The 288,358-nt window shown below is 43.8% G+C and overlaps 1 long non-coding RNA gene across 2 annotated transcripts; it reads right to left on the bottom strand.

Moving 5' to 3' along the window:
- Window positions 1-58,494: 58,494 nt before the first annotated feature.
- Window positions 58,495-196,294, bottom strand: LOC144819563 (uncharacterized). Of its 2 annotated transcripts, none has more exons than XR_013607445.1 (4): window positions 195,746-196,294; window positions 137,604-137,919; window positions 84,037-84,158; window positions 58,495-58,996 (listed from the first exon to the last, which is right to left on the bottom strand). It is a non-coding gene; the product is annotated as an uncharacterized LOC144819563 (long non-coding RNA). The 2 variants fall into 2 exon arrangements; XR_013607444.1 differs by having other exon boundaries at window positions 58,498-58,996; window positions 137,604-137,864.
- Window positions 196,295-288,358: the final 92,064 nt, after the last annotated feature.

Raw genomic sequence — 288,358 nt, 5'->3', positions numbered from 1 at the left:
AGCTCTAGTGACTGACACATGAGCCATAGACCCAGACACACTGCCAGCACCAGAAACACGAGTGTAAGACACAGCCACACCTCTAGTGACTGACACGTGAGCCATAGACCCAGACACACTGTCAGGACATGTCCCTGTACAGTAACCAACAAATACCATGCCAGCATCTGAGACATGAGAGTGGCGGACACACACAGTGCCAGTACCTGAAACAGAAGAGGGCACAACTGACACAGTGCTCCTACATGAGGCATGACAGCGAACAACAGACACAGTGCCACTATCTGACACATGAGAGTGAAATGCAGCTGACCCACTAGGACCAATGAAATGATGAGCCACAGGGCTGTATGGGCCAGGAGGCAGGGTGGCTCTGGGAGCTGGTGACAGCTGTACTGGAGCGACATTGGGGTGGTCAGGTGTCACTGGTGTGTGTCTCCGTTTCTTTGGGATATGTAGGGGCACACAGGACATGACTGGACTGGTAAGTGGATTGGCCTCATCAGAAACATCACCCATCAAAGGTGGATCATGTGCTGGTGGGGGTCTGCTCTCTGGGGACGTGCTAGACCCTGCTTGACGTTTGCTGTGGCCCTGCCTTCTGCCCTCTGCATCATGTGTAATGGGGGATGCAACAATAGTGTACTCCTTCCTCTGCCTTGGCGGGGTGTGGATGGGAGTAGAGGTATGGGGGGACTCCACCGCTGACACATGTGTTTTACGTTCCTTCAACAACATCAGCCTCAGGGCAGCCAGGGGTGATGTATGCCGGTCCTTGATGGAGCTCGTGTACAGGGGAGAACCCTTGGCCCTGGGAGGTGCCTTGGCCGTAGGAGGTGTCCTGTCTCTGGAATGTCCCTGATCCCTGGGCCGTGCCCTGTCCCTGGGTGGCTGGCTGTAAATGGTCAAATGATTTGGTGACCGAATAAAAGGAGATATAAATGAAACTTCAAGAACCGACGTTGCACATAATTTTATTTAAATACATGATCACACTGTGCTATATTTGATTTGTGTGCGCAGGACTTTGTGTTTATGTTCTAGATGTGTTTTTTGCACATTTAAATTGAGGGGTTTGGTGGGTCCCCCCTCCCTGCTAGCACCATAAATTCTACACTTACAAAAGAAACCTTGACGTTAATACTGCTTGAGCGCCCATCGATCCCGTATACTTAATACCCTTTCTATCTTGTGTTTATCTGTCCCTGGGAGTAGGCTTGTCCTTTGTAGTGTCCCTGCCCATTGTAGTGTACCTGTCCTTTGAAGCGACCTTGTCCTTGGGAGTGTCCCTGGCCTTAGGAGCTGCCCTTTCCTTTGTAGTGTCCTTGTCCTTGGGAGTGTCCCTGGCCTTGGGAGGTGCCCTTTCCTTTGTAGTGTCCTTGTCCTTGGGAGTGTCCCTGGCCTTGGAAGGTGCCCTTTCCTTTGTAGTGTCCTTGGGAGTGTCCCTGGCCTTGGGAGGTGCCCTTTCCTTTGTAGTGTCCTTGGGTGTGTCCCTGGCCTTGGGAGGTGCCCTTTCCTTTGTAGTGTCCTTGTCCTTGGGAGTATCCCTGGCCTTGGGAGGTGCCCTTTCCTTTGTAGTGTCCTTGTCCTTGGGAGTGTCCCTGGCCTTGGGAGGTGCCCTTTCCTTTGTAGTGTCCTTGTCCTTGAGAGTGTCCCTGGCCTTGGGAGGTGCCCTTTCCTTTGTAGTGTCCTTGTCTTTGGGAGTGTCCCTGGCCTTTGGAGGTGCCCTTCCCTTTGTAGTGTTCTTGTCCTTGGGAGTGTCCCTGGCCTTGGGAGTACCCTTTGAGGGGGATGCTTGTGTTACATGTGAATCCCTGTCCCCCAACACCCCTTGAGGATCCTGTGTGTCAACTCCAGGGTAGATGATGTCGTGTTTGGTTATAGATTTCCTTGTCCTAGGGGATGGTGTCTGTGCCCTCCGTGCCCTGCCTTGCTCCCTGTGGCTGCTTCTAGTGCAATAACCCGAAAATGAGGCCTAGTCTGAAATGTCACTCTCCCCTGAGACATCAGATGGTGTGGATGGGGGAACTGAAGTAGAACCTTGTCTATGCGACTGTAGACTGGCTGCAGACACTGTGTTTGCTAATGACTGAACTGTTCTGTGGAGCCCAGCAACATCGCCATGCATCCCCTCCATGAATGCTACCACCTGCCCCAACTTCCTATCGTGGTCTTGGAATGCATTGATCATGTTGGTCTGCCCTACACAGAGCTGTCTCAGCAGATCAACAGCCTCAGCACAAAATGCACTTTGTGTCACAGGGGCAGGGGCAGCGGTGCCTGCACCGAAGGCAACTCTGCTTCCCCTACTCTGGCGAGCACGAGCAGTACTTGTTGCAGTTGGTGGCAATGTGGACCCTATGTGCTGTGTACCGACTGAAGGTGTTGATTGCCCACTCCCTGTGTCTACCAACAGTGCTGACTCACCAGCACTGTCTGAAGATGAGGACGATGGTGTAGCCACATGTGACTCCTCAGGGACAGTTCTGTCCCCCTCTCCGGAGCTGCTCTCTTCAGTCTCAGTCTGCGTGTGTGTGATCTCGGATCCGGAAGCATTGGCACCACTCATCTCAGTCGTCTGTGGTTCAGTGCCCTATGCCAAATCTGAAAGAGAGAGAAAAGAGGTTACCTAAGTGCCACACTCACGTACTGAAGGTTAAAAAATCACAACTTTCCTCACAGTCGACTAACATGTAACACCCATCCTGCACACGAACCACCCCTAACAGACATCCTCATGTCAAAGAACCGTGGGTGCCTGTGAAATATGTACATCAAACAAACAGGGCAAGTGCATGCAGACCACCACACATGTGATGCCATGGGACCACAGACCTCAACGGCATGTCCTGGGACCCTGCACTACAATGCAACTGGTATGTCCACCTGGCGGACATGGATGCTAACGCTCACTCCGCTAATGGCACCAACATGCAATTGCAGCACAACATATACACCACAGATGTCACTACTGTGTCTGAGCAGCAATACATGAATGCACTCACAAGTCACAAACCCATTCAGTGTGCTTACCGCTAGTTTGCTGTTGATCCCCTCTCAGCCGTGCGGACAGGTCAGGATGTGTCACAGCTATGATATGGTGCATTAGAGGGGTCATGGTACGTCGTGCAAGCCGGGTTGATCTTGGAATCAGCCCCAGTGTCATCTCCGCCACATTCTTGCTGAGCCTGGAGATGTCGTCCCAGCGCTTGTGGCAGTGTGTGTGTCGTCTAGTGCACACCCCCACTGCCCGTACATCACGTGCTATGGTCCCCCAGACGGCCTTGCGAAGGTGCAGCTTGACCTACCATGATGGGAGACAAGAGGGGAACGTCAGTGGACAGTTCGACATTCACGTACATAATAGCAACACGTATCTTTCAGCAGCCATGAACAGTACAACACATGTGAAGGTCCCACAGCACACCGCCAAGCTTGCAGAAGCCAGGAGTCAGTGACCACCTCATGCACACCAACATGTCCCCCACTGCACTTACCACCTGTCCGGGGGCACCGTAGAGCCGTTCATAGTGGCGGAGCACACCGTCCACAAGGACATCCAGCTCCACTGCGGTGAAGGGACGAGACCGGACTCGCAATCTCGACATGGCAAGGTCCTGGACTGTGGCACTACAGCAGCAGTTGTTGGATAGCTCAGCAGCAGCAGGTCGAGGTGATGGGTGCAGCCAGCAGTTGGTGGATAGCTCAGCAGCAGCAGGTCGAGGTGATGGGTGCAGGCAGCAGTTGTTGGATAGCTCAGCAGCAGCAGGTCGAGGTGATGGGTGCAGGCAGCAGTGACTGGAAGCAGTGAATGTGTGCTGCTGAAATTCACACATTTATAGGGCCCTGAGCTCACATCAGTGGCACACGTCTGCAGCAATTGGTTTTCCCGGGATGCCTCGTTCAAAATGAACCAATGACTGGCCCTGGTGTGGCGGTGCACGGCTTCCGCTATTTTTGAATGCGCTTATGCGGCCCGGGTTACCTGCTCCCATTGGCTACATGTGCACGGACCGTCACGGTCACACAACGGCAACCGCATGTGCGTGCTACCGCGATGGTGCATCATTTAAAATCAATCACTCACTGGCGTCGCTATGGCGGAGCATGCATTCCGCGGGGGCAGGGCAGGCTATCACATACATTTGAATATGCAATTGAAAATGGCAGTTGGTACCCTCCCTTACAGTCAAAATGCAGCACCCACCGCAGACCGCCGGGCCTGGCCGGTCACCCACCGCCGGGCCTGGCCGGTCACCCACCGCTGGGCCTGGCCGGTCACCCACTGCCGGCCCTGGCTGGTCACCTACCGCCAGCACCCGGCGGTGGGTGACCGGCCAGGGCTGGCAGTGGGTGACCGGCCAGGCCCGGCAGTGGGTGACTGGCCAGGGCCGGCGGTGGGTGACTGGCCAGGGCCGGCGGTGGGTGACCAGCCAGGGCCGGCGGTGGGTAACCGGCCAGGGCCATCCATGCCAGGGTTACCTCAATGCACAGGGCGCTCACCCACCGCCAGCACCCGGCGGTGGGTGACCGGCCAGGCCCGGCGGTGGGTGACCAGCCAGGCCCGGCGGTGGGTGACTGGCCAGGGCCGGCAGTGGGTGACCGGCCAGGCCCGGCGGTCTGCGGTGGGTGCTGCAATGTGACTGTAAGGGGGGTACCAACTGCCATTTCCACTAGCATATTCAAATTTATGTATTAGCCTGCCCTGCACCCGCGGAATGCGTGCTGCACCATTGCAATGCCAGTGAGTGATGATTTTCAAAAGATGCACCGTCGCGGTAGCGCGCACATGCGTTTTTGCAGGTGTGACCGTGATGGTCGTTGACCATGCAGCATATGTTAGGCACAATTGCAGTATCAAGGTTCATCCTCTGTGTTGTGGGTATGCGTATCCGGATGGCGTGTGTACACACACTGCATGTCTCCGCACACATGTAATGTTCATAGTTGTACATGTGTGTCAGGACATGTCCGGGATGCATCAAGAATCATTATGTCAAGTTAATGGCCCATGTCCACGTGTGTCATACATGTCCATTTGTTGCATGTGTGGTCATACTATTGACCTTGCCAGTGGTTAACAAAGGCCAATGATGTGCACCCAAGTTGCGTAAGATGTGCCGGGTGATGTGTTGCATCTTAGTTTTGCGGACACACGTTTCTATTAGTACACATCTACACAGTACATCACGGCTGTGTACCCAAATTCAGGAGCTGTTGTGAGTGTGTTGTTTGTGTGTGCAAGTAGCAATGATGGGGGTATACATGCATTCTGTGTATGCGTATGTGTGTCGCCTGTAGTGTGCCCATGCATGTCATGTGAGGATGCCCAGCATTTAGGTGGGGTCATGGGTGCATGAAGACAAGGAGGGTGTGTTGCATGTTCGTGTTGTGTGTGCACGTCCATGTATGTCTGTGGGGACGCTTGTCCACACTTGTGCCCTCAGTCATGTGATATTGGCTGTTCTCTCAACATGTGTGCACGTTACATGGGACATGTTTGCACACAGGATGTTGTTTGTGGGTGAACATTCAGTGTCTTCAACATGTATTATTTGTATTTTGTTGGTCAGGATGTGATAGTGTGGCACAGCTATGCGGTGTTGGTCAATTGACATCTGCTCCCATCTACTCCCACACAGGAGGGCTCCAAATGTGCATCGACCCTACACTGTGCTGGAGGACATGGTTAACGAGGAGGTGATCCGCAAATTCCAGCTTGACCGACGTAGATTGCAGGAGCTTGTAGCCCAATTGGCACCTCATCTGCAGCCACGCAGAACATATCCAGGAGCTATTACACCCACAGCAAAGGTGATGGCGGCACTTCACTTCTTCGCAACAGGCACTTTCCAGGACACAGTTGGTCAGGCCGGGGGGATGTCACAATCCATTTTCAGCACGGTACTGCGGGATGTGCCGGATGCCATGATGCATTACAAGGATGATTACATCCATTTCCCACGGCCGGCAGAGTTGGCAGCAGTCAAAGGGGACTTCTATGCCCTGGCCCAAATTCCACATGTAGTGGGTGCCATTGATGGCACATATATTGGTCTCATTCCACCCTAGGCACGTGAACCCGTATATCGCAATCGGAAGCACTACCATTCGATGAACTTGCAAGTGGTGTGCCTGGCTGACAACATCATCTCCCATGTGTGTGCCAGATTTCCCGGGTCCGCACTTGACTCCCACATCCTGCAGAGCAGCATTGTCCCCCAACTGATGGCCAATCTGCGTCAAGAACGTGCGTGGCTTGTAGGTGAGTGTGCCGGGATGACTATTGTGTTGTATGTGTGCCATGCTGTTCCCAACAATCCTGGTAGTGATGTATGTGTCTGTCATTCCTCCACCTAGGCGACTCTGCGTACCCAAACTGGCCGTGGCTGCTGAGCCCCCTACGGAATCCAACTACCCCAGGTGAAATACGCTATAATGAGGCCCATGGGAAAACACGTCGGGTTGTGGAATGTACATTTGGACTGCTGAAGTCTAGGTTTCGCTGCCTGGATAAAACCGGAGGGGCCCTGCCATACTCACCCGGCAAAGTATGCAGAATAGTGATTGTCTGCTGCATGCTCCACAACCTGGCCTTACGCAACAATATTGAACTGATCATGGACCCTGCAGACCAACAGGTTGCTCCGCCTCCCATCGCACCCATGTTCAGTGATGAGGATAGTGGGGAGGAAGAAGGTGTGGACCAGAGGCGTGAACTCATTGCTCGCTGCTTTCCTTGAATATGAGTAACTACCTCTTGTGCTGCTGTTCAATGCGTGATGTATGTCTGCTGTAGATGGTTGGGTGTGGTGTGTGAATGCTGCCTGTTATGTTATGTTTGCACATGGGTGTGGGTCACGGTGTACGAGCAATGCTCCCTGATGTGTGTCCTGTGATGCGCTGACTTTGTGATGATTGTGGTTTGTGGGATGGTGCAGTACGGGCTTTTGTGATGGTTGTGATTCAGTTTCCTGACCTGTGCTTGTTGTTCTCTGTTTGTCCCTAGGTCACTCACACCGAGCCAGGATTCAAAACAACATTGATCCCTGCACCTGCTGATGACAACAACTGAGACATACCTGTATATAAACATGGAGATCACACAGCATTGAGCGTTACAGTGATATTTATTTACAGGGTGTGGAAAAGTGTTTGTGCATATTTACAAGAAGGAGGTGGTGGGGAAGAGTGAGTTGAAAGTCATGTCAGATGAAGACACCGATGGGGACACCATATTGTGTGATGTACACCTAGTCCAACAGACGTGTGACAATGCTTGGCAATGTGGGACAAGATAGTTTGCAGGGTCAATGCCAGGCTCAAGGAGGGTGAAGTCATTTTCGGCCCCTCTTCGGGCGGGTGGATGGGGCACTGCCACTGCTCTGTGCTGGGTCCAGCCTCGGACGGCCCCTCCGTCTTGGAGCCGGAGCAGACCCAGCTGTGGGGGTAGGTTGTTCTGGGTCCACCTCCCTGTCAGTGGCCTCAGGTGATGGTGGCGGTGGTGTTGGTGACCTGTCCCGCTGGGCACTTGGGGGAGGGGGAGGTGGTGTGGCGCGAGATACCCACTCCCTCCAAAGTGCCGTTTGCTGCCCCATGAGGTCCACAATTTGGCCCATACGTGTGTCCATGGACCTCAACAGCTGGCAGGTCTGCTGCGAATCCTGATGTGCCAGATCAGCCTGTGCCTGCGACAGCTGGTAGGAGGCATTCACTCTGGCGATGGCTTCCAGGGTCTCATTCCCATGATGGTCTGGGTCTTGCCCCCGACCTCCCCTTACACCTCTACTCCTGTTGGTGAGCTGTGGCCTCACCTGTGTCCTCCCACGTCCACTCTCCCTGCTTGCCTGAGACGTTGATGGCCCATTATCGTCCGATGGGTCAGGAAGGGTGGCACTGGCAGGGGTGGTGGTGGTGGTGGTGGTGGTGGTGGTGCTGGTGGTGGTAGCTGCACAGCTCACAGTGGCAGTTGCTTGTGTAGTACCACTGCCCAAGGTGGTGGAGGCAGGGATGTCCTGGGAGCCTGATGGCCCTGGAAGTGTGCTTGGCACAGCATCGTCCTCTGCACCCGAGGTGTCCTGGGAATCCTCTCCGGAGAGACCTGGCTGTGAGGGGGGCGACTGGTGCTGGCGGTTGTTGTTTTGCCGTGTCTAGTCGTGATCACCTGAGGGACAAGAATGTAAGAATCAATGCTGTGGACATGACAGGTTTCTTGTACTTACATTTCAAATCTCTATGGAATCAGGACATGGTTGTTGGTGTCATCATATTGGTGTTGCCCACATGAGTGGACATTTTGGTGGTGTGGAGGTGGGGAGACAATACTTGGCTATGTGTGGTCCTGTCCTGCTATTGCATGGTGCCCCTGTGCAGATGGCTACCTACCTGTAAGTTTGAAGGGGGAGATGCACTGATCACCAATTGGTGTGTGGACCACATCTTGCTCTGGGATGGGACATGTGGGCCTGTTGGGAGTTGTAGTGCAGGACCCCCACCCCCACCCCCACCCTCCCAGGAGACATGTGGGTCTGTTGGGAGTTGTAGTGCTGGACTCCCACCACCACCACCACCCTCCCAGGAGACATGTGGGCATGTTGGGAGTTGTAGTGCTGGACCCCCCCCCCAGTCCCACCCTCCCAGGAGACATGTGGGCCTGTTGGGAGTTGTAGTGCAGCATCTCCCCCCCACAGTCCCACCCTCCTAGGAGACATGTGGGCCTGTTGGGAGTTGTAGTGCAGGACCCCCCCCCCCCACAGTCTCACCCTCCCAGGAGACATGTGGGCCTGTTGGGAGTTGTAGTGCAGGACCCCCCCACCCCCCACAGTCCCACCCTCCCAGGAGACATGTGGGCCTGTTGGGAGTTGTAGTGCAGGGCCCCCCCACCCCCCAGTCCCACCCTCCCAGGAGATATGTGGGCCTGTTGGGAGTTGTAGTGTTCACTGCTTGACCACATGCGAGCATGGGAAGGTAGGAGGCAACATTCGTGGTTGATCATGGTGGGTGCATTTGAGCCCTGGCATTCACATTTGGGTGACTGTGTGATTCACATGCATGGTTTGGAGCCTGGGAGATGTGTCTTAGCAATTGTGCAAGGCAGAACATGACAGTGTGATAGTGGTCATTGATATGTACTTACCAGCCTCAAGTCCCTCTTCCATTCCTTCCAGGCTCTCAGGGTGCAGTATGCCAAGCACCTTCTCCTCCCATTCGGTAAATGGTATGGGATCCGGGGGAGTGCTGCCGCCAGTGTGGTGTGCCCGGAGGTGGTTCTTGGCCCGGATGCCCCTCACCCTTGTCTTGAGGTCGTGCCACTGCCTCTGGATGTCGTGTTTGGTGCGTGGCACGGTCCCTGAGGCATTGACTCTGGTCACTATCCTGTCCCACATGGTGGTTTTAGTTGCCAAGGTGGACTGCTGGACTAGGGTACCAAACAAATGTGGTTCCACACGGATGATTTCATCCACCATGACCTTCAACTCACTCTCTGTGAATTTGGGGGTTTTCTTGGGTGCCATGGTGTGTGATGTGCAAGGTGTTGGTGGTGTGGGGTGTGCAGGTGTGTGGTATGTAGGGATGGTGCTGTGAGGGTTGGTGTGGTGAGTGTGTTTGTGTGTCTCTGTTGTCTCTGATTTTGTGCCTCTTTGTTCCAGCTGTGCTGTGATGCAAAGGTTTGTGGTAATGGGAGGGATTCCTTTTATACTCTGTGTGGTGGTTGTGTCCCAATGGTTTATGGCGGTCAGGTGTTTTGTGGGTGTGTTGACTTGGGTGCTCTTGTTTGTGCTGGCGGGGTGTCATTGGAGCGTGTAGTTGTTGGAGGTGGGTGTTCCAGGTGGGTGTGTCTTGTGTTATTTTTTGTTTGCTATTTACTACCGTCTGCCATTTTTGCTTCGGTTTGGCTGCAGGGGTGATGTTTGTTAGGTCCTTCCGCAGCAAAGCTCCGTTTGTCGTTGCTTTTTTTCCGCGGCGGTCGTGGAAGTTGGTGAGTTCCGTAGGGATGGCGGGGTTATCCTAATCGTGCGTCCGGAACCTCCGAAGGTGTGGCGGCGGTTGAGCCTGTTTCCGCGGCCTTTGCGTCCACGGCGGACGGTGTTTCAGTGGTTTCGTCCGCTTGCGGCGGTCTTTGGTGTGATCCATTCGCCGCGGTCGGTGAGTGTTGTCAAAAATATCCTAATCGCACCAGCGGTTTATCCGCGGAGCGGTCGGGAGTATTTTTGCCGAGACCATGGCGGACGGAACCCGTTTCCGTCCGCCATCCTAATAGGCCCCAAAGTGTGTTCTAAAAAAGAATGAACCTTACTACAGAATCCCTTAGAAGGTTGGGAAATTAACCCAGCCTAAATGTTATTGATATTGTCTTAAAAGCAAATGATAACTTGGAACAGAGTTCCAATGATGGCTGTAAAGAATTGGTACAGACTGCAGGCTACATGAGATTTTCACAACAGTGAAGATTTGACAAGAGGAACTGCCAAGCCAATCAATTATGGCAGCATAGTCTGAAATGCGAATAAAGTGAATTACACACTGATCATTTTTTATAGCTGATCAATAAGTTTCCTCAGTCTTTGCACAGTAGGGCATCCTCCATAAGCGTGTTTATGCTTTACAATAGTGTTTGACATCCGAAACTATTAGGTATACCAGGGTATGTATGGAGTGTTATGATTAAAGCGATACACTTTACAGGGGCATAACTATAGCCCCCACAGCCACTGTGGTGTGGTGGGCCACCGAGCTCCAGAAGCCCCCTCTCCGGCACTATGCACGGGCAGCAGTTCATTGGCCTGAGGGCTCCTTACTGGGATGGGAGTAAGGGAGGCCCCTTCGTTTACTGGGCAAGGGTCCCCCCTCAAGTTTCATTACACCACTGATGCTATAGGAGAAAAAATAATTTTCATTGTGCAACAGATTCATGTATTGAAATTTGAGGCTGCTAATGAAATATATTCAGAAACAGTTGATGGTTTACTTGGAACGCTTTAGAGAACCTGAAGTAAGTAAGATTAAACTAGAGCCATGATAGTAATTGGAACATAAATCAGGTTTAATGTGGTTAACTGTGCACAGATGAAAGAAGGGTACCTCCTGGTGGTTTGTTCATATAAGTGGGACAGACTTAAATGAGTTGATTAGGACATAATTTGTGAAAATGTGGAAGGGTTAAATAAATGACGGACACTAAATTGGTGTAAAAGATCCTCTAAGTGACAGTTTAAATCACCTAGTATTTTGGGGTGGCCGGTAAACTCCGCTCTACCGGTGGAGTTTGCGGAATTTTGCCACTCTGTGCTCTGCTTGGAATGCAGAGTTTGGCAAAAATTCCACCAAGTGCCGGCAGAGCAGACTTTACCGGCGTGCACACCCCTAAACTTCATTCCCAACCCGAAGTGCACCAGGTGGCACGTTTGAAGAGTGGTTGAGAAAGGGAGCGGGCCTCCAATGAGGTCTCAGCAATCCCTCTATGAGAGATTTACTTGTGGCAACCATAGGGGTTCTTGGGCCACAACGACCCTCAGCAGCCAAGAGGACTTCATCCCCTAACCAGTAGTGTGCCAAGAGGTTAAGAAAGAGGGCTGTTCCTCTGAAGAGGTCTCAGCAATTCCTCTGTGGGAGGACTTAATTGTGGCAACAATAGGGGTTCTTGGCCACCAACGACCCTCAGCGGCCAAGCGGATTTCATTAGGGGTGGCCGAGCAATACTCCACCCACTCACAGAACTCCACAGAATTTGGTGGAGTTTTACTGTAATTCCACAGAATTCAGTGGAGTGAAACTCTGCGAGCTCCTCCCAGGCCTACTAGTATTGTAAAATTGACAGTGATAAGATGGAAAGCACCAAGAAATAAGCTAACATCAAGCTGAACTTTTCCCTCACACCCGGTGGACGATAGTTTTAAGAACATGAGAACGTGGTAATAAAATTTAATTTATGGGTGAATAACAAGCCTTCACCCAGGGAAAACTGGGGTATCAAGAAAAAAAAAAGAAAAGGAAGAATGAAAAATAATTATTTGGCTGCCTCCCTATTTACTTGGACAATCGCATTGGATAAGAGAGAGAAATAGAGCAACTGGACATCACCACTCTGACTGATTACTCTGCTGAGTGCTGATATCAACTGTGTGGGTGCAGACATCTGCTGGGTCGAAGTAGATATCTAAAGACAAGAAAAATACCTTTAGTACCTTATGTCTACCTTCATAGAGACCTTCAAGAAAAAAAGAATACTCAGATAAATGCCCAGCAAAGACCATTAAAGAAAAAAATTCACAACTAGAGTTCTTCAGTTCTCGATTTTTCAGATTTCTTCAAATATAAAGGTTATCCTTTAGAAAGCAAAAAAGTAAGTTAGAATCAGAAACCAAGTCATTAATAAAATGTAATAATATAATGTGCCATTAAGAAAGTAATGTAGCAGAAGCACATTTGTCAATTATTCAAATTAATAATGACAAGCCCTAATACAATTGTCCACATACATCCAGTCCTCCATGGCATAGAAAATAAAAACATGCTTCCTATAAATAATAAAAACACCACTTTACAAAATTTTTAAATATCTCAGCATCCTTTACCATCTCCTTAGCAATATAGAAAAATGTGCAATGCCCTTTCTATTATAGCTAATTATACAAAAAAAGTGATGGATGGAACGCTTGAATTAACCTCAGCCACTGGTAATTAGTCGGACCGCATCCCAATCCATTATTATTTTACACACCATCTTACCCAGCTAAATGCAAATCAGTCTTGAACCTGCTCCAATCGGAACAGTCCAGCCCAAACTGGAAATGCGGCTACCCCCTTAATTGAAGCACAAGCAACCAAGGACCGCTTCCACCCTAGTTTTGGGCTCCTAACCCAGGTACAGATTGGTTCTAGTGACGCAGTGTGCACGGGACCCATGGATGGCCATATCCAGCCTACTTAGGGCAACACACTTAAGTATACAAAAAAATGTATCCATGGAATGCTTGAACTAATCTCAGCCACTGGTAATTACTCAGACCGCATCCCAATCTGTTGGTATTTTACACACCATGTCACCTCAGTAAGGACCCAGGTGTATGCAGATCACTCTTGGCACTGCTCTAATCGGAACAGTCCAGGCTGAACTGCCAAACCAGGTCCTCCCTGAACTGTAACACAAGCAACCCAAGACCTGTTTCACATTTGTTAAGGGTTCATCCGCCAGGTACAGCTTGGTTCCAGTGACACATTGCGCATGAGACCTATGTCTGGGTATACCTGCCCCACTTAGGGTTACACATTTAAGTATGCAGAAAAGTGATGAATGGAATGCTTGAAATAATCTCAGTTACTGGTAATTACTCGGGCTGTATCCCAATTCATCATTATTTTGCACACCATGACACCTCAGTTTGGACCCGGCTATATCCATATCAATCTTTACGCTGCTCCAGTTGGGGCAGTCCATCCTGAACTGCCAGGCCAGGTCTTCCCTGAACCAGAGCACAAGCAACTCAGAATTAGTTTTGCCCTAGTTATGGGCTCATCAGCTGGGTACCACTTGGTTCCAGTGACACAGTGTTCACAGGACCCACGTCTGGGTATACCCGTACCACTTAGCCTGGTTATGCAAATGAAATGAAACCTTTTTTTAAGTATTACATTACTTATATATAACTCATGCTATAACAAATTATATTAATTCAGAATATCTCTTTGCTTCCAACTCTCTGGGCTAATCAAAAGGTCTCTGGCATTCCTGGAACTAAAAAGAAATTAATATCTCAGTAAATTAAACATTCACGCTTTATTAAAACTTCACTTCCTCCTCTGATAAGGGTAACTACCTTATGTTGTGTGAGTACACAATATCGTGTTCTGATACACAAGCAAGTGTTGTTTTAATATGCAATACAATCTTCACACTGATATCAATAAATCATTTGTAGCAAAATTCATACCACTAGCTTAAGCACAATATATACTTCCTTGAAATATCAGCAGTCTTTTAAAGTGATGAGGATGTTTCCCTTTGCTCATATAGCTCAGTATCCAATGTACAAATAAACATAGCTAATGCTCATTCAAAGTTTGACTTTGAAATGGTTATTTTCACTATTCAAGGTTTTTTCAAAAGTACGATTAAATTCCTTAGACTACTTCTCTGCTTTCAGCTTCGACTTGAAATGTGGTTCTAAAAGAAAATTAATAGTTCTCAATGTTTTTGCAAGATCTGGCAACAATGTCCTGGGTTCAGGAACAACGTATTATGAATAACTAAAAATGAATTTCCATTAGGAACATATACGCGATAGATTCAAGATAGCTGCTGCCATTCGAAAGATTAAGACAGTTCAGTGGATTCATGGGAAATGCAGTTTTACATTCAGGCACTATGATTAGAACGTCCTCCAGAGAAAGGAAGCCTTTCACCAACCGGTGCCAGCCTTTTAGGTACCCTGCCAGGCTTTTCCTTCCCTGGAATGAATGTAGTACCAAAGAGTGTTTAGTATTATGCTTGTGCGCTTATTGAGAGCAGGAACATGCGTTTATGCCACAGAGTATGTCACTATGTCACCTTCCACACTGCCCCATCAGGTCAAATGGGTTATGCAAATGACTGAAGGAAGCACTGTGTCATTTAAAAAACATTCATTAAGAGGAGCCACGATTTATAAAGCATTCTGGGCTTGTGACCACGGAACATTCTGAAAATCCTCTGAATGTTGAAGAGACTGTCCCTTTCAAACTTTTAATTAAAAATATGATGCTTGCTATGCTGGAGTTGTGCAAGGAGTTTGAGATTTGTTTCTTTAACCGCTGTGTTGGACAAAGTTTGGACTAGTAAGCAGGGCACAAGTCGTAAAAAAAGAAGTGGGTGGACACTGTCACCGGAAGTGACATCACAACAGGAAGTGACGTCATGAAAGGTGCCGAGCTCCTCGTCCCAGACAGGCCAAAGAGTGAAGTCCAGCTGTTTGGCAGGGGGGGGAATGCCGTCCCCCCGGTAAAATAAGTGGGGGGACGCCGTCCACCCGCATGGTACCCCGACTCGAGCCCTGCTAGTAAATCATACGTTCTTATATAGCGCCTTTTCACCGTAAGGTCTCAAGGCGCTTGCTTTGGGAACCCGTCCTGGCCTTTCCCTGAGAGATTACCCCTACTGGGCATCCCCAAGGTGAAGACCAGGCATCCCATCGCAGTGGGGCCGTAGTGGAGATTAAGCAAGCTATTGCCCAGAGTTGCAGAGTGTGAACCCACGATTCGAGTAGGCACCGAGGCGAGAATTATCGAGTCCGTGGACATTTTGAGCTCAAGACCCTGCCGCGTCGGGGATTGAACCCAGGTCCGCGGTCTGACCTCTGCATCAGGGACTGCCTCCTCTAACCGGTGAGCCACACTTCTCCACAAGTAAGTGAGTCTCCCACTAGTAAGTGAGTCTCCCACTTTGCCTGGTGAAGTAACACTCATGCAGCCCCTTTACAGACTGGATGTCCTGACTTACGTCAAGCAGGTGGGACATCCTCTGTCATTCAATCTTTGGTAGCTGGCAAAAACCTCTCCACTAGAAGGCATTACGTGCCTGGAGTAAATGGGGAGCAAACAGTGTGGGAGCTGGGGAGCTTGGTGTCCATGTGTCCATGAGACTACAGAGGACTGCTCGTGTGCACGGCGACCGGTGCTGCAACAAACGCATCAGAAGCTAGCGCAGGTGTGGATAAGTTAAGTCCTAGGATTCCAGGGGCTTGCAGAGGACAAGTTTGGCCAGGGGGAGAAGATTGTCCTGTGGGCACTAAGTAACAAAATGGGTGCAGTGGGAAAGGCACTATTTGTGAGAGCGGTTGAAGTTAACTGCTTTGCCATGGGGTAGAGGGTCTGGGACAAGGAACTACTTCTAAGTCATGTTTAGCTGGTTCCAAACCATGTTTTGTTCTTCATAGAAAGCATTTCTTTAACTTGTCTTTGGCTAAGAGGGTGTAACCCAGTGGCTAGAGGGGTTGATCTCAAAGCTGGGGCACCAGGTTCGAGTCACAGCAGGGAGTCTGAACATCTAAACATTCTGTGATTCTGGACAAATCACTTAATCTCCCTGTGCCTAACAAAATGAATGTCCTTCTGTAATGCAAGTGGTGCTCATGTAAAGCGCTTTGATACTGTCAGGTTAAGTTGTCATGTCCCGTGCAGGCCCTTTCCGTTTTCCCAATGTTAGCATGAGCACGCTTCAGTGCTTGCTTTGCACACATTTCTAAACATTCTGTACTTTCACACAGAACTTCATGTTATTTTTGTGTTCTATATTTTCCTGGGATTTAGTCTGAACAATGTAGACAGGGTCAAAAAACAATGCCCTTTGCTATTCTGTTTTGGTCAGGCTCTAGCACATAGACAAAACGCACACATGCAGCTGTTAATTGGGAACACATACTCTTTGTCATATTGGTACTCTTGGTCATATAGGTATGCACAGACAGGAAAATACACTGACAAGATTGCAACTACATCTGAGATGTAGACCCTTCATCTGTGCATGCTAAGGTACAAGGTCTGATGCAAACCCACAGAGATCTTTTGATATATAATCACTTTGTTTCTGTAGAAGGGGGTGGGGTTAGCTTACTCTGTCTTATATAAAGACAGCTCCTTTTAGGATTTATGGATTACTTACTATGCTGACCATATTTGTGTTAGGCATCTTCTTACTTGTTGTGGCACATATACTACATACTAGAGCACGATAGGTAAAATAAATATTTTAAACTTTCCTCGTGACTCTGTCAGATCTTATTGTGGACAAGTACAAATGTGAGGGGGAAAGGGTGGGTCCTATCACTGCGATTCCTGAGTGGGACGGAAGTGTTGTATTCTAGGGTGTCTAATCACTCATACCTCTGTGAGTGAGTAGGAGGGCAAGTGAGACACTATTGATAGTTGGTCCTGAACTCATTGGTACTATGGTGGTAGGAAGATTCAGTCCCTACCTACTAAGGTTTTATTGTCCCAAGTATAGTTTTGTGATTTAGCAGAATCTCTGCAACAATGTTTGTGCTATATAAAAAAGGGATGTACTGAGCATGGTGGGTGATTTGAGTTTTGGTGTACATTATGTATTGTACATCATACCTGATGAATTTCAGAGCTTTTTTGGTTTTGTATTTGGTGAATCATAACCAACAATTAACTGCGGTTTTTTAAAAGAATTTCATTTTGTTTAAATAATATACTGAATTTGCCTGCCATGATTCCATACTGCACTGTGTGAAGCTTTTGGCCAACCCTCTTTGGCCAGGCACAGCTGGGATTGGTCGCAGGGCCTGCCTGGCATTGCACTAGCCTTAATTTGCTAATTGTCTGCCAAACTTCATGCAGTCATTAAAAAGTGCAACCGTTATCAGTGAATTAAACTTCTATTGCCCCCATTTAACTTTAACTAGATGGATCTGCTCAAAACTTGACACCGCCAATAGAAAGCCAAACCTGATAAATGTCTGTTAACTTTCACAGTGGATTTCACTGAAAAGTTGTTTGTCACTAAAATGGATGGAAACAATTAAGGGTGTGCAAAATTTGCATAATGACTTGAAATTTTGGCAAAAGTATGCAAAAGGTTTGTGTAATTATCCTAAATGCAAAAACAGCATTTGGTGCCATATTTTGGGGTGAAATGAGCCCTTGTGTCCATTTTAGATGTGAAAAAGCATTTCAAGGTACAGTGTTTTCAGTCCTCAACAGGATTTTCCCGGACGTACCAGCTCCTGTGGCCCTCCTAGATGCAGAGAAGGCTTTCGACTCCTTACAATGGCCATTCCTCCACGCCACCTTGCATAAACTAGGTGTTCCTCGAGGATTCTCATCTTTGATCAGTCTCCTGTACTCTGCACCCACAGCACGTCTTAGAATTAATTCCCCCTCAACCCACCCTTTCCCTATTACCCGGTGCACAAAGGAGTTTTGCCTGTTATCCCCCTTGCTATTCATCATATCAGTGAATCCTCTCATTCGGCACCTGCAACAGGATCACTTGCACCGTAGCCTACAGTTCAACCCCAGACCAGTGCTTGCATCTCTATATGCAGATGATATCCTGCTGTTTATCTCCCATCCAGAAGAGAACCTGACCCCCATCCTGCAGGAGGTGATGCGCTTTGGGAGCAGTTCCAGGCTTGTGAACAACAGGTCAAAATCTGAACTCTTCCCACTGACTGATACAACCACCCGTTCCAATGTTTCTTTCCCTTAAACTGGTGACGGCTCAGTTAAGTACCTTGGTGTTCACTTACACCATGATAGGGAACAAGTGATCTGATGGAATTACGATCCCGCTATTGAAACACTGACCACACAGAAAGAACGCTGGATACCCCTCCCACTATCCATCACTGGAAGTATTGCAATTATAAAAATGGTCGTTCTTCCCTGTTTTTTTATATTTATTTATAAAACATTCTACTTCCCCATACCAACTCTTTCTTCCTTACAATACGAGGGTTATTATTAAAACTCATCTGGGCCATTAAGTGCCCCGGCATTGGCTGGCACACGTTATCCTACTGTACGAAAAGGAAGGGTTCAGGGTACCCCATTTCCAACTGTATTAACTTGTGGCACAATGCCATTATACTCCTCATTGGTTTCATAGGGATGTCAGGCTACCATACACAAGAGCCGGCGATTGATCAGGCTGTGCTTGTGCCATTAGCTTCCATACTACCAAAGGGTCTCCCTTTCGACATTAATGACATACAACCCTTACCCACCACATGCTGGGCTTGGCACAAACTCCAGCATTTACCTAAAGCCAATTCGCTATATTTCCCTTCACTGATTATTGCATGCAACCCTTGGCTCTCCATCACCTGTGAGACCTTGATTAAAAGTACACTAGCACACTACAACATCCACACATTTGGTGATCTTTTCCCCGATGGACATGCACTCTCCCACTCCATGGACACCTGGTTCGCTAGTGCAACAGTTATGGACCATTTCCCGATTTCACAAAAGTTTTATTGGGAGTTTTCAACAAAAGAAACATTACATACATAAATCATAAAAAATACAAATCATGAAAAATATTAAATTATGATATTGACAATGCAGACATCTAAAATCACAAATAACAGAAATGGAAATAATAATAATAACAATTCTGTATATCAGACGTTTTGATGCAGAAAGAACATCGTGTATGGATGTAATATTACAAGTACGAGAACTGTGCACACTACCAATCGGGATACGGGTATAGGGGCGCAAGAGAGCCCTGAGATTGTTCGGGTAATCATGGTGGTTTATGGAGGTTAAAGTATTCATCTAGCGAGGACCACAATTTCCTGTGTGGAGGGCGCCAAGGGGTGCTTATGAGTGAAATGTTGTTGGCACCTCTTAAATTTGAGACCCAGTTAAGCCAATGTGGGAAAGATGCTTTGCGTGTGTCCTTGCAATTGTTTAGGATTATTTTAACAGCAGCGGTGAGTAGTAGATCAAGCAATGCCTTATCGTTGTCGTTAAGTATTTCAGCCTTGGCAAAGCCCAATACCAGGGTGAACAATTCTCGTGGTAGGGAGATGGGGAGCACCTTGGTGATAAATTCAAAAGTTCTATCCCAATAGTCTGTAACGCAGGCACAGTTAAATAATAAGTGTTCGAGATCGCCTCCCTCCTCTGTGCAGGTCCAACATGTATCGTCGTCCCTAATGTTATGTAAGAAGAGTCATTTGGGGGTCCAGAAGGCTTTATGGAGGAGCCAGAATTCAGTTTGGGAGAGAGTAGGGCTAATTTTGTGAAGTGTGGTGGATTCCCAAGTTCTGGCCCACTCCCCCTCCGAGGTTGGTGTAGAAGAGTAAGACTCCCAAAAGGGGTGTATAGGTTCAGTGAGGTTGGGCTGCTGCGGACGCATCAGCTTGTATAGCTTAGAGACCTGATGGCCAAGTTTGTTGAGGGTCGCTAGGTAAGCAGGAAGGGATGGGGTGCTGTTGTTGAGCTTGGCTTTTGAGATAGCCACCTTGACATTCAGGAAATTGTAAAATTCTAATTCCGGAAGGTCATATCTGTCGCGTATTTCAGCGAAGGGGAGCGGTCCGGCATCATTAAAAAGTTGGTGTGGGAAGAATAACCCTCTCGCTACCCAAGTTTCGTTGTATAGAGGTTTCCCTTTATATGTCAAAGTAGAGTTGTGCCATAAGGATTCCCATTTTGATCTTTTGAACTGATGTGGTAGGTGTCTGCTTACTTGTAAAAGGGCTGCTTTCGTGGTTTTAAAAATGGATCCTGAGCAGATGCAGGGGCGGAGTGTAATGGTCAGGAAGGAAGTTGGGTCAAGGGACTGAAGGAGGGCCCTTTCTACCGTAAGCCACACAGGGGTGTATCCTGGCTCAGGCGTCAGCCAGTGTGAGCCCTGTCTGGCATGGAAAGCTGTTTGGTAAAGTTTGAAGATTGCTAGGTTAACCCCTCCTTGGGATTTGTCAAGGGGCAATTTTTTCCCTTGCCATAAGAAGGTGGATATCAAAGTGTCTAGCCTATGGTGAAAGTCCCCAGAAAGTGTAAGAGGTAACATGGTGATGAGGTAATTGACCAATGGGGAAATCATCATTTTGATGGTTTCAATCCGGCCCCACCAAGTGATGAACCGAGGGGACCAACCATCTAGGAGACGCCTAATTTTATCAAGGGTGGAGGCCTCATGATGGCGAAGCGTTCCAATCAGGGAGTCTTTAAATTCAATTCCTAAGTACTTGATAACCCCATTTTGCCAGGCCAGAGTCGCAGAGGACGTTTCTGGTGGTGTGCACATTAAGAGGTTTGACCTCCGATATGTCCCGATTTAGTTTGTATCCGGAGAGGGCCGAGTATCTGTCGATTGATGACATAAGGGCTTTTATGGAGTTCTCAGGGTCTTCTGTTGCAAATAAAATGTCATCGGCATAAGCCGCTAGTTTCACCTGGGTTTCCTCAAAAGTCACACCCGCTATTTCCCTATCAAGCTTGATGTCAGTTAGAAGGGGTTCAAGGGCCAGGAGGAACAATGTGGGGGAGAGAGGGTAGCCTTGTCTAGTGCCTTGATAAAGGCGAAATGGGTTAGAGAGGGTGCCATTGAGGCGATTCTGGCAGATGGAGAGGAGTAGAGGGCCATTACCATATTGATAAACGAGTGGCCTAAGTTAAAGGATTGCATGCAATGCCGTAGGAATGTCCAAGAAACCTTATCTAAGGCTTTTTCGGCGTCCAAGGTTATGGCAACTATTGGAACGGGTGAAGCCTTGGCTTTTTCTAAGATGTGACATAAGAGCCTGGTGTTATCGTTTGACATCCGATGTTTTAAGAACCCTACTTGTGAGGTGCTAATCAATTTGGGAAGCAGGGCGTTAAGTCTTGTTGCCAGGATCTTAGCATAGATTTTGCAATCTAGATTTATCAATGAGATGGGGCGATAATTCTTGGTTAAAAGTGGGTCTTTGCCATCTTTGGGGATCACGATTATGGTAGCCTCACTCATGGAAGGGGAGACGGTGCCATTGGCTGCAACTGAGTTTAAGAGCGTCTGGAGGGTGGGGGTAAGTTGTTTGTCAAAAGCCTTGTAGAAAGCTGCGGAAAACCCAACAGGGGGCCTTATTACTTTTAAGTGTTTTGATGGAAGACAAGATCTCTGTGTTTGTGATGGGGGAGCCTATTTGTGCACTGTCCTCCTTTGAAAGTTTAGGGAGATTCAGGGATTCCAGATAACTATCGCAGGCATCATTGTCAAAGGTCAGGTCATTTTTGTACCGGTCCTCATAAAATACTTTGACGGTCTCTGAAATGTTGGCTTGCTTAGTGTGAATATTATTTGCCGGGTCCTTGATTGAGGTGATAGTGGACAGTTTCTGTTCGTGTTTAAGATAAGAAGCGAGGAGTTTACCAGCCCTGTTCCCTTCACATAACTTTAGGGCTTTGAATCTATTGATCCAAACACCAGCACATTTGCTAGTGATAGTATTGTATTCATATGTTTTCTTGACTAAAATGTTAAGGGCTGCTGTGTTGTCAGGGTTGGACTTGTGGGCGGCTTCTACGTTTTTAATATCTTCTTCGAGGTTCACCAAATCTTTATTTAGTTTCTTGTTGGTTTTGGCTCTAATGTTAATGATAACACCTCGAATCGTGGCTTTAAGCGCGTCCCACATAGTGGAGGGAGCTGTATCAGGTAAGTCATTCAATGAAATATATTCTTCTATGGCTTTTGCTATCTGTTGTTTGTTATCAGGGTCGGTTAAGATTACTTCATTGAAGCGCCATCTCCTAGGTGGTAGGACCGAGCGGGAACCAGCATGTTTGGTGCTAATACATGCGTGGTCGGAGACTAGTTTCGGGGCAATATCTGTTTCCTCAATGAGATGGGTAAAGGAGCTCGAGGCAAGAATAAAATCAATTCTAGAACATGAGTGTGTGGGTCGGAATAAAAGGTATAATCCCTCCCATTAGGGTTCTGAAGGCGCCAAGAATCTTTGAGGTGGTACCATTTACAGAGGCGCAGGAGTGCCTCATGTGATCGGGAATGGTGGAATGTACATTTAGACTGCCGATCAAGAATTGGGTCCAAAGGGGGGTTAAAATCCCCCCTACGACTAGTAGGTCGTCCTGTGGGATATTTTCTATGGCCCGGGAGGTCGAATCCCAGAAGTCCAGGTCATCCGAGTTGGGGCCGTAGATATTCACAATATGTATGGGGTCATCATCCCTTAAAAGATGTGTGATTAGCAGCCTGCCCTCCGTGTCGTGTGTGTGTGAGACAACAGCTAGATTAGATTTTTTTGCGATCAGTGTGATCACACCACTTTTCTTGTGGTCAGCGGGGGAGCAGAGTGTGTGTGAGATCCAATGGAGATTAATGAATCGTGTGTCTTCTTCCGATAGTTTGGTTTCCTGTAGTAGGAGGATATCCCCTTTTGATTTAGCAAGGTACTCAAAGACTTTCCGTCTCTTTACCGGGTGATTAAGACCTTTAACATTCAGGGAGATTATGTTAAGATTTTCTGAAAGGGACTTAGTGTCGGCCATCGGTGTCCGATTGTATCGTTGAGTGTGGCATCAGTGCACTATTATAGGGTGTACGATGTACTAGTATCTGCCATGAAGGACTAGAGGATGGTTCCAAGCAAGGACACATGGTAGTGTGTGAAACATGTGATCCAACATCGGTGTGGGATACTGCATCTTTACAAGAAAATGAAACACAACAAAAAAAAACAAATAACATACATGTCAACTCCCTTTTCACCCTCCCCCTCCCCTCCCTCCTCCCCCCTTCCCCTGTTCTTCAACACCCCCCTCAACCGCTCTCCCTCCCCTCCCTCCCTCAACATACGTACGTGGGGAGAACGACGGTAGTACCGTCACTAGGCTGAACAAGGTTAATAAACAGCATATTAATAACATCGATATCGCAATCAGGATACTGTGGGGTACTCAAAGTTTCCAAGAATGGAACAAGGATGGCATATCAGAAGGTCTATGGCCTGGGCTGTGAGTAGTGATCAAGGTAGAGAGCGTTAAGGATAAAGAGTTCCAAAAGGGGAAACTGAGGTTCAGCCATGGAGCGTATGAAAACTCAAGTCACTCATAGTACCTCCGGGGCAGACGGAGATCTTTAGGGACACATATAGCATATAACACAGGTTCAGATTCAGGCATAAGTGTCAACTTGTTGCAATCAGCAGTCACGACATATCTGTTTGCATCAAACGAATCAAAACAGCTTGAATATCTAAGAACCCTACCAAGGACGTCAAAAACATCTGGCAAGAGAGATCCAATGTGTTTCAAATAGTAAACAGATCATGGCAAAATGTAGCACAGAGTATTAATGCAAAATGTGAACTCTATTGCCTTACTTAAACAACATTAGTAGGTCAACAGTGAGATAACATATCAATGAGTTTTAGAGCTTATTATAAAATATTGGAATCTAATAATGTAAGATGCCCTAAGCAAATACCCAGGGCATCACTCACAGTACAGGTTGGTCAGATTAGGAGACATAAGAATGCAGAGAGCATCGTAATCAACTTCCTGAGGGTGACCCGCCCAGGGTTTGTCAGACGAGCAGCGCAGCAGACAAGCTATCGCAAAACAACTCAAGTGTATCCCAATAGCAGTGTTCAGGCTGGGTCAGAGTCATGGTAATCGTGGGTGTTCGTTTTTCTTTTGTTTGTAGAGCCGCTGGATTGGTCCATATTCTGTGTCTGGCAGTCTTCCAGGTGGCGCGCCAAGTCTCTGGGATCTGAGAAGAAGTGTGGTCTTCCGTTCTCTATGATTTTGAATCTTGATGGGCCTGCAAAGGAGAAGGAAATGTTCTTTGCTCTGAGTTTCTCACACAAGTGGAGGAATCCTTTCCGCAGATCCACTGTGTCTTTAGAGTAATCTTGGGTAAAGATTATTCGTTGTCCTTCCCAAGATATGTTGTGATTCTTCCTTGCGAATTGGAGGATAGCCTCAACGTGTTGGAATCTGAGGGGCTTGCATATCAGAGGGCGTGGCCCTTTCCTGTGTTTATCGGTAAAGGTGGGGATTCTGTGCGCTCTGTCCAGCTCGAAACCGTGTGGGAATACGATCTTGCTTATCATCGGAATCCACGTTTCTAAGAAAGCCACGTAAGAGTCTGCGTCTTTTTCTGAGTTTTCCGGCACGCCAAAGATGCGGATGTGCCCCCGTCTGTTGCGATCCTCTAACTCAGCGTTGTGTCTTCTAAGGGCATCAGTGGTAGATTCAAGGCGCTTTATTACTTTTGTTGATTGTAGGGACATGTCTTCCAAGTCGCTCAAGCGTTGTTCCGCTTCGCCCAGGTGTTTATTCATGGTGCTCATATCTGCTCTTATTGGTGTGAGTTCGAGTTGCATGGAGTCTGTATTGCTTTTGGTGGATTTGGACAGGTCGTGGAGATCGGCTAATTTCTTAAGAATCATATCCATGGTGGCAGCCATGTCCGCCCTGGCTTTAATGGGGGAGTCTGAGGTCGTTGGATCAGGACACACTTTTTTGGCATTGCCCCTGCCTTCTCTTTCCGCCATTATAGAATATCTTATTGCAATCTATTCCACTTTGCGCAAAACGTTGGTATAGCACCCGATTAGTTACTCGTGAGGAGTTTGTATCATGTTGAGATGGGTAGTGGCACCGTGAGGGTGAATGGGCAGCAGACCGCTTCTGAGTAACCTCGGTAAGTAGTGAGCCTGTAGGGTTGTCATGCAAGGGCCATAAGACCGGTACGCAATGTAAGGCTAGCGGTAGTAGGCAGCAGGTAGGCAACAGGCAACAAGTAACAGGAGCACCTAGCAGGCAGCTAAGCCAGTAGTAGCGGTAGCAGATGGCAGGCAGTCGGCAGTTTATCGACAGCAGGTCACAAGCGCAGGGAGCAGTATTTACTTCAATAGGCTGCGATGGATAGGAAGTTCATTATAGCCTCAGTGGTTTTACTGCTCCTAAGTATACTAGGGTTGTTGGGTCTGTTATGCAGTGTACTCTGCTTCGCCAGAGCTGTTTTGCGTGGGTTTTCTCACAGTTTGTGTAGTGGCTTCATACACCGTTTGCCGCGATGCGATGGGGCATAGGAGCCAGGCATGCAGTTTGACTCGGTGTGTCACGTGTGCCAGATATGCAGGTAACAGTGGCAGAGCAACTTGTATTTGAAACGCCCCAGCTTGTATCAAAAAGAGCTTCCAAATGGGCCAATTAAGGCGTATTGATCAGAACCATACATTGTGTTGACACATGTCGACAGGGCTGGACCCACAAGTGCTCATGTGCTCAAAAAATAACCCCGCTGGAATATCAAACAGCACTGCTGTGGCACTCTCTGTAATTGAGGCTCAGTAAATCATTCTGATAGTGGTTCAGCAAGTTAGCAGGAGAGGCTGTACTTCAACAAAGCTCTGTCCTCCGGGGTCGCGCTGTTATCGTGTCCCGACCGCCGCTATTTTAAGGTCAGGCAGGTAGTGTGTCTATCGGGGAAGAGCAGCAACTTGCAAAGCAGCAAGCAAGGCGCTCACCTCCGGAACTCGCCTGAGGGTGATTCGCTTTCTGTGTCTCCCGATCCAGTCAGCCTCAGGGGATCCGTTTTAGATCAGCGCTTATTGTCCTTACATAGCGTCAGGCAGATCCGCGATCGGGATGAGGCGCCATTTTAGGGTGTCCGCGCCAGCGCTCTCGTGGTGGAAGGGATCCAGGATTTCTCGGCGGAGTTCAGTTATTACCCCTCGGGAGGCCAATCATTACGTGCAGCGCAGCATGGGGAATCGGAATCTGCTTTCCCCACGACGACTGTGATGGTAAATCGCCTGGGTATTTTAAACTCGCCTCCTTGCTCTGCGGAGCGACTGAGTTAGGCAGCCATCTCCACTGCCGTCGAAGCTACGCCCCTTATGGACCGTTTCATGTTGCAAAGCATCCACAGCGCACTCGGGGTGCAGCTCTTGTCGTACCCGTTGGCATCCGAAGAGCCCACACCACTTACACTCCTGATAGGCGACAACAGTGGCACTTGGTTAGTGTCCAAGGTATATCCTTTATGCTTGACCTTATTGCTCACCTCAGATCAAAAACTCTGTACCCATTGGGAAAGTGACTTAGGCTGTCCACTGATGGACAAAATATGGTCAATGTGCTGTCTGCAGACATGTTTTGTCTCCCCTAACCATCGCAATGAACTTATCAATTTTAAATTCCTACTTTGCGAGTATGTTACTCCGGTCGCCCTTCACAGATTTGACCGCACAAGATCCCGGAGTGCACCAAATGCTATGACATGGCAGCACACTTTTTACACAGGACTTGAACTTTTAGGCACATAGCACCCTACTGGACAGAGATCTTTTTTTGCCTGGCTCAAATGGTGAAGCCGAACATCGACCCTGTTCCTCTTATGGCCCTGCTGGGTTATGTACAGGAACTTCCAAAAGGCATCCGTCGATATACAGTGATGGCCCTCCTGCTCACTAGATGGGAGATTGCCCTTCATTGGAGTGAGAGGTGCCATTCAAGGCTGGCTCGCAAGGCTGGCCGAGATACCACAAGTGAGCTATATGCCACACTTCACCCCCCATCCTCCAGGGCTAATGATATTTGGCAGCGCCTCCAAACATATTTGTTGTCAGTGACAAATCCTACTCCGCAAACCTGGAACAAATCCACTCAGCCCGTCACACCCGGCTCCCCCATAACATTATCTGCCCGCTCTACCCCAACGCCTGCCGCATTTGCTTTGACCTCTCCCCTCTGCCCCCACCCCATCCTCCATCCCTCCCTAGGTTTCCTTGATGCTCACATAGGTCTCGAGGCATGAGACAAATACTCACAGAGTGCAACTCACAGTGCCATAGTTGGGAACAGGAAGTCCAATGACACAGCACGTTATTTTTGCAGTTGAATTGTTAATAGAATATCGAATCCGACATCTGAGAGTCCGGTTAAGAGTGTGTATTATTTCCACCTTTGCCTTCTATTTGTCTTCATTACCCCGCTGCAGCTGGGGGATTTATTATTTTTGTAATCAAAATTGAAGCTATAAATATGCACTTCCTAATTATCCGGGTAGATATAAATCAAGTTACATTTAGTATAAATACTACAATAATAAACATTTGTAAATGTAACCAAAAACCTGTAAGCAAGGGGTTAGACCTGTACAGGAAACCACATTAAAGAAGCGAAATGACTTTAGAAATACATGTGTGAATATTCGTCTATTAGTAAAAGTGCTCTAAATACCAGGTTCTATTGGGTGCTTTCTTTGCACAATATTTTGCATTCTACAATCTATTTTTCACACTGAACCGTGAAATATGGGAATTAATTCACAGTTCCTTGGGAAAAGTTGATTTCATCATCAAAGTGCCATCCGCAAATCACACTGCATAGTTTTACTATGCTCTTCACTGCTCGTGGGATTTCTGTCAGCAAGTGCGGGCATTGGAAGTACACCCCCTTAGCTGGGAAACATTGCCAGAAACCATATGTCCAGTGTCTATAATGTGGATACTTGTTTCTGGTCGAGGGAAGACCTGGCTTTGCAGTTCGTTCTGGACTGTTCCCATGAGGCACAGGGTCAAGACTGATTTGCATATGGCTGGGTCTGAACTGGGGTGACAAAGTGAGCTAAAGAATGATGATGGATTCAACAAAGATCCATGACTGGGGTGAGTGTCTGAAAAGTTTTAGCAGTCCATCCATCATCTCCTTGTGTTCCCCTTGTTCACCCTAAGTTGGCAGGGTTTGCCCAGACGTGGGTCCCTTGCTCACTTTGCCACTGAATTCAAGCTAACCTGGCTGATAAGGGGTGTTATCCTGAAACCGGGCCCAGAATGCTTGTTTCCATTCAGGGAAGACCTGGCTTGGCAGGTCAGTCTGGACTGGTGCCATGAGGCACAGGGTCAAGGCTAATTTGCATATACCTTGGTCTGAACTGGGGTGGCATGTGAGCTAAAGAACGAAGATGGATTCAACTGACTGGGGGGTGAGCGCCTGAAAAGTTTCAGCTCTCAGTCCATCATCTCCTTGTGTTTGCTTTATAACGTGTACATTTACATGAAAGTCACTACCAGATATGGTGACTAATCAATCACCCTTGATTAGGCCTTTAGAATTTCCTTTGCTCCTTCACTTTGCGAACCTTGGAGCAGGCAGAGATTACATTGGTAGAATACCTCTTTCCCCAACCACAAATTGGTGAAAATATGATTCCAGAGGGGCAGAAGATACATTTGCTGGATTTTTGGTAGATTTTCTCTAATCGGCCCATTAAAAGATCTCAGGGGCTACTGTGGGTAGGGCAGTAGAAGATGGTGGGTGCAGCAGGGTGTGCCTGACCCCTTTCAGTGTTTGTATTTGTTTTAAGTACGCATTCATGTCATTCAATGTAATCTTCTTTAGGTAGGTTTGACTAAAATGACACACCACAGTCAGGGACATGCTGCAGTATTAAAGTATGTTCGGTGTCTCGTATTACGTCACTTAGATGAGAGATAAACCACTGGACACTTCAACGAATCTACTTCCTAATCTGCCTGTTTGAGATCAACCTGTTGGGCAAAACGTTCACCTAAAACCAGGAAGAGCCAACATTTGAAGTGCCTCATTGGAGTCAAGCTACACAGTATAGAAAAATAATTAAGAGGTGTATTCAGGCATACTGTCATCTATTGTTTAATAAGTTAATGCATGCATCGCCAAGTAAAAGAAGTGGCCACCACTTTAAATTATTTCAGTTAAATACATCTTCTGCTGATCTGTCTCTGAGAAGCACACACTGTGTCAATGTCCCAGCTTTGTCTACAAACTGTTATTGACACAGTAAATAGATTCAATTCTGGTGAAGATGATGCATGACGCAAGAGCAGCTTCAGTCCCTATGAGTGAGGAGCTCCCTGCTTGCAGGTAAATCTTTTCCCAGCCACCGCCAAGATGCAGTAATCCCAGTCTTTGCACAGAAGCTGTGGTTGTGTTCACACCTTTTATGCAGAACTGACAATAGCTCCCTTTTGTTTTGTTTAATCATCTCAGCAATCTGCTACACAGTTCATGAGAAATCCCAGGTAATAACATCCCAAGTACTTTATGGAAATGAGTGCGGTAAGTACATTTCTAAACCTCCTTCCTGAGTAACCACAGTTCATGAATAAAAGCTTGGATTTGCTTTAGAAGATCAATAGTTGGTAACTTTCAGAATTTCCACATTTAGGCCATGATCACAACTTCGGTGGTAAGAGATCCCAGGATTCCTGCCGCACAGTTGGCAGTCTGCCCGCTGAATTACAATGTTGGTACTCTGTTGGAAAGACCACCGGAGTCCCGCTGACGCAGCCAGCCATTCGCCCACTGCCTCAACCGTGGTAGGGGGAAAGCAACTGTCAGAGGGCGACAAGTTCACTTCCTCCAGGTCCAACCTTCACAGCAGCATATTGACGCCAGAGAAAATTACCCTGTTGGTGCCGAAATCCAAGTAGGTCCATTTTGACTATTTACCCTTTTACTTGACTGGGCACACATGGCCCAGACTCCAGCAATGGGAAAGCACTCATAGTAGGTATTTTTTTCACGTGTCATGCAAATGTGTACATTTAACACGGGAGCAGTGAAAATATACACACCTGCATCAACACCGCAGCTGGCTCAACGGTGACATCGTAATATGGCAGATGGGTGACCGCCACCATGGCCGTATGGCAAACTAATAATCAGGCCCTTAATGAGGAGATCAAATCTACCGGAGGAGACGGCGTTACTTCATACTTTGAAAAGCACGTGAATAAATATGATGGTCTCACTGCACTCCTAAGTGCCCTGACTGTATACATTGTCCAATCAGTGGAACCTTGCACCTTGCTCTGTCGTGATTACCAGTATTATCTCATAAACAAATCGACAAAACCTCACAACTGGGTCTGGTTGGGAATCAAAGCAGCCCTGACAAAATGTGCAAAACAACTCAATCACTTCCTCCGCTAACGACTTGTGTCATTTTATCATTCGTTTTATCATGTCATTTTATGCTGTTTTTATGCTGACTCAAAGATGTTGATGTTTATCACATGGTGGTAAGATCCACCCTTTTATGATTTTTACAAATCAAATAAAGTATCATTATCAGTATCACTTCCTCCCCTCTCTCTTGTCATCTATCATTTCTCTGTGTCTCTCTTTCTGTCCCATCTCTCTCTCTCTTGTTCTTCTCTGTTTCTTTTACCTTCGTTTCCCTCTCTCTTTCTCTCTTTCCTTAAGTCTCCTGTGGCAATAAACCCCTGAAAGTTGGTGAGAGTGACTGAGGCACCAATATGTGGCCTTGGGTCTTCATAAACCGGCCTGTAATGTCTCCAGCCCCGCCACTCTACTCAAGGAAGTTCCTGAGAAACTTTCATAGCCAGTCCGGCCCTGTCCTACAGGGACAAACAAGTGCTTTCGAAAGGTAAAAGCAGACCTCTTAACAAACGTGGTTAAAGAAGCAATTTGTCCACCGCCCCAAAACATTCTGCAAGACTGAAAGATTATGGTGCAATTATGGGGAGAGGATGTGGCCTAAGAGCCAGAGCTGCCAAATTTGAAACTGAGGAAAAACGACACAGGGTCATGACTCTGAACCAGCAAGGCTGAGCCCAAACTATCTAAAGAACAACACAACTGCCAGTACTGGACATCACTTGACTATTTTATGTAGACCTCTATGAAGAAAACATAACGGTACATTTTTGACTTACGTCACTAGTTTATTCATTAATTTTTTCACTAGTGGAACATAATTATTTTCATAAGCAAATAAGCAATTTTATGTGCATGTACAAATATACAATGTTACATTACATCAGGATCGTAATATACAATACAATTCACAGATTTACAACACATCCAAACTTACACACTGGCCAATACTTTCATCCATATACTATCATACCACAGAAAAGCATTTAGGTCCTAATGTCAAAAATAGGTTCTCTATCCATATAGATGGTTTCACATCCAAGGAATAAAATCAGTATGGTGCAAGCAGTTTTGAGGTATAATCCTACTTAATGAACACTATTAACAATATATTTCAAATTTGACAGAAGGAACCAAAAACAGGTAGACGAGTTTCGAACCCCCAAGTGCGGAGTTCTCCTCAGGACCAACAATCTATAAAAAACAAACAAACACTCGTTTAAATATGAGGTCTAAAAACCAAGTTTCCTCACTACCAGTAACACCGCCTGTCGACATCAACTGCCCGTACCTTATTAATGTGAAAATACACAATTTGAAACTGAGGAATAGGGGCATATTATCAACATCTAGCGATATTTATCGCTAAATAAGCTTAGCAACATTTGTTTTATCGCCGCGCATCGCCGGATTTTATCGCAAAGATAACGTGCTATTAGCAACATTTATCTCCAAAGCGATAAAATATCCGGCGATAGCGGCGAAATGCGTGAATATCTCTGGTAATGCAGCGATATTCAGGCATTATCACTAATAGGGACTTAACCTGAATATCCACCTCCCATTGGCTATACAGGCTAAGAAGTGGTCTGAGCAGGCGTTAGGATTTAGCGATATTCGCGCTTAACGCGAATATTTTAATCACTACGCCTGCGTTGGTAATAGGCGGTAGCGATGTTAGCGTCTGCTTTCAGTCGCTAACAGGCTAGGTACGCCCACTTTGCATGTCATTAGCGATAAATATTGCTGACATGCAAAGGAGGGCCCCACACCGCTGGCTATCACCTAAAAGCTGTCGCTAACTGATGTTAGCTACAGCTTGCTAATAGGGCGATGAAATATCGCCGCTTTGCGACCGAAAACGGCCGCAAAAGCAGCGATAATTAAATTTTGCCTGCCTTGGTAATATGCCCCCAGTTTCGAGTACTGTCGTCCACTCCACATGATGTGCAAAACGCTTACTCCCCGTGCCTAAAAATGAATGTGACCATGTGTAATATGACTGGTGTTCATGTAAAGCACTTCAGTACCTTTCTATCGAGTTGGCGCTTTAGAAAAATGTTAAAAACTTAAATGAGCAAATATGCAACCGAAGGGCGTCTATTCAGCATCCAACAAACGGCAGACTGGATGGCTGAGTGAGTTGAGCAATTGATGCTGAAACATCTGGTGGTTGTCAGGTCGTAAATTAGAACCCTAGCAAAGCTGACTTAGCCTGCCAACATTCCTAGGAGGATAGAGTGAGTATATTAACATCTGTGATTTTATGGAGCATACAAATAACCTTAGTGAAGAAAGAAGTGGTATATAAACAAGCACTGACCCAGTCAATAGCTGTGGCTGCTAATGCTGACACACAGAAACACTGGCTGCATGTATTTATTCATTAAAGGCAGACCTACTTGCTTTGGGTATGCTGTTTGGAAGAGTAGTGGCAAATGTTGTGAAAGAAAGATGAACACAGGAACAAATGAGACAATGCATGATAATTTACCATTAAAATGCATGTGTGTATTGATGTGTGATGGGTGTAGTGCAAACATAATAATAATAATAATAATAATAATAAAAACATTTGTAAAGCGCATGGTTACACTATAATCAGTGTGTCCCCGCGCTATGGGCACAGTCCAAAGGAAGGCAGAAATTCAAGCAATCAGCAGCAGGTGAAGGTCGGATGGCACAACTCCAGAGTTAATTCTTCGGGAAAAGGTGAGTTTTAAGTTTCAGGCGGAACCTTGTTTCCGAGGGCTCCATCCGGAGTTCAATAGGCAGTGTATTCCACTGTTTACAAGCTAAATATCTAAAAGAACGACCTCCCATCCGCGCTTTATGAATGCGAGGGACATGGAATTGCGTACTGCCAAGAGATCTCAGGATGCGTTTAGGACGGTAGATGGTCAGCAAATTTTGTAGATATACAGGGGCTTTGCCCTGTGCAATGCGCTGGGCCATACACATAGTTTTAAACAGGATGCGTTCCCGTATAGGGAGCCAGTAAAGAGTAGCTAAAGCTCGTTTCCCTGATGTCTTTCTGGGCAAATTAGGAACTAGTCTGGCAGACGCATTTTGAACACATTGGAGTTGGTGGATCCCTTTTTTGTTAAGACCAATAAGCAAAGAATTCCCATAGTCCAGGTGTGGAGTGACTAAGGCGTGTATCAAGGTTTTCCTTGCTTTAATGGGGAGAAGATCTAAGACTTTTCGAAGGGCTTTCAGAATGCCATATCATTTGCCTGACATACTTCCAATGTGTTGTTCAAACGAGAGATGAGTATCCAGGTGAACACCTAAGTTCTTCACATGTTCCGGGGGCCACCAGGCCGACGACCAGATAGATGGCCTCTTACCGATCACTAACAACTCGGTTTTATTCCCGTTAAGGCGGAGGCAATTATTATTCATCCAGCCAGCTAAAGCAGTTAGACAGGCGGAGAAATTGGCTGCCGCCTCAGCGGGGCTTTGAGATAAAGTGATCACCAATTGTGTATCGTCGGCATAGGATAGAATTTCCACACCGTATGATTCCATAATCCTCGCAAGGGGCTCCATATTGAGGTTGAACAATGTAGGGCTCAAAATAGAGCCTTGTGGAACCCCCTGCTTTAAACACCGCGGTGTTGATTTGAAAGGAGGGCAATGAACTTGGAAGCTCCTGTCTGCAATGAATGAGCATAGCCAATTCTAGGCCTGTCCCTCCACTCCGACCTCACTGAGACGGGCTAATAGCAAGGAGTGCGCAACAGTATCAAAAGCCGCGCTCAGGTCTAATAATACTAAGGCAGCTGTCTCTCCCTCATCTACTTTTTGCCGGAGGTTCTCCGTGGAGAAGAGAAGGGCGGTTTCCGTTGAATGGCTTGCCCTAAAGCCGGATTGGGAAGAGTGGAAAAGTCGGCCGTCTTCCATGAATTTCATTAGTGAAAACATAAACAATGATTTTTTTTCTGTATAGAATGCAGGTGTGAAATAAAGGACTGAGTGTGACAAAAAGTCTAATGATTGATTGTACTTTCCAAATGTAAAATATTCCTTTATGCTTTACAATGGAAGCACTTGTTAGAAGGTGGAATAATACGCCAAACAGCCAATATAATGAACGGAGAGATTTCTACTCTTCTGAAGCCCTCCATGTGTATACGTTTAGAAGAGCAGTGTCTAAAGTACTAGACAGCTCAGTTGTCAGTTGTCAAGCTGGACCTAAAAAAAAGCTATTGTTGAAGGATAAATCATGGCTGGTCCTCAGATCACTAAAAATAAATAATCCGATGGCACTTTAGTTTTGATCCTTGCTTAACAAGGATAATGAACAATAAGATTAGAAAAATTGTGCTTTCGTCAACCCTTTTTCGGTATTAGTAGACACCAGATGAACAGAGTATAGATGAAAACATATTCCCCTTAGACTCTTTTTAAGAGATGGGAAGTGAAAAGCTTTTTGTACTTGGAGGTATACGCTTTACTAAACTATATTATTTGCTGTATTGCAGCTTATTAAGGGAATGTTATTATATAGTTTTCTTTTCACTATAGTCTCTCATAAGATAAACTGTACATCTAAGTGTTTCAGTCTTTCCATCCTTCCGACAGAAAAGGTAAATGTGTGGTTATACAACAGTATCTACACAAGGTATGAAACCTTGCTGTGGCATGTGGTGATATATATTTGTATCGCATAAGTCATAAATGGATAGATGACTGACAGATGGACGGGCAGATGGATAGATTGGTGTACAGGCAGGTGGTGAACAAGTAGACAGGTAGGTGCATGGATGGATTTATATCTATAACTTTTATTGATGATTAATTTAAATCATTTCAATTTAAAAGATCATACAAAAACATATTTAAAAAATAATTATGAAATTTAATTTAACATGTCTAATTATAAAAGCAACAGCTATTAGATTGAATAAAAAATAAAGTTCAGGTGCTTTGTGCAAGTCAATTTTTGTGCCCTATATTGATATTGCCTGGGCTAATAGTTTGTGCCTATTGAGTATAAAGCATAAAGCTACATAGCTGGATTCCTGATAAAATTAATTAAGGTGCTTGGGCAGTCTGTAGTTGACTCATTACTGGGGGTCACTGAGCAATTTTTGGCCCAGGCACATATATTTGGTAATCCTGACCCGCCAAGGCAATGGAGTCTCCGCTGAGCCAACAGATTACGGTTTGTCTGCAGGTGCGCACTTGCTGTTGTAAGAAGGCAGATCAAAGTCACTTCCTTTCCTTCTATGTTCTAAAAGTCCTGGACATGCCAATATCATGTGAGTTAGTGACTCTTGTTTGTACCCACATAGGCACCAACAAGAAGGAGCCAAGAGGGATTTGGAAGGGTATAAGGGATCGCCCTCCACTCTAGACAGTCAATCAACAACAAGATCCCTATACCTGGGGTGATTATTAAATTACACAGACATGAGTACACATTACTCAGGTTGTATTCTTTGTTTACATACCGAGGTAAACCCCTGCTATCTATCGCAGTGCGGTTTCACTCCTCTAATGTCTGATAGTCCCCACACATTATATTGTTCCACACAATTAATTAAATACTGCAGTCTCAATTCAAAAAATGTCCAGCAGTGATGTCCAACGGATGTCTGCTTTCTACACTGAAAGCACATCTATCCACACTTCACCACATGTGTACAATCCTACAGAGGAAAAAATGTGTGGTGGAAAGGAAGGCACCTCACGGGCGAACACCCTCGGGGATGTTGGCTGATGTTACCAACTCAATGCCCCTTTCTCATCATCGGTTGCCTTCCAATCCGGAAAAGAAAACAGAATAGGTACAACACATAAACTGAAATACGTGTAAAGGTGCAACATAAAGAGTATCGACATTAACTCAAAGAGGACAGAGTGACATAAAATCAACAGCCACACCCACTCAATCACTTTATTCTTCGTTTCAGTGTGAGCTGAAGAATTAAAACAAAGGTTGGTAGCTTAGTATCGCCTACCAGTACCTGATACCGACATGTTTCACTGCCCCATTGTTTTCGGCAGATTCATCAGGGTATTGAACACTCGGTCACTGCACCAATGTTTTGAACATCCTTTCTGGACACCCTGACCAGCATGGACAACTCATACCGGCTGGCCAGATCACGCTTTGATTCGTTTAAAAACGATTGAAGTAGCAATCGTACGGTTGGAATCCAGGGCGGTGTCCCAGGTTCCTGGGATGAGACACCGCCCTGGTTTCCAACCGTACGATTGCTACTTCAATCGTTTTTAAACGAATCAAAGCGTGATCTGGCCAGCCGGTATGAGTTGTCCATGCTGGTCAGGGTGTCCAGAAAGGATGTTCAAAACATTGGTGCAGTGACCGAGTGTTCAATACCCTGATGAATCTGCCGAAAACAATGGGGCAGTGAAACATGTCGGTATCAGGTACTGGTAGGCGATACTAAGCTACCAACCTTTGTTTTAATTCTTCAGCTCACACTGAAACGAAGAATAAAGTGATTGAGTGGGTGTGGCTGTTGATTTTATGTCACTCTGTCCTCTTTGAGTTAATGTCGATACTCTTTATGTTGCACCTTTACACGTATTTCAGTTTATGTGTTGTACCTATTCTGTTTTCTTTTCCGGATTGGAAGGCAACCGATGATGAGAAAGGGGCATTGAGTTGGTAACATCAGCCAACATCCCCGAGGGTGTTCGCCCGTGAGGTGCCTTCCTTTCCACCACACATTTTTTCCTCTGTAGGATTGTACACATGTGGTGAAGTGTGGATAGATGTGCTTTCAGTGTAGAAAGCAGACATCCGTTGGACATCACTGCTGGACATTTTTTGAATTGAGACTGCAGTATTTAATTAATTGTGTGGAACAATATAATGTGTGGGGACTATCAGACATTAGAGGAGTGAAACCGCACTGCGATAGATAGCAGGGGTTTACCTCGGTATGTAAACAAAGAATACAACCTGAGTAATGTGTACTCATGTCTGTGTAATTTAATAATCACCCCAGGTATAGGGATCTTGTTGTTGATTGACTGTACCCACATAGGCGACAGCTTGAAATTGTCAGCCGGCTCTTCCAGGAAGGGAGGAGATCTTAACTGCCCAAAACGAAACAACAGAAACTGGTGCTTTAACCTAAGCGAGAAACGAGTTGTTAGATAAGCTTGGAGCTTTAAGTGTTGATATGAGGAGATAATAGTCCATGCTTGACGCTTGACTGCTAATGTGTTCTTATCTTGAAGTTGTGGTAGAGCTTTGGCCGAGATGTCACTTAGCCTGGTAGAGGATGATCTTTCCATGGGAGGAAGGGGGAGGGGCAGGCTTCCTTTAGACCTAGAGCAGTGGTTGATGACAACAAATACCCTCCCCAAGATCTGTTTAGATGTTTGCCCATCTGAGACTCTAGTCCCTGCCAGCACTAGTTGTTCAGGGAGCCTTTCTCAGAAGCGCGAAGAGTCCAACATAACTTTACAAAGGCATTCATTCTTTGCAGCTCTTGGTTCATTAGGTCAATTTCTCACAGTACCTGGGCTAGGGAGACCCACCTTGGCAGGCAGAAGATGGATTTGTAAACATTTGGTTGTAAATAGTTTAGTAAGGAGGTCTCTTTTTCCTGAGTAATTTTCAGGCCATATGAAACCATTGGTAGAAGCTGTGATGCCATTACTGTGAGCAGATGTTGATGTGATGAGCAGCTTAGCTTCCTTACAGCTGGTTGAATGCAAATGTTTAAGTGCGTGCTTTGGCTCACATCATGGCAAGTGCTGTTTAAAAGACGGATGGTGCTCTATCACTATTGTGAGGTATTCACAGGAAGTTATAAACTCTATATGGTTGCCTTTCACAGACCAGTAGGAAGATTTTTTCTTTGGATCAACTAGGCGGTACACCTTTATTCAGGTTCAACTCCAGGCCTTGCTGCTTGATGTACTCAACCAATACATTGATCGACCTCTGTAAGCTGACTGGAGTATGGCTTAAAACAACTGTCTCATCAGCATATTACAGATGACCTATTTTGACTGCTGCCAGTTTTGGTAGGAAACACTCCACATGTGCCAAGTGTCGATCCAGGTTGGCCAAATAAAGTTTGAATAAATAGGGAGCCAGAATGCACCCCTGTTTTAGGCCGTTGTTGGTTTGGGTCTTGGATGTGACCCTACTGCCATTGCTTGCTTTGACCTGTACCCCTGTGTCGTTGCACAGAGGTAAGACTAGGTTTAAAAAATATTCAGGAAGGCCCCATTCTGCCAGTTTTGCCCAAAAGCGAGTGCAGGGACTCTGTCAATGGCTGATTTGAGGTCAACACAGTATGTTAATAGTTGACCCATTGTTGTATCACAGCAAGATGGAATCATCCAAGATTGTAAGTACTGACAGGTTTGTTATTGTCCCATGCTTGTCATTAATCATGTTTACATTTTTGGTATGGACTGGTTCTCATTCACCCACGTTTTGGAAAGTACAGGAGGCGTACAGTTTAGCTTCAACATCTATTAAGGATATTAGCCTGTAGTTCAGTGGAGATGATTGGCTATATATTGGATTGAGTATGCTCCTTTTCCATGATGGCAGTATGGCCTTGGAGCTCTAAATCTTGTGAAATATCTGGTCCAGAAGTTGATATCTTTTTTGAACAGTGCATTCGGAAGGCCATTGGGGCCTGGTGCCCCCTCAGTCTTCAATTTTTTAAATATCTGCACCAGCCTCTTTGCATTTGTTAATGGTTCTTCAAGGTTCATCTGTTTTGATTTGTTTTGAGTTCTGTAAAGTGTGGCGTCTGCCATAGGGCATCTTGGTGCTGCCTTAAATGAAGAAAGGGAGCTGATATGTAAATTTTCAATGGAAACGTGAAAAGCCAGGTTTTTAAAGAAAGGCAAGGAGTTTAGATTGCTTTCTCAAACTCCATGGCATTTGGTTTCAGAGACAAGAAGTGATACAGCTGAAGCTTCTACCACCCCAAGAAGCTTTTATTATTATTGTTAATTAAATGATTGAAACTTTGTGAAGTCTGCGAGGTCCTTTGAGGTATATTGATGTTTAAACCTTTTGTGCACTGTCTATATTTACAGGTAACTGCTGAACTCGATTGGTGTAGGAACTGCCTTTCAATGGCATCAGGATTTGGTGTCTCCATATTTCTTATGTTCCTACTTTTCCCACTGATTGATTCACTGTCTGGGGGTGAGTATGTGGCATGGATGTGGCACACCCTATCATCCTCTGAGATCCCTGCATTGTGATGATGATTTTGTCCCATATCTATTGACATGCAGCAGGTCTCCCTTGAAGAGGTGAAACATTGATGGAGGGCTTGCCCTCCAAGAGTTTATGAATCATGTGATAAGTATGGTAAGTTGCTGTACTGGTTATCAACCTGCGGCATCTCTGACAGAGTGGTACCCGCCATTTGGGATTCTTCCTTTCGCCTTCAGGAAAAGCAGACTGATATTACCCAGTCCTTTGCAGCATTTTATCGAGCTCTTTACACTCAGCGCCCGAGAACCCGATTTTACTAGATATTCCCATACCATCTGTCCCTGACTCCTTGTCTCTGGAATTAGATATACCCTTAACTGCAGAGGAGATAGACTGCAGACACAGATGGTTACCCTATTGAGCATTATGAGCAGTTATGAGACATTCTAACCCCTCAGTTGTTGAATTTCTATACCGCCACGCTTCAGCAGGAGCCTTTCCACCGAAACTGATCTGCACTACTATTGTAGTTCTTCCTCAGGAGCGCCTTTCCCGGGATCAATCTTCTTCCTACTGCCCCATCTCACTTTTGCTAAGTCCTTGGCAACCAACTGACCCCTGCTCTTTCACATGTTATTCACCCAGACTAATGCAGGTTTGTGTCAGGTAAGAGCACTTGACACTGCATTCGTAGAGTACAGGGGGCTCGATCTCAGATACAGGACAAACGCCAAACAAGACAAACTTCACCTACAAAAAATTAACAGATTATATAAGTCGGCTATCAAAAAAGCTAAGAAAAGGTACTATTCAGACAGAATTCAAAACGCTAAATGTGCAAATAAAGAATTCTATAAAATACTCAATGAATTTCGAAAACCAAATTGCCTAGAAGGAACTCATCCTGTTACTCAAGATTTCGCAGACAAACTGGCAAATCATTACAAGGACAAAGCAGACACGTTGGACTCGTACTTACAACAGAAACAAAGCACCAGCACTAACCCTTGTACAAAACAACTATCCAAGAATGCTCTAATCAAGCCTCTCTGTTCCTTCCAACACATCTCACACAATAAATTTATGGACCTGGTCAAAGCAAGCAGGCCTGCCGGCAGCCCTTCTGACCCCTGTCCGCCACACACTTTCAAGACAATTCTTTTAACAACCTCTGCTGACATTCCAGTAAGAAGAATCATCAACGATTCCTTAACTACTGGAATATTTCCAGAAGAACTCAAAAAGTCATACATACGCCCTTTACTGAAGAAAACAAACTTGGATCCGCTGAACCCCGACAACTACAGACCCATTACAAATGGGCCTTTCCTGGGCAAACTGATAGAAAGAGCAGCGTTCGCCCAGATGTCCCAATTCATTGAAGAGAATGACATACTTTCAGATTTCCAAACAGGATTCCGTCCGGGAAGAGGCACTGAATCTTCCCTCCTTGCCATCTGGGATGACCTAAAGAATACAGTTGACCGCAACGGGGTTGCTGCGCTACTCCTCTTGGACCTCTCAGCTGCCTTTGACACGGTTGACCATGACACTCTGAAACAAAGACTTTATGAAGCCGGCATAGAGGGAACTGCTCTAGACTGGATCGCATCCTACCTTCGAAACAGAACTAATGTCATCCACACCCCACCTTTCTCGTCCAAACCATACTCCACAAAAGCAGGGTCCCTCAAGGTTCTATCATCTCGCCCATGCTTTTCAACATCTACATGAAGTCTTTACCAGTACTGATAAATGAATTTCACCTCACGTGCTACAACTATGCAGATGACACGCAAATACTCCTTCAACTGGAATGCCCCAAAGACATTGGAAAATCACCAATTTTCAGCTGACTCCGAGACGTGGATCAGTGGATGACTTGGAGCCATCTCAAATTGAATGCTTCAAAAACTGAAATACTCACGTGTGGCGATTGGAAAAATTACAACCCGCTCGCCGCATGGCCTGATTAACTGGGATCACTGCCTAAAGTATCGAAGGAAGTAAGAAACCTCGGAATGACCATGGACTCCAAGCTGTCTATGAATGTCCAAGTAAATAAACTAGCAAGATCAAGCTTTGCTACTATAAAAACGCTGCAACGAATTTTCCCTCATTTGGGATTTCCACACAAGGTCCAAGCTACCATCTCCCTTGTTCTATCCAAACTCGATTACGCAAATAGCCTCTACCACGGATCACCTTTAACGACCATGAAAAGATTACAACGGATTCAGAACTCGGCTGCCAGACTACTCTTGCATATCAAACCACGAGACCACATCTCCCCTGCCTTGAAAGCCCTGCATTGGTTACCGGTTGCCAGAAGATCCACGTTCAAGCTGCTTTGTATTACCCACAAAGCAATACATGGAATAGGACCACTCTTCATCAGGAATAAAATCACCAAACACATTCAACAAAGGAACCTACGCTCTAAAGGAGCATCTCGCCTCAAAATCCCACCATACAAGAAAAAAACAATGGGTGGCACATCCTTCTCTGTTCAAGCAGCCAAACTATGGAACTCTTTACCCCCCAACATAAGATCCACCGACAACCACCTTATCTTCAGAAAACTACTCAAGATCTGGCTCTTCCCCACATAAGCACCATACGGAAATAGAAATTTAAGCATATCCCTTTGTATATAAGCATTTGTTTTCACTATAGATATGTACCTATCTTTGTGTATTACTTTATAAAACATGTAAAACAATTATGTTGTTAAGAGAAGAAAAAAAAAATAATAATAATAATAATAATATTCATCAATAAATAAAAATAATTTTTGGTCTACATGTACATACTTCCATTGTACATCTATGTACCTTCCATGTACTTGGATCTTTCTAGACTCTCTCCTGCTCTACCCCTCCTTGCATCATCTGACACCTCTTTTTACTACACCGATCCCCTAAAACAAACCTTTCTAAACTCTCCCCTCTGACTCCTTCCCTCCAAAACTCCTTTTTACTCATCCAAAAGCCTCTTCCTACTGCTAAGACTTTAAAAAAAAAAATCCTTCACTCTTTTATCCCTCCACTATCCTTTTTCAATAAAAATTAACAGACTTACATGTTTCACTTTTCACTTCTCAAATTCCATATTCCATATTCAACTATACTAATATACTGCCCAAATAACTGAATAACATATCTACTACTCAAATTACTTCATATTTACACTATACTAATTTTCAACACTAATCCTTTATGGGTTCCGGAGTGGCGTGCTACTCGCCAGAAAAGCGCTTCAAAGCCCATCAGGGGTAACAAATGCTATATGAATGCAAATCTTTCTTCCCCTTTTATCCATCCGCTATCCTTCTCACTCCAAGTAACAGACTAATATCCACCACTGAAATTACCTCATATTTCACCATATTAATTCACCACTAATCCTCTATAGGCTCCCTGAATAGCATGCGTCAACAAGCGAGCGATAAATAAATACAAACCTTTGTCCTACTCTATCCTTCTGCTATCATTCCAAATCCAAATAACTGATTAACCTATCCTCCACTTAAAATGTACTTGCATGTTTCACTATACTAATTCAACACTAATCCTCTGTGGGTCCCGGAGTAGCGTGCTACCCGCCGAAAAAGCGCTTCGACGCCTCGTCAGGGGTAGTAAGCGCTATATAAATGCAATTACAATACAATACAATACATTTGCTGTGCATTCAAAGACTGAGGTCAAATGTTGAAGGCTGTTTTCGAACTGCAAAGATATTTGAGATGAGACAGCTTCTCTGTATTATCTTCCCTCTTCCCTTTTCCTTGTTACTTTCTTTCCTTTGCACGCACACTGCTGTTAGAGTAAACCTCGTGGCAGGCATGAACACAGCTTCTCGCGGTGGGTCATGCTTTCACTTCAGCTCCTCTCCCTTGCACAGTCACACGCAGACCCATGCTGACAGCACGCCGGGGCTGGTTGCACCCCGGACACCCCATGGTGATGCGGCCAGGCTACAGCATCCTCATCCTCCCACTGGGGAGCGGTCTGTACAGCTGGGAGGCCTTCAACTTCTTTCTCTGAGTGATTCTCGGCTATTGAGGAAGATTTGGGGATAATGCACCTGCTGCCGAGATATGCATGTCACCAACTTCTCATACACAAAGGTCCATAATAAAAGAGACCTTTGGGGCTATGTGCTTGCTGCACGCATGCTCCTCTTCTCGTAAAATAACTTAGTGGGTTACTGCACCTGCTGCTACAGAGAATGTAATCTGTTTTTTCACCATTCAAAAGTACGAGTACAGTTGATTTTGTAATAATGCCTGTCCTTAAACAATGCTATAGATAATGTGCTTTGAAGAAAGAAACCTGTCACCTACAAATTAAAATGACAAGTTCTCACACGGAGCTTAAGGAAGATTTAAAAGCTAACGTTATTCGTTACTTTCTGCAAACAGTCTTAATATGATGGGACAAGCAGTAAACGGGAAGTTTTACATTGTGGATAGATTGGAAGGTACAGACAGGGGAACTACTACTTGTTTTAAATGGTGCACAGTCAAAATATCGACTACAAAATATCGACTGGACACAATATCGAGTTTTAAATATCGAATAGACAAAATATCGACTGGACAGAATATAGACATCAAAAATATCGTTTTTAAGGTAAGTAATGTAATATCGAATGTTAAAAATATAGACATTTAAAATATCGAAGTATATAATATAGGTTAATAAAATTATCGAATTTTTGATAATATTGAATTTTTTATAGTGTTTTTTATGTTATTATATGTGTTAAACGTGTGTATTTATGTTATAAATAATTTTAATTAATGAAATTTTAATTTTTTAATTTTTGCGTAATTTAATTCTGTAGCGGGTTGTGGGTTTATAGGGGAATAGGGTGGGGAGTAATTTAATTATAATTAATTAAATATGCAAATTTATTTATTGTTATTCATTTTTAATTATTTGTTAATTAATTTATATTTGGCAATTAATTAAATGTTAATTGGCAATTAATTTTAATTAATTCATTAATTGCTAATTATGTTAATTTTACTAATTTAGTTTCTGTAGCGGGCTGTGGGCTTATAGGGGAATAGGATGGGAAGTAATTTATTTATAATTAATTGAATAAAACAATTTATTTAATTGTATTTAATTTGAATTTATTGTAAATTAATTTTTAAATGTTAAATTATTAATTGTTAATTAGTAATTCATTTGTATTAATAGTTAAATAATTGTAGTAATTAATTTTAATTTGTAATTTCAATTGATTAATTATTATATGATATTAAATTATTAATTACTTTTATTTAATTTTTGATAGATATTAATTAATATTTATTGAAATAATTTATGAAGTATTTAATTTCACTACTGTTGCACTCTCTGGAGTGGGAATAGTAATTTTTACCTCTACGCTATCCAACGCTTTCCCTACTGTTGCACTCACTGGAGTGGGAATAGTAATTTTTACCCCTACGCTATCCAACGCTTTCCCTACTGTTGCACCCACTGGAGTGGGAATAGTATTTTTTACCCCTACGCTATCCAACGCTTTCCCTACTGATGCACTTTTTGGAGTGGGAATAGTAATTTTAACCCTTACGCTATCCAACGCTTTCCCTACTGTTGCACTCTTTGGAGTGGGAATAGTAATTTAAACTCCTACGCTATCCAACGCTTTCCCTACTGTTGCACCCACTGGAGTGGGAATAGTAATTTTTACCCCTACGCTATCCAACACTTTCCCTACTGTTGCACTCACTGGAGTGGGAATAGTAATTTTTACCCCTACGCTATCCAACACTTTCCCTACTGTTGCACCCACTGGGGTGGGAATAGTAATTTTTACCCCTACGCTATCCAACGCTTTCCCTACTGTTGCACTCTTTGGAGTGGGAATAGTAATTTAAACCCCTACGCTATCCAACGCTTTCCCTACTGTTGCACCCACTGGAGTGGGAATAGTAATTTTTACCCCTACGCTATCCAACGCTATCCCTACTGTTGTACTCACTGGAGTGGGAATAGTAATTTTAACCCCTACGGTATCCAACGCTTTCCCTACTGTTGCACCCACTGGAGTGGGAATAGTAATTTTTACCCCTACGCTATCCAACGCTTAACTCACTGTTGCACCCACTGGAGTGGGAATAGTAATTTTTACCCCTACGCTATCCAACGCTTTCCTCACTGTTGCACCCACTGGAGTGGGAATAGTAATTTTTACCCCTACGCTATCCAACGCTTTCCCTACAGTTGCACTCTGGGGAGTGGGAATAGTATTTTTTACACTTCTGCTATCGTACGGTAATAATATTGGATATTATTTAATTATATTATGTTAATATATATATATATGTTTTAACAAATATGATTGTAAAAAAAATGTTTTATAACTTTCATTATTATTTAATTATCATAAGTTAATTTAAGTATTTTTAAGTATATTTTAGTAATTAATTTTTTATTTTAATTTAATTTAACACTGTTTTTAATAAAGTCGATATTTTTTACAACTATATTTTTGTAAACGATATTTTGTACTCAATATTTTTGTACTTAACTGTTTGTAGATACAAACTCGATATTTTGTCTGTCGATATTTTTTCCTCGATATTTTTGCAAGTCGATATTCTGTCAGTCGATATTATCTCAGTGATCCGTTTTAAATAGCACTTCATCACGCATTGCTATTGTTTTATGAAGTACTGTCTCAACTCAGTGGTCCTTTAATCTCTGCAGCAGGAATGTTAACCTCCTTATCTATTGCACTGGGACTGTAAACGGTGACTTGACTTTATACTCGGATCTCTGCCATAGGAACCATAACCCAGCGACTTATATTATTAGAATAGGTAGCTGACATTTTTTTATTCAGATACCCACCATCAGCCTTCTCAATGACACCATCTCCGCCCCCTCCACTGTTCCCCTCCCTCCTCCTTTCACTGTTTCACCTCCAAGTTATCCTTTACTTATCCTGTTTACAGCCCTAGCATCCCTTCAGGGGTGTGGGATGTGGGGTCAGCAGCTCCTTTGAATGGGGAAATCTGCGCAGACACGCGGATACCCCCCATGCAACACTCATACTTGCACACCGCTGCACCCATGCACCTCAGTCATGGCAAGCAGCAGCATCCCCTGATAAGGCAATATTGAAACTCACACACCACTCCACCAGTACCCCTCAGTCCTGACTTCTAAAGCAGCAGTGAAACCCCCACACAGCTCCACCAGTACTCCTCAGCCCTGGCATGCAGTAACAACCCCCACACAGCTCCACCAGAGTACCTTAGTCCTGGCAAGCAGCATCATTGCCCCTAGTGCAACACTGAAACTCACACATCACTCCACCAGTGCATCTCAGTCCTGACTGCTAATGAAGCATTGAACCCCCCCCCCACACACACACAGCTCCATCAGTACACCTCATTCCTGGCAAGAAGCAGCATTCCCTGCTAAGGCAACACCGAAACTCACACACCGCTCCACCAGTGTACCTGAGTCCTGGTAAGCAGCAGCACCCCCTGCTAAGGCAACACTGAAACTCGCACACCTCAACACCAGTGCACCTCAGTCCAAGCAAACAGCAGCATCCCCTGCTAAGGCAACACTGAAACACACACATCACTCCAACTGTGCCCCTTGGTCTTGGCAAGCAGTACCATTTCCCTAATTCAACACTGAAACTCACACACCGCTCCACCAGTGCAACTCAGTCCTGACAAGTAGCAGCATCACCCCCATGCAACACTGAAACTCACACACCACACCACCAGTGCACCAGAGTCCGAGCAAACATCAGTATCCCCTGCTAAGGCAACACTGAAACACACACACCGCTCCACCAGTGTACCTGAGTCCTTGTAAGCAGCAGCACCCCCTGCTAAGGCAACACTGAAACTCGCACACCTCAACCCCAGTGCACCTCAGTCCGAGCAAAACAGCAGCATCCCCTGCTAAGGCAACACTGAAACACACACATCACTCCAACTGTGGACCTTGGTCTTGGCAAGCAGCACCATTCCCCTAATTCAACACTGAAACTCACACACCGCTCCACCAGTGCACCTCAGTCCTGACAAGTAGCAGCATCACCCCCATGCAACACTGAAACTCACACACCGCCCCACCAGTCCCCCTCATTCCCGACTGCTAATGCAGAAGTAAACCCCCCACAGAGCTCCACCAGTGCACCTCAGTCCTATCAAGCAGCAGCATCCCCTCCTAATACACCAGTGTCACTCACACACTGCTCCACCAGTGCACCTCAATCTTATCAAGCAGCAGCATCCCCTCCTAATGCAGCATCCCCTCCTAATGCACCAGTGAAACTCACACATTGTTTCACCAGTGCACCTCAGTCCTGGAAAGCAGCAGCACCCCCTCCTAATACACCAGTGAAACTCACACACCGCTCCACCAGTGCACCTCAGTCCTGGAAAGCAGCAGCACCCCCTCCTAATACACCAGGGAAACTCACACACCACTCCACCAGTGCACCTCAGTCCTAGCAAGCAGCAGCATCCCCTCCTAATGCACCAGTGAAACTCACACATTGCTCCACCAGTGCACCTCAGTCCTGGAAAGCAGAAGCACCCCCTCCTAATACACCAGTGAAACTCACACACCGCTCCACCAGTGCACCTCAGTCCTAGCAAGCAGCAGCATCCCCTCCTAATGCACCAGTGAAAATCACACACCGCTCCACCAGTGAACCTCAGTCCTGGTAAGCAGCAGCATCGCCTCCTAATACACCAGTGAAACTCACACACCGCTCCACCAGTGCACCTCAGACCTAGCAAGCAGCAGCATCCCCTCATAATGCCCCAGTGAAACTCACACACCGCTCCACCAGTGCACTTCAGTCCTGGCAAGCAGCAGCACCCCCTCCTAATACACCAGTGAAACTCACACACCGCTCCACCAGTGCACCTCAGTCCTATCAAGCAGCCGCATCCCCTCCTAATGCACCAGTGAAACACACACTGTTTCACCAGTGCACCTAAGTCCTGGCATGGAGCAGCATCCCCTGCTAATGCACCAGTGAAACTCACACACAGCTCCACCAGTGCACCTCAGTCCTATCAAGCAGCAGCATCCCCTCCTAATGCACCAGTGAAACTCACACACTGCTCCACCAGTGCACCTCATTCCTGACGGCTAATGCAGCAGTGGTCCCCCCCCACACTGCTCCACAAGTACACCTTAGTCCTGGCAAGCAGTTGCATCCCCTGATAAGGCAACACTGAAACTCACACACCGCTCCAGCAGAACACCTGTCTTGACTGTTAATGCAGCCGAGACCCTCCCCCCGGAGCTCTCCCAGTACACCTCGGATCTGGCAAGGAGCATTATCTCCCCCCCCCCCCTCAAATGCAGCACTGAAACTCACACCGCTCCACCACAACACCTCAGGCCTGGTAAACAGCAGAGTTCCCTCTAATGCAAGACTGAACCTCACACACAGCTCCACCAGGACACCTCAGTCCTGGCTTCTAATGCAGCAGGGAACCCCCAGACAGCACCACCAATACACCTCAGTCCTGACAAAGAACAATGCCCCCTGCTAAGGCAACACTGATACTCACACAACGCTTCCACCAGTAACTGATACATAACCATATTTACTAATGAACTGAGATACTGGCAGTGGAGAGGGTTGCAGGAAGTAGTGAGATAGCCATATATATAACCAAGGTGATGTGGGGTGTGCCGATATGCACGTGCAAAAGCAGGTAATCCATAACTCCTAAAGGGAGGCTGTCTCCCGTAGTTGAACATTACAAGAACGTAACTGAGCATACCAAGGACTGTATTGTTATCAAACCATCCGTGCATCAGTTTTGGTCTTCAGATGAAACAATAGGACCCTTTTAGAAATCACAGGCAGGTGTTTGTTCAGGATGTTCATTATATGTGCACATGTGTGCTTTGTGCCAGTTGTACATCTATCCTTGAACCTTGGCATAATGAAGCACAATTGCAAACAGATAGACAGTGTGTATTAGAGATTCTTGAAAATGAATGGCTCAGAGCATGGAGCAACTACTTCTGACTTACTTGAATGTGCCTCTCTTTCTGGAATGTTCCAAAGCTGGTTTCAGCACAGGGAGAGAAACCAGTTCACAATCGACCTACATGCTGGCCAGATAACATTAAAGCAAGATTCCCAGCAGTGGTATGTACCATGCATACATACAGTACAGTGAGGTATGTGTAGCTCTTGAGTGCCACAAGAATTAGCCAGTTTGATGACATTCTTGCCAGACATGAAGTACATTTGACAGTTCACGGTGGCAACAGCTGAACTTTCCCTTTTTCACGTGCACTTTGGGATAAAATAAGCTTGTAGTTTAAAATCGTGTGTGCTTCCTATTTCTGGCCAAGGTTGTCGCTTTGACTCAGTTGGTTTTTGGTTCAAATCCCTGAGGCAACCCTTGAGTGTGTATTGAAGTGCCCTGTTTGGACATTTGACTGTGATTCTGTATGCTTGCCTCCTTTGGAGCGTTCAGGTCTGTGAGTGTATACCTGCATCTGTAACTTACTGAGAGGCATTAAGGGAAACGTTGTTGCTGTGTTGGACTCCAGAGTGTGTATTTCAGTGAGTGGCAGTGTGAGAAATGATATCCCTATTTTGGAATCTGACTTTGTATCGTTGCCTACATTGGAGTGTTCAGATCACTGTCCCTGAGTGTCCCTGAGTGTACCCGTGAGTGTTTATCTGAGGGAGTGGCAGTATGTGGAAATTTGTTTCTGTATTGGATTCTGACATGTGCCACTGTACTTTAGTCAATATTTGTATATTCAGCTCCCTGAGTTTACTTATTAACGTATTTCTGAGTGAGTGGCTGTGTGCGAAAGGTTGTACCTGTGCTGGATTCTGACTGCATCACTGTGCCTTTGCCTCCACTGGAGTGTTTTAGACTCCCAATGTCCCCCTCACTGTGAATCTGCGTAAGTGGAAGGTATGCAAACATCCCTGCATCCTTGTGGCCATGAAGAGCTAAAAAAAGAAGGTGGTATTACTAGAGAAGAAACAGCCATCATTACATGAATTTGTACAGTTCATAGAAGAAATAACTTATGCCAAAACATACAGGGTTAACTTCCTTCAGCAGATCCAAGGTGTGCAGTGGCTAAGGGTTCATCTCCTCTTACAAACCCAAAGTGTGCCGTCGTTAACAGCATCCCTCTAACAGTCACATGTGCAGTGACATGAATCTCTAATTAGCGGTGCAGGCAGCGCCAGGAGCAGAGCACATGTAAAGATGCATGACAAAGGTAATTTGTCTGCAGGATTTTAACAATGAGGAGTAGTGTGAGTACAAGCAGAGGCCGGCCTTCCTTGGGACACTCAGCTAGGCAGGCACATGGAACACAAGCAGCTGAACGCTCTGTCAGTGCCGAAGGAGGAGCATGGATAGCGCTCAAGCTGGCAAGGCTGCATTACAATAGCAGAAGGCTGCTCACACACACACAAGAGAAAACCAGGCGCCCAAAAAAATCAACCTATCCAAATGATGAGACAACTTCAGCTTAATTCAACAGATACACCGAAACTTGATCTATTACAGAAGCTAAAGGCAATGCTGAAAAAACAAAAATGGCAAGCCAACAGATCTGCGTAGGACAATCTTTGGGCAAAACTACACGCTGACACTGAACAGAATAAAAGTGCAAGACTTTGGAAAACCATAAACCAATTCACAAGACCTTCACATGGCAGAGTTTCCTCTAACATTACAGAAGAAGTATGGGCAAGCTACCTCAGGAACCACTTTAACCAAGATATGGATTCTATTAATTTGTAGACAACTGACAATAAGAAAAAAAGCATTATTAAAAATAAAGCACAGATAGTCCACATGAGCACCGGCAAACCTGAGGGTCATACATTATCAATAAATGATGGTCTGACGAGCATACGAAACATCATTAAGCGCCAAATAAGAAAAGGAAGGAGAGAGGGGGCACCAGGCCCAAACCGAATTACGCCCATCCTCCATAAACAAGACGAGAATGAATGGGCAGCAGCACTTGAACCACTGTTTTTTTAAACAAGATATTTTAACTGATTGGCTGACTCCTGGAAGGGTTCAATTATTTCTCCAATTTTCAAGTCAGGTGACAAATCACTCCCACGGAATTATCGATTAGTGGCCCTTATGGACAACAAGATTCAGAAAAGGGGGTGGTGATGAACAGAGTGCCTGAATTAAGCAGACCACTCTTACCCAGTCCAAAGATCAGGGCTTGATCCATCACCGTTTTTTAGCTCACTGCACCATCCCAGCTCAGAACTTGGCTATATGCAAATTAGTCTGTTCCTGTCCCAGTGCATGATGGGAACAGGGCAAACCAAACTACCAAGCCAATTCTTATACTGGGAAGGAAACAAGCTTCCGGGGACCGGTTTCTGCCATTTCAGGCGCCGTCGGCCCGGCTTGCTTGAATCCTGATGGGGCAATGAGCAAGGGACTCACATCTGAGTATACCCTTCCACGCTTATGGTGGACAAAATGATTCAGAAAAGGGGGTGGTGATGAACAGAGTGCCTGAATTAAGCAGACCACTGTTACCCAGTCCAAAGATCAGGGCTTGATCCATCACCGTTTTTTAGCTCACTGCACCATCCCAGCTCAGAACTTGGCTATATGCAAATTAGTCTGTTCCTGTCCCAGTGCATGATGGGAACAGGGCAAACCAAACTACCAAGCCAATTCTTATACTGGGAAGGAAACAAGCTTCCGGGGACCGGTTTCTGCCATTTCAGGCGTCGTCGGACCGGCTTGCTTGAATCCTGATGGTGCAATGAGCAAGGGACTCACATCTGAGTATACCCTTCCACGCTTATGGTGATTCTGAGCTGGGATGGGGCAGTGAGCTAAATAACGGTGATGGATCAAGCCCTGATCTTTGGACTGGGTAAGAGTGGTCTGCTTAATTCAGACACTCTGTTCATCACCACCCCCTTTTCTGAATCGTTTTTGGCCACTATAGGTGTGGCAGGGTATACTCAGACATGAGTCCCTTGCTCACTGCTCCATCAGGATTCAAGCAAGCCGGGCCGACGAGGCTGAAATGCCAGAAACCGGTCCCCGGTAGCTTGTCTCCTTTCTGGTGAAGAATTGGCTTGGTAGTTTGGTCTGCCCTGTTCCCATGATGCACTGGGCCAGGGACAGACTAATTTGCATATAGCCAGGTTCTGAGCTGGGATGGGGCAGTGAGCTAAATAATGGTGATGGATCAAGCCCTGATCTTTGGACTGGGTAAGAGTGGTCTGCTTAATTCAGACACTCTGTTCATCACCACCCCCTTTTCTGAATCGTTTTTGGCCACTATAGGTGTGGCAGGGTATACTCAGACATGAGTCCCTTGCTCACTGCTCCATCAGGATTCAAGCAAGCCGGGCCGACGAGGCTGAAATGCCAGAAACCGGTCCCCGGTAGCTTGTCTCCTTTCTGGTGAAGAATTGGCTTGGTAGTTTGGTCTGCTCTGTTCCCATGATGCACTGGGCCAGGGACAGACTAATTTGCATATAGCCAGGTTCTGAGCTGGGATGGGGCACTGAGCTAAATAACGGTGATGGATCAAGCCCTGATCTTTGGACTGGGTAAGAGTGGTCTGCTTAATTCAGACAATCTGTTCATCACCACCCCCTTTTCTGAATCGTTTTTGGCCACTATAGGTGTGGCAGGGTATACTCAGACATGAGTCCCTTGCTCACTGCTCCATCAGGATTCAAGCAAGCCGGGCAGACGAGGCTGAAATGCCAGAAACCGGTCCCCGGTAGCTTGTCTCCTTTCTGGTGAAGAATTGGCTTGGTAGTTTGGTCTGCCCTGTTCCCATGATGCACTGGGCCAGGGACAGACTAATTTGCATATAGCCAGGTTCTGAGCTGGGATGGGGCAGTGAGCTAAATAACGGTGATGGATCAAGCCCTGATCTTTGGACTGGGTAAGAGTGGTCTGCTTAATTCAGACACTCTGTTCATCACCACCCCTTTTCTGAATCGTTTTTGGCCACTATAGGTGTGGCAGGGTATACTCAGACATGAGTCCCTTGCTCACTGCTCCATCAGGATTCAAGCAAGCCGGGCCGACGAGGCTGAAATGCCAGAAACCGGTCCCCGGTAGCTTGTCTCCTTTCTGGTGAAGAATTGGCTTGGTAGTTTGGTCTGCCCTGTTCCCATGATGCACTGGGCCAGGAACAGACTAATTTGCATATAGCCAGGTTCTGAGCTGGGATGGGGCAGTGAGCTAAATAACGGTGATGGATCAAGCCCTGATCTTTGGACTGGGTAAGAGTGGTCTGCTTAATTCAGACACTCTGTTCATCACCACCCCCTTTTCTGAAACGTTTTTGGCCACTATAGGTGTGGCAGGGTATACTCAGACATGAGTCCCTTGCTCACTGCTCCATCAGGATTCAAGCAAGCCGGGCCGACGAGGCTGAAATGCCAGCAACCGGTCCCCGGTAGCTTGTCTCCTTTCTGGTGAAGAATTGGCTTGGTAGTTTGGTCTGCCCTGTTCCCATGATGCACTGGACCAGGGACAGACTAATTTGCATATAGCCAGGTTCTGAGCTGGGATGGGGCAGTGAGCTAAATAACGGTGATGGATCAAGCCCTGATCTTTGGACTGGGTAAGAGTGGTCTGCTTAATTCAGACACTCTGTTCATCACCACCCCCTTTTCTGAATCCTTATGGACAACAAGGCAAAGTATTTTGCAGGTACACTCTTGGAGGAGCTGCAGGCCTGGGCCACAGAAACTTCTTTAATTCCAGCTAATCAGACTGGTTTTGCTAAATCTGTTGGAACAGCTACAAATATCCTAACTATGAGAATGCTAATAGATAAAGCAGAATCAACTAAAATGCCCATTAATTTCGGCTTTATAGATTACAAGGCTGCCTTTGACCATATAAATCGGAACATCTTATGGTCTGAATTGAGCAGCTGGGGGAGATCAAGGTCTCTGTTAGACTTGCTGATAAGCCTTCACACGGACACATGGGTCCAGATAAAGCTGGGTGATGGTGGGTCACTACTGTCAAGGCGCATACTAACCCAAAAAGGGCTCATACAGGGTTGTGTCTTAGCCCCACATTATTCAACTTGTTTTTAGCAGATCTCAGCCCGATATTAAATAGCTGTAACTCTCACGCTCCCAGATTAGGTGGGCTATCACTGCCGTGGTATAGAGTCAAAATATCGAGTTTTTAATTTCGACTAGACACAATATCGAGTAAAAAATATACAATGGACATAATATCGACTAGACATAATATAAACAACTAAAATATCGACTAGAAAAAATTAATATCGAATAGAATGGACATAATATCAAATCAAAAATATAGAATGGACATAATATCGACTAGACATAATATAGACAACAAAAATATCGCATTAAAGGTAAGTTAATATTATTTTTTATATTTTGTGTAATATAATTTTGTAGCGGGTTGTGGGTTTATAGGGGAATAGGGTGGGAAGTAATTTAATTATAATTAATTAAATATGTTAATTTATTTATTGATATTTATTTAGAATTAATTGTTAATTAAATATTAATTGGTAATTAATTAAATGTAATTGATAATTAATTATAATTGATTAATTGATAAATATGTTAATTGTATTAAATTATTTTCTGTAGCGGGTTGTGGGTTTATAGGGGAATAGGGTGGGAAGTAATTTAATTATAATTAATTAAATATGTTAATTTATTTATTGTTAATCATTTTGAATTAATTGTTAATTAAATAATAAATGGTAATTAATTAAAATATAATTGGTAAATAATTTTAATTGATTAATTGATAAATATGTTAATTTCATTAATTTATTTTCTGTAGCGGGTTGTGTGTTTATAGGGGAATAGGGTGGGAAGTAATTTAATTATAATTAATTAAATATGTCATTTAATTTATTGGTATTTATTTAGAATTAATTGTTAAATAATTATTAATAGGTAATTAATTAAAATATAATTGGTAATTAAAATTAATTGATTAATTTTAAATTGTAAATTAATTTATTGTTAATAGGTAATTAATTAGCATTAGTAGGTAATTTTTATAATTAAATAATTTTAATTTGTATTTATAAATAATTATTTAATATATTCTATACAATTGTAAAATATTTTAATTAATTTGTAATTGGTATTACTATTTATGTTATTTATATTTATATATGAAGTATTTACTTTCCCTACTATTGCACTCTCTGGAGAGGGAATAGTAACTTTAACCCTTACGCTATCCAACGCTTTCCCTACTGTTGCACTCTCTAGAGTGGGAATAGTAATTTTTACCCCTACGCTATCCAACTCCTTCCCTACTGTTGCACTCTCTGGAGTTGAAATAGTAATTTTAACCCCTACGCTATCCAACGCTTTCCCTACTGTTGCACTCTCTGGAGTGGGAATAGTAATTTTTACCCCTACGCTATCCTACGCTTTCCCTACTGTTGCACTCTCTGGAGTGGGAATAGTAATTTTTACCCCTACGCTATCCAACGCTTTCCATACTGTTGCACTCTCTGGAGTGGGAATAGTAATTTTTACCCCTACGCTATCCAACACTTTCCCTACTGTTGCACTCTCTGGAGTGGGAATAGTAAATTTTACCACTATGCTATCCAACGCTTTCCCTACTGTTGCACTCTCTGGAGTGGGAATAGTAATTTTTACCCCTACACTATCCAACGCTTTCCCTACTGTTGCACTCTCTGGGGTGGGAATAGTAATTTTTACCCCTACGCTATCCAACTCTTTCCCTACTGTTGCACTCTCTGGAGTGGGAATAGTAATTTTAACCCCTACGCTATCCAACGCTTTCCCTACTGTTGCACTCTCTGGAGTGGGAATAGTAATTTTTACACCTACGCTATCCAACGCTTTCCCTACTGTTGCACTCTCTGGAGTGGGAATAGTAATTTTTACCCCTACGCTATCCAACGCTTTCCCTTCTGTTGCACTCACTGGAGTCGTTACAGTAAATTTAAACTTCTTGCTATCCTACGGTAAAAATATTGTATATGTTTTGTTAATAATATGTATATATATATATATATGTATTAAAAATAAATGATTTTTTTAAAGTTATATTAATTATTTTTTAATATTACGTTTATTTAAGTATTTTAAATAAGTTAAAAATAATTTTATTTATTATTATATTACTTTTAAATTACTTTTAAAAAATAGATATTTTGACAGTCTATATTTTTTACACTCGATATTTTGGAGTCGATATTTTTGTACTTACCTGTTTGAAGATAGGAAGTCGATATTTTGGCAGTCGATATTTTTACCTCGATATTTTGCCGTGTCTCCTCTGTGCGGACGATATAGTCCTAATCAGCCTTACTCAAGTAGGTCTGCAACATCTTGTGAATTCAACACACGGTTATTCTGAAGCAAATTAACTGACCATAAATCTTGAGAAAATGCAGACGTTGATGATCAGCAAAAACAGGAAAAAATGATTTACCTGGTTCTGGGACACTACTCGTATTGAGGATACGTCAGTATACAAATATCTAGGAGTAAAAATCGATAAAGGCGGACAATTCACTGTACAGAAAACCAGCATTAGAGGCAAAGGCCTTGCCTGAGCAATCTCATTAAAACACTAAACAGTAAATTAACCTGTCCGTCGCTCCTACCTCTGGCTCAAGAGATACGAGCCAAACTCCTGACAACAATTGCTTCTGGTAGTGAAGTACAGAGAGGCAGAGATGCAAAAACTCTTGATAATACAGTCATAGCTGCGTACAGGATTATTCTTGGTTTGCCCAAACATACTTCACCAGCTCAAATCAGGCTAGAGTTTGGGGCTCAGAAACAATTCTTGGCACGACAGGGGGCATACATAACTATTTGGGACAAAGTGCGGAAATCCAACCAAGATACTTTAAATGAATACCTATTTAAGGAGTTAGAGCAACACTCAGCCAGACCAGCTGCCAAGTACCTCAAAAGCAGCCTGGTGAATACTGGCTAAAACCAACTCTGGGATACTCCTACAAATCACTCAACACTTAAAAAACTGGTCAGGAAGACACTTAAACATCTCTCGTGGCTCGAGGACAAGGCATCCCTCACGAAAAGGTCACCTGGCTGGATGACCATGAGCTCGTATTCCATACCAGCACCACAAAACTACCTTGATTTGGGCTACCCTAAAACTACTAAAATGACGTTTTTAAAGTACAGGTTGGGCTTGTTACCTTGTATTCAGCATTTCCCGGTTTGGCTAAAGGATTAGGCGGGTTCCTCCTGCCGTCTATGCAGCTCAGCGCCAGAGGATCTGCTGCATTTGTTATGTTCCTACAAAGAACTTTTGGAAGAATGAAAGCATCTGGTAAAATGCCATTTCAATCAGCGTGGGATATGTTCACAAAGGCAAGCAGTCCTCGCCTGCTTTGCACCGAATGACCCACAGCTGAATTGTAGTCTGGTGAAGTTCATGAGGGTGGTGGAAAAGAAAATGCCAAACCAGATTCATAATTTATCGTAACACAAACAGCACTTCTATTTTATGGACATCTAAAAATATACATTTTAGAGATGATTTAAAAAAACATAAAAGATGCATATTATAGAACAATGTTTTTAACATTTTACACAGAATTGCTTTTAAATTTTGATGTTTTGCATTGCAATGGTTTTTATTAACTATGCTAATAAACTACTACTACTACTGTCGTACTCACACACAACTGGCACCACCACAGGGGTCCAATGTGGGTAGCCTCTGTCGATCGCCTTTAGTCTGTAGGCTTTATCGCTAGCCTGAAGCAGCAGGAATCCACCAAGTGTGGCGATGTCTCCGGTGCAACCCCCAAACCGTGATCACAAAGTTGACTGGTACAGGTGTATCCATTTGTGGCTGGGGATCGTTACCAATAATGTTCAGATGGAAACACCACACCAAAAGAAAATATTGCGAATTGTTTTTAATGGCAGAGTCAGTAACAACGTGATCTTCTCTTCACCAGCCACAGAGTCACTGCTGAAAAGGAGATCACGCACACACTGGAGATTCAACAGAACTTACAGCATGAAACATTCTTCACATTGATGGCACAGTAGAAAACAAGACATATCATTACAACATAAGTCACTACAGGATCTGCTAACTAGTCTAAGAAGACACACAAGTGTATTTGAAACAGACATTTCTGGAACCTTTGTCGCACTAATTCCCGCGGGATGAGCCAATCAGAATACACAGTCCTTTGGGAGCATGTAGATTCCCCAAACTCCCATTGTCAAACAAAGAAGGGTACAGCTGCACAGCCTTGAATTTATCAGCAGTCCATCTGCCTGGTACAGGAGGCTCTCTAGCACCTCCAAATGTTGCACAATCCATGGTACAGCTGGCTAACAAGCTCTGATAAACACCTAGAAATGAAAAGGAGACATGAGATTATTTTTTAAAACAGCATCACATTCAGAATATGAGAAACAATTTTAAAGAACTTTGTTCAGCTTTAAAACCAACTCACAATAAGGCCTGTGGACACAATACATTTGGTTAACTTGAGGCCATCATAAAATAGGGATTAGGCTAAGAATATATGTAGAAGGCTTCTTCATATATATGCACACAGTGTCACTTTTTACCACACAAACTAACATAGCAATACATCGATTAACATATGCTTAGTAATATTATGGATAAACAAAGAGAACGAGCTGAGAGCTACGCCCTACGAAACCCAATCATCAGGGTTTATTGACGATAAGCCTCCTTGGCAGGGAGCCCAGTTGGTTTCTTAGAAGAACCCTCACCCAGAAACCTTTGGGTACCCTGGAGGTAGTTTTAACCTTTCACTCTCACGGTATCCACTACTCACAATAAACAACACAAAAAACAGCTCTGCCTTAATCAGGCAGCAAAGCATACCTAGGAGGCACTTGGCTTCCTGGGTGGGAACCTGATGATGAAGCATGCCACCAACTAGGTAGGTGGGTTAAGGTCCTTCTAAGAAACCAACTGGGTTCCGTGCCTAGGAGGCTTATCTTCAATAAACTCTGATGATTGGGTTTCCTAGAGCGTAGCTCTCAGCTCATTCTCTTTCTTTATGTATATCTATGACCAGGGGAGAAGAATGAACACCCGTGCTTCCTCCTCTTTCTCTATACTTCATTATTTGATAGTAATATTATGGAGCATTAAAATTATGCTGCTCTAGTCCCCCCTTTGAGCACTAAAATAGGCATCACCCTTAACAATTTCAACATTTAAAGACCATCTCAAAAGCTTGTTCTCCGTTTTTGCTTACACATGGAGTTCTCCAACTCCCTCAACTCATCATAAGTCTTACACTGCGTTTCCTCTAACTCAACTTCCTCTCTCTTAATTTTTGTACCCCTTTCGTCCACAGATTTCGCCCTTGCCTTCACATATTTAAATCCCTTCATCATAGCAAATAGGCAAATCACACAAGCACCAACAATCAAAATAGGCCTCAATATGATACCTAAAGGTTCTCTGCCAAGATTGCTTTGTCAGCTACCTATAGCATAACATCCCTTTCCAGTTGCTTCCCAAGCACCTGTTGCTTCAAAATCCTTCAATTCTGTTGACAGCCCAGTGATATTTTTCACATACACTAGCAAGTTAAATGCCTACAGCAAATCAATTCTGCAAGACCAACCCCCTAATAGCTATCAGTTCAGTATCAATAGCTAGCAAAGTTCCAGCTGTACAGGTAGTTTAACTTGTCCACTGAAGTAGAAAGCTGTCTAATCTCCAAATCATTTAAGACAATACATACAAAAGGAATCATAGCATCAAATATGACTCCCACTATTTGTAAAACACTACTGCTATGCCTAGTTCTACCAAGAAGCCCAACTGCTTAATCATTCAACTTTTATACATGATATACTTTATGAAAGACTAAAGTAAGATAGCAGGTACATGCCCAAATTGCAACTTTATATAAGCATGTTGCCCACACACATAATAAACTTCATGAATAACCAGATCCCTACCTGCAAAAATTTGATTTATGTTACCCAGAACCTCAGATTCTTGAGCACTCTGACTCAATCACATACGTCGAGCATTTGGAGCCCTATCTTCTCTTCTGTATTTTAATAACTTCCCTTGATACCGCCAGTCTAAATTCAGCTTAAGATACACTCCCATTTCCTTATATTTCTCCTCCTCCTCCTCCTTGAACTCATTTCAATATAGCCACCCCTTTCCTTGTTCCAAATCATCAATGAAACTCTTCTTTACAAGACTGATTAAATATGTTAGGTTATGTCTGTGAGCTCAGGCAGTGTTACACTTAATTGGAGGACTAAAAAAATAAAAAAAACTGTCTCCATTTCTTTCCCATTAGCATGGCATGGGTATTCAAATGTTTGTACATGGGCACTTATGAAAGAACTAAGTCATAATTCAAGAAATAATACTCAAAATGGCCCTGACAATACAGGAGACTAAGGAGCATACTACAGGAAATATCATAAGTAAGGAGAATGTGATCATAGGTGATTCCCTCAGTCAAAGATGCGGGCGAATGGGCACACATATAGCAGTGTTTGACTTGCATGATATTTGCATTCTCATACAGCAGCTTAAAGAATACATTTGAAGAAAAATCCCCTTCAGAGGCACCTTTATGTAGTATCCTCAGATCAAAACAATGTCTACCTTCTATGGGGGAAGCAGTGCTAAGGCGTTTGGGATCGACCTCAAGGGACTAGTAGCTGCCAAGGAGCTCAAGCCTTTTAGCAAAGCAGTCATGAAAATAATAATGACAATGATCTACTCTACAATGATTCTTTGAAATGATAACTATTATGTCTCTACAGTCAGATGTAAAAAAACAGCTAAAAGCAAATTAATAATTAACTACTTGTTGCTTCTAGTTGTGTTATTTGCAAAACTGTTTAGTTAAGACACGATTATATTATGTACAGTTGTCTTCGTGAGTCACCCTATCCCCACTCCAACTTTTTCTAAAATGGTAAACCTACTCTTCTTCAACAGCCTTGGCCCTAGGGAATCTTCAGAATTCAATGAATTTCAGTTCATACACACAGCTCAGTTTAAAGTGATTGTGCTCAGTTTAAAGTGATTGTGACCAAAAATCAAATGAGTGAAGAAATCTTCATTGTGGTAGTCTTATTCATGGTGGTTCTGTAGGCCCTGCTTCGTGACCAACCAAGTCATAAAAAATCAAGTTCACTTTCTGCAAAATATGCCCACTCAGGATCAGACCACCTTTGACTAGGCAACCTTGTTTTCTTTGACTATTGGCTGTACAATGTCACTGTCATTTAGTCCACTTGACTCAGTCTCCTTTGCAACAGTTTGTGGAATGCATTCCAAAGATAAACTTGACCTTAATTTCTCACAGCTACAGTTCACTTAACTGAGTCCATTGCAGGGAGTATAGTTGCCATTTACTTGTGCACTCACCACAGGTTCAGGACTGGTCTCAACTTGACTTTGTAATACTTCTTTGCTTTGAGGCGCTTGCTGATTCTGCGATACATGGGTATTTTCCTCGCCCCCCTCTGCTCTTTCCAGGCTATCAAAGTTTGGCTTTGCAGATAAGTGGTTCTTGTCACCTCTTCCTCGACATGATGCCTTATGTGCTGAGTGTGGAAAACATGCACCCATTTATGTAGTTCACCACATTTGACAGCTGTGTTGGCTACCAGGATGACATAGAAGGGGCCATGCCTAGGAGCTTCAAGCGTGATTTCAAGATGGGCTTCTTCACCAAGACAGAGGTCATGGCACTGCTCTTGGCTCTGGAGGGCAGATTCAACCTGGTGAGAGACAGCGCACAGCGCACATCGCATCAGCCTATCTCTTGCAGTAGTCGAGAACAGTACCATTTGTAATATTCACAAGTGCAATACCAGGAACAGCAGGTAGTCTCATGGCTCTCCCCAAGAGGATCTCATGGGGTGAGCAAAGTGGGACTTCGAAGTCCCGTTTATCTGTTCGACAATTTTAGATGCTTCAGGCTGATAACAAAAGTGCAGTTTCAATTCCACTTGCAAGGCTCCACATAGCTTTCTCAGAACCTCAGTTTTTAAAAGTGGTTAATGCTCTGGCTTAAGAGAAACAGGAATCCGAGCCTGGGTATTGACTCTCACAGTAGTAGCTTGGCTACAATGAGATTGTCATTTTCTTCTAATTGGGTAGGCTGCCACCCAACAAGAGAAATACACACCATAACCATGACATATCACAGCTCATTGCACACAAACATCTCAATAAAACCTAGCTGCTTCCTGTTGAAAGGATCTCCTGATCTCCCTATGTGACTCAGTGTTAATGGAGGTCCATCACTCTACATTCAGATGTAAGCAGGTAGCACAATAATGGCAAAGGTTTTCAGCCATTAATCTGGAGTGATGGTTAACCCATTTCTTCCTGAAAAGTCTCATTTGTATCATGGTCCCTATGTGTCCATGAAAGTGTCTAACTCATCAGAAGAAAAACACATCTAATCTCCATTCTTCTCACAAGCTGCTCTGATCCAGCCTTGCTGTTCAATCTCTGGCATGTTGTCCTCCATTCTCTTAACTTCCTCCCAAGTATCAGCAGTGGTCAACAGCAAATTGAAATAAGTCTAATTTTCAAATTCATTTGAATATTCTCCATTAAATGCATAAGACCCATGAGCGCATTACAGAGCAACTGTAAAGATGCTCCAGTCAGATTTGGTGGAATAATGTAGATTTATTCAGAGCAAGCAGGTACACCGTCTCATCACGATGCCTAGTCTGTAACTGTTATCTCTAAGATCTAGAACACACACTCTGAAGCACACAGCGACAGTAACCATAGTAATAGTTACTAAGATAGCTGTGATGCCACAGCAACTTTATCCGTCCATCACCCCCTTTGGTTTTTCTTTGACATCAACTTTATCGGCATACCAATTCCCAGCAGTGACATAATTGTTTCCGCTCCTGTGTGCTCAGCATTTTACCATGGGAACTTCCAAGGGCATTTGAACCAGAAGATGTCATAAACCCTTTTTGTGACAGCAACTGTCCAAAGTCATAGACAACACCAAAGCCATACTGTCTATTATTAAATATGTTAATGTTCAATTGGTCATAGACATAGCAAACTCTAGTAAGAGCAACCAAATCAGCCACTTGGGCAGAGGTTACATCACGTAGCCAGGAAGCTTCCAGTACACCCTCTAAGGTACAGACAGCCTAAGCAGCTCTCAGATTTCCCCCATCATCTCCTCAAACAATATGTAATCAGACTCAGCGAGGGGTTCATCTTTGATGTCAGGTCTAGGCTTGCTGCAGAGTTCAGTTACATCAATACAGTCAATATCAACACCTCCCACCATCTATTTTAGTTTCAGGCCATGGCAGTACCAGGGTTTGCGCTAGAACACCTCTTTAATGTTATGTTGTTATCTGCCAGTATGATCTGTTCATTGTCATGGAGCCGCTCTAGTCAGGTGCTGTGTCTTAGTTTATTCACAAGTACCCTAAAGCTTTTCTGCAGGGCCTGACTCTTAGATATATTAACACTGTATGTGTTTGCTACTTCTGTAAATTTGTTGTGTGCTTTGACAGCACTCCTGGTAATTGCTTCACTTACGACCTGAAGGTCTTCTCTGTGGCACCATTCCAAATATCTTGCATCCAAGTTTTGCTTGATAAGTTTATCCAACTTCACATTTAGCCTAATAACATCTAGAGGCCTTATTGCCATTTGGGTCACAGGACTGTAATCAACCTCCTCTGTTTAACCACTCCCTTTGGAGGTTCCTTCTATTCAGGGCTGTGCTGTTAACTGCAAAAACCCAGTAGGACCCTGAGCAATTTGTTTCGTGAACACTAAAAGATGGTTCTGGGGAAAAAGGCACCTGCCAATAGATTGGAGTTCCATACAACTATTTGTGAATTCTCGGTTGTGGTGATAGTAGTGACAAAAGAAGCTCCAGCTGTTGCACCTGAAACTGTAGGAAATGGGGCTGTCACAGCCAGGGCGGTCAAAATGAGAATTGCTGCAGTATGGGCTGTTACAACAGGGGTAGCTACAGTCTAAGTCATCACACCCAGAGCTGTTGTGATCGGGACTGTTACAGTAGAAACTATCTGAGTCCATATAGTCACAATTGGAGTTGTAGACGTTTTCTCTCCTGCTTGAGGTTAGAAAATATTGGCGGGTGCAGTCACATCATTACCTTAATTTGAGGGACCACAAGGAGGTTGAAGTTTGTTGCATGAAGGTGGTCATGAGGATAACAGGTCCTCCAAAAAGTAATCGCTTACCTATCAGTACTATTATCAGACATAGCACCTATATCTTTCTCTTCCTTTGCTTTTTTCTTTATCTCGCTTGTTAACCCTGTGTCCAGCCTAACTACTTCACCATCTCTCTTTTCCATATCTGCTGTTCGGCATCCCACTTAGCATCCATCCATCTATGAACTGACTTTTTAGCTCCAGTCTGATACTTCCCCTTGTCCTTTTCCTGTGCAGCATGCTCCCATGCATTCAAAGTCTTATACTGTGCTGCTCTAGGTGAAAGTTTGATGTTATATAGTACTCACCCCAAATTTTATTTCATTTTTAAGTTGAAGGTAACATATCAAAGAACTTGAAAGGACACTTCTTTCTCTGTGATCTTGTTATATTGGCTAAGCTAAATGTATGTGTGAAGCCTGACATTGATTACCATGTCAGGACCTGGTTTTCCCTCCGGAGGAGCTTCCTCACCCTTTTGGCAGGTACCCTCACATCAACGCTCACAAAATCTCCCAACACCCTGAAGCATTTTTGCTGTGCTTTTCGACAAATGGAAATAAACAATCAAGATTTTTAAACAAGCAGGTGTTCTCGTCCAATCACAATACAATGTGCAACAATAGCAGTATCTAACCTCAGCACAGCACTCTCTATGAAAAACTTTCACAGAACAGCACCTAATGATATATTCACCAACACCTTTATGGCACGCACACCAACCAACCAACCAATACCAGCACAGCACCTTATGACATAGCTTGTAGTAGCTTGCAGAGACTCACACTCCTTTACAATTACAAATGCCTCCACAACACCGGATCCCAATACCTCAATGAAAGAATATCCTTCCACGCACCCAAGAGAAACCTCCAATCCGTCGACCTTGCCCTCGCTGAAACCCTGTGCATCCACAGAACCAGAACGGGTGGAAGAGCCTTCTCGTACATTACGGCCAAGACTTGGAATGAGCTCCCGGCCGACATCAGACGCACCCCCTCTCTGCACATCTTCAGGAAGACCCTCAAGACCTGGCTCTTCGACTGACCGGAGCTGCTTATCCTCTGCTCTCCTTCTCCCCCCACCAGCGCCTTGCGACCCTCACTGATGAGTTGTGCGCTTAACAAATCCCTGATTGATTGATTTACAATTTCTTTTGCGTCAACAATACTTTTACAAAACCATCAGTAGCGGTTGCAAGTAGGTGTTTCTGTAGGGCGGTGACGTGGGCAGGGGGAGGGGCAGGGTGGGGGGTAGTAATGTATGGATTACAGACCTTAACAGGTAAGTAAACATTTAAATAAATAAAACGAATTTCGTTGCGTGCACTGCATCGCCAAATGCGATGTAGTGCGCGCAACGAAATTCGTTTTATTTATTTACATGTTTACTTACCTGTTAAAGTCCGTAATCCATACATTACAACCCCCCACCCTACCCCTCCCCCTCCCTACGTCACCGCCCTGCAGTTACATCTACCACCGGCCGTGGCTGAAAACCATCCTCTGCACTCAATTGTTCCAGCACACATTCTTTACTTTTATTTATTCTTTACTTTTATTTTTGACATAGATATTTTTGCATTACTATTTGTGTATGGGGATATTTTAGGCATCAATATTCTATCAGTGAACTGCCAAGGTAGCTGCAATGTTCCTTGTCAAGAAAGTAATACCCAGGTGGGAGTACTAGATGTCATCCGGTCAAAAAACGGAAAGCCCTTTGTCAACTCCATGTTCAATCATATCGACACCCTTTTGGGAAAAGCACATAAACTGTTCTCGATGTATTACCCCCAAAGAAGTGGCATTGTTGAGAGACTCAACGGCCTTTTGAAAAATAAAATAAACAAAATTTGCACCAGCCTTAGTAAGAAATCTCTCCATTGTCTGTTCGTAACCTTGTTGGCACTGAGAAACACACCCAGCAGCGATCACCACCTCAAACCTAACCAGATTGCGACTGGTAGATTGATGAGGACACCGTCGCAAAACCACACCAAACTGATCTTCGAGGCTAGCTCTCAAGCATTAGGGAACAAGTTGCATGTTTATCCCTCTGAATTAACCAAAACATCCCTAGAAGTTGTTCAAATGTTAATTGTCACACCCAGTTGGAAGTGCCATGTAAAACAGATTCTGTGCGATTAGCTCCTATATTATTGTGGCACTCAGTGTGGAGAAGGAAGACGATAAACATGACCCAGAGCATTATGAAGGATTTCTTAAACCTTGATTATGCACACAAGTTTATTTGGTTGCAATATGTAAAAAGTACCTTGAGCTCTACAGGTTTGCAGGTATTGTTTGAGAATCCTTCTAATTAGCCAACAATTTCTAAAATGAGAATTTAAAGCTTATTTCTAGCAAAGATAGTGAGAGAAAGACAGGAAACTAATTGCAATAAACCTATGGTCAAATTATATTTGACGGCCCCTACAATTACCTTTGATGCAAACTACTACAACGCTTGCGTAGGGACCTCTTCCACATCACTTATAATTACACCAAACCCAACACTAGTATTCCACACACACTACATAGCGCTCCCTTACACAACATATGGCATCAGCACATGACTGCTGTGGGCTCCAAAACAACAGCCAGGTCATGTTTCGTCTGTTTGCTGATACCTCACTTAGTAGGCGCAGACAGGCTTTACTTGTCCCAAGAGGCATTCCCTGAAAAAGCGAAATACCTTATCCACCTATTCCTATGTAGGATTAGGGCCAAGATACAACCCAAAAGAGTAGAAACCTATAGGGTAGTAGTGAATCTGACCTGATACGAGACTAATCCCACAGCACTGTACCTTTTCATCAAGCCTAGCGACATTCAGACTGAGCTAGATAGCTGTTTGGCCCAGAGACGTTCCAGAGAAAAGATTCTTGGAGGTAGCAAAGCTACCACACCAATGCACAAACACTCTGCTCCTGCTACCATCTGTGATCCCAGTGTGGCACTTAGCATATCTGGGACTGTCTTATTTAATTACAAATGGACTCCAGACATGGAGTTCCAGTGTAGGGCCATCCACCTCGATGATAGAAAGGGAAATCAGTCTCTTAAGGGAGGATTGAACCACAGCATAGATACCCCATGTCAAGAAATCTGTGATACTGAGTTGAATAGATATACATGGTAAGAAGGGAAGGGGCAACTCCTAATTGTAGGGATTGTAAGGAATCATTCTACTGGGAACAAAGAAAAACTGCGGCTCAATACTGCACATTCTGGACATGCAATGGGGCACCTCCACACTGATGGGTAAGTAATGACAATGCAGCAAATTTGGCTACACTCATCTCGTCCCCAAATGGCATGGCCTTTGCTCCCTCGTCATCATACACACCGCCCCTGGTCATTCCCGGAGAAGATCTGTCAAAGTTGAACCAACATTCCATAAAAAAGAAGATGACTCTGTTGCATCAGGCTTGAGAAAAAAAACTGCTGAGTATGTTGGCTGGGCTCAGTACAAGGACATTCCGGAAGAATTCAGACTATTTTCTGGCTTACAAGTAAATTAGGAGGGTTGATACCCTTCTTCACAGTGCAGATTAAAGGGAACACCCACTGCTTATGAATAACCAGGTGGGAGATGCTCAAGATGATGAACAGCACTGAGCTCGACCTTAATGCGATCAAGGAAGAGCTAGGAGACATCCGCCTCATGGTTATACAACATCGAAATGTGGTGGTCTTAATGACCGCAATGGAGGGAGTAGTGTGTGCCAAGATCGGAGTGACCTGATGAGCATTTATCCCAAGCAATGTCCTAGACAACGGGACTTTAACTCTTGCCATCCAAGCATTGCACCATTTACTAGGAGACATGAGTGAGGAGGGAGGTGCCCCTAAGCAGGAGTGGTGTAAGAACTGGTTCTCTTGGCTCCCCCGGTGGTTGATCAGTCAGTGCACATCATTGTTGACCTTTTTCATATTCCTATTGTTTTTGTGTGATTTTTTGCAATTGGGGGTTCCCTGCTGTAAAAGCACAGTCCTCAAATTTTGTTGAATGCAGCTAAGTAGAAAGTAGACAGTAATAGTCAAAGCTGAAGAACAACAAGTCCTCAATAATGTGATTGTCATGAAGTATGGGTAAGATAATATAGTTGTAAATCCAACAAGAGGGGGAATGTTAATATTGATAAAATTGATGACAATGTTTATAATGATACACTTGCAAATTTAAGTGAATTGGCGAAACTATTAGCAAATTTGCTTGTCATGAACTGTCCATCAACCCCAATTCAGAAATATGTGGTCAGGCAGGCTCTGTGACCTAGGCCTGAGGTTACTGAATGACGGGTCACAGGTGGGGTGGCACGTAGCCTGCAGAGAAACATGCAAACAGGAAATGCAGGCTAATCCCCCAGATAAGCTCAGCGATACCACAATGGTCCAGGGAGATTGGCCCCAGTAAGGCACACATAGCCAGAGGGGTGCGCACATTCCCAAAGCATCCTAAAGTCAGATGCCACATGAAGTTAGGAACACAGAGCCAATCAGGACACAGCACACACAGTGATCACATGTCCCTCATGCCAGACATCTGGACAAGTTATCCACTGGCCCCCATTGTGTCCACGCAAGGTCAAGGCCCACATACATTTGTTATCGGGGGCCTTATTTGTGACTCCACAGACTAGGCCCGCATTCCTTTACCAAAGAAGGATCATCTGAGGTACTTTATGATAAAAACTATATAAAGAATTGTTCAGATTGATTGTACTTTGAGACAGTCTTCAGACCCGCTCTGTAACTGTGCTTGCCAACTGAAGTGTTTAATTAAACTAAATGTTCCTGCTTTGCCAAACACCTCTTGTCTTTTGTTTTTTCAAGGTAAATTCATATTCGAGCAGCATAATGTACAAATTAGATTGCTTGCCTGAATAGATAAATATGCTTATTTGATAAATTGATTTACTGATTTAACTGACGTATAACTTGACTAGTTTGCTAATAAAACCTTAATGGTTTTGTACTTTCCTATTTGTTGTTCTTGTGGAGTCAAATTGGCTTCACATTGGTTGAATTTTGCTGATGCTAGCTCCTTTTATACACTTCCAGTCGACAATAAAAAGTCCATATGAACAGTGGCGCAACCTGTAAAACGAGAACCTATATATATATATATATATATATATATATATATATCCTTTATAACAATTAATAAACTATTCATTTTAATTTATTTTATAGTTTTATAAATATATTAAAATTTACCAATACAAATATATATATATTTACATACACTTATCACATAAAATCGAATTAAAGAACATTATATTATAAATTATTATAAATTAAAACATTAAAATATTTAATAGGCTTCAAAATTACATTTTGCACTCCATTGAGTGCAAGAGTAGGGAAAGTGTTGGATAGTGGAGGGGTAAAAATTACTATTACCACTTCAGTAGGTGCAACAGTAGGGAAAGTGTTGGATAGCGGAGGGGTAAAACTTAATATTACCATTCCAGTAAGTACAATAGTAAAGAAAATGTTGGATAACGAAGGGGTAAAAATTACTATTCCCACACCAGTGAGTGCAACAGTAGAGGAAGTGTTGGATAGGTGAGGGGTAAAACTTAGTATTCCCACTCCAATGAGTGCAATAGTAGGGAAAATGTTGGATAGCGTAGGGGTAAAAATTACTATTCCCACTCCAGTGAGTGCAATAGTAGTGCAAACATTAACATATTTAATAGTCTTTAAATTGAGTTAGTACAGTAGGGAAAGTGTTGGATAGTGGAGGGGAACAAATTACTATTCCAACTCCAGTGAATGCAACAGTAGGATAAGTGTTGGATAGCGGAGAGGTATAAATTACTATTCCCACTCCAGTGAGTGCAACAGTAGGGAAAGTGTTGGATAGCGGAGGGGTAAAAATTACTATTACCACTTCAGTAGGTGTAACAGTAGGGAAAGTGTTGGATAGTGGAGAGGTAATACGTAATGTTCCCACTCCAGTGAGTGCAACAGTATGGAAAATGTTGGATAGCGGAGGGGTACAAATTACTATTGGAGGTTTAGGTAAAGCAAGCAAAAGAGAAAGAGAAAAAGGGGCTCCGGCTTCTCGTTGTTCGCCGCCGAATCTCGTATGGGTAGGTGTGTTTGGTGTAGCCCGCTCAGCGGACAGGTACCTATCACTAAGGTGACATTACAAGGGAGAAGACCGCTGAAGCCCGATAGTGACCTTAGTAGGGTCGCATTAGAATAAGCAGGACCCTGTGGCCTGCCTATAAGTTTCCAGTGGAAGGTAGTATTGCCCCTTCCGCCTTGTGTACTACAGTTCTTTCTCTTTCTAGGTCCTGATGAATTGCGATTATAGCATGAAACATGTCGACCATTAGGTAGAAAATACACTACTGGATCATTGCACCAATGTGTAATCTTTACCTTCACTGTTTTTACTGAGGTAGTTAACCACACCATTAAAACGCCTTGTGGATTACCTACCCTTTTTTAACCTTCACTCACTTTGCACATCTACACCCCATCTAGTAACCTCATACCCACATGCATCAACTGGCAGGAACAAAAGATCTCCGATAAAGAGCCCCTTCATGGGTGCCCGTCAGACATTGCAGCGCCAGTCTGACGAGGAGCAAAACCCAGATGATGAAGCATGACACCTAGCTTGCTGGGTGTGTGAGGGTTTTAGATCCGAAAGGGGAATTTTCCCCTTTTTCTCTTTCTATTTTGCTTGGTTTACCTTAAACTCCACCCCATTGTTCCCCTGGGGAACTGTGTATCTTCTTGGATTAACATATAATCAGGGCTTATACACTGGACCCCGTTAAAAATAGCCCACCTCGGTTCCCCTCCTTTTGTTGATAAAAAATACTATTCCCACTGCAGTGGGTGCAACAGTAAGGAAAGTGTTGAATAGCGGAGGTGTAAAAATTACTATTCCCACTCCAGTTTGTGCAACAGTAGGGAAATGTTGGATAGCAGAGGGGTAAAAACTTAATATTTCCACTGGAGTCAGTTCAAAATTAAAAAACAAACAAATTAACAACAAAAACACAAACGTTTTTTTTAAACTGAAAAAATAAAACATATATAAAAGTTTTAATTATTAAAAAAGATAGAAACAGCTTAGATCTAACAAACACCTAGAAAGATTATTTTAAAAAAATCTAAAATATTTTTTTTAATCTATTTTTTAATAGAAGTTGTTTATAAACAAAAACATTAATTATTACATAAATGTAATAATTTTTATTTCCTACTCTATAACACCACCAAAGTCCCAACCCACCTTTAAAAAATGTTTAAAATGCACCTCCATAATTAACATAAATAATTATCAATAAAACAAATATATTTCTTTTTTAAACGAATAAACATTAATTTACTCCCCCAACATCACCCCTATAAACCAAAACACACAGACAAAAAACAAACACTTACCATAAATATTTATCAATTGATAAATGAATATTAATAATCAACTAATTAATAATTAATTAAACATAAATTACTTCCCACCATTTATTTATTTATTTATTTTAAAAGTTTTATATAGCTCCGGCTGGACCCGGAGGTATCAGAGCGCTTTACATGAGCATCAGATCATAGTTACAGGTTATATCGTTACAAAGGTTACACAGTTATTAGAGCATGGCAACATAGTTACTTGTAAGTTCGAGATAAACAATAAGCAAAAATACGTAAGGAGAAAAGCTGGCAAGGGAAAGATTCAGGGGAGGGGGGTAGGAGCTGGGGAAGTAAACAGGTAATGAAGGTGGGAAAGAGAAGGGGAGGGTGACGGACACAGCATGGAAAGAGGAGGGGAAGGGCGACGGGGACACAAACTGGTAGACGAGTCAAAGCAACGTCCAAAGTCCAGTAAGCTGAGATCCCAGGTGAAATGGTAGCACTTCTCTATCTCTGTTGCGGTAGGCCCCCTTTACGCAGTGGACTCTCTCAGAGGGGTCTCTGAAACTCCAAGGTCACATACTGGATCCTTCCCCAAAAAGGGGAGAGGGAGTGCTTTGACAAGGGGTGCCATACCATACCTCAGCTGTGAGTGGCTCCACTTGGCACAGTCGACTCTCTCAGCGGGTTTGCTTAGACTCCAGAGTATAAATATTGTATCTTTCCCCAACAAGGGGAGAAGGAGTGCTTAGTCAAAGGCCACAAAGGACAGGATGCTAGGCAGACTAGCAGGCAAGGTGAGAGATTCAGGGGAGAGGGGATAGGAGCTAGGGGGGTAGACAAAGAGCGAAAGAGTACTAAATGGGAGCATATTTAATTAATGAGTTATTATATAGTGCTGGCTAGACCCGAAGGAAACAGAGCGCTTTACATGAGAAACAATAATGTTGTAATTTACATCAGTTAAAAGTTACATAAGTATCAAGAAAAGCATTTAAAGAGCATAGGGGACAAGGTGAATGGTGCAAGGAAGGGTAAGGGGATAGGGTAAAGGGGTAGGAGGAAGATAGGACGTAGAGACGAGGGGAACATCTGCCCAAGGTCCGGCTGGGTAGGTGATGGCGTGGGGGGAGTCCACAACCCATCTCCACTTTAGCAATATTGCAGCTCCACCAGGCAAATCGCTTGGTCTCTACAGTCTGGGGTAAGTTCCGCAGGTTCCAAGTCCTGATGTGTAAGCAGGTTAGGGGATAGGTTCAAGGTCTGGTCAATGTCCAATTGCTGTCCCAGGAAAGTAAAACAACATTGAGGGGACCACTATGGAAGCCATCTTGGGGTCAGTCAGGGGACTGTACTGTACACTGGTACACTGGTGGCCATCTTAAGGTCAGACATCTGGCAGTTAGAGTCAATATTCATAAACAAAAAAAGAGTGTCTAGAGAAGTAGGTTTACAGGTTTTTGCCACAGTCGGGAGCAGATAACTCAAATTCCTGAGACGACCTCACTAGCACGTTATAAGAAAGCCCTCACTCACCACCTAGTGATGACATGCTTCATCATTGGGCTTCACCAAAGAGACCGAATGTCTCTTTGGTGTGCTGCAACGCCAGAATTACTGCGGAGCGGGATAGTGAGTTAAGGGCGTGTTGTGTGATACTTAACTAGTGAGTGATGAGGGTTTAAAAAGAGTCAGTAGTGTATCACATTGAAAATTTATTCTATGACCACTAAAGACAATGGTTAAAATAATGTGTATGGAAGCAGTCCACTTTAAATTGAGTGGGGGATTCCTATTCATCAGTCGACATGTTTCTTGCCATCGAAACAGTGTAATTTTACCCGGCAATTCTTCAGGACTAAAGTGTGTTCTATACCCTGGCGGTATGGACGCGCTAAGGCCCAGGATCCAGTCTGAGGGCGATGCAGGTAGACTGAGGGTGCCGAGCGTCGAGGGCGGTGTGCCGAATACGCTCCCACCCCCCTCCTGAGATCCATGGTGTTTCAATTCAACACCATAAAAGTGCAGAAACCGCTAAATCGAAGCCTCCTAAACCAGGAGTCATTAGGAAGCAATTTATTCTTCCTAATTTTTTGCACTTTTTTCACTTCTTTTGTTTAATTTTCACTTTCACGCCCCTAGGTAAGGGTGGACCTTAGCGCGTCCATACCGCCAGGGTATAGAACACACTTTAGTCCTGAAGAATTGCCGGGTAAAATTACACCGTTTCGATGGCAAGAAACATGTCGACTGATGAATAGGAATCCCCCACTCAATTTAAAGTGGACTGCTTCCATACACATTATTTTAACCATTGTCTTTAGTGGTCATAGAATAAATTTTCAATGTGATACACTACTGACTCTTTTTAAACTCTCATCACTCACTAGTTAAGTATCACACAACACGCCCTTAACTCACTATCCCGCTCCGCAGTAATTCTGGCGTTGCAGCACACCAAAGAGACATTCGGTCTCGTTGGTGAAGCCCAATGATGAAGCATGTCATCACTAGGTGGTGAGTGAGGGCTTTCTTATAACGTCCTAGTGAGGTGGTCTCAGAAATTTGAGTTTACTGCTCCCCACTGTGGCAAAAACCTGTAAACCTACTTCTCTAGACACTCTTTTTTTGTTTATGAATATATGACCGGGGATTAAGAGTGTCATTCGACTCTCCCTATCTCTCTTCTTGTTGAACCAGTTAGAGTCAATATCCAGGACAGTGGCTGCCAGAGAATAACAAATCCAGTGTGCACACACCATCACACGCACAGACATGCACAAGCACACACAAATGTGAGCACACACTCTCATATGGGCACATACGCACACACACAAGCATATATACAGAAACATCCAAAAACACAAGAACACATAAAATCCCATGCTCTAGGTCAAAAACACCCAAGTACATGCACACGCAAACACCATCACATGCACAGACATGCACAAGCACACACAAATGCGCTCACACTCTCATACACGCGCAGACACACACACAGAAGCACACATACAGAAACTACCAAAAACACAAGCACACATACAATCACATGCTCCAGAACAAAAATATCCAAGGACGTACACACAGGTACATGCACACACACCATCACACACACAGACATGCACAAGCACACACAAATGTGCGCACACACTCTCATACGCGAACAGAGGGCGCACACAAGCACGCATACAGAAACATCCACACGCAGAAGCACACATACAATCCCATGCTCTAGTACAAAAAACACTCAAGTACATGCACACACCATCACACGCACAGACATAAGCACACATACAGAAACATCAGCGCGCACAAATACAAGCACACATAGAATCACATGCTCTAGTACAAAAACACCCAAGTACATGTCCACACCATCACACGCACAGCCATGCACAAGCACACAATCCCCGTGGGTCACTTGTGCAGCAGGATGCCTCAAGAGAGCATACAGGTATTCTGTGCAGTTTGTCTTTGCTTCTAGTCTGCTCACCCGCTCTGCCTTCAACTCAGGAGTTGAAGGAGTTTTCTCTGCTGGTTTGAGCGTCTCGTTGGGGGGAGCTTCAAGACCTTCTGTTAGGCCTCCATGCAAGGCAATCACAGCACCTGCCTCACAGGTCCTGCAACATGTGATCTTTTGTAGGGGGGCAGAACTTTGGTAGAGCCGCATGAATGCCAACCGCCGGCTGCATCACAGGTCGCCTCCCAGCTCACTCCGCCTCTGCAAGTTTTCTCCTCAGCAGACGCTAATTGTTGATGCACGGCCCAGAGAAGTGATTGCGGCACCCCCGCAGAGAGTCCCCGCAGACCGGCACACTCACAGAGCATTATGGAGGATGCTGTATGCTCTAGTCAAATCCAGCCAGGGAGTGGAGCCTCAAGGGTATCTATTCTCACTTGCGCGTCGGTCCGCAGGCTGTGCCGTGGCCAAGCCCCGAGCCTCTACGCGGGCCGTTCGGCAGTTTCTGTCAGGTCGCTGCTATGACTGGCAGTCTCACCGAGGAGTCTCCGCAGCTTCGCCCAGCGGTATCGGATGACGGGTGATAGCAGCATCAGAGCGCAGGCGGGTGTCCGCATGCGTGGATTCCAGACTCGCGGGACTCCGGGCCTCACCTTCTTAGCACCCGGGGGCTGCCATCTTACAGTCCATCTCGTGGCCTGGCTCGGGAGGAGGAGCGGGCTTCAGTGGCGTCAAGTGCTGCTTGGTGGGGGTCTCAGGATAGTTTTCCTGTTACTCTCTATACTGAGGAGTCGTTTAGCAAAGTGCCCAGGCAGTGGGTGCCCTGGATGCGTAGGATGGTGAAGGATGTTGCCTCGGACTAACAGAGCCTCACTAGCGCGCAGTCATCTTGTCTAGCCCAATAAACACCACAACCCACACCTAAAAGTCATTACTCAATTTCCACAACTAATTTTACAATAATACATTAATATCAATTACCAACAACGTATTAATTAATTTAGTATAATTAACTTGCCCCCCTTTACCATTATAAACCCCAAAACATACATAAAAAAGTTAATTACACAATTGCCATATTGTAATTTTAATTAATTAATTAACCTTAATTAATATACAATTATTAATTAATTATAAATAATTTACTTCCCACCCTATTTTCCTATAAACCCCACCACCCACGTCTAAATAATGACACAATTAACAAAATGTATTACAAATTAATTAAATAATAATAATTAACAACCAATTCATAAATATTTAATAATAGAATAACTCCCACAATTAACACTGTAAAATGTAAATTGGATAAATATTAATAAATACAAATATTAATACCTTTATTATAATTAAATTACTTCCCACCCTATTCCCCTATAAATCCACAACCCGCTCCTAAGAAAATGACACAATTAACATAATCGTCAATAATTAATTAATTATACATTAAATCCCACAATTAACACAATAAAATCTAAATGAAATAAATATGAATACATAAAACATCATAATTAATTTGTTATAATTAAATTGCTTCTCACCCTATCCCCTATAAACCCACAACCTGCTCCTACAAAATGACACAATTAACATAATTGCCAAATAATTAAAGAAAAATAATTTAAAAACAATTAATAAATATTTAATAATAAATTAATTCCCACAATTAACGCTATAAAATCTAAATTAAATAAATACTAATACATAAAAAAAATCATTAATTTTTTATAATTAAGTGACTTCCCACCCTTTTCCCCTATAAACCCACAACCCTCTGCAGTACTTTTATTAAGATAAAATTAATAACTACTATAAATGTAACACATATATTAAAAAACTAAACACATTCTTATACAAAAAATAGATCACATACTTTTAAAATACATACTAAAATACATAACACTAATTAAACCATTGATATTTTAAATAACTATATTTTTGTAAACGATATTAACAACTTCGATATTTCCAAAAATGATATTTCTTACCTGCAAGTCGATATTCTTGACCACGATATTCTTCTTGTCGATATTTTTTTATCACGATATTTAAAACTCAACATTTGTGTAGGTCGCCATTTTAAACTCGATATTCTGTCTGTGCACCGCCTTGGCGTCGCAGTGTATGCAAGGACCGGCAGATTACTACAGTCAGGTATCGTTAGTTTGTACATTGATTGATTATGTCTAAAAAGTTGATGCATTATGTCCTGAAAAGCCCAGTTGGTCTTGGGATAGCTGATGACATGACCTTGAGTGTAGGTTTGGGCCAGTATAATTAGCAGAAAATGCACCCATTAAAATACATTGTCACTGTTTCGTCAATGTTGGGGATAAACCAGTCATTTTGGAGTTCCGCTATAATTTTGCACTTTGCTGTACTGGTAATTGGGGCAACGCTATAAGGACTAGGCCCCGAGGCATGACGTGTTTCCCTGAGGGTGTGTGTCAGTATATGAGGTTGTGTGCAGTCTTAGTGCTGCCCCTGGGTACCCATCACCCTTCTCATCTGCAATACTGTTTCCTGCAACTTCCTGAAGTACAATCCTGCTGTTTATTTATAAGGATTGGCCTGCGGGGGTTCTGTCGCTGGTATCTGTTGAACAGGAAACACATGTGCCTCTTTAATTGTTCCATAATCTGCCCTTTTTACAAACTAGTCAACTTTTGCATTACCCCAGGATATGAAGTCCTTGCCCCTAGTGTTGGCAGTGCACTTCACCACAGCCACATGTTTAGGTAGGGATAGTACATTGATTAGTTATTCTAGGAGGTCCATGTGTGCGAAGGATGTGCCGTCTGATTTCAGAAATCCTCGTCTTTTCCACATTCCTATGCCAAAGTGCAAGGTGGTGGTGACATAGGCTGAATCTGAGTAGATGGTTACCATTTTCCCTGTGGTTTGGGTAAGAGCTTTGATTAGTGGTGTCAGCTCTGCTGCCTGTGCTGAAAGGTGGGGGAGGAGAGTAAGATGCATGCTGACTTGCAGTGTTTCTGAGGTCTGCTGGCTACGGGCAGTCCCTACTTTTGCCCCATGTGTCTTAACCCAGTCTCTTAGTCTATCATGGAGGAACCATCGATGAACAATGCTTCACTGTCCAGGATGGGATCCTCATCTGGCTGGTTGATCCCCTTGAGGGTGTATGTGGCACAGTCATGGATCTCTCCCCCCCCGAACCTAGAGCTAGGAAGGTTGCTGGGATTACTACATGGCACTGTATTATTTGTATTAATGACCTGGAAAGCATTAATTCATAACCTGAAATGTGTTGTGAAGTCAGCGTGCACCTGCACTTTTTTTATAACTGCAAACACTGAGGGGCCGATTCCGATCTGGGTCGGAAAGCTCTCCGACTGAGCAGAATCCAGGGTGTTTTCTGACCGATCTGGACTCCTGCAGTCCAACCGAATGAGTACGATGCGGCTGTATGCTGTCGAACTCGGTTCGTTGGACTCCCACAGACGTCAATGGGAGCCGGTCGTACGACGCGTACATGGGCTCCCATTGACTGAATGGGTACGTCGCGGACAAGTGCACCCCCTACAGTGGGTACGGGTCGGTGCCATCCGCACCATACATGCCTGGGTCTCCCCCTGTGTCCGAGTCGTAAGGCTGCGGGTAACAGGGGGTCCAAAGCGGACCCCTGAAGTCCAACTCCGGGAGCTATTGTGAGCCGGACGCTCCGACTCGATCAGGCTGTCCGAATCGAGCATCGTACTAGCTCGGTCGTGAAACGTCTCCATTGCGCGCCACGGTTTGCTTCTGACTGTGTCGTACGGAGCGGTTCGGACCCGGAAACGATACGGACAGAGATTTTGCTCTAGTTCCCATTGTACTTCGACGTCCAGACCCGTGTACGACTCGGATGGAAATGGCGAACCCGATTCGGTGCCCTACTGACCGATATCCGAATCGGCCCCTGAGTGTTCTGGATACAGTCTCAGCGGTGCCCACATCACAACGGAGGAGCTTTTGTCAATGGCAAAGGTTGCTGCTGCTAGCTCCTGCTTGCATGGGAAATGACCCTGCATGACTGAGTCCAAGAGCCCGGTGTAGTAGGCAAGAGGTTTGTGCCCCTGGGGATACTTCTGTGTCAGAACTGCTGCCATGCCTCGCCAGTCGCTGTGGCGGAATAAGAAGAATTCCTTCCAATAGTCAGGCGTTCCTAGCACAGGAGAGTGCAGGGCATGCTACAAATTCTGTTTTATTTATTACATTTTTTAGCACCCACCACACTGCCCCTCCCCGCCCCGCCTTTCTGCCCCACCGCAACTCCCTCCACGGGCCGCGGCTGGGTACTGCAGACAAGTCTTGCGCCTGCCAAGTTGTAAATACAGCCAAGAGCAATGGAACCCCATTTCAAAGTTCTACCCTAACCCTAATCGAGTTGGCGAAGACGATTTCTGGGGCCCCTGTACACTCACTGGACAGCTGGCCATCTGTTACCTCCCGTATACTGCGAACGGACGGATTGAAGAGGATACATGCCAACATTGCAATCCCTTTGTTGGTGGGCAGCAGGACCCATATTTGGGATGCATCTCAATGGCCTCCAAGCAAGCCAGCACCTCCTCTGGTTCTAGATCATGGTGACCGTTCTGGCGGAACACAAATTTGCAGGCCTGCTGTATCTTCTGTCTCAGCAGTTCTGGTACGTTAAGCAATGACTGTGAGGACAGTGTTAGTGAAGGCTGTTAGGTCGGTGGGTGTTGCACTTATCAGCCAGTCTGTGCGATGTGGGCGGGTTAAAGACTGAGTCTTGATGGGGTAACCACAGGTGTTAAGCAGGTCCTTGTTCCATCTTATGAGAAAGTAATGGTCATGTTTAGTTTGGCCATTAAGTCTCTTCCTAGGAGATTAGTTGGGGTTGAGGTGTGATATAGCAGCTGTCCCTTTACGTGGTTGCCTCCCATGTCTATTACCAGAGGTTTTGTGAAGGGGACCCTCATACCCATGCCCGAGAACCCCTGCGTGTCCATGTTTTTTTTGGATAGGGGGCCAACCCTTCCTTTAGACATGACTTTGTTGCCCCCAAGTCAATTAGGAAGCTGTAAAGCATGTTATTTACCAAATACTGTTATGCTGGCTTCTTCCTTGGACAGTTAGGTCACTGACAGCACGAGGCATGTGAGAGTGGGTGTGTGTGTCATCTACCAGGTGCAGGACTGACACATGTTGGCCCTCTGGCTTATTTAGTTCTGGGAGTGGAGGGGGGATTATGACCCTGTCCCAGCTTTGGGAGTTCTCTGTATTACTTCTTTGAATCCTGCTACTATGTGCTTTATCCTTCCCGAACCTCTGTGGCTGCACCCTCATTAATGCCTTCTGAGCCATTGCTGCCACAGCTGTACTGACCAGAACTGTATGCTCCCAGCTCAGGGATTTAGCAGTGACATCCTGATTCCATTCCAACCTCTTCCTAATACCTCTCTTCCCCTTCTTTCCAGAACTTGCCTTCTCTCCCACCTTACAAGGCATTGCTGAATGTAGATGAAATTTCATTTGGGATATCCCCTCCAGTATCTGATATAATCCTCTGCCATAACCATGTTCTCTGGTTCAAATTACCCTCCCCTAGACCAGGACTGGTCAAATTGGTTCCCCTCCTTAGCCCAGTCTGCTAGCAAGTCGCATAATAGGTGTGCAAACATTTCTCCTTCATCTTGTGCTACTATCTCCCTTGGGGTCTGCCTATAATTGTCTGTGCTCGGGCCTGGAAGTGTCCACTCTTGTCATTAGATCCCAGAGCCCTTGAACCCATTTCCTTACCCCGCTAGTTGTATTATTGTCAAGGACTGCTATGAATCTCCCTGTCACTCAAGTGTGGTCACCTGAACCGGTGATAGTGAGCTTTCTTGTCACCAATGGGGTTTGATGGGCTAAATGTGATGGACTGGGGGCTGAACTTTGGGAAGCACTAGCACTGTACTGGGGTGATGCTGGGGTTACCTGGGCCTGCTGGCTTATTAGACTCTCATGCCTGGACCTAACAGCTTGTTGTTTGGTAGGGGACCCTTTGGCTCCTTCAACTTGCAGGTTGGTGTATCCTAATGCGGGGATAGCTGGCATTGGTGAGAGTACCACCATACCTGCATATGGTGGGGGAGGTGCGGACACCTTGCTTATTGTCTGTGGCATAGGATTATCAGTCTGGGCTTCCCCGCAGATGGCCCACAGCTCCATAATGGCTCTCTCCTGAACTTGCTTCTATCCTCCATATTTGGTCTTTATGTGTGTCCTCATGTGTTCGATTATGTTAGCTTCAAAGGTTCCCTCCTTTGGTCAGGGAAATGCGTTATCCTTTGTGTGTGCGTGCCATTCGTTACAATACATGTTAAGTGTTTTAGTCTGTGTGGGGAACATGGTTTGCATTTGTTTTAGTGGAGACTCCATGACAGGTGTGGTACTTTTCAAGTGACAGATGCACCCTAGTTTTTCTGGTTTTATGGGAATCTTTAAGTTCTACTCTGGTCGTGGGGAAATATTATACATGGGAATTGCTTTTTCTAACTACCTACTATGACCTCAACGCTATTCACAGATGCATATGGAACATTTCACAAGCATGAATAACAATGCATGTGAAGGGTCACAACTAGAAGAAAGTGCAATTGTTAAAATGTCATAAAAATTAAGCAGCAAATAGTAGACTTTACTTTGATATGAAATAATGATTGTGAGAAATATCATCGCCTCCATATAGCATATAGACATCGACAAAACACAATACTCACACAAAATATAGCTGCATGAATTTACCAGCACCACAGTATCAAATCACCACAACATTTTTTTATTTTTTATTTTTTACATAAAGTTTTATATAGCGCAAACAAGATCCCGAGGGATATCAGAGCACTTTACAAAGGAAGGAAGGAAGGACATAAATCCAGTATTGACAACAGATAACGGCAATCTTTAACTGAATTCAAGCTTCATAAGGCAACCATTTAAGAGATCTTAGGATTGGGGATATGTGTTCATTTCATCTGGTACCTGTGACCAGTCTGGCCGCAGCGTTCAGTGATGCCCTTAGTGGTGCCAGGGTGTATTTGGGCGTGCCGCAGAGCGTTGCACTGCCATAGTCCAGCCTTGGCCGGACCAGAGCTAGTACCGCCAGCTTGAAGTCATTTTGTGGAAGGAATGGTTTGATGTTTCTGAGTGTCCTCATCAAGTGATTAGATCCCTTACACAATTTGCTAATATGATGTTTCTTATTCAGGTGTTTGTCCAGGGTGATTCTGAGAGATTTGGCTGAATCTATGATGAGCGGGGTGCAATTGAAGGCAGTAAGGTGATTCAGCCAAGGGACTAGTTTAGAAATGTGGTTCGGAGGAGAGATGAAAAGAGTTCAGTTTTGGAGGTGTTGAGAAGTAGATTGTTCTCCATTAGCTAGTTTTGCGTAGCGTTTAGGGTAGTTTTTAACATTATTATACCTTTGTTCAATTTCAATACTACAAAAATTATGACTTTGTCAAAAATATCTTAGCTCACTCCTAGCACATGCTACCCTATGACCAAGGGAAGCTCTGCACAGTACAGGGGACCAGCCGCGGTCGGTAGGGGAGTACCTGCCGGGGCGGTGACATGGGAAGGGACAGGGTGGGGGTTAGTAATGTATGGATAATGGAGGTTTGCAGGTAAGTTTGCAGGTAAGTAAACATTTAAATAAATCAAACGAATTTCGTTGCGCGCACTGCATCCCCAAATGCAATGCAGTGCGTGCAACGAAATTCGTTTGATTTATTTAAATGTTTACTTACCTGCAAACCTCCATTATCCATACATTACTAACTCCCACCCTGTCCCTCCCCCTCCCCACGTCACCGCACCGGCAGGTACTCCCCTACCGACCGTGGTTGCAGGGGACAAAGTGAACCCTATAGTCTGTCAATATCAGCACCTGGGCACAGAAATGATATTTTTTATAGGAGAAAAGAAATAGCTTGAAGAACCACAGGCCCTTCTTGGCCAAACACAAGCTACACCTTGATCTCCCAGATCCAGATCTTTACAATAACGTCAGAATTTCACCCTGTTTCACAGCCAGGGGCTTAGGCTACCAGCGTGCCATCTACCAAAAAAGGTGACCTCCCGGGAACGCCTCTGAGGCTGCTTTGAAATTACTCAGTTCAGACACATGAAATAGGTAACATGCCAGAGTTCTGTCTGTGGCAGGGTGCTCAGGTTACATTTTTGCACTTCTTCCTAGTTGGCTATATGCCAAATGCTGGGGACTAAGGATCAGATGTGGTCTCTTACCCTCTGACAGCGGCTTCAAGACTGACCTCCGCCAGCGGATACAGCAGAGCATCAAATCAATTGCAGCATCTACTCACCTTCTTTGCTACGCAAACATAAACCCGTCCGGGCGGGGTACCTTTCCTTCGGCAGCAGTCAGGTCCGAGGTACCAAACACTCCAATCTGGCTCACCAAAATGTTGCTTGAATATGAATTTACCTTGAAAAAATAAAAGACAAGAGGTATTTGGCACAACAGGAACAGTTGTTTTCAATTAAACACTTCAGCCGGGTTACAGAAGTGAGTTTGACTACTGTCTCAAATTAGAGTCCATATCAACAAATATTTATGGCGTTTTTTGAGTTCATAAAGTACTTACGACTATCCTTTTTTGGTAAAAGAATGCAGGCGTTGTCTATGGAGTCATAAATAAGGCCCCTGATGGCAAATTCAGGTGGGCCTCAACCTTGCGTGGTCACAATGGGGGACAGTGGATAATATGTCCAAATGCACAGCATGAGGGACGCAGGATCACTGTGTGTCCTGTATGTGCTGTGTGCTGATTAGCTATGTGTTCCAAACTTCATGGGACATCTGACTTTATGATATTTTGGGAATGCACGCACCCCTCTGGCCATGTGTTCTTTACTGGGGCCAATCTCCCTGGACCGTTGTGGTGTCGCTGTGCTTATCTTGGGGATTGACCTGAGTTTCCTGTTCGCGCGTTCGTCGTCCGGCTGAGTGCCACCCCACGTGTGACCTGTCAATCAGTAACCTCAAGCCTAGGTCGCAGAGCCTACCTAACCATGTATTTCAAGGTTGATGGAGAGATCATGATGGGCAAGTTTGATAATAGTGATGCGATTTTGTTCGTATATGCGAGTGTATCATTATAAACATTGGCTTCGATTTGATCAATATTAACAATTATACGAAAGAAGATGCAAGACATTATCAGATACAAAATACAGAAGAAAAAATTGTTTTTTTTCCTTTTTTTATTTTTTTTATATATAACTTTTTTATTGACAGCACAAGCAGACTTACATTTCAAAAATAAAGCGTTTTACAACAAGAGTAAAATTAAGAAGAAAATAATAATACATAACTTCCTTGAAAACTTAATCAAATAGTAAATAGGCAAAGAGATTTACAGTATATTAAAGAAAAATACATCAGTTTCTTCTGCGTCAAATACGCCTCTGACCATAAAAAAGAAAATAGGAACTATTAACAAAACTAGTACTGCGAAGATGAAGTCATTCGTTTGTGAGTAGGGAACAAAGTACCCCAAATTTTATCTACTTGCTTCAAAGAACCAATTCCTCGAATTTTGGCAGTTGAAAATTCCATATCGTATATCTCGTTTACCAGAAGCCACCATTCGGTTACTGAACGTGGTTTGCCAGAGATCCAAGACCTAGTGATTATCAATCTTGCACAAGAAATTATAATAAACATTAGGTCCTTGTAAGTAGCAGTATTTGGTTGTATTCCCAAAAGTATCATCTCGGCGGAGAATTTACCGAAGAATAATTTATTCAGTTTCAGCACTTTTTCTATTTCTTCCCAAAATGTTTGCAAAGCCGGGCATAAAAAAATTATATGTACTATATCTGCTGCTAGTAGGTCGCATTTTATACTTTCGGGTAATGCATTATTCCCTGACCACTTAAAGAAGTGAAGAGGCGTGTAGTATAGCTGGCATACAGTCTTGTAAGATTGAAGTTTTAAGCTGGAAGAATTAGTTAAAGAGTTACTGTTATGAAGAAAAGTGGAAATATTATTTGAAGAAATGGGCATTCCTAAAGTAGTAGTCCACTTCTGTGCGATTTTGATGCAATCATCGGGTTTAGGTTGGCAGAGACATTTGTACCCCAGGCTAATTAAATCACTGTTTGTTTCCCCGTAAATGCAAGTCCATATTTCTGAGTCTAAAATTTCCCTTAGTTTCATTCTATTCATAAAGAAATCGCGTATCTGTGTGTACTTGAAAAGAGCATTTACAGGTAGTTTATAAAGTGTTCTTAAGGTATCAAATGTTAAAAAGCCTGATGATCCGTATAAATCGGAGAGGTGGTTTATTCCGTGATTAGCCCATATTCTAACTATTGGATCGCTAAAAATCTCAGGTAAGCCCGGGTTATACCACATGCTTAGCTTTGGGTGAAAGAACGACGTTTTATTAATAGCCATAATAGTATACCATATATGAACTACATCTTTCGCTGTCTTAAACTTCACTCGTTTAAAGTAGTTCGGGTCGTTGCTTCTAGCTAAGAATTGTACAGAATTTGCCCCTAGCATAAATTGGTGGTAAAAATAAGGGCAGTTAGAAGAAAAAAAGGCTGCGTATCCGACCCAGAAAAGAAGCGTAAAAGTAAAATTTAAAGTCGGGGAAGTCGAGGCCGCCCTTAGTAGCTGTTAGTTTGAGAAGAGACAGAGCTCTGCGATTTTTCTTGTAGCCCCAAATGTAGCTTCCTAGAATACCATCCAGTTTTTAAAAAAATAAGTTGTTGACATAAAGCGGGATGGACCTAAACAAATACAAATTTTTTTGCAGAATATTCATTTTTATAAGGTTGATTCGTCCTATTAAATTTAAGGGAACCTTATGCCATTTTTTAAGGGTCCCTGTTATCTCCTTCAATAAAGTATCATAGTTAAGGGTCATAATTTCTTTTAAGTTGGATGTTATTCTAATACCCAAGTAATTCGCAGTATGACAAACCCCCAGAACTGGAGCCAGGAGCTTATAGTTAACAACGATTTGTGTTTTGTTTAAATTTAATTTGTATCCCGAAACCAAGCCGAATTCGTCAGCTTCCTTAATGATCCCAGCTATGGCTTTAGGTACATCGGTTGTATAAATTGCAAGATCGTCTGCATAGGCAGTAATTCTGAGGGAATTATTACCATGCGTAAATGGGATAATACATCCTTGGGTCAATATTGAATTAATAAAAGGCTCCATTGCGAGAGCAAACGAAAGGGGCGACAGGGGGCACCCTTGACGTGTGCCTCTTAAAACCGGGAAACTATTAGAAATTAAATTGGCATAACCTATTTTTGCGTTGGGTGAATCATACAAGGCTTGAACCCTGGTAAGAAACAGTTTCCCAAAGCCCATCCTCCTTAATAAAGCCCAAAGATAATCCCACCCCACTCGGTCGAAGGCTTTTTCTGCATCTAATAGCACCATACCGAGTGGGGAGGTATTAGTATTGGCAACGTCAAATGCAGTAATAGCAGTGTTAACATGTGCTGTCGTGTCTCTTCCCATCACAAAGCCGTGCTGGTGTTGACTAACTAATTTAGGCATTAGTGGGGCTAATCTCATGGCTAGTAGTTTTGAATAAACCTTAGCGTCAGCATTTATCAAGGAGATGGGCCGATAAGACCCACACTCCACAGGTGATTTACCCTTCTTTAAAAAAAAGATTATTTTAGCAGTTTTCCAAGATTTAGGAATTTTGCCTGTGTTTCCAATTTGGTTAATCACTGAGCAAAGTGTAGGTAACAGTTCCTTGCTGCAGCATTTATAAATTTCCATTGGAAGTGTATCATCCCCAGCGGATTTTCCCTGTGGGAGAGAAGAAATGCCATTTGTATTTCGGATAATAAAAAATGTCCTTCAAGTGGTTCCATTAAGTCAGGTTCCCTATGATTTTTTTCCATGATAGAACTCACCTAAGCTTAATAAGGCATCAAAGTAGTAAGGGAAATTCAAAGTGGAAGGTGTCAGCATTTGATGAACCAAATTAATGTTCATGGAAAATATGCACAGGTGTTCAAGAGAAAAGCTCAAGAACCAAGGGTGTGCTAATCAGCAGAATGTAGGGAATAAGTCTTCCTTCAGCGAAGTCAGGACACGATCTGTCTAATACGACACACAAGTATATTTGGAACAGATGTTTTTTCATCCCTCTAATTTCCTCTGGATAGAATAATAAGAATACACTGTCTTCTGGGAGCAGATAAACTCCCAAGTTCCTATCAACAAACAAAGAAGCGCACAGCTGCGCAGCCTTAAATAAATCAGCATTTAGATTAGCTTGTACAGAAATCTCTCTCTCATACACTATGTACTGCACAACCCAAGGTACAGCTCCAAATCATGTTCCCTGATCCAACAGCTTCTCAACATAAACAACGGACGTATTCCAACTAATGAGTGCTAATAAAACACCTATAAATGTAAATGAGAAATGAGAGCATTCTTTCAAAAGAACATCACTTTCAAAATATGAGATAGACTATTAAAAATCTTTGGTCAGCTTTGAGGCCAACTCGGAATAAGGTCTATGGTCATCACAATACATTTGATTAACACGAGTACATCATAAACTAGGGGTAAGGCTAAGAATACATAGAAGTGTCTTCTTCATATACGTATACATTTTGCCACCTTTCACCGCACAAACTAACATACCAATATGCCGATTAACATATGATTAATAATATTATGAAGAATTAAAATTATGTTGCTCAACACATCTTCCTTAATATGTGATTGCACCTATGCACTCCGTATTTTTCATTTACCCATACATCAACTGATCGATCTGTGTTTTGTTTTTAGGGATGTTTTGAATTGAAGATCCTCTACTTTTGCCCCTTGATGAGAGGTTCTCCCCATACTTCACTGGGGCACCGGGGTTAACTGAGTACTTCAGCACTATGCGACTATTTGGAGAAATAAAAAGTAATGATTGAAATATCAACTCATGATTGAGTTGGTGATACCAATAAAGCAACATTTGAGTAACACATTATTGAGTACAACAGTAGTGGACCAGGAGACACAGGTCACTCTGATACGTTCTTCAATACTAAGTTCTGTGATCCCAGGATGAAGGGGTCTTATCCTGATTGCACACCAAACAGCTTAACAATGTGGCATAAACTCAAGATTTCAGCTCCAATGATCTCCAAATAATCTTAATGTTTCCTAAACTGATGGTATGTTCCAACTGCCACAAACCTCATATTATGAGCTCCTTAAAAGGTTTGCAACTCCGGCAAACTCAGGAAATCGGGATATATTTGAATAGGTTGTAGTTGGAGCACTCATCCATTTATTACCTATCTCTAAGGGGCCAATTCTGATCTCGGTCGGTAAGGCACCGAATCGGGTCCGGCATTCGCGAATCTGATTAGAAGATTTCCGCCTGAGTCGTACACGGGTTCGGGTGTCGAAGTACGCTGCGAACAAGCGCAAAATCTCCGTCTGAATCGTTTCCGGGTCCGAACTGCTCTGTGCGACTTGGTCACAAGCAAACCGTGGCATGCAATCGAGACTTTTCACGACCGAGCTAGTACGATGCTCGTTTCAGACAGCCGGATCGAGTCGAAGCGTCCGGCTCGCAATAGCTCCCGGAGTTGGACTTCGGAAGGTCCGCGTCAGACCCCCGGTTACCCGCAGCCTTACGACTCAGACACAACACAGGCATGTATGGTGCGGATGGCACCAACGCTTACCCACTGTAGGGGGCGCACTTGTCCGCGACGTACCCATTCAGTCAATGGGAGCCCATGTACGCGTCATACCATGGGCTCCCATTGACTTCTATGGGAGTACGAGCGAACCGAGACCGACAGCATACGGCTGCATCGTACTCGCTAGGTCGTACTGCAGGAGTGTGGATCGGTCGGAAAACACCCCGGTTCCGGCTTGTTGAGAGTGCTTTCCGACCCAGATCGGAATCGGCCCCTAAGTAGGGAATACCCAAACAAAAACTAATCGTCAAAAATGATACCACTGGTTAGAGACGTAACTTTGTAAGTATGCATAGATCTACTAGATTTTGAGGGTGAAATTAGGGTACTGGGTAGGATTCAGTACAATGTATGGAGACTGTGCGTAGGTGTGCTTAATCATCCCATTCCATGCCCTGTTCAATTCGCTATTTGAAATGCTGGATCTAGGTTGTAGAATGAGGAGGAATAGATGCAAGAAGGGGTGGCAAGAAGTGGTGGTTTTGAAGAAGATGAAGCCAAGGAAAATGTGTGCCACACCCACCAGTCTAACAAAAAAAGGTACTCTGCATAATTTAATAGATTTGTTTAAGGTCTTTGCCCATGTAAAATGGAAATAGAAGGCGGAGGTACTTGAGAGTTGCACAGATAGATTGACCTCACAATTATCACACTCAAAGCAAGTTACATAAAGTTCTCGAAAATTGTTTATGAAATACATACAAGTATGGATTTGATGAAGTGCCTTCATCCTAGTTTTACCTCACCTGAGGCAATTTTTCAAATTTGTCACTTCTGTGTTAGACCAATAAATCCATGCAAAATTGTATTAAGTGATATGCAAATAAAGGCCGAAATGAAACTTTTAAAGGTTGGTCAAATCTAAAAAATACATCACTCTCCTGAAGGAAAACAAGGAACAAATGAGTATCATGCCGGAAATCATACTGGAGATATATGACATCACAATGCCCTTCAGAGTAAGTAAATGAAATGGGATTATTACTCACAGATTGACTTTTCCATCACTCACCATAAAGAATCTTGGTGTAGCCCAGATGAGTTTAAAAGTCTGATAGTACTGAATTTAAAATGTCTACCTGAGTTGCTTTCCAACTCGATAGATTCCTTTCACCCCAACAAAACGCAGCCATTTCAAAGACTTCAAACTAAACACTGCTTCTGATTCCGTAGTTAGCACCAGATAGGAAATAAGTGAAAAAATGCTCCTTGGAAACGCAAGCGCCTGGCTATTTCAGGAATATCTGTGCTAGTCAGTTCTCCAAAGACCCTTTTCAACCTCCTCTGTCTCTAAAGCATCGAGAACCATTATTAATGATTCATCCTTGAGCGTTAATAAACCATTTTGAAGATACTTGAAAAACCCGTCAAACTGCACTATAAGCGAATAAAGTAATCAACAAGTAGGGAGGAGGAATCGAGATCCATTCAGTCCCCCATTTACTATACGCAGTTAATCAGAAAGGAGAATGGACACTTGTAACTTCATAACCCTTGGTTATAATGGATCACCCTCATAAACGCTGTGATGTTAAATGCGGTGTATAGCTGTTATCCACCCCACGTGCAGCGTTATGGCATAGTCATCGGGTGTCCAATAACGTGCTATATGCCAGCCTCATCCTGAGGCAACCTCTGGTCTGGGTAGCAGTGTCTCGGAAATAAAGGACACCCCCAGAGGGAAGGTGAAAAGAGGGGAAGAAAATTATCTGAAAGAAAAATACCCCTTAAAAAACAAGACCTCTCCGAAGAAAACTTTAATGTAAAAAGGGGAGGTGAAGTTGTTAAAATAAATTCGATATGGTGGTAAATCAAGTTACTGGATCACCTTATATCTCATCAACGGTCAACATGTTTCTGCTCTTTCTGGCCCAGCCGGGTCTGTAGAGCATTCGTCAGGACATACAAGACAAAAGGTCAGTACTTACACCATTTGTGTAGTTTTCATAAAAGTGTGTGAATTTTCAACACTTGGTTGGATTTGTACTTTTGATTCCCGCGTGCTGGAGCGGTCTCCACGTCCTGTGCTGACTCTGCCCCTGATCCAGACTATGCCATAACGCTGCACGTGGGGCGGATAACAGATATACACCGCATTTAACATCACAGTGTTTATGAGGGTGATCCATTATAACCAATGGTTATGAAGTTACAAGTGTCCATTCTCCTTTCTGATTAACTGCCTTTAAGCGAATAGCCAGGATATGAATGAACTCACTAAAAATGGATAATTGTAACTGTCCCTAGATGAAAGTTTTAATCTAGCTCATTATTATTTTTTTATTAAAATTGGTCTTTTTGGGGCAGCACAATGAATTGATTAAGAGAACAAAGTTTTCTTTGTGAAAAAATGCTAGAAATTATTTAGCGCTTTCCCTGATTCCGAATATGAACTGGTAAGAACAGATACATTGGCTAGAACAGCTCCATTATAAATATGTCTCCCCACATTGAATCTATGCTTAGTTAGCAGAGGATATAAAATTGAAATGTGTTTTTTGAGTCACAATTTTATATATACTTTCTTGCAGCTGGGACTGGGTTGCATCTATTGTTCAAAAACACTGTTTTCAAACACAGATTTGAATGTATGGCACTATATCACAATTTTCTGAAGAAACCCCACGTATTGATCTTTTAACAAGCTGATACTTTGTGAAAGTGGAACTACACAAACAACTTGAAAGTGACTGAATAACTATGTAAGTAACAGAATAAACCTAGGTGAAACTTTAGACGTATGGGTTGCATACAGGGAACATCGCCTTCTGAGGTTGTTGATCTACCAGCCTGTGGCATGCTGAGTGTAGCGTGAAGTCTTGAACGCTTTTAGGACGTTATGAAATACATCTGATCTGTACTGTTTTCAGGTCATCACTTAAAGGAAGAGGTTGATGATGTTTTCATTGAGGCAGAGTGGCAGACAGTGGCTTGACAGCAGATTATCGGTGGGTGCCAGGGAGTTTCATTTTTGTTTTCCTTTTTAAACTGCTAACTGAAAGGAGTGTGGGAGAAAAACTGTGAGCGTGAAATACTGTGTTTTCACTTCAGGTTTAGTTACTGATACCTCAGCCTAGCTAAATTAAAATGCATGTAGTTTACTACAGGGTAGATGAAGCATCCGTGTGCATCAGTGAGAGAAACTGAAATATTACCAGAGGAAAAGAGTGTTCTTACAAGTAATCACAAAAAAACTGTAATGGGCTCCAGTACAGAGAAAAAACACAATTAAAGACATTTCCTCGTGGCCCGGCATCTCCCATTAAGAATTTACTACAATAGAATAGTATGTTTATGTTGATATTCTCTATGGCCATCCTCAATGTGGTTGTACTTCATCATAGGTGCTGATTATCATAAGCACGTTTTTGTTAAAGGAGGAAAAAATAATGCCCCTATAATTTACGCTCATCTTCATTGGTGTTAATGCTACACTTCTCATTGTACCTGTAAGAAAGTGGATTGTTATATGGGGTGGGCGACTGCCCTCTTCAAGAAATAATGGCACCTCTTCTCAAGGTGAACTCCTCAAAGTCACTGAACTTAACCCCCTGATAGCTATGGCACAGAGCCAACAGGCTTAACTCATGGCAATATGTAAACTATTTATGCAGTACCAAAACGATAATAAAAGCAAAACTCCAAGTGATAAATATCCAACACCAAATTATGAAATAAAGATAAAAATGAACAAAATGTCAAAAATCAAATATGGTAACCCAGAGATATGTGTTTTTAAAGTTTTATGTAGAAGAAAACTTCTAAAACAACTAATCACCAATAATAGAATATGGAAATGATAGACCGAGGCACCATTAGAGGCTGACTGCAATCAATGCCAGTGAGGGGACATCAGAGGGCCGGATTAAGAAAGAAATAAGATGCACAAAGAATGCAAACATCACCAGCCCACAAAGCAGCATACATAAGATGCAAGTAGACTGGAAGTGAAAAACTGAAATTATTATCATTATTATTATTTTCAATTTATATGGCGCACAGCTACCCGGAGGTTTCCCGGCGCCTACGGACATGCACTACAAGGAGTAAAAAGGGGCCAAAAGCTCTAAAGATTAAAAAGCCATGTTTTTAAATCTTTACGGAATTTGTGGTAACTCGTTTCTTGATGTAATAGAAACAGGAGTGAGTTCCATAGGGAAGGAGCCAGATAGGCAAATGAACGGCCGCCCATTCGAGCTCGTTTGATCATAGCAACTTGGAATTTTAACTGGTTAGAGGATCGTAGAAGACGTAAGGGAATGTAAGGCTGTACCAAAGCACCAAGATAGTGTAGTGCTGAGCCCATATGAATCATCTTGTGTGTTTTGCTGTTCACCCTATGTGGGAAGGGTATGCCCAGACGTGGGTCCCGTGCTCACCAAGCCACTGGAGTCAAGCTATCCTGGCTGACGACGGCTGAGAGCCAGAAACCGGTCCTAGGATGCTTGATTCCAGTCCAGAGAACACATGGCTTGGCAGTTTGGGCTGGACTGTTCCCATGAGGTACAGGGTCAAGACTGATTTGCATATGGTCATGTCTGAACTGGGGTGGCTTGGTGAGCAAAATAACGATTGATTCAACCCAGATCTGTGACTGAGGGTGAATGTTTTGCCATTGTGCACATTCCGTCCATCATCTTGTGTGTTTTGCTGTTCACTCTATGTGGGAAGGGTATGCCCTGATGTTAGTCCCGTGCTCACCAAGCCACTGGAGTCAAGCTATCCTGGCTGAATACGGCTGAAAGCCAGAAACCGGTCCTAGAATGCTTGATTCCGGTCCAGGGAAGACATGGCTTGGCAGTTCGGGCTGGACTGTTCCCTTGAGGCAGTGGGCCAAGACTGACTTGCATATTGCCATGTCTGAACTGGGGTGGCTTGGTGAGCACAATAACGATGGATTCAACCAGATCTGTGACTGGGGGTGAATGTTTTGCCATTGTGCAACATTCCGTCCATCATCTTGTGTGTTTTGCTGAGACCATATGAATCCTATGCATGTAATAGAGGGCTTTAAATTTAGCACGATTATCTATCCTCAACCAATGAAGGTCACAAAGTGCACCTGTAGTAGAGGCCATTCTGAGTAGTTGGCATAGAAGTCTGGCTGCAGAGTTCTGGACCACTTGCAGGTTTCGAAGCACCTCCTCACTTGCGTCCAGATACAGCACGTTGCCGTTGTCCAATCTGGACATGATCAAAGCCTGGGTGACAGTTTTTCACGTGGAGGCTGGAAGCATCCAGAGAATTTTTCTGAGCCATTTTAAAATAGTAAAGCAGGTAGAGGCGACCTTAACCACTTGCTGCTTCATAGACAGCTGGTCGTCAATGACTATGCCGAGGTTGCGAGCTGATTGTGAAGGGATGGAAAGATCACCCATTTGAGAAGACCAATGTTGGGGGCCCCAGAGAGTTTTGTTTCCACCGAAAATGAGGAGTTCCGTTTTCCCACCATTTAATTTAAACTTTTTTGCGTGCATCCAGTCAGCTATCTTTTTTAGCCCCAACTGGAGAGATGATCCCTTTGAAGTCTCTTTGGAAGATAGAGAGAAAATGAGCTGGGTGTCATCCGCATAAGAATATATTGTCAGCCCAGCTTCTTCTACTATCGTAACTAGGGGGCTAACATTAATGATAAAGAGCAATGGGCTGAGTATAGAGCCCTGAGGGACTCCATACGGGGAAGCATAGATCTAAGAACTAGCAAATGAAGAAGAGACCTGAAAGGTCCTGTTAGACAAAAAGCTGAACAGCCACTTGAGTGCTGGGCCGACAATGCCCCTCGAATGTAAGATTTGTAAAAGAGACGTATGGGATACAGTGTCAAACGCAGCACTCAAGTCCAGTAAAATGAGTTCCACAGTGTCTCCTTTGTCGACATATTGGCGAATAGTTTCTGTAACTCCCAGAAGCATGGATTCTGTAGAAAAGCCTGCTCTAAATCCCGATTGAGAAGGGTGTATGATGTTCTGTGAATCAACAAACTTCGTCAGCTGAAGGTTAATGGGTTTTTCCATGAATTTTGGAGAAAACTGGAAGTAGGGAAATAGGACGAAAGTTAGATAAAACCTCTGGATCAGAGTTAGCCTTTATAGCAAGGGAAGGACCATAGCATGTTTCCAGGCCGCTGGAACCCTCGCTTCGAATAACGAACCGTTGAGGAGTTCCATAATGATACTAAGTATAGGTAAGTCCAGCTTTTGCAGCACGGAAGTGGGAACAGGATCCTTAGGAGACCCAGATTTAATGCTGGTTAACATACTACAAAAGGAAGAAATGTCGAGAGGTGTCCCTTTATCGAGCAAATTGTCTCGTCTGTTATGAAAATCCTCCTGCGATAGAGCCAAGGAGGTGCCATCACGTTGTAGGGCAAAGCTCTTAGGTAGGAACTCCTCATTTGTAGTAATATTATTGAATTCTGAATAGATTTTTTCAATTTTGTCTGCAAAAAATTCAGCCAGGTCTTCACAATGCTTAGAGTCAACTCCCGGTGGTTCTGGTTGACAAGCAGCACCTGACAATTCGCTTACCACTTTAAACAAAACTTTAGGACAGTTTTGTGACTGTAAAATAGTGTGATTGGCGTGCTCAGCCCGAGCAGCGTTACACAGTGCATGATAGCCGTTTAAAGCTAATTTATAAGTAGATTTAGCTGTTGGCATATAATTTTCCCCTTAACGTTTTTCTAAAATGTTACATTTAGTTTTCTCTTTCTTAAGTTTATCGGAAAACCAGGGGGCAGGAGGGCGGTGGTGATCCAACTTCTTGTTGGACAATGGGAGACATGCGTCAATAGATGATGTCTGCCAGTTATGAATAAAATCAGCATCATCTACATGAGCTATGAAAGTAGCAGGCATGGTGTTATTAAGATGGAGATTTAAACAATCAACATCTAGCTTTTTCCAATTTCTTCAATTCCTAGGACCCGAGGGGGTAGAGGAATTATCATGATATGTTCCATGTTTCAACTTGAAATCCACCAGAAAATGGTCAGACCAGGGAATAGGAATGGCAGTCTGGCACGAGATAGTGGTTGAGTTGTAAAAGATGGGGTCTAATAAGTGTCCTACCTTGTGGGTAGGGCCTGAGTACTGTAGAGAAACATTCATTGCATCCAAATCAGCAATGAGCGTGGAGCTAGTAGTACAGGTGGCTTCATTCAAATGTAAATTAGGATCACCTAAAATCATACAATTAGTGGCTTCCAATAATAGAGGAAAGTACAACATATTCAGCCTGTACAACGGAAGAAGACTGAGGCAGTACTCTGGCCAAAGAATTGGACAACGAGCGGACTAGAGCCATCAGAGAACATCCCAGAATATGATGCACAAAAGATACGGCCTCTGGCACATTGACCCACGAGAAGCACAACTTCCAACACTGAGGAATACACAGCCAGTCTTAACCCTGGCTAGACCAAGACCTCACCCCAAAGTGGCCACAGAAGGATGAAAGAAACAATTACACCCCATGTTAGGTAGAAGGATGATGCATTCTGAACCTAGATTTTATTGTGTTTTTTTGGGGGGTTTTGTAAACCGCTGAGGCATCTTGGCACTGGTCTAAACAGGAAGGGTGCCAACTATTATCCAGAAAACAGACTTTAGTTACAGAAAAGTCAGATCGTTAAATTTTTTCTGAAAGTAGAAAGATTGGGGGACATTTTCAGATCTAAAAGAAGTCTTTTCCAGCGAGAAGTAGTATTTTTCACAAAGCCCTAACACTTTAGAATGCTCAGCAGGTAATTCTTAACCCAACCTCAGTGGCAGGGGTTCCTGTATATGTAGAACAAGCCAGACTAGCTCATATAAAGCCGCACATGCACCAAATAATAAAGAGACGGGGGCATGCAGTAGCCAAAATAGGGATGGCATCATGGCATAATCAAAGCCTGTGAAATTGGGACACAGAGCAGAAGTCAGGTAGCACAAAGTGGCCGACTGCTTAACTGCCAAGAAAAATAAATGAACAGCAAGACAGAGTAGCTCCATTACAAAAGGCATAGATGGATCCACCAAGCAGGGAGCTTCAAGAACTTTCACATTCATGCTCATTTCATTGTGAAATGTATGCTCGGTTCATACTGTCTATCGGGCACATAAAACATTTAAAACCATGTCAGGCTTCCAAAATATGCCCAGCACTGCCTGGATCCATGTAAATAATCCCCAGCTAAGCATCCACCAGTGTACTCTGGCAATTGGGGCAGAAAGGCAATGCACAGCAGAGGTCTCACACCGGATCTCCTCGACATGCAAAAAAACAGGAAAAACAGAAGAATGTTGGGAATGCCAGCTCATTATAAGGCACTCAACCTAGGTGGGCCATGCTTGCATTTTTAGCAAGTAAATCTGGAGTTATTTTGTCTCAAAGTTGGACTCACATCAGAAGTGGAGGGGCATTATTCATCCAACATTTTCTGGGATCAGAATTAATTGTGTTCAGGAATGCACATGTGTACCTGAAACGCTGTGCTGCTTTGGATTGAGAAACTGGACAACCACGTGTCAACAGGATTGTCTTGAGTTTCAAACAAAGAAAGCATATGATTAATGAATACCATTCATAATTATGAGAAATGTATTTCTCCAAAACTTTGCGGCAACACAATTTGGGAAAAATTCACCACCAAGCTGCCATCAAATTATTTAGTTCTAAAGTTCAGCAAATATTTGCAAGGGGAATTTTTGTATTAACTGAATGTGCTTTATAGAAAGACATCTTTAGATATAAGTGTTCCACATGGAACTTCAACTAGTAGCTCGGTAGTTACTGGTAGCTCGCCAGTACCTTCAAAGTAGCTCTCTGAGGTGAAGTTAAGCCCAGTATGAAATTCAGAAAGTAGGTGCATATTAAAGAAGTCAGCAATGCTCATCTCAAGATCCTTAGGGTGTAATGCCAGCCAAACATATGGCAGTAACTCATACTAACAGTGTGTCAGCCTATAGGGCTTGCGACATGCCAGTCTGTATCCAATCTCAATATAATTAAGCCACAAGGAGTTTGACCATGTTGTAGTCCCTCCTTTATCAGTCACAACATGTGTGTGAACCATACATCATCAAAGTAGTATGGCAGCAGCAGCCTGAGAAGTAATCAGTACTGACCCACCAAAGTATGGGACTGCAGGAGTCATAGTGAAAACGTGTAAGTTGGAAGCATGATTAGCCCAAGACCTGAGAAAATTAAGAGATTCATCAACATTCATGTGTGTCTATAATAAACACTATTGCTTCCTGAAGCTTTGCCTGGTGCCAAAACCCACCAAATGTATGTGCTAGCCCCCATCATAAATGTGTTATCTCCAGCATAATTGTGTCCATTCCAGGCATAATAGTGCCAATGGCATAATAATGGTCATCCTTGACTATTTTAGTATTTTTGGTCTAGTTGTGGTATACTGGCAGCTATCAATGACATATTAAGAGCATGGCTGGCATGTATATACCTTTTCCTGGCATATTAATGGCCATGACTGATATATGGTTTCATCACTGATCCTTATGGTTTTCATCCTTGGCACAACTATAGCCCTAGTATAATGGTGGGCATTACTGGCATAATACAGGCATCTATAGTGCTATGGTTAACATCCATATTATTAAAGCAACAATGGTCCCTTACAAGCAACAACACACACCCAATGAATATAGACAAAGTCATTTCTATATTGTAAATGGCATACCCAGCCGGGCAGCGGTCTAGTATTTACTTTTCAAGCAATGTTCAGCAAAATTCACAAACAATATACAAGGCAGGGCACAAGCCTGTGCCCAACTTATCACACAAATAGACAAGAGGGACAAGTGAAGGAGAACAACACAAAAGGGCTTATAGGCAAAAGCTTAGTGTTCTGTTAACTTGTTAATTGCACAGTTAAGATTATTGAACAGAACAATACTGACACCATTACACTTCTCAAAGGGTATATCGATTTTTCATGTGTATAAGGTGTCCATAATTGTCGACGGCGTTTCGATCCATTTACCACATTACACGGATCATCATCAGGACATGTAATAGATGCCTAATAGTAAAAAGCCTCATTTGCCTAATGGGAGAGAAAAGGAAGGAAAATACCAAAAAACAAAAATAAGGAAAGTACCGCATGTAAGAAAATACATAGCCTTAGACTTAGTGGGCATGCACTCTATGAAGTAACCTACAGATACAGTTGGGCTGATCTACAGTCCTTAGTTTGAGAAGCCTAAAAAGGAGGAACGCGGACGGTGCACGTGAGGGTCGTGATAGAGACATTCGGCGCAAGTAGCCAGAAATACAATGAGAGAGACATTCGGAGCAAGTGACATTCGGCGCAAGTGGGGGAAGGAATTAAAAGTGGGGGAAGGAATTAAAAATGGGGAGGCAAGGTGGATACGCGTTCCAAGGCCTAATGCTACAGATCCAGAGGTGTTCCTGCAGTAGTCCAATTTCGGGTGTCCGGTAGAGGGAGTATATCCTCAGTGGAAAACCAGGCAGTCTAAAGGCAAAAGAGGTGAAGGAAAATGCGGGGCTTACCATCTGAAAGCCAGCGGGGTCGAGGCTTCCATTGGGGCGAACACAGAGAGAGTCTGCAAAAGGGAACCGCAATTTATAGGGTGTACTAGGGTAGAGAAGGTAATGAGATCGACCTGTGAGAGGTGGAAAGGTTACTGATTGGGACAGACCCTGGGATGTAGGTGAGGAGCTGCGGGGTAGTGGCCGTAGCATCCAGGGAGATCGAGGGCGATAGATGGAGAGCCTGAAAAATAGAGAAGGGCTTAGTGCGGGGCACTGGGGTAAGAGTGCACAACGAGCCGGATACCGAGTGAAGGGGGGTTGGCTTACCGTGTGTTTGAATCCGACGGCAGAGCACCAGGGAGCCACAGTGAGGGCAAGGATTCTGGTCGCTCAGGTTAAAATGGTGCAATGACCTAAAGGAGGGCCACAAGAGGACCGGAGTTAGGTATGGACAGATGGGCCCAGACAGAGGTCTGTGCAGAAGGGGATTGCGAGGACTTACCGATGGTTTGTTGGCTGCTCGATCGTGGGTGCCGGTTTGGACTGAGGACGTGCGTACGTTGAACACTAAGAAGAGATTGGGTGTGCCTGATTGGTCGACCATAACCATGTGATACATTAGCCATTGCATTAACCAAGGGAGGGTGTGTCTAGGTGGTGTCGAACGTGGCGGCCATCATAAGGAGGTGAATTATAGTAAAGTGTGAGTGAGAAATTGACTAACTCCGACGAAACCTTCACCGCCGCCGAACACCTACACTTCCAGATACACACTGACCCCAAGACCACCCTCCGAGGCACCCTCATCTACCGACCACCGGGACCACGCACGCAATTCAGCGAAGACATCGCAGACTTCATCAGCCCGCACGCCCTTCCCTCCGCCGACAACATCCTCCTAGGGGACCTCAACTTCCACCTGGAGAACAACAACGACCGAAACACCACCGCCCTGCTGGACAACCTCGCCAACCTCGGACTCAAGCAACTGGTGAACACCCCCACCCACTACGCCGGCCACACGCTTGACCCCGTCTTCTCATCCAGCAAGCACATCTCCTTCAGCCACGCCACCGGACTCCACTGGACCGACCACAGCTGCGTCCACTTCAGCTTCAAAAGAACTACGACTCTCCACCACCCGCAACAGGTTCCCCGCCGTAGATGGAGCAAGATCACCGCCGAACAGCTCACCGCCTCCCTCAACCAGAACACTCCCACCAGCACAACGGACCCCAACGAAGCAGCCAGCAACCTCACCAAGTGGCTGACCGCCTGCGCCGATGACCTCACACCACTAAAGAACCCTCCCAGCAGACCCGGCAGCAAGAAAACCCCCTGGTTCACCGATGAACTCAAGGACTCCAAGAAGAACTGCCGCACCCTCAAGAAAGTCTGGCGGCTCGACCAGACCACAGACAACAAGACCGCCCTCAAGCACGCCACCCGCAAACACCATCAGCTGATCCGCGCCACCAAGAAGACGGCACTCAAAGAACGACTGGACAACAACGCCCACAACAGCAAGGAACTCTTCAGCATCGTCAAAGAGTTCTCCAACCCCAGCGCCGGATGCAACGACATCACTCCCTCGCAAGACCTCTGCAACTCACTCGCCTCGTTCTTCCACCACAAGGTCGCCGACATACACAACAGCTTCGACGCACAGACCACGCACCCTACCACCGAACCAACGCCCGCCACCACCACCCTCTGCAACTGGACCCTGATCAGCACCGAAGACACCACCCGCACGATGAACTCCATCCACTCCGGATCACCAACCGACCCATGCCCAGACCACGTCTTCAACAAAGCGGACGCCATCATCGCACCCCATCTCCGAGACATCATTAACTCCTCCTTCCACACCGCCACTTTCCCGGAGAGCTGGAAGCACGCCGAGCTGACCGCCCTCCTGAAGAAACCAACGGCGGACCCCACCGACCTCAAGAACTACCGTCCCATCTCACTCCTTCCTTTTCCGGCCAAAGTCATCGAGAAGACCGTCAACAGACAGCTTGCTGCCTTCCTCGAGATGAACGGATCCCTCGACCCCTCGCAGTCCGGGTTCCGGGCCAACCACAGCACCGAGACCGCCCTAATCGCAGCCACCGACGACATCAGAACCCTGATCGACAACGGAGAAACAGCGGCCCTCATCCTCCTGGACCTCTCTGCGGCATTCGACACTGTCTGCCACTGCACCCTAGTGAAGCACCTCAACAACATCGGAATCCAAGCGAAAGCACTGGAGTGGATCATCTCGTTCCTCGACGGAAGAACCCAGAGAGTCCGCCTCCCTCCGTTCAGATCCGAGGCCACCGAAGTCATCTGCGGCGTAGCACAAGGATCCACACTCAGTCCAACCCTCTTCAACATCTACATGAGCCCTCTCGCAGCCATCGCACGCCAACACAACCTCAACATCATCTCCTACGCCGACGACACCCAGCTGATCCTCTCCCTCACCAATGACCCCACCACCACCAGAGCCAACCTACAAGAAGGGATGAAAGACGTCGCCGACTGGATGAGGAACAGCCGCCTTAAACTGAACTCAGACAAGACGGAAGTCCTCATCCTGGGATCATCACCCTCCGCCTGGGACGACCCCTGGTGGCCCCCGGCCCTGGGCACCGCTCCCAAACCAACGGACCACGCACGCAACCTGGGCTTCATCCGGGACTCCTCCCTGTCGATGACCAGACAAGCCAACGCCGTCTCATCTTCATGCTTCAACACCCTGCGCATGCTCCGCAAGATCTTCAGATGGATCCCCACTGAAACCAGGAAGACCGTCACCCAGGCACTCGTCACCAGCCGACTGGACTACGGGAACACCCTCTACGCCGGAACCACAGCCAAACTTCAAAAAAGACTCCAACGCATCCAGAACGCCTCCGCACGACTCATCCTGGACATCCCCCGACACAGCCACATCACCGGACACCTGAGAGACCTGCACTGGCTCCCCGTCAGCAAGAGAATCACGTTCAGCCTCCTCACCCACGCACACAAGGCTCTCCATGACCTGGGCCCCAAGTACCTCAACGACCGCCTGACCTTCTACACGCCAACCCGCCAGCTACGATCGACCAGCCACGCCCTCGCCACCGTACCACGCATCAGCAGAGCCACCGCCGGAGGAAGATCCTTCTCCTACCTGGCGGCCAAGACATGGAACTTCCTCCCCACCCACCTACGGCTGACCCAGGACCACCTCTCCTTCAGGAAGCAACTCAAGACCTGGCTGTTCGAGCAGTAACTTACCCCCCTCCCCCAGCGCCTTGAGACCCTCCCGGGTGAGTAGCGCGCTTTACAAATGCCGTGATTGATTGATTGATTGACTTTTGAGGGCACTTTGGACCGTTCAGAGTAGCAACCAGTTAGACACTTCAAACTTAATAACAGAGAATGAAGTGTGAAGACACTAAACTTGTGAAGGCTATAAGAATAGGAGTTAATATCCATCATTGGTCATATAAACACATTTGTTTGCTGTAAGAACGTTAAAGGACATGAGAAACGAGCTTCAATGTTCATAGCAAAGTGTTCCAGCCTTCCAGTAGGTTTAGTCCTTTGTTTAGACTATCAGTCTTTAAAATCCATTTCAACTCCTCCTTGTTAAGGATCTGTGTGAGGTCCCCTCCTCTTGGGGGGACTTTGACAGTGCTGATCACTGTCCATCGAATGTCATTTTCTGTATGTCCTTTCTCAATGTAGTGCTCCACAAGCGGCGCATTCTTTGTTTTGTTCGAATTCTGCTGCGGTGCTGTGAGATGCGTAGCCAGATCTTCTGCTTGGTTTGGCCAACATAAATCATATCACAGGGGCAAAAGATGGCATCTATAACGTTGCATGTATGGCAGTTACTCAGAGATTTTAACACATTTCTTACATCCTTAACAACAAATTCCTTTGTCTCAATGGTGAAGTCACACACTATGCAGTTGCCACATTTGGTATGGCCTTTCAAGGGTGCTAGGGACCACAGGTCATGCAGTGTGGGATTAGGGTTACGGGTGGTGGGGAGTGCCGTCCGAACCAGGTGGTCTTTTACATTCTTGCTCCTCTTAAATGCAAACATGGGCAAGTCCAAGTTAAGTGTGCCCACATTCAAAATGGGCAAGTTTTTTAAAATAGTTTTACAAACAATGTTTGACACTGAGGTGAATATTGTTACACACAAAAGGCGTTCAGTTACTAGTTTAGTTTTAGGTTCTCGTAGGCTGTCTCGTGGGCAGTACCACGCCCTTTTTAACGCGTTAAGCACCAGGCGACGGGGATACCCACGACAAATCAATTTGGTGGAGAGTGTTCTCTCCTCAGAAAAATAATCAATTTTGTGCGTGCAATTTCTCCTGATTCTAAGGAATTGGGAGTAGGGCAGACTATCCCTCAACGTCCTAGGGTAAAAGCTCTTGTAACTGAGCAGTGTATTCCGTTCAGTTGGTTTGTGAAAGAGAGATGTGAAGAGGGCACCCTCTTGATGTTGGATATTGAGGTCTAAGAATGGAATGTTGTTCTTATTGTGTGTTAGGGTAAAGGTGAGTCCGTTGCAATTGTTATTCAGCCAGTGAAGGAAGGCCTCAAGGGTATCAGTTTCTCCAGACCAAATAAGGAAAATGTTGTCTATATACCGTTTCCATATTATTAAGCCAGTGTGGAACGGGTTGCTCGGAGGAAGGATGATATTACACTCAAGCGAGTCTATATAGAGAATGGCTAGAGTCGGAGCAAAAATGGCTCCCATTGATGTACACCAGACCTGTTGGTAAAATTGGTCATCGAATGCAAAAAAGTTTCTTGTGAGGCATATCTCGAGTAATTGCAAGATAAAAAGAATGGGAACAGTGTGTGGGCGTGGTCTTGAATTGAGTATGGATTCCATGACCAGTAATGAGTCGTTCTGAGGGATGTTTGTGTAGAGAGACTCTATGTCCAATGTGCTAAGAGTCTCAGTGATGTGATCAAATGGGTGGTCTTCAATGAAATTAATCATAGACATGTTGTCTTTGATGTAACATTCAGTAATAGGTACAAATTCCTTCAAAAAGAAGTTCACATAGTGGCCCAGGGGCTCGAGAATCGAGCCACAACCCGACACAATCTGGCGGCCCGGGGGATCCATGAGTCTTTTTTGGACCTTAGGCAATGTGTAGATAACAGGGGTGCGTGGGTTGTTGACATTAAGGACACTGAATTTGTGTTTACTGAGGAACCCTTCATCCAAACCTTCGGTAGTGACTTGTCTAATTAGTGACTGCAGCTCCTTGGTGGGGTTGGTTTGGAGTCTGAGGTAGTGGTCAGTGTTGGACAACTGGCGCTGTATGTGTCGATGCTTTGTATTACTATTCCACCCCCCTTATCCGCAGGTTTAATCACTAGGCTGGTGTTATCCTTCAAACTAGAGATTGCTGATTTCTCCTGTACGGAGATGTTATGAGGGATAAAGAGGTGTAATTTAGCCAGCTTGGATGTTTCTTTAAGGACAATTTTCCCAAAAGTGATGATTTCACTTGGTACCATGTTGGCTGATGGTAAAAAGGTTGAGGGTGGTCTAAACGGTGTGCGTGAAGTTTTAGGGGGGCTTAGATTGTTTTCAAAGAAAGCTCGGAGCCGTATTGTCCTGAAGAATCCAAGTAGTTCGGCCTGTAGGTCCAGACAGTTGGGGTATGAGGTGGGGACGAAGGATAGTCCTTTACTCAAAATAGACATCTCATCGCTAGATAGCGTATGTGTGGATAAATTGAAAATTGGGATGACCATATTGTTGCTATCAGAGACTGGTTCTGTATGGGAGTCTACCATTGGTAACATTTGTGTCTGGTCTGTCTCTCGCAGGGGGGGTTGTGCAGGGGGGTATATAATGAAAATGACAAGCTGATGTTTTGGGACTGTGCATTTCCTAAAAACTGAAAACAGATATTTTAAAGGCAGTTTTAGTTTTCAAAAATGTTTTTTTTCCTGGAAAACTGAGTATGTTTCCCCACATTGGAAAGTAGTATTAGATAGAAAATTAATTTCCAGAAACTGGTGAATGATAATTCAAACTGAGCTGGGGAGATGTACTGCTGTGCTTATGTCCTTTGTGCCACAGGGTATGTCAAGATTTGAATGTTACCTCATAAGTCAAGGGGGAGGCATTTAATATTGATGAACTTTTTCCCAGCATTTCTGCTGGTAACCGCACATGGTATACTTGGGTGGTAAATACAGAAAATCCTGATTTGGATGGTCATAGGGTAGTCCTTTTTTTCAGTTATAAAATGCGCTGGTAGCTCGGGAAGACTTTCCTTGAGCAGAAGTAGCTCTCACTACAGAAAAGGTTGGAGACCCTATATCCTAATCCTCTTGAAGACATTGTGAATTATAAGTCCACTAGTATTTTTTTTGCTGCGTTTGTAAGGTAATATCCAAAACTATTCAGTGCTTTAACAGGAAGTTGTTATTTGCTATAAATGCAACATAAGGTTCCTCTTTTAAGCATGTGGAAACTGAAATTATCTTCTAACCCCCTGGCAGTAAAGCTCCCACTTTCCTTCTGAAGAGTTTTAGAATAGTCCTTGATATATCTCCCATTTTAGCATTTGTTTTACACACACTCTTTCATTTTTGCAAGTTAAATTATGAAAAATGAAAGTAAACCAGCATCATCAATAGGTTGCTGCAGGACAACCTAGATATTAAAATTGTATATGGCTAAAAAAACTCATCACGGTAATATCCAAATGGTTAGGTAACCCAAATATAATTGAGAGAAAACCATGATTGTGATTTATAAAGTTTGAGGGTATCAAGATGCTCTTCTCCCTTGGATTGACTAATAGGCTGCTTTAGAGATGGGGCATCAGTGAAAATGATCACATTTCTGGACTAGTGCTAAATCTGGATGTGAATCTTTTCCAATCTTCTGCACCCTACTAGATCTATGTCTGTGTTGGAGGACATTTCAATGCTGTGTTTTTCTCTAAGGTAAGTGTTTTTTCAAACAGTGGCTGTTTTCTGTGAATAATATCCTAGATCAGGCCATCACTGTGTTACTAAGACTTTCTGGTTTAAGGATGAATATCAATTTTTCCAGTACAACTATCAAGTCTAGAAATCTGTCCATCTATAACTCAGCAAGTGTGGAGGCAGGGTGGAGTGGAGACGCCATAGGCTGTGACAGTGCACCTGTTGGACTAAAGTGGTAGACGAGGTGGCAACAGAGCTATTGGCAGCTAACTCCCCACGCAAAATGTTCAGAACTACCATATCACTATTAGAACCTTCCTCCATTGGCCCCACCTCAACCCTTCTAATCCGAGATGTAATGATCTTGCTCTTTTCTTTAAAAAAATAGACCACATTTACCTGACATTTCCAGACTCTGAAAGTGTTCGAGATTAACCCTGGGCAAAGCACTACGTAACGCTTGTGTAGTTTGCGAAGTTTGCGCTACTTCGCACTACGAAATTGCACGTAGCACAGTGCAAACACGCGTTGCGTAGCGTAGCCTAATGCAGAGCTCATTTTTTGCTTGCTCACAGTCCTCAACGTCAAGTTGTCGACCGCGAGCCAGCAAAATGACATCCCGGCGAGACTTTTTCCTCGTTCACGATTAGCAACATCACTTTGCCGATCGCGAGCGTGGAAAATAAACCTCCCAGCGAGCTTCTCAACGCGGGGAGGTCAGGTTTCTCATTGCGAGTGGTCGCGTATGCTCGCGACCTCTCGTGATGACAAACTACCAGTCCGCGTTGAGAAAGCTGCCGCTCGAGTAAAAATCTACTCGAGCGGCAGTAAAAGAGATCTCACACTGTGCAAGATGCCGTTTTCAATGATTTCACAGTGCGATCAAGCATCCGAAACTCTGCATTCATAGGGAACAGCGTACTATGCAGTTAGCGTAGTGCTTCGCGTAGTGCGAAGTGCACTTTGCGTAGCTTTGCGTAGTGCTACTTCGTGAACTACGCCCAGGGTTATTCTAGATCAGTTTGGTGGTATGGCTTGACACACCCCTTTCCATAGAGACCCAAGCAACCAAACATTCCGCTTGCTGGTACAGGATCCTTAGAAATCTGAAACAATCCTGCACCTGATCCCTCTCTTTCCAGGAGGCTAGTAGTCTAGGCTTTGATTCTATCCCACCTGGACTACAGGAACTCCCTCTACCCGGGGGCACCAAAAGCTGTGATTGGCAAACTTCAGGTGGTGCATTCCTAGACACGCAAAGCTGTGTCCGGCCTCCACTGGCTCTCGATTATGCAAAGGATTAGGTTCAAGGCACTGAACATCTCACACAGAGCCCTTTGAAAGCAAGGCCCCTCTATTTCCCAGCAGCTGCTTGCTAACTACAATCCTGGTAGAGCTTTCAGATCTTAAAGAAAACAAAAAAGAGGAAAGTGCCCACTTGACCTGTATTTCTTCAAATTAAATGCATTTAAGCAGTTGGTTCTGTTCAAAATGTACTACAATTATTAAATGTGTGCAATTTTATAATTTATTATATTTATTGAATTCTTTTCAAATCTTGTTCTCAAAATAGTAATTTATACAAATAGAAATTATTTGCAGTCTGCAAATAAATTTCAGCAGTTCATTCTATGTATTGTGACATGTCTGTTCTACCAAATATCAAAAATATTTCTAAGTAAAAAAACAAAAAAATCATCATTGTAAAAAGATGAAATTTCCACCCTCATCCTCTCATTCTCACATACTCTCGCACTTAAACTCTTTCATACTACACACTCATACTAATGTCCCAGCGTACTACACATACATGCAAGCAATCCTCCATGATGATACAAAGGAAATAGTTTTCTGTTATGATGTTGTGAGCTGGGATTTTTTATCCAAGAAAGGGTCGATGTATGTTTCAGAGTATGCATAAAGCCTGTCACCTTTTTCAGGACCACACAACAATGATACAATCACTTGCAGAGGTGGGATTGGAGGGAAGTTGTGGGTGTTTATATGTATCCTTTCCAGGCTTGAGAAAGCAGTTTCTCGCAATCTTTTCAGATATAATGCAATGTTTCCCTTGCATGCACTGCTGCACCGAATTTCCTTGATCTGGTTCTACATGAGCTATAATCATGTGGAACATTAAGTGTCCAAAATCTTGCAAATATGATTTAGCTGGAAAAGTTCCAGGATCTAGGGCCAGATGTAGGAAGGCTATTACCGGTCGGTAACGGCCGAAATGAACAAATTTTGGCCGTTACCGCCAGGTAATAGGCTTTTCTGATGTAGGGGCCGAAAATAAGGATTCGGTAATTTACCGAATCGGTAATTTAAGGAATCGGTAAATTACAGATTTCTTAAATACCGATTCGGTAAATTACCGAATTCCTAATGTAGGGAGCACTTAAATGAGTACGTATCCCATGTTAGGATTCGTTATTTACCACCAACTACAAGTTGGTGGTAAATAACGAGAAAAAATTGCTTCAGTGCCATGTTGCAGACATACATGCCCTTAGGGCATGTATATCTGCAACATGTGCACCCATACACAATTGAGGGGTGCAACAGGGTGTCAAAGTAACACCCTGCCACCCTTCAATGTTTTCCCCCTTTTACCGAATCGATATTTACCGATTCGGTAATTGACATTCATTGACATTCATTCCTATGGGCCTCCAGGCCCATAGGAATGAATGGCAATCTGCTGGCCACCAGTCTGATGACCACGCTGAAGGAGCCTTACCAATGAGCAACACCTCAGTTTTGTCTCCATTCAGACGCAAACAGTTATTATTCATCCAGCTCGCTACAGCTGAGAGACAAGCTGAAAAGTTGATAGCTGTCTCTTCTCCATCTTGACTGAGTGTAATTATTAGTTGCGTGTCATCGGCGTAAGTTATAATATTAACACCGAAGGACTCAACTATACGTGCAAGGGGTTCCATGTACAGGTTGAACAAGGTAGGGCTCAAACTTGAGCCCTGTGGAACCCCGTGCTTCAGCTGTCTGGGAGTGGACTTGAATGGCGGACAATGAATTTGGAAACTTCTATTTTCCAAAAATGACTTTAGCCACTCATATGCATCTCCTTCAACTCCAATCTCTGTAAGACGTGACAGCAGCGTAGAGTGTGACACAGTATCAAAAGCTGCGCTTAAGTCAAGTAACACAAGCGCTGCTGTCTGGCCAGCAGACTGGTGGCCAGCAGAACTTGGTCAGACCCCTGTTCCTACGGATTCAGCCAAGAATTTGGGAATGATACTAGATACCAAACTCTCGTATGCGAAGCATATCGAAAAGGTTACCGGTAAATGTTACGCAGTTCTCAAAATCCTGCGTAAGGTCCTTGACCTAGTTCCGATGAATACAAGGAAATCCCTTGTCCATGCCCTAGTCACCCCACATCTAGACTATGGCAATGCCCTACTTATAGGGCTGAGCCAAAAAGGTCTGAAACAACTTCAAAGAGTCCAGAATATGGCTGCCCGCCTAGTTCTCAACCTTCCACGCAGAGCTTCAGGAAAGGATGCTTTATCCAAATTGCACTGGCTTCCTATAAAGGAGCGTATACTTTTCAAGGCCCTGTGCATTTCCCATCGTATTGCACAAGGGAAAGGACCCCCTTATCTAAACAAGCTCCTCAGTATCCACCGCCCAAAACGTCACTTAAGATCATCGGGCAGTATGTTGTTTTCAGTTCCTCGCATTTTTAAAGCCAAAATGGGCGGCCGCTCTTTTTGTTACTTAGCAGCCTCCCATTGGAATAAATTACCCCTTGAATTGCGGATGGAACCCTCCGAGAGGAGATTCCGTTTGAAACTTAAGACGCATCTCTTCCCTAAAGACTAGCGGTCTGTGGTTGGTTAGAGATTCTACTGATCTGGTTGGTTTGATGGTTTAATGATGGGGTTCGATAGCGCGGGGACACACTGTTCAGTGTAACCAGGCGCTCAATAAATGGCTTTATTATTATTATTATTATTACCGATTCGGTAAATACCGAATTTAACAGATTCTGTAAAATTTACCGAAAAATGACCTACATACTATTTACCTATTCTTAAATACCGAATCGGTATAATTCGGTATTTATTAATAGGTAAATAGTAGTTACCTACATCTGGCCCCTAGTAAAGAATTTCCTGCTTTCATCTACGGGAAAGCGTCTCTAGTCTCACATTGGTGCCCCGCAAAGAGTAATGGCTCTCAGAGCCTCAAACACTCAATGGGCTGTAGTTCCACCTGTGAAGAAGGCTAGAAAGGGAGGAAGATCCTTCAAGCATAATGTGGCAAAACCTTAGAACACTCTGCCCCATACCTTGCTGAGAATTGATAATGACCTATCCTTTACAAAATGGCTTAAACCTTTCTCCTTGTGAACTAACCCTCATGGAGCCTGCACCTACAGTTGTGTTGCTGAATCAGTGCTGGGATGCCTTTGGGTCGCAATGCGCTTAACAAATTCCCTAACATAACATAACGTTTGTGGATATCTAGAAATTGTGTTAGCCAGTGGCTTTCCTCAGTGAGGAGAATCTCAATGGATGAAAATGGTCAAGGGGAAAAGAATATGTAGCTCAGAAACTTTTAAAGGAGTAAGAGGGGAAAGGTCTCTTACAATGAATAGTTAGCAGAGCAAGTAGAGGCCAATGACCAGAAATAGCAGAGACTGTATGTATTCAGTTATTTGACAGTCTAATATATTGGCCCAACACCACTGTACATTAGGGTGCAGTACAGAGAAAACAAATGGTCATATTAGATGTATTACATACAACTAGACATCACTGAATAGCATGGACAAACATGCAATAGAAGAACCATAGAAGATGCAGGGAATTAAAAAAGAACATTTTGCTAGAACAGTACGTTTCTCAGGAGGGGAGTTGACACTAGCTTGAGTAGGAAGGGTGTGTTTTAATTGTACTCTTAAAGTATGAAAGGTGTTTATATGTGACTGGCAGAGAATTCCAGACAGTGGTTATGGCTTCAGTGAAGAAGTGCATCTGGGCAAAATATAATATTAATATGATGATAATGTGTCCTGAATTTTGTTACTTGAAGCTGTATTGCCTTTGTTTTCTGCTGCCTCTTTGGGCATCAATCTGGAGAGCAGTTCTGGTTGTGAGCACCGCCTATAAAGGCATTTTGACAATAAAGTCCAGGCTGTGGGCAACAATATCTTGAGTTGGGAAATAGTATGAGACAATTAGGTGATCGACTTGTTTTAAGGAACAATAGGTAGCAATATGTCTACTTGGCCATCCAAATGAGGTGTGGTAAAAGAGTGAGATACAAAATCTAAGGTGGAGCAAAGAGATTTTACAGTGGGAGGTAGTGACAGGAACAAGGTGTCTGATTACACGCAGTGGCTATAGGTCAAAGTTGCAATTAAGAGTGTGTGAAGAAGAAGAGTGGTGTTTCTGTTAGTTTGGCATGAAGAAAATCTCCAAAATTCATGTCAAGGTAAATGCTGATGCGTCTATATAGATCAGTGGGTCATCTATATATAGTTGTCTCAGACATCTAAATTCAGTGGCTTCATGTATAGGTTGAATGTGGTTTGGGTTAAGATCCATCCCTGGAAGACACTGCAAGATAACATAGATATTCTATATACACATTTCCCAATCTTCAACACTCAGGGGCTCATTCTGAAGTCGGTCGGACAAGAGTCCGATCACCATCGTAGTGCAAGTGGAACCTAGTAGTCAGCGACTAATAGTCCGCGGGTCCACTCTCGGTATTCCAATGTGACCACCAGCACGACGGTCATTGCCTTTTCCAATTGCAGCTTGTGCCACAGCCTGAAAAAGGGCTGCAGAACAAGCTGCAATTAAAAAGGCATATTTTACACATCCATGCACCATGTGCCAGGAACTACTTGGTGTCTGTCACACTGCACATGGATGTTCGGAGGGGTCATTGTAGAGGCCCAGAGGGGACCTCTTTGGTCCCCAAAGTCCCTTTCCATCTGCCATTTAATGGTGGTTGGACTGCCATGGAAATGTAGAGGGAAACGGGCATTGTAATCCCCGAGCAGGCACCGCCCCTATTGTAGGGATTACTGTCCGTCCGTTGCAACAACGGGATCCTTGCGCCCATTGGAAAATCAGCTGTCAATTGCGGGCCCACCAACTTAGGAATGAGCCCCTCTGTGTCTGGTGTTAAGGAAGAAAACTGACCCTGTACCAGACTAGGAAAGCCATGCAGTTGTTTGGAGTTCAAATAAACCTGCAAAGATCTCCGTGTGCCAAAAGCTGCCAACAAGTCTAGAACTGTAAGAAAACAGGAGACTGCAGTCCCCATTAAGGGGGTGCACATCATCCAGGATGTTCAGGGTGGTTGTTTAAATGCTGAAAGGAAAAAAGAAATCCATATGAACAGACTACTAGCAGATCTTCATTTGCTATGTTGCTATTCAAATGATTTCTGACATGGTTTTATCCTAGTCTATACAAGATAGACATCATCAGAAAGTTCAGCAACAGTTTTGGAATTAACATGAGATATTTTTGGGGAAAGTTCTTTGGGCAGGGGATGCAATAATAAGGATTGTATGTCATGAAATCAACCACAAAAATGTTGTAATACAATAATAGCAATATAAATTGTGCATGCCTAAAATGTAATTGAAACAAATATCAACAAAAAAAGTCATAGTATAAATATAGACTTGTAAAAAATGTACTACAAGTATAGTACTAACACATAACACTAGATTTAACCAAAATGTGTACAATCTAATATACACAAATATTCGGAAAATGATGTAACAAAGTACTTCTAGATAATACTAAAATTAAAATAAATGTGTATTTATTTTAGAAATATATATATATAATATTTGATAACTTTTTTGAAACAAACATAAACATTCTACTTTTATTTGTAATTCATAAATGAAAAATAAAATGTTTCATATTATGAAAGAATCATTTTACAAAATTATTTTTGAAAGAAGTATATAAATTTGTTTAACATGTTTATTTTTTCTTATGATGTAAATGAAATCAAGTTTTTTATAAATATGCATCATTCTTAAATCATCAAAAAAATCTACATTAAACTGTTTTCTTTTTTAAAATAAAACCACCAATGATATCATTAGTTGCAAAGCTACCCCCACCTTTAGATTGCCTAGCATTTCTTGATTCTGGGGCTTCAGGCTGCTTCATGGATGTGAAGGTCGCAAAATCCCCTTGGAAGGATGTTCTATTTCTGACTGAAAGTACTCATCAGTACCTCACTCAGTTTTTGATGGGATAGTTTAATTGCCATCAGTTCTGCAATCTGAGATTTCATTATTTTTTCTGAGTGCTTCCATGTGTTCCTACATTGCTTTTTCTTAGTGCTGTTCTTTGTCTTAATTTCTTTCTGGCCCTATTCCCATTTCTCTTCCTCACCCTCTTGTATGACCCTTCTTTTTCGATTTGGGTTCCTGTTCTATTTTTAGACCATTTAGTTTGTCTTAAAAACCAACTATGTTAACTAGCTCCCTTCAAAATATTTGGTTCATCTGTACCTTTGGAATCCAGAGTTCGGTTCTAAAATGGAGTTAGTTGCAGTCAATTCTTGCATTCTTTGGTTCCCGTTGTTCTTGCCAGATCAAATGTCTTAGTGTATGTCATTATAAAGCAAGCAGTATAGTCCATCGTGTTTCTCATGATTTGTTCTTTAAATTTTCGTAAATGTTCTTCCAATTTTAAAGGAAGTTATCCTTTCTTGGTCTGTTTGGGTGGAATGATCGTCCAGCAGTTTTTGGATTTCCGTTAATGTATCTTCTCTGTCTTTACATGAATATTTTAACAGGACTTGCATCATTCCTTTAAAACATTGATCTTAGTTGGTTACCCAGTCATCTAGGAAGCATGTTTTGGATTTTCATACATAGGGACTGTAAAATTAGGAGTTCTTTCAACCCATGTGCCAACTACACATGACTTTGAAGTGGAGTCTCTTGCCACCATTTGCTTATTTGCCTTTTCCATAGTTTCTGAAGTCTATACAGTTTCTGTTTGAGATTGAGATCTGTATTTTGCATCGCTTTCTCTTTCTGAAGTTTTACTAATCATTGTTTCTAGTATATTAAAGATTTATTTATTTATTTATTTATTTATTTTTGGTTAAAAACTTTTATTAAGCAATCATATAAGAAATACAAGGATGGGCCTACAACCACACGGGCTGGCCGCTAAGTCACATAGCACGACACATGAAGTAAACAATCATTCCCGAGGCCAGGCCGAATCATAGAATGAAATTGCTCCAGACATAGGACAGGATACAACAATTTTCTATATTAAACATGAAAATAACAAACACAAAAACAAGGCGAGTGCAGCAATCAAGTCAGCCCGGATGGCAGAGGGGAAGGTCACTAAGCAGGAGAACAAAAGTAAATCAATGAGACTCGGTAAGGCCGTGAGGGGGGGGAAGCAGGGAGGACAGGAAAATCCTAGAACAGAATGAAAAATTTCGGGAACGTCAGCCTAAGGAGACAGGGTAACATCGGAGGTGGCAACCAAGGGAGGGGTAAAAAGTTCTCCACGATATGTATTCCATTGACCCCAGATTTTCGTCCACGCCCCGGGTCTGCCCCTAGCCACATAGACTGTTTTCTCTCGGAACATGGACCAGTCCATGTTATCCTCCCACACCGAAACTGCAGGAGGTCGGGATGCGCCCCAGAGCTGCGCAATGTCACGCTTCACGACCATGTAACCCAAGGTCGCCCATCTAGTCTGGGCCACAGAGTAATCGGAGGGTTCCCACACGTTCAGCAGGCATCGTCGGGCCTCAGGCCGCAGGGCAACACCAGTCACCACAGTCATTACCGCAAGCACATCCACCCAGTAGGCTGCCACCACAGGACACTCCCAAAGTATGTGCATAAAGGTAGCGCTCATCCCGCAGCCACGCTTACACAAGCCATCCGGGGAAAAACCCATTACAACCAGATGCGGACCAGTCACATACACCCGGTGGAGAATCTTAAGTTGCACCAAACGAAGACGGGCGGGAATGGCGACCTCTTTCGGAGAGGAAAGTGCCGACTGCCAATCCTCGTCATCTAATTCCAATCCATCACCGACCCACATCTCCCTGAGTCGGACCAACAAATCCGCGCGATTATGAATCAGTTTCTTGTAGATGAGGGAGATAGTGCTGTCGGGCAAGTGTCCATCTAGTATACGATCTTCAAGGGGGGAGGACTCGGGCAGGGCCACATATTAAAGATTTATTAAAATGATCCATCAGCCGCTATCAGCAGCTTCCTTGCATCATTTGCTAAATGTCTCTTTCATTTTGTTCAAATAATAGTGTTTACTAACTTCTGCTTCACCCTTATCCTTATAGTTGGCACCTTCTGTATTTCCAAAATAATTTTTATTTCTTGTGGTGTGCGGCATGAGGGAGACTATTTGCAGTTTGGTGCACTCCACTCAATATCCTCCAGATGCTCAAACAACAGTTTCCATTCATATCAAATTAATGGTCTCAGTTTAGCAGAAGAGACCTAAGAAACCCAGTTCAAAGTCTGACCTGGAACTGAAGGACTGTTATACTCACAGAGGAGGGACTCATCTCGAGGTTACCCAGTATTTTGCTACATCTCCACATTACTTCAAGCCACATTATAGCCAAATAGTGTCAAGCCACACCAGAGCAAATCAAAAGATGTTTATTGAAACCTTGGGAGGAGCTGACACATTTTGACCATAAATGGGTCGTATTCACAATAAATGTGACAGTACCTGACATGAAATATGTGTCCATGTGTAAAAAAAGAAAAAAGATTGTGATCAGGAACAGTTCACAAAAGACCTAAGGCTTGATTCACGAAGGTAAATTGAGACTTTGGCGTAAGTTAAGATTGTTTGCTATTCATAAAGGTATTTTACTAGTCGTAGATTTATGACTGAGAAATCTTTGCACATAAAAAGATAGGACTGTCCTATCTTATTAAGTGCATAGACTGCAGTTGTAGAAATACTTCTAGAAAAAGGCCATTATATAATATGGGTGAGGGTGAAATGTACTATTTGAACTCCAGACCAACAAATTTTGGAAAAAGGACATTCATTTTAAAGGGATCAAATAAATTATTCTAACTCCAGTCCCCAAAATATTGTGGAAAATGCATAAATTGAGGCAGGGAGTTTAGATTAATCATCATAACTCCAGTCTTACCAACAATGGGAAAAATGCTTAAATCAGGGGGTTGATATTTGAAGTTCTACCTTAAACCCATGTAAAATTGGGAAAACTGCATGAATGAAAATGTTGATATTTATTATTCTATATAAATACTAAAAGAGTGATATAAATATTCCAACTGCAATCCAACTAGATTGGGGAATTGCATAAATAAAAAAGGAGAGAGTTACCGTACCAAATATAATTGGAGAAAGTGCATACATTGAAGGGAGTGGCAATTACTGTTCTAACTCCACTTTCACAATCATTGGACAAAAAACAAAAAAAAGGGGCTTACTATTCTAAATTCATGCAAAAACATTAGAGGAAATGCATAAATTAAATGGATGAAAGACAATATTCTCGCTCCAATCTCACAAACATTGGAGAAAATACATACATTGGAGAGGTGAAATTTTCAATTCTAACTGCTGACCAATAAAGAGAGAGAAGGTGCATACATTAAATGTGATGAAATATTTTAACTCGTACAAAATTGGGTAAATGCATGAATTATAGGGGCAAGATTTACTTTTTTTATTCAAATCTCATGAACTTTTGGGGAAAAGAATGAACCTGGTTTATATGTTTACTATTATAACTCTAGTTCAACAAATATCAGGGAAGTACATGATTGGGGTGAGAAGAGATTTATTATGCATAGCCTAGTGCCATACACAATATTTACATTTACATTGCAAAGGGGTTGTAGTTGACATTCAAATACAGTATATTTCATAATAAATAATTTTAAATACTTGTAGTTCACGTATATTCCACTTACAGTTTAATAAAAACACACTAAATATGTCACAGACTAAAATTACTAAACTACAAATACAAGTATACAAACATGTACAAGTATTATAATGCACCAGAGTTCCATGACTACTTAAACCAAATTGGTTATAGGCCTCTTTCCTCTACATGGTCTTGGAGCTCCTCTGTGACTTGCAATATCGCTCTAATGTACGGTATGGGGTACTTTATCCCATAAATAGAACAACAGCTTCTATATCCACATGTTGCCTATCTATGAAGAGAATACATAATAGGTAAGTGTGTTGCGTAAAAAAATATGCTAGCCTATTTTGCCATTGAAGGGTTATGGTGACAAGAACAAACCACAAGGTCAAAAGCAGGTTAGTTTACAAATGTCACATAAACCTCAAGATAGAAATACAGGACCACATTACACATTACATATTATGGATTTTCATATAACATCACTTATTCATCGATTTTTGAACTCTTTAGAAAGGTTTATAGCATTTAAGTGTGATCTGTTTAGTATTCATTGTTTGCCCGAGACTGCAAATATGTCTGGTAATGCTTTGAAAAATGTGTGTCTTTGTTGAGGATAATGTGTTAATATTTAAAATTTGTTTTATGCAACAATGTGTACTATTATAAATCAAACTTTAAATGCAAAGCACGTAAGGAAAGTAAATATATGCATCCTAAAGCTTGCTTTTCTTGTGTAGTACATTGATGCTATAAAGTAGGTTTAAAAAGACATATAGAAAATAAGACGATGATGTGCAATGTGGCACAGTGTCATGTTTCACTCACAGGGTTCTGCATTTACAATTTTTATTTTCACACACTGAAGAGAATTCATTGGTAGATGCTTGCATCAAGGATGGGACTGCAATGGTGGGATCGTTAGGTGTGCTGACTTTTGGTCCAAGAGCAGTTCTATCATTGTAAAAGCATTTGTTTTTTACCAGCACTGAAAAAAAGACAAATGTACATTAATTCAGCACTGAATAGTGGAAAAGAAGTCACAGTTAGAACTCTTTTCTGAGAGAAAGGTTACCTATGTAGTATACCTAAGAAATATATAATCTATATATATGTGTACCAGTAAGTAGTTATATATAGGATCTTGAAAGTTCAAAACTTAAGTTTAACTGAGACAAAATCTTATATTTATGACTTTGGGTATTCACAAAGGGCATTTAGGAGTGGTAAAGTTAGGTTAGGGTGTTAGTTCCATGAATGATGTGTAATCACATCCTTCAGCTTTAACATGTCACCATTATGGCTCGTGGCAGTGATAATCTGGGCTAATTAAATAGTTGCTGGTTTGTTTGATTTTACAGTTAAATTGATATAGTCCTCAGCCTTCTTGGAGGAAGTACACTGACCTTGTATAGGTACTCTGGAAAAGTAGTCAGCAGGGTTCTGATCTTTCCCTGGACGATGCACAATTGTGTAATTATATTCTTTTAACTGTAGTCCCTATTATTCAATGCAGGAAGGCATTTTGGTCTTTCGATTACCAATTGTAGTCAGTAAAGCTTGATGATCCATTGCTAGCATAAAAGGCTTTCCATACAGGAAGACATGCAAATGTTCACCAAGCCCATACCACAACTAAGCTTTCTTTTTCAGGTTATGAGTAAACATGTTCTGTCTGAGATAAACTTCTACTTGCATATGCCACAATATGCCTTTGAGCATTCAAGTGCCCGCTGTGCTGTGCAAGGATAGCGCCTAACCTGAGGGGGCTAGCACCTACAACAACTTCTGTATGAAACTTATTACACCATTTCCGTAGCACTCTCAATGGCTTGTTTAATTATTTTTAAGCTTTTCTCACATTCATGTGACCAATGAAATGAAACATTCTGTTTATTCAAATCTCTCAACGATGAACTTACAGTGGCAAAATCTTGTAGGTATCGGGAACAGTAACTGGACATGTCAAGAAATGAAGGCACCATGGAAACATCTTGTGGAGATCAGCATTTGGCAGTGCTTGTACTTAAGCAGCATCTGGTGCCTTACCTCCATCAGAAAAGATATGGCCAAACAATTTTAGCTTTGTCTCATGGAACTGATATTTGTCTCTATTCAAAGTCAAATCTGTTTCAGCAAACAAACTATGTACTTGTGTAAGAGCTTTAATATGTTCTTTTGTGTAGCTCCAAAACCAATATGCCATCACTATCATTGAACGCATTCATGTCAGGCTGTATGATACGTCAAATGATGCCTTGAAACAGTTTGGCAGCTAATAGCACACCAAAACTCAGTCTTTTGTATCAAAACAGTCCAACATATGTAGAAAAGGTTGCATTGCACCTGCAATGTTCTTCAAGTTCTAACTGATGATAATCTTTATTTAAATCAAGGTGAGAGAAGACCTTTTCACCATTTATTTGCATTATCATGTCAGCAATATTGGGACCTGGATGTCGTTCTTGTTCAATTGCCTTGTTTGACTGATGCATGTCAACACATATGCGTACAGCCCCTTCACTTTCCTTTTCAGGCACTACCACTATGGGAGAAACCTTTGGCATCGGACCAGTTGAGTTCTCAATAATGTCATGCATAAGTAACACTTCAAGTTCTTTTTCAAAAGTTTCTTGCAAATGAAAAGCAATTTGTCTATGTCTTTAAGCAACAGAACAGACATCCTCATTAATATGGAACTTTAGTTTCATAGTCTTAAGTTATCTCAAACCATGAAATAACAAAGGGAACCGATTTATTATTTCATTGTGAGCATTCATGTTGTAATTCACAGAAACCAGTCCCATATCAGCGGCTGTGCTGAAACTGAGTAGAGAGGCACTTCTCGCAGTGCCCTGAAGCACATGGATGGGTGCTTGTACTTTCAGTTTCTTGAGTTTCATTGTCTCTATAAATGAACCTTGACTTTTTAAGGGCTTTGTTGCAGCCCAAGTATACACTTTGGCTTTCAATTCGATATGTTGCAGCAATGGAGATAGTTTATTGTATTTTCGCTCAGGCATGTTTATTGATTCACCACTGTCGATAATGAAAGGTATCGAACAGCCATTTTCTGACAATGCAATCTTTGGACATTCTTTAAATGACTTCTGTGTTTTTACATCTACATGCTTTTCTGAGGTAAGCATCAACATGGCACAATCATTTTCATCACTTCACTTGATACTGATGTAGAAGAACTGTTTTGTAATGATTTAGATGATGATCAACTTTGTTCAGTGTCGATTTGTCTCAACTGATGTAGTCGCTTGGCCTTGTTGGTTTGTGTCGCACATGACTTCTGGAATGTTCTGGTGGCCATTTTGTCTTTGCGCCATGATGCACATACTTTTTCCTGCACTTAGCAGACTGTCACAAAATGGTTCTCCTTCCCACAGACTTTACATATCTGTCCAAGAGTGGTACATTTACCTTAGTGTGGAAACGAGAATCCACATCTAAAACACAACTTCTTTTTATGTGTAGACATCACTTCGTGTCCTTCACTCTTTTCGCTTACTTTTCAGACTCATGATGAATTTGTTCTGGTTACCTCCAGCATCCATGTCAGCAGCTTGTGCATCAGCATGCTCTTCAGCTCTGGCAGCCATCAGCACTCACTCCAGACTAAGAGTTTCACACAGCTTTCGTTATCTGAATGAATCTGACAAGCATCAATCAATACCTCTCAGAAGCATTGCTTCTTCATCATTAAATTAATTGAACTTAAAATGTCTGATGAGGGTATTGATTCTCTCCACAAATTCATCAGTGGTTTCACCAACTTTCCAGCATTCTTGGTTGAAGATGAGTCATTTGTATTCAACATTTGGAATTGGATTAAACTTGAGATTCAACACTTCTTTAATCTGAAAAGGTTATGTGACTTCTTCATCAGTTTGCAGCATTTTCTTTATGACTTCTTTCACACCATTAGCAGCAAGATTTTTTAGATACTTGATAAGATTTTTGTTATCAGTCTCTTCAACTGCATCAATGAAATCATCAAATGTCTCTATTGAAGCAGTCCCTCTAGCGAAATGTTTTGCTTTTTGGCGGTATCAAACGGTAGGAAAGCAGCGGCACTATAGCCATTTGCGTGATTGGCTGACACTAAGAGTGAAGGTCTCTTTGACACTGTCTGCTGTCCCCTGGGACCTGCTTCATTCAAACCATCTCTAAGACCCTTTGCTGTTCTGGCATCTGAGTCCTCTATACCAATTGTTGGAACTGTGAGCTAAGTCTTGGTCTCCATTGGATCTCTTCACTTTTCTGGAGACCTCTGAAGTTAATCTGAGCCACCACCCAGCAGCATTGATGGTGTGCTTCTCCAGGTATGAACAGCTCCATAAACACATCCCCAGGCACTTCTTCTGGGGCTACCCCACGCCATGGCATGATTCTCAGTATTCATCTCTGGTATGCAAATAACCATTTCTTGTATCTGACTTGCTGTGTTTTTAGGTGTCTCTTTGTACTGTCTGATACCCGGCTGATCTCTGTCTTGCAGCGCTTCTGATCGCAATGTTATCTTATAATTTGCTGTCCCTGTTTGCTACTATTTCAAAATATGTTTGCATCTGCCTTTAGCAATATCACTCTGTATTACGTATGACTTTATATTGTGTTGCTTTGTGGTACCTTTATAAATGGTCTGACCAGTAGGTTCTAGGTCACCGATATGTAGATTTCTTTGCAATGCTGTCAAAGTTTTGAACTTCTTTACAGTGGCTGGAGTTCTGCATTGACTCCACGTGTGTTAAGTGTTTATTCCCTACTTCAACTGCAACACACCTGGTACGCATGAGCAGTTTGCTTGGACCACAGCAAACTCTCTGGGAGAGCTTTGATGATCTTCGGGTTACTTATCCCCTAACTAGTCACCAGTTGTAGCATCCTCCCGATCCTGGGTACCCACCAATGACTACACCACGCACAAAGCTTAGTTTTACACATCTTTATTCATCTAACTGTAACTGTGAACCCAAGATTTTAAACCAGCCTTCAATACATTCCGCCCTAACTACGTAATCCCTCAGGAGCCAAACAGATTGCATCACTTCTAACTCGCAAGACACAACATACGCCACTCCACTCTATGCCATGTCACTCTATGCCACTCCACTCTAGGCCATTCCGCTCTACACTATTCTCCTCTGACACTAGACTCTATGACAGTGAATGCCACGGCAGTATACGTCATTACACACTACTCCACTACAGTCTACTCCACTTCAATCTACACTACTCCACTCTACCCTATTCCACTTTATGCCACTCAACTCTATGCCGCTCGATGCAACTCCGCTCTACCCCACTCTACTCCACGCCACTCCACTCTATTTCAATCCACTCGATGCCACTTCACTGCACTTTACTCTACTCTACTCATTTTTACTCTACCCTACTCCACTCTATGCTAATCCACTGTATGCCACCTGACTCTCTGCCACTCTACACTACTGCACTCTATGCTTTTCCACTCTATGCCACTCCAATGTACGCCACTTTACTCTACACCACTCCAGTCTAAGCTATTGCACTCTAAGCCATTTTCACTCTATGGCACTCCACTCTACGCCACTCTACTCTATGCCACTCCAATCAATGCTGTTCCACTTTACACCACTCTACTCTAAGCCACTCTACGCTGTGCTACTCCACTCTATGCCACTCCACTCTATGCTATTCAACTCTCGCCACTCCATTTTACGCCACTATACTGTACGCCACTCCACTCTACACAATTCCATTTTATGCCATTCCACTCTGTGCTATTCCACTCTATTCCTGTCAACTCTATGCCACTCTATACCACTTCACTCTTAGGTATTCCACAGTACGCCAATTCACTCTATCCCACCGCATGCTATGGAACTCCACTCTTGGCAACTCCACTCTATGCCACCCTACTGTATGCCAATCCACTCTATGCCACTCCACTCTATGCCCCCCACTTTACGCTATTTAACTCTACACCACTTCACTCTATCCCACTCTACTGTATGCCACTCCACTATAGGCTACTCCACTCTATTGACGCTCAACTCTATGTTATTCCACTTGATGCCACTCTACATCACTCTACTCTATGGAACTCCACTGTACGCCACCCCACTCTACAGCACTCAACTCTACACCACTCCAATCGATGCCGCTCCGCTTTACGCTATTCCACTGTACGTCACTTCACTCTACCCCACTCTATGCCACTCCACTCTATGCCATTCTACTCTATGCTATATGATTCTACACCACTTAATTCAACCCCACTCTACTGTATGCCACTCCATTCTACGTCACTCCTTTCTATGACACTCCACTCTATATTATTCAACTCTACACCACTCCACTCTATGGTACTTCTCTTTACACCACTTCACTCTACAGCACCCAACTCTACACCATTTCACTCAGCACCACCATACTGTAGGCCACTCTGCTCTACACCACTCTTCTCTAAGCTATTCCACTCTACACCACTCCACTTCACTCTACGCTACTCTACGCCACTCTATTCTATGCTATTCCACTCCACTCTACACTATTCCACTCTACAGCACTCCACTCTATGCCGCTTCACTGTATGGCACTCCACTCTTTGCAACTCCACTCCACACCACTCCAATGTATGCTTTTTTGCTCAATGCTATTCCACTCTATGGCACTCTACTGTACTCCACTACCCTCTACAGAACTCCACTCTACACCACTCCAATCTACAGTATTCCACTCTATGCAACTCTAGTCTAACCCACTCCAGTCCAAGCTATTCCACTCATCACGACTCAAGTCTAAGCCACTCCACTCTACTCTTTGACACTCCCCTGTACAACACTACTTTCAATGACTGTCTCCTCCATTGTACTCTGTGACACAACAATTTGAAACACTTTTGATTAAAAACTAAAAAATATCGAAATTCAATGAAGTAACCTAATTTTATAGCTTTGTTATAGTTAGGAAAACTTTATTTATTATTTCTATAGAAACAAAAAAACTCCACTACCATTAGAAAGTCCTAAAGGTCTAGTCATATCTTAAATGCAAAATTTACACACCACCTTCAAATGGCTATAACTTTATTTTTTCTTTCTATACAAACCAAACTTCAACAACAAAGACTGCAGTCTTACGCTGAACGTGAATAAAACCGAGCTTATGAGCCTGGGCAGCAGTTTTAGCCCACGCTCACAGATCCCTTGGCCAGTAAATTGGGCCCTCTCCCCCCACACTCCTAAAAGCTCCATAAAATATTTGGGTATGTGGCTCTACCAGAATGTTACCATGGAGACGCAAGCCAAAAAATCTGTCGAGTACCTGCTTTGGTATCCTCCGGATGATTAGGAAAATTCAGAGTCTCCTCCCAGAGAACTCAAGAAGGACGGTGGTGCAAGCCCTGGTAGTTTCGGGACTCGATTATGGCAACTCGTTATACCTTGGCTCACCTAAATATGTCACTGACAGGTTATAGGTGGTACAAAATGCGGTGGCTAGACTGCTTCTCAAGAAACCCAGGCATCAGTCAGTAAGAGCGTCCTTGATGGAGCTACATTGGCTTCCCATTCAGGCCAGGATTACATTCAAGTCCCTCTGCCTGGCACACAGACCCATGTATGATAGGGGCCAGCCATGTTACAAACTTTGATCTCCCACTATTCGCCCCGCCGTTGTCTCAGATCAGGGTCGAATTTTCTGATGAACACTACTAGAATCAAGAGATCAAGGTGGGGTGGAAGATCATTCTCACACCTGGTGCCCAAACTCTGGAACAGCATGGACCCAGAGTTGTGATTGATTGAAAATGAACAGTCTTTTAAAAAGAAACTTAAAAAAATGGCTGTTCCCCTAACTCTCACACCAATAGCTTCCCTTACCTGTTATAGCGCTGGGATGCCTGTGGGTAGACATGCCCTCTATAAATCCCTAAACCTAAACTACACAAAGATTAGAAGCTCTGCAGGTATAGTTATACCTTGAATTTATAATTGACACACCACCTTCAAAGTGATATAACTCGTACACCTTTGTACACACAGTGTTGTCAACTCACTAGTCACACTATGGGAACTATAACATATACATATATGATACTTCAATGGTTTATATTTTTGGCTATCATATATCAGTCATCTTTTTTATTGTTGTGTTTGTAAAGTGTCACAAGCACCCCTGGAATGGAACTGAGTGTATTTGTTCCCGTAAAAAAGTATCTGAGTGATTGAATCCCCACAAAGAAGAATATGACATGTTCACCTATGCTGGAGCCCTGTCTTCTCGGCTAACAAGCGTGACCCTGTCAGTGAGAGTAAATGGTGTGCTATGTGACTGCATGACACCCCTCATTATCACCAGCCCGAAAACCTGCGGTGAAAGAAAAGATGAAATGGCAAAACAAAACAGCCCATTCTTCGCAGTCATTCATCGGGAGCTTAATAGCGGCAAGGGCTCCCAAACATGAAACAGCGTTTCGTGAAACCGGAGCTGATTTCTTGCTAAATTCCAATATTAGTCACAGTTCTGTGGTCACAGCTCTCCGCCCCCATCCTTTGCAAAGGAAGCGTTTCTCATGACCGTAAAATGAGGGAGGGAGAGGGTGAAAGGAATGCTGTTTTAACTCTCTGCCATTCTCCTTCACAGGTGACCAAATGTAACGCCACTGGGAGGGGCGTGGGGGAGCGGTTAGTGGGTTTGAAAGAAGGAAGAAACCTTGGCTCAGAGTGACAGATACAATAACTGTGGAGGCTAAGAAACCTTGAAAATATGTTAACAATAGCTGCGCGCCTTTCAGCGCCCTCCGAAAGAAGAATAGTGCTAATAAAACACCGGGCTACGGGTTACCAACAGCCTCGCTTCCCCCGCGCAGTTGTGCAAGCCTGCTTGTAATAGCTTGTTGATGGTAAGAACGTGCTTCTCTTCAGCGTGGCAGGTGAGATGATTTATGTGCGAAGCTCTTGAGATGTTTGCTTCCTTTTGTGCATCCCTTATGTTTGATAGCACCTGCTCTATTACACGGCTGTCTCTCATTATCTACAGATCTGCACAGGCACCAGGTGCAAGCGCGGCAACTTTCAGCAAGCTCTCCGCGCAAGTCAAATCAAATCTGCTGTGTATCGCTTTTCAAATAGTGTTGATGCCGAGGTGAAGTTAATGGATAGCCTTAGTAGGGGATGATGGTGGTGGAGATGCAGTGACACGAAGAACTGATGAGCTGCAGAAAATACTATCAGGCCTGCATGGGTTTTATCTGCTGTTGTCATGGTCGAGCATATGGGCCAAGAACGTGGAAAAGGGGAAATGAACATGTGTGCCTGACAAAAAGACTCCACATCAAACTGTATCTGATGGGGAAAAGATTATGGGAGAGCAACAAGATCAGTGACACCAGCAACGCTGGATCGCCATAATGGCATTGGCCAGTGTTTTGTTTTCGCAAAGAAAAACATTAGCTTACCAACACACACTTATATGAATGAGGCATAGGGCAGAAGGTTACACGAGGCGTCACATTGTCTGCCCCCGCAAAACAGCAATTCCAAAGCTGCTCATCATGCCACAATTTAGATTGGTGTAAGGATGTAAAACTGATTTGTTGCATGCTTGCAAACCCCCATCAGTCAGTAGAGATTCCCAACCAGTTATTTGCCAACATCATTCGTGTCCAAATCCCCCATCTCTAGTGAGTTCCAGGTCACATATTGTCTCCTTGAATATCCCTCAACTCAGTGGGGTGCTGCTAGCAAGAGCAGTTGCTGCCAAGTAGCCCAATGTCTTGCATTAAACCTTTTGTCAGTCTTAGACTTTTAGCCAACAGCAAATGTCACTGTAGGTTTTGTAGTTTCACTTTTAACACTATTTGCTCAAAGGTCGCATTGTGCAAAGTGCTGTTTGCTAAAATGTCAGCACTGGATTAATGGATTAACAAGGAATTTTTAAAATGCTGCGAACCCTTTACTTGTAGTGATGACATGACTGGCACTGATTGGGAAGACTCCTGCATTAGAAACAGAGGGTTGTGGGTATAAGCAGTGAGGATTTACTATGTGACTCCCTGTCTAGCATGCTAAAAGCTCCAGCTGGAAATCATCTAAGGACGAATGCCCACCATGCCACACACCAAGGGTGATCGACCAAGTCATGATAGACATCTAACCATCCAGCCACAAAACAGCACTGTCCTGAAGACTTCAAACACTCGCCCTATCTATACTGCATTACGAGCTCACCTTTAAACTCCTTAACATAACCTACCCCCAAAAAATTGCCTAAATGTTATGTCTGGCCATGGTGTCATCACCGATTTTGAAGTATTTTTGCTACTACGATCTTAAAAACTAGCACACGTTTTTTAAACCATAAATTCAATTTTTCGTAGTCCTTCCTGGTTCCTATTGTTGCTTCAACACACAGTTGACATGGTGCAATAGATCCCGAGTACACTTCAACATTACTCAATGTAGGTTATCGCTTATTCATCTAATACTATTCTATTTTAGGAGACTCACTTCGGAGTATCGTGCTTTCCTCTCTCTTTTTCTTATGTTTTTCTTAAAACCAGGGTATTTACATTAATCCACTTTGGCACACCTACCTTCAATGACACGACAACCAATTGGGATTGACCAATGATATGGAAAGTTATTTACCATTGTGGTTATGCACTTTACTATTTACTTGTTGAGAAATATTTTCTATAAACTTTCGTTGGTATTTAGTAATTTATTTCTGGTCAATGATTGTTTTCAGTTTACCCTCTTTCTTAAAATTCGTCATGCTTGTTTATCTGACTTCTCCATTTTCAATCAATCAACCAATCAGGATTTATAAAGCACAGCTTATCACCCAATAGGGTATCCAGGCGCTTGCAGGTCCCGGAGGCTTAGTCGAACAGCCAGGTCTTGAGGGCCATTGAATTCCGGAAGTGAGGTGATGGTCTGGATGGGCATGGGGAGGCTGTTCCATGTCTTTGCTGTGCTGTGGGAGAAGGAACATCCTCCACTTCTGCTTCTTTAGATGCAGGGTCAGGGGCAGATCCTCCATTAGGGCAGAGGACTGTCACCCCACTGCATATTTTAAATACCATTTTATGTTTCTGCTTCTCGCTCTGCGAGAAAGCAGAATGGTATGCCTGGTTGGGGGAGGGCGGGCCGGGGAGGAGTGGCTTGCCCAATGTTATGGGCCCTGACTGTTTGGTCGGCTCTCTGGGGCTGACCAAACCAGTCATACGCACTATGGATATTCTCTATGTAGGTCCATGCAGCCTACATAGAGTAAATGTTATATTTACTTTTAAAAGGGGTAAAGGTGGGTATTAAATACATTTTAATTATTTAATTATAAGTTGTTAATAGTAATTGTTTTTAATTTTAAAATAAGCTTTAATTGTGTTTTATTATTATATAGTTTAATTTAGGTTTGTGTTGTGGAAATTATAGTGTTAGTGTGTGTATAGTACATTCATGTTTATAGTTTTTTTATTACTAATATATTTTTAATTGATTATTAATTATGTTAAATATGTAAAAACATTTAAATACAAAGTTTGAAGTGTTTTGATATTGATGTGGTCTTATAGGTTAGGAAATAAAATAAATACATTGATTGTGTTATTCATTGTTTTGTTTGTAAATATTTTCTAGTTTAAAAGAAATATGTATTTGTAAATTTAATTATTATTTTATTATATAGTATTTGTATATAGTATCCGTAACTTTTTGTTGTATGTAATTAATATTATAATATGTGTTCTTTTTATATGTTTAATCCATTTTATATAAAAGAATATTGTTTATTTTTTGTTACTGTTTTCTTTTCTATATAAAAACGTTTTTAAGTGTTTGAGGGTGAATAGTAAAAATAAATTCTGTGGTATCCAACACTTTCCCTACTGTTGCATTCACTGGAGTGGGAATAGTAATTTTTACCCCTCTGCTCTCCAGCACTTTCCCTACTGTTGCACTCACTGGAGTGGGAATAGTAAATTTTATCCCTCTGCGATTCAACACTTTCCCAACTGTTGCACTCACTGGAGTGGGAATAGTAATTTTTACCTCTCCGCTATCCAACACTTATCCTACTGTTGCATTCACTGGAGTTGGAATAGTAATTTTTTCCCCTCCACTATCCATCACTTTCCCTAATGTTGTTCTCACTGGAGTGGGAATAGTAATTTTTACCCCTCCGCCATCCACCCCTTTCCTTACTGTTGCCCTCATTGGAGTGGGAATAGTAATTTTTACCTCTCCGCTATCCAACACTTATCCTACTGTTGTAGTCACTGGAGTGGGAATAGTAATTTTTACCCCTCCACTAGTTACCATTTTCCCTACTGTTGCACTCAGTGCAGTGGAAATAGTAATTTTTCACCTCCACTATCCAACACTTTCTCTGCTGTTGCTCTCAGTGGAGTGGGAATAGTAATTTTTACCCCCCGCTATCAAACACTTTCCCTACTGTTGCACTTACTGGAGTGGGAATAGTAATTTTTTACCTATCCTCTATCCAACACTTTTCCTACTGTTGCATTGATTGTATAGGGCAATTTATGTTTAAATATTTTTTCATAGTCTAATGTTTAAATTTATTGTTAAATGATTTTTATATATTTCAAATTATTTATATACATGTATATATTTTTTTTATTTTTATATCATTTAAAAGTTTTACAAAAAATAGAGATAATAGTTTATTAATCATTTTAAAGTTAATATATCTATACCTTATTTTGTGTTTATTTTTTATTTAAGTTTATTTGTAATATTGTGTAAAAATTTATAATAAATGTAATTGATTTTGTTAAAAATGTATATTAATATTTAATATATATTATTTTATTGCATATATATTTTAAAATCAATATTTTTACATCTATATTTTTAACATCGATATTTTTGTTTCAATATTTTCGTACTTACCTGTATAGGTATGGGAGTCGATATTTTTCTTATCTAAATTTAAAAAAATATATTTTTTACATCAATGTTTTTTACATCGATATTCTATCACTGAACCATTAGGTTGATGAGATGTATCAATACTACTGGGTTGCAATGATGATTTCTCCCCATTTACTCTTGTAGTTAAGTGGCAACAATCAATATCATGCAGAACTTGAAGTGGGCGTACATATGTCTAACTGGTACATTAAAAGAATCCATTATCAGTCTGCTTTTTTGTACAGGCCTTCCTCCTTTATTTTCAAAAGTTAAGAGACGTCATGGTGATTTGTAAAAATAGCCTAGTGGTATTGTTCTGATCTCTCTTTTCATAATTTCACACAAGTGTAATCTACACAATAGATTTCTCAACACCAATGACATTTTAAAATGAATAAGTATGCAGTCACCTGGCGTAGCTTTAGGGCTAAGACCCACCATAGGATCCTTCGTATCATGATAATGTCATTATAAAGAACTTTATACCACCCCGAATTTTGTTTAAACCTGCTTGCTGCCTTTATTTTCAACTCCTCCCAACCTTCATGCCGATGCCTCGGGATAACTGGCACAGTCTCCAAAATAATTACGTATAGTGTACGTTCAGAGGGAAGTTGTAATAAAAAAGTAATGGCCTTCTTCCTAAGTAAGGAATTATAAATAGTGCATGTTTGCCTTGTTCGATTATGGGTAATAGAGACTTAAACAGAGAAATAACCAGATGGCACCTAAAGGACTCCTACTTGTGTTATAATAGGTGTACAATGTATTTAATGGCCTCACACTTGAACTAATCAGGAAACTGGTAAGGGGGTGAATCATTTCTAGGACATCTGTTTATAGAGTTAATTTTCCACTATACCACGTTGGCTAAACCTTCATTTAGCCCTCTATACATTGAAGAAAGGCATTCTTTAACCCTTTCGATATCAGAAGTTAAAATACCCATTGCATTACTTAGATATGAGGCTATTGAGGTTACCAGAGCTATTTCTTTGGCCCCTTAGTTTTATTGACACTGGGGCCATTTTCTTCCCCATGTTGCTAACAGGACATAAAAGAAAGCTGTCAGTCCCGCACTAAAGCCAAGGGTGGTGGCCCAGACCAGCCTTGGCCGTGCTCGGACAAGGGCATAAAGGCCCGCTCTTGGCATCGTCTTCGCAGGGGCAGCACCCAGGTGCTTCTCGTGGGCTCCATCTCCACGGGAAATTAAGGGCCTGATTCCGATGCGGGTTGGAAAGCATTCCCACCCTGGGCCTGATTCTGATGCGATAAGGAAGGCCTCCTAATGGCATTTTCTCCTTCCAAATAGGATCGGGAGCGACCCAGTGCCCAATTATGATGCGGTTAGGAACATGTGCTCCCATTGAAGTCAATGGGAGCCAACCAAATCGCATCTGGAAGCATCCGGATGCATCGTACTTGGTCGGTCGGACTCTCCCGATTCGAGTGGGTCGGAAACCATTTCCAACCCAATTTGGTCGGGAAGTATTTCCAACCCGCATCAGAATCAGCCCCTATATGTGCTTAAGCGTGTTTGCATCAAGCGAGAAGGGCTCAGTGCCTCTGCCCCACTCTCACACCTGTGAATAGTGTCTAGTGTGCAGGAGAATCCTGGGACACAAATTCCCGCAATAAGGTATCCTGTACCGCTGGAGATAAAAAGCACTCACACCTGTGAAGAGCATCCAGTGTGCAAGAGAATCTGAGGACACTGAGTTCCACAGTAAGGAGTCCCGAGATGAAATGCACTTAAGATCGCTTGCAGCCAAGAGAGAAGGGCTCAGTGCCTCCACCCCCTCTCACATCTGTGAAGAGTGTCCACTGTGGATGAGAAACATTGGATACGAAGTCCCGTAGCAAGGCATACCTTGACACTGGATATTAAATATGCTTAGGAGCCAAGAGAGTTGGGCTCAGTCCCTCCGCCCCCTCTCACACGGTACACTGACAAAATATTGACACCCAAATATCCCCATACAAAAATATTGTGACCAAAATATCGATGTCAAAAATATCTAAATCCTATACTTATAATAGTAAGTACAAAAATATCGAGAAAAGAATATTGATGTCATAAATATAGTTGCTTAAAGGTTAAAAACAATTGTTCCTCCTGGTGAAAACTACCTGAGATGAATTACCATAGATTTATGACCACATGCATACTCAGCACACTCTGCTGCCTACTCAGGATGTATTAAAGCACTTATAATCACACAAGTAGATATGTATATAAACCCCTTTGCTTTAATCAAGCCACAAAATATACAAATTCCTTCATATTTCCATAAGTAATTTCATAAAAAACTTTACAACACATTGATTCCTTGTTTAAAAACATTTTATCTCTATAATTAAAAAGGAAAATTCATATAGACAATCGGATTTGTCTTATACATGGTAATTCAGACACAATATAGACAGCACTAAGCATAGGTGTACATTCCCTGTCTCAGGTTGACGGCTGACTTTGCCAAATTTAACATCGACAAACACTGGGCGTCGACGCGTTTCGGTGGGTTAGATACCATAAGACCACCTTCTTCAGGACAAAGATATTTTCTTTTTATACAACGAATCTCCTATCATTTAATAATTACACTGGTGCAATTGCAATCAAGTGGTTATCTCTCAGAATCAACAGGAGTAGATGGATGTTGCTCCAATGTTAGCTTCAGTTTGAGTTGGGTGGATTAAGGGTGATTTTGTTGTTGTTATATATCAGGGGATCAGTGAGGATTAAGTCTCTCCTTCCCATATCTTTTATGAAGTACAACTGAATATATGAGAATCCTTGTATTTGATGTATATCAGAAATTCGATTGGGAATTCAATCACTCTCTTCCCTTGTAGGATGATTTCATAATGGTGGAGAGTCCTATGATTTAAATATTTAAATAGAGCCAGATCACCTCCCGGTTTCTTATTTGTTGTAAATAGCAGGTCTTAATCCTACCAATATTTATTGGCACCCGGATCTCGAATCCGTAGCTTTTAATTTTGACGCACTCTGCTTCTCCTGGTGCCTGCTCCCGTCGTGCTTCAAAAATAAATATAGTTGTACAAAATATCGTTTTATATAAATATAAAATAACTTATAAATATTAAATATATTAAAGAAGAAAATTAACTTAAAAAAATAAATTAAATGTAATATACATTTCACCAAATATAACAAATAAACCTAATAAAAAATAAACACACATATATAATAATTGATATATAAATATATATTTACTCTAACACAATTATTAAACTAATAATTTTAACGTTTATTAATAATTTTTAAATGATAAAAAAAGAAGAAATAAATGTATATATACATATACCAATAACATAAAATCTATTAAAAAAAACATTAAACTATTTAAAAATTTTAAACAACCACTTGGATGCTAAGCTACCTGCACTACTTCCATGTAATTTCCATTGAAATGAATGAGCACTCCATGACGAGTTACCCTTGTCATTAGCATCCAAGTGGTTATGTCCTACTCCAGTGAGTGCAACAGTAGGGAAAGTGTTGGATAGCGGAGGGGTAACAATTACTATTCCCACTCCAATAAGTACAACTGTAGGAAAAGTGTTGGATAGCGAAGGGGTAAAAATGTACTATTGCCACTCCAGGGAGTGCAACAGTAGGGAAAGTGTTGGATAGCAGAGGGGTAAAAATTACTATTCCCACTCCAATGAGTGCAACAGTAGGGAAAGTGTTGGATAGTGGAGGGGTAAAATGTTATTCCCACTCCAGTCAGTTCCACAGTAGGGAAAGTGTTGGACAGAGGGTGGGTAAAAATGTCTATTTCCACTCCAATGAGTGCAACAGTAGGGATACTGTTGGATAGCAGAGGGGTAAAAAATTACTATTTCCGCTTCAGTGAGGTCAATTGAAGGGAAAGTGTTGAATAGCGGAGGAGTAAGATTTACTATTCCCACTACAGTGAGTTCAACATCAAGGATAGCAGAGGGGTAAAAATGTCTATGTTTACGCAAATTAGTGCATCAATAGGGAAAGTGTTGGTTAGAAGAGGAGTAAAAATTCCTATTCCCACACCAGTGAGTGCAACAGTAGGGAAAGTGTTGGATAGTGGAGGGAAAAAATTTACTATTCCCGCTCCAGTGAGTGCAACAGTAGGGAAAGTGTTGGATAGTGGAGGGGTAACAATTACTATTCCCACTCCAGTGAGTGCAACAGTAGGGAAATTGTTGGATAGCGGAGGGATAACATATACTATTCCCACTCCCGGTAGTGCATCAACAGGGAAAGTGTTGGATAGCGGAGGGACAACATTTACTATTCTAACTCCAGTCAGTGCATCAATAGGGAAAGTGTTGGATTGCGGAGGAGTAAAATGTACTATTCTCACTCCAGTCAGTTCAAAATGGAAAAACAAAATATCATCAACAAAATAAAAACATTGCTTTAAAGTAAATAAAAAAATATATAAATATGTTAAAAATTAAAAAAAAATGTATTTAAAATTAAAAATAAAAACAATATAATGTTAAATACATATCACAAACACCTACAAATATTATATTAAATAAAAGAAAAACATTTTTTTCAAACAAATAAATAATGTTATTTGGAAATTATTTTATAACAAAAACATTAATTATTACATACATTTAGTCTATTTACTTCCTACCCTATAACACCACACAACTCACAAACCACATAAAAAATAAATACAAAAATATATTTGCATAATTAACATAATTATCAATTAAACAAACATTATTAATTAAAACAACTAATTAAAACACATAAAATGTAATTAACTTTCCACCCTTTGCACCTATAATCCCCACAACTCACACCTAAAATTAAACTGTAAAAAAATGTTTTACACAATTAAATATTTTTTCAATTAAATAACTAATAGTATTTAACAACTAATTATAAAGTAAAAATAATTCATTTACTCCCCACCATTTACCCCTATAAACCCAAACCCACACTCCAAAAAAATAAACAATTACACTAGTTAATAATCAATTAGTTAATAATAATTATCGACTAATCATTAATTAATTTAAAAAACATTACTTTCCACCCTTAACCCCTAAAAATCCCACAACTTCACCTAAAATTAATTACACAATTACCATAATTAATTGTCAGGTAATTAATTAATATTAATAAACAACTACTTATTAATCATTTCAAATAAATGACTTCCCACCCTTTAGCCCTATAACCCCCACAACCCGCACCTAGAATTAATTGCACAATTACCATAATTATTTGTCAATGAATTAATTGATATTAACTATCAACTAATTATTAATTAATTATTAATTAATTAGAAAATAAATTACTTCCCACCCTTTAACCCAATAAACCCTGCAATCTGCACCTAAAATTTACCAATTAAAAACACAATAAACATTATAACATGTCAATTAAAAAAATATTAATAAATAAATATGTTCATTAATGTATTATAATTAAATTAGTTCCCACCCTATTCCCCTAGAAACCCACAACCCACTACGGAACAAAATTTGATTAAATAAAATTAATAACTTCTAAAAATGTAACACATATATTAAAAAAATAAACAATACTTCTACAAAAAAATATATCACATAAATTTAATTATGTACTAAAATACATAACACTAATTAAAAAATCGATATTTTAAACAACTATATTTTGCAAACGATATTAATGACTTCTATATTTGGTAAATTGATATTTCTTACCTTACAGTCGATTTTCTTGTCCACGATATTCTTGATGTTGATTTTTCTGTGTCACGATATTTAAAACTCAATATTAGTGTAAGTCAACATTTCAAACTCAATATTTTGACTGAATACCCTCTCACACCTGTGGAGAGTGTCCAATGTGCAGGAGAATCCTGGGACACGAAATCCCGCAGTAAGGCATCCCCCGATAAAGGTAATTTTTGGGGTGAGTTTTATGCTAGATTTGCTCATGGGTCCCTGATTTGGTGGAACGTCCTATTGTGGTGGAACCTCTTATTATGTTGGAACCTTTTATGGCAAACAAGTGTTAACTGCAAAGAGGCACAAAATCAAAATTGGTTGTCAATTTGTGAATCTCCACTGTGTGAAATTTGTATTTCCTCACAAATAATCTCTGATATTGTAAAAAAAACTAAAAATACATTGCATATTTAAATTACTTTTGAATAGGTATTTCTTTTAAATAATATCTATTTATTTACAGTAATACTTTACATAGATTTTTTTCAATAGCACATTGGGGCTTATTACGAGTCCGGTGGCCCATAGCTGCAATATGCATATTACGAGTTACCTGTCCACTGCCTCCTTCATGGCAGTGTGCACACCATGAAAAGGGTGGCGGAGAGGCAACAAAGGGGGCCCAACAGGGCCCCCATGCAGTACCTGGGACTGGTTATGCATGCAGGGGGCAATCCTGGTTTTGCACCCCCAGGTCCTGCACGGTAAAGTGCAGTCAGTAGTCCCATGGCGGCAGGCTGCATTTTAGGCTCTTCTATGAGCCTAGCACCCCACCACTGTGAGACGGCCTCAGCACCGCCCACCAGACCAGGATTTAACTTGTAATCCAGCGTGCAGGCTCACCATGGCTTAGTCGGTCCTCCAGTGGACCACTGGAGGTCGGCCTAAGTTGTAAATATGTCTCAGATTCTTTTTCTGTCACCAGTGCATGTGGTCACCTAACATGTCAGTGAACCACTAAACGCAAAATGGCGGAAGTCGAAAAGTTAAGCATAAATAAAAAAAATATATATGTTGGAAACGATGCCTAAAATAATATTTGCAGTGCAAGTTAATTTTAATGAATGTATACTGAATTTATACTGACCTTCTTCTGTATAGGAATCCTGTATAGGATCCTGGATCCCCAGTGGATGCAGCAGTCACGTGGGGGTGCAACCGTCAGCGTGAGTTTGGTGATCCTGTCGTCCACCATATTCGTGATAAGGCACCTAATGTGTGCTGTGGTTGCTGGCAGGTTTCACCAACTCTTCTTCTTGTGAGCAGGGACTCTTGTGGTCCATGGGGACATTTCCCTGTAGGGTGCATATTGGGGGTTGCCACCACACAGTTTGGAAAGTACCTGTCACTGTGGTGAAAGAATGCATGCTGATCAGCCCAGTCTCTGCTTTGCATGTACATAGCTGTTTGGAAAGTTCACATACAAAACACCATTACTCTAAATGATAGGCTTTGCAACCACATATTTACATACAACACCAGTTCCTGCTTTAAACACACTGGCCAATCATTATGCTGCTTCACATAAGTCACAAAGTGACCAACATAGTGGGGGCCCACACCAGCATTCCAAAAATATATTTTTTCCTTTAAAATCTGGCTTCTCACCTGCAGAACTGGCACACAGCCATGATGTTCTTCCACCACAGAGAACCACACCAAGATTGAAGATGTCATCCACCTTATTCACTCACATAAACACATGCTCCCGAATTAAAGTTGTTGCTCATTTGCTACGCTCACTTCATTAACACCAAGGTTATTTCAAACCCCTATATTTGTTGTGAGGTGATTCCTCCTTACCAGCACACCAGTCAGAAAATTGCTTAGGCACCTCTGAGTGAGTGGTGGCTGAATGTCTTGGTGGATGGATGATTAAATGCTGGCCAAGTGAGACTAAGGGGCTCATTATGATGGCAGGCAGACATCAATCTGCCTGCCATCATAATGGTGATGGGACCGCCCGCCAGACATGTGGAAGTCCCACCATCCCAATTTGGATGCGCCTGCCATACTGGCGGCGCATCCTGGCCTTTTACCGTTGCGGACGGTGCTGCTGGCTGCAGCATCATCCACAATGGTAAAAGAGCATGCACTGCATTTCCCTGCACCACGTGGCAGGCACCATGCAGTGCCTGCCACTTGGTACAGGCAACTGCGGGGGGTACCATGGGTACCCCTCGAGGGCACCCCCCATCACCCTAGAAGGGGCCCGCAATGGGCCCCCAAAGCCAATCCCACCAGCCTTTCCATGGCAGCATCGCCGTCATGGAAAGGCCTATACATCACCCACATCCTAATATGGCGGACGGTGCCTGCTAGGCACCACCACCATATTAGTGGCCCAGCTCCGCCCTGCAGGCAATCATAGTGATTGCCACCGGTGGACAAGCGGCGGACGGACTTTGCGTCCGATGTGAAGCCCACCGCCATCCTAAAATGGCGGTGGGTAATTCTCATCACGATGGCATAACGATCGCCACCGCCGGCCAGGTGGTGGCAATCATTATGCCATCGTAATGAGCCCCTTAGTTAGGGGTCAGTTGGTGAGTGAGTGAGTGAGTGAGTGGCTGAATAAATTGCGTGTTGGGTGGATTGAGTGAGTTGATGAGTTGATGAGTCAGTGTGTGTTTAGTAGATTACGGAAGTGGTTAAGTGAGTGAGTATTTGTGTGAATCAGCAGGAAAGTTGCATGAGTGATAGAGATACTTGGCTTTCGCTACTGTTGCCCTGACTGGAGTGGGAATAGTAAATGTTACCCCCTCAAGGAGCAACACTCTCCCTAACTACTGCGCTGGTTGGAGCTAGAATAGTATATTTTTCCCCTGCAAAATCTAACACTTTCCCTACTTTTGCATTGCTTAGAGTGGTAATAGTAAATGTAACTCCTCCAATGTTCAACACATTCCCTACTTGTGAGTAGAATGGAGTGGGAATAGAAAATGTAACTACTCCAAAATCCAACCATTTCACTACTGTTGCTTCAACTGGGGTGGTAATAGTGAATTTCGCCCCTTCAATCTCCAACACTTTCCCTATTATTGCACTGACTCGAGTAGGAATAATACATCTAACTTCTCCGAAGTTCAACACTTTCCCTATTATTGTGGTGGATGAGTAGGAATAGTAAAATCTAACCCCTAAAAGTCCTAAACTTTCTCTACTGTTTAGAAACAACATTTTATTATTTTCTTGTAGCACAATACACAAAGCATTAATGACAGGATTCAGTATTGCAGAAACAAAGAGCCTTATTATGAGTTTGGTGGTTACCGGAACTGCAATATAAGTGGTGGCAGTCCGAGCATGGTGAGCTCGAAAGTCCGACCACCATATTACGAGTTGGGTAGATTGCCTTTTTGATGACTGCAGCTGGACAGCTGGGATCTCCAGTAGACCACTGACTGCCAGTTTTGGGAAAGGCAGCCAATATAGGGCGGTACAGGGAGCTGCACCGCCATCTGTATTACGAGTAGCCCAGTCCAAGACCGGACCGCAGTGGTCCAACCGCCTGCTTCAAGGTGGCGGTGACAAAGGTTTTGGGGCACGTACTCAACCCTTTCTTCTTCTTCCAGGCAGATTCTGACATGGATCCTTTCTCTAGGTCTCCCTTCACAACAGGATTTTCAGGCCAAGAATTATGACCTTGTTTGCTGTAAACTACAGGTGAGTCCTTTTCAAACCATATACCCTTTGACAGGACTGCCCAAACATGAGCTGAACCCTGGGAATGTGTTTACGGTATTTTCCCATGTATATCATGTATATGTGTGCATCCGACACATCTGCAGTTGAAATGCACACAAAGGCATTATTATATTTGAGAAATGTACTCACCACCACTGCAAGACCCATGCCTCCACACACCCGGTCACATGGTCAACTTATAATATGGCGGTCGTTGAATTGCCGGCACAGTGGAAGGCTGGCAGGGCTGACGTGGTCCTATCGCGATAGGGCCACCGAACTCGTAATGAGGCCCAGAGAATGGGCAATGAACAGTGGTAAAATTTGACTTCAGAAACATACAACAATCTGGGAATACCAGCCAAATGTGTGCACAACTTACAAACTCAGTAGTGAGCAGTTAACAACTAACTAAACCCCATCTCTAACCCACCCACAGTCACCCCTACAAAGCTGACAGATTTTTTGCACCTCTACACACAAAGCAACTTCAATAAAGTCAAATACTCCCTCCCTCAGAATTCTCCTGAAAAAACCAAGACCTATCAGATGCATCTGCACCTACATTTGGAACAGGGAGGTTATCAACTAAATGTTCCCAAGCTCTCGCCCGATCAATTTTCCATAGACCTTTTTTAATTTATGAAACAGTATAGTACTCTCTAGTCTACCCGATTATAATAGCTCATCCCTCTAACTAAGCACTTGAGGTCCTCCAGCGGATTTCCAGTGCTTTGTCAATTCTCTTTTTGCAAGAATCAATGCCAAATCAATAGATCTAGTAGTATTTTTTCATGTTTAGGTCACTGGAAACTCCCAAGGAGACAAGCAAAAGGTGAGCAAGGGATATCCTGTTGCGTGATATCATTGACACAGTCCACCACCGCCTCCTAATAGCTTGTCAATAAAGGGCAGGACCATACTATATGGAACAACTCTAAACCACCTTCATGGCATCTTGGACATGATGCAGCAGCATAGATCTTATTGATCTTACCGGGTGTCAGGTAAGATCTTTGAATAATATAAAAACGAATTCAATTTAATCAGGCATTTCGAGAAACAGCGGGTATGTTCGCTAGGATCTTTTCCCAATCATTGTCAGAAATCTGCATTTCCAAGTCCAGCTCCCATTTAACTTTCAGATCCGAAAGGGAACTTAAACAGCTTGCATGTATGGCATGGTACAACATTGTGACCAATTCAACACGACCCGTCATTGTACAGAACACGTTACAGAGTTTGTGTGTTGCAGGTTCCAAGTCTCCATTTCCCCAGTGATTCCTAATAGGGGCTACTATTGTTCAGTGCAGTAGGAACTGGCCACCAGGAACCCCAAAATGTTCTACCAAGTCTGCAAATTAACGTAATTCTCCATCCTTATACAGAGGTGATTTAACCCACACTCAGTCTAACCAAAAATTCCACCCAAATCCTCTTCACATGCCACCGTCTTCAACCACCTAAGTGGCAGATCTGGCAAATAAAGGGTTTAGGACATGCGTTCGCTGCAAGGAACACTGCCAATCCCACTGTACCACCACAAGCTCATAAGAAGCTGTATGCATCCGCCTTCGGGAAGACAAGAGGATCCGCAATACGTTCCGCAAGTCAGGAGGTGCACCAGTTAATCAGGATGCAATCTACAATAGATCCACTGGTTGAACCACTGCAGTTGTGCAGCCAAGTAATATGCCTCAAAGTCTGGTACAGCGAACCCACCTTCCACTACAGGATGCTGCAACTTAGCCAGTGACACGCTATGCCTACCACTCCCCCAAATTAATTCCAACAGTAGAGAATCCAGTTCTCAGAGAACTGGATTCTCTACCATGCCGGTATTGGCAGGGTAGAGAAAAAATAATGCAGTCTCATAAGCGCCACTGTCTTGGCCACCCCTATTCTGCAGGCCACAGATAAAGGCAATGCTGACCAGAAATGTACACTTCAATTGCTGCCCCAACATTACCATCTAATAAATCTTGGTGGTTATGATACATCGTAAGTTCTGAATATTTGAGACTTGTAGGGTTCCAGGTAAGACCAAGTTGGTTCTGAAGAGGGCTGGTGTCCCCACAAAGCAGAAACAGATGTGATTTCTGCCAATTAATGTGCAGTCCCCTAGACAGTAAGAAAGTGCTCAAGCTAATTTATTGTACCAGGCAAGTCAATTTCAACATTTCTGAGAAACAATATCATATCATAAGCATATAATGCAGTATAGTGTGATTGCCCATGAACCACAAACCCCCAGAAAATCATCCTGCATGAGCAACGCTAGCCGAAGGTTCCATTGCAATTGCAAACAATAGAGGGGTAGTGGACCCCTATGGTAACACCCCTGCCTCGTACCTTGCCCCACAATATACTACAATACAGGAATTTTTCTACCAATACAAACCAGCGCCATTGGGCCCGTATATGTAATCTGAATCTGCGTATGAACCCAGTTCCAACACCATATGACCCATTACTTGTTATAGGAAGTCCCAACTCTGCCTATCGAAGGTCTTCACTATATCTATTGCCATAACAGCTGCTGTTCCCTTATCTACAAAATCCTCGTTCATAAGTGTAAGCAGTCTATGGATATTAAGAGCAGTGTTGAGCCCAGGATTAATTCCAGTTTGATCTATATGAATCAAAGTAGACTGTCAATTGTAATATCACCCCATAACTTGTCTGCATCTACCTGTGAGAGCACCTGAATCTGACCCAGTGCCAGGAAGCTTCAATAGACTGAGGGGGTATTTTTTGTGATGGGGCATAGAGCAACACATAATATTCTCAAAATGTAGTATTAATGGCAGATTGGCTACATAAGGGAGTACCTGAGTCTGATTTAAGCTTTAAAATCATGGAGCGCCTATTTTTTGGGTTGATAAGCCAAGCTAAAAGGTGCCTGCTTTGTAACACTCCACATGCACACGAGTTAGATACTCCCTGTAGTCAAAACAACTGAGCCAGTAATTCCTTTGCCTTAAGCAACGGGTGTTTAAGAGCAGGATTCACCCGCCTCTGCCGCTTCAGGTCCCACAATGCCCTTTCCTGGATTTCAACCTCACCTACTAACATACGCCGGACCTCAACCACTTCAGCAATACAGCAACCTCTAATTAGAGTTTTAAATGCATCCCACTCAATCAAAGGTGAAGAAGCAGACCCAACATTTACTGCAAAATATTCCCCAATTAATTCACCAAGGGTTTTTTGCGAGACTGGATCATCCAATGATTCCACACATAGTTGCCAAAAAGGGATGCATGCACGATCAAGCCCCCATTTCAGAGAGAGTAAAACTGGGTTATGATCTGAAATTGAATGACACAAGTACTCCACACTATGTACCGATCCAAGCACAGGTTTAGTGCACAAAAAGCTATGAAGGTGAATATGAACCTTGTGCATACCAGAATAAAACAAGTAGCTTTGACGCTTTTACGGTGCTTCTACTATACTTGTACTATACTTGTCTATACTAGTACTATACTTGTCTAAGGTTCATGTGTCATTGTGTCTAACGTGTGCAAAGTGTATTTTAGACCTTTTTATGTCTTTAATCAGTAAATGTCTCATGTATTATGATTTTCGAAATCTTGCAACATCAAGCCGCACTCTGATGGCAAATCAAGCTGTCACCTTAATGCCACATCAGACCTTCTCACAGATTATAGGTGTGTTGTTTTTAACTTTTTCCTTCTACTGTCTACTAAAGTTTTTTATTTCATTATATTTACATTGTTCATACTCCATTTCAAGATCTGTTCTTGTTCTTTTCACTCCACAATTAGTACTGTTTCTGGATCTGCAAAGTTTGATGGATAATATCAGCATTATCCACAAACAAAATCGCCACACAATGTCTCAAGATGGGAACCACTAATCCATTCCCTAAGTTTCCTAACCAGTTGCTAACAGTTGACAATCCCTTACCTATGGTTACCCAGGCACCATCTGCTGTTAAGTCTTTTTTTAAGTCAGTAATGTTTTAATGTATCCTTCTTAGGGGCCCATTAGGATGGCCATCCTCGTGGTGGAAGGGACCACCCGCCATAAGGGCGGGGGTCCCGTGGGGGCTATTAGGATGCGCCCCCCACAGTGGTGGGCACATCTCGTATTCTTAACATTGCGGCGGGCAGTGCTGAAAGCACTGCCCGCCGCAATGGTAAAAATACATGTTGCTTACTTTCAAGCACAACGTGACAGGCACCGCGCGGTACCTGCCACTTTGTTCTTTGAAAGGCAGAGGGGTACCATAGGTACCCCCCATGGGCACCCCCCACCTCCCGGAGTCCATGGGGGCCCGAAACGGGCCCACAAAGCAGGCTCCGCATGCCTTTCCGTGGTGGCAATGCCGCCTCGGAAAGGCATTGTAAATTGCACATACTAATATGGCTGGTGGTGTCTTTCAGACACCGCCACCATACAGAACCCTTTTCCGCCCCGTCGACATGTCGACCGGGCGGAAAAGCGGCGGACGGTCTTTCCGTCCGCTGCGGACCCCCCAGCCATTCTAATATGGCGGGGGTCATTTCGGCACGGATCGCCCCCGCCAGGCCGGCGTTTGGCTACCGCCAGCCTGGCGGGGGCGATCCGCCTGCCATCCTAATGGGGCCCTAAGTCTTTATTCCTGTCTGGTATGTAAGTGCAACAATATGGGACTATTAACAATCAGCAGACTCCGTCCTCCGCAAGAAGGATAGCAAGGGCAAGTCGATTTTGAATCTATGACAGAAAAATAAACAGTTGTACTGGAGGCAAGTTTATTAACAATAGTAGACAGCTTTCTAATTTTCTGAGTTTAATGCTACTCCTACTGAAGGGATTGAAAGTCCAAATATATCACCCACTATTTCACTTGCACTCACACCTCTTTTCATTCTTGCATTTGTATCCACTAATTCTTCTTTAATTTGCTTAACATGAGTAATTTTGGGAAAGACTATTCCCAAATTACATATTCCATACCACCATTTCAGTAATTTGTAATAAGCACTCTTCCCATAAATATGATACACCACAGGGAAACCAGGATCTACACCTTCTAAATGTCTACCCCAGTGTTCATACATTTCAAATGTATTTTCACAACTTCACATTCACTAAGTTCTACCAAATATAGTATTAGTGTTTGATTTCTTTCTGTATATACAAAGTTTACCTTTGTTTTGCCAGTCCAAAACTAATTTAACCATTTCCTCTATGATTTCATTTTCTTCTTGCGGTAAGGTCCAAGGAATCAATTTAGACGATGCATTAATGCAATAATGTTATTTGTTGTATTATCTATTTTCCACTAAATTTATAAAATTCTTTTCAGCTCTCACTAATTTACGTGTTAGATTATTTTTAAGTGCATAAGCTGTGTCCAAAGATTTAATTGGTCTAAGTATGTAACCCATAGTTTTAGCTGTTGAAGCTTCAGGACAGATTTAAATGTTTAAGCACAGTTCAGAAAAGATCCAATCTTGATTAGAGTAATAATATTGCAATTGACCAGTACCATAAAGTAAACTAGCTAATTAGTACTATAAAATAGGCTAGCTTACACACTGCAAGAAATTCCATATGTTAAAGGTAAGCTATGGTAAGTTATGCCCTCATCAACTGATGAAGGTATTTGCATACAAGGGTAGCAATCACAAACATCCATAGTATTTACATATTTGCTAAGTAGAATAGTATTCAAATTCAAAAGATAATTTATTTCGGTTTGATTCAACCAAAAAAGTACATATTTCATACTGTACATACATAAAACATTCATAAAAATATTTACAAAGATAAGTTTCCATGTCAACATTGGTTCCACTGAACTGTAATTCATTAATATATTAGCATTCATTAATCCAGACAATTTCTCAGTCTGAGAGACAGTTTTAAAAATTCAATGATTTGAAGGACACTATCACTGTGCAACAATTGCAAACATAAAAAGGCTGGGCGTATCAGATTAAAATTAAGTTTATTTAAAAGAGCAAGCAGGTAACGTTTACGTGGATATTCATAAAAACTACATAAAAACATAAAATGCATCATATCCTATGGAGACTTTCCGTCGCAGCCACAAGGTGCAGGAAGTTTATTAAAAGCATCTTTTTTGGTCCTATAAGCAGATGATGGAACAAATTCAATCTGAATCTTGTTAAAAGGAACTTTTCATGGGTACTAAATGTGCTGAGTAGGTAAGGCTCCATTGTCAGGCAGGTTTTAACCATAATATATTTCCTTACATTTGTTTTCTGAAACTCCGCACCCTCCCTCAAGGCCTTCCGACGCAGAAGGAAAGACTGCTTAATTGTTTCAACATCCCCTTTTATAATTTCAGTCGGGCGATCAAATAATTCAGGGCGACCCAGCTCACGAAAGCTGGTTTTTAAATACTTCAGCCATGGAGTGCCTAATGCCTTATCATGCGAAATGAAGTCATTTACAATCAGGTGTGTTAATGGGATATCTTGGCTCAGCCATAATTTCAACCAGCATGTCAATGGGCGTAAGGAGAGAATATCGCTCAAATATTCTACTCCTAACTCCTCATGTACCGAAAAGTTGGAAGTGGCGGCCGGAACACACAAAAGGCGTTTGAGAAATGCATTTTCTGCAATCTGTAGTTGTTCACAGGCCAGATAACCCCAAAGTTCACTACCATAGACTGCAGTTGCTACTGATTTTGCATCATATAATTTCGACATTGCAAGCGTTGGCTTTTTTCCTAATTTTGAAGCAAAGTTAAAAATAGAAGCATTAACCCTAACCACATCACATCTTTTCTTTTCAATTTGAGGGCCCCATGTCAGTTAGAGTCAAAAAGAACTCCTAGATAAGAAAATGTATTAGAGAATGGGATTACTACATTATCTAATTTGAATGTATAGTGTCTTTTTGGACATTACCAACTTGCATAATGAAAGATTTGGAGTTATTAACCAGCAGATCTCTTTCTTCCATAAACTGTTTAAAAGCATTAAGTAGCAATTGGAGGCCTTTCTCAGTTCTGGATATTAAAACCGCATCATCTGCGTATAAAAGGACGGGGATACTCCTTCGCCCCACCCTAGGACAATTAGCTTTCACCTCCTGCAAAACGCTATCAAGCTCGTTTATATAAAAATTAAAAAGGAAAGGGGCTAATATACAGCCTTGACGCACTCCCTTCCCAGTTCTAAAATTCTCAGTTACGCACAGTTCTTGAGAGTACCTAACATTCGCACTTGTGTTGCTGTGTAGATCAACAAGAAAATTAACAATCCCACTGTCTACACCCTTCTCCCTCATGGACCCCCAAAGCCTACCCCTGTTCACACAGTCGAAGGCTGAGGATGGGTCCATGAAGGCTAGGTGGACTGTACCTTTTTGGGCAGTGCAGTATTTACTGAGTATGGAGTAGAGGTTTATACGTTGTGTTGATCGACCACTGCAGAAGCCATATTGTGAGATAGACATGATGTTGTTGTCCGTCACCCAATCCGAGAGTCTCTGCAGTACAATTCTACCCACTATTTTTGCCATAGAATTTATTAGGGAGATAGGCCTATAACAGAGTGGGCTGTCCCTGTCCCCCTTTTGAAAAATCGGGACAATGGTGGAAACCCCCCAAGAGAATGGGCACCCGATTCTGGCGGCTGCATTAATAACAGCCTCAACAATCGAAATTGGGATCAGATTTAAAAAGGTCAGGGGGTAACCCGTCTGGGCCTGGCGCTTTACCAGCTGTCAGCCCCTCTATCCCTACCATTACCTCTCCTCTACTTACTCTGAATGGGGCTACCCCATTTTCGGGGTCTGTATTTGAAATATTATCTACCATGCCACCATATAGTTGCTTGAAATGTACTACCCACTCCTCCTTAGTTATAACACTTTCAAGTCCCTCTCCTGGATCTTGCACCAGAAAAGGTTTCTTGATTACAGCCCAGAACCTAGCACTATTTTTCAGTGTTTGTGGGTCCAAGATCTCATTCCACGCCTCGTTCCTCAGAGATTCTTTATGAGTGGCAGTGGCTACTTTAAATTCTTTGCAACACCCTTTGACCGTCTCCTTATTACGGGGGTTTGTTGCCAGGGCAGATCTCAGGTTACGCGCAGCTTTAGAGCATTCTTGATTAAACCAACGCGGACCATTATTCACAGACTTCTTTGCTTGGTCTGTCATTAAGATAGAAACTTTATCTGTTAGATTTTAAAAGGCAGACAGGATTTGCGTTGGATTTGAGTCATCCTGAGTGCAACTATTAATTTCTTCACTACAGGTGTCTTTAATGTTTTTATAAATAAGATCCGGAGTACACATAGCCCATTTTAGGCGGCGTCTTCCGTCCGTTGCCCTTACACTGCCCATAGACTGGCTACAACTTGTATTAACCACCCAAGGACCCCTGAGATGGATAGTCAAAGGTTTGTGATCACTAAATTCGTTATTTTCAATAGCGAAGGAGTCTGCAAAAACCTGCATTGGCAAAGTTAGTAACATATAGTCTATGAATGTCCCTTTCCCATGCCCTTTGAAAATTGGAGTAACAAAGCGTTTCATGGGTTCACACAGTGCCATTGTTAAAGTGAGATCATGGTCATTTAGTAAATCACTAGCAGCCCGCCCCAGCGTTGCCTGGGGGCAATGAGGCTTCAGGGTCAACCGCCCGCCCAGGCCCCTGCCCGCCCCGACATTGTCCGTGAATGCCCATGCACGGACATGGACCAGGCCCCCCTCCCGCCCCGACTCCCTCCCGCCCCCCTCCTGCCCGACTCACTCCCACTCCGACATTTTCCTTTCCTAGCTGCCTGTCGTCTGTCTGCCTCACTTCACCCCCCCCTTCCTGGGACGCCTCCCCCTGCATCACACACTCTCGCACTGAGAGTTTAGGAAAAGCTCGAAAACTTTCCCTTTCCTTACCTGTGCCGCCACTCCTCACTGCACAGCCGCTCGTCACTGCACCGCCGCTCCTTCTTCGTCGTCATCACGCACGTCGCGTCGCGGTCATCACGCACGTCGCGTCGCGGCCAGTGCTAGGTCCCGGCCGGCGCTACTTTCAGGGGACTACTTTGTTTTCAAACTTAATTTTTTTAATTTACTTTTTTTTAAAAATTGATATAGCCTATGTCCATCTACACACCCTGACATTTTCATAGATGTATCGGGAGTGTAGATTGGCGCTGTGGTTCCCGAGTTTACCTGGCCAAAAGGTGCAAGTTCTCTCTTTATAATAGTAGTATAGATTAAAAAGATCCCTCTCCAATGTATGTTCCAAGTGCAGGCCCTCATGTCTAGCACAATGGATTTCCTGAAGGTTTTTCATTAGAGGGTCTCCACAGGGGTGAACATTAAAATCACCCATGATCATTAGGTTATGTGAGCAGTCCTTCATTGTTGAACTAACATAGTCATTTAAGATTTTTAGGTTATTCAATGCTGTGCATGTATTAGTAGAATTATAAAAATTGATCAGACCAGCCATACAATTATCTCTGGTTGGAACTAAGCCTAGAATACCCTGATTACTTGATGCCCTTCTTTGTATAGTGCATGTCATAGCTACAGAAATAAACGTGACCAACCCCCCTTTGGTCTACCTCTGCCTACTGCTGTAGCGGGTACAAAGAAACCTTGTATCCTTCAATAAAAAGGCCACACTCTACTGACCAAGTCTCTTGTAAGCATATAATCTGGAAACATTTAATATATTTAATCCAGTTCTCATCTTGCAACTTAGTGGCCAACCCAGCAACATTCCAACTAATAACATTATTTTTATGTGTTGTAGACTGACTTGCCTGTATAGGCTGATCTGCTAAAACACGTGCAGTGCTTTGACCCTCCTGCTCCTCCAGTCAATCACAAGCATCCAGGCCTGAAAATACTTCAAATCTGTTCTGTGTGGCCACATTAATCCCTCTCCATCCATAATTAACACCATTATTATTCTGTACAGGCATCTGCCATCCATTCACCCCATGGCTAGCAGTATTACACATGTATGGTCCTGCCGATGTGGGAGAACGAGTTTGGGTCATTAGCCTAAAACTTCGAGAATCTCTGGGTGTGATTGGCCCAGGCGCATAGAAATACCCTAATGGCCGCACACAGACACTGTTTGGGCTAAACATTAGTGCGGATGCACGCAATAACACTGTGGCAACATGTTGTGGATGTTTAAAATTAATAACCACACAATCCCCCGATGTTGATTTACATGAGGGGCCAACCCAATTCCCCCTTTCTGTTGAGATAATTTGGTCATAGTAATGGGTTGGAAACCCACAATTTTTGTTTAACCAAGCTACTGCTCTGTTTTTCAGTGATTCTTGAGACTCCCCATGTGGCAGAGCAGGGTGTTCTTCAAAGCATGAAACATTTGTTAATACCACCACATAGGGTACACAGTCAGACGGAAGATTTACATTCCTAAGTTTTTTCCTCTGGATTGGCGCAGGTCTGCTAATCAGAGGTGCTGGCATTTGATTTTTTGGCTGGGTTGCTGGTGGCGGGTTATTAACAGCCCTGGTTTCTATCAAGCCTGGGGCACATCGCTTCTGTACGCTCTCTGCCCTGTCAGCCTTTCCCTTCACGGCTTTATTAGAGGTAGTGCTAGGATTAGTTTTTAGGACAGTCGCTTTTGTGGCAGCGGCAGGAGCCAGATGTGCCTCCAGCAATCATCCCAGCCTTTCTACCTCTGAGGCTACTGCATCCAGTCTAGTTAGTAATGGGTTCATTAGCTCTGTGATTTGCTCCTCCACCTTACTTAGTAGTGTGCTGATTAAATTCTCATAGTGGTTAGAAGTTAAGCTTAACCCTCCCTCACTATTACCATCCACATCACTAAAGCTTATAACTGGGTTACCAGCATTTGTAGTATTAGGACGGGAAGTATCAGCTCTTTTTTTTGTATTTTTCCCCCTCGTTTCGCCTGATTCTTTCTACACTTCCTTATGGGTCTTAGTGTTCGGCGAGCCGAGTCTGAGTCTTCACTGGAGGAGTTTTGCAGATCTGAATGCACCTCCGCATGTACCTGTACTTGAACCACAGACCTATGTGCCCCTTCAGTGCCAGAGTTTAGGTTCCCTTCTGTAAATCCCTTTGTCCCTTCTATCACCTGGGTTGGCATATTTTCAGATGATACAGGAAGATTGCTACTACGTCCCAAAGAGGCCCTGCGCTCATTATTAATTTGGTTAACTTTTTTAACCAAAAAGTTATCCATAGTGGTCAGACCAGCGACTGGCATATCTTTAGTTAGTCTGGGCATTATGCTGTGAGCTATAATCTTACGTTGATATCAATCAATCCAGCAGTAATAGCAATGAATCAGACCAGTAAAACAATTACTAATAAAACATTAATTATACTTGATATTGTATTTAAAGTCTCACATGAATGATGTAGTTCTTTCAACCTAAGAAAATATTCCAGGGTCCATGGCCCGTCCCGCCCTCCTCTGGCCTCTGAGGGCCACAGAGGGCCCGCCCTTTGCCCGGGCTTAGCCCCGGGCGCTCCCGCGCGCGACTCGCGGGGCGAGAGGCGTTCTTCTCTTTTCTGGCGCCTCCGGGCGCGAAGGTGGCGTCAGGGACGTGACTCAGCCGCCGGGGCACCTGGGAGGTGTAGGTCGTGACCCTCCCGGTGGCTGCAGGCGAAGTTGCGGCGTGGGCGAGACAGCCGTTCCCCTCACGGCGTATCCCTGGCGTTGGTGGAGCTGGAGCAACAGCCGTTGCCCTCACGGCAGGTAGGCGAGCAAATTGGGCGTCCCACTGAGCGCTCGGCGCTCCTCTCTTTTCTGGCGCCTCCGGGCGTGAAGGTGGCGGCAGGGACGCGACTCAGCCGCCGGGGCACCTGGGAGGTGTAGTTCGTGACCCTCCCGGTGGCTGCAGGCGAAGTTGCGGCGTGGGCGAGACAGCCGTTCCCCTCACGGCGTTTCCCTGGCGTTGGTGGAGCTGGAGCAACAGCCGTTGCCCTCACGGCAGGTAGGCGAGCAAATTGGGCGTCCCACTGAGCGCTCGGCGCTCCTCTCTTTTCTGGCGCCTCCGGGCGCGAAGATGGCGTCAGGGACGCGACTCAGCCGCCGGGGCACCTGGGAGGTGTAGTTCGCGACCCTCCCAGTGGCTGCAGGCGAAGTTGCGGCGTGGGCGAGACAGCCGTTCCCCTCACGGCGTTTCCCTGGCGTTGGTGGAGCTGGAGCAACAGCCGTTGCCTTCACGGCAGGTAGGCGAGCAAATTGGGCGACCCACTGAGCGCTCGGCGCTCCTCTCTTTTCTGGCGCCTCCGGGCGCGAAGGTGGCGTCAGGGACGCGACTCAGCCACCAGGGCACCTGGGAGGTGTAGTTCGTGACCCTCCCGGTGGCTGCAGGTGAAGTTGCGGCATGGGCGAGACAGCCGTTCCCCTCACGGCGTTTCCCTGGCGTTGGTGGAGCTGGAGCAACAGCCGTCACCCTCACGGCAGGTAGGCGAGCAAAGTGGGCGTCCCACTGAACGCTCGGCGCTCCTCTCTTTTCTGGCGCCTCCGGGCGCGAAGGTGGCATCAGGGACGCGACTCAGCCGCCGGGGCACCTGGGAGGTGTAGTTCGTGACCCTCCCGGTGGCTGCAGGCGAAGTTGCTGCGTGGGCGAGACAGCCGTTCCCCTCACGGCGTTTCCCTGGCATTGGTGGAGCTGGAGCAACAGCCGTTGCCCTCACGGCAGGTAGGCGAGCAAATTGGGCGTCAAGTAGAATAGTATAAATATTTGAGCTAAAATATATTTCCACGGCATTGCTGTGTAAAGAGTTGTCATTCAGGTCAATAGAATGAGAATAATTTCTTTTAGCAGTTCCAAAAGAAATAGTATGCTTAGCATCTTTCACGGAAACATAATGTGGGAAGTTTAAGAAAATTAGCATTGTAATTAATATCAAAACAATAATAGAAAGAATCACAGTATGTACACATTTGCATTTGGTAGAGATTTCAGTGTTGGATCACATGGCTTCTCAAAATTCAAACCACTTAACTAAGGAAAAATCTAAAATAGCAGCAGTGGTTTGAGCAATTCAACAAAGTGTTGGCACAAAACAATTATGGCAAAGCTCCAAATCTTCTCAGATATGAAAAGCCTCTCATATCAGCTTTGTTGATGAGTATATTCAGGAAAAACTGTATACGTCCATCGATTGGTACATCCATATTAAAACTCAAATCAGCAACAAAATTTGTTTCAGGGAGGTTCAGGTGGACTCATATTGTTAAGGCAACGCTGTCTCTCCAACTCATTGGCAGCCAAATTAATCCATTCAGGAGATGCGTACCTTTGACTTCATACCTTTGCTCTTTTTGATGTCCTCACAGCTGTTTTCTCATCATCTTTATCACTTTGATGTTATTGTTCAGAACTTTCAGGAATAGTTGGTGGAACTTTTCTGCTGTCAGACAGCTTCTCAGGATCTCAGCTCTTCCGGAGCATTGTTCTTTGGGTACAACTCACTTTCTTACTCTGCTAAGCCCTTTGTTAGGATCTGTACCTCCTAGTCAACGGGCATCTCTATAAAGTCCATTTGCATCTGGGTGAAAGGACCTACAGATTTACCAATGTGGCTCATGGAAAGCTGTGTTTTTCTTCTTGGTTTTTGTTGCTGACACACCACACAGTGATGACATAGCTTCTCTGCAGTTACTCTGAATCTGGGATTGAACCACATCTGTTGAAAAAGAAGCATAATTGCATCCCTCCTAACATGTGCAGGACACTGTTAGTGTCTTGCCATTGGTGACAATAGGCTGTCAGGCAACACTGGTCTGCCAACAATGTAAACCAACACATCATCTTCCCTCTTGGTACAACCTGTTCGCATGCAACCCTGATGTTCTGCTTCCGTCACCTCATTGTGCAATTTCTTCACTGCTTCCCAGGTATCTAAAGCTGACAACAACAACTTGAAATTTGTGACGCTGGATGTGTCAGTATTTTTTCATTAAATCTATGTGCATTGAAGGAACAATACCTTGCCACGTCATCAGCATAATGGTTGGCAATTGTTACATAGTTGGTAAATGACAATGAGCGACATATTTCACAACAGCTGTTTGGGCAGGCAATTGTTAGGACTGCAAACGGCTACTCACACCATCTCCTATTCTAATACGAGAACCAGAGGACATTATGAACCAGCTCTGTGACCACAATTGCCCAAAGTCTTGTACAACTCCAAAGCCATACTGATTAGCTGTATAAATCGTAACCCGGAGCTGTTCTGAAATGGTACATGCTTGTGTCAGAGCTATGAGCTCTACAACTTGCACAGAAAACACTCCTTGCAAGCATGACATTTCCACAACAGCTCCAACCGTACACACAGCATAACCAGCTTTCAGATTTCCTTCATTGTCTCTAAAGCATGAACCTGCAACAAACACCAAATGATGAGATTCTGGCAATTGCTTGTCGGAAATATCAGGTCGGGGCTTGGTACACAATTCAGGCACATCCAAGTAATCATGCTTGACTCTCATTTCCAGGCAACGGCATCAAAGTAGCCAGATTCAACACTGTCACCTCTTCAGAGTCACATTCTCTGCACCCAGTAAAATCTGCTCATACTTAGTCAAACAACAGTTGGTCAGGTACTGTGTTTGAGTATGAGTCAACAGTATCTCCACTGAATGGGCCAGAAATATTGACAGTGGATGACCCATGAAAATACTTTCACACTGCTCCAGACTCACGTGTAGATGCAACCAATTTCAAACATCCATGCAACGCAACAGCAACAGGATCAAGTGTCACTGAAAAGTAATCTATGGACCTGTGATTGCTTCCATGACACTGAAACTGCGCAGCCTTCTCTTTCACTGCAAAATAAAACCAAGCACTTGTAATCAGGCAATCCCAACGCGGGTGCCCTGCAAAGGCATTCTCACAGCTCTGTGAAGGCAGTCATGCACCCGTCATCCCAGGGTACCAGATCAGACATGTCTTTGTGTTTCAACCTCTGGAGAAGTTTGCTGTTAAGGGAACATTTGAAATCCACTGTCTACAGTAGCCCACCATTCCTAAGAATGTGCAGAGCTCCTTTTGGGTAACTGGAGGATACATGTTAAGAATTGCTGAGATTCTTTCCTGCAACACTTTCCTCCCCCACTTCTCAATGTTATGTCCTAAATACAGGACTTCTGTTTTCGAAAAACGTAACTTGGTCGGGGATACTTTATGTCCATTCTCTGCAAGATGATTCCACAAGGCAATATTGTAAATTTTGTAAGCTTCCTTCATAGTTGATGCCACCAATAGGTTGTCAATATACTGCACTAACACTGAATGATTCAGCATTATCAGAGACTCAATATTCTTTTTGAGGATCTGATTAAGAATTGAAGGACTCTCCAGATACCCCTAAGGTACTTGGCACCATGCCAAAACATGACTGCCAAAACAGAAAGCTTATAAAAACTGACTATCCTCATGCAATGGAATTGAGAAAAAGGCCTGGCACAAGTCAATGACTGAAAACCATCCAGCTTCACATGGAATTTGAAATAAAATCACAGCTGGATTTATTACCACAGGACAACATGGAACAACAATCTTGTTGTTATCTTCCATATAAACCACGATTTAATTTGTCAAGGACAAAAAATATGGCATTGGAAAAGATGTCTTATAAAGGGTCAGTCGTTATATATTGTCAAAACCTCATAACTATTTTATACAGATACATAGGCCATAATCATCCCATTCTATATATCACGAAGACAGTCCATATGATGCTGGGTTGTTTTATCAAGTGGTACGTGTTTTTTTTTTTCACTTCTGAAGTGCATCCTTGGTGACATGTATTTTGTACATCTATAGGTCCCCTGGGAACTGAATTGAAAGGCCAAATCTGGGAAGGTCCTGAGGAAGGTGGCGCTTTTCCACCGAAACGCGCGTCGACCTAGTTGGAATCTCATGCTTGACATTTGAGATTCACCCTTTGGTAGAGATTCTCTTTTTCATCAAGATCTCGTCCTTGTACAGATTTTTGTTGGAGTGTATTTAGTGAGAGTGAGGTTGTGGCAGTATGTTTGTTGTGAGAGTGTTGTGTATCCAGGGGTAAATTTTTTTCATGAATTGATAGTTTTTTTGCAATTGTGTTTTTATTATGTATATATTGTATATCGATTTTCTAATGTATTGACATGTGTAAACCATGAAATGACGCGATAAAGCAATGAAAAGCATTTAAAACTTTTTTGATACATATACAAAATTAAATGAGTTGTCTTTAAGAAAAAAAATGATGAAATTTAAAAAAAAGGAAATATTTTGTGGAAAAAATAAAAAACATAATAAACTTCTGATGGTTGTGACTAATGTACTTCTCTAATGGATTATAAAGTAATAGAAGTATATCATTATCGAATCACTCCGGTCAATGAGGGAAATCTTACTGCTCTGTGTTTTTTCATTCCCCTCTTTCCCTGACCTACTTTAACTTCGAGGGGGTCTCATCATCCTGCTATTGGCATTCATGGTTGTTTAAATGTGGGAATTGTGATATATTGTGTTCGTTCAATTGGCTTAGACCAATGTTTTATCGTTTGACCTAGCATACACTTACTTGTGTGACTGTTTTTTTCTTACTGTTGGCTTACTAATACTTTATTGATTATCTTTTTTTCTCTTTTTTTCCTTCTCCTTTGTAGTTGCTACTCGGGTCACTGTAAGTATTACTTTTGTTGCACACTTCTTTAAGTAACTAACCAATCTATTATGGAAGGCTTGCAGACCTTTGGTTCCTCTGATGAGGAATTCTCCTCACTAATGGGTCAGGTCATGAGTAATGCAGGACCTAACCAGACACATCAAACAGATAATAGTGAATGGCAGAACCTAATAAATATGAAGAAAAAGCTCAAGCGCATAGAATCACATGCATTCTATATGTTTGAATATTTGAAGGTGGGGGTTATCCCGTCAGGTCTGAGAGTTCGCAATGCCCCAGCCCTGTTTGTTGAAATCAGAAAGTTCCTGGAGCGGTGGTCCCTCATTTCGAACCGCTGCTCCAGGGGCTGGATGATGCTGATTATCGAAACTGCGAAGGAGATTATGACAGCTTTGATGCAAGAAATTCTTGATTTGGAAGAAATACTTAAGACATCTGAGGCAGTAGAGGAAGCAAAGAGTAGATTAGAAAAAACCCAACTAGAAATGAAAGACTTTGAGACATACCTGACTAATAATAAAATAGAAAAATTAAGAAAAGATATTAAATGGTTTACCAAGGAAAAGGCCTACCCCTACTTGAATCCTAATTATTATCAGGATGGAGGACATAATGGTTATGCCCCAAATTATAATAACTATCAACATAGAAGGTTCACTAATTTCTCAGATTCGGGGTCCTCTGAGTCAGAAGGTGATAACTATCAAGATCCTGGTAATGGGCAATACAATTCTAGACCCTCTAGAGGTAGACCAACACAACGACCCTTTCATGGACGTGGTTTTTTACCGCGGGGCCAATACAGGGGAAGGAATGTCATGCAACAAGATCGAGGTGGGCAACATCAGATGAGCCCTCAACAATATGTAAAGACCCGCAATCATCAATACTGGTGGTAGACAATCTTTCTAGTACTGCCAATTATAAAATGGAGGAGGCTTTACCCATTTATAATCTTTCAACCACAGTATTGAAATCTGAAGACATTTTGATGTTGAGTCGGGGCCTGTCATTTGTGCCCAGCACCCAATTGAACAAATTTAAATTGCATGAAGATCTGTTTGCATTCTTTTGGAAAATTGGATCAAATAAATTCTTCACAGATCGACCGCCTTTAGAGGATAATGACAGACGTTCCCACTGTAAACCTCCATCCACTTTTTCACCTACGTTAGATGTGGTAGGGCCAGAAGTCAGAATTTCCAAGCAAAATGTATTGCAAGACATTGCTCGCATTACTAAACAGCCATATAAACCACGATTTAATTTGTCAAGGACAGAAAATATGGCATTGGAAAAAATCAAAAATTACCCCAATTTAGTAATCAAACCCTGTGATAAGGGTGGGGGATCACTATTTTTAACAAGAATCAATACGATCAGAAGATGCTGGACATGTTATCAGTCACAGAACACTATAATCCAGCTCAACCGAGAGAACTCACTAGACTGAATGTACAGATCCAAGAAATGACCGAGGCCGCCTTGGTGGAAGGCTATATTTGTGATAATGAATATGAATTTTTGAATAGAGCGTGTCCTGTCACCTCTGCCTTATATGGCGGTCCCAAAACTCATAAATCAGAGTTAAATCCTCCCATGCGGCCGATTATATCTACGATTGGTTCCAGTACTGAGCCCCTCTCTAAATATGTGGATTCCTTCCTATGCCCGCTGACACACAAGTATGCATCCTTCATACTTGATACTGGAGACATTATCATCAAGATAGAGGGGGTCCCCTTTAATTCTGAGACTGACACCTTGGTAACGCTTGACATTGAGGAATTATACACAAATATTCCTCAATGTCAAGCGTTGCTCTCGGTTGCAGCTCTCTTAGAGAGATTCCCAGACAATCGTCCAGATAACTTAATTTTACAATGCCTTGAGGTTGTCCTCTTGAACAACTTTTTTGATTTTAATGGCTCCCTGTACAAACAAATAAAAGGGACATAAATGGGTGCATCTTGTGCCCCCAGTGTGGCTAACACTTTCACGGGGGAGTGGGAGTTACAGAACATTTACAATAAAGCAGCTCCATTTTTTGAAAACGTGTCTCTATGGAGACGCTTCATTGACGACATTTATTTATTTGGAGAGGACCGATTGAAATGCTACATGAATTTATTCTGTGGTTGAATGGCTGCAATACTAATCTCAAATTCACAGCTAACTGGAACCACTCAAAGGTAGAATTTATGGACATCATCACCATAGATGGCACCAGTGGCCATCTCACAGTGAGTTTATATAGAAAGCCTACAGCCAAGAATACCATTTTACAATTTGGGAGTTACCACCCAAATTGTCAAAGAGAGTCAATTCCCTTTGATGAGTTCTTACGCATTCGGCGTAACTGTACAGATATGGCATCTTTTCATGAGCATGGGGATGCCCTGAAAGAAAGATTACTTAGCAGAGGCTACCCTCATCGGCTCATACGTCATGCGTATCAGAGAGCCAAATACTACAACCGGGAGGCGTTATTATAAGGCTCCAAACGCGCTCCCCAAAATCGGATCACCTGTGTGATTAATCATTCAACTCTGAACTTTAAAACTAAGAAAGTCATCAATAAAAATTGGAGGATATTGAATTCAGATGAAAACATACATTCCAATTCCACTACCTTTAGTGGCTTATCGCAAGAACAAGAACCTCAGGGATCTGTTGGTTCATACACGTAACATCAAAAGACTAGATTCTGACACAGCAGTCAGTCACTGGTTTGCCTGTTATTTTAGGCAACCATAGATGTGGCTCATGTCATGCTTGTGAAGCAGCCTTAGTATCAGATGTAGTTAATTATAACAACAAGGAGATTAGACTACGACATCTTACCAACTGTCGTAGTAGTAACATTGTGTACATTCTTTTTTGCCCTTGCGGTCTAGCGTACATAGGGGAAACAGGCCGCGAATTCCGCTTGCGTTTCAGCGAACATAAATCAGCAATTAGAACTAAGAGAGTAGCGGCCCCCTTAGTACAACATTTTCTGGATTTGAACCACAGCGAAACTGAATTGAAATGGTCCATTTTAGAAAAGGTACAAGTCAGGATCGGTCAACCAAGTGAGATTAAACGCAAGACACGGGAAACTTTTTGGGTGTTCCATCTGAATTGTGTCCATAAAGGTCTTAATGAAGAGATCGCTTGGTATGTGAATAAATGAAAAGGATCCCTCTATCACTGTCTGACATGTTGTAGCATCATATGACTGTCTTCATGATATATAGAATGGGATGATTATCGCCTATGTATCTGTATAAAATAGTTATGAGGTTTTGACAATATATGACGACTGACCCTTTAATAGACATCCAGTGATAGGGTCACTTTGAAATGTATAGAGTATATCCTTTGGGATGCAGATCAGATGAGCCTGAGGTTCCCTAGTTATCCATTGTACAGGGCTTTCAATTTGACTATCATCTATTCCTAGGGTTTCATGAATCTTCTGTCATTAGGGTGGTACAGCAACACGCAAACAAAAGTGGTCCCATGTCACGAACTAGAGTTTTAGAGAATTTAGGAGGGTTCCTTAATGGTTTTAGCATTCTCTCTCTATCCATCTCTAATCGTGACCGTGTATACTTAAGATGGCCGCTAGGAGAGTCCCATTTTTATTTATATGCCCACAACATGCTGTCTCGAGTGTGCAGTTAATATCATGGGAAGTATGTGGACGTACGGCGTACTCTTACACGTAGATTTATCAATCTACCTCTACTTTACATGGCCACTTCGCTATGATCATCTAGTCTGTCATGGAACTGATAGTATAAATTAGTCATGAACATGAGCTTAGAGATTGCAATATGGTCCTGGTTCTATTTATTCGTTTATCAGTGTGAATTTTCACCTTTAAGATGGCCGACATGTGAGTCCCGTCTTTATTTCCATGCTCATCAAAGTCGACTAGAGAGCGCGTTGAATATCGCGAGTACTTCGTTGTTGTATGGGGTATTTAAAAACGCAGAACTATCCACTAATCTCTTCTGTGGGTGTCTATTTCGCGACGTGTCTTGAGGACGGCCGACGCGATGTCTCTGAGCAGCTCTTAAACAAGGTGAGACCACGAGAGGCTGGGAGATGTATGCCATGCTCAGAGTTAAGTTGTAATTTCTGGGATATAGTTAGAATGATAAGCCGCACCTCTTTCTTGAACTAGACACGGAAACCTGAGTGTATACACTCAAGGTTGGTATTATAAGTATAGTCAGCAGGTCAAATAGACTATCGAGCGTCACCTTTATACATGCTATGTCGGTAGGTTTGATTATACAGCATTGCGAGACTAGAACCATAATTCGAGTAACTTCTGATTTAACTTCCAACATGCTTCAGTACCTTTAAACGAATCGGAATGTAATAACAACATGACAATACCTGCATTCGTGTTGTGTTTGTTTCAACGTTTGGAGTCTTAAGACACAGTTCAGCGTGTGCGATCTTTTCAGGTCTTCATTAGTAGTCTCGCTTGAGATGTTTCCCTTTTTCTATAAATGATGCATTTTGGATACTTTGAGAGAGTGTGCATCCCTTGGAGCATAGAACCCCACTTTTTGTACTTACGATTACACGTGACTATGGCTACTCAGTCAGGCCTATATTTACATCCTGTATTTCTTGGCAGGCCGGAACCTTGTATTTTTATAGGCGAACTTAGAAGAATAGAAAGCCATGAACTAATAAGGTGAAGACGATTTAACATATCGGCCCTAAATCAAAAGGTTAGTATGTTTAACTTGGGCTACGATATCCTTCGATCGAATTTAAGATTAGGTATTGTGCATACTTTGGTAACCAGTGGCTTCGTTATGTATCTTCTCTTAGCCTATAGGTAACACACAACCATATTTTAGGAGATCACCTCTTGGAAAGAAGTGTATATCATCCTGCCCATGTACTTGGTAAGAAACCTTCCCCACTCCATGTAGTCCAGGACATTTGAGTTTATGCTGCCTTGCACAGGAGTTTATTATTTGATTTCTTATTATTTTTTGTAGTGTTTACTGGGCTAGCTGACTGTATCCTGTATTAACGTCCCACAGCAGTTCTAATAGAAAATTATCAAGTATAAAGTATGCCCTTCTCCTTGTAGCATGTAAGTAAATCTAAAGGGAGATGACTGAGTTTTTGTAGGTGAAGCATAGCGATGCTATCAAGAGAAACTCATAAGGTTTCTTGTAGGTCTCTGGCGCTCTGCCACACAAGTTCTAATCATGTGATGTTCTTTTCCTGTTTTTCTTCATTCTTCTTGTATATATAGTGAGTGATGATGATATACATGTTTCTCAGTCACATAAGTAGCTGTTTTGCTGGGTTGTTTTATCAAGTGGTACGTGTTTTTTTTCACTTCTGAAGTGCATCCTTGGTGACATGTATTTTGTACATCTATAGGTCCCCTGGGAACTGAATTGAAAGTCCAAATCTGGGAAGGTCCTGAGGAAGGTGGCACTTTTCCACCGAAACGGGCGTCTACCTAGTTAGAATCTCATGCTTGACATTTGAGATTCACCCTTTGGCAGAGATTCTCTTTTTCATCAAGATCTTGTCCTTGTACAGATTTTTGTTGGAGTGTATTTAGTGAGAGTGAGGTTGTGACAGTATGTTTGTTGTGAGAGTGTTGTGTATCCTGGGGTACATTTTTTTCATGAATTGATAGTTTTTTTGCAATTGTATTTTTATTATGTATATATTGTATATCGATTTTCTAATGTATTGACATGTGTAAACCATGAAATGATGCGATAAAGCAATGAAAAGCATTACAAACTTTTTTGATACATATACAAAATTAAATGAGTTGTCTTTAAGAAAAAGAATGATGAAATTTAAAAAAAAGGAAATATTTTGTGGAAAAAATAAAAAATATAATAAACGTCTGGTGGTTGTCACTAATGTACTTCTCTAATGGATTATAAAGTAATAGAAGTATATCATTATTGAATCACTCCGGTCAATGAGGGAAATCTTACTGCTCTGTGTTGTGGTGGAATACCCACCACAACACCCATTGTCCTCCCCTTTCACGCTAAGTGTAGCGTGAAAGGGTGCATTATTTACAAGGCAGCGTTAAGCCTTGTTAAGTGGCTTAAGTATGCCTTGTAAATAAGGTGAAGCCCCTTTTGCCATCACAACATCACTGAAAGCGATGTTGTGGTGGCGATAGGGGCTTGTAAACATGCCCCTTTGTGTCTTCCACACTAAGACAACATCGCTATTAATACTCACACTCCTTGGGTTCTACCTGTTGACTTTATCCAGAGTTATACTCCATCAGGACTCGATCAATCATTCTTTTTGCAATACCAAAAACTGTGGACTGCTTGGATTTGGGAAAAAGACACATTTTGACAATCTAAAATACAGTGTGCACAGAGTCCACAGTCCCCAGAGGTATGGCAGAGGTTTAAGTTAGATATAACCTTACTCTCTAAAGTGGTAGCTTGGTCGAGCGGTAAGGCATTATTAGAGGACAGTGTAAAGCGTTTGTTGTACACACTCAGTCAGCAAATGGTCTCAGACACTCAAGAACTGAACTCTAGGCCAATTGTTTTGTATATAAAAATATATAGTTACTTTATTTTAGAACCACAATAGGTATCATAACTACTTTCTCAGAATGAGATATTGCAATTGAATGCAATAGATGCAGTTGTTGCAATATGCAACACAAGTTTAAAAACAAAATAACATTGAGCTCAATAGGAGTTTTTAAGTAATTGCAATAAAATCACTTTACATATGTTTTTCTATGTCAGGGCTGGATCCTAGATTCAGCCCTGGTGCATTTCCTGTAAACAGTTGAAAGAAATCGTTTTTGTTACAGCGGCGATTTTTGAGGAATATCGACAGAAGAAATTCTGGCAAAAAACAGTCAATGTATTCCTATGGAGAAAAATTGGGTTAACAGTATATCACGATTATAATTTTATTTTTAGGTTCAGTGCTGGGCTGAAAGATACAGCACTGGGATATCTCCTAATAACAGGTGAGTAATTCGGATTTCATTAATTGGCTGATTTTTAGTGAATATTTAGTGAAACCCAGCCAATGTTACCCTATAGAGAAAATCAAGATATCGGTCTTTGGGTAAGTACTCGGCTGGCAGAGTTATGGTTCTCGGGGTAGACTCAAAGGTCTCCCAGGGTCACGTAAGTACAGTTGTTACACCCTCAGTGGCACAGGGGATGCCGGGTGCAGAGTGAGTAGGCCGAATGTTATCCTATAGAGGATAGGGGGCCTTTGGTTGGTGGCTGCTAGCGGGCAGACCACGCAGCTGCGGGAGCTGAGCTCCTGGTCACTTGCACAGGGCAGGTTAGGACGTAGAGTAGGATAGTTGCTGCACTTCCAGCGGCACTCGGGCGGCTGGGTGCAGGGTGCTTTTGGGCCTTCGGCGCCCAATGTAATTCAATGGGAGAACTGGAAGTTGAACAAAGGCTGCAGGCTCGGGGACGGAGATTCTTCAGGTGCGACCGCCACTTCGAGAGGTAAGTTGGGATCTTGGAGGATAGGTAGACAACCAGGAGTTAGGCACAGGGGGCCGTGCGGCGCCGAGTGCAGGAGTGTCTTTTGGCGTTGGGAAATCTTACCCTCAGCTGGTCGCGGTCAGAGGGGTCCCTTGTTGTGAGGCTGCAGGCATCATCAGGATCGTCGAGGAGGGTCCTTCGGTGCTGGACTCTGGGTCACAGTCACCGGGCGGACGTCCTCGTGGTCTTTGTCCACTCAGGCACAGGCCGGGCTCGGCGGGTGCAGAGTGTGCTGGATTTGCGGTTCCTGGATGTCCCTAGGGGTTGTTGCTGTTTGAGCAGAATCACTGCTCATAGGAGTCCCAGTCTTTAGATGAGCAAGGCAGTCAGGTCCTCCAGGGTTTTCGAGGTTGCTGACCACAGGAGACGCCAGGGTTTAGCAGGAGCAGGTTCAAGGATCAACAGGCCAGTAGTGCTGGGGCCAAGTCAGTTGGTGTAGTCCTCTTGATAGCAGCTGCATTGCAGGTCATCTTCCTTCTTGTTCTTCTTCTTGTTTCAAAATCCGGATCTGAGGAAGGAAGGTTCAGGGTGCCCCTAAATACTAAATTTAGGGCAAGGGCAGGGACCAATGGGTCCCTGTCCTGGGGTGAGTACACCCCCTATCCTGCCACTCTCCAGTGGGAGGGGGGGCAGGAGCCTAGCTCTAATTGGGTAGGGCTCCCCATTCTCAAAATTGTGAGAGCCCGGGGTTGTGCTTTACTTCGCCTCCCCCACCTGAAGGGTGGGGCTGGCAGAGGCTGGCACACCCCCTTTCCTTCCTTTGTTTTTCCCACCTGTCTTCCCACCAGAGTGGTGGTCAGAACTGGTTGGGCCAGTTGCTGAGTAAATCAAGTGGCCTGGGGAAGCTCACAAAGGCGGCATGCCTTTGAAGCTCCCCCTGCCCATCCTGGGGGGGAAGACCCTGCACCTCATCCTAGGATGTGCATTGTTGCAGGCCCAAGAGAGTGGAGGGCTCGCTACCTAGGGGTCCAGCAACATGTCTGCTAGGTGGCAGCCAAGGCGGCCTCTCAGTCAGGACACGGGTTGTAGGTTAGTTTCAGGGGGCAACTCTAAGTTGCCCTCTGGCGTGCATTTTACATTAAATCCCACACTGGCATCAGTGTGGGTTTAATGTGCTGAGAGGTTTGATACCAAACTTCTCAGTCTTCAGTGTAGCCATTATGGTGCTGTGGAGTTGGTGTTGATGACCTCCCAGCACCATTTACTCTTAATGGCAGCACTGCACTTACAGTGCCCAGGAATGGACCTGGGTACTGTAGGGGTGCAGGGCTCATGCCCTTGTACCCACACCACTGGCATAGGGACCCCAGCTAGAGGGGTGACTGAAGTATGGCAGGGCAGTGGGTTGTGGGCATGGCACACAGGGATGTGTGCCATGTCGACTCTGTGGTTTGTTCTGCACCAAGACACTCAGCCTGCAAAGGCAGTGTGTGTGTGTCAGGGTACATGGCCCCTAGGGGTGGCACAATAAGTGCTGAAGCCTTTAGGGGTCTTCTCTGATCACAATGCCCTGGGTACCTAGGGTACAATTTACCAGGGGCTGACATGTGGCCAGAGATGCCAATTGGGTTTGTTTTTGGGGAAGAAACACAGGCCCTGGGAACCTTATTGGCAGGGACCCAGGGCACACCAAGGAAAAGTGCATCAGTTATCAGGCAAAAAGTGGGGGGTTACTGCAACAGAAATTCACTTTCTTACAATAGTTCTTGGTAATAATCAAAAATCGATCAGCATAGCATCCTTTCGCAAGGGAAAAAGAAAAAGGATGGTGTTGCTCCTCCTTTGGGATTTATTCTTTTATAAAGCCTCTAACAAAGTCCCAGTGATGTAGGATCACACCACCATTAAAAGACTGTCATATGCTCAGATTCACATAATGTCACCTAGGACAATCACAACAGTGAGATGCTTTCCCATTTTAGTTATGCGAAACTAGGGATTTGAAAGTCCACATAGCCCTAACATCGGTGAAAAAGAAATATAAAGTATCAGTCTATAGTAACAGCTGAAATCCTCTTCCCACAAGAATAATTCACGGTGAACGTTAAAGAAAGATTTAGGAATGTCAAAAGTTACACATGTACTGAACAAATAAAGCAACATTTCACTAGTTGTAAAGGAACCATTGGATTAGGTCAGGATAAAGGCCAGTGTTGGTAAATACAATGCCAATGAATACTGTGATATGTGCAGGCCTGACAACGGCAATATTAATAAATGCAATGTCAACGTATGCATTCAACACTGACCGCACAACCGGGTTGATACCAGCAGTAAGGATGTCTATGTATGCCATAATCCAAGTACGAATGGCAATGGTGTTATCAGTAAAAAATCAATATTCATGTACTCCATGATCTAGGAATGCGTAACTATGTCAATATCAGTAAAGACAATATTGATGTACGCTATGACAACTGTACGCACAATATTAAGAATGTCGATAGAAATGACACCAGTGACTGCCATATTAATTTCAGGAGTTCCAGTGAACTTGTATCATTGCTGTCGGATTTGCCCAAGGTGACCTCCCCATTAATCCCCAAGTCAGATACACGTGGTCAGGCCGGTCCTGCAACCCACACCCATGCCTATCAAATAACAGGTCATAGGTGGGGTCTTTCTTAACCCAAAGATAAATGTGTGCCCAAGGAAAACCCTGACCGATCCCGCAGATAGTTAGGTTCACTACAAACAGGTCAGAGGAAATTGGCCCAATAAAACACATTTGGTCATAGGCTCCTGTTCCCCAAAAATACAGCAAAGCTAGATACCACATGTAGATAGGAACACTCAGCCAATCAGGACACAGCACGCGCACCACACTTAGTGATCACACGTTCCTCATGCCGGATATCTGAACACATACACACTGGCCCACATTAGCTCTGGAGAGCCATCTGTGTACTTATCAGATGCCCAAACTTGTTAATTTATGACTAAGATGCTCTTCAGGAATGCCAAAATTACTTTATTGTATCTCACATATTTTTAGAATGTCAGCAAAACTTTGTTCACTGAGAGACTTTCCTCAGACGCATTCTGTGAACGTTCTCCAGACATTATTACATGGAAATAGCTAATGTTAGAAATACCCTACTACCACAATCTTTTTCAATATTCATATAAGTATATAATTTTCTAAATTCACACTACAAACTTTGTTTTTAACTTTTCATTAACTATAGGATCTCTAGTATTATTCATAATTTCAAAACCATACCTAGTTTCCACATATTTTTTAACTGACTTTTCTAAATGGTGCATTCTAACAGAAGGCATTAGAAACACAGTTCACTTTATTAATAGCACTATTTTGTCAGAAAATGTTAATAAACAACATGTTCATAAGCAAATCATTAGTGAAACTCATTTATATGTATTAGTATTACTTCATATGTTTTCTTCATCTTACACTGTAAAGCAGGCTTTTACGGTGCTTCAACTACACCTGTCTCAGTTTCATGTGTCACTGTTTCTAACATGTGCGAAATGTACTTTTAGCTTTTAATCAGTAAATGTGTCCTGCACTACGATTTTTGAAATCTTGCATCATCACACCCTTGTGTATTCCCATGCTGGAGATGTTCAGTTTCTTCAAGCTCCCCATCTGTCGATGTCTAAGCTTGGTGCACATGCAAAAACATTTCACAAATACACACTCCCACACTAATATTTGACAGTGCTCACAATCAAATATATCCGCAAATATTTGAGGACTACATTTAGAATGGTAAATCATCCTCTCTTTCAATGTTTGGGGGTATTTTAATGACTCTCTTATGAGTTTCAGATGAAGCACAGAAATGTATGCACTTCTGATAGGTAGTTCTGTTCCTGCTGCAACATCTCAGATCCTCAGATCAGTACAGGCCCAGCTGAATTTATCGCTTTTGCTTTCAAGCCTGATGCATAATTCTATCAGGCAGGAGGAATGCTTTTTTTCTTTCACACATGAATGTAAACTAAATGTTTTACAGCTATTCCATTACAACTAAGCAGAGTTTTCCAGTCGCCATTTGGTTTGATTGAATTCATTGATTTGAAATTAAAGAAAGCACATAGCAGAGAATGGGACATTACGCAGCATGCAACACCCCAACACAGTTGTTGAAGAGTTAGCCGCTGTACTATGGTGTTGTATGCTTTTTAGTTTGCATCTGCGTCATGCGTACAGTTCAAGGGCATGTTTTCTTCACATATAAGCTAGAAAGATTCTTAGCGAGTTAAATCCTCTGCCTTGACATCTATTTGACCTACAGGTCATGAGTTTGCTTACTGATAAGGTCAGTCCAGGGAGACTGAATATGTGAAACCAGGTTAATTGGCTCAGTAAACTAATTGATCCATTCAATTGACCATTGTTTGACCAGATTCACAGTTTCAAATTCTGGTGGGTCCACAGAATTGTATCCTCCTTGAATTGAGGAGGATAACATGTTACGCGTTAGAAGGGAGTGTTAAAGGAGAACTTCCCTTGCGATTCGGAATGGAAAATATCAATGGGTTGCAACCACAATTGCAGTTGCAAACTATTGATCATAAACTGATACTCACAGCTTTCCCTTTGGGAATCTCGATGGGCAGCCTTAAGGGGACTGCATGCTCCCTTTTGTCTTCTCTATATCCGAGTTTTATTTAAGAGTAGCATGGGTTCCTTCGCAGGGCTTTATCTCAGCCATTCATTCACAGGGGGTGCAAAAAGCCTCTTGCCTCACTAATATTCATGAGGCAGGAAGACTTGTGACCTCCTTTGAATATACATTTTATCAAGCGAATGATTGGTACATCAGTCGCATTGCAGCATTCTGGGCAAGTCGCAGCCAATGGTTTTGTAATGTACCCCATTGTACATCTGCTCAAATGCATTTTTGCAGTCACCAAACCTTCTCTTTACAAGCCACAGTCTAGGTGGTTGCAAAAAGCTATATCATATTCTACTAACATTATTTTACTAGTCAGAAAGGTATTTCTGAATCACAAAGCTTGTTTTGAGATTCATTCTTCTAGTAAATTGGGTTGCTGGTTGAGAAAGGTGAAATCTTCTGGAAACAGAAACCGCAAATCTTGTCAGGATGAAGTCACCAGTAAACCCCAAATTAACCTGAGCTTAACCCTAGGGTAGCTTGACACGACACAGTAAGGCATAAATGAAAGGCAATGAGCAAAGTATCTATGCAGCACTTTATACAGTCATAGAGTGAAAACACAGCACAAGAAAAATCCAACACCAATATAGAAAAATAGAGTATAATGTAATGAATTATTTGAGATCACAACACCAAAATTCCAAGAACTGAAGATATGCAATTTTAAGGATGTAAATGAAAATGGTGCCTAGAATCTCATAGTGCAAGGTGAGGTTATCTTATCACTCTGGACTAGGAAAAGTTTAGGCTGACTGCGATGGAGTGTGGGCTTGATACAGGGGCCAAGTTAGGCCTGTGGAACAAAGTACCTTAACTGCTGGTTTCGGAGCATTATTAGATCCCACATCGAAGATTCCTCGTGCAGCAGTAGTTCCGAGGAGCTTCGAGGTGGCGAGGCAAAATCCTACATTGTCATCGAGGTTACTGTCTGAGAAGGGCTTTGATGTGAAGTCCTGCATTGTCATTGAGGATGCCGTTGCGAAGGCTGTGTCATGCAGCGGTGGTTCTGAGAAGACTGCAGGATGTGATGAGAGGTTTGGCGTTGTGGATGTGTCGCTGCAAGTAGATGCTTCATAGTGCTGGCCACAGCTGAGCTTGCAGAGTACCGTAAGGTCCTCTTCCAAGAGTCCAGGACTGGAGTGGCACTAATGATGGGATAGGAATCACAGCAGACAGAGTTAGGGTGCTGTATTCAAGGTAGTAGGAGCCTTTTCTGTCACTGAGGCTCTGATCAGGAGGCCAGTCAACCAGCCCTTAGAGTCACCTGGTGGTCCTGGGTTCAACATACAGGTCCAGTCCTTTCACTCGGGTATCAGGGCAGCAGAGCAGCACATAAGAAAGTCAAAGGAATAGCAGTTCTTCTTGCAGAGCAGCACACTGTCATGTCGTTATGCCTGACCTTCCAGACAGGCCAGGCAACAAGGAACAGGAAACGGACAAGACAGGAACAGGAGGAGCGAGTAGCCTGTAAGCCAGTAGCTTCCTGGCAGGGAATAAAGTAAGTCACCCTCAGCCGAGCTCTGTGTGCTGTGTGTTATTTGGGCGGGCATAGGCGCGACAATGGCGACGAGGGTGGGATAAGTCGATCCCCACACACAACGTCGCGCAGCCCAGCCAAGAAACGGCCCCAAACGACCAGCCGGCAGCTCCAGAAGCGCCACAAGGAAAAGGCGCGAAACGGACCGACGCCTACAGCGCCATCCTGGCTCACCACTAGAGCGGAGTGAAGGAGAGCACACAAGAAAGTGCTCGCGCGACGGCGACCCGCCACAGAAGAAGCGAGGAGCCCAGCAGAGCAACCGGAGGCAAGAGCGAGCCCAGCAGAGCAACAGAAGCGGGCGCGAATGCTCCACTCCTGCCAAAGGACGCGAAGAGCCTGCGGAGCGGAAGCAAGGTGAGCGCGAGCGCTCCATCACCGTGAGGCCGGAGGACCACGAGGGTGAGTCCCGCAGCGTCTGCGGCCGCTCCAGAAGTGCAAGCGCGGCCTGCACATGTGTTAGAGGCTGCCGGGGCCGGAGAACAATGGCGGCCATCTTTAAGTCAGGCGCCAGCCCCCAGTAAACCCACGCGTCCATTACGGCGGCCATCTTAGAGTCAGGCAAGGACTCTGAATGAGGAAATAAGTGGAAACTTCGCCTTTAACCTCCCGCTCAGGCCTAATAAGACCCATAACTAGCTCAAAGACTACCACCAACAGCAAAAGAAGGCTATAATACATACAAGGTACCACAAAGAGCGCAAAAACAAGCAAAGACTACCCTCACTCAGCAAAGGAGTTACAAGCTACTGTAACGGAACACAGGCTAACCATGTCGGACACTGATGCTCAAAGCACGTCCTCAACTGGAGGCGCACCCTCACAACCCAACACGACGACGGTGCCTCAAGTTGCGTCCGTAGGAGCGCCATTCATGCGACAACCGCAACCACTGGTGCTGACGCCTGGAAACACCATGGGGCCTGCCTGGAAGACATGGAGTGAGGACTTTGAAGACTACATGGAAGGGTCCCTCGTACAGGACTCCAAGCGCAAACTGGTTGCGCTGCGGAATCTTGCTGGCCAAGAAATAGCACAAATAATCAAAGAAATGCCCAATATCGCCACGGCCACGTATGATGAAGTGAAGACTGCCCTTGATCGGCGATTCCTCCACAAACGCAATGTTGATTACGAGCGCTATGTATTCAATTTAGCGTCTCAAGAAAAAGGGGAGTGCATGGGCGACTTCATCACACGCATCAAGAGGATGACGCGCCACTGCGATTTAGAAAATTTCAAGACGGAAGACGCACTACGGCTCCGCATCATAGATGGATGCCGTTCAGAATCACTACGCAGACGCCTTCTCAAGAAACCCTACACCCTAGAACAAATCGAAGAACTTACAAGGATTAACGACCAGGCAGAAGATCACGCCAAAAGGATGGAAACACACAAGCCTGAACACAAAGACAAAGACCATAAAGAGCAGGCCTTTCGAATACAATCGCGCACAAGTATCCGCCCAAGGTCAAGCGCACATAGAACAAGCAAGCATCACCGTAGCCCCAGGCGAGATTCACGAGATTCACGACAAACAAAACACACTAAACCGACACCAGCCTGCTACCGATGTGGCCAAGATTACCCCCACTCAGGGCAGTGCCCGGCCATTGGTCAACGATGTCACCGGTGCGGTAAGGACAATCATTTTGAAATAGCTTACCAAGCCAGACAACCTACCCGAAGGTCACCCACTCCGCGAGCCAGCACCCGGCACCATGCCCGAGCCGTGACGAGAAAAGAAAGTCACTCATCAGACTCCTCAGGCTCCAGCACCCGCTCGACATACTCCCACCAACGACACAGCAGATCCACAAGCACGCCTCGCTCTCGTCATCACTCAACGAGATCACGTCAGACCCACCGTTCCTCATCCAACAGCTCATCGGCACTCACCACAGTGTCACAAGACAGTGATGAATATGTCTGCAGGGTGTTTGCCTCATCTACAACGATGCAGGACAGTGACGAATATATATGCATGGTGGCCGACCCGGACAGACTCAAACGATACCCGAAGCTAGACATCCTGATAGGAGAGCATCCAGCGAAATTTGTCCTGGATTCGGGTGCTTCGCTGAATTATATATGCGCACTGGAGTACCAGAAAATGAAGAATCGACCCAAATTAGAACCAGCGGCAGTTCGCATCTTCACGTGGATGTGTCGAAAACCTTTGCCTTGCCTTGGCCGATTCCATACCACACTGACCTTCAAGAACAGAAAAATTCCAGCATATGTTCACGTCGTGGAAGGACCCGACTTCGCGGACTGTTTGCTCAGTCTGCCAACGGCAGAACGACTGAAGCTGGTGGAACTACTGTATATGACGGAAGATGCCCCTGACATCGTGGCAAAGTTCCCGAAACTGTTCAAAGGACTGGGCAAGCTGACCCACTTCAAGGTAAAGCTTCACATCAATGAGAACATCACACCCGTGGCCCAGCATCACAGGAAAGTGCCGTTCCACCTGCAACAAGCCGTTGATGACGAACTACAAGACCTGCTACAATCCGACATAATAGAACGCATGTCTGGACCCACCCCATGGGTATCACCGGTGGTGGTGGTCCCGAAGAAAGGACAGGACAACAAAGTCCGGCTATGTGTGGACATGAGAGCGCCCAACACCGCCATCGAACGCAAGCGCCACCCAGGGCCGCACATCAGTGATATGATCACAAAACTGAACGGGGCCACGATATTCTCCAAACTCGACCTGAATAAAGGCTACCACCAACTGGAGCTCCATGAACAGTCACGTTACATCACGACTTTCACCACGCACCAAGGCCTATTCCGATATAAGCGCCTGAACTTCGGCATTTCATCTGCTGCTGAAATTTTCCAGGAAACCATCAGGAAGGTCATACAAGGGATCCCGAATTCCTTCAACTACAGCGACGACTTGCTAGTCTTCGGGAAAGATCAAGTCGAACACGACACCGCACTGGACAGAGTGTGCCACGCACTGCTGCAGGCCAATCTGACCCTAAACGCAAACAAGTGTGAATTCCACAAAAACACTCTCAAATTCTATGGACATACTTTCTCCAGTGAAGGCATGACACCTGACCCCGACAAGGTAGCCGCACTAGCTGACACTCCAACGCCACAGGACGTAAGCGATCTCCGCTCATTCCTGGGGATGGCAAGTTACTGCTCACGATACATTCGTGACTACGCCACCATCAGCTACCCACTCCGAGAACTGACTCGTCAAGGACAACCCTTTGAGTGGTCACGAGCGTGCTCCAAAGCCTTCACAGAAATCAAGCAAGCCGTTGGATCTGCCATCAACCTGGCATACTTTGATACAAGCAAAAGAACAGAAATCACTGTCGACGCCAGTCCGGTGGGTCTGGGTGCCATTCTGGCCCAATACCGTGAACACTCTGACCAGCGACACATAGTCGCCTACGCGAGCCGTAGCCTCACGGACACGGAAAGGGCGTATTCCCAGCCGGAGAAGGAAAGCCTAGCTGTCGTGTGGGCGTGCGAACACTTTCACCTGTTTTTATATGGAAAACATTTTACCATCATTACTGATCATCAAGCCCTGCTCACAATCTTTGGCAATCCCAACGCAAAGATGCCACCTCGCATCGAACGATGGGGTCTGAGACTCCAAGACTATGTGTACACAATTGTCCACAAACCAGGCAAAGCTGAAAACCCTGCGGACTATATGTCTCGGCATCCTTTGCCGATTGTTACGAAACCTGACTCTCTGGCGGATGACTACATTCACTTCGTCATTGACGCTGCGTGTCCACCTGCAGTCCCCGTGGAGTCCATCCAGAATGCATCCGCCTCTGATCCGCTGATTCAAACAGTCATGAACCACGTCCGCAACAACTGCTGGCGGCAAGCATTGAACACTGCGCCTGGTTCAGATCCTCCTGTGAACGACCTCACCGCATTTCATCGTGTTCATGAAGAACTATCCATCAGCGACACTGGACTTCTTTTGCGAGGGGGAAGGATTGTGATTCCTCACAGCCTGCGCCAAGGCATCATCAACCTAGCACATGAAGGCCACAGGGGCCTGAATGCCACAAAGAAGACTCTGAGAGAACGAGTCTGGTTCCCCTCTCTCGACTCCATGGTGGAAACAACGCTAAAAGACTGTATGACGTGTCAACTAGTGAGCCGTGAAGAACCCCCAGCACCTCTCCAAATGTCTGAACTGCCAGATGAGGTGTGGAAGCAGGTAGCAGTTGACTTCTTTGGACCACTCCAATCAGGACAGTACATCATGGTTGTCATGGATGAATATTCCAGATTCCCGTTTGCACACATGATAGCGTCCACCAGAGCAACAGCCGTCATCCCAGTACTGGACGACATCTTTGCAGCATGGGGTGTTCCCGCAAGAGTCAAATCCGATAACGGGCCTCCGTTCAACGGCCATGAGTTCGCAGAATTCGCGAAGCATTTTGACTTCAAACATCACAAGATAACTCCACTGTGGCCACAAGCCAATGGCATGGTGGTGCGGTTCATGGGTACACTAAAGAGAGCCATCCAACAAGCAGAGATAACACGTCGAGATGTCCAACAAACCTTGAACGAAGTACTGAGAGCCTACCGGACCACTCCTCACAACACCACAAATCAGTGCCCGGCCACACTAATGCTGGGAAGGACACCGAGGACAAGAGTGCCCATGACAAGCACCACGCCTCACTCAAGGACTGTGACCGTTGACCACGAAACACTTGTTGATATTGACAGAAGAAAGAAACAGAAAATGAAAACATATGCAGACAATCGCCGACACGCCAAAGAAAATGATATCCGTGAAGGCGACTGGGTCATAGTGAGAGGAGACCGGCGAACGAAGGCAGACAGCCGATACCTGAATCTTCCTTTACAAGTTCACAAGAGGAAAGGAACCATGATTACTGCCAAAGCTGATCATAAGCAAATAACGCGAAACATATCTCACTTCAAAAGACATCATCCGGTGAACAGGCAGGAATCCTCCTCTGGACACACCTCGAGTGACTCTGCTAGTCCAGGAGATCACGCCGAGATTCAACACCATCACCGCCCAAGAACGACTATCAGTCCCGAGCGACGCAGCCAAACACCAGAGAGAGAGACTCGCCCCAGACGCCTGGTGAGGAAACCACGGCGACTTGTTGAAGAAATGTAGCATCAGTTCTTTGTACAAAAGGGGGAGATGTCATGTCGTTATGCCTGACCTTCCAGACAGGCCAGGCAACAAGGAACAGGAAACGGACAAGACAGGAACAGGAGGAGCGAGTAGCCTGTAAGCCAGTAGCTTCCTGGCAGGGAATAAAGTAAGTCACCCTCAGCCGAGCTCTGTGTGCTGTGTGTTATTTGGGCGGGCATAGGCGCGACACACACTATCCTCCTGAGTCTTCCACAGATCAAGAGGTATACCGAAGATTTGGATCTGAGGGTCCACTATTTATACCTGGTGCCAGCTTTAAAGTAGGAGAATGTCCTGCAGGATTCCACCCATAAGATGCATGGAAATGTCCTGCCTCCCTCCCTGGCCCCAGATTTTTGGGGGCTATACAAGACTAGTGTCAAACCCTTTGTGAGTGTGTTCATGCAGAGGCTTTGAGATATGCAAGTGTGGTAGGTCACAGCTTCGCCCCTATCAACTGAGAGATGGCCCATCCTGTCAACATCTATTCCACCTTCTCTCTCAGTCTGGGAGCAATCCACAAAGATCAACTGTCAGCTACACCCAACGTAGTTAATGTGTTAACGTGATGTGCAAAAAGTTGCAGACACGTGCAATATCCAAAATAAAAATCCTGAATGTTCTTTGAAGGGTTGGTAGGTTTATGATTAAATCTGGTATTTGTTTTATATGTTAATGTTTTGAAAGTAGCTGCATATTACAACAGCAGCAAAACATGTAGCATAATATCTATAGCTAACGACTTAAACCCTGTTCTCCACTTTCCAAGTTTCAGCGTGATTTCTTTTCGCACACGGAAATGCATTCCCTTCCGTCACCCATCTCTACAAGTCCTCTTTTGTATCCTAATCTCCTTGCTACACCAATTTTCAAATGTATATCCTCCCACTCTCATCTTTCTTCTAATATGATGTTCACTCAAACCAGTCTCACCCTACCCACATCTCTCATACCCTCTCTCCCATTACACATTTTCCCACTCTTTCCTTGCTTTCTCAGACCCCATCCCCTTAAGCTGATCAAATGTCTTCTCCTGTTGCCCTTGCTTTGCCATCTAAATTCTACCATACATGCTGTCTCTCAGCATTTCTATCGCTCCCCACTTGTCCCGCACTCAGAGCCCCAGCCCCCTCGGCCGCCGTCACAACTGCTCTCTCCCTACATCCCCCCTCCAGGGCTGGGTTGTCCTGTTGTGACTGCACGTACGAGCGAGATGCACTTTTCTCGTTAGCCAAAAAGGGGCCGAACTGGAGCTATGCACTTCTGTCTTCAGAGGAAAACACCTCTTTGCCCTGTTCCATCCCATAGACAGACAGACAGACACACGTTCCCTATCTTACATGGCCCTGGAGTCCAGAGACGTGTCTAGGTGACTTCCTGGACTGTCTAGCGAAAGTGCCTCCAGTCTCCACAGTAAATAAACCCTTCACAGACTGGCATTAGACCAAAGCTTAGTAGCAACATTTCACAAGAAACACATAGACCTCAACTAATGTTAGCCTGCACGTTGCAGCTTGTAAGAAGGGGGCTACCGTGTCGTCGTCGAAGTATAGAGTAAAGGACCCTTTGTTAAAAGCAAATATCACTTCAACCTTGCGTGTTGTTTTGTTTTGTATGTTTTTTTAATTGCAGATTTATGTAGCACAAACTTGACCCGAAGGTATTGGGGCGCCTTACATGACCACCAGTTACGTTACACAATTTCAGTTACGCACCGACGGCAGAAACACAAAAGAGCATGTTTGCCTTTCTTGCATGCAGCTGTCACACCTTTGTTACCCCGCACACTGGTATGTGCTGCAGCATATCTAGTGCACCCTTCCATATTGATGAGGGCACAATATTATTAATAGGTACAAACACATTACATTCTTAAGAAAACACTTGTTTTTATTGTACAAAGTACAGTGACAATACCTTGTTGGTATTTGGTAAAGGAAAATACGCGGTATCACCTTCGTTTACAACACCCCCTCAAGAAAGCCATTGTAGTTGTTGGATTCCCATAGTAGTCCGCCCAACATTGGCGCGAAGGTTGAGAGCAGAAACCCTCCCAATGGCTGCGGAAAGGGTAGGCAAAGCAAGCAGGTGGCCAGAGACAAGGTGACAGGGGTTGTACTTACTTCGCTGTCGCCGTTCCTTGAGGGGCTGCCCACTGCAGATGTATTTCAAGCAGTTCAAAGTAATAAAAACCCAAGGAACGAGTCGCACTTGCATAGTAACCCTGTGCGCGGATCTCCCTCCAGTATCCGGTAAGGCGGCGCAGGTCCCTCTGCCGTGTGCACCCCCGGCCCCCTCGGCAGGTCAGGCTGAGTCCAGCAGGGTTACTGTCGTTTCACCAGCAGGGGCAAGGCAAAGGAAGGAAAGGGAGCCCCGGTGAGCACCATCCTGCTCTGACCTCAGGGGGGTCCAGGGCAACATGGGACCAGCGTGGTTCTGTGTCCTTGGGCGCGGCGACCATCTGAATGCACTCAGAAGAACTGGGGTTTCGCTGCAAAGTAGGGGGGGGGCAAGCATGACTCCACGGAACCCAAGCTGGGTCTGTCCCTCGAAACGCCAACTCCAGGGATAACCACTCAATCCACTTTTCCAGAGACTCGGGGCTGGTAGGAACGAGGGGCACCCCTCGGGCTGAGGGCAGACACAAGGGGTAGGGGGCAACGAGGTGGCTGTGAGGGGCGCTCAGAGGGAAGTATGGGCAACACTACCGGTGGTTTCTGCTGTCCATGAGAGCATCTTTCAGAGAGTAAAAATCCCGACCAAAGCTCCCTCCGAGAGGGCAATTTGACTAGAGTGTGGTAAATTTTACAGATATGTAAAAAGGTGGGATCCGAGAAGGGGGGGGGGGGGCAGCACCCTGGCATCTCTCTGACAGTGCTGGTGGTGAGAAGAAGTTGTGCTTCAAAGCTTCGATCAGGCAGTGTTTGTGATGGGGAGGGGGCGTGTTCCACAATGACCCAGTGCTTCACCATGGTAGTGTTGGGGGTCAGCCGGGTTGCACCTCTGCCAGTATGGGAGGTGAAGAGAACCTGTACCCCAGAGCGTCGCCTGGATGTACTAGAAGAAAGAGGGAAAGATATGCCCCAGTGCTTCGTCCTGGCAATGTTAGAGGTGAGAGGGCACTGTATCTCTATCTCTCCTCGGCAAACCCAGGCATGGGCTGGTACCTCACTCTGAGGAATTAAGGTGTCGCACTGCGTTGGTACTGTGGACTGCTTCACACTGATTTATTTTCAGAAAGCAATTTGGCTTCTCCTTTTTTCCCACTCTCTCTTTGAGAAGGTGCGCAGAAAGTTTGCCAGTCTCAGTCGTTCACCCATAAACTTCCCCGCTGCTGCAAGACGGGTCTGAAGCAGGACACACATTTCCTCTGTCTCTCTCCAAACCCACCTCTCGACTCTGTAAAAAAACAAGCATCGATCTCTTGTCTTTATGTGGCCATGTGTTTGTAATTAGAAACACATGACCCAATAAAGATAAGAAAGTGCTGTGCGAAAGCAGCAAAGCAGGTGTCCCAGTCCCGATCGGATGCAAAAGGGCATCAACAAAAAACCCTCATTTCTAATGGCAGGCCACCGTTTACCATAAACAGTGACGCAAGCTAATGGAAATGAGGGGCAGGGCTTCAAGTCCCTTTCTGAAAACACCTCATCCACAAAATCTCCCGCCGAGCGAGCAGCACTTTGTGCTGCAACGCCAGGCGAGACCTATAAACAGGAGGTAGCTCATTCTCATGCATTGCACCAAAAACATAGAACGGCCTCCCACAACATACCAGAACCCCCTCCTCACTGACCTGGATTTCTGAATTATTCTGAGAGAACACTTACCTTCACACCTGCTCAAGCACCTGGATCCCCTCATGGGTGATACAGAGAGGACCAAGTCCAACAATTCTGAATGAAAGAGGCCCTACTTTCTATTTGGAAGTCAGAATGGAACGTATAAATAGTTTGTGATAGAAATCGACTTACTGGTTGACTGTGGTGTGAGCCCTGATCAGGCAGTAATGACAATCCTAGTCAGGGTAATGCATAAGCAAACCTCAAATTAACCTGCGCTCAACCTCCTGGTAGCTTGGCACTGGCAGTCAGGCTTAACTTAGAGGCAATGTGTAAAGTATTTGTGCAAAACCTCAAACAGTAAAACAGTGAAAAACATTCAAAAGAGTCCCAGTTTATAAAAATAGTTCATAACTTAACACCAGACCACGGGGACAAAAATCCAGTCAGTAGAACTGAAGTTATGAATTTTTCAAGAATAAACTGTAAAATACCACCTAAAAGCATAAAGCACCAAATGGGGATATCTGGGAATGCTGAACCGGGTCAAAGTAAAATGTTCAGGCTCACTGTGATGGAGCCTAGGTAGAATACAGTACCAGATAAGTTCCACTGAATGCTTGATGTTGCTGATCATGAACGAGGAAAAAGTCTCACCGGGATGTTATTTTGTTTGCTCGCTGTCGCCAACTTGACGTTGAGGACCGCGAGCAAGCAAAAAATTACCGCTACACTACGCTGCGCTGCGCTGCGCTACGCTACGCGTGTTTGCACTGTGCTAAGTGCAGTTCGCGTAGTGCATTGCCCAGGCCTAATTCTCAGCCCTCATCTGCATCAACCATCTAAGGGGCCTGTGGTGTGTCTGAACCCAGAAGTGAGTCCCAAACAGGTATGATCTCAACTTTTTCAGCGCTCAGACCACAGCAAAAGCCTCACGCTCAATTGCACTCCACTTCTGTTCCCGGAGAAGTAACCTCCTGCTCAGGAAGGCTACCGGTTGGTCTAGTCCCTCTTCATTGATCTGTGACAGAATAGCTCCTATACCATGCTCTGAGGCGTCCGTCTGGACAAATTCCTTTGAATAGTTGGGCGCCTGAAGCACGGGTGCAGTGCACATGGCAGTCTTCAGGGTGTCAAAAGCTTTCTGACAGGCGTCAGTCCAGTTAACTTTCTTCGGCTGCTTCTTAGAAGTCAGCTCAGTCAAGGGTGCAACAATGTTGCAATATCCTTTGACAAACCTCCTGTAGTACCCCGTGAGTCCCAAGAACGCCCTCACCTGCGTCTGAGTCTTGGGGGTTTCCACGCCAGGATAGTTCCAATTTTGGGCTGAAGGGGTGCCACCTGGCCGCTCCCCACGTGGTGCCCCAGATATACTACAGAGCCCTGCCCAATCTGGCACTTACTGGCTTTGATTGTGAGGCCTGCCTTCCGCAGTGCCATCAATACTTCCCAGAGGTGGTGCAGGTGGTCCTCCCAAGAGGAGCTAAACACCACAATGTCATCCAGGTAGGCGGCACTGAAATCTTCCAGCCCAACCAACACTCTGTTGACCAACCTCTGAAAGGTGGCAGGGGCATTCTTCATTCCAAAGGGCATCACCCAGAACTGGTAATGCCCATCAGGTGTGGAGAAGGCTGACCTCTCCTTTGCTGCCTTGGTGAAGGCGATCTGCCAATACCCAGACATCAAATCAAATGTGCTGAGGTATTTGGCAGCCCCCAACCGATCTACAAGCTTGCAGGTCTGGAGATGGGGTGCTCGTCAGTCTTTGTGACTGAATTGAGGCCCCGATAGTCCACACAGAACTGAAGTTCTGGGGTGGCACCAGGAGCGTCAGCTTTCGGGACCAGGGCAACTGGGCTGGACCACCGGCTGCTCGAGGACTCAATCACCCGGTCAGTCACTCGGTAAGCCTTATGCCCAATGGGAGGACTGTCCCCGTTGTCCACGTCATGAACACACCAATCAGTGATAATAGGCACCAGGGAGAACAGATCACTGAATTGTCTCAATAGTTGGCGACAATCACCCTGCTGCTCAGGAGTCAGTGTGGGGGAGAGGACCACACCTTCCACTGACCCATCTCGCTCCCCGGCACATAGGAGGTCAGGAAGGGGCTCACTCTCCTCCTCCATCCCAGAATCTGTGGCCAGAAGCATGCCCATCTCAGACCTCTCAAAGTGGGGCTTCACAGGTTTAACATGTAGGACCCGGAAGGGGTTCCTGGGAGACTGCAAGTCCACCATGCAGATAACAGGACTTTTGCGCTCCACCACCTCAAAGGGGTCGGTCCACCTATCCTGGAGCGAAGGGATCCACTGGGGACACGACCTAAACCTTTGTCCAGGATGAAACTCGATCAGAGTGGCATTCTGATCGTGCCAGCGTTTCATCTCTTCCTGGCTGGCTTCCAGGTTTGCCTGAGCAACCTTCCTGAAACGCCGAGTCTGGTTTCTGAAGGCCAGCATATAACTAAACACATCCTGGGGGTTTTCCTGTGGGAGATTGCTCCCAGCCTTCCTTGACCAGACTCAGAGGCCCTTTTACCGGGTGACCTTAGAGTAGCTCAAAGGGACTGAACCCTAAGGACTTCTGTGGCACCTCACGGTAGGCAAACAACAGGCATGGCAGGAGGATATCCCACTTACGCCTCATGGGCTCACCTTGGCCCATAATCATGCCCTTAAGGGTCCGGTTGAATCTCTCAACCAGCCCATTACCCTGGGGGTGGTAAGGAGTGGTGAACTTATACGTTACCCCACACTCCTCCCACAGAGACTTCATGTATTTGGAGATGAAATTAGTTCCCCTATTGGACACCACCTCTCTGGGGAATCCCACGCGGGAAAAAATCTCCATCAGTGCCCGGCCCCCCACGGGGGCTGTCACTGTCCTGAGCGGGATGGCCTCAGGGTACCGGGTGGCATGGGCCACCAATACCAGGATGAACCTGTTGCCCATGGCTGTCTTGGGATCCAGAGGCCCCACAATATCAATGCCCACTCCCTCGAATGGGGAACTCACAACAGGAAAGGGCTGCAGTGGGGCCTTAATCATCCCCCCACTTTTCCCACTTGCCTGGCAAGTCTCATACATCTTGCAGTGAGCATCTGAGCTCCTGCGCATCTGGAGCCAATAAAAGTGGGTGACCAGCCTCTCAAAGGTCTTGGTCTGCCACAGATGTCCGGCCAATGGCACTTCATGAGCCAACCCCAGTAGGAAGGTCCGGGGGTACCACCAGCACATGGGCTGACCCAGGCTCAGAAACCTTAGGTTCTCTGTAAAGGAGGTCATTTGCCCAATAGATCCAATGTGACCCTGTCGGATCACCTGCTGCCTGATCGGCGGCCTGTCGCTGCACTCCCTCAAGAGAAGGGCAGGTTCTTTGTTGCTCACAATATTTCTCCCTGGAGGGCCCCCGTCCTGCTGCCAATGGGTCAGCTCTGATAGGTCCCCAGTTCAGCCACTTGTTCCCCTGTAGGCGCGAGGGCATACCCCCAGGTTCTGCTCCATCCGGGACCGTGGGAACCGTAGGGGCCGGTTTCCGCCACCCCCTTCGCCTTCTCTTTAAGGCAGAGGCCTTGGCCATGATTTCAGGCTCCAGGCCCTCCTGAACACCCTCCTGAGCTGTCATGGACCGAGTTGTTGCACACGCCCACTCAGGGCGGCCCAACATTTCCAAATGGGACTTTCTCTCCACCGTAGCACATGGGGAGTTCTTTAGATCATTGTCCAACAGACAGTCTACAGGCATAGCGGGCCTCACAGCCACTTGAAGAGTTTGTGAGACCCCCCCATTCGAAGGGAACCTGAGCCACCTCACACTGGCTCTCTGATTTTTCTGCTGACACTATGGAACAGAACGCATGGGGGACAATCTTCTCTTTGGACACCCACCGGGAGCTGACAGCAGTCACACTAGGTTCTGTGTCCCTGAGAGCCTCCATCCTTTGGCCATTTATGGTCACCCACTGCCGGTACTTCTTAGTGTTATTAGGCAGTGTGGGGTTAGGGACCTTCTGAAAGTCTCTTAGCGAGACAAGGGTCAACTCTACGGGATCCCACCCACCTTGGACCTCCATCTCCTCCCCCCTAAGGCTACACTGGCAATCTGGCGGGTTGGTGCATGGAGTGGTCCATGAGGGGTTCCATTGGGGTCCCTTTAGGGACACTGGGGATCATAATACCGGTGGCCCACTTGGCCACACTTCAAACAAGTAAATTGTCCCCTCTGAACAGGCCTACCTGTCGGGGACACTGGCTTCTTCTCAAGGGGAGTTTGGGACACCACTGCGTGGTTCCCTGGAGAATTACTTTAGGGCCCTTTCTGGAACTCCCTTGGCTTACCCTTGTCCCCCCCTTTTCTGCTGGGGACCCTGCCCAGCTCTGGCTACGTCTCCCACAAAACCTTTGTGGACCCGGGTGCTCACCCTGCGGTCCGCCTCCTCAGCAAGCTTCCTAGGGTTAGTCAGCTTGCTATCAACCAGGTGCTGGCGTAGCTCTGGAAAACAGTTACTAGAAAAATGCTCTTATGCAAACAAATTGTACAACTGCTCAAAAGTTTCCACCTTGCTACCTTTCACCCAGCGATCCATTGCTCTGCAGAAATAAGACACATATTCAACCCAGGTGGTACCCTCTAACTTCTTGCCGGTTCTAAACCTCTGCCTATACATTTCTGGGGTCAAACCATAAGGGGTCATCAAAGCTTCCTTCAAATGGGCATACACCATCCTGTTCTCCTCAGGCAGGTCAAACAGGCTATCCCTATCATCACTCACAAAGCGTCCCCACAACCCCGCTCCCCAATCCTTCTCAGGGACCCGGTGGGACACCATTGCTATCTCATATGCGGCAAACCATTGCCCAATATCCTCACGGTTGTGAAAATCCTTAATGACATCTTTAGGAATATAAACTCCACTCTCAGGAGTTACTAAAGGTATGCTGCCACCAGAGGGGGAGACCGGGACAATCCTCACCCTGATCTCTATCTCCCTCAACATTCTCTCATGCTCCATTTTCATTTTCTCAAGTTCAATTGACAATCGATTCTTCTCAATATCTAACTTCTTACTCTCAAGGTCCTGCTGACCTTCCACTTTAGCCATCTCCAAACTATGCCTCCTATCTCTCTCCCTGTCCTCCAGCTCTTCTGGGGGCAGGCTCCTTTGGGATACTCAAGTACCTGGATTGGAGGGACTTCTATCTCCTCCCCCCTCTACTGCATCATCCGGCTGCCCTCCAGCGTTCTCTTCCTCATCCCCAGCGGACTCTCGTGCTTCCCACCAGGCCTTCAGCGCCTTCTGGTACTCCTCCTCCCTTGAGAGACCAATCACAGGGACTGGGAATTGCTTACAAAATGACTTCAGCTGTCTGGCAGTAAAGGTATCTAATCTTTCCTCCTCAAAGGTGAGATCTTCTGAAGCATTGGACGTTGGCCTTCCTCTACTAGCAGTACTCATGCCTGCTATCAACAAGTCACTACTAAGACAATCAACCAAAACAACAAAAAAATGTTGTGGCTGTGCTTGGTCTACACTCACCAGTGGTGTTCACCAGTTATCGTACGTGGGTCACAAAGGCAAGTCCTGATCCTCACCACTGACCCCCAATGTTAGAAATGTGGGTCTCTAGTTGGCAATGGCTGGCACCACTGTCCAAATAGGGACCCTTCCTCCCAAATCAGGGCAAGGGGGCACCCCCTTTCACAGCCCCTGCTCAACCCTGTGGTGACATAGCATGAGCAATTAGGCCTATCTTAGAGGCAGTGTGTGAAGAGCTTATGACCACGTACAATAAGGCAGTAATGACACCACAAAATGACAAGACTCAGGTAGGTATAGAAAAAATAATATCTTTATCTAACAGTTTAACTCAAAACTCTCAAAGCGTTTCAATCACTTAATTTCACGTCAACCCGTAGGGACTCAAAAAGACAATAACGTATTCACCAAAGCGTGACACTGACTGAGTTCAGGGCCCGGGCCCACGCGACCCGTTGCACACCAAATACCTGTTGTGGAAAGGGGACACAACACGCAGCTTCTCGAAGAAGCGGAGATGGTGACAGGCGGACTCCCAGCGACCACAAGTCTTGGAGGCTGGGGCCCGCAGCGTGCTCCCACAATGATTTGGGCACTCGGGGACAGGTGGACTCTCAGCAGCAGCAGCAGGTGGCTGCAGCGGCCCGGGTTGGTGGTGGCGATGACTCTCATCGTGCAGCTGCGTGGTGGGCTCACAGCGGCAGCAGCTCTCTCTTAGCTGCGGCGGCCCACGAGACAATAGCGACAATCCTCAACAAGGGTGAACAAGGTGCAGGCACACAGCGGCAGCAGCTCTCTTTCAGCTGCGGTGGCCCACAGGACAAATCCCAAGGATGCAAAGTTGCCAAAGATGCGGGTGATCAGAGGCCACAGCTCTCTCTTAGCTGCGGCAGCCCACGGGCAAATCACGATGATGCAAAGTAGCAGAGGGTGTGGGCACTCAGCGGCTACAGCTCTCTCTTGGCTGCGGTAGCCCACAGGACAAATCATGAAGATCCAAAGTAGCAAGGGGGTGCGGGCACTCAGCGGCTACAGTTCTCTCATGGTTGGGGTGGCCCAAGGGACAAATCACGATGATGCAAAGTAGCAAAGGGTGCGGGCACTCAGCGGCTACAGCTCTCTCTTGGCTGCGGCGGCCCACGGGACAAATCACGATGATGCAAAGTAGCAAAAGGTGCGGGCACTCGGTGGCTACAGCTCTCTCTGGGCTGCGGTGGGCCATGGGACAAATCACGATGATGCAAAGTAGCAAAGGGTGCGGGCACTCAGTGGCTACAGCTCTCTCTTGGCTGCGACATCCCACGGGACAGATAACGATGATGCAAGGAGCAAAGGGTGCAGGCACTCAGCGGTAGTAGCGCTCTCTCAGCTGCGGTGGCCCACACGACAGAGGATGGTCTCAGCCAGGCTGGCACAATGGTGAATGCTCAGCGGCTACGGCTCTCTCTTAGTTGCAGCGGTCCACACAGGTTCAGGGCAGGACTCAAAGGTGGGGATTCCGGCGTGCTCTCCGCGGCAGCAGCTCTCTCTCTCTCAGCGGCAGCGGCCCACACGGATCCAGCGGAAGAGTTGAAGAAGCAGATTAAGGCGGGCTCTCAGCTACGGCAGCTCTCTCTTAGCTGCAGCGGCCCACACAGATTCAGCAAAAGGTTCAAAGGTTCAGAATTAGATGGGCTCTCAGCTGCGCCAGGTCTCTCTTAGCTGCAGCGGCCCACACAGGTTTAGCAAAAGATTCAAAGGTTCAGAGGTAGGCGGGCTCTCAGCGGCGGCAGCTCTCTCTTAGCTGCAGTGGCACACACAGGTTTAGCAAAAGGTTCAAAGGTTCCCAGTCCACGGTTCTCACAGTAGAACTAGAGGCTCGACGGAAGACTCACCTGAAAGTAGAATTTCTCGCACAGGAATTCCGACGGCTGAAGGGGTGAAGTCTAATGTCCCTGAGACTTCTGCAGGAGGTGGTCTCGATTTAAGCCCTCGGGTAGTTCCTTCGGCAAGCTTGGGGAAAGTTTCAAAGTCCTTTCCTCTGTCCCCTCGGACAGAGTTTCGTCTTTACATTCAGAAGGAAAAATCACTTGGCAAAAGTTCCAGCGCAGCATTTTATTCCTAAAATGTCTTTGTTCTCTAAGGTCGCAAATCACTGACTCCAGTCAGAACCAGTTCGGTGGGGTCGGGGAGCACTTGGTTTATGAGGCGACATCCTGCCCTTTCAGAATGAAAGTGTCTGCTATTAGACACCCAGTGGAAGGTGGAGCCATCATTCACCTTGCCAGGCACGGCCCTGCTGGGATCAAAGAGTCACCCCTCCCCACACTCTGAACACCGATCTCTCTCTCCAGCCAGGTCTGACCCAGATGGCCCTGCTGCTCCAAACCAATACAAAAGGGGCCCCCTGTGAAAGATATGGGCAGACGTCAGGGGAAAATACGCTACTGTAAGAGAGAAAGAGTCCACCCAGGCGGATCAGGCAATGGCCCAAGAAGGGTCCAGTACTTCTAATACACAACCAGGAACTCACCAAGGGGCAGCAGAAAGGTCACACGGTACAATAAGTTTCAAATATGAAAGTACAAAATCTTTATTTTCTTTTTTATCATATTTTGTTTGCACACATTTTATCCATAATATTCCATAACATAATACACTAATTGATCAATTCATAAAAAATACATCAATAATTACATACTCAATGCGCACACCCCACATCGCCTCTCAGCATACACAAACATTCTTCTCTTTCAATCACACACAAACATTCATTAAAGTACCACACACTATCTATACATTCCTCAACGTAATCCCCAAGATGACAACAAAAGTAGGATCCTGCAAAAGCTTCGTAATACACTGCAAGATAGTCCAGGTAGATAAGGCAGGATCCAGAGCAAGTAATGCCAACGTGCGTTTCGTGCAAGGCCCAGGTCTACGGGCGCACCTTCATCAGGGCTCTTACGCCAAGGGAGTGGGGGGGCCACAACACATTTAGAACTGATCCGTGGCCAATCTCTGCCAAAAAATTCCTAGGTCAGGATATCGCCGCTGGGTTGTCAACTATCGATATCACAGGCCCAATAGAGATGGCAAGGAAAATGTAAAAAATCCAGTTGAAACCAGCTATGAAAGTTTCTTTCAACGTGCGTATTTCAACGGTCTCACAAAAACATCAGTTTTGAATTTCAGGCGGCCCCGAAACAGGTTGCCATACGCTGGCCGGTACGGAGAGTGCTCACGTTTTCAGGCAGTCGATTTAAAGAAAGTTTGCTGGGTTTTCTCCTGTGGCTCTTAATACCACGTGTTCTAGAGTCAGAAAGTGGAGATCAGACTCTCCTCTCGGGAGCAGGTCCTTGCAGGTTTCAGACGAACTCCGCTCGCGTCTTCCCGCCGTTAGAACTGCTGCTCCAAAACCAGACAGCCAATACACATACTCGCAACAGCCTGCAGTAAAGCTATAGGATAGAAACTACTCCGTTTTCAGGAAAGGCATTTCAAAACATGTGATATCTAAACAGTCCTTACTTAAAGGTGTCCCTCAATGTCCTGAGCATAAATATATCAAACTCGAAGTTCCTATCAGGTTCCTAGGGCCTGATAGGGTGATGGAAAGTAATCCTTAACAAACAGGCTACACAGATGTAGGCATTAGGGTTATCCTTATTCACAGTCATTTATATACAGGGAGCATTCACGCTGTGGCACTGATTAGCAGTGGCACGGCACCCAGAACATCTACATCCAGCCAACATACAAGACAGGAAGAGTAGAGGGGAAGGGAGACCCACCCCAATGATGCCAGGTCTAACAGGTATAAGGAAGGCAGTGTTACCATGCTTTAGGGAAAGTGCCCCAGCAATTTAGCACTGGTTAGCAGTGGCAAAGTGCGCAGAGTCCTAAGACCAGCAAAAACGAAATCAGCAAAAACAGGAGGTCCCAGGGCAAAAAGTCAGGGGGAAACCATGCCAAGGATGCTAGGTCTTCCAAAAAGACAAGGGGGCCCCTGAAAAAGGATAAGGGTGGAGATGCAGGGGAAAAGGCAATACAATAAACAGGAAAGTCTCCACTCGGAATAAATCAAAAGGTGCTATTAAGGTCACCAAAAATACAGTCTCCCTCCCGGAAGAAAATCAGTGAACACAATTTTGGGATATATCCTTAAATAACTTTTAATCAAAAATTCATAAATATATAATTAATTAATTTTTGTGAATGCAAAATCACAAGGAAAGAAAATAACGCAAAGATACAACCCCACAGCATAATCATTCAAACACTCGCGCCAACTCGTATTCCTCATTCACTCAATCACATTCGTCCTGATCCTAAGGGATCCAGTCATTCAAATTAAATGAAAGTACTTCAGTCTACAAGAGGTAAAGAACCACAATTCTTAATAGTAACAAAGAAGACGGATATCCTTCCTGGGAACAATTTGTTTTGTCTAAAAATTAACCCAAACTCAAAATTCAAATATTGTAGAAACAATAACAGAATCAATACAGTCCAATGAAAACTTAACACATAAACCAAGACAGTAATTTACAAAAAAAGAGAAGTAGCAATATGTGGTTCAATTCGCCAAAGTTTTCTCTGTAGTAGTGCCGACGTACGTTTCGGTGAGTGACCTATGACAGGTCTCACCTTCCTCGGGGCAAAGACAGAAGTGGGGGGTATCTGGAAATATTAAAATTCATTATAGTACAAAACGTATCTGATAAATATTTGCAATTGCCATGATGAATTCAATATGATCGAGGCAACACAAATCAAGAGAAGAACATAACAGGAATGCTGGAGGGAGTAGACTGTTAGGATGCAGGATGAGTTACAACAATACAAAATAGGACCAAGGTACAGTGCAGGATAAGAACAAGAGGAAAAAGAAATCTGATTGACCCGAAAGCAGAAAAATTGTAGTGGGTGCACACAACAAGTCTAAAGATATAATAGGTGCTCGCCTTCAGGGAAAATAAAGGTAAAGCCAAAAGAAAGTCATATGAGAGAATCGAAAAAAAGGCCTCATGGTGAGTTTAGTTTAATGAAAGAAAGCTTAAACTAGATTAAACAAGCATTTGCAATGCAATAGGTCTCGCATTAGGAAAGTTTGAGCTATTGGTATTGTAAATGACAATTTTTTTATTTATGTTTTGTTTTTGAAAATAGCGAAATTAATAGCTTTGTCATTTACAATACCAATAGTTATAACTTTCGCCAATGTGACACCTATAGCATTTGTAATGCAATATGTGTTGTATTTACGTGACTTACATGTATTGATATTACAAATAACAGTGGCTTTTAATTTTTTCAATAATTAATACTTAAATAAAAGTTATTGTAATTTATAATGGCAATAGCTTAAAGTTTTGTAAATAACTTTTGTGAAGATTATGTTCAGTGTATTTTATTGTGATGAAAATCCAAGAACAGAAGTGAAATATTGACATCTTTTTGTTACATTTGTAATAAAGCTTTAAACATTGAGAGAACATATTTGAACCAGGTGTTGTTGAATGGTTGCACAGATTGAAGCTGTGGTGGCGCTGAGCGATGTTGTGAAGGCAAACGAGTGATGCTGTGGCGTTCAGTGATGCTGTGGTAGCGCATAGTGATGTTGTGGTGCCCCTGAGTGATGCTGTGGTGGTGTGGAGTGATGCTGTATGCTATGCTATGTTTTGCTTTGCTATCCTATGTTTTGTTCTGTTATGCTATGCTATGTTTTACTATCCTATGATTTGATTTGTTATGGTATGCTATGCTGTGTTTTGTTATGCTATGCTATGTTTTGTTATGCTATGCTATGTTTTTCTATGCTTTGCTTTGTTATGTTATGCTGTTTTGTTATGCTATGCTGCGTTTTGTTGTGTTTTATTATGCTATGCTTTGTTTTGCTATGCTGTTTTGTTATGCTATGCTATGCTTTGTTTTGTTATGCTATGCTAAGCTTTGTTTTGTTATGCTGTGCTATGTTGTGTTTTGTTATGCTATGCTACGTTTTGTTGTGTTTTGTTATGCTATGCTATGTTTTGCAATGCTATGTTTTGTTATGTATGCTATGTGTTGTTGTGTTTTGTTATGTTATGCTATGTTTTGTTGTGTTTTGCTATGTTTGGTTTTATGTTATGTTATGCTATGTTTTGTTATGCTATGTTTTGTTATGCTATGCTTTGTTTTAGATTATGTTATGCTATGTTTTGTTATGTTATGCTATGTTTTGTTCTGCAATGTTTTGTTGTGTTTTGTTATACTATGCTATGTTTTGTTATACTATGCTTTATTTTGTTATGCTATGTTTTTATTATGCTATGCTATGTTTTGTTGTGTTTTGTTATGCTATGCTATGCTATTGTGTTTTGCTATGCTATGTTTTGTTTTGCTATCCTATGCTTTGTTTTGTTATGCTATGCTATGCTGGTGAAGGTGTGTGAGTGTGTGTGAGGATGAGTGAGGGTGAGTGAGGGTGAGGGGGTGTGAGGGTGTGTGAGGGTGAGAGGGTGTGAGGGTGAGAGGATGTGAGGGTGGGTGAGTGAGGCTGTGTGAGGGTGAGGGGGTGGGGGTGTGAGGGTGAGGGGGTGTGAGGGTGAGGGGGTGTGGGGTGTGAGGGGGTGTGTGATGGTGTGTGGGGGTGTGAGGGTGTGTGGGGTGAGGGGGTGTGAGGGTGAGAGGGTGAGTGAGGGTGTGTGAGGGAGGTTGAGGAGATGTGAGGGGGTGTGAGCGTGAGAGGATGTGTGAGGGTGAGATGGTGTATGAGGGTGAGAGGGTGAGTGAGGGTGAGGGTGGGTGAGGGTGTGTGAGGGTGAGGATGGGGGGTGTGAGGGTGAGGGGTTTTGAGGGTGTGGGGGTGTGAGGGGTGTGTGAGGGTGAGAGGGTAAATGAGGGTGAGAGGGTATGTGAGGGTGAGGGGTGTGATGGTGAGGGTGTGAGAGGGTGTGTGAGGGTGAGAGGGTAAATGAGGGTGAGAGGGTGTGTGAGGGTGAGGGGTTGTGAGAGGGTGTGTGAGGGTGAGAGGGGGTGAGAGGGTGTGTGAGGGTGAGAGGGGGTGAGAGGGTGTGTGAGGGTGAGAGGGGGTGAGAGGGTGTGTGAGGGTGAGAGGGTGAGTGAGGGTGTGTGAGGGTGGGTGAGGGTAAGGGTGAGGGGGTGTGAGAGTAAGGGTGAGGGGGTGTGAGAGTAAGGGTGAGGGGGTGTGAGGGTTTGGGGGTGTGAGGGTGAGTTAGGGTGTGTGAGGGAGGGTGAGGGGATGTGAGGGTGAGGGGATGTGAGGGGGTGTGAGCATGAGAGGATGTGTGAGGGTGAGATGGTGTGTGAGGGTGAGAGGGTAAATGAGGGTGAGAGGGTGTGTGAGGGTGAGGGGGTGTGAGGGTGCGAGGGTGAGTGAGGGTGTGTGAGGGTGAGTGAGGGTGAGGGTGAGGGGGGTGAGAGTAAGCGTGAGGGGGTGTGAGGGTGAGGGGGTGTGAGGGTGAGTGAGGGTGTGTGAGAGTGGGTGGGGGTATGAGAGGGTGCGAGAGGGTGTGTGAGGGTGCTGAAGGGACGTGAAATATTGGGTCCCATCTGTAATGTACTGGACGGATGGGAGAGAGGTCTTCTGTGCATGCGGTTCGAAGACCTGCTCCAAACCTTGTGACGGGTGTTGGCAAAGCAAATAAACCTGGTTTGGGAACAATCAGATCAGTAAATGAGGGAGGTATGACTCTAATGCATGCTGCTTGCTTTATCTACTTCAGAAGGACGAAAGGCAGAGCCCACTCACAATTCTGAAGCAGGACTCCCTTAAAACGCATTTGGAAACTTGGTTTTCTCACTACAGTTCCCTTACTTCTTGGTTGGTTTGACTCTGTAGATTAGTCTGTCTCGCAATAGCGCTTTGGTACCGTGGGTTTTAGTGCGCCTTATAAAACAATATCATTTCACGTCATTTCTGGGAATGATTTTGAAACCTGCAGCTTTAAAAAAGATCCCTTCAGGGGATTACTTTCTGGGGGAGCGGTCTGCATGGGCATGAAGTAGAGCAGATTTGCACATCACGTGTGAGTGGGGACGAGCTATAAGAACCCCAGCTTGGCGCATAAATCAAGCAGTGCTGAGTCAAGAAGAGACATGAAGGGGGCGGAGTGCAGCGCAGCAGTACTGAAAAGCTGTCACAGGAGTACACGTAATAGGCCTGCCTGCCTCTGTCACCCTATCAATACACACCCGCGCGCAAATAACATGGTGTAAACAGTCCGCATTCAAGGTAATGTGAGGGAGGGGGGTGGATGGGGGATCCAGGCGCTAACCTCTCAAATATAACAAGGGAAGGAAAAAAAGATTCTTCAAATAAAAGTGAGGTGGATTCATCAGTATAATCGGTTTCCACTCTGTGGTCTCTGTTCCTCACAGGTAATGTGTAGCTTTTAGTTGCTGGAATACAGCAGATAGTAGGTTAATTGGACTTGGGACTGCTCACCTACAGCAGCAAAGTCAGGGAGCAACAGGCTTTCTAAATATGCATCAACACAGTCGAAACTGCTGCCCACAAACTCCCATAGCGCTTGTGGATACAAAACAACAGGAGGGAAGGGCGACGTCGCATGTCTGGCCCACGCTGTGCAATGTAAAAAGTGGAACTACGAATTCGAGAATGCAAACTGCTTTAGACTTAAAAAAAAAAGACAGTGGCTCCAAGTGTCACTCGTGGTATACGGACACCTGTGCAAGGCCCTCGGAATTGCGTTACCGTAACCGGTAATGGCCTTTCAGGTGTAGGCAGAGAACACTGCCCGGGATTTGACAATGACCTTATTGCTTGAGGGTCTATGCATCAAGCTATATATTGTTTAGGTGTACTGCTTGCGTTTTTAATCGGTATCTGTCTGTCCCTTTAAGTGTTTGTGAAAGAGTTATGAATTTGTTGAAATCAGAGCTTCCGCCCCCAAGCAGAAAAAAACGCACACTGGTCCTGCTCACTGCAAGTTCACATACAATTGGTGGCCTCTTTGCTGAGGCAGCGAGTGGAAACGCTATTTAGAAATAATTTGTATTAGCGCAGAAATTACAAGAGCACCGAGTAGTGAGACCACCCAACCATGGTCACCCTTTGCCAAGTAGGGAAACTAGAACTTGCTTTCTTTATAATCAGTTTCACAGATTCCAGATTAGGTACAATTGTCTGCTGGTTGAAAATGAGAACTCGACATCTTCATGTTTAAAATACTGTCCTGGGCTTTGTAGAGCGCTTGATAAAGCATTCGATTAGTTTCATAGCGCTTTAATAAACTTTTGTTACTATTTTCTAACTGAGTATCAATATCACAGCACTCCTTAGTATGAAAAGTATAATTGGGCACTGTGGGATTCCAGCCGTGAGCAGCTTGTTACATGCCTGTTTCTGCAGCAAGAACTTACCCCGCTGTGCTCTCTAGCCAGCACTCATCAGGAATGCTCGTCTACCCCGCTCGGCTATTGTGTTCCGTGCTGACACGATGTGTTTTCTTTTTCAGGGATTGGCCCTTTGAAGACTAAACGCTCCAGGGACAAGGGTCCATTCAAGGTTGAAGGTTTGTTATGTTATTGGCACAAATGCACTTGCTGTGTCTAAACACGCAAAGACATTGCCGACTGTTGGGAATTAGACGTCATATAAATGATTAATCGGAGTACAACAAGGCAAGTCGCAATGATGGTTAGCACACAGACTACGCACTCCCTAAAGAAGGCACGGACGTCAATCTGATATATAACACACAGAAGAAGAAAAACAAGCTCCAACAGGAAGAAATTGCCTTGCGCAAAACGCGAAACTGAAACGAGCAAGCAATGGCTGGGTCACTTGAATGAAAGTAGTGAAGGCGGGTCTTGTGTAGATGAAGGAGCAGGACTGCAACCAGAGAAGAGGCTGCGCCGTGTGTGGTGCAGAGGCGGGGGACAGATTAACAGAGGGCTGCCTCGAAATAAATAACGTAACTGGTGAGCTTTGAGTCTGTTTCACACTTTAAAACAAGCATTTGAATGCACAAACAGGAAGGGGGAGCGGGCGAGCGAGAAGGCATTGGACTGAGGGGGGGAGTTTAGAGGATTGGGAAGAAATTGCCTCGCAAAACGCGAAACTGAAACAAGCAAGCAGCTGTGTCTCTAAGAGAGACAGAGGGAAGGGTCTGCTAGGGGAGAGAGTCACAGGGAAGGGGAAACAAGCGCGCGCATGAAAGCTTATTAGAACAAGCTCTTGGCATTGCTGTGGGGGGGCGGGGCGGGAGCGCATTGGTGGGGAAGCAGCAGCCTTTGATGTGCGAGTGAGTGGGAGGTAACGACCATATGGGGTGTGATTGAGAAGTGAGGCCAAGCGCGCGCTGGGGAAGCGTCGCGCTTGAGTACCTCACATGCATTGGGGAGAATCCTCGCTTGTTCAAGAGTTTGTTTCGCCTACTATAGATCACGACATCTGCAATGCGCAAGCGCATTGGCAGAGGTCGAGACCTAAAAAGTGGGTATGGCAAATTACCTGTGAGATGATTGCTGATTAACGTAAAAAAGACCTGTACAGGCACAATAAGTATTAGCAGCACAAGGAGTCTGTCAGTATATAAACAGGGAAAAAAAAGAAAATATAATGATAACTAAGGTTTAAGGCCCTAATGCACGAAGATACCCTAGGTCATGAAAGATAGGCAAGTCTTACCGTCTGGATGCATGCTGAACGCTACAGGGCGGGGAATCACAATCCTTGAGTGACCCGGGCGTCTTGGAAGGTCAAACAAATAAGGATGAATTCCCGGGGGCCCCGATGAAGAAGAAATAGCGAGCAACTCAACTTGAGACAGCTGTTCTCTGAATCAGGTAAACAATATCCTAAAAATATATAGTCAACAACAGCATGCACAAATCATGTATGCGAATGCAAGATCTAAGCGGAAAAGGAGACACAACAAGCAAGGGAGAATAATTACTGGAGGCCCAGAAAAAATAATAATGATTCTGTCCATGGGGGATCATGCAAAGGGGCCGATGGTCAGAAGGATAGAAGAGTGACAGGAGTCCGGAGGCTCGAGAGGAATCCTCCAGTTCAAGGTGCTCTAAGGCATCCAATCTGAAAACAAAGGACAGATACGATATCTGTCAAAATGCATAATGGTTACAGGAGCGTCAGTGGGGGGCCAGAAGGAAATACGAAACCAAAGCTTGCCAATAGTGGCGGTTTGAGTGTGGCGGCGAGTCCAGCTGAGTCCGAGCGTTGGACAACAGAGAGCTCGTTCGGCGGAAACAGGAAATATAAGGGCCAACCAATCAGGAAAAAGGCTCGAAAGTTACGCCGTGCGTGAACCGAGACACGTACGAGGAGAGTCATAGATGGCCGGTAGGGCTGCTCAACAAAATCCACACATGGGGGCAGGCGTAAGGGTTAAAGGGATCCTCTTGAAAGGGCAGGAAGCGGCAGGCAAAGAGGGATAGTCTGCGGAAATGGACTGAAGACAAAGGCTCAAGACCAGCTATCGCGCGAAGAAGTCTGTAGGGTAGTTAATCCCGATAAACACATCAACAAATGCTGGATAGATACCAAAAAAGGGATCAATAAAGGACAGAGAGACCAGTACCCAGTAAAGACCCGTCAGCGGGGGACCCGAAAAATGGAATCAGCACAAATAAAAAGAATAAGAAAAAAGAAAAAGAGGGCTTTTAAGATAACCTGCAGTATAAAAAGCACCCGATGGAGCCCCATCCGGGCAAATAAAGATAAGAAGGAATGGGAGATTTAAAGTATAGATCCAGAAAACCTGCCTTTTTCTCCATGTCGCTTGTATGTCAGTCCCCTTGTGGCTGCAGACTTTCTCAAGCACAATCCAGCGGAGATCAGACTCATTGTGCTTTTTGTCTAGCCAATGAGCGACCAGGGGGGCTGCTTGCTTGCCATTTCTGATATAAGATTTATGTTCACACATTCGGAACCTAACCTCTCGGCCAGTTTCCCCAATGTATGTTAAACCACAGGGGAAGCAGATGGCATATATTACATTACCTGTTCGGCAATTGGTCATTTGTTTGAGAGACAAAGTGCGATTCTTGATGGAAATCCGATTGTTGACGATGGCATTGGGGCATGCCTGACATGTCCCGCATCTGTGATTGCCAGAGATGGGATTGGAACCTGTGATGGACTTTTGGGTAAGGCAACCTTCAGGCGGGTTCTTAGCTCTAACCAAAAAGTTTTAAAGATTTTTGTTCCTTCGGGAAGCAAAAATAGGTCTATCAATGTGTTGAGTGTGTATTTCAAGATTCAGAAGGTGCCATTGAGAGTTGATAATGTGTCTGATCTTACGGTCAACTGTAGAATGTTTAAGCACGCAGACTAGCTGCTCAGTTTGTTCCCTAGTTCGAGGTTGGAACATACTCTCACGATTGTAGTATTTGGCTCTCTAAAACGATTGTTTAATGATTCTCTGAGGGTAGCCTCTCAAGGCGAGTTTTTTCTTCAAAGTGTTAGAATGAGTGGTAAGGTCTTTGACGGAGGTACAATTCCTGCGCAATCATAAAAATTGGCTAAAAGGAATTCCATCTTTTTGATGTCTGGGGTGAAAACTACTGTAGTGTAGAAACGTGTTCCTTGCCTTAGGTTTAGTAAACAAGGACACTGCAAGTTTGTGGTCCTGATGTTCAATCCAGACATCTAAGAATTCCAATCTGAGGTCACTGATATGAGCAGTGAACCTCAGGTTGGGATCCGCCAGATTGATCCACAGAATAAATTCATTAAGGTTTTCACGGTCACCCTTCCACACAAAGAAGATGTCGTCTATAAAGCGTGACCATAAAGACACATTCTCGCTGAATGGTGCCAGTTCATTATAGATGTTTAAGGATTCAAAGTAGCCCATGTAAAGATATGCCACACTTGGGCCAGATGCTGCCCCCATCCTAACTCCATTGACTTGATGGTTAAATTCACCCTCAAACTCAAAGAAGTTCTCACTCAAGACAATGCTCAAATAGCCAATGATGAATGAAGAGTTATGGAGTTCAGTTTCTTCCTCAAGGATCTTTTCAATCACTTGTAATGCCCCAGCTTGAGGTATATTTGTATATAAGGACTCAAGGTCCATGGTGACCAAGAACTTACTTTCGGGGTTGTACGGGGGCACCTTCAATCTTAGATATAAAATGTCCCGTGTCCTTAACAAACGATGGAAGTTTAGACACTAGAGGCAGAAGGAAATGGTCCAAATATTTAGATAGTGGTTCTGTAGCAGCTCCTATAGTTGAAACAATAGGTCTCAGGGGGGGGATCAGTCTCGTTTTTATGAGTCTTGGGTATGCCGTTAATAATAGATATCCTAGTGTGACATGGAGTAAGAAATTCTGCATCCTTACGGCAAATCTGCCCTCTGTTGACAGCTGCTTCCACTATACTGAGTATTTTAGATTTCAGTTTGGGTTCAGGGTTAGATCTGATCTTCTTGTAGTGGCAAGGGGAGCTAAGAAGATCATGCATTTTATTAGAGTAGTCCGTAGAGTCAAATAAGACAATACCTCCCCCTTTATCACATGGTTTGCCAGGTCTAACAGTTTGCAACCACAATTTCAGGTGCAAAACACTGGCCAGTTACCGACAACCAACTTTAAGAGGTAACTGATTCTTAAAGGAGAAACTCTCTCTGTGAGATAGTGTCCTCTTTAGGAATCATGGTAGGTGGCCTTGTGGGAGAGAAAATAGTGGTTCAGGGGATGATTGCATGTTCCTCCAATGTCTTCCCTGGAAGTTAACTTTTTTTAAAATGCTGACAACTGCAAAATGAAAATACAGGAAGGGGAGACCTCTCTACCTCACAGGCTTCTATCCCTGTGTTCGCAGTCATCTACAGCATGTCACCAAAAGCATCTTCTCTCGTTTTATATTAATGAGACAGGAGGATTGGCAACCTCCTGAAAATATGCACTGACAGTTTTACGACATGCTCCCCCATAAATCCGGCCCTTAGTTTAATTATTTTACACTGTATGTAGAATTCATATTTCTGTTCCAACACTGTCAACTCCTGTGATGTCACGGACACATTTCAAAAGTTGTGTGATGCCACTTTCACTACTCCAGGCACTTTGGTGAATTGCAAGCCACACATTAAGAACCTGGCTAGCAAAGGATCACTTGCAAAAATCAGTAATTTGCACTGGTAATTCTTGGTGGAAATTTAGGCTAACTAATTTCCAGAGCTTTTAGCTGCATCTGTTTTGGCATGCTTGATGTAGAATGAACTCTTGTGAGGAAAATTCCTGCTGACAGCACCTCTATCTTGGTGTGTCTCATTGGCATGTAATTGTTTACTGCTTTCTGTCTGTATGTTTTTAATCCTATGGATGTGATTGTTCTTTTTTTTTTTATTGAGCTAGAATGGTTCAATATCTCAAAGTCCGTATTCTGTCTCTGTACCTAGAAGAAATCATTTGCAACTAGACAAATGGAGTTTCCACCACGGAGATTAGGGATAATCTTTTAGCCATCAGTAGTGGAAATGTACCGAGGCACTCTGCGTGAGATGAAGGTATGTTAGAAGTGCTAGGCACAATAGAATAGAGTCAGGGGAGGAATGCATGTTTTCACTGTGTTTGCTCCCAATGTAGCATAATATTGAGTAAAGTGTGCGCCTGTCACTGCTAAGTGTCCACAAAGAATTTCTTTGTGAACAGTGTAAGGAATCTGGATCTTAGATGAAGCAAATGGCCTCTGACATCATTACAGAAGCCACACACATACTAGAAAGGGAGGCCTCCGCAAATCAAACCAGGATTTATGTTACATTTGCATCCCTTGATCAGCTTGCAACGAGGAAGAATGCGCGCCCAAAAAGTGTACCACGACCTCAAAAGCTTTTAGTAGAATGTCAGTTTTGTGCTGTAATTCCTCAGCGCTTAGGTATCTCAGTGTTACAGGCGCACCCACTGCACAAACTTAACAGAAACAATACCCTGCAGACAGCATGTCAGATCTGATGGTAGCTATCCCCTCGCATAGCTGAAGCAGTACCAACATTCAATACAATGAAAGACGGGTGGTTTGCTATACCCGGAGACCGCAAGTCGTGTTTTTACAGCATTAACTGAAAAGAGATACGTGTCAAATACAGTGTGTCAAAAATACCATACACTTAACCGCGGATGTCATTGTTAAACTGTTCAAGTCAGATATCACCTTTCAGTTGTAAAGTGGTAGGTCTCAAATGTGCGTTCAATAACAACACCCGTCAGGAGGTTTTGACAGGCGTATTGTTCTGCAAATGGCGCACACGTATTATTTTTAAAAACGGTTTCCTTCTAAGGAGAAACATTCCCCATTAGATAAAACAACTAAACAAGGAATGGACATCTCTGGTGCAAAAATTTGAGCAGGTGCTGTAAGTAGGGGTGTGTGTGTGGGCGTGCGTGCGTGCGTGTTTGTATGTCTGTGACCCATCTATCCTCAAGAAGAAATTATAAATTGAGGTGGTCATCTTGGATTAAGGTTTCTGCAGGTTTTCTTTTTCATTTCGAATACATAGTGAAGCTGGCCCTATTTTCAGTGACTCACCCCACAATAGGAGTTACATAATTTTAGAAAGTAGCATTGACTAAAGCCTAAGATTATATGTAATAATACAATTATAAAAACAACAGCCTCATCCTGTCTTTAGCTAAAACAACAAGGTGATGGAAGGAATGCTTGCATTAATCTCATCCATCATCCACTGTCGTTTGCTTAGGGTCACATTACAGACCATCGATTTTTATCCTCTCAGATACACTCCAGATAGACAGCTGCCATAGGCATACCAGTTTTATTCATGCTACAATAGAAACAGAGCATCCCAAAGGGGATGATGGACAGAGCGCTTGAGCAAATCAAACAATCACCCCCAGTCAACTGAACTGGGTTTAATCCATCATCATTCTTTAGCCCACTCCACCACTCCAGTTCAGACATGGCCATATGCAAATCAGTCTGACCCTGTGCCTCATGGGAACAGTCCAGCCCGACTGCCAAGCCATGTCTTCCCTGGACCGGAAACAAGCATCCTGGGACCGGTTTCGGGTTCATAACCCTCATCAGCCAGGCTAGCTTGAATCCAATGGCGAAGTGAGCAAGGGACTCACGTCTGGGCATACCCTGCCAACTTAGGGGAACAAAGCAATACCATACCCTGAAACCGGTCCCAGGATGCTTGTTTCTGGCCCAGGGAGGATCTGGCTTGGCAGTTCGGTCAGGACTGTTCCCATGAGGCACAGGGTCAAGACTGATTTGCATATGACTGGGTCTAAACTGGGGCGGCATGGTGAGCAAAAGAATGATGGATTTGACCCAGATCTCTTGACTGGGATGAAGGTATGATGTATTCAGCATTCCATTCATCATTTGTTTGTGTAGCACTTTCCACCCTAAGTGGGATGGGTATGCCCAGACGTGGGTCCCTTGCTCACTGTGCCACTGGATTCAAGCTAGCCTGGCTGAAGAAGGGCGACTTACCCTGAAACCGGTCCCAGGATGCTTGTTTCTGGTCTAGGGAGGATCTGGCTTGGCAGTATGGTCTGGAATGTTCCCATGAGGCACAGGGTCAAGACTGATTTGCATATGGTTGAGTTTAAACTGGGGTGGCATGGTGAGCAAAAGCACAATGGATTTAACCCAGATCTCTTGACTGGGGTGAATGTATGATTTATTCAGAATTCCGTCCATCATTTGTTTGTGTAGCACAATAGAAACAGGACACTTCCCCACTAGAAAGGAACACAAGCAACCCCAGACGGGGTTTTGACCTACTTAAGTCTCATCAGTGAGTTATAGTTTGTGAGTTCTGTGGGACAATGAGCAGGGGATCCAGGTTTTGGCATACTCATTGCACTGGGGGCATCTACAGCGAAAACAAACAGCTGATGGAAGGAATGCTAAAATTATTCTCAGCTAGTGGCAATTGCTTGGGCTGCATTCCATACCATTTCATCCTCTCTGTTGGAACAGACCGGCCATAAGCACATCATTCTTAGTCCTTCTCCAATGGGAACAGTGTAGCCCGAACTGTCAGACCAGGATTCTCTAGATAGGAAAACAAGCAACCCCAGACCAGTTCTGACCTACATAGGTCACATCAGTTGGGTATAGCTGGAGTTCAACGGAACAGTGAGTGCAGTACCCATGTCTGGACATGCCAATGTACTTAAGGCATCTATGGCAAAAATGATAGGGTGATGGAAAGAATGCTTGAATTACTCTCAGCTACTGAAGATTACTCGGGAGGACATTCCAGGCCACAGGTTTTCATGAGCTAGGCTAGTCCAAACAGAGACCAGCCATATGCAACTCAGAAATTAAATGCAATGAAGAATATATGTAGTGCAACATATACCCAGCCCAGAGGTGACTAGGCGCTACCTTCAGACAGAGAGGACTATCTAGATTTGGCAGCAGATTAGTGTTAGACCTGGCATTCCTTGGTGTGATTACCCCTGACTTTTTGCATACACACACTTCTCGTGAGTCCACCATCACATCATTAACAAGCTGGATTGCTGCCTGCGTAACCCTTACTGTGCTTCTGAGCCTCTCACTCGAGCAGAGAGAAAAGAGGCAACAGTATGTACTTCTTTTTCATCATCAGAACCTGCTTCAAGTTAATTAAACAAGAGTAACATTGCCCCTTAAGCCTTTGCCTACACTGCTGAGTGGAACCCTGGCCAGCCGATCCCAACCAAGGCCAATATGGCAGATCTTCCCTACATAATACTCGAGCTTGGGCTAGAGCACCAATGTGCACTATTTATTCTACATACCAATGATCTGAATTCCTCTTTGGTTAGTGTCACAAGTGACATCCTGAAGTAATATGGAGTTCACAAATCCGAACGTTACTCTATGCAGACAACACTATACTTATGGCACACACACTGAGTGCACTCCATAGTTTGGTGGAGGCCTTTGTGACTTTTATGAGCAAACTAAATTTAGCCACCAACTTTGGAAAGACCCATATCATGATATGCAGGCCAGGAAGGAGAAATGTCCTCAAAGTATTGCTCTGCATTCAATCTCTGAGTTTTGTTAACAGCTTTTCTTACCTGGGAGTTGCCTTAGACTCCTCTGGTTCCTGGCACTCAAAGATAAGAAATTCTTGTCTGAAGTTTAGCAAGTCAGCAGGAGCAATATTAAATCTCCTACAGTCTGTAGGAAGGGCCACTCTCTCCCCTCTGCTGACCATATACGAATACAAATCCCAGTGTGTCCCAGCAGCTGCATAGGGAGCCGGGGTTCGGGGTTTTTACAACTTTCTTACTTTGCAGACAGAGGAAAATCATATATGTTGATACCTCCTCTGTCTTCCTCTTACCAGCCCCGACTATTTTATTCACTCAGCGGTACATCTACAGTATATCTCAGAGCTGGTGAAGCTGGTCTCTCTCTTGCTGTGGGTAATAATATGGGTCAATAAGGAGACTAGTCTGAACAGGGACATTATACATGACTGTCTTACCCTAGAGAAGGGTTTATAGATCCCTTGGATGTGTTTTGTCTAAAACACCTTCAAAGAATTAGGTCTGGCCTATATATTTGAAATACCCTCCTCCTTAACCAGGGATGGCAAGCAGGTGGTTAGGCTCACATTCGTAGAACTTAGCCAGCTACAGAGATTACACTTAGAATTTAATAAAAGCTCCATTAGAGATTACAATCTGTCATCACATTCAGACGAGCCTGTGTTCTATTTAACCCTAAATCGGATATGCTGACAAAGGTCACTCCTTTTCCATTTTAAAGGAGGTTCGGTGTGGTGTCTTCTATGTTTTTGGGTAGGCGAGGGTGCTTTTGGTAGCACTGCATTGGATTGTCCGTGTAATGAGCTTTCAAACCAAACTTTGTTGCACTTAATTTTTTTTTGTAAATATTTTCGATTTTTTTTTCAAACCTATTTTAAAGTACTTAAAGATCCAAAAGTGCAGGGTTGCACTACTCAGTTTGCAGCTTTTAGGCAGCTCCAATGTTTTTTTCAGACTGTGCTCCTTTTCAAAAGTAGTAGTGAGGACACAAAAATCAATGGAATGTTGACCTCCCAGCATCATTGATTGGCTATTGCATCTTATGTATTTTCTTTTGTCTAGCCTAATAGGACTGTTTAGGTTGCTAGGGTAAGATCGTGAGGTTTTAGGATGTCTTAGGCATCTGACTTATAGAATCATAGCGGAACCTTGTAGGTTTTTGAATTTTTGTATAGTTAAAAATCTTTGGGCTATCCTACATCAGAATTGATCAGTCACAATGATTTTTGAACACATAGTATGCAACTTTATGCATAGGAGTGTTGACTTTGTTACCTGAGTTGCTTCTCACATTAAATGTAAGCACTTTATTTTGATACCTTGCTCTCGTGTTGCTATGGACATACATTTTTAAGCAGTTTAATGTATGTGATGTATTAAATGTTTCTTTTAAGATTTTATTTAAAATTGAATAAAGATATAGGAATTTAATTGAATTGAATTGTGCATTATCATGACGGTGTGCACACCAAGTAAGAACCGTTTATATGCATATGCTGTACAGTAAAAATACACCTGATAAGTCAATCATAATAAGTCATTTTTACGACAGTACTATGAGAAAAAATAAATATATGAAAGGGGGTTGTGGGTGTTATGGGTTAGCCCATTTATCTGTATTATAGGGAAGCACTACACAACCACAAGAAAAACTACTCACGCAGGAGGTTAGGTAACTATGGAAGATATGGGTGCACCACTACTATTTTTGCAATCACCAGGTCAACTATCATTAGGGTGGTACGAGTGGAAGGAATACTTAGAGGCTTACATGGACGCTTTAAGGGGAGCCGTATTTGCAAAAAATGGTAGATGGCTATTTTTAAGCATTATTGGGGCAGAAGGCAGAGAAATTCTCAAGCATCTGCCGCCACCTTTGATAGGTGAAGATGATGGAAGTGGATAGGAATTGGGTGAATATGAGGAGGCTATGAATACATTGGATACCAAACATGGAGAAAAGAATAATGAGATGGGTGAGAGACGTCAAGTTTCACATGGGGGTAAACTGCTCAGGGAGTCAGTAGAAGATTTTGCAGCAGCATTCTACTATAATTTCAAGATGTGATGTTGAAAGATCAGAAAATGAAGTAAATTGCTAACAAGGAAACCCAACACAGGAAACCCACTAATGGTGCAAATAGAAATGTAAGACAACACCAGTGGTACTCGAAAGTGTCCTAGGGTCCACATGCGCCCTTCCTGACCACTACATGGGGTCCTCTTATCAATAGCAGCACTTATCTGCTGTTTACTCAACAACACACTAACATTAAAAAGATATTAAACAAACAGGAAAGCATTTATTTAAAGTTTAATTTAAGTTAAAGAAAGAAATTAACTAGGGTGTCCGGCACTGCTTAGCTTTAGAAATACATTCATTCTTAAAGACATCTAGCAGCAAAACAGTAAAAGTATGATAAAGTATTTTCAATATTCAAAAAGTGTATTTCATTCACATGCAGAACTGTTTCACCTTAGTACATCATATTATATCAGTGCATTGAGAAGTATTTTTTATAAAGTGGTAGTTTTCACACATGAATTCAGAAGCATTCTTTCTTCACCCCACCCTGACAAGCCAAGTATTATCTGGTCTTTTTGGGTGGCAGGCGTTTCTACTATAAATGAACAACATTATGGTTTATTGAATCAAACACAGGAGTGGTTTTGCACAGTACACATCCTCAAGTCATTTCTTTTGAGGTCCTCACATGTGATAATGAAGACGAAAACAAAGGAAGGAAAGTGGAGTAAAACATTGACTAGAATCTCACAATTTGGTTAAGTGGAGAAGCAGACATTATTCGCAAGATTCTGGTTTCACATTGCACAATTAAGACACAAGATGTATGTGCTTTGCTTCCCCTGCGCCCACCTTATTGCCAACCTCCCCTGCCCCACCCCCAATCCCCCCCTAGAACCATTCTGCTGGCATCAGTGCAGCCTCGGTTACCACACAGACCAAAGTTTTTGGCCCTAGGAAAATGTTTGCAAGTGCCCACGGACTAAGCAATTGAAATAGCAAAACAATTTGAATGTATAACACAGGACATATAACAACTTTGTAGTAGTGCTGCTGGGCAAACTGACATTCGTGAGTTTGAAGCAAGAGAGGACAAACTGCACAGTCTATATAGTGAATACAGTAGGAGGTATGATGGTGTGTGGGATAGAGAAAGTGCAAGAACCAATAAAAGTATTACAAGAACGAGAAATAAAAAAACATCAGGGGTCTGTTTCACAAAGGAAAATTTAGATATGAGATTTACTCACATGTAAATCTACTACAGCATCTGTTATGTTATGTTAATGAGTCTTATAAAGCGCACGAATACCCGCAGGTGCCTTGGCACTGGTTTAGAGTGATGAAGAAATACAGGTGCATCTGGGTTAGCTGGTGTTAAGAAGCCAAGTTTTTAGCTGTTTCCTAAAATTCGACAGATTAGGGCCATTTTTGATCACAGATGGTAGGGCATTCCAGGCTTTTGCCATCCCCAGAAAAAAACTCCTGCCGCCCCAAGTGGACAGTCGAAATCTGGGAACAATAATAAGTTTAGCCGAAGCTGATCACAAGGTTCTAACTGGGTTACACCACTTGAAGCTATCCTGCAAATAGGCCGGGCCTAAGCCATGACGTGCTCTGTAAGTGTTGCAGAGAGCCTTGAAAGTGCATCTCTAATTGGGAGCCAATGTAAATTCTTGATGGGTAAAGAGACATAGTGATATTTGGGTAATTTTAATAGAAGCCTGGCTGCTGTGTTTTGTTAAATCTGCTGTCGAAGCTGTGAGAAATAGAGAGTTGCAGTAGTCTAATTAAGATATGACAAGTGATATCATTAGAATTTTTGCAGATGGGATGGAATAAAAGCGAAGATCTTTTTATCATCCTTAAAGTATAGAAAGTAGAAGAAGAGAGAGCATTGACATGATTATTGAATGTCAATTTGTGGTCAATCAAAACTCCCAGATTACGAGCTTTAGTGGAGGGAGAGGGCAGATTGCCCATATCAACTTGCCAACATGAAAGCGTCCACAAGTCCGTCTGCGCTCCAAAGAGTATGACTTCAGTTTTTTTCTGCATTCAACTTAAGACAGTTCCTGCTCAGCCAAGTGGAGACAGCTTGCATGCAGTTGTGGAATCTGCTGCTGACTCCTTGATCTTTTTTGGCCAGGGATACGACAATCTGGGTGTCGTCTGCATAAGATGTCAAAGAGAAACCGAAACTCTTAAAGAAAATTGATGTAAGTATGCACTAATTTGCTATTCACCATTTTGGAGGTTAGATTTACAACAAGGTGTATACTTACATGTATACACACTCTGGTCAAGTCTAATGCAACAGGACTTATGAGTGTAAAGTCACTGCTAGTAGCTTTTCTTATACGGGTGGAGATATTTGCCGCCATGGTGGGAATCTCCCTATGGCAAAGCATAGGGAAAAAAATTAAAGCTTATTATTCTTTAAATAAAATATGTAAAATATTTTAATAGAAACTATAAATGTAAAACATTTATTATAAACCTTTAACTATTAAACTACAATGTTGCAGTACATTAAACCTTGAAATTGAATGTGTATTGAAACATTAATTAACCTCATGCGTGCTCATGACGGCTTCACGCCATCATGAGCCACAGACGGCGTGTGCTCATGACAACGTGGAGCAGTCATGCAACTGCTGCTCTGCCCACGCCGCACTAATGCGGGCTAATTAGTGAGTGGGCGGGGTCATGACAGCTCCATGTCATCATGAGCTTACACCGACTGTGACTCATGACGGCGTGGAGCCGTCATTAGTACTGGAGTGCTGCGCTCAGCCCCCCGCGTGCCGCGGCAGAATTCGCTCCGCAGTGTAGGGGATAAGATATAGCTAATCAATTTATATACAATTTTAAATAAATAATTAATATGTATTACATTTTGTGAAAATGAATGTGTAGATTTAATTTGAATTTGTATTCAGAAGTTTAAAGGCTTAATTACAGACATACCCACTAAGTCACCAATACAACCACTCGTACACCAACTCACTCACTAATAAAGTCACTGATATATCTACTCATACAGCCACACAGCCACTCACACACTCTCAGTCAACTATAGAGCTACTTACACACCTGCTCACTCACCTATAGAGTCAATCACACAGCCACTTACTAACATATATGCACACATCAACTCAATTATTTATACAAATACTAACACATACTTACTCACATACAGTCACTGACACAATCACACACTTATCCATACAGCCACTCTCACACTCACTCACTCACACATACAGTCACTTATTTAATCCACACCTACCTATGCTGCCTTTGACATATGCAATTACTCACCCATATACCACTGACACATCCATTCACTCACCGACATAGCCATACGCACACTTACTCACCCATATAGCCCCTCTCAGACACACTCGTGAACCCATATAGCCATTGATTCACCACCTCAGTCATCCATGCAGGGAGTAACATACCTCCTTACCCACCTAAACAGACACCCATACAGGTAATAAGACAACCAATCAATAACCCACCCAGCCACTCTTGTACCTACTCACCGACCCATACAGCCACTTACACCCCAACTGACAGACTGATACAGACATTCACACAAATTAATTACTCACCCATATATTCACTGAGACATGTATAATCACTACTCACTTTAACAGTCAGTCATGCACCCACTAAATCATCCATATAGCTACTCATACACCCACTGATTCATGAATACACCTTTGTGTACATATATTTAACACTCATAAACTTTTTAGAAACACAGTCACCCGATGATGTCATCAGTGATGTCATTTGAGATGTCATCGGTGATTTCACAGACCATGTCATGAGTGATGTAATATTTGAGGTCCTAAGCAGTGCATTGCGGGGGCATGAGTTATAGTTAGCTCAGCTAACTATAACTGCTGAATTTCTCTGGTTTTGTAAGAGTGAAATGTCAGCCTAACTATAACGTCCCTGTAACCTTTGGTATTTTCAATGAATTTCTAAGGTTTTATAAATTCTTTTCCCTAACTCTAACATCCCTGTAACTTTAAGCTCTAAGCATTTTGAAGTGAAGGAGCAATAGTAGTTAGGAGATTGCTGGAGCTGAATCAAGTAGTTTGCAAAAGGAAAAGCAGTTAAAATGGAAGTTTTTTTATTTTCATTTAAAAAAAATATATTTCATTGGATACTGTGTGCATTAAAGTGAATAAAATATGGTAGCGTGTTGGATGCCTTAGCAAGAAGTCTTATTATTGGCTGTTGTTTTAAAAAAGAAATGTAATATGTTGGGGTATCGGGTGATGGGAGGGTCGCCAAGTCACTCTTCTTTCCGTATATGCTCCACCTGGGCTTCAGGCCTCGACTTTGGCAGACCTGGGATCGGTCCTCCTGTCTCTCCCGGAGGGTCTTTTGCTGATGGGTGGTGACTTTAACGCCGTCATCTCAGGAGATATCAACAGATATCCTTCTCGGGTTCTGGGACGAGCGGTGTGCTGGTTACCTGACTTTATGGAAGCAATATGTCTGTTGCTTCATCGATATCCTTGTGGGAGGCGTTTAAGACTGTGATAAGGGGCAGGCGGTGACATTGATAGCGTGAGTAAAGAGAGAGAAGCAGAGGGAGGTGATGGAAGTGGAGACTGAGATAGAGCAACTGGAAGGAGAACTGGAACAAGAAGTGACGCAGGACGGGCTTCATCATTTAAGCCTTAAACAACACGATTATAAGGCGCTAGTCTCAGATAGGGCGAGAGCCATTGGTAGGGAACAGCAAGGTAGGCTCTATGACCTAGGGGACAAGGCAGGAAAACTTATTGCTTGGCTGGATAGGAAGGAACTGGCTGGCCGTCTTGTCCCTGAGTTGATTACGAAGGAGGGGAGGAGTTAATAGATCCTCAGTGTATAGCGGATGAATTTACCAAGCACTTTTGTACTGTCTATACTTTGGTCTCGTCTAGACCGGAGGCTGACTCTCACCGATTGCTCCGTGATCTGCAGCTCCCACATCTTTCTTTGGAAGATAAGAACTTCATGGACAGTGACTTTACGTTGGGTAAATTCACCATGGCTATCCGTTCTATACGCTCTGGTAAGGCTTCAGGCCCCAATGGTCTCCCTATAGAACTAGATAAGCTTAGGCCAGACCGCCTGGCACCTTATTTAAGAGGAATGTTTCTGGAGTCCAGAGAGGTGGGGACCCTTCCGAGAGACCAGAGGACAGCTACAATAGTTGTGATACATAAAGAGGGTAAGGTTAAGACCAGCTGTGCTTCATATAGGCCTATTTCCCTGCTGAACGCAGAACCCAAAATTCTGGCCAAGATATTGGCCAACAGGCTGATAAAGGACATCACTGAATTGGTCCACCCTGATCAATCGGTCTTTATGCCTCGTAGAAACACAGCTCTGAATCTACGCAGATTGCATGGGGTTTTGGCCAGGGTACAGACGATACGAGAGCCGGCTGTAATTGCGTCCCTAGACGCCACAATGGCTTTTGACACTGTCGAATGGCCATATTTGTGGGCGGTGTTGGCCAAGTTTGGGTTTGGTCCTGGATTTATTGACTGGGTGCACCTGTTGTATTCTGAACCCTTGGCGCAAATAGTAGTGAACAATAAAGTTTCAGCCACCTTTCTGTTGGGGCGTTGTACCCGGCAGGGTTGTCCGCTGTCCCCTCTCCTTAGTGCGCTGGCATTAGAGCCTCTGGTGGCCTGGATACGCTGGGAACCCTCGATTAGGGGGCTGAGGTGGTCCTCTGAATGGGAGGATAGTATCTCCTTATACATGGATGATATTTTGTTGTATCTGAACTCCCCGCGCAAGTCTCTCATGGTAGTTTGTGATGTCCTTGCCTCATTTGGACACAACTCTTTTCTCTCTATTAATTGGACCAAATCGGTTTTATTTGTGCTGAGCGGGGACTCTCTGGTACCCCCTAGGAACTGTCCTATACAACTTAGTGAAGACGGCTTCAAATATCTGGGAATTTTGTATCTCTGGATCCGTCAGTTTGGTATTCCCGTAACCTTCTTCCTCCTCTTGAGCGGCTCGGGAGAGACGTATCTAATTGGAAGAAGCTTCCTCTCTCATTATTGGGCAGGGCAACATTGTTTATAATGATGGCTCTCATGCTTTCTATTAGCCTTACAGAATTCCTTAGATGTAGTGCCCTCGAGCTATTTCCGTGAGATTGAAGGGCTACAGCGAAGTTTGCTCTGGGAGGGGCGGCCACGCATGGCATTGCCCAAGCTTACTCTTTCATAGTATGATGGTGGCATCGCCCTCCCGGATATTAAACGCTATTACTGGGCGGCACATTTGGCTGCAATTAACCATGGTACGTATGGCCGGATTGACGAGCCCGGATACGCTATGGATTGGTGGTTGCTTCCCAGTAATAATTACAATAGAGCCTTATATTCTCGGCCTAATAAAATGCAATTGACAGGGCCTACTAAACATTCGGTACATGTGTGGCATGGGGCAACGAACTCCGTGGGCTGGAGAGATAGAGTGACTATGGCTACCCAGCTGTGGGACTCCGAGATTCTTGGTAGGCTCTGGAAGACAAAAGGCTTAGACAGGTGGGATCTCATTGGAATCTCCTTTGTCAAGGATATCTGGGGGAAGGGGGTGATTAAATCATTTGAAGAGATGCAGAAAGAATATAAGCTTGCACCCGCTGAATATTTTCGATACGCGCAGATTCAGCATGCTCTCCTGTCAGCACTACCCTGTGGTGCTGAACCCTCAGAGCCTTCTCCCCTGGAAGGTAGGATACTCAATGGGCACTTGCCTGATAAGAAGATCTCTCTCATTTATAAGAAATTGATCAATCATAGGACCGACTCTCTTGGGGCACTGAGGGACAAGTGAATGGAAGACAGGCTTGAGTTGGACGATGAAGACTGGCAGGTAGCAGTGTCGTCGCCTAGGGAGGTCGCTATTCCAGCTCGCCTCCGCCTCGTACAGTTAAAAATTCTACATAGAATTTACCTGATGGGTCCTAGGCTGATACACATGGGTCTTTCAGACTCGGGGCTTTGTAAACGGAACTGTGGCTCTATCGGTATTTTCATCCACATCATTTGGGAGTGCGTATGCGCGTATTGGTGCAGTATTCACAATACAATCAAAGAGGTGCTTGGGGTTTCTCTTTCCCCAGAGGTGAGGAGATGTTTGCTCAATGTATGGGAACCCACTGACTTAAATAACTCGCAGACACAATGGGTCACCTTGGGCTATATGATTGTCAAACGTGATATCGCGCAGTTATGGGGATCGGAACGGGCCCCCTTGCTTGAAAGATGGAAGGATAATGTAGATTGGAGTATGTTTAGGGAAAAGACTACGTATGTTGCGAGGGGGCGCCCTCGTAAATGGTCAAAAATCTGTGGACCCTGGAATAGCTACAGGGGAGGAATTTGTACGCCGCCCTTCGAGGCTGTCTCCTGTGAAGTTCCGAGGATTTTCTTGCACTTGTATATTCTGTTGTCCCAGGTCGTTTGCTCAACTACTGTACTTGACCCACTGTAATGTTTTTATGCTGATGTTTGTTTGAATAAAAAGACATAAAAAAAAAAAAAGAAATGTAATACAGACATGGATATGCTTTTAAATCTGTGGAGTAAAGCATACCTGCAGTATCTTACTTGGAAGCTGCATGTTCCTTCTAGAATGTGCTGTGAGCTTGTGACCTACTGGTTCCACTGGGTTGCTGGGTACACTGAGCTAAGAGTATATTGCAGGAGAAGGGTGTTAAAGAGAGATAATTTTATTTTAAAGTTTAGGAGTGATGACACAATTTAAGTAAGGGCATGTTTGAATTTTCAACTCAGGACTATGTAATAAACTGTTGTGTAGTATTTACGCTTCAGAAAAATGAACCTAGATATAGGTTGGAACTCCTGTTTAAACTTTATTTAAAAAATGTCTGTAAGTGCATTTTTCAGTATGTAAAATACATTTACTGATCACAGATCCTCCTCCACAGTAAATGTGACAATGTTGTGCCGACTCACAAAATTGTTAAAAATAAACCCAGTTATTAATGTACTTTCTGATACACACATACAAAATCAAAACATTAGTGGTATATAATATAAATATAACACACAATATCCAATCATAGAAAGAAAATACAAAAATCGTAGAGGTTCACTTAACAAAAAACGGATGTTACAATTAAGAAATAGAATTTAAAACATTTATAAACTGAAAAAAAACGTTACAGGGACGTTATAATTAAGAATTAGCATCTAACTTGTAGGACATCTATGCTGAAGCGGCCGAAAACTGCTAATTTCTACCTGAAACAGATGCTGCCACCAGCGTGGTAATCCCCAGAATGTAACCTCCCTCATCAAACATGGAGGTCAAATTCTTCGCCTCAGTACTAGCCCACTGGCTGAAACCATATCTTTCCAAATTGGTCTACCCCAATCAGTGTGGATTCATGCCATCCCATGGATCAGTTATTCTGTAAACTGCAGATATATAGAGGATGTCCTAATCGAGATGGGCATGGGGCAACACTTCCATTATACACTCGACCGCAAGCACGAGTGTTAGTCAACGGGGCACTATCTGAACTATTCTCCAATGAAAGGGGAAAGAGGCAGTGCTGCCACCTCTCACTGCTCCTTTTTGCCCAGGTGATGGAGCCCTTGGCATTCCTTGTGCGATCTGATGATCGTATTCAAGGTTGGAGATGGCCAAATTCTGAGGAAGACAAAATCGTGTTATACGCGGATGATGTCTTGCTCTTCTTGGCTGAACCTGCCCAGTCCTGCCCTCGGTGCCTCTGGGCACTGCACCTCTTTGAACAAGTCTCTGGTCTGAAGCTAAATTCCAGAAAATTTGTCCTGGTCGCTCCTCATTTATCAAGAGACTGTTTTGATTGGCAATCCACAATACCTATCAGAAGCCAGTCATTCAAATACCTGGGAATCTGGGTGGCCCTGATCTCGCCTGGTCACTTAACGCCATCCTGTTGGTGAAGAAAGCCCGAGCTGAACTCCACAGGTGGCAAACGCTACCGCTGAATCCCCTGGGACAAGTCACCCTCTTCAAAATGATGATACTTCCCAGGTTCTCCCCAGGTTCCTCTACATGGTCCATAACACTCCATTTCAATTCCTTGGTTCAAAGAGCTCGACAGTCTAACCACTAAATTCCTTTGGGGTGGGCGGAGACCCCGCTTGGCCCTATCCCAGTGCCGTATTCCGTCCTTTGATGGTGGCATGGGCATGACCAATCTGTATCTATACTACCTGGCAACACGCTTACTCACGCTGCATGACTGATTCAACAGTGGCTGGTCAGACCCAGCATTCAGAGTGGAACTGGGTGATCTGGGCCTACCCAGGATCCAGGCAATGTTGTACGGAGGAACTATCCCCATGACATTACCAACGGTGATGCAGGCAGTTCTCATAGCCTGGTGCACCTTCCTGAGCCACACCCAATGGATGAATAAACTGACCCAATACACATCACTTTGGCAGGGGACTTGACTTCGGAGGTTAGCGGCTTGGAGGGATTTCGGCCATGGGACCTCATTGGTATCTCATAGCTTGGGGACGTGTGGATGAGCGACCATATGCGCACTTTCCAAGACCTGCAAATCTGTTATTCCCTTCACACCTCACAATTCTATAGGTATTTACAGCTACATCACACCCTCTACATGCACGTATCCCAGGGCACATCCCTCCCTGAGTATAGTCCCCCTGAGGCGCAAATTATGGTAGGTAACCTGGGAAAGGGGGGTGTCTCTCATATCTACCGCTCCCTAACCACTAACACTCCAAACTCACTAGACCGGTTAAGAAACTTAAGGGAGAAATGGTTGGGACCTCTTGAAGAGGAAGATTGGAGAGACACTCTAAAGGCACCCAAAACAGTCACCACCTCAGCCAGGCTCCATCTGGTCCAACTATACTATTTACATGCTGCCTACCTAACACCCAAGTGCCTCTTTAGGGCAGATATGAAGTCAAATGCATTGTGCTCGCACTGCGACCACGAACAAGCAGACTTCTTTCCCATAGTACAGGCCTGCCCTGTCATTGCATGGTATTGGGACTACATGGAAAAAGAACTCACAGAGGTCCTGGGCTTGGAAGTCCCGCACAACCCCTTGAACATACTTCTGGGAATTACGGATAGGCTAGATGGCTCCCGAGCCGACAAATATTTCCTTACTTCTGCCATACTGGTGGCCAAGTGGGACATTGCGGCTAGTTGGATAAATCCAATATCCTCTGGCATACCGAAATGGCTCAGAGGTGTGGACTGGTGCGCAGCACAAAAAAAAACATTGTTCGAGGCCAGAGGGTGTCCGGCTAAACATCGTAGGGTTTGGGCAAGTGGCTGAGGAAGATAGAATAAACATATCTCCTTCTGGGAACTGTGTGTACTGTGTGGGAATCTGGGGGACTGTGTTCTGCAAACCCATCTCCCCCTATATGTGTAAAATAGAGATGTCAAATAAATGGTGTAACATACTGTATTTGACTACTGCTGGTATTTTTTGTTTGTTTAAAAAACAATAAAATTGTTTATCAAAAAAAAGAATTAGCATCTAAAAAAACTTTGGAATTCTCTGAAAAAAACAAAGGTTATGGGAACATTATAGTTAGGAACGATAATTTTAAAAAACCTTAGAAAATCACTGAAAAAATAAAGGTTACAGGAACATTATAGTCAGACTCACATTTCACTTGTTCAAAACCAGAGAAATTCAGCAGTTATAGTTAGCTGAGCTAACTATAACTCGTGCTCATGCGATGCACTACTTGTGACCTCACAAATTACATCACTCATGACATGGTCAAGGTGGGAGGGGGAACGCGTGCCCCAATCCAGGAGCCCTCTTTGTCCTTGGGGACCACCACTTCCCAGGGCCGGCCACCCCCGGGACATTGCAGTTTAAAATGGCAGGGCGAGAGCACTAATCCCGCCCTGCCATTGCAAACTCCTGCTTCGTTTCATGGACGTGAGAGCAGAAAAACTGCTCTTGCTTCCATGAAGCAAAGCAGATTTGCTTTTGGGCAAAGGGAGCTACAGGTTAGCAGCTCCCTTAGTCCAAAAGCAATGCCGCCTTCCACAGGAGGCGGGGAGACAGCAGGGAGCGTGGGGACATTGGGGCTCCCCCGCTCTGCCCAACATGGGGGATGGAGTCCCAGGGGCCAAAAGTGGCCAAGGAAAGGGGAGCTGCGTGGCCCCCATCCCATAAAGTTATAAAGAAAAAAGAGGCAACCTCTGGGGGATGTGTCCCCGGAGCCGGAAAAAGCCTCAGGAGAGGGGCTGTGTGGCCCCCTGCTTTAAAATGTAGTTTTTTTATTTTAAGAAAAAAGTGTCAATGCCCCGGTGGATGGGTTCTCTGGGGCCGAAATAGGCCTCGGGAGGGTCCATTTAAAAAACAAATAAGATATTAAAAAAGGCTAAGACCCAGTGGGATTGGGTACCCAAGGCTAAAACCCTCTAAACCCGCTCTCCAAGCTCTCCATTGGCTTCCGATGGAGAAGAGAGTTGAGTTTAAGGCCCTCTCAACGTGCCATCGCATTCTGAGCGGCAAAGCCCCTGTGCCACTTCAGAGTCTGGTGTCCCACTATGAGCCTACCCGCAATTTACGGTCCTCTCAGACGGGACTACTTGTGGTGCCCAGAGTTAGGAAGGCACGGATGGGGGGGAGATCTTTCAGATACCTTGCTCCCAAGTGCTGGAATGTCTTGCCCCCAGACCTCCGTCTTGAGCCATCAGAGGCCCTGTTTAGGAAAAAATTAAAAACTTACCTTTTTAGCAGGTAGCTTCTCGGGGAGGGGGGGATGGCAACTGCTCACTTACCATAGCGCGGGGACACGCCTTCTGGCGTCACCAGGCGCTTTAAAAATGTCCAAATAAATAAATAAATAAAAAAAATAGAGAAGGGGGGCACACAGCCCCCTTTTAAAAATATAAAAGAAAAGAGAAGTCGACATCTCGCCAGAGGACCCACCCCCTCCCTGCCCCACTCTGCAAGCGTGCCTCCTGGCACGTTCTGGCTCGGGGGATTATGTCCCCTTGAATCCTAAAGGTCTTTAGGGGCCAACTAACCAACCAGGTACCTCCAGTAAGCCCCACACAGTGGAATTGCAGAGAGGTGGTCTGAGGCCACACCCCTTTTAACACCACTCTGCAAACGCGCCTTTTGGCACACTGCTGGAGGTGCAATGAGGGCCTCATGTGTCCTGAGGACCACAGGACTGAAGTGGACTTCATTGCCCGAGCAGCAGTGCGCCTGGAGGCGCGTTTGCAGAGTGGTATAAATAGGGGTAGTTGCCACAGACCACTCTCAGCAATCCCACTGTGGGGGGTTTACTAGAGATAACAGGAGGGCTAGTTGGCCCCCAGTAAGCCTCTGTAGGCAAGGGAACGTCATTCCCCAACTAAAAGCACGTGAGGAGGCACATTTGCAGAGTGGTGGAGAAAGGGGGAGTAGCCTGTGTCCACCTCTCAGAAATCCCACTATCTGGGGCTTATTGGAGGTATCAGATAAGCTAGTTGGCCTCTAATAACCCCCATCAGTGATCGGGACTTTAATCCCCATCCAAGAGTGTGCCAGGGAACATGTTTGAAGACTGGGGGGCAAAGTGGATGTAGCCTGCTATGAGAACTTACCAATGCTGCTGATTGGGACTTACTGGAGGTAATAGGAGGGGTAGTTGGCCCCCAAGGGTGTCCACAGTGGGATTGCTAAGAGGTCTTCAGAGGCCATGTCCCTCTTTCTCCACCACTCTGCAAACATGCCTCCTGGCACACTACGGGTCAGGGATGATGTCCACTTTACTCCTGAGGGACTTTGGGAGCCAAGAAGCACTCCTGGTACCTCCTGTAAGTCCTACGCAGCGGACTTCCTAAGTGCTGGTTTGAGGCCTAGTCTCTTTCTCCACCACTCTGCAAATGCGACAACCAGTTAAGAAGCATTTGCAATATAATAGGTCTCGCATTTGCAAGAGTAAGAGCTATTGGTGTTGTGAATGTAAACGTTTTTTACTAATGTTTTTTGGAGTGGAGTGGATGTAGGTTGTGTGTAGTGGAATTATGTAGTATGTTGTGCAGTCAAATTATGTGGAAAGAAAGTATGTGGTATTTAATGTATAGTAATTATGTAGAGTGTGATTATGGGTTGTGGAGAGTAATTATGTGGTGTGGTAGTCTGTGTTGTGGAGTGGTAACCTCAGATTTAGTCTTCCTCGTTTCCATAGAAGTTAAACTATAAAGTCAACGAGACAAAAAAGAAGGAACCACTGAGAGCACTTCTGGACCTAGTCAGAGGTATGAGCAGGGCCACTGGAACTATGCGACTGTTTGGCTACTCTGACTGTCACACAATTATACATTTTCTGCATTTACCACATAATCCATCATCTACTGCATAATCTGCAGATTGAAACAAAATAAACTTGTTTCTTGCTCAAACGGCTCAAATGTTACAAAAAAAAAGCAGCAACAAGTGTTACACAGTGGTGGAAGGCCCTTTGCAAACCTAGAATTTTACCCTGGTACTTATTGTTAAATGTGGGTGATAAATTGGTACTAATGGTGTGCAAACCACTCTTGCCTCTTTCTGCATTTCTTTTGCTTCTTTCTGCACCTTTATTTCTTTTTATGCACTTCTCTTGCCTCTTTCTGTACATGTTTTCCACTTTCTGCTCCTCTCTTGCATCTTTCTGTATCTCTGTTGTCTCTTTCTGCATCTGACTTGCTTCTTTCTGTACCCCTCTTGCCTCTTTCTATACCCTTCTTCCATCTTTCTGCACTTCTTGTGCCTCTTTCTGCACGTCTCTTGCTTCTTTCTGCACTTCCCTTGCCTCTTTCTGCACCCCACTTGCCTCTTTCTGTACCTCAGTTGCTTCTTTCTGCACTTCTCTTGCATCTTTCTGCACCCCTCTTGCTTGTTTCTGCACCCCTCTTGCCTCTTTCTGCACCCTTCTTCCCTCTTTGTGTAACCCTCTTGCCTCTTTGTGCACCTCTTTCCTCTTTGTGCACCCTTCGTGCCTCTTTGTGCATCTTTGTTCCTTCATTCTGTACCTCTCCTACCTGTTTCCTCATCTCTCTTGCCTCTTTCTGTACTTCTCTTGCCTCTTTCTATATCCTTCTTCCCTCTTTCTGCACCTCTCTTGCCTCTTTCTGAACCCCTGTTCCCTTCTTCATCTCTCCCTGCCTGTTTCTGCATCTCTGTTGCTGCTTCTTTCTGTACTTCTCTAGCCTCTTTCTATACCCCTCTTGCTTCTTTCTGTACTCCTGTTGCCACTTCCTGTACTCGTCTTCCTCTCTGTCTCTTTGTGAACTTTTCCTTCCTGTTTCTGCACCTCTTGTGTCTTTCTATACATTTCTTGCCTGTTTCTGATCATCTGTTGCTTCTTTCTGCACTTCTCTTGCCTCTTTTTGCATTTCAGTTGCTTTTTTCTGCACTCCTCTTGCCTCTTTCTACATTTCTGTTGCTTCTTTCTGCACTTCTCTTGCTTCTTTCTGCAACCCTCATCCCTCTATCTGTACCTCTGTTGCTTATTTCTGTATTTCTCTTGCTTCTTTCTGCATTTCTCTTGCTTGTTTCTGCACCCCTGTTGCCACTTTCTGCACTTGTCTTTGTGCACAACTCTTGTCATTTTCTGTACCTACCTTGCCTCTTTCTACACTTCTGTTGCCTCTTTCTGCACCCCTTTTGCTTTTTTTGCATGCCTCTTTCCTCTTTCTGCACCTCTGTTCCCTCTTTCTATATCTCACTTGCTTTTTTCTGTACCCCTCTTGCATCATTCGGCATCCCTCTTCCCTCTTTCTGCACATCTCTTGCCTTTTTCTACAACCCTGTTCTCTCTTTTTCTGCACCTCTGCTTCCTATTTCTGTAACTCTCTTGCCTCTTTCTGCACCTCTGTTGTTTCTTTCTGCACCTCTCTTGGTTCTTTCTGCAACCCTTTTGCTTCTTTCTGCACCTCTGTTACTTCTTTCTGTACTTCTATTTTTCTTTCTGCACCTCTCTTGCATCTTTCTGTACCTCGCTTACCTCTTTCTATACTTTCTTGCCTCGTTCTACACCTTTGTTGCTTCTTTCTGCACTACTCTTGCTTCTTTCTGCACCTCTCTTGCATCTTTCTGCACCTCACTTGCCTATTTCTGCACTTCTCTTGCTTTTTTCAATGTCTCTGTTGATTCTTTCAGCAATGCTCTTGCCTCTGTCTGTACTTCTCTTCCCTGTTTCTGCACCTCTTTTGCCTCTTTCTGTACCTGTTGCCTCTTTTTGCATCTCATTTGCTTCTTTGCTTCTTTCTGCAGTCTTCTTGCATCTTTCTGCAACCTTGTTACCGCTTTTGGTACCTCTGATGTCTGTTTCTGCACCTCTCTTGCCTCTTTCTGCACCTCTGTTGCTTCTTACTATTTTCTGCACTTCTCTTTCTTCTTTCTGCACCTATCTTTCTTCTTCCTGCACACCTTTTGCCTCTTTCTGCACCCTTCTTCCCTCTTTCTGCACCTCCCATACCTTTTTCGGCAGTTCTCTTGCATCGTTCTGCATCTCTTTTGCTTCTTTCTACACTTCTCTTGCCTCTTTCTGCACCCCTGTTGCCTCTTTCTGCACCACTGTTGGTTCTTTCTGTGTGCTCTTCCTACTTTCTGACCCTCTCTTACAAATTTCCTCAACCCTCTTGCCTCTTTCTGTATGCCTCTTCCCTCTTTCTGCAGCTCTCTTGCCTCTGTCTTCACCCCTGTTCCCTCTTTCTGCACCTTATGTACCTGTTTCTGAAACTCGCTTGCCTCTTTCTGCAGTTCTCTTGCCTCCTTCTGCACCTCTGTTGCTTCTTTCTACACTTCTCTAGCCTCGTTCTGCACCCATCTCGCATCTTTCTGCACCCTTATTGCTTCTTTCTGCACTTCTTGTGCTTCTTTCTGTTCCTATCTTGCTTCTTTCTCCATCCCTCTTGCCTCTCTCTCTGCACCGCTCTTCTCTCTTTCTTCACCTCTATTGCCCCTTTCTGCACCCCTGTTCCCTCTTTCTGCACCTTTGTTGCTTCTTTCAGCACTTCCCTTGCTATTTTCCACACTTCTCTTTCTTCTTTCTCCACCCCTCTTGCCTCTTTCTGCACCTTTCTTCCCTCTTTGTGCACCTCTATTGTGTCTTTCTGTACCTCTCTTTCTTCTTTTGTGCAGTTCTCTTTCTCCTTTCTGCACCTCGCTTGCTTCTGTCTGCACTTCCCTTCCCTCTTTCTGCAACTCTGTTGCTACTTTCAGCACTTTTTTTGCTTTTTTCTGCACCCCTCTTGCCTCTTTCTGCACCTCTCTTTCCTCTTTCTGCAGTTCTCTTGCCTCTTTTTGCACCTCTTTTGCTTCTTTCTGCACTTCTGTTGCTTCTTTCTGTACCCCTCTTGCCTCTCTCTGCATCTCTATTGGTTCTTTCTGCACTGCGCTTGCTTCTTTCTGCACCTCTCCTGCAAATTTCTGTACCCCTCTTGCCTCTTTCTGCACCCCTCTTCCCTCTTTCTGCACCTCTCTTGCCTCTGTTTGCACCCCTGTTCTCTATTTCTGCACCTCTCTTGTCTCTGTCTGCACCCCAGTTATCTCTTTCTTCACCTCTTTTGTTTGTTTCTGCAACTCTTTTGCCTTTTCTGCAGTTCTCTTGCCTCTTTCTGCACCCCTCTTGCCTCTTTCTGCACCTCCGTTGGTTCGTTCTGCATTTCTCTTGCTTCTTTCTGCATCTTTCTTCCTTTTTCTGCACATGTCCTACCTATGTAGGCATAGTTAAAAATTGTATTGTATTGCATTGTAATTGCATTTATATAGCGCGTACTGCCCCTGACGAGGAGTCAAAGCACTTTTTCGGCGAGTAGCACGCTACTCCGGGACCCATAAAGGATTAGAGTTGAATTAGTATAGTAAAACATGCAAGTACATTTTAAGTGGTGGCTAGGTTGGTCAGTTAATTGGATTTGGAATGATAGCAGAAGGATAGAGGAGCACAAAGGTTTATATTTATAGAGCGCTTATTATCGCACGCTATTCAGGAAGCATTCAAAGGAGTAGTGGTGAATTATTATGGTGAAATATGAAGTAATTTCAATGGTGGATATTAGTCAGTTATTTGGAGTGAGAAGGTTAGCGGAGGGATAAAAGGGGAAGAAAGATCTGCATTCATATAGCACTTGTTACACCTGATGGGTGTTGACGCGCTTTTCTGGCGAGTAGCACGCCACTCCGGAACCCATAAAGGATTACTGTTGAAAATTAATATAGTAAAAAAAATGAAGTAATTTGAGTAGTGGATATGTTATTCAGTTATTTTGGGTAGTATATTAGTATAGTTTAATATGGAATTTGAGAAGTGAACATGTTAGTCTGTTAATTTCGATTGAAAAGGATAGTGGAGGGATAAAAGAGTGAAGGATTTTTTTTTAGGTCTTAGCAGTAGGATGAGGTTTTTGGGTGAGTAAAAATGAGTTTTGGAGGGGAGGACTTAGAGGGAAGAGTTTAGAAAGGTTTGTTTTAGGGGATCGGTATAGTAAAAGAGGTGTCAGATGATGCAAGGAGGGGTAGAGTAGGAGAGAGTCTAGAAAGGGTTATTTTAGCAATCATAGTATGGTATGGGGTTTGGGATAAATGAGAGAGTGGATGTAGAGGATATATTGATAGATGCATAGGATGAGAGATAGGGTAGTGCATTGGAAGGAGTAGTAGAAGAAGTTAGAGATGAGTCAGAATGTTGGGCTAGAAGATATATTGAGCGAAGTATAGGCTGAGAAATAGGGTAGTGCATTGGACATGCTAAATTAGAAGAAAGTGATAAATATATAAATCCAAAATTACATTGAAAGTATATAGATACATAAAGGAGGTATATGTAGATTAAAGATATTGATAGATGCACAGGATGAGAAATAGGGTAGTGCATTGGATATCCTTTTTCAGGAGAAAAGTAACAGAGACACAGATCCAAGTACATGGAAGGTACATAGATGCACAATGGTAGTATGTACATGTAGAACAAAGATGATTTGTATTTATTTATTATTATTATTATTATTTTCTCTCAACAACATAATTATTTTACATGTTTATACAAAGAAATACACAAAGATAGGTACATATCTATAGTGAAAAAAAATGCTTGTATACAGAGGGATATGCTGTAAATTTCTGTTTGCGTATGGTGCTTATGTGGGGAAGAGCCAAATCTTGAGTAGTTTTCTAAAGATAAGGTGGTTGTCGGTGGACCTTATGTTGGGGGTAAAGAGTTCCATACTTTGGCTGCTAGAACAGAGAAGGATATGCCACTCATGTTTTTTTTCTTGTATGGTGGGATTTTGAGGCGAGATGCTCCTTTAGAGCAGAAGTTCCTTTGTTTCATGTGTTTGGTGATTTTATTCCTGATGAAGAGTGGTCCCATTCCATGTATTGCTTTGTGGGTGATACAAACTTTAAAAATTCACTGAAAAAACAGAGGTTTCAGGGACATTATATTAGGAATTAGCATTTATAAAACCTTAGAAATTCACTGAAAAAAACAGAGGTTTCAGGGACGTCATAGTTAGGAATTAGCATTTAAAAAACCTTCCAAATTCTTTGAAAAATCCATTGGTTTCAGGGACGTTATAGTTAGTCTGACACTTCACTCGTACAAAATCATAGAAATTCGGCTGTTATAGTTAGCTGAGCTAACTATAACTATAACTCGCACCCCCGCAATGCACTGCTGATGACATCACATATTACATCACTCATGACATGGTCAGTGACATCACTGATGACATCTCATATAACATCACTGATGACATCATCCACTTAATATCTGATGCACCTCCTCACGCCCTAATATACCCTTTCATAACCTTTCATACACTCACTTTGAATTAACCTTTGTAGTCTGTTTTTTTCAGTGAATATATATATATATGTATATATATATATATATATATATATTACCTACTGGCGGTCGCCAGTAGGTAGTTATAGTTAGGATTGATTTCCATAGGGAAATCGCAACATTCTATTTGGAATAACTTTGGCGCCGGTTGAGGAATCAGCCTGAATTTTTCAGCAACTTTGCCTCGTGGCTCTCCGCTCCTTCCCTGAAATTTGGGGGGGATTCGTCAAGCGGCGGCCAAGATAAAAGGGGGGTCCCAAAACGTGTTTTCCCCATGTTAATTTCCATAGGGCGGTCTGTCGCACTTTTAGCTCGAACGGCTGAATGGATTTTCACCAAACTTGGCAAAATTGTAGGGACTGGTAGCCCGATGTGCCTTTGCTATGTCTCAAGATATGTACATCAGAGGATTTTGAGTAATTTAGGTAAAAAAAAATGTATATATCTGTAAGCGCGCCCCGGTGCGTGTACCGGGGAGCGCTCCGGGCGCGCCACGCGACTTGCGCACGGGAAGCTGATTGGCTCTTGGGTGTCTGTAAACATTCAAAACAGTCCGCAGCGGCCGCCATCTTGTGTCTCGGTAGGATTGAGACACAAGAGGTGGCAAAAAACAAAGGGGGAAATGACCAAAAGGGGGCAGGGTACACCCCCCCTGACCCCCTAGGTTTGATGTGGGGGCCATAAAAGGGTCCCTCGGGTAAAAAAAAATTTACTTTTTTTTCGATTTTCGCAGGGGGGAGCGCCCGGTACGCGCACCGGGTAGCGTACCGGGGAGCGTACTTTGGTGAAAAATAGTGAAAATAATAGTGTAAAATAATCATTTTGAGTGATTACAGGTAGGGTAGCTCTGAAAAGAGCTTTTGGGTTCTGTGGCTGTTTTAGGTACCTACAAGTACGTCCCACACACACCCACACGCACACAACCCCACACCCCCACACCCACACACTCCCCACACACACCTCACACACGCACACCTCCACCCACACCCAAACACCCCACACCCCCACACCGACACCTTACACATCCACACCCACATCCCACACATCCCACACACCCAGACACACGCACACACCTCACCCCCCCAACACACACACACGCACACACAGATACCTCACAGACACACCTCACACATTCCACACACCTCCCCCCCACACACACACGCACACCTCACAGACACATCCACACATCCCACACATACACACACATCCTACACACATACCCCCCACACCCACATACACCCCACACACACCTCACACACCCACACTTCCACCTACACCCAAACACCCCACACACCCACACCCACACACACACCTTACACACCCACATCCCCACCCACACCCACATACCCCACACAGATATACACCTCATTCCCCCAGACACACACACACACACACATACACACCTCACAGACACACCCCGCACATCCCCCACACACACCTCCCCCACACATGGGGAAAACTCAGTGAAACACTAAAATAATAATTTAAAGTGCTTAGAGGTAGGGTATCTCTGAATAGAGTTGTTGTGTTGTGTGGGTGATTTAAGTACCAACATGTAGGTACCAATGCAGAGTCTTAAATTCAATGTACACTGTTTACTCTGTAGATAATTTGCATGTTGTTATAGAAGTTATTGTGGTATATGGAATCCATACCATAGTCTGTCAGTAAAACATAAAGAACATGGAGGCAGGAGATGAAAAAGAGATGTCAAATACACATTGGAGATAATATAGTGGGAGAAAGGAAGTATCTATGAGCAAAATTACTATGTAAAACAAAAAAGTTGCACAGTATACTATAAGTTTGACTTTACATTATAATCAATTTGGTAGTAGTTTAAGAATTACATATAAAAATGAATAATGTCTCAAACAATTTTAGAATTATTAAATATAAATTTATTTTTGAGATTCATTTTCAAAATTTGATAGAACGTCTAACATTTGACTGTCCGAAATGTCCTCTTTTTGAGTGAACATAACTTCCAACATTTGACTGTCAGAAACGTCCTCATATTGAAGTAACAAATCCACAGATTCTACACATTGTAGAAGTTCATGGTCCCGTGATTCATCCATGAATTCCAAGTCATTGGGTTCAATGATTTCCTCATTGTTCATCTCTAGGAAAATTTCAAAGGAAACGTTCTGTTCTCCTTCCATTTTTGTGCTGAAATTTGCATTAAAAAAAATCAGTAGAAATATGGCACTGTTGGGTTTAAGTTCAGACAGGTAGTTTTGATTTGTTAACAGTGAAGTTAACTTAGGGCAATGTATGGTAACAGGCAGGAAGTAGAAATATAAAAAAGTGCCTGTGAAGAAACGCAAGTAAATTCATAATTATAGCAGAGAAGCCTAAGTCAATCCATAAATATAACAGAGGAGCCTATCTCTATCTATAACTATAGCAGAGGGACAGTAAATAACTATCAGAAAACGTTTTTAAAAAATAACTTAAAGTGCCCCTTACAAATTATCAACTTACTTTACAGAGAGGTGAAGAAGACAAAATGCGAAAATCCTTTCAAGATGTACCTTAGGTAGTTGTAGTCAAAATGGCCGTGTTTCCCTCTCATTTTTCATTTATATTCATGTACATAACCAATCAAATGTCAGGAAAAAAAAATAGAAAATGAAAGTAACATTTTAATTGGTTGTCAATTCTAACACTTCAGATGTGTTTTTGTGAAGTACTTTACCTCAGGGTATTTAGAGAGGTCTACAGGCTAAATGGCTCAATGGAATTCCATTGAATTTGGGAAAATGGTAGGGATTGGTATGTAGTATGAGCTATTCTCTATTTGGTGAAAGTGTCTCCAGTGGTTTTTATGTAAATTAACTTTTAACATTTTTTTAGAGCGCATCCCGGTGCGCGCCCTGGTACGCGTACCGGCAGCGCTACGGCAGTCCTCCATTTTGTTTTCGGTAGATTTAAGACAGAAAATGGAGGACAAACAATGCTGGAAATGGGTATAAGGGGCATCGTAGGCACTACTTGACCCTCTAGGTTTTCTGAGGGGGTCTTAGGAGGCCCAAATAGGCAAAAAAAAAAAAACGAAACGTTACATTTTGGAAGGCACTTGGAATAAATAACATCTTGCCTGGACTACGTGGGGTCTGTCTCTTCTCTCGCCGCTGCTGTCACCGCTGCATGTGGAGGTTTGAAGGATTTGCATAATATATATATATATATATATATTTTTCGCCGGGGGAGCGCCCAGTACGCGCACCGGGAAGCGTACCGGGGAGCGTACTATGGTGAAAAATAGTGAAAAAAGTTAGAAAAAGATAATCATTTGGAGTGATCAGAGATAGGGTAGCCCTGAAAAGGGCTTTTGGGTTCTGTGGCTGATTTAGGTACCTACAAGTAGGTACCAATGCACAGTCTTAAATTCAGGAGGAATATTCTATTCCCCTCATCTGAAAAGTGCACACCATCTCCCCTGTAGATATCTTGCATGTTGTAACGCAAGTTATTATTGTATATTGAACCCATTCCATAGTCTCTCATGTAAGCAGAAACAGATTTATTCACATGTTTCCGTGCTTTCTCAAATTGTGGACAAAATTGATTGGACCACTTCCATTTCTGTCTTTGGCATATATTGGAATATACCAAGGCAGTTTGAGGAAAAAGTGCCATCAATTGATCAAAGGTGTCCTTTATAAGCATTTCCAGACCTACCCCAGTCAAAGTGCCCAAGTCATTTCCTCCACAGTGCACAATTAAAAGGTCAGGGTGTGGCAAATGCAAAAAGGTTTTCACCAATGGTATCAATTGGTGACATTTCAATCCTCTCTGGCCAATCCATTTAATCTTCACATTTGGTAAGTCAAGGTTGTGAAAATTTCTGGTAGCTGCATAACTTTGAGCCCAGTGGATATAGGTATGTCCAATAATCCAGACAGAATACATGGTGAGAGAAGATTCTGATGCAGTCAGATGAAGTGTGGAAAAGAAATGGCAGTTGGAACAATAGGAGTTTGCAAAAAAAAACCTGTGGAGTTTCAGTGCTCACAAGCAATGATTGGTAGAATGAGATAGTTGAAAACTGAAAGTTAGGGTGCATGGTTGTGTTCTGTGTAAGAAGTAATTTGAATGGTTAAAAAAAAGTCATTTAAAGAAACCTTGCACCAGAAAAGCTGGTGTATTCGCAGGTCAAACATCCTTGATGAGGTGATTTGCAACATTGTAGAATAAACTTTTAACCCTGGGAGCTGAGTATAATGTGGCGCAGAGGTTTAAAAAGTGACGCATCTACCTACAAGCGTCATTTTTTAAATATGGGGCAAAAAGGTACTTGTTTGGGCTTTCCTGGGGAGCGTAGGTGGTGAGGCTTGTGTCTAAGAGTGCAGTGGACTAGGCTTCATGAAGCCTATCTCTGCTGCATTCTTAGACACAGGTGTCAATTTGACTCTTTACAATGATGTTACCTGTGTTTTAACTCAGTGTAGGAAGCATATTGAGTTTGTTTGTCTGTCACTAGGATGGTGTCATCAGTGATGTCATGAGTGATGTCACTGACCATGTCACGAGTGATGTAATATGTGACGTCATCAGCAGTGCATTGCACGCGCAAGTTATAGTGAGTCCAACTAACTATAACGTGGGAATTTCAATGGTTTTATGCGAGTAAAACTTCCAGCTAACTATAACTGGTGTAAAACCTATGGTTTTTTCAGTGAATTTAATAGGTTTTTTAAATGCTAATTCCTAACTATAACTGGGGGTTTCAGTGAATATATATATATGTGTATATATATATATATATATATATATATATATATATATATATATATGTATGTATATATATATATATAAATAATCCCAGTGTGCTGGGATATATATAAGTCAAAAGAGAGTTGCCCCTACGGAAAAGCCACTCTGGTAGGTACCATTTTCTTCATTTAATGAGGTTGCAGATTGACAGCATTCTGCTCAAAGCCATAAATAAATATTCATGCCCGACGCGTTTCATGCTAAACAGCATTTCTTCAGAGGCGATTCTTTATGCAGCGTGACGCACCTGGCAGTACTTGTATCTTCCTCCACCCGCCCTTGTGGGCGTTGGTTCGCGCTGAGCCCGATGGTGTTTGTAGTGCAACAATTAACACTCCAGTGAGCTGCATCCCGTAGCACAATTCAAAAGTTTTAAACCACTGTGGGTAGGCTAAACAACAGTCCGCATTCAGTCTGCACATATCCCCGCCCTCAATAGAAACCTACTAGTCCCATAACGATGACACGTGTATCCCTGTCATCAGGATCTGCTCTCATGCAGCGGGCAATTTCCACGGCCAGGCGAGCCGTAATCCATAAGTCAAAAGAGAGTTGCCCCTACGGAAAAAGCCACTCTGGTAGGTACCATTTTCTTCATTTAATGAGCGTGCAGATTGACAGCATTCTGCTCAAAGCCATAAATAAATGTTCATGCCTGACGCGTTTCATGCTAAACAGCATTTCTTCAGAGGCGATTCTTTATGCAGCGTGACGCACCTGGCAGTACTTGTATCTTCCTCCACCCGCCCTTGTGGGCGTTGGCTCGCGCTGAGCCCGATGGTGTTTGTAGTGCCACAATTAACACTCCAGTGAACTGCATCCCGTAGCACAATTCAAAAGTTTTAAACCACTGTGGGTAGACTAAACAACAGTCCGCATTCAGTCTGCACATATCACCGCCCTCAATAGAAACCTACTAGTCCCATAACGATGACACGTGTATCCCTGTCATCAGGATCTGCTCTCATGCAGCAGGCAATTTCCACGGCCAGGCGAGCCGTAATCCATAAGTCAAAAGAGAGTTTCCCCTACGGAAAAAGCCACTCTGGTAGGTACCATTTTCTTCATTTAATGAGGGTGCAGATTGACAGCATTCTGCTCAAAGCCATAAATAAATGTTCATGCCTGACGCGTTTCATGCTAAACAGCATTTCTTCAGAGGCGATTCTTTATGCAGCGTGACGCACCTGGCAGTACTTGTATCTTCCTCCACCCGCCTTTGTGGGCGTTGGCTCGCGCTGAGCCCGATGGTGTTTGTAGTGCCCCATCTCTCTTTTACCTTTCTTCTCAAAAATCCTGGAAGCCCACGTCACCACCTGTCTCTCACAGTTTATCGAGAGCTCCAACTTCCTCGAGGTCAATCAAGCTGGCTTCAGACCCGGCCACTCTACGGAGACAGTGATCTTGGCCGTGCTGGATGCCCTGAGGGACGGTGTTGACAGGGGTACCCCCAGGCCCTGGTATTGCTAGATCTGTCAGCCGCCTTCGACACGGTGGATCATAACATCCTTCTCCGCCGTGTCGAGCAGGCTGGTATCCAGGGCCTGGCTCTGGCCTGGGTCAGATCCTTCCTGACGGGCAGGTCTCAGAGCCTAAGCCTGGGTGCTTTTAGGGCTCCTAGAGAGCATTCGCCCTGTGGGGTCCCCCAGGGTTCTTCTCTGTCCCCTCTCCTTTTCAATCTTTATCTTCGTCCCCTTCTTTTCTCCCTAAGGCTGTGGGACGTTACCGTGTTTAATTACGCGGACGACCTGCAGCTTATCTTTTCTCTTAACTCCCCCTCTGCTATTTCTAACTTTCAGTCAGCTATGTCCCATATTCTCCAGTGGATGGGCCATAACCAGCTAAAGTTGAACCCCGGTAAGACGGAGCTCCTCCTTCCTGGTAGGAGCTCCACTTTCTGGGGGCCCCAATTCTGGCCGGTGGAATTGGGCCCTTCTCCCACCCCTGTGGCTTCGGTGAAGAGCCTAGGGGTCACTATTGACTCCGCCCTATCCCTAGGGCCGCAGGTGTCGACCGTGGTCTCGTCCTGCATCTACCAACTACGCAGGATCAGGAAAGTGGCATATCTTCTGACACCTGATGCCCTCCTGCAGGTCATCATGGCCCTCGTCCTCTCCCGCCTAGATTTTTCCAACTCGATCTACCATGGTCTGCCTAAAACATCGATGGGCAGACTACAGGTGGTCCAAAATCAGGCGGCGAGATTGGCCTTAGGGATCCCGAAGTGGCAATCTGCCAGGCCCCTTCTCGTTAAACTCCACTGGCTTCCTGTTGCTTCTAGGGCAGCCTTCAAGATCGGCTGCCTCACTTTCAAATCTTTGGCTGGTTTCTGTCCCACCTTTGTAAAATCTCTCATCCGACCCTATTGCCCGTCCCGCAATTTGAGATCTTCCCATCTTCACTTCCTGACTGTTCCCTCTTATAAGCTCTGCAGATCTGGAGGCCGGAGATTTGCATACCTGGCCCCCAAGCTCTGGAACTCTTTCCCTGTCTCCCTTAAAATTTCCAACTCTCTGACACTTTTTCGTAAATCTTTAAAAACTTGGCTTTTTCCCCAATCCGGCTAATCTCTCTGTCTCCTCTATTTCCAACCAGCGCCAGGAAACCCATGGTGTCAGTGCGCTATATAAGCTCCCCTTACGATACGATACACAATTAACACTCCAGTGAGCTGCATCCCGTAGCACAATTAAAAAGTTTTAAACCACTGTGGGTAGGCTAAACAACAGTTCGCATTCAGTCTGCACATATCACCGCCCTCAATAGAAACCTACTAGTCCCATAACGATGACACGTGTATCCCTGTCATCAGGATCTGCTCTCATGCAGCGGGCAATTTCCACGGCCAGGCGAGCCGTAATCCATAAGTCAAAAGAGAGTTGCCCCTACGGAAAAAGCCACTCTGGTAGGTACCATTTTCTTCATTTAATGAGGGTGCAGATTGACAGCATTCTGCTCAAAGCCATAAATAAATGTTCATGCCTGACGCGTTTCATGCTAAACAGCATTTCTTCAGAGGCGATTCTTTATGCAGCGTGACGCACCTGGCAGTACTTGTATCTTCCTCCACCCGCCCTTGTGGGCGTTGGCTCGCGCTGAGCCCGATGGTGTTTGTAGTGCCACAATTAACACTCCAGTGAGCTGCATCCCGTAGCACAATTCAAATGTTTTAAACCACTGTGGGTAGGCTAAACAACAGTCCGCATTCAGTCTGCACATATCACCGCCCTCAATAGAAACCTACTAGTCCCATAACAATGACACGTGTATCCCTGTCATCAGGATCTGCTCTCATGCAGCGGGCAATTTCCACGGCCAGGCGAGCCGTAATCCATAAGTCAAAAGAGAGTTGCCCCTACGGAAAAAGCCACTCTGGTAGGTACCATTTTCTTCATTTAATGAGGGTGCAGATTGACAGCATTCTGCTCAAAGCCATAAATAAATTGCCCGCTGCATGAGAGCAGATCCTGATGACAGGGATACACGTGTCATCGTTATGGGACTAGTAGGTTTCTATTGAGGGCGGTGATATGTGCAGACTGAATGCGGACTGTTGTTTAGCCTACCCACAGTGGTTTAAAACTTTTGAATTGTGCTACGGGATGCAGCTCACTGGAGTGTTAATCGTGGCACTACAAACACCATCGGGCTCAGCTCGAGCCAACGCCCACAAGGGCGGGTGGAGGAAGATACAAGTACTGCCAGGTGCGTCACGCTGCATAAAGAATCGCCTCTGAAGAAATGCTGTTTAGCATGAAACGCGTCAGGCATGAACATTTATTTATGGCTTTGAGCAGAATGCTGTCAATCTGCACCCTCATTAAATGAAGAAAATGGTACCTACCAGAGTGGCTTTTTCCGTAGGGGCAACTCTCTTTTGACTTATGGATTACGGCTCGCCTGGTCGTGGAAATTGCCCGCTGCATGAGAGCAGATCCTGATGACAGGGATACACGTGTCATCGTTATGGGACTAGTAGGTTTCTATTGAGGGCGGTGATATGTGCAGACTGAATGCGGACTGTTGTTTAGCCTACCCACAGTGGTTTAAAACTTTTTAATTGTGCTACGGGATCCAGCTCACTGGAGTGTTAATTGTGGCACTACAAACACCATCGGGCTCAGCGCGAGCCGACGCCCACAAGGGTGGGTGGAGGAAGATACAAGTACTGCCAGGTGCGTCACGCTTCATAAAGAATCGCCTCTGAAGAAATGCTGTTTAGCATGAAACGCGTCAGGCATGAACATTTATTCATGGCTTTGAGCAGAATGCTGTCAATCTGCACCCTCATTAAATTAAGAAAATGGTACCTACCAGAGTGGCTTTTTCCGTAGGGGCAACTCTCTTTTGACTTATGGATTACGGCTCGCCTGGCCGTGGAAATTGCCCGCTGCATGAGAGCAGATCCTGATGACAGGGATACACGTGTCATCGTTATGGGACTAATAGGTTTCTATTGAGGGCAGTGATATGTGCAGACTGAATGCGGACTGTTGTTTAGCCTACCCACAGTGGTTTAAAACTTTTGAATTGTGCTACGGGATGCAGCTCACTGGAGAGTTAATTGTGGCACTACAAACACCATCGGGCTCAGCGCGAGCCAACGCCCACAAGGGCGGGTGGAGGAAAATACAAGTACTGCCAGGTGCGTCACGCTGCATAAAGAATCGCCTCTGAAGAAATGCTGTTTAGCATGAAACGCGTCAGGCATGAACATTTATTTATGGCTTTGAGCAGAATGCTGTCAATCTGCACCCTCATCAAATGAAGAAAATGGTACCTACCAGAGTGGCTTTTTCCGTAGGGGCAACTCTCTTTTGACTTATGGATTACGGCTCGCCTGGCCGTGGAAATTGCCCGCTGCATGAGAGCAGATCCTGATGACAGGGATACACGTGTCATCGTTATGGGACTAGTAGGTTTCTATTGAGGGCGGTGATATGTGCAGACTGAATGCGGACTGTTGTTTAGCCTACCCACAGTGGTTTAAAACATTTGAATTGTGCTACGGGATGCAGCTCACTGGAGTGTTAATTGTGGCACTACAAACACCATCGGGCTCAGCGCAAGCCAACGCCCACAAGGGCGGGTGGAGGAAGATACAAGTACTGCCAGGTGCGTCACGCTGCATAAAGAATCGCCTCTGAAGAAATGCTGTTTAGCATGAAACGCGTCAGGCATGAACATTTATTTATGGCTTTGAGCAGAATGCTGTCAATCTGCACCCTCATTAAATGAAGAAAATGCTACCTACCAGAGTGGCTTTTTCCGTAGGGGCAACTCTCTTTTGACTTATGGATTACGGCTCGCCTGGCCGTGGAAATTGCCCGCTGCATGAGAGCAGATCCTGATGACAGGGATACACGTGTCATCTTTATGGGACTAGTAGGTTTCTATTGAGGGCGGTGATATGTGCAGACTGAATGCGGACTGTTGTTTAGCCTACCCACAGTGGTTTAAAACTTTTCAATTGTGCTACGGGATGCAGCTCACAGGAGTGTTAATTGTGGCACTACAAACACCATCGGGCTCAGCGCGAGCCAACGCCCACAAGGGCGGGTGGAGGAAGATACAAGTACTGCCAGGCGCGTCACGCTGCATAAAGAATCGCCTCTGAAGAAATGCTGTTTAGCATGAAACGCGTCACGCATGAACATTTATTTATGGCTTTGAGCTGAATGCTGTCAATCTGCACCCTCATTAAATTAAGAAAATGGTACCTACCAGAGTGGCTTTTTCCGTAGGGGCAACTCTCTTTTGACTTATGGATTACGGCTCGCCTGGCCGTGGAAATTGCCCGCTGCATGAGAGCAGATCCTGATGACAGGGATATACGTGTCATCGTTATGGGACTAGTAGGTTTCTATTGAGGGCGGTGATTTGTGCAGACTGAATGCGGACTGTTGTTTAGCCTACCCACAGTGGTTTAAAACTTTTGAATTGTGCTACGGGATGCAGCTCACTGGAGTGTTAATTGTGGCACTACAAACACATTCGGGCTCAGCACGAGCCAACGCCCACAAGGGCGGGTGGAGGAAGATACAAGTACTGCCAGGTGCGTCACGCTGCATAAAGATTTCGCCTCTGAAGAAATGCTGTTTAGCATGAAACGCGTCGGGCATGAACATTTATTTATGGCTTTGAGCAGAATGCTGTCAATCTGCACCCTCATTAAATGAAGAAAATGGTACCTACCAGAGTGGCTTTTTCCGTAGGGGCAACTCTCTTTTGACTTATGGATTACGGCTCGCCTGGCCGTGGAAATTGCCCGCTGCATGAGAGCAGATCCTGATGACAGGGATACACGTGTCATCGTTATGGGACTAGTAGGTTTCTATTGAGGGCGGTGATATGTGCAGACTGAATGCGGACTGTTGTTTAGCCTACCCACAGTGGTTTAAAACTTTTGAATTGTGCTACGGGATGCAGCTCACTGGAGTGTTAATTGTGACACTACAAACACCATTGGGCTCAGCGCGAGCCGACGCCCACAAGGGCGGGTGGAGGAAGATACAAGTACTGCCAGGTGCGTCACGCTGCATAAAGAATCGCCTCTGAAGAAATGCTGTTTAGCATGAAACGCGTCAGGCATGAACATTTATTTATGGCTTTGAGCAGAATGCTGTCAATCTGCACCCTCATTAAATGAAGAAAATGGTACCTACCAGAGTGGCTTTTTCCGTAGGGGACACTCTCTTTTGACTTATGGATTACGGCTCGCCTGGCCGTGGAAATTGCGCGCTGCATGAGAGCAGATCCTGATGACAGGGATACACGTGTCATCGTTATGGGACTAGTAGGTTTCTATTGAGGGCGGTGATATGTGCAGACTGAATGCGGACTGTTGTTTAGCCTACCCACAGTGGTTTAAAACTTTTGAAATGTGCTACGGGATGCAGCTCACTGGAGTGTTAATTGTGGCACTACAAACACCATCGGGCTCAGCGAGAGCCAACGCCCACAAGGGCGGGTGGAGGAAGATACAAGTACTGCCAGGTGTGACACGCTGCATAAAGAATCGCCTCTGAAGAAATGCTGTTTAGCATGAAACGCGTCAGGCATGAACATTTATTTATGGCGTTGAGCAGAATGCTGTCAATCTGCACCCTCATTAAATGAAGAAAATGGTACCTACCAGAGTGGCTTTTTCCGTAGGGGCAACTCTCTTTTGACTTATGGATTACGGCTCGCCTGGCCGTGGAAATTGCCCGCTGCATGAGAGCAGATCCTGATGACAGGGATACACGTGTCATCGTTATGGGACTAGTAGGTTTCTATTGAGGGCGGTGATATGTGCAGACTGAATGCGGACTGTTGTTTAGCCTACCCACAGTGGTTTAAAACTTTTGAAATGTGCTACGGGATGCAGCTCACTGGAGTGTTAATTGTGGCACTACAAACACCATCGGGCTCAGCGAGAGCCAACGCCCACAAGGGCGGGTGGAGGAAGATACAAGTACTGCCAGGTGTGACACGCTGCATAAAGAATCGCCTCTGAAGAAATGCTGTTTAGCATGAAACGCGTCAGGCATGAACATTTATTTATGGCGTTGAGCAGAATGCTGTCAATCTGCACCCTCATTAAATGAAGAAAATGGTACCTACCAGAGTGGCTTTTTCCGTAGGGGCAACTCTCTTTTGACTTATGGATTACGGCTCGCCTGGCCGTGGAAATTGCCCGCTGCATGAGAGCAGATCCTGATGACAGGGATACACGTGTCATCGTTATGGGACTAGTAGGTTTCTATTGAGGGCGGTGATGTGTGCAGACTGAATGCGGACTGTTGTTTAGCCTACCCACAGTGGTTTAAAACATTTGAATTGTGCTACGGGATGCAGCTCACTGGAGTGTTAATTGTGGCACTACAAACACCATCGGGCTCAGCGCGAGCCAACGCCCACAAGGGCGGGTGGAGGAAGATACAAGTACTGCCAGGTGCGTCACGCTGCATAAAGAATCGCCTCTGAAGAAATGCTGTTTAGCATGAAACGCGTCAGGCATGAACATTTATTTATGGCTTTGAGGAGAATGCTGTCAATCTGCACCCTCATTAAATGAAGAAAATGCTACCTACCAGAGTGGCTTTTTCCGTAGGGGCAACTCTCTTTTGACTTATGGATTACGGCTCGCCTGGCCGTGGAAATTGCCCGCTGCATGAGAGCAGATCCTGATGACAGGGATACACGTGTCATCTTTATGGGACTAGTAGGTTTCTATTGAGGGCGGTGAAATGTGCAGACTGAATGCGGACTGTTGTTTAGCCTACCCACAGTGGTTTAAAACTTTTGAATTGTGCTACGGGATGCAGCTCACAGGAGTGTTAATTGTGGCACTACAAACACCATCGGGCTCAGCGCGAGCCAACGCCCACAAGGGCGGGTGGAGGAAGATACAAGTACTGCCAGGCGCGTCACGCTGCATAAAGAATCGCCTCTGAAGAAATGCTGTTTAGCATGAAACGCGTCACGCATGAACATTTATTTATGGCTTTGAGCTGAATGCTGTCAATCTGCACCCTCATTAAATTAAGAAAATGGTACCTACCAGAGTGGCTTTTTCCGTAGGGGCAACTCTCTTTTGACTTATGGATTACGGCTCACCTGGCCGTGGAAATTGCCCGCTGCATGAGAGCAGATCCTGATGACAGGGATATACGTGTCATCGTTATGGGACTAGTAGGTTTCTATTGAGGGCGGTGATTTGTGCAGACTGAATGCGGACTGTTGTTTAGCCTACCCACAGTGGTTTACAACTTTTGAATTGTGCTACGGGATGCAGCTCACTGGAGTGTTAATTGTGGCACTACAAACACATTCGGGCTCAGCACGAGCCAACGCCCACAAGGGCGGGTGGAGGAAGATACAAGTACTGCCAGGTGCGTCACGCTGCATAAAGATTTCGCCTCTGAAGAAATGCTGTTTAGCATGAAACGCGTCAGGCATGAACATTTATTTATGGCTTTGAGCAGAATGCTGTCAATCTGCACCCTCATTAAATGAAGAAAATGCTACCTACCAGAGTGGCTTTTTCCGTAGAGGCAACTCTCTTTTGACTTATGGATTACGGCTCGCCTGGCCGTGGAAATTGCCCGCTGCATGAGAGCAGATCCTGATGACAGGGATACACGTGTCATCTTTATGGGACTAGTAGGTTTCTATTGAGGGCGGTGATATGTGCAGACTGAATGCGGACTGTTGTTTAGCCTACCCACAGTGGTTTAAAACTTTTGAATTGTGCTACGGGATGCAGCTCACAGGAGTGTTAATTGTGGCACTACAAACACCATCGGGCTCAGCGCGAGCCAACGCCCACAAGGGCGGGTGGAGGAAGATACAAGTACTGCCAGGCGCGTCACGCTGCATAAAGAATCGCCTCTGAAGAAATGCTGTTTAGCATGAAACGCGTCACGCATGAACATTTATTTATGGCTTTGAGCTGAATGCTGTCAATCTGCACCCTCATTAAATTAAGAAAATGGTACCTACCAGAGTGGCTTTTTCCGTAGGGGCAACTCTCTTTTGACTTATGGATTACGGCTCGCCTGGCCGTGGAAATTGCCCGCTGCATGAGAGCAGATCCTGATGACAGGGATACACGTGTCATCGTTATGGGACTAGTAGGTTTCTATTGAGGGCGGTGATTTGTGCAGACTGAATGCGGACTGTTGTTTAGCCTACCCACAGTGGTTTAAAACTTTTGAATTGTGCTACGGGATGCAGCTCACTGGAGTGTTAATTGTGGCACTACAAACACATTCGGGCTCAGCACGAGCCAACGCCCACAAGGGCGGGTGGAGGAAGATACAAGTACTGCCAGGTGCGTCACGCTGCATAAAGATTTCGCCTCTGAAGAAATGCTGTTTAGCATGAAACGCGTCAGGCATGAACATTTATTTATGGCTTTGAGCAGAATGCTGTCAATCTGCACCCTCATTAAATGAAGAAAATGGTACCTACCAGAGTGGCTTTTTCCGTAGGGGCAACTCTCTTTTGACTTATGGATTACGGCTCGCCTGGCCGTGGAAATTGCCCGCTGCATGAGAGCAGATCCTGATGACAGGGATACACGTGTCATCGTTATTGGACTAGTAGGTTTCTATTGAGGGCGTTGATATGTGCAGACTGAATGCGGACTGTTGTTTAGCCTACCCACAGTGGTTTAAAACTTTTGAATTGTGCTACGGGATGCAGCTCACTGGAGTGTTAATTGTGACACTACAAACACCATCGGGCTCAGCGCGAGCCGACGCCCACAAGGGCGGGTGGAGGAAGATACAAGTACTGCCAGGTGCGTCACGCTGCATAAAGAATCGCCTCTGAAGAAATGCTGTTTAGCATGAAACGCGTCAGGCATGAACATTTATTTATGGCTTTGAGCAGAATGCTGTCAATCTGCACCCTCATTAAATGAAGAAAATGGTACCTACCAGAGTGGCTTTTTCCGTAGGGGCAACTCTCTTTTGACTTATGGATTACGGCTCGCCTGGCCGTGGAAATTGCCCGCTGCATGAGAGCAGAACCTGATGACAGGGATACACGTGTCATCGTTATGGGACTAGTAGGTTTCTATTGAGGGCGGTGACATGTGCAGACTGAATGCGGACTGTTGTTTAGCCTACCCACAGTGGTTTAAAACTTTTGATTTGTGCTACGGGATGCAGCTCACCGGAGTGTTAATTGTGGCACTACAAACACCATCGGGCTCAGCGCGATCCAACGCCCACAAGGGCGGGTGGAGGAAGATACAAGTACTGCCAGGTGCGTCACGCTGCATAAAGAATCGCCTCTGAAGAAATGCTGTTTAGCATGAAACGCGTCAGGCATGAACATTTATTTATGGCGTTGAGCAAAATGCTGTCAATCTGCACCCTCATTAAATGAAGAAAATGGTACCTACCAGAGTGGCTTTTTCCGTAGCGGCAACTCTCTTTTGACTTATGGATTACGGCTCGCCTGGCCGTGGAAATTGCCCGCTGCATGAGAGCAGATCCTGATGACAGGGATACACGTGTCATCGTTATGGGACTAGTAGGTTTCTATTGAGGGCGGTGATATGTGCAGACTGAATGCGGACTGTTGTTTAGCCTACCCACAGTGGTTTAAAACATTTGAATTGTGCTACGGGATGCAGCTCACTGGAGTGTTAATTGTGGCACTACAAACACCATCAGGCTCAGCGCGAGCCAACGCCCACAAGAGCGGGTGGAGGAAGATACAAGTACTGCCAGGTGCGTCACGCTGCATAAAGAATCGCCTCTGGAGAAATGCTGTTTAGCATGAAACGCGTCAGGCATGAACATTTATTTATGGCTTTGAGCAGAATGCTGTCAATCTGCACCCTCATTAAATGAAGAAAATGGTACCTACCAGAGTGGCTTTTTCCGTAGGGGCAACTCTCTTTTGACTTATGGATTACGGCTCGCCTGGCCGTGGAAATTGCACGCTGCATGAGAGCAGATCCTGATGACAGGGATACACGTGTCATCGTTATGGCTTTGAGCAGAATGCTGTCAATCTGCACCCTCATTAAATGAAGAAAATGGTACCTACCAGACTCTCTTTTGACTTATATATATATATATATATATATATATATATATATCAGCGTGCTTCTTGCACAGGAGGTTTTGAAAACTTTCGCTCACATTGCCATTCAGACATTAAGGTTGCGGCTCTTTAATGGAATATTATTTTATGTTTGGAGCAGTTTGCAGGTTTACTTTTTCCACACTTGGAACTTTTGCAACAATTCCTGCACGGAATTCCGTCGTAGGGGATTCTGGATCTTGTAGTTGTACTAGCAAGTAGAGACTGTTCGGAGACTGACATTAAGGTCGTAAGGGCACTCAGTTGATGCAATCTGAGCCCCGTGGACTTGTTACAAGCCCATTGTCTCTTTTATGTGCTCCAGATGGCTTATGTAATCTGTAAATATATCAGTATCCTGCTACATTCGCCGCATCTGCTATTTGGGGAAATGTGTTCCTTCCAGCAATGTGGGAATATGTGGTTTTCTGATTTCCATGAATGTCTTATCTTGAATAAGTATGGGATGGGCTGCATATTGTTGAGAGCTTTGGTGATGTATTATTATTAATTACTAATTCACTTAGGAATGTCATTTTTATATGCTCTTTTCCCAGGCTGAGAACGCACTTACAACATATTTTATTGACAATATAGGGTGGCTCTGCATTATGCTGCTATTTATATTTATTGGCTTGTTGCACTATGCACTTTAACTTTTTTAACACGTATAGAAGGTTTATTCCAGCCGTGAATTAACCTGTGTAGTCTGTTCTCCATGTCTATCAATGCCTGTACTAGAGGGGAGGCCTATATATAGTTTTGAATTTATGGTGCCAAATCAGATTGATAAAGCAAGCTGCGCAGGCGAAACGCGTCTCCCTGTTATTGTGGGTTCGTGGGAAAAATGAACAAAATAAATTAGCTTTATTCATCCCGATCATGAGTACGTGCCACTTTCTCTTCGGAGTTGGATGGATGATTGGGATATACATATATATATATATATATATATCAACTATTGCTGTCACACTCCAAGCAACAGCAACCACGGACTAAGGCTGGCTTTTCAACCAGTAGTTTTATTTAGCAAAATTCAGGCAACTCGGCGCGTTTCGCGACCTTGTCCCCTGATCACAAGTGCCGTGAGTGAATTTTCATTGCCTTAAATCAACACGTGACACAATACATAGATAGTGAAAACAGACTTCAAATATAAAGAACATTTCTTATGCAGATAATAAAGCCGCTTTTGATAGTCAAAAATAAATATCATATTTAACTGATCGTGACCTATAAATTAATGAATATTACATAAACAAATTTCACCATTTTAAAAATCTTATTTCTGACTTTCGTCGATGAAATAAGAAAAAAGACTAGATGTCATCGCATTTGCAACCATAACTGTAATAACTTAACCATTGATCTTCACCAAATGGTTGCATTTCGGGGAGCGTTCCAGATTAAAGGTCTTTCGACCTGTTCGCATTGATTCTGCCTCTGTGGGCAAAAAAAAAACACACCTATAAGTGAATAAATCATTGCCCAACTGGGCACAATTGAGATGAAGAGCTTTCTGAACATTTAGGTTAGATCAGATAGAAATAAGGAATTTGAGTAGTCTGTTACATCGGCTTGCCTGGGATGTTTAGTATGAAGTAAGAAATGGCAGCGATGAGAAATAACAAGCGCTCTGAGGCAGCTGATAAGATGTTTGATCAATGTCGAATGGATGATGACACGGAAAAAAACAAGGTAGCTGGCAGTGGAACTACAAAACCAATGAAGAAGGAACTGTGGGACAAGATGTGGAAAGCCCTCAAAACAGAACAAAATAAGTGGTGGGAGGCTACCACTCTCCAAAAATACATTGAGGTCGGTAGAATACCGAGGGGTTTACGGATTTTCATCACGCCAACCTTCAACGACCTGGACCCGGAACTGGTTAATGATTGGGCCAGAAATAATCATCAATGCTCAATCAACATGCTGAAAATGTTGGTGAAACATGCTAGGAAGGATGTTGAGGGAATGGCAACCGAAATGGAAGAATGCACGCAGCAGTTAAAAATGCTCTGCTGCACAGAAGAATTTTAAAAAGAAATGGAAAGGATGGAAAAAGTCTTAGTAAAATCGAAGCAGACATCAAAGTTAAAAAACAACGAAAGTTTCAAGGAGACTTGGTCGATTACCAGAAAGGTCAGATTCTCACCTTCGCAAAGAAGTACGATCGGTTGAGGAATATAACTTCTGTGCCAACAGGTGGAAGAACGAATCCCACAGTACAAATTAGCAATGCTGAAGAACAATCCAGTACAGATAATCCAACAGAAGGAATTGTGATTAGTGGCAGTGATTTTCCCAGCATCACAGATTTTGCAGGAGTAAAAATCAGCCTTTTAACGGAGTTCGATATGGTTACCAAAGGAAGACAAAAAAGCAACAGAAAAGGGGGATATCAAAGTCATGGAAAAGGAAACAGAGGCAGAAGAAAAAAGAATACCTCAACATTAGGAGAACTAGGAAGCCCAGTGGGAAGCCGTACAAGGGGCCAGGTGAAAGTGAAATAATGGAGATGATCAACCTCTCAGAGAGAGCACTCACCGAAATGGAGGTAGAACTTTTATCTATGGGTCTTACTTTTTGTCCCTCGAATGACTTTCATTATACTCAGAGTCGTGTAGACGTATTCTTTTTCACAAGAAAGTTATGCATTAAGAAGTGTTATGCGACAAAAGCCAGTAATAATGTTGATTTAGAAAAAGAAAATCAGAATAGTATTAAAATAGCCGATGTTGAATTACTCCACTCTATGAACATCTTAGCAGATGTCGACAATGTGGAGAGTGACCCCTTTGTAAATCTAATTAATGAAAATGTTCCCCTTGGTTTGAGTGCTAAGAGTGACTTTAAATTTAAGTCGATATTTTTGCCACAAATTAAGAATGATGCAATTGATATTTTTGAAAAAGGAGTTACACAAGAACTACTCAAAATATCCAATCACGAAAAGAAGTAAGGGGTGGAGTAATGTCACGCCAGCACAAAGAAAGGCCATTGAAAACCTAAAAAATGACAACACAATAGTGATTAAAAGATCGGATAAAGGCGGGAACGTAGTGGTCCTGTCTAGACAAAAATATATCAATAAAGGGATGAAACAACTTTCAGACAATGACAAATATAGCAGAAGTAATAGAATGGAGTATGAACATTCAGTGAGTATTTTTATTTTTTTTCAAAGATGTTGTTATTGAAATTTTTGAAGCATACAGACTATAGGCACTCAAGACAACAGCATATGATCCCACGCAGGAGATCAGCAAGACATGATGAAAACTAGGTGTACAAAGTAGGTATCGATAATCGAGGGTGGGAGCTCCTCCTCAAAGTCCATAAGCTAAAAAGGAAGTACAGCTGCTAAAGTAGCGGAGCGTTTTCCACTGTTTCAATATAGCTGGGGTACACAAAAGAGTAGGTACATTGTTAGGTAGTGAACCAAGCCTCATACAACGTGACATGTATCAGCAAACTTGCTCTGTCTAAGATACGCTTCTGGAGTGCTGTAGAGTGTCGAGAGAGACAACTTTTGGCTCAACATAGCCCGTCCCAACGTAGGTCAGGCAGTAAAAATAGCAACTGAAAAACAGCGAATTAACCCCACTCCCTGACCCAACCCCCACCCCCCGTGGTGTTGGCAGTATTCCTACACGAAAAGAAAAAAAAGTACCAGACATTAGTACAGTGATCAGAATTGGAAGAGATGCAGAGCCTGAGGATAGGAGGACAAACAGCGGAAGGAAGACCTCGAGATAGGAAAGCAACCAGGGGCCCCCATTTGAATTCAAAATTCTTGTAGTCATCCCTGAAGATGTCGGCCATACGTTCAAGGCTTAATAACCTCCAAAGGCGGGCATGCCACAGGGAGATAGCCGGAGCCTCTTTCTTCTTCCAGGCAGCTACAAGGGTGACCTTCGCCGCGCCAATACATAGCCACATAATCATCTTGTCAGCACGGGTCTGGTGTTCTAGGGTAGGGTCACGGAGCCCCAGGAGAACCCCCACCACAGCAGTAGGGACCGGGTAGCCCAACATTTCTTTTATGCGGGCCAGGATTTTATCCCAGGAAGGCCGGATTGACGGGCAATCCCACCAAATGTGGCGGAAGTCCCCAGGAGCCCGCAACCCCTCCAGCATCTATCCGAAGTGGTGGGAAATATTTGCCGGAGCTTGGAGAGTTGAAGGTACCAATCCATCATGGTCTTAAGGTGTCCCTCTCTGAGATCGATGGAGTGATTGAATTGGGTATTGTCAGAACAGAAATGAGACCATTCCTCATCAGAAATGGGACGCTGAATCAGGTCTTCCCACATACTCATGTACCTGGGCCGCGGGGAGAGGGCGGTCTTAAGCAGAAAGGTATAGATAAAGGAAATGACACCCTTCATAGTGGACGTCTTGGAAAGAAAGGCTACGAATTTTGTGAGATCTCGGGTAGCGGCCTCCCTAACTTGGGAATTGAGGGCCCAGTGCATCAGCTGTGCGTGGTTGTAACGTTCAATATCCTCTAATTCAAACTCCCTTTTACATTCCACAAAGGTGAGAGGCTCACCGTCTCGGAATAGGTGAATCAGTGCTAAGCAGCCCCCCCTCTTCCATGCATCAAAGGGACCTTCGTTGAAAGGAAGTGTGGTGGATCGGGGTAAAGGGCGATGGGAAGGAGGTCAATCTGTCATCACCCGAGACCGTGTCCCAGACCCTGAGGGTGGTGTGTGTAGGTGTGCTGAGGTAGGTATTTGGGGGTCGATCTTTATGGGGGCGCCACACCAAATCCCATATGGTCCGACCTGTCACGCTGCGGTCCATATGCAGCCAGTGTTTCTCAGATTCTTTCTGAGACCATTCGACTAGGACCCGCAGTTGTGCAGCCTTGCAATATAGGTGAATGTCTGGCAGGCCAACACCTCCCTCCGTGCGAGGACGGTGGAGCAGAGAGTAGGAGAATTGTGCTCCCCCCGCTGCCAGATAAAGTGCAGGATCAGGGCTTTGATTTTCCGGAAGAGATCAAGGTCTATTGCAATAGGTAGGGCCTGAAATGAATAAAGAAGTATGGGCAAAAGTGTCATCTTTATTGCGTGTATGCGACCCAGCCATTAAAGGAAGAGAGGCTTCCATTTTGTGAGCTCAGCTTGGATGCGTGTGAGGAGGGGAGGGAAGTTGGCTCCTTATAACCCCCGAACAGTCGGCATTGGGGAGACCCCCAGGCACTGAATGGACGAAAGGCCCATGCCAATGGTGTAATAGTTTGGAGATTGGCAACTGACTCCGGGGCAAGAGTGGGATTAAGTATAAAGGATTTCCCAGAATTTATTTTAAAGCCCGAGACTCGCTCAAAGCGATCGAGTTCAGATTGTAAGCTCGGTAAGGAGCTTTCGGGCTCCGTGAGAGATAGAAGCACATCGTCTGCAAAGAGTGAGATTTTATGGGGGTCGCCAGTAAATGGGATGCCCTTAATGTTTGGGTTGTTGCGGATCGCCAAGGCCAGGGGCTCTATGCTGAGGGCTAAAAGTAAATGGGAGAGGGGGCACCCCTGCCGGGTCCCCCTCGAATGCGGGAAAGTATCAGAGCACACCCCATTAACAACCTCCCTGGAGTTGGGGCCGTGGTAGTTCACCCTTATCATGTCGAGGAACTTGGGGGTGAAACCAAAGGCCGTAAGTGTACGGAAGAGGAAAGCCCAATCGACCCTATCAAAGGCCTTCTCTGCGTCAAGGCCTACTAAAATCGCCGGAATGTGGCACCTATTGGCCTTCTCTATGAGGTGCGTGATTCTACGGGTGTTGTCATGAGTTTGACGTCTTGTAATGAAGTCCGACTGGTCTGGGTGAATTAGAAGGGGCATAAGGTTGTTTAATCTTTTAGCAATAATGGAGGAGTATAGCTTATCACCTAAGTTGAGCAAGGCTATTGGCCTATAAGAGGCGCAGATTTGAGGGTCCTTCCCCGGCTTAGGAATAACTGAGATTAAAGCTTCCGACATGGTGCCAGAGGCCCTTCCCTCATCAGCCATCTTATTAAACAGGGAGACTAGATGGGGAATAAGCTCGGGTGCGAATGTTTTGTAGAAAAGAGCTGTGTACCCATCAGGGCCCAGGGTTTATTGGTTTTTAAGGAGGAAATAGCTAGGCTGAAGTCTGCAACAGTGATGGGGGCAGTGATTAAATCGTTCCATGCCTCAGAGACCTGTGGTAAAGCCAGTGATTTTAGGAATACCTGCTGCGCATCTTCATCTAAGGAGTCCCCCGTGTAGAGGTCATTATAAAAGGACCCGAAAATGGAAGCCTTCTCTTCATCTTTATGTGTCACCCTTCCCGCTGAGTCCAGAATACCACCTGTATATTCTTTTTCTCGCTTGTACCGCAACTGGCGAACTAAGTGCCTACCAATTTTATTGCCTTGCATGTAGGAGAGGTGTCACAGTTTGAGAAGAGTGTATTCCGTTCTGTTAGAGTAGATGGCCCAAAGTTTGCCTCTGAGTGTGGTGAGCTGGCGCAGCGTTTGTCTCGTGGGGTTGGTTTTGTGGGAGCGCTCAGTGGTGGCCAGCTCAGCCTCAAGGGCATCACGCTCTCGGGCGCGCTGTTTGTTCAGGGCGGCATTAAGGGCAATACATTCACCCCGGAGAACAGCCTTAAGGGCATCCCAAGTGATGAATTCTGAGGTATCTTCTGAGGGGTTAGATTTGTAGAAGTCTGTAATAGCAGTTGGTAGTTTGGTGCAGGATTCTTTATCACGTGCAAGAGAAAGTAGAAAATACCATTTTGGCGCAGCTGGGTCAGGTCTTCGCCAATGTAGACAGACTGAATATAGACTGTGGTCGGACACTGATGTGGGGAAGATTTTAGCATCCTGAAGGATGCCCTGTAATGTCTGACTAATAAAGATGTAGTCCAGATGAGAGTATGTTCTGTGGACATGGGAGAAGAACGTGTAGTCCCGGGTCTGTGGGTAAAGTGTGCGCCAGGTGTCTAAGAGGCCTAGGTCTCGTATGCGTTGTTGTGTCTCCCCGGTAAAGGAACCCGCATCAGATCTCTGCAAATGTGTGCTGTCGAGGTCCTTCTGCCAAATTAGATTAAAGTCACCCCTAAGGATTAGTGGGCCCTCCACACAGTCCATGATTTTCCCCAACAGGGTATGTAGGAAAGTCGCCTGGCCCGCATTGGGAGCTTTTAAAGCAACGAAGGTCCAGATCCTCCCTCTTAGACACCCCTTAACCATGACCCAGCGTCCATCCCTATCACCCTGGGCACCTAAAGGTTGGAATTGAATCTCAGCTCGGAAGAGTAAGGCCGCCCCCCGGTGCTTCGTAGTTGCCGAGGACCTATAGATAAGTGTGAACTGCTTATGCTTAAGTCGCGTATCTTCCGCCCTGGCTAAGTGGGTCTCCTGCAGGGCCACTACATCTAAGTGATGGTCTATAATATATTTCCACACCTTGATACGCTTCTGCGGTGAGTTCAGACCCTTGACATTCCAAGTAGCTATGGTAATGGGTGTCATTTCGCATATGGGGGAACACTATTCTCTCGAGGTCAGAAGGAGCCCAACACTCAGCCACCCCGACCCGACCATCCATAAATATAAAGAGCTTCATTCCGTGACCCACAACTACCCTAGTAGCTCCGTAGGTGCAAAAGCAAATTCTAAAAAGCTGCCACCACCCCATCCCCCCAACAAACCCATGAAACCCCTGCAAACCCCATACAGAACTAGAATAGGAAAAAACAAAGAAAAAAACTAACAAAAGTCATGGTCATCCCATTAGGCCAGTAGGGCCTCGGCGAGACCATGGAGGACTTCGGGTCCGAGGACCCGGTCCACGCCCGCTCCCACAGGCCAGTGAGTCAGCCTCTTAACCGCATTAGGTTTAACAGCCCATTAGGCACCAGAGGAGTCAATAGTCCAAGTCAGATAAGTACTCAGCAGGGCGGAAAAAGGCAAGCATTACGCTACTTCAGACAGTGTTCAAGAATCTGATTCGCACAGAGTGTCTAAGCTCTACAAAATCCCTGGGGAGAATGATACGGAGTCAAAAGCTAGAGACAACCGCCCCAACTTTACTCATAAAGATCTCTGGCAAAGGTGTACCCCTCCTCTGGGAAGGGGGACTTGGAGACAGCAATGCAGGGGCCGCAGCGCGGCTAGAGGAATCACATTCCAAGCTATCCCGGTAGATGCAGGCCCCCACTGTAGACCAGAAAAAATGTGAACAGGTGACAGTAGGCAAGTCAGACCGTGGAGAAAAATAGAACAGGACCTCGAAGTAAAACCAGGTGCCAGAAGTCAGCATCACAAGCCATGCGGGGGTGACGTGGAACGTGTAGCAACAGGCCTCTCAGCTGTTCCCAGCACAGGAGCTTCCGTGCCTGTGGAAAGGCCCAGCAGGGCCAGCCCCTCCTGAAGATCCGTGATATGGCGTCTCCTATTCTGAAAGTCAAAGCTTAGTCCAAAGGGATAAGTCCACCTATATCTGATTTTATCACCGCGCAGTTTGGTGGTTATAGGTCGCAGTGCTTGTCTCCTGGCCAGAGTGGCAGGTGCGAGGTCTTGGTAAACGTTGCAGGAGTAATTCTGGAACGTGATGGAGTCCTTAGCTCTCGCTGCCTGCAAAACCGCCTCCTTGATTTTGTAAGAGTGGAACTTGGCCAGAATGTCGCGTGGTCTCTTCTTCTCTCCTTGCTGCAGGGCCCCCACTCGGTGGACTCTGTCAAGTTTGATCTTGATAGACTGGGGGCACATGATTTCTGAGAAGAGGCCCACTATAAAGGCTTCTATATCAGGCCCTTCTGCGCCCTCCTCCAGGTCCCTAATGCATAGGTTCTCCCTTCGTGATCGATTCTCGAGGTCCTCCGCCTTAAGTTGCAACTTTAGGAGTTGCTCTTTAAGCGAATGGACGTCGTCCCTAAGTTCAATAGTGAGTTGCTCTTGGTGGTGTGCTTCCAGGTCCAGGACCCTTGTACCCACGGAATCCACATCTTGCTGTAGGGATGAGAGGCGGTCTGACAAGTCTGAGCGTAGTTGATCAATAGAGGACTTGATGTCTTGTCCAATATCCTTGTGAAGGTTCGTCTTGAAGTCCTTGAACATCGTCAAAAGTTCTGCTTTAGTGAGAGCCATCGTCGCTACACTCATGTCACACCTCAGCGAGGCCCGCTTGTCAGCAGCTGAGAAAAAGTCTGAAACTTTAACGGGGGTTTAGTCGTTGTTTCTTCCGAGGTTTAAGGGGACGCCCCTGTGCATAGCGTTGGGGACAGGTGAGCCAAAGGGCCCCAACCCGCAGTGGGAATCAGCGGCTCAGCCTCAGGGCCCGAACGGCCTCTCCAAGCAGTGCACAGCACGAGAAAGGTTAGCACATAGTGAGGGCAAAGAGTAGCTCCATCTGTATCAGGGGTTCCGTGATGATTTGATTTTAATTTGATTTCTGGATTTATAGAGCGCTCGAATGGCCGGGGGCATCTTGGCGCTAAATGACTGTGTTGCCGCGGTCAGAAGAACTGTGCGGAGCCCGACCGAACTATGCTGAGAATAACCAGGTCTTCAGATTCTTACGAAAAGACAGCAGTGACGGGCTGTTTTTTAATTCTGCAGGTAACTTGTTCCAGGTTTTCGGTGTGTTCAGTAGGAAACCTCTCACCCCATCTTAGTTGTTTAAATCTGGGGGTTATGAGAAGCTTAGCTGTACTTGACCGTAGAGTCCTCGAAGGTTCATACCGTAGTAGGTTTCTTTTTAGGAAGTGAGGACCTGATCCATGCAAGGTTTTGTAGACCAAACAAGCTGACTTAAATTGGATCCTTTTTTCTACGGGGAGCCAGTGCATACTTCTCATTTTATGGGCCACTGGCTCAAACCTGGGAATGTCCAGTACCAGCCTAGCTGCTGCGTTCTTGAGCCGCTGTAATTTTAATAATAGCTATTTTTGCAGCCCTACATATAATGCATTTCCATAATCTATTTTTGAAAGAGCCAGCAAGGTTACCAGAGTTTTGCTGGTGTCTGGTGGGATATAAGACAGCAGCTTCCTAATCAGTTTTAGCGTGTACCATACCGATGAGGTAAGTTTGTTTATCTGCGCATTGAATGAGAGTTTGGAGTCAAATATTACCCCCAGGTTTGTTACGTTATCCACTGGTGATGGACATCTGCCGAGATTGTCTGGCCACCAGTTGCTTGACCAGATGTTAGTATCAGCTCCCAGTAGCAAGACCTCTGATTTATCTCCATTCAACTTTAGGCAATTTGCCTGCATCCATTGACCTACATGGTCCATGCAATGCCTGAATTTATCCGCTGTCTCTGCAGTGTTGTTTGAAATTGCCACCACTATTTGGGTGTCATCAGCGTAGGAAACTGGGAGGAAGCCGCACTTTCTGATGATTTTAGCTAAAGGGGCAACATAAATGTTAAAAAGGGAGGGGCTTAATGACGACCCCTGGGGGACCGCCCAGGGCAGGCTGAATGGCTTTGATACATATTCCTCCAGCTGGACCGAGAAGGATCTGTCACTAAGGAAAGAGGCCAGCAATGTAGTCGCTGATGTGTGTAGGCCTTCTTCCTCAAGCCTGGATAAGAGTATATCGTGGTTGACGGTGTCGAAGGCTGCCGACAAGTCTAACAATATGAGGGCAGCCTTTCCCCCCACATCCAGTATACTCCTAATTTCCTCCGCTGCCATGACCAGAGCAGTCTCAGTTCCATGCTCCTCCCGGAACCCGTACTGAGAATTATCTAAGACCTGGGAGTCTCTAACGAACCCTGCGAGTTGAGAGTTCAGCAGCTTTTCTAGAATCTTGGCTGGGAATGGAATTCTCGATATTGGCCTATAGTTGGCTGGGATAGAGGGGTCAAGATTAGGCTTCTTAAGGAGGGGGCAGACGGAGGTCGCTTTCCACGCCTTTGGGAAGCAGCTGGACTGTATTATGTTGGCGAAGAGGAGCTGAAGTTGATTGCTGCAGCAACAGCAGCAACAAAGCAATGCTCAGAATTCTTTTTTAGGGAGAGGCCAAACACGCCCGAGGGTGAAAGTGAGATGGGAAATGACAACCCGGCGTCAACACTATCAAAATCAATAGTGTCACCCATTTTCAACCTCTCACCCAGAGTATTGACCACAGCAGAAGATAGTGTCCTCTCCAAGGGACTTTCGTTTGTACCATCTAAACGCACTGACTTTACCAGGATGAAAACTGAATTCATTGAGTTTTGCCGTAAACTAAGACTCCTAACTTTCTTTGCGGGAAATCCTACCACTGGAATCCGTGAAGTCACAGGGCTCCGGAATAAATCCACCTTTTGCCCCCCAGGGTATAAAATACCAAAAGAGATCTTAGTCTTTGAAAAAACTGTACTCTCTGCAATTTCTGCAATGGAAACGCAGAAAAAATATGTCAAATATAACACTACAAAAGAACAGACTAAAGCCCTTATGGATCTACGGAATGATCCCACTATTACCATAAAGCAAGCCGATAAAGGTGGTGCTATAGTGGTGTGGGATACTTCCAATTACAACAATGAAGTCCTAAGGCAATTAAATGATCAGGAATGCTACAGGAAGATTGGGAAAGATCCAACATCTGAACTGCAGAACCAACTTTTTTCTATCATCAGTGAAGGCCACGAACAAGGCTTTGTAGGCCCCAAAGAATTGGAATTTTTACAAAAAAAACATCCAAAGGTACCTTTATTTTATATCTTACCAAAGGTACATAAAGACCCCAATAAACCCCCGGGCAGACCAATTGTGGCAGGTTGTGATTCATTACTTGAACCTGTGGCCAAATATGTCGATGTTTTTCTCAAGCAGTTCATGAGCCATGTGAAATCATATCTGCAGGACACGACGGATTTTATTAATAAACTTGAAACCGTCGAGTTCTGTAAGGGCAGTGACATCCTGGTCACCCTGGATGTCACTTCACTTTACACCCAGATTCCCCAGGATGAAGCGGTGGCAGTACTCACTCACTTCCTGGAATTAAGAACAAGACCAGTACAGGTACCAACCAAATTTTTGATTGATCTGGCATCTTTTGCTCTAAAAAAGAATTATTTTTGTTTTGGGAAAGACTTTTATTTTCAGGTGAAAGGAGTAGCGATGGGGTGCCCCTTCGCCCCAGAATTGGCTGTCCTTTTTATGTCACTCTACGAGGACACTTTCATTTATGACAATAACCCCTTTAAAAATCACATTGGAGCGTGGCTACGCTTCATAGATGATGTTTTTATGGTGTGGAAAGGCGAGGAGGACGAATTGGAACAATTTTTTACTTGGTTGAACGCACGGACATTGGACATTAAGTTCAGTATAACATCATCAAAAGAAAAAATATCTTTTTTGGATGTGGAAGTCTTTCCAATTGAGGGCAAACTACCTATGTCTCTTTTTGTTAAGCCAACGGACCGTAACAAAGCCCTTTTATTCTCAAGCAATCACCCGAGGAGTTTGCGAGAGAATTTACCGCTAGGGCAATTTATTCGCATCCGAAGAAATTGTTCTACGAACGAAGACTATAAGCATCATGCGAAGAATCTAATGACAAAGTTATGTGACCGCGGTTACCCAAAAAAGCTGGTGTCAAATTGTATGAAAAGGGCACGTTGGACCCCAAGGGAAACCCTCCTGGAACGAAGTAATAAACCACAATTAAAACGTCAGGTGTGCGTCACTACATACTGTCCCAACGCCAACCAACTAAAAAAAGTCATAAATCAAAATTGGCACCTTGTAAAAAATCTAGAAGAATGCCTTAACCACTTGGCTGCTAAGGCACCTGATGATCTTCCATTGACTTTCCATTGAAATCAATGGAAAGTCCATGACGAGTTACCCTTGTCATTAGCGCTGAAGTGGTTAATGAACCCCCACTTTTTGCGTTCAAAAAAGACAAAAGTATAGCCAATTTTGTAGTAAGAGCAGCTATTCCAAAGGAGGTACCTCCCACCATTAGGCAAATGATGGGTCTAAATCCCATCACAGGGCATCACAAATGTGGCACCTGTTTGTGCTGCGAGTCTACAATAGAGGGCTCTCTGTTTCAACATAGGGGTATATCGTGGAAACACGATACACACAGTAATTGTAAATCGAGATATGTAGTGTACGGAGTTATGTGCCCTTGCGGACTCCTGTACATTGGCAAGACCAATCAGGAAGCTCGCCAAAGAATTTCCCAACACAAATCCAGACTCAGGAATCGGGTGGAGACAGCACCACTGGTCAACCATTGGAACAGAATGTCCCATCAGATTAAGGATTTAAAATGGACGATTATTTCCAAGGTGGAGCGTGATCCCCGAGGAGGAGACTGGGATGCCAGGCTCTCCAAAAGGGAGGCGCTCCTCATTGTGAAATTTAACACGGCCGTCACTGGCCTTAATGAACTGTCAGAAATTTATAAACTTTGATTCATCCGGCCGTTGGCCGTTCCGACTTCCCTGCTGTGCACATACAGCAGTGGTAGCCTTTGTCCGTTCTCCTCTTTGTGGCTAGTCGGGTGTCCTTTTGGAACAACTGTTTTCAGGACTCACGGTCCGAGCCGCAATGCGCATGCGCAGGAAAGTAGCGTCTCTCGCGAGCATGACGATTTTAGCAGGCAGCTCCTGCCACCCGGCGCATGCGCGAAGAATCAGTGCTTCTGAGACGCCAACACGGGCGACCTGCGAAAAGCTGACACTAGGTAAGTCTAGTCCACGGAGGGATTAGTTTTTGGCAACCCCCGTTTACCATCACTCCGTTACTAACCTCCAGGCTCCCTTTGCAGGAGTCAACCAAATGGATGAAGCTCCCGTTACGTTACATTCGTGACTTTCTCCGACTAAGTGAAGGTACTGCCCTTGCAGGTAATCATTCGGACTTATCCGATTGCTGTTCTAGGTTGAACCCCGTAATCAGCTTTAAATCCGTGTGTCATTTCTTGATACATCCTTCATTTCTTATAGGTGAAAACCCTTGATTCCACTTGATTGAATAAAGCTGTCAAATCGAATTCCCGCTACCTGTGGGTCCAATTGAATTCCCAGGTTGGGAGCTAGTGAGGTAAGACACAGTCCATTGTGCCTTGTTTGCTTAGGTCATCCAGTGTTACCAATGGAAGGTAATGTTCAACTTTCTTCCCTTCCAGTGTGACTTCACCATCAAAAAGGTGCCCTTCCAAATATAGAGCGCCACCCGCTGCGCATCAATAAAAGAGACTTTTTTCATCTCTACACCCTCCAAGTGGCCTTGTAGACCAGTGGGGTAAGCTGTTTGAGGGAATGGTCGTTCACTCTTGAGTGCCATATAGGCTCCCCAATGAACTTTCTTACATAGAGATATTTCTTTTTTCCAGATACTTCATTGGCCCTGATGAGAGTCCCCCCTTCCAACTTCTGATTGGGACTCGAAACGCGTTGGCCTATGTACAAAGTGTTGCTCTCACTAAATCTAAAAGTTGAGAAACCCTGTGTCTCAATTTGTTTATACACATTGTGTTTTATCAATCAAGTTGATTGTGATTCAACTCCAAGTGTATATATGTATAGTATATTATATCACACATGTTGATTGTTTGAGCAACCTTTGTCTCTTTCTTTTTCTTTTCCCTTCCCTCCACTTATAAATTCTTCTCTGGTATTTTCGCTAAATTTTTCATTTACCAGATCTGTGTATATATGGACGTTTGCTGTTGAATGACTGTGACATGCCTGACAAGTATGAATGATTTTTGTTACATAGAATATTGGTGTAGTATTTGTATATAAAATGTAAAATTTTGTTAAAAATAATAACGTCAAATTAAACGAATAAATCGCTATTGATTAGCAATATCCCAGGTTGAAATGAGCTTTCTTCCCTGTTGAGTGAATTGCATTTCCAACTTTTGTATCAGTTCAGGCACGTCTTTTTGGTATAGAAGTTGATTGCTGAGCATCTCAGGGAACATCTGCAAGACCTTGGGGGGGCAGGGATCCCCGGGCCCCTTGATTTAGTTGACAAAACCGGGTGACTAATCTGTTCTACAGACAGGACTGAGAACTTGGATTTTGGGGAGCTTGAGACTGGCTTTCCCCGCTTAGGCTGGATATTACCCCTTGCCTCTGAGTTGTGGTGTGGAGACGTGAAGGATTTGTAGATGAGTCTCACTATGTCAGACAGAAGAACCCTAGATCGTTGCACCGGTCTAGGCTCCCTTCTATTTGCTTGGCGATTGGCTCAGTGAGTTTTTTTACCGTGGCAAATAGTTCTTTACTCGATTTTGTGCTTCATTAATGTTTTTTACAAAAAAAGCAGAGTTTTCTTCAGCTATCATTTTTTTGTAGGTAGCTAATGATTTGCAGTTAGTTTCTTTTCCTCTAACCTCATAATTCGCCCTCCATATTCTTTCTGCCCTCCTGCATGACTGTTTTTGTAATCTTAAATTCTCTGAGAACCAAGGCTCCGAGAAATTTTTCCTCTTACGATTTTTAGTTTTAATGGGAGCTACTGAGAACACCGCTGCTTTGTCCAATTATCGACTTGTTTGGAAGCTATATCACAGTCCGGATCTAAGCCTGATATAGTATTCACAAGCAGTGCATGCAGTTTGGCTATGTCAATCTTGTCCCATTCCTGATATGAGAGTTGCTTCCCCTGCTGGCCCCTGACCGTTTTTGTGTAGTCAATAGTCAAGGTGAAGGTGATGATAAATCTACAGCAAGCTGAATAGGAGCCCTTCGCCACTTGGTGCTGTGTCAGCAAGCAGGGGGTTATCGAGATGCAGCTCTACCCCCAGAGACCAGGACCAAGGGGTGGCGGAGGATCCAGAGAGCTCGCATGTGGCAGCACCTGGCACCCGCAAGTCAGGCGCCCGAGAGGCATGGGGGCTCCGTGAGTGGGAGAGGTGCCTCCTTCAGCAGGCAGCGAGGCCAGGAGCACTGGAAACATCTGCGAGAGTGGGGGAGAATTGGCAAAGCAGTCTCCTTCATAGGGGTCACCTCGGTGCTGCAGCCATCGTGGCAAAAGCAGCGGAGCAGCTGAAGCAGGTGGGTGGCCCCAAACGCTCAATTGTACTCATCCGAGCACGCCACCATTTCGCGCTAACGGGGCCTCCACCTTGAAGTCAGGAAGGGGCGGGAAATGGACCTGGAGAGTAACGGGGCCATTATCCCCCACCACCGCAGTGCCCCACAACACCTGTCGCCAAAAGAGCGCGCCCGGTCAGAGTGCCGTTGGCCCTCCGTCGAGGAATCTACCTCAGAAGCTGGCAGGGTCTCAGCGCCAACGGGGGTATGCTGCCATCTTAGCCCCGGCGGTCGGAGCACGTCAGGAATCGTCAAGTCGGATCTGCTGCGTCCTGCAGGACACCAAGAACATCTTCGCTTCCTCAGGTGCGGGCCATTCTCCGCTGGCTCGGACACTCGATTCGCCCGCTCGGGTGGTGCTGTTTCAGCCTAGTAAGGCCGCAGGAGCAGCGCGCGGACCGGGAGCCGTAACAGCCTCCGTCTGTTCGGCCATCTTGACCGGCCACGCCCCCTCAGTGAGGATTTTTAATGGGTAGCTAGCAGAGTGGAGGGATAAGGGATTACTGGAACAAGAGGAATTTTAATTTTTAGCATGTAAATTCCCTAGACTCCCAGCACTATATCTGCTCCCCAAAATCCATAAGGACCAGGATAATCCCCCAGGAAAGCCTATAGTCTCCTCGAGAGGAAGTTGTCTTGAGAACACCTCAAGATATGTAGATCATTTCCTTCAAACTTTGGGTGCAAAAACTCACTTCCTATTTTATAGACTCGGGGGATTTCTTACGATGTCTTGAGAAACTTCAATGGAAAAGTAATTACTTGCTTTTGTCACTTGATGTCATGAGTTTCTACACAAGCATCCCTCATGATTAATGCCTGAAAGCATGTAGACACTTTCTTAATGAAATATCTATCTCATATCTTTTTTATACAGAGATGTTATTAGAGATTATATCAACCTGCCTGACACAGAACTACTTTCTCTTTGACAATGAAATCTACAAACAAACCCTCTGTACATCAATGGGGACCTGCTTTGCAGGTCTCTTTATGGGGTACTGGAAAGAGAAAGTAGTGAAAGAGTCATCGATGTTTAAAGAGAAGGTGGCCATGTGGGTCTGCTACATAGACAACTTAAGTAGCTAGCACACAACCGATTTAGTTTAGTAAATTCTCCTTGAACTTTCCATAACAATTTTCCTTATTTTACTGGGTGCTCCTAGGGGTGACGTTTCCGTCCAGTAAAGTAACGTCTTGAAACTAAATAGCAATTAGTGCTTCCAAGAGTCTTGGTTGCATCCTCCTTCAGGCACTCCACTTGCATCCATATAGGTTTAACAAATTCAAGTCATATCTTTTGTCATTTATTCATTAATTTATTCATTCATAGCATTTCATTAATCTTCATTGCATTCCATATGCTGATTCTTCTTAATGCATAACTTCTTCACAATGCCTTTTAATACTTAATATACTCCAATGCAGTTTCGAGCATTGTATGCTCTTCATCAGGGAGTACAATCTAGAAATCAAATCATAATGCATTTTGATACCAGGACTTATGAATTCTGTAATCTAGTGTCATGTTAAATGTCATGCGTTCTGCGAATTGTGCTCATTTGTGCATTTATTTGGGCATAACTCCGATATCCAAAGGGAACGTGCTTTTCGTGCTCGTGGTTTAAAACGCTGAGGGTGTGAGGTGATATATATAAAATTACTTGTTTAGGGCTCGAGGATATATATCAGTGATTAATAAAGCCAAAGCTGAAGTTGCTAAAAAACTTAGAGCATCTCTGTTAATTATGAAAAAGAATGATAAAGAGAAATCCCAAGATAAAATCAGATTTATCACAACCTACAACAGACAGGCATATAGAGTACGCAAGAGCTTAAGTAAATTTTGGCCAGTTCTACATACAGATCCCGATGTAGCGCACAGCATCGAGGTTTCCCCCAGATCACCTTCAAGAGAGCTAGATCCCTTAAAGATACCTTAAGCAGGGCAGTAGAGCCATCAACTATGAAACCAACAGGAATAGAGGGATTATTTACATGAAGGAATTGTAAAGCCTGCAAAAACAGTAATACTATGAAGGAAGTTAGACTGTCGCTAGATTGCAAACCATTCTAGATAGTGAAACACACTTCATGTAATACTGAATTTGCTGTTTATGCCCTTTTATGTCCCTGCAAGAAAGCCTATATAGGCAGCACAAAACACAAAGCGAAGAAAATGAAACTTGAACATCTTCGTGCTATCAAGAACGGAGATAAGCAGTATCCAATAGCACGACATTTTCAGAGTCATCAAGGTCAAAACATCAATTTGTTAAGCTTTTGTGTACTGGATATGGTTAAATTAAACGAAAGGGGAGGAAACAGAGTGCAAGATCTGCGTCGTCTTGAGTCAAAACTGATTGTACAATATAGAACGTTAGTCCCGATAGGTCACAATTGTGATAAGGAGCTTTCTGTACATTTAGGTTAGATCAGATAGAAATAATGAATTTGAGTTGTCTGTTACATCGGCTTGCCTGGGATGTTTAGTATGTTGCCAATTTGAAATGTAAATTTGTGATAATGAAGAGAATTTAAGATGGTCTGATGTAGAATGTACATATTTTATACAAACATTTAGTCCTTTGCCTCATGAAGCTGCTTCTTATTTTATTGCCACCGTTGGTGTTAGTTTTGTTATTTTTGACTTAGAAATTCACTTAATTGATTTGTTATTTTTTGTTTTACAGACAATGCCGCCTGTGTTCTGTCAGAAGAAATGCTATAGAGTGAAAGTATCTGTGGCCTTATTGGTAGCCCACTGGGGCTTGACACCTCCTAACAGAGTTACAAAGACTTTATGTGTATAGATCAACGTTGAGATCGAGTAAGATTAATACAATGCAAGGGAAAGCTAGGAGCACAAGGCATAGGGGTTTTTTTTCCCACAGAGGCAGAATAAATGCGAACAGGTCGAAAGACCTTTAATCTGGAATGCTCCCCGAAACGCAACCATTTGGTGAAGATCATTGGTTAAGTTTTTACATTTAGGGTTAAAAACTGTAAAGGTCCCTCACCTGCGATGACATCTAGTCTTTTTTCTTATTTCATCGACGAAAGTCAGAAATTAGGTTTATAGATTGGTGAAATTTGTTTATGTAATATACATTAACTTATAGGTCACAATCAGTTAAATATAATATTTATTTTTGACTGTCAAAAGTGGCTTTATTATCTGTATAGGAAATGTGTTCTTTAGATTTGAAGTTTATTTTCACTATCTATGTATTGTTGAGTCACGTGTTCACTTAAGGAAATGAAAATACACTCACGGCACTCGTGATCAAGGGACAAGGTCCCGAAACACGTGGAGTTGCCTGAATTTTGCTAAATAAAACTATGGCTTGAGAAGCCAGCCTGAGTCCGTGGTTGCTGTTTTCCTTGGAGTGCGACAGCGATAGTTGCGGTGTTACGAGGCTCGCCCCCTCTCCACGGACCGCCGTCGCAAGTGGCGACGTCATGGCGATTTCAGTGTTTTTCACTAAGTTCGGTTCTCTGAAAAAAATATATATATATTATATATATATATTTTTATATATATATATATATATATATTCTTCACAAATGTCCCCGTAGCAGAGGGAACTCCATTGGTTGGTGCACGCGTTTGGAGACCGGGAACGTGTCTCCCAGTAATTTTGTAAACAAAAGGCAAGGACGCGGCACTCCTCTTGAACACGATAGTTTATTTTAAGGTCTCTTTGCAAAAACTCCTACGCGTTTCGAACTAACGTTCTTGGTCACGGCAGTGTTCTACAAAAGTCCCTTTTCACTTTCCACCATTTATACTATTCACTCAGTTTTACAACGTTATATCAATAGGTCCTTGATGAAAAGTGTTTATTGTGAAAGCACAACATGGACTATAATTGTGAATTTAATTTAATAGTCAGCATATAATTTTATTGTTATAAAATTTATGTTAGAACATTTCCTATAAGGAATGTTACCCACACGTGAATCCCAACATGAATGTTTTGTTTGTTTTATCTTGAAAAACATACGTTTAAATGTATAAACTACAAGGCCCATAATTCCTCATTTTTGTAAAACTGAGTGAATAGTATAAATGGTGGAAAGTGAAAAGGGACTTTTGTAGAACACTGCCGTGACCAAGAACGTTAGTTCGAAACGCGTAGGAGTTTTTGCAAAGAGACCTTAAAATAAACTATCGTGTTCAAGAGGAGTGCCGCGTCCTTGCCTTTTGTTTACAAAAAAAAAAATATATATATATATATATATATATATATATATATATATATATATATATATATATATATATATTCACTGAAAAAACCATAGGTTGCAGGAGTTATATAGTTAGGAATTAGTTTTTTAAAAAACTTTGAAATTCACTCAAAAAACTATAAGTTTTAGTGGTGTTATAGTTAGCTGGACATTTTACTCACACAAAACCAATGAAATTGCTCCTATATAGTTAGTTGTACTAACTATATTTCGCGCACCCGCAATCCACTGCTGATGATGTCACATATTAGATCATTCATGACATGGTCAGTGACATCACTGATGACATCTCAAATGACATCACTGATGACATCACTGATGACATCATCCACGTGAATGTGGTTTGCTTCGTTATTTAAATATGCATTATATATATAGCAATTTACATTGAAGAATGAGTGGATATATATAAATAAATATTTGGATGGAGGATTTAGTAGCAGTGTAATTGACTATTTACTTGATCAATTTATAATGTCTCACTAAATATAGTGGATAGTGACTAAACTGTGTGAATATCTGTATCACTTTGTCAGTTGTTGTGTAAACTGATTCTACAGTTGGTTACTAGCTATGTGAAAGTCTATATTAGTTATTGATTAGTTAACTGAGTATTTGTATGGGAGTGTGAAAGTGTGTGTGGTTCGGTGGGGGGTGTGTGACTGTCCAAAGATGTGTGAATAGTTGATTCAGTAGATATATGAAGTTAAAACTACATGTTCTAACAGTTTGGGTGAGGGAATCTCTTTATGGGTGTGGTGATGAGCAAATATATTTCTCAAAGGTACAGGTCCAACAAACTAGAAAAATAAAAGGCAGTGTATGTGTCAGTTGTTGTATATAAATAAGTATACATAAGACACAATGATTGTGTGAGTGACTGTATGGATAACTGTATACTTGTAATAATGATTTTATAATTCACTAAGTATGACTTACTATCTAAATGAATAGAAGAAGTGGTGTTTATATAATTGTTTTGCTAAGTAAATATGTAAGTATGATCCATTGTTTGCATAAGTGAGTAGGATGACTTCATATGTGAATAGGATGCGTGCTGTTGTTTAATGTCGATATAGATGTATAAGTATTTTTGATAGTGTTCTATTGTTCATTGACAGCATGTATGAGTGAATCCATAGGTAAGTGATTAGATGTGTGTATACATCTATGAATCACTGAGTGGATTTTTAGATACTTGTATTGCTGTGACAATGGATTTAAATATGATACTCTGTATTTTACAAACAGTGATGAAAAATTGTAATAGTGTATGAAAAGGTGTATGTGATTGTCACGTGGATGATGTCATCAGTGATGTCATCAGTGATGTCATTTGAGATGTCATCAGTAATGTCACTGACCATGTCATGAATTACCTAATATGTGACATCATCAGCAGTGGATTGCGGGTGCGCGAAATATAGTTAGTGCAACTAACTATATAGGAGCAATTTCATTGGTTTTGTATGAGTAAAATGTCCAGCTAACTATAACACCACTAAAACTTATAGTTTTTTGAGTGAATTTCAAAGTTTTTTTAAAAACTAATTCCTAACTATATAACTCCTGAAACCTATGGTTTTTTCAGTGAATTTCAAAGGTTTTTTTAAATGCGAATTCCTAACTATATAAGGCCTGAAACCTATGGTTTTTTCAGTGAATTTCAAAGGTTTTTTAAATGCTAATTCCTAACTATATAAGGCCTGAAACCTATGTTTTTTTCAGTGTTTTGAAAAAAAAAATTGATTGGTTAACTGGCTTATTAAGTGTATCTTAGTGAATACATATATTAGCGAGTAATGTTTAAATATTTAAATATATGCATGAGTGATGTAATATGTGACGTCATCAGCAGTGCATTGCAGACGTGCAAGTTATAGTGAGTCCAACTAACTATAACGTGGGAATTTCAATGGTTTTATGCGAGTAAAATTTCCAGCTAACTATAACTGGTGTGAAACCTATGTTTTTTTCAGTGAATTTCAAAGGTTTTTTAAATGCTAATTCCTAACTATAACTGGTGTGTAACCTATGGTTTTTTCAGTGAATATATATATATATATATATATAAAATTTCTATGGCAAAATGAAACCCCTCATTTTGTTCCTTTTCAAATTAAATGTATTAAGTGTTACCACTTTATTCCAATCAAGATGACTTTAGGTATGCCATACTTTTGTCATAAGTAAGACTGTTAGCATTCTAGTTGTTCTTTAGAACACTCTGGGACATTCTGTCATTGGGCTATAGTTGGGCTACATCTGGCTGATATTTGGGCTACATTTTTTTTTGTCTCTGGTGGCCATCTTTGGACTACATTGGGCTACATTGGGCTACATTTGGGCTCTAACATATATATAGCCCAATGTAGCCCAATATATATTTTTTCAAAGTTAATTTTCGTAAAAACCACTGGAGCACATATCTTGAGACATAGCAAAGGCACATCGGGCTACCAGTCCCTACAATTTTGCTAAGTTTGGTGGAAAACCATTCAGCCGTTTGGGCTAAAAGTGAGTCCAACCGCCCTAGGGAAATTAACATGGGGAAAAAACGTTTTGGGACCCCCTTTTATCTCGGCCCTCGCTTGACGAATCCCCCCCAAACTTTCAGGGAAGGAGCGGAGCGCCGCGAGGCAAAGTTAAGGAAAATTTCAGGAAGATTCCTCAACCGGCGCCAAAGTTATTCCCAATAGAATGTTGCGATTTCCCTATGGAAAACAATCCTAACTATATATACACCTACTGGCTATCGCCAGTAGGTAATATAAAATTTTATGGCAAAATTAAACCCCTCATTTTGTTCCTTTTAAAATTAAATGTATTAAGTGTTACCACTTTATTCCAATCAAGATGACTTCAGGTGTGCCATACTTTTGTCATAAGTAAGACTGTTAGCGTTCTAGTTGTTCTTTAGAACACTCTGGGACATTCTGTCATTGGGCTATAGTTGGGCTACATCTGGCTGATATTTGGGCTACATTTGGGCTCTTTTGTCTCTGGTGGCCATCTTGGGAGACTGCATATCAGATTTGTTTTAATGAAATATAAGAGGATTTGAGAAGTCACTCAAAATGTGCCCTAATTTTTCTTTCTTCAGCACTAATCATAATTTTTATGGCAAAATGAACCCCCTCATTTTGTTCCTTTGCAAATTAAATGTTTTAAGTGTTAACACTTTATTCCAATCAAGATGACTTCAGGTGTGCCATCCTTTTGTCATAAGTAAGACTGTTAGCGCTCTAGTTGTTCTTTAGAACACTCTGGGACATTCTGTCATTGGGCTATAGTTGGGCTACATCTGGCTAATATTTGGGCTACATTTGTTTTTTTTTGTCTCTGGTGGCCATCTTTGGGCTACATTGGGCTACATTGGGCTACATTGGGCTACATTTGGGCTCTAACATATATATAGCCCAATGTAGCCCAATATATATTTTTTCAAAGTTAATTTTCGTAAAAACCACTGGAGCACATATCTTGAGACATAGCAAAGGCACATCGGGCTACCAGTCCCTACAATTTTGCCAAGTTTGGTGGAAAACCTTTCAGCCGTTCGGGCTAAAAGTGAGTCCAACCGCCCTAAGGAAATTAACATGGGGAAAACACGTTTTGGGACTCCCCTTTTATCTCGGCCCCCGCTTGACGAATCCCCCCCCAAACTTTCAGGGAAGGAGCGGAGCGCCGCGAGGCAAAGTTAAGGAAACCTTCAGGAAGAATCCTCAACCGGCGCCAAAGTTATTCCCAATAGAATGTTGCGATTTCCCTATGGAAAACAATCCTAACTATATATACCTACTGGCTGTCGCCAGTAGGTAATATATATATATATATATTCACTGAAAAAACCATAGGTTATAGACCATATATAGTTAGGAATTAGCATTTAGAAAACCTTATTTTACTCACACAAAACCATTGAAATTCCATATATAGTTAGTTGCACTAACTATATATCGCGCACCCGCAATCCACTGCTGATGATGTCACATATTACATCATTCATGACATGGTCAGTGACATCACTGATGACATCACTGATGACATCTCAAATGACATCACTGATGACATCATCTAGTGTCTGTGTGTTTTTGTAAAGTTTAAATACGTTTTACATATTGAAGAATGACTGGATGGATGGAAGACTGAGTGTGTGTGTGGCTGGCTGGGAGGTGTGTGACGCTGTGCATATCAATGTGTACTTGTATCAGTGATTGTATAAGAGAGTAAGTATGTGTTAGTATATGTGTGAAAAGTATGGTGTTCTGTGTTTAACTATAGATGAGGAAATCGAAGTGTGATTGATTCTTCACAGGACTGACTAGGTGTATGAGTGCATATGATAGTGTTCTAATAATAACTGACTGTATGTATGAGTAATTGTATGGGTGAATGAGTGAATGTGTGTGTAGACGTACGAATCAGTGAGTGCGTATGTAGTAACTGGTATTGGTGTGTCATGATGTCATCAGTGATGTCATTTGAGATGTCATCAGTGATGTCATTTCAGATGTCATTAGTGATGTCATCAGTGATGTCACTGAAGTATGGTGTTCTGTGTTTAACTGTATAGATGAAGAAATGGAAGTGTGATTGATTCTTTACAGGACTGACTTGGTGTGTGAGTAACTCCATGGATGAGTGGCAGTGTGTGACTGTCTGCATAGGTGTATGAGTGCATATGATAGTGTTGTAATAATGAGTGACTGTATGTATGAGTGATTGTATGGGTGAATGAGTGAATGTGTGTGTAGACGTAGGAATCAGTGAGTGCGTATGTAGTAACTGGTATTGGTGTGTCATGATGTCATCAGTGATGTCATTTGAGATGTCATCAGTGATGTCATCAGTGATGTCATTTGAGATGTCATCAGTGATGTCATCAGTGATGTCACTGACCATGTCATGAATGATGTAATATGTGACATCATCAGCAGTGGATTGCGGGTGCGCGATATATAGTTAGTGCAACTAACTATATATGGAATTTCAATGGTTTTGTGTGAGTAAAATAAGGTTTTCTAAATGCTAATTCCTAACTATATATGGTCTATAACCTATGGTTTTTTCAGTGAATTTTCAAGGTTTTGTAAATGCTAATTCCTAACTATATATGGTCTATAACCTATGGTTTTTTCAGTGAATTTCATTGGTTTTTTAACAGCTAATATCTGTAGCTGTAAAATGTATTCTTCTTTAAATCCAAAAATATATTTTATATGTTTATTAATAATTTTTTTTTTTAATATTTTTTTTTCTTCGTTCCCGCTTCGCGAATCGGGAAGCTTCCCGTTAGCTGACCTTGATGCCGCGAAATAGACCGCGAGTCGGTAAACGTTTCTTTACCGCAACTGCCGCGTTAGAAAACAACATCGTGACGCCTCCCGTCCGCATGACGTTTCGCGTTGTCGCGTGATACGTCATATGACGTGCTACGTTAGCGAACTGGTACGCTTACCGAGTCGCAAAGCACAGGTTTCTGGAAGCAAACCGGGAGGCCCTGCAAAGCGCTTAACGTAAACACAGCAGGTCATGTGACTTGGTAATAACACTTTTCATTGGTTCATTTCACTTTTGGTTTCCTAATGATGTAAGACTAGGTCATATAATCTAAAATGAACACTTTTCATTGGTTGAAAACTATTGTTTTTCCCAAATGATGAAAATCCCTCCTTCTTTCCTCACTCATCATTGTGAGAGAAAGACCCTTTGTTACCAGTGAGCAATGGCTTCTTTAGTAGCTTCAGCTGGTGCTTCCCCACCACCTCCACCACATCCAAGGAAGAGTGGACCACCTGCTCAAGTTATAATTCAGCAAGAAGAGGAAGAAGAGGAACAGGACGACGAGCACGAAGAGAGGCACTTTTTGCCTGAGGAGCCCAGGACGTCTCACCGGAAAGAAAACTTCATTTGGCAATTTTTTAAAATTCCCAAAGGTCAGAAAAAAGTAAATGCAAGATACGTAACTTGCCTTATATGTCAAGATAGACTGTCCAGAGGGACCGACAAAAAATACAGTTTCGGAAACTACACAATGCATCGCCATATGACTAGGTGGCATCCTAACAACTACAGTGCTGCACAGTTTCGTAACGACCTAGATAATCTCCCTATTATGGCCAGAAGATCTGTTGTACCGGAAGTAACGGGACCAGAGGGCAGGGAGATGGTGCCAAATATTCAAACGAGATTTCATGAAGTAAAACACGTCTGCGTACATTGCAATGGATTCATTTGCTACGGAGAAAGAAGCATCACTCTGATCAACAGAGCTATTGACTATCATATGCAAGTTTGTACGAAACGCCCCAAATAATAAATACTTTTTTTTTGTTTTGTTGCTCCTGTTGAGCCCTTTACAATGAATCGTTTTCATTGCCCCCTGCAAGAAAAACCCCAAAAAATATAAAACTGTTCAGAAAAATTCAAAAAAAGTAAAAAAATGTTCAGAAAAATAATAAAAAAAATATAAAACAACAAAAACAATTAAAAAAAAAGTTCTTTTCAGAACTACCTCCCCGTTATAAAAAAATTGGTACAATATTTGGAACTGTGCCAACCTCTATTTCTCGTAGTTCGCTTCCCAGTTCGCTCGCCGGTACGCGAACCGGAAGTGAACCAAAAAATTTTTTTTTAAAAAAGAACAGTAAGTATAAGGGAAGGAAACAGACACTTATGTTAATAGAAAGACAGCTATAGGGGAGTAAACTAGAGATACTATTACCTGTAATCCACTGCTGATGATGTCACATATTACATCATTCATGACATGCTCAGTGACATCATCAGCAGAGGATTGCGGGTTTTTTGGCAACGTGCCTTATCCACGGTTTAATAACGCTGCCTTTTGCTTTATATAAGTTTTCAAATTGTATGAAATATATACCAATAGGTCGTTATGAACCTTTAGGTAGTGCTTTTCTTCATGAGGTCTGGTCGCTTCCATACACATACAGATGTTTCAAAGATGATCAAGAAGTTTATCTGAATGGAGAGGAATGCACTGAGACGCCAGATCATTCACTAATGTGTAGGCACATACAGTTACACGGTTCATGCAACAAACACCGACCAAATATGGCTTGCGTGTTGCAAGGCACGCCAGTTCCTGCTATCATCCCCACGTTCAAGTTGTTGGAAAATGGTAGTTATTTGATGCTCAATAATGAAGATTGTTCTGGGTTAATTAAAAGTATTCCTTTTATCGTAACAGTAAGTGAACGGGTTATTTGCTGCAGAAATGTTCTATTTCCTCCCACACATGAACATAGGGAGTTTTCAATCTGGCCACAAATACCAACCTTGGGAGCAGATTTCAACGGCATGGCAAGAATAAGAGCTCTTTTGTCTCAGAGAGAGGTGGCCTTGAGTTCGGCCCGTGAAACTTTCGTGCTTCACATAGCGAACACCCGTACAGAGGTGCAGACCCTTTTCAATACAGATTCGCCTTTCCATTTCAGCAAGATGGTTCGGACTATCTTTAACGCGTCCTCCACAAAGGGCCTGGCGTACTTTTTTAAAGTTGTTACCAGTGGTCTCGTGACTTCATTTGAGAAAATCTTTGGAGTCATCCCTGCTTTCTTTCATTCTATTTTTTTCCACTGTGCTTCGTGGATTCCCATTTTTACTTGCATTACCAGCGGACGCTCTTGTGCTTTTTTACATTTTTAAATATGGATGTCCCTCCTGTGCAAGCTCCCGCCCTGCAGCTGCTGACACTGTTCCGCAATCGCATGCTAGAATATTATGGCACAATGCCGTTGGCGATATTAAGCACGGCATATGGATTATCTTTTCGATTCTCCTACTTCACCTGTGTCCAGCCTGTATTTCACTGCCTGACCTGTGATTTCGATTGGGCCATTGATTTGTGTCTCTGCGGACCGGTTTCTCCTGACGTCGACTTTAATCAGCTGATGACTCCTATCATTACTCACAAGTTGGTTTGTCCTGGCAAAAGGATTATGGCTGTGGCATTGATGCATGGACTAATTGGTCCCTGGAATTTACTGGCGGCAACACAGTCTTTCTTGGAACAGAGCTTTCTTGAAAACCCACCGAGCTGTCCTCTGATGGTGATAGAGGATCCGGTGCTGGGAGAGCACGTATGTTCTTTTCCGCTTTTAAATTGGATGGCTGAACTCTTTTCGGATGAAGACGGTGACTTCCTATTGGAGGCTGTTGCAGCTTATTTTGCATACACAGTTATGTCATAGACCTTTTTCATGTTTGATATGCTGAGTACTAGCATTTCATTGACAATTCATTGACTTATTTGTCAAGTTTTTATTATTTAGCTTGCCTATTGGCTTAAGACTCGATAAAGTACTTGGCTGTTTTATTTTTCTTTAGCATTAAATTTTCCTAGTTTTTAATGTTTTACCTTGCGGACCGTCCACATATAAAGTTGCAATCTGCTATCATGAGATGGCACTTCTATTATCTTATTCAGTTAGTTTCCGGATCATGGGGAGGTGTCATCTAGGTCCTGGAAATCTTTACACCGTGTTAAGTTAGCATGGGCTCATTACCGGTTTAAACGCCATTTTTCCTTTTTTGCAACTTCTGCACACGACACTTAGTTGTTGCTTTAGCTTTCAACCTAGTAGTTCATCGTGGTTTACATGAGAATAATATGTTATTGCTCTACTATCTGCTTTGCTTGTTAAACTATATCTGTACAGCGAGTGCTGAAGTTTCAAGAACAACACGATACAGAATTGTTATGAGGTCTGATCTCCACGACTTCATACTCATAACATAAGTGCAGCTTCTGCCAATTCTGGGCATGAGGCGGGTTTTATATTGCTTTGCCGAACACACATACACAACAGTTGATGCGGTTCACATGAAGAGAGAGCTGGTGTATGCTGATGTGATTCCTTCAAATCTAAGACACTAAAGTATGGGCACGCCCTAAACCAACACAAACAGACCTTCTTAGCAAATAATATAATATGTGTATTAGGGAGGGTGAGATATAAGCAGCCGCGGGCCGTGGAGGGAGTTACGGTGGGGCAGGGAGGCGGGGAGGGGGAGGGGCAGGGTGGAGCCCTCTCCACCCTGCCCCTCCCCCTCCCCGCCTCCCTGCCCCACCGTAACTCCCTCCACGGCCCGTGGCTGCTTATAAGTGTTGCTAACTCTTATTCATTTACAGCATGTTAACATACTGTCACCATTCGCTTTTTATGTACTAGTAACTATGCTGGTAATTTTGCTACTTATAATATGTGTACTTGTATTATCTAAGATACTACGCCTGAGAAGACGGCATTAGTAAATAAACATTTCAAATACACATGTGTTCTTCTTAACTCCATGTTCTAGTTTCTAAGAAATATATAACGACCGACTGTTCATGAGTTCCACGTATCCTGAGGTACTATAAGTTCATATTCTGGATTGTCTAAACATTGAGAGTTTGTTATATCCAATGTGACACTGTACCTAGCTTGCTAAGGGGTTTTTGATTACTAAGGTGAGTTTTGGGGCACCCTAATTCGCCGAGGTTCCAATCCTCTGTCCACAGTTCTGTGTGAGAACAGAAACCCTGCGACAGGGGCACCCCCGACCCTTGCTGGAGCTTCATCACACTTGCGATACAACTCCAGCAATGCGCCACCTTTACGGCACAGATACATCACGCATCTGTGCTGTTTTTGCCCCATGATGCGCCGCATTGTAAATGCAGCACACCATAGGTGACGGAACAGCGGCACAGAATGACTAACACATCCCTGGTGATGCGCCAGTCATCATAAATCTATCCCTATGCTTCTTATCTTGTTAGAGATGAACCGCCATATGTATCATCAAAGTTTTTTGCATTTCCTAAATAGCGAACTTTAAGGAATAAATAGCGATTCTTTACCATTCCTAGTTTGCGATGAGCTATTTGCTAATTACAAATTACCCATTCATTTCCTTCATTTCCATAGGGCGGTTGGACTCACTTTTAGCTCGAACGGCTGAATGGATTTCCACGAAACTTGGCAAAATTGTAGGGACTGGTAGCCCGATGTGCCTTTGCTATGTCTCAAGATATATGCTCCAGTGGTTTTTACGAAAATGAACTTTGAAAAATATATATTGGGCTACCTTGGCCTATATATATGTTGGAGCCCAAATGTAGCCCAATGTAGCCCAATGAAGCCCAATGAAGCCCAATGTAGCCCAATGTAGCCCAAAGATGGCCGCCAGAGACAAAAAAAACAAATGTAGCCCAAATATCAGCCAGATGTAGCCCAACTATAGCCCAGTGACAGAATGACCAATCAGCTTCGCAAACCTCCGTTACGCGAAGCGGAGCGCTGTTACAGATATATATCTTTTTTTGAACGTTAATTTCTCAAAATCCACTGGAGCACATATATTGAGACCTAGCAAAGGCACATCGGGCTACCAGTCCCTAATATTTTACCAAGTTTCGTGCAAATCCATTCAGCCGTTCGATTATTCTTATTATTTTTTTTTTTTTGCCCCGCGGGGCCCTTTTAAAACCTCCACATCAAACCTAGGGGGTCAGCGAGGATCTACTATGCCCCCTTATGGTCATTTGCCCCTTCGCTTTGGCCTCCTCTTGTCTCTCGATCCTACTGAGAGACAAGATGGCAGCCGCTACGGACTGTTTGGAATGTTTACAGACGCCGGAGAACCAATCAGCTTCGCTTCACAAAGCTCCGTTGCGCGAAAAGTACGCGTACTGGAGCGCTGCCCGGTCCGCTTTTACAGATATATATCTTTTTTTAAACATTAATTTCTCAAAATCCACTGTAGCACATATATTGAGACCTACAAAAGGCACATCGGGCTACCAGTCCCTACAATTTTGCCAAGTTTCGTGCAAATCCATTCAGCCGTTCGGGCTAAAAGTGAGGCCAACCGCCCTATGGAAAACTCAATGTTAAAAACACGTTTTGGGACCCCCCTTTTTTCTCGACCCCCCCTGGACGAACCCCCCCCCCCCAATTTTCAAGGGCTGCTCAGAAACAAAATGTGCCATTTTCCTGAAAATTTCAGCCAATTCCGTCCAAAAACGCCAAAGTTATTTGACATAGAATTTTCAAAAATCCCATAGAGAAAAAATCCTAACTATATATACCTACTGGCGACCGCCAGTAGGTAATATATATATATATATATATATATATATATATATATATATATATATATATATATATTCACTGAAAAAACCATAGGTTATAGACCATATATAGTTAGGAATTAGCATTTACAAAACCTTGAAAATTCACTGAAAAAACCATAGGTTATAGACCATATATAGTTAGGAATTAGCATTTAAAAAACCTTATTTTACTCACACAAAACCATTGAAATTCCATATATAGTTAGTTGCACTAACTATATATCGCGCACCCGCAATCCACTGCTGATCATGTCACATATTACATCATTCATGACATGGTCAGTGACATCACTGATGACATCACTGATGACATCTCAAATGACATCACTGATGACATCACTGATGACAACATCCAGTGACTGTACTTTTCTGTAAAGTTAAAATATGTCTTGAGTGGATGTATAAGTGTCTGGATGAAGGATTTAGTAGGTGCATGACTGACTGTATGAGTGAGTGATTAAATGTGTCTCACTGAATGCATGGGTTAGTGACTAAACTGTCTTAATTTGTGCATCATTATGTCTGTTGTTCTGTAAACTGCTGCATGTGTTGATCATTAGCTATACGAGAGGCTATATGTGTTATTAATTGGTTGCCCAAGTATTTCTATGGGAGATTGAGTTTGTGTGGGGGTGGCTGGAAGGTGTGTGACTCTATGCATAGATGTGTGAGCAGTTTATTCACTAGGTGTATGAGTTCAAGAGTGCATGTGGAAACAGCTACATGGGCAGTTGACTGTGTGCATGAGTGTATTGATGAGTGAATGGATATCTCAATGCTACATGTCATAGTAAGTACATATGTAAAACACAGTACATGTGAGAGTTGGCATATATAAATAACTGTGCATGAGAGCCACTGAATGAGTGAGTGGTTGTATCGATCATTGTGAACTTGTATCAGGGATTGTATAAGAGAGTAAATATGTGTTAGTATATGTTTCAATAAGTAAGGTGTGTTTAACTGTATAGTTGAAGAAATGGAGGTGAGATTGTTTCTTTGCATGACTGACTGGGTGTGTGAGTAACTCCATGGATAAGTGGCAGTGTGTGAGTGTCTGTTTACACTGAGTGTATCTAAGGTTATATTAGAGTCTGAAGAGGTTTATCGTATTAGCACAAGAATGATGTCAAATGAGATGTCATCAGTGATGTCATTTGAGATGTCATCAGTGATGTCATCAGTGATGTCACTGACCATGTCATGAATGATGTAATATGTGACATGATCAGCAGTGGATTGCGGGTGCGCGATATATAGTTAGTGCAACTAACTATATATGGAATTTCAATGGTTTTGTGTGAGTAAAATAAGGTTTTTTAAATGCTAATTCCTAACTATATATGGTCTATAACCTATGGTTTTTTCAGTGAATTTTCAAGGTTTTGTAAATGCTAATTCCTAACTATATATGGTCTATAACCTATGGTTTTTTCAGTGAATTTCAATGGTTTTTTAATAGCAAATATCATAAGCTGTCGAATGTCAAGTACGTGGTAAGTAAAAACATTTTTGTGTTTATGCACACTGATCTGCTTTGAATGCTGCCCCCCACCCCTCATTTCTATTAGGAGTACTCTCTCTTTGCAGATAGTGAAGGGTAGTTAACGCAGCCCTTTGCCCCCTTTGTAATACGTCGTGCCTGCTTCTCTCTCCATTTGATTGATTGTTCTCTTTGGTTCATTCTCTATTTACAAACAAGCACAGAGTCGCAATACTCTGTTTAGTCTTTGCAGATAGCGAAAAATCGTGTAAAAAAACAAAAGGAATCGAGCAAAATCAGTAGGCCACTAATGGGATCTCTTTTTGACCTCGCTAAAATAGAAACATTAGGAACAACCTGTTGAAAATAGCAATGCGTATGTACATAAGCGGCGTTCATTTGTGTTCACAGTACCCCTTGTTGATTTTTTCAATCGAGCATTGAATTGTTCGAAGTTAATTCTCTTAAGGATCTTCTCTACCTGCAAACGAGGAAGAATAGGAATATTCTCTCTCCCTTTGCAGATAGTGAAGGGTAGGTAACGCAAGCCTTTAACACGTCGTACCTATTTCATTCCTCATTGATTGATTGATTGTCCGAACATTGACTGTTTGGGAATTAGTTCTTTTTGGAGGTATTCCCTGTTTGCAAATAAACGTAGGAAAATCTTTGCAAGTAGTGAAAGGGTACGTAATGCGGACCTTTCTCCCCCGTTGTAATCTGTCATGCCTATCTACTCCCCACTGATTGATGCACCTTTTTCACCCGGACCATTTACTAGAGATACGTCATCTGGCCCGACCAGAGAGCACCCCTAGTGAAAAGGACATATGCAATAATAACGAAGTGATCACTGTATCCTGTTAACAGAAACTTTACCATGAAACAACCTGGAAAGAAAAAAATAGGAAAACGAAAATCAGTAGGCCACTGATGAACATGAACTTTTATTAAACAACAAACAAAGAAACGATAACATAACGTAATGATAAAACCTATTAATGTCCTAGAAACAAGAAAACGTTAAAGTATGCCAGTGGTGAGAGACCAGAAAAACAGTCCGAGAAACCAAATCCGAGAAACCAAATCACCCCTCGCTGTCCCAACTCATGCACTCTGAAAGTTCAAAGTTTTGAGGAGTGCTTGTAACATTGTCTGAAGCCTATTTGCAATTGCTTCATCTTCACTATTCTTAAAGTAAGTGGGGGCTGTTGTGATGCGGTGCCACCCTGAACCGCTTGACGGAGGCCCCCGAGGGACGGTGTCATGTCGCGGACTCGGAGGGGGCGCTTGGCTCCGGCCCCCTCCCCAAGTCGTGTTGCCCTGGTGTGGCCTGAGATCGCCCCCGACATAGGTGGCCGGCTCCCGGGGTCAAGCGGAACTTTTTTCCTTTTGGTGACTCTTCCATTCTTCACCTTGTCCCACAATCCGTTTCACCTAAAGACACGCTGTAGTGGGGCACCCCTTTTCCGTTTCATTTGCCATTCAGCCCGCTTTTGCTACACTGTGCCTCTTCCGCTATTCAGCTGTTTACCGCCCGCTCTTTCGACTACAGCGTCTCGCTCACCATGTACTTGAGTTGCTCCCGCTCTTGCGGTGCAGCGATAGGCGGCTGCCACAGGACTCTCAAAATGGCGGCCATCTCTTCAGATTTGGGCGTGGTCCACTAAATGGGCCTGCGACACCTTGGAACTCGGACGCTTGTCTGCTAGAGCTTGGGCTCCATTCTCGAAAGCGTCCCCTCATCCTTGAAGATTCTACAAAAGTCTTGGGGGCCCCCGACTCCCGCAGGCTTCTGGTGGGGAGCGCCTAGCATGATTGCTCGTGGAATGGCCACGACGGAGCTACGAAATGGTGGTGCTCTCATGCTAACGCCAGCTTCAGTCTGAAACATCCAGAAACACTGTAGACTACCAATTCGATCAGTTCCGGTAGCGCTCCAACGTGACCCGGTAGAGAAGAACTTGCCCTCCCCTCTTTGACTGATGGTTCTTGTTGCCTGTCCCTTCTGTTGTCATTTAACAGAACTATTTAGCCTGCTGAAAGGGGTTGTGTGCCGTCCGCTGGTTGGTGGAGACATTTTGACTATATTCTGGACCTGCGTTGTCGCGTAATGCGTCATATGACGCGCCGCGTTAGAAAGTTTAATAAATTATGAAACACAATAAACAATCCTTAAAAAATAAAAAAAAAATAAAAATAATCAACAAAAGCAACAGCTAGGTAATACACATATAATTTTATCTCCGTGAAGCGGAGCGCTGTTACAGATATATATCTTGTTTCTGAACGTTAATTTCTCAAAATGCACCGAAGCACATATATTGAGACCTAGCAAAGGCACATCGGGCTACCAGTCCCTACAATTTTTCCAAGTTTCGTGCAAATCCATTCAGCTGTTCGATCCTACCGAGAGACAAGATGGCGGCCGCTACGGACTGTTTGGAATGTTTACAGACACCGGAGAGCCAATCAGCTTCGCTTCGCAAAGCTCCGTAACGCGAAAAGTACGCGAAGCGGTGCGCTGTTACAGATATATACCTTTTTTTGAACGTTAATTTCTCAAAATCCACTGGAGCACATATATTGAGATCTAGCAAAGGCACATCGGGCTACCAGTCCCTACAATTTTGCCAAGTTTCGTGCAAATCCATTCAGCTGTTCGATTATTATTATTTTTTTTTTTTTTTGCCCCGCGGGGCCCTTTTAAAACCTCCACATCAAACCTAGGGGGTGAGCGACAATGTACTATGCCCCCTTATGGTCATTTGCCCCTTCGCTTTGGCCTCCTCTTGTCTCTCGATCCTACCGAGAGACAAGATGGCGGCCGCTACGGACTGTTTGGAATGTTGACAGACGCCGGAGAACCAATCAGCTTCGCTTCACAAAGCTCCGTTGCGCGAAAAGTCCGCGAACCAGAGCGCTAACCGGTCCGCTGTTACAGATATATATCTTTTTTTAAACGTTAATTTCTCAAAATCCACTGGAGCACATATATTGAGACCTACAAAAGGCACATCGGGCTACCAGTCCCTACAATTTTGCCAAGTTTCGTGCAAATCCATTCAGCCGTTCGGGCTAAAAGTGAGGCCAACCGCCCTATGGAAATTAACATGGGAAAAACGCGTTTTGGGACCCCCCTTTTTTCTCGGCCCCCCCTTGACGAACCCCCCCAAAATTTTCAGGGGCTGCTCAGAAACAAAATGTGCCATTTTCCTGAAAATTTCAGCCAATTCCGTCCACAAACGCCAAAGTTATTAGACATAGAATTTTCAAAAAACCCATAGAGAAAAAATCCTAACTATATATACCTACTGGCGACCGCCAGTAGGTAATATATATATATATATATATATATATATATATATATATTTCAAAAGAGTTCCATTTGCCGGGGGCCCCGACCCTGCAGGGCGGGCTCTTAAAGACAGGAATGGAGATCCTGCCACTCGTAATTTCCAAAAAAAAAAGCACCAGAGCCCAACTTTGTCTGACCGCCAAAGGCTGACTTTAATGGTCTCGAACACTGCAGCAGGTGACACAAAATAGTCCTGACGCGTTTCAGCGTTACTCCGCCTTAATCATAGGAGGTTGTGTCCAATTACTTTCCAGGTGGACTTGGTCCCGCAGTGGCTGAACTGCAGGTCCCAGCATGCAACAGGTAAGTCTTTGCAGGTTACACTGGACTCGTGTCTGTAGCTCAATGCGGTGTTGCACCCAGTGATGTGTGCCGTCTTTACACTGCATGTCATTTCTGAAGCCAAGTGCTTTCGCTAAGTAAAATACTGACGTGAAGCTTGCCGTGTTCACAAAATGTACGCTTCAGCTGCGAAGTTGTAGGAGAGAGGACATCGCCCTTCTCCTCTCCCTTTCTTCAACGTTGTGCCGAATAGCCCAGGAAATCCGATGTGGCTGGCAGCGTTGTAAGCGAGTCATCCCCCTCCGTAAGTATTTCAAAAGAGTTCCATTTGCCGGGGGCCCCGACCCTGCAGTGACTGATATGTGACATCATCAGCAGTGGATTGCGGGTGCGCGATATATACTTAGTACAACCAACTATATAGGAGCAATTTCAATGGTTTTGTATGAGTAAAATGTCCAGCTAACTATAACACCACTAAAACTTATAGTTTTTTGAGTGAATTTCAAAGGTTTTGTAAAAGCTAATTTCTAACTATATAACTCCTGAAATCTATGGTTTTTTCAGTGAATTTCAAAGGTTTTTTTAAATGCTAATTCCTAACTATATAAGGCTTGAAACCTATGGTTTTTTCAGTGAATTTCAAAGGTTTTTTTAAATGCTAATTCCTAACTATATAAGGTCTGAAACCTATGGTTTTTCAGTGAATTTCAAAGGTTTTTTAAATGCTAATTCCTAACTATTTAAGGCCTGAAACCTATGGTTTTTTCAGTGAATTTCAAAGGTTTTTTAAATGCTAATTCAATTAGCGGAGAACGTTAAAATATATTAATATCCTAGTGGGGCCACCTTAGTAGCCCTAGGGGGTCAGGGTGTTTCTACCCTGCCCCCTTTTTGTGTTCTACACGTTTGTTTTTCTTCTTTCTTGTGCCTAATTCCTAACTATATAAGGCCTGAAACCTATGTTTTTTTCAGTGGATTTGCAAGGTTTTTTAAATGCTAATTCCTAACTATATAAGGCCTGAAACCTATGGTTTTTTCATTGAATTTGAAAGGTTTTTTAAATGCTAATTCCTAACTATATAAGGCCTGAAACCTATGGTTTTTTCAGTGAATTTGCAAGGTTTTTTTTAATGCTAATTCCTAACTATATAAGGCCTGAAACCTATGGTTTTTTCAGTGAATTTCAAAGGTTTTTTAAATGCTAATTCCTAACTATATAAGGCCTGAAACCTATGGTTTTTTCAGTGTTTTAAAAAAAAAATTGATTGGTTAACTGGCTTATTAAGTGTATCTTAGTGAATACATATATTAGCGAGTAATGTTTAAATATTTAAATATATGCATGAGTGATGTAATATGTGACGTCATCAGCAGTGCATTGCAGACGTGCAAGTTATAGTGAGTCCAACTAACTATAACGTGGGAATTTCAATGGTTTTATGCAAGTAAAATTTCCAGCTAACTATAACTGGTGTGAAACCTATGGTTTTTTCAGTGAATTTCAAAGGTTTTTTAAATGCTAATTCCTAACTATAACTGGTGTGTAACCTATGGTTTTTTCAGTGAATATATATATATATATATATAAATTTCAATGGCAAAATGAAACCCCTCATTTTGTTCCTTTTCAAATTAAATGTATTAAGTGATCTAATAAGGGATTAGATGTGTGTATACATGTATGAATCACTGAGTGGATTTTTAGATACTTGTATTGCTGTGACAATGGATTTAAATATGATACTCTGTATTTTACAAAGAGTGATGAAAAATTGTAATAGTGTATGAAAAGGTGTATGTGATTGTCACGTGGATGATGTCATCAGTGATGTCATCAGTGATGTCATTTGAGATGTCATCAGTGATGTCACTGACCATCTCATGAATGATCTAATATGTGACATTGTTAAAATCTAGATTGCGACGTAAACATTATCGGCGCCATCTTGTCCCCTTTTAGCTCAAATGTGCGCTTAAGTAGCAGCCATTTTGAACGCCATGGCCTCTCTGCCCACTGCCGATAGTTAGCGCGTCTCTCTCTCTCCCTCTCTGACCCCGCCAGCATCCCCCGCGCGCTGACAGCCCACGTTCTCACATGCTTGGGCCATAAACCACCCCTTCAGCGCGGCCCTGCCTCGAGCCACATCCCGTACCCGACTAACACCTCCCTCCGCCCCTTTAATGATCACGCATCCTTTGATGAACCCCCTTCCTCTGTGCCCGATTGTCCCGCCCGATCCCAGGCCATCACCTAGCCCTGCGGATACAGTTTATTGCCCCTTTACAGTAGGAAGCTGTCCCTCTTCAAAGAATCTATGACTGATAAAAGCCCCCACCCCATGAGATCCGATCAGCCGCAAACATTCCGGGAGCCGGCGGGATATCCAGCTGCGCGATAGTCATCACCTACTGAGATCGGGGTGGGGACTTTTACTGTAACTATGTGTGGGAACGGGTTTGGAGCGGAGATTCCGAGGATGCCTTTCCGTACATCAAAGTATTGACAAGAATGTGTTTTATGTAATAAAGCAATAAACCTGTGTATAAGAGGCCAGGCCTCAAGGATGCGTTTAGAGCACCTCGAGAAGACACCCTGTTGTCTGATTTGACGTGTTCTGCTCCGTCGGAATAAACTCCTGTTTCCAGCGCCTGCCTCTTTGTTTGGTAATCTCGAATGGTATGAGAGGTGCTAACGCCGGGCAAATACTGAAGGGTTCTTGGTCGAATTCGGCCCTACCATTCTACAACATCATCAGCAGTGGATTGCGGGTGCGCGATATATACTTAGTACAACTAACTATATAGGAGCAATTTCAATGGTTTTGTATGAGTAAAATGTCCAGCTAACTATAACACCACTAAAACTTATAGTTTTTTGAGTGAATTTCAAAGGTTTTGTAAAAGCGAATTCCTAACTATATAACTCCTGAAACCTATGGTTTTTTCAGTGAATTTCAAAGGTTTTTTTAAATGCTAATTCCTAACTATATAAGGCCTGAAACCTATGGTTTTTTCAGTGAATTTCAAAGGTTTTTTTAAATGCTAATTCCTAACTATATAAGGTCTGAAACCTATGGTTTTTCAGTGAATTTCAAAGGTTTTTTAAATGCTAATTCCTAACTATATAAGGCCTGAAACCTATGTTTTTTTCAGTGAATTTCAAAGGTTTTTTAAATGCTAATTCTATTAGCGGATAACGTTTAAATATATTAATATCCTAGTGGGGCCACCTGAGCAGCCCTAGGGGGTCAGGGTGTTTCTACCCTGCCCCCTTTTTGTGTTCTACACGTTTGTTTTTCTGCTTTCTTGTGCCTAATTCCTAACTATATAAGGCCTGAAACCTATGTTTTTTCAGTGGATTTGCAAGGTTTTTTAAATGCTAATTCCTAACTATATAAGGCCTGAAACCTATGGTTTTTTCATTGAATTTGCAAGGTTTTTTAAATGCTAATTCCTAACTATATAAGGCCTGAAACCTATGGTTTTTTCAGTGAATTTACAAGGTTTTTTTAAATGCTAATTCCTAACTATATAAGGTCTGAAACCTATGGTTTTTTCAGTGAATTTCAAAGGTTTTTTAAATGCTAATTCCTAACTATATAAGGCCTGAAACCTATGTTTTTTTCAGTGAATTTCAAAGATTTTTTTAATGCTAATTCCTAACTATATAAGACCTGAAAGCCCACCAGGAATCTCCAGTATGCACCAGGGGACTGCATTGCAGAGAGGTGTAATTAAGCCACGGCCCTTTTTACACCTCTCTGCAACGCAGCCCCCGTGCATGTTTGAAGAGGGGGAACTCATTCCCCCTGCATACTGGGGGCCCCTGGGGGCCAACTAGCCCACCTGGAACCTCCAGTATGCGCCAGGGGGCTGCATTGCAGAGGTGTAATGAGGCTATGCCCTTTGTTACACCTCTCTGCAACACAGCCGCCTGGCACGTTTGCAGAGGGGGAACTAATTCCCCTTGCATAATGGGGGTCCCTGCGGGCCAACTAGCCCACCAGGAGCCTCCAGTATGCTCCAGATGGCTGCATTGCATAGAGGTGTAATGAGGCCACACCCTTTTTTACACCTCTCTGCAACGCAGGCCCCGTGCATGTTTGAAGAGGGGGAACTAATTCCCCTTGCATACTGGGTGTCCCTGGCAGCCATCTTGTGCCTTGTTCGAACCAAGGCACAAGAAAGCAGTGAAACAAAGGTGTGAAACTCGCAAAGGGGCCAGAGTAGAAACACCCTGACCCCCTAGGCCTGCTCAGGGGGTCCCACAAGGACCCCCAAGGCAAAAAAAATAATTTGGTATTTTTTTTTAAAAGTCTCGGGGTACAAAAAAACAATAAAAAAAATATAAAACAACAATAAGAATAAAAAACAGTTCTTTTCAGAACTACCTCCAATTTATATAAAAATGCTACATTTTTAAAAAACTCTGTCTTTCTTTTTTTCTCCAGGGTACGCGTACCGGTACGTGTACCGATGTGTGTACCGGGGCGTGCACCCCCTCAAAAAAAGAAAAAAAAAGAATGAGTGTGTGTGTGAGTGGTGTGTGTGTGTGGGGGTGTGGGGGGGGTGTGTGTGGGGGGTATGTGAGTGGGGTGTGTGTGTGTAGGATGTGTGGGTGTGTGTGTGGGGTGTGTGTGTGGGTGTGTGTGGGGGTGTGTGTGGGTGTGTGTGGGGGTGCGGAATGTGTGTGTGGGTGTGGGTGTGTGTGTGTGTGTGTGAGGTGTGTGTGTGGGATGTGTGGGTTTGTGTTACTCTCCTTGTGGAGACTTGGGTGTGATAACACACTCACGCTGTGGGGACTTGATTGCACTGTGGGGACCTGAACCCAGGTCCCCACAAGGCAATGTCTTCTGAATGATATAATATGATTCCAGGAACATCTGTGTCAATTTTTACAACTTTTAAAAAAATTGCCTTGTGGGGACCTGAGTTTCATGAAGTGTGTTTATATTTGTGCTCGCTCTGTCCCCGGAGACAGGAGGTGGTACTGCAGTCTTAAACACTTTGCATTTAAACACACTTTGCTCACCAGAAACACATGCTAGCAGCAGAAAGGACAGGCATTTCAAAGAGGAAGCAGCACAATCCTGTATTTATCAATGCATTTTTCATTCAAATTAACCTATTTTTCTATTTAGTCAATTAAAACTGTATTTAAATGCAGCTATTACATTTTTTTGTCCAATTGTTTTTAGTTATTTTGTGAACATTGCTAAATTAATTAGTGTCAGTTTTGAATCCCAGAATACTTCACTATTGTCATTTCTTACTTATATTCAATTAAGAAATGATGCTCCATTGCACTGTGATATGATATAAACTGATCTGATCATTTTTTGCCAGTAACATAGATGCATCAATGCATATTGTTACCTTCAATACTGTACCAGGAATTTGGAGTCTTTATGTTGCTTTGCCTTTGTTCACATATTAATATGCACTGTGGAATATGTTCTTTTTTTTATGATGGTTGATTAAATAAGCCAGTGAGTAGCTTTGCATTGTGCTATGGGCTACAGTCTCACAGACAGTGCATTGAAGCAAATTCATGCCTACAATATTTTTTTTTACAGAAAAGGCATACTCTTATTAAATTAAAATTGTGAAAATCTTAGAAAATATGACAATATTACCATAATATTTATTTTGAGTGAGTTAAAGACCAGAATAATATGCAGTCTGACATCACTGCATGACAACTTCACTATATCCAGTTCAAAATCACTGAACACTTGCAAGGTACTCATTCACCTAAGCTACAGCATACCTTTCAAGTAGGTCAACACACCTATGCACGTTTTCCTTATATGACTATTAAGTTAAACAGAATGTTTGAATTCCTGCCTTCCCATGTAGATGTTAGCATGTGATAGTGATAGGTTTCGTATATAGGAACTGGTTAGCTTGCATGCATTTAAAATTAGATTGATATATGTTGGTGGGCTGAGTGTGTGCAAAATCTTTTATAGCCTTAAAAATAAGCAAACCACATCTATGTTAAGGCAGACTACAAATTAGCACTGCTGTGTCATTGGGACATAGGCATATAAAGTTACTGTTTTCTTAGCATCACATCTGTGTTTCTTGACATTCCCCTTGTTAGAAACAAAGCAAAATGGGAGGCTGTACTGGTGAGTGTAAACATTAAAGGCAGTACCCCTGATACTGTAACAATGTAATAAGATTCAGTAAGCATTGTATGTCCCATAATTACATACTATAATCAATTGGTATTAGGTAGTGGCAATAACATGCGTTTATAAAGTTCTTCATACCATATGTAAAGGTCGAAATAATAGCTGCTACTATTTGGTACTCAATTTACCGAACTGGGAAGAATGGGTGACTTGACCAAGATTTGCGAATATATCACACAGTGCAGTGCAGCAACCAAGTTTACTGCACTTCTCAGCGTTGATTGAGAGGGAGAACGCAGGAAAGCACAATATCTACTAAGACATGGCACTCCCCAGCTTTCTCACTCAGGTGTATGCATTTAAGTTTGGAATGGTGTCATTAACCTTCAGAAATCTCAGTAATGAAGTTACATAGCTGTTTTACATATTACCTTTGTAGAAAAAACTGCGGTCATTGGACAAAAGTTCCAAGCAGAGTCAAGATGAAACATCAGGTGTGTGGGGTATGCACAATGTTGTGGTGAGTGGTGCCGAAGTGCTATGGGATCTAAGGTTCAAGATTCAGAAATTGTATCCCTTAGCTGTTATCAGCCAGAGACAGGCCCAAATAGGAGACAACCTTGTATTTCTTTGTCTTTATCAGCAGACATCATATATAGAAAGTGCCCCATTGGAGAACGGGTGTCTGTGCCAGCTGTTTGCACTACTGGTGCACGTTAATATTACAGAAGGGACTATAGATTAATTTTGGCCCCCTTCAGTAATATGTAAAATGTACTTCAGTATAATCATGAAGGATGTTCCCACAATTCCATCATTTACATGAGGGTGTGGCCTCAGACAAATAAGGGAACCCTTTGCCCTTGACCCCATTCCCTATTACAAATATAGGGGCAATGTCAAAAAAGCTGTCTGGAGGTACATGTGGTGTACAGTCAGTTCACCCTTGATGACACACTTTGGAATGAGGGATAGGGTGCTAAGGCCACAAGGCATAAACCTTGCAGATTGGCGCAGTCAATCACTGCACTCCAACAGGAAAACTCCTTGCCCCCTTTCACACTCAGGCTAGATATCTGCCTGCAGTGAAAGGCAGAGCATTAGCTTCAAACAGTTGGGCCTACTTTCACAAATGCATTGTTCACATTGCATTTGTGGCTGCACTCTAAACAGAGCATTGACTCTAATAGAACACACTCTCCTGGTCTGTTAAAGGTGCACCGTGATGCAAAGTCAGACAGTGTGCCATGTTTATACTATGGGTCCAGGTAAGGATAAAGGAGGGTTCCAGCAGAAGTTGAATATGTTGGATTGGGTTGTAGGTTGGAGGGAATCTTGTTCGTATACCATGTCTGGGTTCAGAGTCAGCTAGTGGGAATTGGGTTGTCTTCTTTATGTAGCCAGCTATGATGGTAAGAGATCCCATAGACTGGAATTAATGGTTGCCTGTGGATAATCTGATTGACCTTATCCTAGATAATTCAAGGATGTCTCGGGTGCTGTCTCATTTCCACCAAATTGTTTATCTCAAATTATCGGTTCTAAGATTGAGCACATGAAGCAGAGGTTTGGTTTTCTGGAGTATTATTTGGTTTCCTGGTAGCAGTATCCAGTCCTGGGTTGGTGTGGTTAAGCAAATGTATTTGTCTTTGTGAGAGTTGGGTGCAAGCTGATTTAATGATGATCTGCAGACTTGTGAATGAAGTCATAAGGCCATCTTTGGAGAACTCTCAGCTGATTTGGATGCACCACAGGCCCAGTTCTAGACGGGTGGGCAGGTGAGCCTGGCCCACCCAAAGGGAATTTTCTGGCCCACCCAAGGCTCATCCCCAAATAGAATGGTGCCCATTTGTGTTATTTTTAATGCTTCATGTATGTCTGAAGCACATGGTTTCTGTCTCATGGATTTACATGCCTAGGTACCTGTGACTTGCAAAACTTTGTGTCTGTGTGCAAGGGCAGATAGGTAGTCACAGTCGGGGTGCAGCCGATTCTGTTATCCCAAGGCTTGTGCTTGAGGAATCCCAAGGGGGAGTGAAGATCCATTCTAAAGCCTTGGCTTGCTGTTAGACCGTGAACAGGAGCCGCAGTGAACCTTGAAGGATACAGTCAGGGCTTTAACTGGGAGGATAGTTCAGACTCAGCAATAATTAAAAACATTACTTTGAAACGTATCCCGACAGGGCCCTATATTCATGTCCTTCACAAGAAAAAGCACAGATTGATTTCGCAACCATGATTGTAAAAATCCCATGTAGTGCATAGTGGCATCTAGGTGTCTGGGTAAGAGCAGAGTGCGAATGGCAGTTCACGATGGGGCACAATTAGGAGCTCTGGAGTTGAGGCTAAAGCCAGTGCAAGCGTCTCACTCTACATGTCAGGGGGTCATAAGGGTGTTCAGAATTCATGCCTATGAAAGCATTAGCATATCTGCAGAGCGACCACAGCAATGGTCACATATGTGCCAATTGTACTTGCCATTTTATGTGAAAGGGGCTGTACAGAAATGTGAAATATTGATAGTACCAAATAATATACTGTTTACAAGTGAAGAGAGAGAGGAAGAGAGGCATGGTGTATGATAGGTAACACTAGGAAGTGCATGCATGACAGCATAAAAAGGCAGAGAGGAAGAGGAAGGAGCTGGGTGAAATATTGAGATTGACTATTTCAGAAAGATATGGCAAGAAAAAGGGTGTACGTCCCTACCAGAATGACAGATTGTACAGGAATGAAGTGTTGAGGGGCGTAGGGGAGTGACTGAGACACTCCGAAGACCACAGAAAGACTTTAGTAATGGTTAATTCACTGTCTCTTATTTTCAGATTTAGGAATTGAAACATGTTCAATTCTAAATACTTGCAACATTATAACTGTTGCTTATATATCTGCTATTGCTAGCGAACATCGGCAACACAAATAGGTTTGTCTTGCTTTAGGCATATGTCCACGGTTATGATCTGTCTGGCTGGAAAATGAAGTGCACAAAATTAATCTGGTTTCGCCACAATATGTAGTAATTATTACAGCCTGGCCTAATTGTGTCTCCAATGTCTTGCGCCTTCTTCTGTTGATAGATGGACTCCATAAAGTGGCCTACTGGTGCTGTAAAAGTTCCTCCATTTGTCAGATTTCTTTTGTTCTTGAGTTAACAAAATAAAGTGATTTACAGGTGGTCTAATAGTGCCTCTAGAGACTAGTCTGTTTTGGTACCAGGACCGACTCAACCATATCACCTTTAGGGGGCAGCTTCTCTTGTCCTGCCATGCAAACTTTGAATCTAGTGTCCATAACAAATAACTAACACCAATGTCGCTGGTATTCAAATCACCAACAAAGACAAGGTCTCTCCTAAAAACACTACAGAGGAACTTGGGTAACACTCATATACCTTTGTATACCTCTTTATGTGGCTGTGTTTACATGCTGCTATGACAAGTTTAAGCTACACTCGCAAGGCACTCAGTGACAAAATTAAAACTCTACTCTTTAGATGGTCCTGCAATCAACACCCATTCACAGGTTGGCATGTAAGCTAGGGCCCTACCTAGCATTCCACTAGGAGTGCATCTTGAGGACTCAACAAGAGGAGTAGAAAGCAAAATAGAAATGCTATGATACAAACTGTTGATTAATGGTAAAGATTCATAACAGATGGATTTTCTAGAAGGCTGATAGGACTGTATCGGAGTCAATCAAATGTCAGGGAATACTTCAATAATATTGTCACCCAACATATTGCTGAATTAGTCCTACCTTTTCCCAACTTTCATACACACCAACTTCTTATTAAATCCCCCTATTTCTAAGAGCATTTTAAAATAATGCGCTTGTGTTCTTTTTCCTCCGCCTAACTTTTCTGTTAAATAATTATTAGAGGGAAAGAATAATTCCAATATAAAATGTTGTTTAAATCAGTTTGTATTTCAAGCAAAGTTACTGGCCAGTATGCATTAAAATGCCCTCTTCACTGGGTTTCCACAAAGTTCTTTAAGGGGTACCTAACCACCATAACTACAAAACATCTGTTGTTTTGACCAATGTTTCTTGTCCACAGTGCTTTAAAAAGCTCCATTAGTCATTCATGTTTCCAAAAGTTCCCAAAGCTAACTTCTAACCCTGTGTAAAAATGTATTTAAATACTGTCAACTTTGATAAGTATCACTGCAGTATCAATTAAACATATGAAATGTATAATCAAAAACATTTGGAAGATAACCAAGAATGAGATAACACAAATAGTTAGTCACCAGGGTCCCACAAACCCCTCTAAGTAATCTGCTATGTGGATAGATTTGAATTCACTGTGGAGGAAATCTGATGCTATCCCATCCATCTCCCACTCGCAAACTATTAGTATGGTATGTCTCAACACTCCAACACTCCACTACAGCCAAAGGGGAACAGCCATAATATTGCATGCGTTGCATTGTATGCTTTTACAATGTGGTTGTTACAATGACCGCGTTGTTACAACACGAGCCGTTACATCCCAAGTTCTTTCAACGACTTAGTGCAGGGGGCGCACTGGTGTTGGATTTACAATCCAACACTTTCCCTGCTGTTGCACAAACTCGAGTATGAATAGTAAATTATACTATTCCTAAGCCCAACGTGCCCCCTACAGCAAGTCGTTGAAACAACTTGCATAGTAATGGCTCGCGTTGTAACAATGCAGTTGTTGTAATGACCGCGTTGTAAAAGCATGCGATATAACGCATTCAAAGTAACAGTATATATTCCAGCCAAAGACAGAGAATGCAAGCTCCCTCTAGAAGGTAGTTTAAAGTCAAAGACAGAAAAATAAGTCTTGCACATGACCACTGATCGTGACCACTGATCGACCAACTAGATCGAACATTCCTAAACATACTACTTTCACTTCTTAGATCGGCACATTGTGGAAAGATGTTGTTTAAACAGCAGATCTCATTATTGTGTTGGTTTTTCTAGCTTCACGTATGTGCCTTCATGGCCTACCCAGGCTTCTTCATAGTCTTCCCAGATGTAGAATACTGGAGCCGTGCCTGATACAGTAGCAGAATTACTAAGCCATACAATTCTTATGGTAGACTTACTTCTGGTTGCAGATTTTCTACTGGCACCCAATCCCCAAGGTGCATCTGAACTGGGCCAGAAGAAAATATAGGCGTAGTAGTGGCATAACTGGGAGAAAAACTTGTATTTCTCCTAGATTTTTTCTCTTTCCATGCGTGCTGCGTGTTGCAGCATGCATAGAAAAAGGAAAATG

The sequence above is a fragment of the Lissotriton helveticus genome, chromosome 2_1 (assembly GCF_964261635.1).
Source record: "Lissotriton helveticus chromosome 2_1, aLisHel1.1, whole genome shotgun sequence".
Classification (NCBI taxonomy): Eukaryota; Metazoa; Chordata; class Amphibia; order Caudata; family Salamandridae; genus Lissotriton; species Lissotriton helveticus.
The sequence above is the reverse complement of the archived record's forward strand: the minus strand, read 5'-3'. Positions and strand labels throughout refer to the sequence as shown.